Source organism: Chiloscyllium plagiosum, unplaced genomic scaffold (genome assembly GCF_037043375.1).
Source record: "Chiloscyllium plagiosum isolate Xiang-an unplaced genomic scaffold, Cpla_swu_hap1 HiC_scaffold_14, whole genome shotgun sequence".
Lineage (NCBI taxonomy): Eukaryota > Metazoa > Chordata > Chondrichthyes > Orectolobiformes > Hemiscylliidae > Chiloscyllium > Chiloscyllium plagiosum.
In genome coordinates this window covers 29,370,952-29,659,309 of record NW_028270152.1, presented here as the reverse complement: position 1 = coordinate 29,659,309, position 288,358 = coordinate 29,370,952, and the positions used below count along the sequence as shown (strand labels likewise).

Here is a 288,358-nt window from a genome sequence, read left to right as displayed (position 1 = left end):
AAGTACACCGGGGATGGTGTAGAATGCTCTAGCCACTGGTAAGTTTTGTGAAACTTACTGAGACATCACAGCAGAAAACTTCTGAAAGTTTCCGAGCAGCAATAAGAAAGAAAGAGCCAATAGTAGAGGCACAGTTGAAATTTAACTTCTTAAATCAATGGGTTTGAAATCAGCTGATCAGCTAAGGACAAAGCTCTAATAGTAATTCAATGTCAAAAAATTCGCCACTTATTCAACGCATCTAAATGCCAGAGTAATTTTAAAGATCTGGAATCACTCTGCCCTCATCTTTCAGAGGTATTTGGTAGACAGAATTAGAATAGCAATGTTACAGATTGTCATGTCAATAGAAAAATCCTATTAAAAACAGAAGGGATCAACTGGTATGAGATATGAAATTATCAGCCCATCAGCAGGCATGGGGACATATAACTTGGGTGGCTGCGCAAGCCACTACCTTTTCGCCATCTGACTGGGTACTCATAAAATAAGGGGTTGCTACGCCTTTGCTGTGTGCATATTGGCTGCAGTATTTGCTATATTACAACAGTGTCTAGATTTTAATAGATATTTCTGTGTTGTAAAGCTGTTTTGAGTTGCGCAGTCGTTGTCAGCAGTACTATATCAGCACGTTTTTTCTATCTTTAACAAGTAAAAGTAGTTATGAAAGTAGAGGGCAGGTAAGTAAATGAGGAAGTTCTTGTCAGAATAAAACAGAATTCATCAGCAGACAGGATTAATAGGTGTAAAATATTTTTGCTGAGTAATAAAATATTTCTGGGATTGTAATGTCAAAATAACTTCTAGTTTTTATTTTTAATGAAATTCCTAAATGAAGCTGATATGACTACACAGTTTACATATTCCACTATTCCATCCACCTTTAGGCTTATTGAGACCTTTGGCCAATTAATGACCACTTAAGGTCCTTAATCTACCTACACATCCATTAAATCCTGTGTAGCAGAAGTCAGTTAAAACTGAGGATGCCAAATTTTCATTAGATGGGAGGGCAGGAGGAAACAGACACTACATCCTTCAGCAGATACCCTGGATAAACAGGGAGAAGCACCCCACACCCCCTCGAGATCGTATATTCCACCTTTGTGTCTCCCTGATTGGCTGTGAAAACCTACACATTAGTTAGATTTTGAAAGAATATTAGGCAAGTAATAAAAATGTAGGAATGACAAGAGAATGTGGATTAAGGTAAGGCTGATTTTAGAGAGGCATCACAAACATGGTTTCTGAATGGCCTCTTACTGTGCTGTGAATGGTCATGTTTTTAGGATTTTACATGGAATATGCAAACTGTGTTATCATATCAGTTTCATTTAGGAATTGCATTAAAAATAAAAACTAGACATTATTTTGACTTTACAAAATGAAAAATATTTTATTATTCAGCAGAAATATTTTATATCTATTAATCCTGTCTGCAAATTTGATTATCAACCAATCTTAGGACTGTTATTAGAAGCATACAATTTGAGTTGATCTTAAGTTTGTTATCAGCACATTGGAAATGACAGTTATTTTGTATTTACCATGAAAATGATGTTCTTATTTTGATTGCCAGACGTTCGTCATTTATCAAAATACTTTCATTTTTAGTCAAAGATGCATATTAAGTGAACTAGGATTGAGAGTCAGTTAATGATACAACATTAAGTAAATTAGGACTGAGAGCAAAATGCTGTGAATTCTCGAAGTATGACATACAGAACATGCTAAAAATATTAAGCATAAACATGCCGGGGGCGGCACGATGGCTCAGTAGTTAGCACTGCTGCTTCACAGCACCAGGGACCCGGGTTCGATTCCAGCCTCGGGCAGCTGTCTGCGTGGAGTTTGCACATTCTCCCCATGTCTGCACGGGTTTCCTTCGGGTGCTCCGGTTTCCTCCCACTGTCCAAAGATGTGCATATCAGGTGAATTGGCCATGCTAAGTTGTCCGTAGTGTTAGGTGCATGAGGTAGGGGAGAAAGTGAGGACTGCAGATGCTGGAGATCAGAGCTGAAAATGTGTTGCTGGAAAAGCACAGCAGGTCAGGCAGCATCCAAGGAACAGGAGAATCGACGTTTCGGGCATAAGCCCTTCTTCAGGAATGAGGAAAGAGTGTCCAGCAGGCTAAGATAAAAGGTAGGGAGGAGGGACTTGGGGGAGGGGCGTTGGAGATGCGATAGGTGGAAGGAGGTCAAGGTGAGGGTGATAAGCCGGAGTGGGGTGGGGGCGGAGAGGTCAGGAAGAAGATTGCAGGTTAGGAAGGCGGTGCTGAGTTTGAGGGATTTGACTGAGACAAGATGGGGGGAGGGGAAATGAGGAAACTGGAGAAGTCTGAGTTCATCCCCTATGGTTGGAGGGTTCCTAGGCAGAAGATGAGGTGCTCTTCCTCCAACCGTCATGTTGCTATAGTCTGGCGATGGAGGAGCCCAAGGACCTGCATGTCCTTGGTGGAGTGGGAGGGGAAGTTGAAGGGGTAAATATAGGGTTACTTTTCGGAGGGTCGGTGTGGATGTGTTGGGCTGAAGAGCCTGTTTCCATACTGTAGGGAATCTAATCTAATCTAATCATTCCTGATGCAGGGCTTTTGCCTGAAACATTGATTTTCCTGCTCCTTGGATGCTGCCTGACCTACTGTGCTTTTCCAGCACCACTCTAATGTAGACTCTGATTTCCAGCATCTGCAGTCCTCACTTTTGCCTAAAAGTATTTAGGTCATGCAACACTGGTGGAGAGAAAAACAAAGTTAATGTTTCAGGCTATGATCTTTCGTCAGAACTTAAAAATATAAGGAATGTAATAGAGTTTGGAGGAAGCGAAATGGGAGAAGGTAAGACGAACAACAGTGAAGGTTTGTGATAGGATTGAGAAGATATAAAAGAGAGTTCAAATGCAACTCAGTGACTGCTTTGTGGAATGCCCCAAACAAGACCCTGAGCTTCCTGTCATTTATAATTTCCATTCCCTACTTTGCTCCCTAACTGACTTTTGTCTTTGGCCTGCTACAATGTTCCAATGAAGACCAATGCAAACCCAATGTACATGGTAACTTTTGATCATAATCTCAACTGTCATTTTCTTTGTTTTTTGCTGGTTAATTCTTTTTCCCTTGTTCCTTTCTTACTGACTTTGCTTTGTCTTCAGACAACTTTGACATGCGTCTATTCTCATTTTCTTTTGATACACCTTTAATTGTGTCTTTAATTGTCCCATTACCATTCCCTTTGGCTTCCGTTGCATGAAACCTTTTCCATTTAATACGTTCTACCATTGTCATGTTAATAGTGGTGACCTTATCATCAGTTACAGATCAGGGATTAACTCCATGGGTTAGTTTATTTGAAACAAAAAACATTATAAATTATGTATCAGACATTGGAGAAATCATCGAAATTTATTGTGCATGCAGCTTGCAGATCCACAGCACACTAACCTGTAGGCAGAGTTGCAAAGTTTTATATATGCACATAACATGGAGCCACTTAAGGTAAACTTTCTTCAAGGCAAGGTACATACACAATAATCTTCACAGGCCTTCCCTTTGGCTCTTCTTCCGTAACTCTTTTCATTTGTTCAAAACTTATTATATTTCTAATATTTACTAGTTTTCATGAAAGTTCACTGATTTGAAATATTAACACCATTTTTATTTCTCCACTGATGCTACCAAGATCAACTCAGAATTTCCAGAATTTTCTGTTTTCATTTGGGACTTGACATTAATAAACCATTATTTGATCAATTTGTAGCATTCTTCAGCAATACATATGTTTTATTTTTGAACATGTATATATGAAATATCAATTTTAGAGTAGTTAAAAGTAAATTGCTATAATTCCATCATATTTTGCTTGGGATCATTCCATTAACTCTTGATGTATAGTTTGATTTAACCATTGATATTTTGAGGCTTATCGTAGAATCATACCTTTGCAGGGGTTGATTACACATCTGGTAAGTGTAATTCTGAGTTTTATTTCATTGAAATGAACGTAAGAATCAGAAGCAACCCCTTGAACATGCATCACTATTTAATACAATCATAGCTGATCCTATTTCAGCCTCAACTCCACTTTCCTGCCTACTTCCTGTAACTTTTTACCCATTACTAAATAAAAATCTATGCATTTCCTCCTTAGATGCATTTATTATCCTGGCATTCCCTGCAGTGTGTGTGTGTGTGTAGGGCGGGTGGAATCCCACAGATTCACAACCCTTTGAGACAGTAATTTCTCTTTAAATCTGTCTCCCTCAAGTAAGGGGACCACAACTGTATGCAGTACTCCAGATGTAATTCTCACCAATGCCTTGCAACAATACTTACCTTATTTTATACTCCCTTTCTTTAGCAATAAATGCCAAAATTCTATGTGTCCTCCTTGTTACTTGCAGTATCTTCACAGTAACCTTTTGCCATTCATTCAAGAGGACACCAATTCCTCTGCACAAAAGTGTTTTGAAGTTTCTCTCCATTGGTCCTTGTACATTCTAACACTGCATCCAAGTTATTAATATGGATTGTAAATAGTTAGGGCACAAAGACCCCTGTGGCTCCCCACTAGTTACATCTTGACAACCAGAAAAGGACCCATTTATCCTGAATCTGATTTTCATTAGTTAGCAAATCCTGTATCTATCCAACCTGTGGCACCACATTGGCCTATCTGTGAGCTGTTGGACCTTGGTCAGCTCCAGCCTCCATTGATCTGTGGAAACCAAATCATTGCAATATCCTCCTCCCCTACTTCACCAAATCCAACCTTCACTAAACTCCCAAATTCCACTCTCTGCAGCTTGCAGTCTTGTGCAAAGTTCTTACAGGGCATGATAGATGGATGTCGATCGGATATTTTCCCTGAAGGTCACACAGGAAAATGATGTTGAGGTAAATAATCAGCCATAATATAACTATATAGTGAAGGAGGCTCAATTGGGTAAATGGCCTACTCCTGTTCCTATGTTCCTATTTGGTTGACCATTTTATGAATAGTTAATAGGACTAAAGTGGATTGAAGAGGGTTTGAATGGCTGTTCATTTATCCTGTCAGATTTATGAGCACTTGAGAGAAGTGAGTTCTCTTCCAAGAGGAATTTGAATAGATTTTATTTGATTTCATAAACATTTCAAAATATTCCCTGTGTTTTACAGGATTCATGAGTTTTGTTCATTGTGGATACTGGGTGAGTAAATGTAGAGGATAAATGGGTGATGGAGGGAGCATGAGTGCATGGAAGGGCATGGGAGCACAGAAGGGCATAGGGCTTTGGAGAAGTACGGGAAATATGAAGGGTTCTAAGGTAATTTATAGGTGTGGGTGGGTTACTCTTCGGAAGGTCGGTGTGGACTGGTTGGGCCGGAGGGCCTGTTTCCACACTGTAGGGAATCTAATCTAATCTAATAGGCGTGGAGGTTTAGAGGATGTGTTGGGTGCATGAAGGGTGACGGAGGGTTATAAAGTGAAATAAAAAGGTAAAGTTGACATTGTCCTATCAGACCAGAGACTGCTATCTCGTTACAGAGAGATGACTGGTAGTTTTAACCTGAGCATCACCATGCTTCATGTGAGAGGACAGGTTGAGAAGATGTGTCCTTCATAGTAATCTCAGCCAGTGTAGGGATTGAACTCATGCTGTTGGGGTCACTCTGCATTGCAGACCAACTGTTCAGCTAATGGTGTTAGGTGGGGTGGATGAGCATACAAGTTAGGAGGAGGATTAGGCCATTAAATCCTTGAATCCTTTCATTATTCAACAAGATCATGGTAGATCTCATTACCACATTCTCTGGTAAACTTTCACCCCTTTGCCTATCAAGAAATCAGTAAATAATTCCCCTCAAGATTCTTATAAATCTCATTTAGATGTATGCAAAAAAAACTTCAGACGCCTCTGCATCACTCACAGAACTCAAAATTGAAACTAAAAACATTTCCTTTGTCTCTTAATATGCACGTTATAGAAATATATTTATTGCTATATTTCTCCATTTTAACATCAGGTTACCAAACAATGATGATAACCCATCATGAAACTTCATCAAAATACAATGATCAAGAATGTTCTTGTATGCACATTTTAAGTGTCATTATTTCTTTGTCATTCACATTGTTACCATAAGAAAAAGGAAGGGGAGTAGGCTGTTCACCCCTTGAGCCTGCTTCATGATTCAACAGGATCATGACTGATCTGACATTCCTCACATCCACTTTCCTACACTTTTCCTATAACCCTAGATTCCGCTCCTGATTAAGAATCTATCTCAGCATTAAATATCTACAACTCTCAGTGACAAAGATTTTGAAACACTCACACACTTCTAAGAAAAGGAATTCCTCCTTATCTCAGTCTTAAATTGGCATCCTTTAATTCTGAGGTGAGTCCACTGGTCCTACATTCTCCATGAGGAGAAATGTCCTCTTCAGCATTCACCCTGACAAGCCCCTTAAGAACCCTGTATATCTCATGAAATTACCTCTCATTCTTCTAAATTTCAATATGTAGAACCTCAAGATGTTTAACTTTTGAACATAAGCGGTCTCAATCTATTTTGCTGCATCGAATGTTCTTGCAGCTTTCTGAAACACTTTTCTTCTCAATCTCATTCCTTGTATTTGGAGGCCTATAATATGTGTGGAGTGGTATAACCATTCTTCCATTATTTATTTTTTATCATTCATTCAGGGATGTGGGCACCTTGGGCTGGGCCAGCATTTATTACCCATTACTAATTGCTCCTGAGAACATGGTGGTGAGCTGCTTCGTGAATCACTATAGTCCATTTACTGGTCCATTGCTGCAACTATTATGCTGTTAGGAAGGGAGTTGCAGAATTTTGACCGAGAGTGTGAAGGAATGGCAATATATTTTAAAGCTAGGAAGGTGAGTGGCTTGAAGGGCAACTTCTGAATGATGATGCTTCCATGCATCTTCTGTCTTTTTCCTTCCAGATGATAGTGGTCATGGATTTGGAAATTGCTGTCTGATAGATCTTGGGGAATTTCTACAATTCATCTTTGTTGTTATGGAGTTGTAGAATCATACAGCACACTGTTACTGAGCATTAATAGTGGAGGAAGTGAGTTTTTGTGGATGTAGTGCCAATCAAATAGTCCGCTTTCTCCTGGATAATGCCAAGCTTCTTGAGTGTTGTTGAAGCTGCACTCATCCAGACCTTGTAGATGGTGAGTAAGGAAGTGAGTAACTTACTGCAGGATTCCTAACTTCTGTCCTGATCTTGTAGCCACTGTATTTATATGGTTAATTCAGTAGAAATTCTGGTCAATTTTAACACCCTGAATGTTGATGGTTGGGGAATTCAGTGATGTTACTGCCAATGCATTTTGAGGGATGGTGATTAGATTTTTTCTTATTGGAGAAGGTCATTGCCTGGCAATTGTGAGGTAGAAATGTTGCTTACCAATTATCAGTCAAACCAGGTCTTGCTGCATTTGGACAATTGAGGAGTCACAAATGGTGCTGATGATAATAATGCAATCATCTGATTACATCCCAGCCTCTAACCCTATGATGTCATGAAGGTCGTTGATGAAGGAGCCAATAATGGTTGGGCCTAAGATACCATCCTGTGGAACTGCTGCAGAGATGCCCTGGAGCTGAGATGACTGATCTCTAACAACCACAATTACCTTCCTTTCAACCAGGCATGACTCCAACCAGCAGAGCAGTTTTCCTTTAATTCCCATTGATTCAGTTTTGCTAGGTATCATCAATGACACAAGGTCAAATGCAGCCTTGAACGGTTATGGCAGTCATTCTCACTTGCTCTCTGGAATTCAGCTGTTTTGTCTACGTTCAGACCAAAGACTACAATGAGGTCAAGAGCTGAGTGGCTGTAGTAGAATGTAAACTTATCATCAGTGACCAAGTTATTGCTAAGCAAGTGCTATTTGATAGCATTTTCAATTACTCTTTCCATCAATTTACTGGTGATCAAGAGGAGACTGATGGAGCAGTAATTGCCTAAGTTGAATTTTTCCTGCCTTTGGGTACAGGGCATAACTGGGCAATTTTTCATGTTGCCAATGTTGTAGCTGTATGGGAACACTTTTTTTATTCTAATCAAATAGATTCCGTCTGTGATCCTTCAACAGCATATTTCCACTCAGAACTATGATTTCACAATACATTCACAGAATGTAAGTTTTGCTTATCTCTAATCATCTTTGAGAAATTGATGCAGCACACCATCCGGTTTCAAGTTGGCAGCAGAGTAACAGGGCTGCGTGTACAGAGCTCAACTATTCCCATCTGCTTTCTTTCTTTTTTTTACTTATGCTCTTTCTTTTTTGTTTTTTGTTTTGTTGTTCTTTTCTTTGACAGGACAATTGGCAGCATCGGCACGGCGGGAGAGCAGGCCAGGCGAAGAATAGCAGCAACCTCCCAGTGTTTGGTGGTGATGGTGGATGCTGCACCTCCCAGTGACTGGAGGTGGTGGCAGCAATGCCACCTCATTCCAGACCAGTCCTCCAGTGATTGGTGTTGGCGGCAGCAGACCCTTCAAAATGGCAGCACCATCAAGGTGACATCTCGGAGGAGGGTGCCCAGACTGGAGTAGGGATTCCTGGCACAATTCATGCAGACACCCTTGGTTGCAGGGCGAGTGTGGGTTCAGCATGGGATTCAATGATGGCGAGCTCGGCCCACCACTGAAGAGATAGCGTCTAAAGAGTGGCAACTCTTACACTGATGGGTCTAGCACAGATGGCAGTGAGTAGGTTGAGGATGGGTGGCAGTGTATATGTCCCTGGTGAGCCAACTCACGACTCATGGTGGAGGTGGCGGAATGAAGATAACTCTCTTTCACTTACATCTTTTTACTCTTTTTATTCTTAAACTATTAAAAATGATGCCAGATTGTGTTATCAGTTGATGTTTTTCACTGTATTTTACTGCATTATTCACCATAAAAAGCAAGAGACAATAAATCATTCAATTAAAAAAAGTCTTGAATATAACTTAATGACTAGTATTTCCAAATCATACAACTTTTCTAAAATTTCTGTTATTTTCTGTTTAAGTTTCTCTCTTATGGCCAAGTGTATGTCCAGTCTTTATTTCCCTTTCCATATATATATTTATTATTCCTTACTTCCTGCTTTGCTGTCTATGAGGATTCTTCAATTGGATTGGTTGATCACTCTTTCTGATGTCTGCCTACTCACAGATCCCATGCATCCCTGCTTGAATTTACCAAGTACAAATGTATGAGAATAGGGTAGGTTTGCACTCTAGAACCCATTAAATCTTTCTAAGCAGTTTCTTTCAGGGTGGAAAGCAAAACTAGTTTTTCTTTTCATCATTAGCCACAAACTCTGGACCATTCAAATATGCAATCAAAGCTTTTTCAATTATTCACACAATTTAGTAGTTAACTACACCACTGGAGACTAAGCTAAGTAAGTATTATAAAAAGATTTCTTCTTCCTAATGAAATTGGACATGAAGAATTACATCTGCAAACTACAAGTAAATGTTTGATAATTAGATTTTGAAATGCTGGTATAACTTTATAAGACATATTTACAATGCTAAAATAAACATTAACTAGTCACTTCCTCCAAATAAAAAATGTTGCAATAGACATCTATGTCAGCACTTAATAAATAGGGGAAGGAATAGATCACTCAGCCCTTTCAGCCACCCCGCTATTCAATAAAGTTATGGTCAATCTTCAACCTCAGCTCTACTTTCTTACATTATTGGCAGGTTCCTTAAGGACCCACTCTTGAACACACAATTAATCAGCATCCATAGCTGACTGGGGTAAGAAATTCCAAAGATTCATAAACATTGATTGATTAAAATGGCTGAGCCCTCATTCTGAAATTGTGACCCATAATCTAGATTACTCAACCTGAGACAATATCCTCCTAGCATCTGGTCTGTCAAATCCATACGGAATTTTTTAATGCCTTAACTAGATCACCACTCATTCTTCCAGAGAATATACGCTTGGATTAATCATGGATCTGAGCAATGCTGCAATTTTGTGAAATACAAGGAACATTCTTTCTTAATCTCTGCCACTGCACATGATTGTAAATCTCCAACATCTTCTACACATGGGGTTCAGTCATCAGTCAGAAATTCTTTCTTGTCATTTGCTGAGTATTCCTAATGTTTTCTGTTTTTAGTGTGAATTTTCAGCATCGGTAGTATTTTACTTTTCTCATAGCACCATTGTTTTAATGCAGGATTGAGTGCTTCAGGAAATGTTAACTCAAGTTGACTTGACAACCAGAATTCTTGGTTATTTAGCATGGAGACAAAAAGTGAAGTCTCCATAATTTAGGAATATTTAGGCTTTTATTTAATTGTGCCATTCTTTGAGATTTTCAAACTGAGCTAATAACGCATGTTAGAATCTTCCTTTTGAACAAATTGAATTAATATGTACTAATTTCTCATTTGGCAGCCCTTAAACCATAAACTTTAACAATAATAAAGTATTCTTTTTATCTCATCCCTGATGAAGGGCTCATTCCTCATCATGATGAATGGCTCATTCCTCATTCTGATGAAGGAAAAGCCTTTGTCTATTTATCCTATCCATGCCCGTCATGATTTTATAAACCTCTATAAAGTCATCCCTCAGCCTCTGACACTCCAGGGAAAACAGCCCTAGCCTATTCAAACTCTCCCTATAGCTCCAATCCTCCAATTTGAGATGATACAATACTCTGCTGCCCATGTCTCAACTCACACCAAGGCCCATTCCTATCATATCTGTAATCGCTGACCTACATTGGCTCCTGGTTACACAACATTTTGATTTAAAAATTCTCACCTTTGTTTCCAAAGCTTCCTGTAGCCTCATCTGTCTCTATTTCTGTCATCCCATCCAGCCCCACAACTCTCCAAGCGATCTGTACTTGCTATCCTGATCTTGTTAGCAGCCACAATTTTCATGGCATCGCCACTGGCAGCTGGACGTTGCCTTGGCGTCAGGCTCTGGAATTCCATCCCCACATGTCTCTGCTTCTGTACTTCCCTTTCCTCCTTTACAGTACACCTTAAAATCTACTTCTTCGAACCTGCTATTCTAACCTAACAGTGATCTGCTGTCTGATTATGTGAGTCAGTTCCAGGAATCAGACTTTGTTTTACTACATTGTGAAACAAATTTTTAACTTTTCATTGTATGTAAAGGCACTAAACAAATATGAGTTGTTGCAGTTGTATTATTCTGTGATCCCCTGAGTTTGATAAGCTTGCATAATAATAGTTGATAACACAAGTAGTGATGGTTTGCCATCCTTGTCACTGACAGGATCAATTTTCTTTTTTATTACCTATGAACATAGAAGAAATGCCTTATCTCACAGTCAGTTCTGCAATGAGACTTACATTCCTATAGTGCTGGAAACTTCCTTTACTTTCCTGAACGTTACAAAGCCTTATGTTGTTGCATCTGAACATCAGTCAGGTGGTTTTGGCTTATTTTTCACCATTCGATAGTTCAACCTTGCCCACTGTAAATTTTTGATCTGGGACCTGTATTGCTTAAATGTGGCAGGATGTAAATCAAAGCCATAAGTTGCTTTTTAAGCGAATCATGGTGTAAGTCCTAAAGTTTGGTTTGTTTTATAATTGAAGTCTAATTAATTTGTTGTCCAATGACAAGAGCAAAAACACTCAACTGTTTACTTTCTTAGCAATCCAAATAAGTTATTACTTCAAACTGAATTACTTCAGTGTTAAGGGAAAGATTAAACAGTGGTTAGTGATTTTTGTGAAGATTTGTAGCTCAGGTTGATGGTAAGTGTGTAAGTTTGCTCGCTGAGTTTGAAGGTTTGTTTTCAGATGTTTTGTCACCATACTAGGTAACATCATCAATGAGGGTCTCCAGTTAGGTGCTGGTGCTATGTCCTGCCTCTCTGTTTATAGGTCTTGGGTTCATAAGGTGGGTGATGTCAATTCCAGTTTTTTTTTCAAAGGAAGGTAGATAGGATCTAAATCAATGTATTTATTGATGGAGTTCTGGTTAGAATGCCATGCCTCTAAGAATTCTCGTGTGTGTCTTTGTTTCACCTGTCGTAGGGTGTGTGTGTGTTGTCCCAGTCAAAGTGGTGTCCTTCTTTGTCTGTATGTTCAGAAACAAGGGATAGTGGGTCATGTCATTTGGTGGCCAGTTGGTATTCTTGTGCCCTGGTGGCAGGTTTCCTGCTAGTTTGCCTGATGTAGTGTTTTTTATAGTTCTTACATGGTATCTTGTAAGTGACGTTAGTTTTGCTGGTAGTATCTAATGGATGCTTTAGGTTCATTAGTCGCTGTTTAAGTAGCTGCATCAAGACATTATTTCAACAAGCTACATCACACTGCAGCACCCAAGAACTACAAAAAGCAGAAGAAAAATATCTATACAATGTTTTCAAGAAAAGCGGGTACCCAATAAACACAATCTGCCCATTCTTCAGAAACAAACCCAAACAAGCAGACACAACACAACCAAAAACTATAGTCATGTTACCTTACATCAAACCATTCTAATCAGAACTCAGTCAATAAACACATTGACTTAGATCCCAACTACCTTCCCTTGAAAGAAAAACTGGAAATGACATCACCCGCCTTGAGAAACCAAGAGCTATTAGTATCGAGGCGGAACATACCACCAGCGCTTCACTGGAGACTCTCACTGATGATGTTACCTAGTATGGTGACGAAATGTCTGAAAACAAACCTTCAAGCTTAACAAGCTAACTTACATACTTAGTGAACGGTGGCTTTCAGAAGACAAGCCAATCTGATGTATTTCAGAATGCTTTTAAAGCTTAAAGGATAGTTTCCAACTTAAAAAAGAATGTAAAATTAGATGATTTCTATTACAAGTACATTACCTGTAAAATTGGTGTTATGCTTAAGGGAGAAATGGAAAATTAACCCCTTAGTAGATTGAGAAATGCAAATTATTTTGTGCTGTCAAATATGTCTAAAAGTCCATTACATAGTATAAACTGAAATCAAAACTCAAAGGACCAAATCTAATCCCTTTTACAAAGTTGGCAATTCTATACAAAACCTGTAGGAGAAAGTGAGGACTACAGATGCTGGAGATCAGAGCTGAAAATGTGTTGCTGGAAAAGTGCAGCAGGTCAGGCAGCATCCTGCTCCTTGGATGCTGCCTGACCTGCTGCGCTTTTCCAGCAACACATTTTCAGCAATACAAAACCTGTGAAAATCAATTGATACATGATAAAAGGCAACATACATTTTCATATTATAGAACAGGTACTATCAGAAAGAATGTTCAGGGAATAGGGCTGGTTTGTTAACAGCTAGTGGTCTGTCCATATTAAAATAAGCACTAATCCTGAATCTAAAGTTAGTTGCTTTTTTTGTTTAAATCTCTCTATTACAAAGAAAGGGACAGAATTAATTATCACTTTTAATGAGTTGAATGTTGGTGCTGTGTCCACAGATAATTGCTGATGAGGATGTAAATAGCATTTTACTGACAATGATAAAGTTCAGAAATAACTAAATTAGTGTAGCACAAAATTTAGAGAAATATTTTAATGAGCATCTCAGTGTACACCAGAGAATGTGCTTCCCAATACTGTTTAGGTTTATATCCCCACAATGGGCAGTTATTGCATTTTCTGATTAAATGCTACACTTGGAAACAAACTCCTGTCAGCACTGAACCAATGATAAATTTCAAACCCATATATTTTCTGTAATTAAACTTACAATATATTATCTGTATAGTAAGAACTTTAGTACCTTTGAGATGGTATGTAAATTGCAAATGTGATAGATAGTATTTTTTCATGAGATTTGAGCATTGTTAGTAAGGCCAGCATTTGTTGCTCATCCTTAATTGCATCTGAGAAGGTAGAATTATGGATGTCCATCAGGAGTAAGGACACCAGCAAAACTAAAGGAATGGCATTATAAATTCCAGTCAGGATGGCACATGGTTTTCAGATGTTTTCAAGGTGGTGGTGTTCCCATGTCACTGCAATCTTCGTCTGAGGTGGTAGAGATCACTGGGTTGGAAGATACTATCGAGGGAACCTTGTTGAGTTGCTGCATCTTTTAGGTGGTACACACTGCTGTCTTTCTGCCTATGGTAAAAGCATTGAATGCTTAAGGTTAGAATTGGTGCCAATAAAAGAACAAAGATCAACACAGCATAGGAACAGACACGTTGGCTCTCCAAGCCTGGGGCAACATATTTGTCATTCCATACTAAAACTGTCTTCCCCTAAAGGATCCATATCCGTTTATTCCCTACCTATTCATGTATTCATCCAGGTGTTTCTTGAATGCTGCTATTGTGTCTGCTTCCACCACCTCCTCTGGCAGTGCATTCTGGGCACTCACCGTGCTTTGAATGAAAAAGATGCCTCGCACATCTCTTTTAATCTTCTACCCCGCCTGTGTTCCCTAACAACTGATCCCTCCACCCTGGGGAAAGCCTTATTCTTCCCACTCTATCCATGTCATTCACCATCTTATAAACTTCTATCAGTTAGCCCCTCAACCTCCTGTGTTCCAGTGGAAACAAGTCCAGTCTATCCAACCTTTCTTCATAGTTCAAACCCCCACACCAGACAACATTCCAGTGAACGTTTTCTATACCCTCTCCAAAGCATCCACGTCCTTGTGGTAGTGTGGTGACCAGACATGTATGCAATGAGAATTAGAGGTAGTTTTTAAAAACTATTTGATTCATGGGATGTAGTATGATTGGCTAGGCCAGCATTTATTGCCCATCGCTACAGGGCAGTTAAGAGTCAACACATTTCTGTGGGTATAGAGTCACATGTAGGCCAGACCAAATAAGGAAAGCAAACTTCCTTCAGAAAAAGACATTAGTGAACCAGATGGATTTTTACCACAATTGACAGCCGCTCCATGGTTACCATTTATTCCAGATCTTATTAGATTCAAATTTCAACATCTGGGACTTGAACCCTTGCTCTCAGACTATTAAGCTAGGGTTTCTGGAATGCTGCCTGGTAACATTACCACTATGCCACCATCACCTCCATAGATGGATGTATTGATAGAAGTACACAGAATTAAAGTGAAAATGCAGCACAGAAATCAGTATGATGGTATTGATGAAGCATAAACATATGTGGAGCAATAACACTTGCCTGGAGGTTTTGGAGCCATAACCTATTATGGCATTACTAAATATGTTATTTTTAAGTAATCACAGATATACTCAACAGCATTCAAATTAAACTTGTTCCTCGAGATGGAATGATTTTCTGAATGCTACTGTTGAACTGATTTTTAAAAAGCCATTCACAGGATGTCGGCATCACAAGTTAGCCAGAATTTACTGCCCATCCCTAATTGTCTTTGAGAAGGTGGTGGCGGGGTAGTTTCTTGAACTGCTGCTGTCAATGCAGTGCACAGTGCTGTCAGAAAGGGAGTTCCAGTAACCATGCGACCTTGTGGCACGGTGAACATGTCACCCAATGACCATGACTGACATCTCTGGACATCCCAATTGGTAATGATTGTGGTGCCTGAAACATTAGCCATCAGATATGATTCTGAGAGAATGTCTACATCAGTCTGTTGCTTGACTAGTCTGTGGGACAGCTCTACCAATTTTGGTATAAACCCTCAAATGTTCATAAGGAAGACATTGCAGAATTAACAGATTGTATGTTTTGGTGCCTCGGTCAATGATGTGTTGTTTGTCCAGTTTCATTCCTATTATCAGACCTTCTTGTAGTTAGATACAATCAAGTGGCTCTGGAGTCACATGTAGGCCAGACCAGGTGAGAATGGCAGAGCATTAGCCCAGTCCAGTGATGATCCCATTCTGCCTTCACCTTCTCTGTACAGTCTCTCTGCAGGTTGGAATTGGAGGTAAAATTGGTCTTTAGACTGAACAAATGTGAACATGAACAAATGATACCAGTGATTGTATTGCTGGCTTATGAGAAAGGGGCTTCCCACTAACATTAGGGCACCTGCTTCTTTCAGGTGGTCAGGTCTTTAAATAGACAAAGTATCAGTGTTAAATCTGTCTCAGTGGCAAAAATTCATGGATTTTCCTTTGATGTGTTCTATTCACACAAGTACAGTAGAGTTCACACTCAAAATTCAGAATAAACATGAAAGAAGTAAATCCTCAGTATTAACATAACCAGGTTATGATGATAACTCTTCAAAAGAGCACTAAATAATCATTAAAAATCACACAACACCAGGTTATAGTCCAACAGGTTTAATTGGAAGCACACTAGCTTTCGGAGCGAAGCTGTGGGTGTCTGTGTGCGCGTCTGTGTATATCTGTGTCCGTGTGTATGTGAGAGTGTGTATGTGTGTAGGAATATCTGTGTGTGTGTGTAGTGCAATGGTGATCACCTGTAATGTGACATGAACCCAAGGTCCCGGTTGAGGCCCTCCCTATGGGTATCGAACTTAGCTATCAGCCTCTGCTCGGCCACTTTCCTCTGCTGCTTGTCCCGAACACAGATATTCCTACACACACACACTCTCACATACACACGGACACAGATATACACAGACACCCACACACACCCCTATAGATACACAGACTCCCACACATGCACCCCCTCACAGACTTAAGACACTCTGCACTCACTATTCACACACACACACACTTTCTCACACTCACAACCCCCACCCCAGACAGACACACACACAGACAGACAAAGACCCACATGCACACATATATTTTGTGTGGTGAATTTTTTTGGTACTTTCAGAGTTACATTGCACTTTGCTCAAAAAACCACATACATTCATGTAGAACTCTGAGCTCAAAAACTGCATGAATTTATGTAAAACTCTGTATCTCACTTTTTAGATTGGAATCAATCTAAACATCATGGCATAGACAGAGAACACAGGGGGCTAACACCTTCAACATATTGTCTAGCTATCACCATTGTTAACAGCTAACCTGAGAATGCAATTATAAAAAAATGGGTTTTGTGATTTACACATGAAAGAAGTGAAACTATCACAGTATTCTAACAGATGAAAGGCTTAACAAACAATCAATTCTTCAATGTATAATTTCAGTCACATCACACTGCAAATTTTTGCTATAAATTCTGTGTTACGATCAAGCCCTCCACAATCACCTGATGAAGGAGCTTCGCTCCGAAAGCTAGTGTGCTTCCAATTAAACCTGTTGGACTATAACCTGGTGTTGTGTGATTTTTAACTTTGTACACCCCAGTCCAACACCGGCATCTCCGAATCATAAATAATCATTAATATCTATCTTGAGACTAAACTTGTGTTTAACATTGAATCTGAGGTTTGGCATTCCCTCAGGATTAAGGTGTCAGCTAAATTATGTTCTTAAATACTGGAATGAGATTTGAGCCCAAAACTTGCTGCCACAAGTGAGAGTGAGACCAACTAAACCAAACCCATTGCAAAATTTCACTCAGTCTAATCTACTGTATTTGCTGCTTACGAAGTGGTCTGCTATACAATGGAAAAGTGAAATGCAGACTGGATGACTGCTTTTCAGAAAACCTCCACAAAAATGACCTTGAGCTTTCTGTTGCCTGCTACTTCAACACACTACTATATTCCCTAGCCAACATTTCTGTCTCAGGTTTGCTGTGATGCTCCACCAAAGTTCAGTACAAGCTGGAAGAACAGCATCTCATTTTCCATTTGAAAACCCGCAGCCTTCAGAACACAAAAGCAAGTTCAATAATTTTAGGGCCTGAGCACCTCCCAAGTCATACTCCAACGCCCACACACCAGGCCAGTCTGCTACCACAACCATTCCTGAAGAAGGGCCTGTGCCCGAAACGTCGAATCTCCTGTTCCCTGGATGCTGCCTGACCTGCTGTGCTGTTCCAGCAATAAAGTTTCAACTTTGATCTCCAGCATCTGCAGACCTCACTTTCTCCTGCTACCACAACCAACCTATTGTCAGCCACTAATGGTCTCCATTGGTAGCTATTCATTCTCTCAGGCTGACCGTTACCCATTCCTTTATCCACACAATTGGTTTTCTCTCTCTTGCCTCCATTTCCAGCTGTTGTTTACTCCTCCTCCCACCTCCCTTCCACCCACATCCCAACCTTTCTCTAGCATATATACCAACACTTTCTTAGCACAATCAATTTTAAAGAATGGTCACTGAATCCAAAGCATTAACTTTGTGTTCTGTCCACAGATGCTGCCAGACCTACTGAGTTTTTCCAGAAATTTCTGTCTAGTTTCTGATTTCCGGCATCCGCAGTTCTTTGGGTTTTTCTTTTATTGCAAGACTTTTTTCTTAAAGCTGTTCCATCTAATTGTTCAATAAGTATTGGGTATGGGCAAATGTTTATTTCCTGTTCACGGTGCAATTCAGAATGTAGGCTTTCATTCTTTAAGTCAAATTGGTACGTGTAGTTAGACATCATAGGCAAGCTAGCTGCTGCATTGAGTGAAGTGCAGAGTGAACTTTCAATTCCTGGGGAGTTTAAACATTCCAAATGCCTGCCTTTGATTCATTGTGCTTTTGTCCTAGTGTGACATGGAATATGAACAGTGACATCCAAAGTGTGATAGAGCACTGGTACAGAAGGAAAATGTGAGCTAGATGTATTGGTTTCATTATATCATTGGGCTTCTTGTGGTGTTGCTCCTGATGAGTCATAGGTCCACAATTTTGCAGGGATCACTTCAGTGCCATCTAACACACAATGTATTATCATCAAAACCATTAACTCAGCATGTTGCACTGCATTTAGATTATGGACCACATTATTTTGTGGAAATAGTTGTGAGGCCAACAATTCTACCCATAACTAATTTAAAGCAATTCCCATCAAGTGCACATGCATGTTTAGTTGCAAAGTTCATGAAGGTGTCAGCCAGAGATTTCAGAATTTTTGTTCCAGAATTATTGTTAGAGATTTAATATAAAGAAAAACATATGCAATTTTAAACATTTTCTTTCTATCTCTTTTATGTCTCTGTCATATAGGGGCGGCACGGTGGCACAGTGGTTAGCACTGCTGCCTCACAGCGCCAGAGACCCGGATTCAATTCCCGCCTCAGGCGACTGACTGTGTGGAGTTTGCACATTCTCCCCGTGTCTGCGTGGGTTTCCTCCGGGTGCTCCGGTTTCCTCCCACAGTCCAAAGATGTGCACATCAGGTGAATTGGCCATGCTAAATTGCCCGTAGTGTTAGGTAAAGGGGTAAATGTAGGGAAATGGGTGGGTTGCGCTTCGGCGGGTCGGTGTGGACTTGTTGGGCCGAAGGGCCTGTTTCCACACTGTAAGTAATCTAATCTAATCTAATTTGTCTCAGTCCCATGGTTCTTTTTTTCATTGTATTTCATTTTATGTACATGATGACATTAAATGTTTAAACTGACATTTTGTGTGTAGCTCAATAACGAATTCTCAATATGATTGGCTAAGGAGATACACAGTTGCGAACTAATCAATGTCATTTCCTGTCTCGCCCTGAACTGGAAAATTCCATTCATTATGCTTCCACCTTTCTCCTTTCTGTCATGCTCACATATTCCATCTCTGCCTCTTCTCTATCGTACCTTGGCTTCTCTGGGTAGGAGCTTATTGGATCTGGCTGAGCTTGGTATGGTAAGATTTGTGACAGAATCAAGCAGGAAGTTCAGTGAGGCCCATCTTGCTCCATCTTTTATGCTTTTCACAAGCAATGTGATGAGTTTCTTGCTAGGCAACAATAAGATGCCTGTTGATGAGGACACACTACAACTCGCCTCACTAATATTCAGCCTCTTATCTTACAAGCTCACCAAAGAAGCTAAACATTGGGAACACCTGATAGGAAAACCAGAGTATGCCTACCAGAGGTTATCTGAGGAACAGGAGAATTGACGTTTCAAATGTTGGCTCTCCTGCTCCTTGGATGCTGCCTGACCTGCTGTGTTTTTCCGGCACCACACTTTTTGACTGACTCTCCAGCATCTGCAGTCCTCACTTTCGTTTATACCTACTTGCACTGAACAGTCCCCGAGTTGGACACTGGGTATGGCCCACAGAGACCAGCCACACACACACACACATGCATTACGTTTTCAGTTACTGGCATCCAGCAGCTCTCAAAATGATCACAAACATCATGACACTTCTGAGATATACTAGTCGGCTACTCAAGGGATGCAGTCCTGCATTGCAGGTGCACCGGCAACTAGAACTGAAAGGCTGCAGCATAGACACCTTGCATATACAGACAGGAATGCGGATCAAGGATCTGAGCAGGCTGCACCTCAGGCCTGCTCGGATGCTCGCCTAGCATGTGGTCATTTTGTGCCTACCTGACATGCTGGCATCATCTGTGCCCAGCTTTGCCTTGCTATGGGGTACCGTGACTGTTCAAATATTGATACTTCAGTAAGAACTAAAGGCTTTCACTGCTGTTGTTTAAAGAGGCTGCATAATGCCATTACAAACAGACAGGCTGCTTGCAGTGCTGGTCAATATTGAATGGTCCTTAACAAAACAGAAGTTGCTGGAAAAGCTCAGCAAGTCTGGCAGCATCTGTGAAGAGAAATCAAAATTAACATGACCCTTCCTCAGAAGTGGGTCCTTGGTGGTGGAAACATCTTGGTGAATGGTAATCTAAAACCTACAGCATTTACCAGCACCCATGCACAGCAAACACACTGCCTGTTCTCTCAACTAAAAGGCCGTGTCAGTAACTGCTGAGGGATAGTCCTCCGTCTAGTCAAAGTCAGGGGCTGGAGGGGAATGGGGTAAGGGAACGCTGTCGAGTAAGGGGTCCAGGTAATGATAGTCAGGGTCACAATTCACATACTGTGTGATGGCTTCAACATGGTCAGTCATGCATTTGGAGGAGTCACAGTCTAGGAATCAGTCCCAGTACAGTCTGTTCAGCAGTCAGTCATATAGGGCCAGCACAAGCAGTAAGGGACACCATATTTCAGGGAGCTACAAATGCAGCAGTCAGGAGTCTGGTTAGTCATGTCTAGGGGTGTACGTTGAATGAAGGAGGGGCTACAAGACCAACTAATGTGAGGACATTTAAAGGAAATCAACATTATACATAAACCCATTCCCTGTACAGGATACAGATCGTGGGATTCCTAATCCCTCACTATCCTAATGGATTAACTCACTGAGTGCTGTGCACCTCTCTGTTTCAGATATTGCTGATCAATTCATTCACAGCTGGACTTTCATGCACAGAGGACAGAGAAGGAATCGGGATACTGTAGGACGAGGGTCAACGGTGTCAACACCAAGACAAGCTTGAACATCTCAAAACTCAACAAGTTTAGCTATCTCAGTGAAAACAGTTTAATGTCAAAAACTGCAATCAAGTCTTGCAGGTTAAAAACAATAAGCTTACAGAAGATATTTTAAAACCTTTTGCACAGACAACCAGTGTTCTCAAACAATTTGTCCAACAGAAAATATCCACAGAAGAAAAGACCTCCTTGGTGTAGAAATCATCATAACTCCAAGATCAGAGTAAACAATTAGCTGAAGAAGATTTTCTGCTGCAGTGAATGAACAATGATCTAATCTTTCAGAAACAAAGCCTGGAGAGAGAACAAGAAGCTTCATTCTTTTGTTAACCACAGAGATCGCTTCCAAAATAAGCCTGACCTTTTAAGGAGGTCTGTCGGTCAGAACATGACAGAAGAATGTTCTATTGATCTTGCTGCAGCAGTTTATCTTATATTTAATGAATGTAGCACCCATCTTTCTCACACAGCCTGAGAGATGTCTTCGGCTGTTTCTCAGTAACTTAATGATGCAGCAACTATCAAATTGGTAACACTATCTACAGAAACAGAAATCTGTATTTCCCAAAATAATGGATGACGGCACTGTTTTCAGCTCAGATCTGCTGTCAATGCACAGTCTCATGATTATCTGCAAACAGTTTAAACTGGCCTCAGGAGCAAAGGTATATTGAACTAAGAGCAAGGCCATGTTCTTTGGGAACTTGTCCAACCAATCCTTCTTGGCCTTCACTGTCAAGCCAGAAGCTACTGGGCACATGTCTCAGAGAGGCTGGGTTGTGTGCTAAAACTTGGCTGGAGTATATACTCATGATGATGCAGAGACTGGGTATATGGAATTGCTGTTCCATCTCCATTGTGGGTACAAAGCTGGTCATCTTTCGATGTTGCTGCTCATGGCAGAGGTCTGAATTCATTCCATGATCCATCTTCTACTTCATCTGGAGGTCAAAGACTGATCTTATCCACAGGGACATCATGTATGGGTCTCTGGGTAGAATAGGGAAGAATGTGCCCAAAGTCACTCTCACCTGTTTGCTCACCTATGTGCATGGCTGCATCAAACAGTGTGTACATCCTCAGTAGACAAACCCAAAGCGTCACTACCTGCTGAGGTTCTACCTATCCGTGGTGCTATGATGGATGGGTCTGGTTATGATACCACCTGCCACTTTTAGAAAATTTTGTCTAGAAAAGCATCTTTGACCAGAGATCCACCAGGCAGTGGTCAGCACAAAATGCCCCAAGGCCCCTTGGGAAAAGGAAAGGATTGATCCTGTCAGTTGACTCCCTGATCAGAATGTAAAGATTATTTGGCAGAATGCCTCATCACCAGAACTTTCCAATAGGCTTCAGGATGTAGCCTGGTAAAAAGAATGACTGCAGATGCTGGAAACCAGATTCTGGATCAGTGGTGCTGGAAGAGCACAGCAATTCAGGCAGCATCCGACGAGCAGCAAAATTGACGTTTCGGGCTTTTGCCCGAAACGTTGATTTTGCTGCTCGTCGGATGCTGCCTGAATTGCTGTGCTCTTCCAGCACCACTGATCCAGATTCAGGATGTAGCCTGGCTGGTAGTGAGAAGAGCAATACCCATTAGATCTCTCATTCACACCAAACACTGTGCTTCCCCAGGAGGGTTATGGAGTTGAAGAGATAGTTGCATATCTCCATTTGGAATATGCCTTTGCAAAGATAGTCTGGGGAGAGATGCAATGGGTTTTGTTGAGGTTCTTCTGGAGCAGCTCCATGATGCAGGCCTCTGTGGAGTTGTTCCCTGGAACGTACACAGAGACAAGCATTTACTGCACCAGGAAGACCATTAACTCGGTGAAATACATTCTTTTATCTGCCCAAAACTTGTTGATATTCCAATGCAAAGAGATTTCCTGGACTGAGTGTTGCAGACTGGCACATTCCAAAGCCCAGCACATATTCTGTGGGACATGTTATAGCTTGGGACAGCTGCCGCCAAGTCTCAGTAAGGAAAGCTCACTGTCTAAGGTTTTTTTCTGCCATAATGTACCAAGGGGCAGTTAACTTACAGAATCCCTTGTCACCTGGTATTGGAATGTATATAGATCTGCTCATACTTGATAAATATTCAAATTTTGCATTTGGATGGAAGCACCTAAGAGTGCAATACTCAAATGAAAGTATAATTTTTAAAATTGTGTTTTCTAAAATTTCTGCCTTGACCTGTTTTTTAATGTACATGTAGATAATTGATGAATAAAGTATATTTTTGCAAATAAAAAAAACAGGAAATGTCAGCATCCTTAAGAGGAGTGGGTGAGGTGAGGACCCTGTGAAGGGCAGATGGCTTTATTGAGACAAGAGGAGTTGGTGAGATGAGAACCCTTGCAGAGAAGCAGACAGACCAGTGAGGGACCTGAGTGGGACTTGGGACATGGAACGTGGAAAATGGTATGATACTTCTAGTCTATACATTGGTAGAAGTAATGACTCTCTGCATCATTGCACACTGCCCTTGAAGAGCTTGGTTCAGGGTAGAGACTGTCACACATCTCCTGCTAGAATGTGCCTTTGCAAAGAAAATCTGGGGAGAGATGCAGTAGGTTTTTTGTCATGGTTATTCCTGAGCAGCTCTGTGATGCAGGACTCTGTGCTCTATGGTCTGTTCCCTAGGATGCACACTGAAACAAATATCAACTGCACTTGGAAGGCTATCAGCTCAGTGAAAGACACTCACTGGGCTGGCCGAAACTTGTCGGTCTTCCAATGTAAGGAGTTGATCTTGACTGAGTGTTGCAGACTGGTATATTCCAAGGTCCAGGACTATGTGCTTAGGGATGCACTAAAGCTTGGGGCAGCTGCTACAGTAGGGAAAGACCACCATCAAGGTCTTTCTGCTGAAGTACAATCGATGGGGTGGGGGTATCTATTCAGTTAAAACCTCCTGGTGCCTCAATGACATGTGAATAGTATCTTGCATAAATAAGAATTGCCTTTGTAGAGGGTTTGTTGCAACTATAGAAAAAGTTGAACCCAAATGTTTGTTTGTTCTCCACATCCAAAGACTGTACAGAACAGAACTGTAGGAGCTGTGTATGTGCATAAAGTTTTGTAATGAAAAAAAGTATATTTTCACAATAAAACAGGTAAAATAAAAGCTGCGATCCATATTCTATTGAGCTAAGGAATGTCCGGGAGTCTCAGGCCTGTGTTTTGCACATCCTGTGATATGTGGGAAGTCCTAGCTACTCCTAATGGTCTGGATGCTCATGTGACTGGGAGGTGTCGCCAGCTGGAGCAATGGCTGCAGAGATGGTTGACCAACAGCTGGAGTGACCACAGGGAATACACAAGGCTGAGAGGTTCGTGGATAACATGTTTCAGGATATGGTCACCCTGCAGCTCAGGCAGAGGCCAACCTCCAGGCTCAGTCAGGCTCAGCTCAACACAGACAGAGGGAATGGGGTGATGGTCTAACAGAAGTAGGAGAACAGGGAGACAGTGACAGAATTCCATGAGTGCATCTCATTCAAACTGCTTTTCAGTGGGAGCGATGGTTCCTCTGTGGAGGCCGGTTAGAGCTATGGCACAGTGGGTTATATTGTCTCCCATGGATACGGGTGAAGGATGTCACCGATTAGCTGTAGGGTACTCTGAAGAGGCAGGGTGAATAACCAAAGGTTGTGGTTCAAATTGGGACCAATGACATAGGAAGAAAGAGAAATGAGGCCCTTCCAGCAGATTTTAAGGAATTAGATCAAAAATTGAAAAGCAGGATTTCAAAAGTAGTTCTCTCTGGATTACCCCTCAATGCCACACATTTGTGAGTATAGGAATAGAAGGATATAACAGGAATAAATGACTGGAGAGATGGTGTCAGAGGAAGCGCTTTAGTTTTCTCAGGCACTAGAATAGTTTCTGTGGGAGTTTGGGCCTGTTGACCTGGTTACATCTAAAAAAGAACGGATCTAATATCCTCACAGTGTGGTTTGTTAATATTGTAGCAGCCGATCTAATCGAAATCGGCAGGGAGATAGGACCTAATGAGTATTTCGGAGGAAATAGAAAATGAGGTGGAATTATAAGTTAAACTGCAAGTAAATTTGCGTGGGTTTCTTCTGGGTGCTCTGGTTTCCTACCAAAGTCCAAAGATGTGCAGGTTAGATGGATTGGCATTGCTCAATTGCCCATAGTGTCCAGGGATGTGCAGGCTAGGTTAACCATGGAAAATGCAGGGTTACAGGGATAGGGTAGAGGGTCAGATCTGCATCTGGGTGAGATGTTCTTCAGAAAGTTGGTGTGGACTCGATGGGCTGAATAGCCTGCTTCCACACTATAGGGATTCCATGATTCTACTAATGAGGTTGGAGGCAGAGAAAACATTGGCTAGATGAGAAAGAAGTGAATTTAGCAAGGCTGAATGGAATATATTTTAATGCAAGGAATCTGAGGAATAAGACAAAGCAGTTGACTACTTAGACAGGTGGGAGTATGATATAATAGTTTTGATAAAGATGTGTCTGAAAGATGGGCAGGAATGGCACCTCAACATTCCAGGTTATAGGATTTTCAGACGACATGGAGAGTGGAGTAGAAGACAGGAGGGTCACAATATGAATCAAAGAATCAATTATAGCAGTGAGGAGGGATATTAGAAGCATCATCAAATAACGCCATATGGTTTGAAGTTAAAAAAACACAAAAGGGGCAAACATGCTCTTAGGTGTGTTCTGTAGGCCTGCAAACAATTAAGGAGAGATAGAAGGTCAAATATGTAATCTAATTTTGGAGATGTGTAAGAATAATAGGGCAGTAATGTAGGGGATTTAAACCAACCAAAAAATAACTGGGATAATATTGGTGTGCAATGTAGAGTGGGAACAAAATTCCTACATTGAGTCCAGGAGAACTTCTTTAGCCAGTACATAGAAAGCCCAAAATAAAAGAGAAGACAGTTCAGGTTGTAATAATTGGAAAAGAGCCAGTACAGATAGAAGGTCTATCAGACGGGGAGTATTTTGGAGATTGTGACCATAACTCACTTAGATTTAGGATAGTAATGGAAAAGGATAGAAATGGGTCAAAAATCAAAGGTTATAAACTAGGGGAAAAGCTAATTTTAGTCAGATAGCATACATTTGACCCAAGTGGCCTGGGAGCAGCTATGTGCAGATAAAAATGCATCAGAGAATGGGAGGCATTCATGCAGGAAATATCAAGACTACAGGGCAAATATATTCCCATAAAGTCAGAAGTCACATAATACCAGGTTATAGACCAACAAGTTTATTTGAAATCACAAGCTTTCTGAGCATTGCTCCTTCACCAGGTGAAGGTCCACTGCTTTTTGTCATTTATATAATGATTTGGATGTGGACGTAAGAGGTATGGTTAGTAAGTTTGCAGATAACACCAAAATTGGAGGTGTAGAGGACAGCAAAGAAGGTTACCTCAGAGTACAATGGGATCTTGATCAGATGGGCCAGTGGGCTTAGGAGTGGCAGATGTAGCTTAATTTAGATAAATGTGAGGCGCTGCATTTTGGAAAAGCAAATCAGAGTATGTCTTATATACTTAATGGTAAGGTCCTGGGGAGTGTGGCTGATCAAAGAGACCTTGGAGTGCGGGTTCATAGTCCCTTGAAAGTAGAATCGCAGATAGATGGGATAATGAAGTATGCTTTGGTATGCTTTCCTTTATTGGTCACACCATTGAGAATAGGATTTGGGAGTTCATATTGCAGCTGTACAGGACTTTGGTTTGGCCACTTTTGGAATATTGGAATTCTGCTCTTTCCTATCAGAAGGATGTTGAAAAACTTGAAAGGGTTCAGAAAAGATTTACAAGGATGTTGCCAGGGTTGGAGGATTTGAGCTGTAGTGAGAGGCTGAATAGGCTGGGGCTGTTTTTCCTGAAGCGTCAGAGGCTGAGGGGTGACCTTATAGAGGTTTATAAAATCATGAGGGGCACGGATAGGGTAAATAGACAAAGTTTTTTTCCCTGGGGTGGGGGAGTCCAGAATTAAAGGGCATAGGTTTAGGGTGAGAGGGGAAAGATATAAAAGGGACCGAAGGGGCAACTTTTCATACATTCAACAGAGATTTACTTGTATTTCCACACACATCATCTACTATGTCTGTTGCTCTCGATGTGGTTTCTTCTTCATTGGGGAGACAGGATGCTAACTTGCAGAATGTTTCATAGAACATGCACTAAACAACCCCAGCAGCACTACTCTAATCTAGAATCTGGTTTCCAGCATCTGCAGTCATTGTTTTTACCTAAACAACCCCAATGCCCAGTGGCTGAACACTTTAACTCCCTCTCCCACTCCACCAAGGACATTCAACTGCTGAGCCTCCTCCACAGCCAAACTCTAACCACCCAACGCTTGGAGGAAGAACGCCTCATCTTCTGCCTTGCGGCCCTCCAATCACTCAGGATCAGTATGGATTTCAGCAGTTTCCTCATTTCCCCTCCCCCCACCTTATCCCAGATCCAACCTTCCAACCACACTCTTCAACTCTGCAGTCCTCACTTTCTCCTCCTTGCCTTTCTTAACCAAACATCTAATACAAGTGCAACAAGGTTTTGCTGGATTTGCATAAAATGCTGGTTAGGCTGCAGTTAGGATACTCATGCAGTTCCAGTCCCCACATTATAGGAAGGATGTGATTGTGCAAGACATGGTGTGGGAGAGATTTACCAGGCTGCTGCCTGGGATGAAGGGTCTGAGCTTTGAGGAATGGTTAGAAACATTGGTGTTGTTTTCCTTGGAGCAGTGAAGTTTGAGAGAGGACTGATAGGGAGAACATGTTAAGACTATGAAGAATATAGATAGGGTGGATAAAAGGCATTTTTTTCCCCCTAAGTAGAATCATCAATAACCAGGGAGTACAGATTTAAAGTAAGAGACAAAAGGCTCAGAGAAGAGTTGGGGAGAATTTTACCTTCACTTAGAGATTAGTAGGAGTCTGGAACTCACTGCCTGAAAGGCTGTTTGAGTCAGCTTTTCCAGTACAGCCACAACACTGACATAACGCATGATTTTTTTTTGTATGTGTTCCATGCTGTCAGAGCCAGCACTCTGCAAACATTGTAACATTCAAGAGACAGACAGTTCTAATGAGCTATTACATCAGAGTTCCAGTTCTTGTTGCTATATTTGACTGTTCCAAAATATTATTTATATTCAGTATAGCTGAGGAACAAGGGTGAAGCTTGTTACAAGATTTTCAGTAAGTCACTCAAAGCCATTTGATGTCATTGAAGAGCAAATCGGGCCACAATTAGTTGGAGAAGAAGACATATACAGAGAGAAAGATAAACTCCACGCAGAAAAGAATTGTTTAGCTGAACTACTGAGAAAAAAAATAGAACAATGCTGATTCTGGGCTCCATAAGAAGTCGGGACTCAGGAATGACTTATAGAGTTATAGAGTTTACAGTTATACAGCATGGAAACAAACCCTTTGGTCAAACTTGTCTGTGCTAAATAGATATCCTTAAAGGTCTAGTTCCATTTGCCAGATTTTGACCCACATTCCTCTAAACCCTTACCAATTATGTACCTGTCCACATGCCTTTGAAATTTAGTAATTGTACCAGCCTCCACCACTTCCTCTGGCAGCTCATTCCATACACGCACCACCCTCTGTGTGAAAAAGTTGCCCCTCAGGTCCTTTTAAAATCTTTCCCCTCTCACCTTAAACCCATACCTCTAGTTTTGGGCTCCCCTACCTGAGGAAAAGCCGTAGCTTTTCACCCTATCCTTATCCCTCATAATTTTATAAACCTCTATAAAGTCCCCCTTCAGCCTCTCATGCTCCAGGGAAAAAAAGCCTCAGCCTTTTCAGCCTTTCCCTTGTAACTCAAACCTTCCAGTCCCAATAATGTGTTTGTAAATCTTTTCTAAACCATTTCAAGTTTAGCAACATCTTTCCAATAGCAGGGAGACCACATTTGTACACAATGGCCTCACCAATGTCCTGTACAGCCGCAACATGACATCCCAACTCCTATACTCAGTGCCCTGACCAATGATGGCAAGCATACCAAATGTCTTCTTCACCACCCTGTCTACCAGCAACTCCACTTTCAAGAAATTATGTACCTGCACCCCGAAGTCTCTTTGCTCAGCAACACTTGCCAGGGCCCTACCATTAACTATATAAATCCTGCTCAGGCTTTCCTTACCAATATGCAACACTCCACATTTATCTAAATTAAACTCCATCTGCCACTCCTCAGCTCATTGGCACATCTGATCAAGGTCCTGTTGTAATCTGAGATAATCTTTGTCATAGTCCACTACACCAGCAATTTTGGTGTCATCTGCAAACTTACTAATCATATCTTTTACGTTCACATCCAAATCACTCATATAAATGATGAAAAGCAGTGGCCACTGGCAACAGGCCTCCAGTCTGAAAAGTAACCCCTCACTACTAACCTTTGTCTCGTACCGTCAAGACAATTTTGTATCAAATTAGCTAGCTGTCCCTACGATCTAACCGTGTTAACCAGCCTACCATCCAGGAACCTTGTCAACTGTCTTGTCGAATTCTATATAGACAATGTCCACCACTCTGCCTTCATCAGTCTTCTTTATCACCTCTTCAAAAACTCGATTAAGTTTGTGAGACACAATTTCCCGTGTACAAAGCCATGTTGACTATTCCTAATCAGTCCTTGCCTCCTTAAATGCATGTAAATCCTGTCCCTCAGAATCCCCTCTAACAACTTACCCACAACTGATGTTAAGCTTACCAGTCTATAGTTCTTGACTTTTCCTTACTACCTTTGTTAAATAATTAGCCACCCTCAGGTCTAAGACAGGATAAGCAACATGTTTCCAGGTGCCACTCATATTGCTTTTGGCCACTAGTCTAGAAATTGTGTGAAAGCAGTTCAGCAAGTTCCTGACAAGTGTTCCAGTGTGGCTCAGTTTGAAAACTCACTGAATTAGTATGTAAATCTGCAATTCCTTGTTATGAGATGAAGCAACGTCCTCTGCTAGCACCTGTTTTATGATAAATCCTTTCCACAGCTTATCATGTTGTGTGAGCCAGCTGGACTCTTTGTCACTAGAGGATAGATTTGCTAACACCATCCTCCCTTTAGGTTGAAATCTACAGTGTCTGCTTTGTTTAGACAAAAACCATCAGATAGTATAATGAGAAGAGGCTCCTGTCTTAAACAAGATGTTCTTTGTTTCATAACAGTAATCAAGTCCAAGTCACACCATCAGAATAGATATTGTTACTAAGACTATGAAGACACCTTGCTGATAAGTCTTACTACTTTGAGATCCAGAGCTGTTCTCCCACTCAAGTCCTTAGGGACATCATCATATTAGGTGGAGCTTTTTGCTCTCCTCAGCATTAACCTTTTCAGCACCAAACACTTTATTCAACACATGTTACAGTGATGTTCCAATGCATGGGACCACTACAAGGAGACATTTTGTAACATGTAGTGAAAAAGTCACACTTTAATTCACTATGTGTGTGACCTCCTCAGTAGTGTGGAGGTGAGTATCCCTTCCTGTCACATGGGAGACTGGGGTTCAATTCCCTACTGGGGAGGACCTGCCCCTTTTTTCAAGGGATGGCCCAATAGTTAGCACTGCTGCCTCACAGTACCAGGGTCCCAGTTTTTATTCCAGCCTCGGGCGACTGTCTGTGTGGAATTTACACATTCCCCCTGTGTCTGTGTGGGTTTCCTCCGGATGCTCCAGTTTCCTCCCACAGTCCAAAGATGTGCAGGTCAGGTGTATTGGCCATGTTAAATTGTCCATAGTGTTCAGGGATATGTAGGTTAGGTGTATTAGTCAGGGGTAAATATATGGTAGGGGAATGGGTCTGGGTGGGTTACTCTTCGGAGGGTCAGTGTGGACTTGTTGGGCCGAAGGGCCTGTTTCCACACTGTAGGAATTCTATGATCTACATTTTTGTGCGCTTGTAATTTTGATTTTTATATTTTCTCTAGGGATGTGGGCATCTCTGGCTGGCCAGTGATTATTGCTATCTGTAGTTGCCCTTAAAAGGTGGTGGTTTGATAATAGTCAAGAGGGCCATTCTCTTTCCCCAGGACTGACAAAGGAGACCACTGCACCAGGTGCCGCCTGGGTCAGTGTGATGTCCATGGCCCAGAGGAACATGCAGGAATGCTGCAAGGTTAATGCCCTTCCATGTTCCGCAAGAGGAAGTGCAACCATTTTCTCTCAGCTACCTTGCACTCACTCTAACTCTGCTACTGCACCCACCTCCCACCAATGGCTGTTGCCTTAATCTTCCCTTACTGACTCTAACCTAATCCATCCCTCAAAACTACAAAACCTCCCTGTCCTCTAAACTTTCTACTCCAGGGAGAGGTGGTGTAGTGGTAATGTAACTGGTCTAATAATCCAGAGCCCCAAGCATAATACTACAGGGACATGGGTTCAAGTCCTTGGTGGTGAAACTTGAGTTCAATATTTTTAAAAAGGCAACCATGTAAATAAAGTCATTAAAAACCTATCTGGTTCACTAATGGCTTCAGGGAAGGAAATCTTCTGTCCTTAAAATTAAAAAAATGGAGATCTGAAACAAACAAAAACAGAACTTACTGGAGAAACCCAACAGGATTCTAAGAGATGGTAGGTGTCTAAGTATTGGAGTCAGAGCTTCACAATTGCTGGGAGCTGTGGACGGTCTGAAGAACCTATGTGTCCTAATAGTTCTGTTATTAATGAAGGGAAATAGAAAACCACAATCAGTGTTTGTTTTGTTCAACTAAACCATATTAGAGCTCAGGAAATAAACCCAGAAAAAGTACTGGCTTGGTGAAGCTTGCTGTTTGTGAAAAATTTGGAGTTATTCCTGTGAGTAACGATTGGAGTGCAATTTCCAGGAATCCAGGGGAATCTGGACTCAGGAAATGAATGTGATCCCCCAGAACACAAGCAGTTGTCAATGTAGTCCATGATAGAATAGTTTTTAAGGAGGTTTCAAGGCCAGTTTGGCCTAAAATGTACAACCGCCATTCTTTTCTTATTCACTTGTGGGACATGGGCATTGCTGGTTGGTCAGCTTTAATTGCCCATCCCTTTTTGCTCTTGAGAAAGTGCTCTTGAGCCATTGTATTGAGAAGTTTCATTGAGATTTGGTGACCCACAGTGTCTCTAATATAAGCAGGGAGAGGGGGAAGCTGTGAACTCAATGAGTACATTTTTGTTTGTATTTGTGATTTGCAATATTATGGAGCATGGTTTTTGACTTTTCTTTTGTCTGTTACCCATATTTGCTTCATATTAAGTTTGGAATATCAGAATAAAAGACCATTTTGATGTTTGCAATCTGTGCTATATTTTGTTAATAATCCTGGTTGTTTGGTTGTTGAAGCATTATTTATAATTATTTGGCAGTACAGAACTTAAACATTGCTGGAGACAAGAAATCAAAACGCTTTGTCTTACACTGATCAGAAACAGAAGTCATTTCTTCAGTCCTGGTCCTGATGAATACAAGACAAAAAATATTCTACTTTGTGCGACTTGAAGTTTTTTTTTGTTTTCTGAAGACAGCTGTCTGAAGTGTTTCAAATGCTAAACCAGATACAGACTAAAACATAACTAATTGGCTTTATCTTCAGACTGGTTCAATTTAAATTTTGTTGTGAACAGTGGAAGAGTGGAGCTAGAAAGAAATTGGAGCATTCCTCCAATATCAGTTGGACTCCTGATGATGTGGAAGATTGCCCAGACATATTCTGTCCACAAAAAGCTAGATAAATCCAACCCAACCAATATCCGCCCCATAAGTCTACGCATGATCATAAGCAAAGTGATAAAAAATGTTATTGACATTGCTATCAAGTGCACTTACTGAACGATAATCTGTTCCTTGATGCTCAGTTTGTGTTTTAGCAGAGCCACTCAGTTTCAGACTGCTTTACAATATTGATCAATATTGGACCATCTCCAATGCGAGAGAATGTAACCATTTGTTGAATTCCTCACTTACCTCTCCTGAGAGGTACCAATGACCAGATGCTGAACTGGATCAGCAATACAAATTCTGGGACTACAAGAGTAGGTGAGAGATTAGGAATTCTGGCGCCACTTACCAGTACAAATTGGGATGTTGATGGAATGTTCTTTACATGCCTAGAAGTGTGCAGCACCACCAACATTCATGGAACTGATGAAATAAAGGGGCAAAATGGTGGCTCAGTGGTTAACACTGCTGTCTCACAGAACCAGGGATCAAATTAGATTCCAACTTCAGCCAACTACCTGTGTGGAGTTTGCACATTCTCCCTGTGTCTGAGTGGGTTTCCTCCTGGTGCTCTGGTTTCCTCCCACAATCCAAAAATATGCAGGATTGGCCATGCTAAATTGCAGATAATGTCCAGGGATGTGCAGGCTAGGTGGATTAGCCATGGGAAATGTGGGATTACAGGCATAGGGTAGGGGGTAGGTCTGGGTGGAATGCACTTGGACATGATGGGCCGAATGGCCAGCTTCCATATAGTAGGGATTCTATGATAAAAGAACCCCCTCATTTGTAACCATCCATCACCTAAAATGATCAGTTCCTGTACATCTGACATACAATGTCAACAATGTGTACCACCACAAGATGCACTGTAGTAACTCACCAAGTCTCCTTTGAACATATCGTCCAATCCACAGCCCCTTCCACCTGGAAGAACACGTGCAGCAGATACATTAGAAATGCCACCACCTGGAGATCCCCCTCCAAAGCACACGTTATCGTTACCTGGAACAACATCGCCACTATTCCTTCACTGTCACTGAGTCAAAATCCGGGACTTCCCTTTCAACAACATTGTGGGTTCTCTCCATGACATGAATCACAGTGCTTCAAGATAATGCTTCACCATCTTGTCAAGAGTAATTAGGGATGGACATTAAATGCTGGCCAGAGATGCCAATATGCCACAAAAGAGCAAATTAAAATATATAAATGCTTATTGCTTTTCTTTGAAGTGTGTTATATCCAGGGCATCCATCCCTCTGCTTCCCTGTGTTGTACCTGCCACATAGTGTGTTTAAATTCTTATACTCTGCAAAAGAACTGAGTCAACTCTTATAGACAAGAATATTCATTTATTGAACACAATTAATATTAGAACAACAAAATATACTGTAAACTAATGAAAAATACACGACAAACTATCTTACGCTTTAACTTAATTTTGTATGATTGTGAACCACTACACTAGAATATAGCCAGGCTCCACATGGTCATGTCTTCCTCTTCTTCCGATGGTCTTGGAGGTGTCTTCTCTTTCGGTGATCATTCTCAGGTTACTGCGCTGAGTGGGGTTTTACATTGGTCCTTATCCTTTCGATTCTCTGTGCTCTTTTAGGAGGGTCTTGAGGATTTGCCAATGGATTGATCATGTATGATTACCCTGATCAATCAGACCCAACCAGGTTTTGGCTCATTAATAGCAGGGTGGCCCTTAAGTATCCATTATGGTGGGTGCTGGGAGCATGTAGCCTCCTCCAAATAAGGGTGCTGGGCGCCTCCATGTCTAGCGAATGATTCTCTGGCCCCTATTGTCCCAAGGGGACATTCCATTGTCCCAATCAAGTCCAACCTAAGGTGTGTTTTGTAGGGTCTACAGCTGTCAGGTTTGTATGCAAAGCGCCTGTAGGCAGCTGCAGCCAGTGTGGATTCTGCAGCATGTGGATTAGCACAGTCACTTTCGTCAAAGCTGGGTTCTATTTCCCAGCATACTTTAATTGGTGTTCATCTTTTGTAACCCCATGGTAAGTTTATTATTGTCCATCATAAGTTTATTATTTCAGGTGGCCACACCTCCCAAAATCTGCAATTGGAAAATTAACTTGGAATTCAACATTTTTCTCAAGGATTCAATATACAAAAGTAGAATTTGTCCATTTGTTTTCACAGTGGATAGAAAGTCCTGTGGCTACTGACCTTCATGTATAAATTCCCAGTATTCCCAGCACCCGAAACATCACTAGAGAAGAAGAAATCTGTAAAATTGATTATATAATGCCTAACCTAGCCTGCTTTAAATTCCACCATAGATCGCAATTGAAAAGATACTGATTATTAACCAAGTCAGGCTTGTACACAGCAGGAAAGCAGACTGTGAATGTGCTAAATTCTACTCATTGGAGGTGTCAACTCTGACTTATGAGAGATACATTAATTAACACAATGTTATCAAATACACCTGCAAAGATGCAATTAATTCTACCACAAAGTTAAGTGTTGAGGATTACTGTAAATCTTCAGTATCAAGCTGTAAACCATAAATCATTTGTATAATAACATCTCAGTTATAACTGGATTTTGCTTGTGACAGTGTAATGAAGTTAAATTTGATATTTAATATTACAATACTGACTGAGCAAGATTACATTCATGACATCACATAACAATTTCCAGTATTAATTAATGTTTTTTCTTTGGCTACTGAGCAAAAGAGGATATAGCCTTTTCCTTTGTAGGATTGGACAATTCTGATACCCTTTGACTCCCAGATTAACCTCTCGAGCCATAATTTCTGGGTCATTACTCTCTTCAAGAATTTTTTTTATTCACTTAAGGACATCACAGCTGGCCAGCATTTATTACCTGTCCCTGGTTGCCTTTAAGAAGGTGGTGGTAAGCTGCCTTCTCAAACTGCTGCAGCCCACATGGGGTGGCACAGTGGCTCAGTGGTTAGCACTGCTGCTTCACTGTACCAGGGACCTGGGTTTGATTCCAGTCTTGGGCGACTGTCTGTGTGGAGTTTGCATGTTCTCCCTGTGTCTGCGTGGGTTTCCTCCCACAATCCAAAGATATGCAGATGTTTAGCCGTGCTAAATTGCCCGTAGTGTTCAGGGATGTGTAGTTTAGGTGCATGAATTGGGGTAAATGTAGGAGAATGGGTCGAGGTGGGATACTCTTTGGAGGGTCAGTGTGGACTTGGGCCCAAGGGCCTGTTTTCACACAGTAGGGATTCCAATTCTCACATGCTGTTGGTTGACCCACACTGTCCTAAAGGAGGGAATTCCAGTATATTGACCCACCGACAGTAAACTTTCCAAATTAGGATAGTGAGTGGCTTGGGAGGGGAACTTACAGGTGGTGGGGTTCCCACATACCTGTCCTTCTAGATGGAAGTGGCCATGGGTTTGGAAGTTGCTATTAAGGACCTTTTGTGAATTTCAGCAGTGCATCTTGTAGATGGTACTCGCTGCTGCGACTGAGCATCGATGGTGTAGTGAGTTGACGTTTGAGGATTTGGTGCCAATGAAGTGGCTGCTTGATTGTGTCTAGCTTCTGAGTGTTATTAGAGCTGCACCTATCCAGACAATTGGGATTATTCCATCACACTCCTGACTTGTGCCTTGTAGACAGTGAACAGACTTCAGGGTGTCTGGAGGTGAGTTACTTGTTGCAGTATTCCTAGCCTTTGACCTGCTCTCATTCACCACATTGTTTATGTGGTGAATCCAGTTGAGTTCTTGATCAATGGTACCTCCAAGGATGTCCTGGAGCTGAGATGACTAACCTCCAACAATCACAATCATCTTCCAAAGTGCCAGGTATGACTCATTCAGTGAGGACTGCAGTAGCTGGAGATCAGAGTCGAGAGTGTGGTGTTGGAAAAGCACAGCAGATCAGGCAGCATCCGAGCAGCAGAAAAATTGATGTTTCAGGCATAAGCCCTTTAACAGGAATGAGGCTTCCTGATGAAGGGCTAATGCTCGAAACATCGATTCTCCTGCCCCTCAGATGCTGCCTGATCTGCTGTGCTTTTCTAGCACATTCTCGACTCACTCAGTGGAGAGTTTACCCCAATACAAATTGATTTCCAGTTTGGCTATTATTGTCTTCCAAAGTTAGGCTGCCTGTCATTCTGTACTTTCTCTCTGAGTTAAAACATTTGAATGACTAAAGTTTTGGGATGTTCTATGCATTCTTATTTCTATTTAAATCTAAATGTTTACAGTTCAAATTTCAAATCAGTAGTGAAGTGAATCATCCTACGTGGACAATGCACATCCAGCTGTTTCTAGAGCAGCCTATGTAGTGTACCACCACAAAAAGGGTACTCAAGCAGAAATTTGCTGTCTGCGCTGGAAATAGCTGAATGCATCCTATCCTCACATCACACTGCTCAATCAGGTGATATGAGGCCCATCAACTAAATTTGGAACACCCTGGTCCGATTACATGCCACTTACAAAAGATTAAGTACTCAGCTGAAAAATGTGTCTTGTATTTTTTTACAGGACCCGGCACCCAAAGTGAGGTTAAGTGATTTAAAGAACTTCTTGCATTGCAATGTGCTTGAAAAGTACACTAGAGTGTTTTTTTTTGTGGCACTGTTCATGGATGTGCTATATCCATGCAGTGGGTATGGAGGATTTGATGACCTGTCCACATAAAGGTGGAACAGCTGGCCAAGTGGATATAATATTGGAGACAGAGGTTATTAGTAGAGGTTGTTTTTCAGGCTGGAGGTCTGTAACCAGCGGTGTGCTGCAAGGATTGGAGCTGGGTTCACTGTTGTTTATCATTTATCTAAATGAATTGGATGAGAGCTTAGGAAACATTTTTAGTAAATTAGTGGATGACACCAAAATTGGTGGTACAGTCGACAGCAAAGAAGGCTATCTACGAGTATAATGGGATCTTGATCAGCTGGGTCAATGAGTAGTGGAGTGGCAGATGGAGTTTAATTTAGATGAATGTGAGGTGTTGCATTTTGGTAAGACAAACCTCGGCAGGATTTATGTAGCTAATGGTAGAGCCCTGGCGAATGTTGTTGAACAGAGTACTTAGTTGCTTGAAAGTGACATCACAGGTAGTCAGGGTGGTGAAGAAGGCGTTTGGTATGCTTGCCTTCATTGGTCAGAGCACTGAGTATAGGAGTTGGGAGGTCATGTTGTGGCTGTACAGGATACTGATGAGGCCATGTTTGGAGTATTGCATGCAGATCTGGTCACCCTGCTACAGGATGGATATTTTTACATTGTAAATGGTGAAAAAAGATTGACAAGAATTTTACTGGGACTGAAGAATTTGAATTATAAGGTGTGGCTGGAAAGACTGATAGTTTTTCTTCCTGGAGCGTAGGCTGTTGAGAGGTGACATTATCGAGGTTTATAAATCATAAGGGGCATAAGTAAGGTGAATAGCAAAGGTCTTTTCTCTAGGATAGGGGAATTCAAAGCTAGAGGGTATAGTTTTAAGGTGAGAGGGGAAAGATTTAAAAGGAACCTGAGGGGCAACATTTTCACACAGAGGATGGCACTTACATGGAATGAACTGCCAGAGCAGGACTTATATACTTAATGGTAGGGTCCTGAGGAATATTGCTGATCAAAGAGACCTTGGAGTGCAGGCTCATAGTTTGCAGATAGATAGGATAGTAAAGAAGGCATTTGGTATGCTTTCCTTTATTGGGGTCAGAGTATTGAGTACAGGAGTTAGGAGGTCATGTTGCAGCTGTACAGGACATTGGTTAGGCCACTTTTGGAATACTGCAGCACTCTAATCTTGACTCTAATCTCCAGCATCTGCAGTACCCACTTCTACCAAGATTTAGATGGATGTAGGCTAAATGCAGGCAAATGGGGCTAGTTTAGTTTAGTTTGGAAAACTTGTTGGGCATGGATGTTTGGACCAAAGGGTCTGTTTCCGTGCAGTATAATGCTATGACTCTTGGTATGATGGCTGCATTTGTGGTGCTTATGAATCTTCAGCATGACAGGGTAATGCAGCAGAGGCAACAGAGATAGGAGGCTCTTATTGCTATCCTTTGCCAACTTGGAACCTTGACGTGGAGGAGCCGGTGTTGGACTGAGGTGGACAAAGTTAAAAATCACACAACACCAAGTTATAGTCTATTTCTTAACTTGGAACCTTAACTTGGCATCTTTATGCGATCTCACACTGACAGGAAGCTGTCTGGCAGACGTGCCAATTCAAGCAGCATTGCTGTGTGCATGCTCCTTTACATTGTGCTGTACATCACTATAGTCATGTCCTCACTGAGTCCTCTGAAGCAGAATTCCTCTGCCATTTCACTTTCTGCTGAGCTGAAAAATAAAACCTCCTTTACCTTAGCATGGCTACAGCGCGTATTTGCACAGACCAGCTCGATATTAGCTTCCAAGGTACGAGCAATGCCATGACCTGTGCCAGTGGCAGCAAGTATCAGATCAATTGGTAGAGCCCTTCCATCAGCCCTATTACTTCCTCTCCTCGTCCTGGGGCTGCTCTGACTGAGAAGGCAGCTTATCCCACATATCTGTAAGCAGTAAATTAAAAGCTGAGGTAGAGTGCATGGAATGGGGTGAAAAACAGAAGGTCCATGGTGACAGCATCTTCAGCTGAACCAAGTGGCAAGATGAGGACAAGCTAGGTATTGAGAAGTGAATAAGGCAAGAACATAACTGGTTAACACTGTGCTGTCCATGGCTTGGGCAGCATGGTGGCTCAGTGGTTGGCACTGCTGTATCACAGTGCCAGGGACCCAGGTTCAATTCCTGCCTCGGGCAACTGTCTGTGTGGAGTTTGTACATCCTCCCTGTGTCTGCATGGGCTTCCTCTGGGTGCTCCGGTTTCCTCCCACAGTCTAAAGATGTGCAAGTTAGGTGAACTGGCCATTTGAAATTGCCCATAGTGGTAGGTGGATTAGTCAGGGGTAAATTTAGGGGAATGGGTCTGGGTGGGTTGCTCTTCAGAGGGTCAGTGTGGACTTGTTGGGCTGAAGGGCCTGTTTCCACACTGTAGGGAATCTAATCAAAATCATTCACATGGCACTGGGTGCCAAGGACTCAGTGACAGCTTGTCTCATGATGCAGAGTCAGTACTCCCACAAGTTAAGGAGGTGTAGATTCTTCCTCCCAATTCTTCTGTGTTCCCTTCTTTTCTGTGTGAGGTGACCCTTAGGTTAGATCATCACAAGTCATCTCTGTCTGATGATATTGCAGCCCTATGGCTGTCCACGTCTATAACTTTACCATGGTGGCACGGTGGTTAGCACTGCTGCCTCACAGCGCCAGAGACCCGGGTTCAATTCCCGCCTCAGGCGACTGACTGTGTGGAGTTTGCACGTTCTCCCCGTGTCTACGTGGATTTCCTCCGGGTGCTCCGGTTTCCTCCCACAGTCCAAAGATGTGCAGGTTAGGTGAATTGGCCATGCTAAATTGCCCGTAGTGTTAGGTAAGGGGTAAATGTAGGGGTATGGGTGGGTTGCGCTTTGGCGGGGCGGTGTGGACTTGTTGGGCCGAAGGGCCTGTTTCCACACTGTAAGTAATCTAATCTAATTCATTCTTCACAGGAGAGGGAAGTATGGACAGGTGATGGCCTAGTGGTATTATTGCTGGACTGTTAATCCAGAGACCCAGATAATGTTCTAGGGAGCCAGGTTCAAGTCCTGTCATGACAGGTGTTGAAGTTTGAATTCAAGTTTTAAAAATCTGGAATTAAGAATCTAATGATGACCATCCAATGATTGTTGGAAAATCCCATCTGGTTCACTGATGCCCTTTAGGGAAGGAAATTGCCTTCCTTACCTGGTTGGCCTACATGTGACTCCAAACTCACAGCAACGTGGGTGACTCTTAAAATGGCCTCTGGGCAATTAGGGATGGGCATTAAATGCTGCCTAGCCAGTGACATGCTCATCCCAAAAATGAATAAAGAAAAAAGGAGAATAACATCTAAACAATGTTGAAAATATCTTAGCAATTTGTTTGTTTTGTGGTAATTGATGGTGCCACACGTCTGAGTTGAGCATTCTGGGCAGTTCCATAGTGCTTACACATTGCTGTTTGAAAGTTTCCTTTTTCTCTTTGACAGTCAGTCAGGATTGAAACTTATTTCCATTCTGTTTTGATGGATTCTGGGTTGTTTACTAAGTCTAATGTAGTATCTTCAGACTCCGCCACAAGTGGGCAGTTAGTGTCTGATCCTGTGATAGTTACTCACCTCTAATTGCTCTGGACTGGCTCAGGCATTTCATAGGATAATTAAGAATCAGTACAATTTTTATGATTCTGGAAACAAACTTCAGGCAGATCGGGGAAGGACAGCAGACTTTCTTCATCAAGGGGACTGTGGATGAACTAGATTCCTTTTCATGACAACATATGATAGTTTTATGGTCATTGTTACTGAGTGTTGAGTTTGAAGTCCTGCTAATCATCGTGATGAGATTGAAGTTTGAACTTTTATCCCAAGTGTATTTGCTTCAGTCTCTGGAGTACTAGTCTAATGACATTAGCAATGCACCATTGTCTCCCCCTATCTGAAGCACTCCTTATATTGTAAACAGGAACAGAAATTGGTAGAAATACTTAGCAGGTAAAACAGCATCGATGGAGAGAGAATTAGAATTAATGTTTCTGGACATGATATCCCTTTTTTTTGCCCTTGAATAAATGGCAGTTTTGGAATATGTCACATTTAAGGTACATGTGTGTGACGGCAGTTCAGCTCATATCTTTGAAACATATCCACCAGATGTTTGAATTTTACTGAATAAAAATAGCATACATATCACAGTACAGTACAGTATGGATTCCACTACTAGTTATAGCAAGTATCTACAATAACTCCTTTGGTTCATTCTTCATTCCCAATTATTAATAATTTAAAATCTTGCAGTAAACATTTACTTGGCGGCTGCCAAGTAACGGTTAACCATCTGGAAAGACAGCTGAGCACAATATCAGTCACTTAATTGCTCCTGATCTTTACACCACAAAGTTTGACCATAAATAAGTTGTTTAAAACTCAGCAGATCTGACAGCATCTGTGGAGCATAAACAGAGTTAACATTTTGAGCCCAGTGACCTGCTGAGTTCCTCCAGCAATTTCTGTTTTTGTTTCAGATTTCCAACATCCAGTTCTTTGTTTTATTTGCAAAAGGGTCACTGCACTCAAAATATTCATATTATTTCACTCCACGGATGCTGCCAAACCTGCTGAGTTTCTGGTTTTGTTTGCTTCATTAACTTACGTATGTATGACTTGCCAGGAGACAGGCAGTGCAAAATATATTGCAAACAAAGGCTACATTATGATTTGGAAAAAGATATTTTCAAAAATGGCATATCTCAACTGTTGCTTAATGTATTACCTGTTCCAGAAGTTAAGTGCAACAACCACATGAAAACAATCAAAATTGTATCATGTGTAAAGAAATTTTTAAATGCGGACATAGCAAGAGATCATGACCAAATAGTGAATATGTTCATTTATGCAGTTTTCAGCCACCTTCCTTGTTCAAATATACTTTAAAATTTACAAAGGTGAAGCATAGGAATGAAATGATGCTTAAGTCCAAATATAACAATTTGATCCAGATATAAACAGCTCTAAAATTCAATTATTAGCAGGTTATAACATTAAGCAGACCGCCAATGAACAGATACAAATATAGTTTTTAAAGCTCCATGGAGGAGTTTAATTTTCCTAATGAGTCAGTGCATCTGTATTAAGGTACAAACCTTCTAAAAATGAACTTGAATTATTTTATTTCACTCACTGGAAGGTAGGAATATGTCTAAGATTATAATGATACAATGTGCCTATGGCTTCAAATTGAGCTGATTGTTTCTTTTGAAACACTGAATAATGAAACAAGGGATCTAACTACAGAAGGAACCTGTAAACCGATTTCTCAAATAATTTCTGGTGATAATCAAATGGTAGTGTAGTTACTGGTCTTATTTCAGATGATTCTGGTCCATTAATTATTAAGTTAATTGATGCACGCTTTGCCTCTTTGATGGCCTGGGTCAGTTGGCCCTTGCTGTTGTGAGGGCTGCCTTGTCACCTGCTCTGAAGGCAGAGTCATGGGTCCTCACCTTTGCGGTCATCCACAGCTTTTGGTTGGGGCAAGAAGCGACTGACACAGTGATGTCGTCAATACACTTGCTAATGTAGCAAATCACTAACGCCTTGTACCCTCTAAGTTGATGGAATCGCTATCGATTGCTGCCTCCCTGAACACGCACCAGTCAGTGCACTCAAAACAGTCTTGAAGAGCAGAAATGGCTCCTGCCGGCCAGGTTTTCACCTGCTTCAGAACCGGTTTGATAAGCGGTCTGTATTAGTATAACAGCGATGTGTGATCTGAGGAGCCGAGGTGGGGCCAAGGCTCTATCCTGTACACGTTGGGGATGTTTGATAACTGTGAGAGGGTATGTGTGTAAGTGTAAGTGTGTGAGTGGGTGTGTGTGTGTATGTAAGAATGTGTATGTGTGTATATATGTGTGTCAGAGTGTATAGTGTAGTGGGGGTCACCTGTAGTGTGACATGAACCAAAGGTACAACACGTGCAACAATCGCCAGACAGGGATGTTCCATCCCAGTTTGGAAACACTTCAGCAGTCAGGGATATTCAGACTTGGATCTATGGGTGACAGTCCTCAAAGGCAGACTTCGCGACAAGCAACAACGCAGAGTGGCCGAGGAGAGGCTGATAGCCAAGTTCGGTACCCATGGGGATGGCCTCAACCAGAATCTTGGGCTTTATTTCACAGTACAGGTGACCCCACTACACACACACACACTCATACATATGCACATATACACACTCACGCAGACCCTCTCTCATACACACAATCTCTCTCAGACACACACACACCCACGAGCATACTCTCTCACAGGCGTATACTCTGTCATCATCATGCACACACTCTATTAAGCATACTCACACACACTCACACATTCTCTCACACACATTCACACACTCTCTTCTCATTTTCTCTCTCCTCACATGCACGCACACACACATATACGTCTATGGGGTGAATTTGATTTGTAGAATTGTATTTGCAGATACATTCTATTTTGTTCAAAAAGCACAGAATCTGTAGGCAGTCAATCCATGTGACATTTCATAAATTCCTACTCTGGAAATAGAACCAGCCTGACTCAAGAATGGAATACAGACAGACTGTAACCTCACATAATTAATGTATTGTCCAGGCTGAGATGTCACCTTTTTTTTAAACACCTTAAGTTATCTTGGGAATATAACTTGAAAGACGTTCTGCGATTTACGTACTAATGAATCAAAACCTGCAACCCATTCTAACAGATGATAGACTTATCAGCAATCTAGCTTTGTTCAATATATTGCATCAGTTGTATGAAACTATGATCTTTTGCAATAAATTCTATGTTCTATGATCCTGCACCACTAGCTACCTGATGAAGGAGCAGTGCTCTGAAAGCATGTACTTGCAAACAAACCTGTTGGGCTATAACCTGGTGTTGTGTTATTGGCAAGGATCAGGACTTGCGTCCATACCCCAAATAGTCAGAGGGAAATTGAGAAACAAATTTGTAAGGAGATCTCAGTTATCTGTAAAAATAATAAGGTGGTTATAGGAGGGATTTTAACTTTCCAACCATAGACTGGGACTGCAATAGTGTTAAGGGTATAGATGGAGAGAAATTTGTTAAGTGTGTTTGTTATTCAGTATGTGGATGTACCTACTAGAGAAGGTGTAAAACTTGACCTACTCTTGGGAAAAAAGGCAGGTCACTGAGGTGTCAGTGAGGGAGCACTTTGGGGCCAATGATCATAATTCGATTAGTTGTAAAATTGTGATGGAAAAGGATAGACCAGATCTAAAAGTTGAAGTTCTAAATTGGAGAGAGGCCAATTTTGACGGTATTAGGCAAGAACTTTCAAATGCTGATTGGGAGCAGATGTTCTGAGGGAAAGAGATGGCTGGAAAATGGGAAGCCTTCAGAAATGAAGTAATGAGAATCCAGAGACAGCATGTTCCTGTTAGGGTGAAAGGAAAGGCTGGTAGGTACAGGGAATGCGGGATGACTAAAGAAATTGAGGGTTTGATTAAGAAAAAGAAGGAAGCATTTGTCAGGTATAGACAGGATAGATCAAGTGAATCCTTAGAAGAATATAAAGGCAGTAGGAGTATACTTAAGAGGGAAATCAGGAGGGCAAAAAGGGGACAAGAGATGGCTTTTGTTAATAGAATTAAGGAGAATCCAAAGAGTTTTTACAAATACATTAAGGACAAAAGAGTAACTAGGGAGAGAATAGGGCCCCTCAAAGATCAGCAAGGTGGCCTTTGTGTGGAGCTGCAGGAGATGGGTGGAGATACTAAATGAGTATATAGATAGATAGGATAGTGAAGAAGGCGTTTGGTATGCTTTCCTTTGTTGGTCATAGAATTGAGTACAGGAGTTGGGAGGTCATGTTGTGGTTGTACAGGACATTGGTTAGGCCACTGTTGGAATATTGCGTGCAATTCTGATCTCCTTCCTATCGGAAAGATGTTGTGAAACTTGAAAGGGTTCAGAAAAGATTTACAAGGATGTTGCCAGGGTTGGAGGATTTGAGCTATAGGGAGAGGCGGAACAGGCTGGGGCTGTTTTCCCTGGCACGTTGGAGGCTGAGGGGTGACCTTATAGAGGTTTACAAAATTATGAGGGGCATGGACAGGATAAATAGACAAAGTCTTTTCATTGGGGTGGGGAGTCCAGAACTAGAGGGCATAGGTTTAGGGTGAGAGGGGAAAGACATAAAAGAGAACTAAGGGGCAGAGGGTGGTAAGTGTATGGAATGAGCTGCCAGAGGATGTGGTGGAGGCTGGTACAATTGCAACATTTAAAAGGCATCTGGATGGGTATATGAATATGAAGGGTTTGGAGGGATATAGGATAAGTGCTGGCAGGTGGGATTAGATTGAGTTGGGATATCTGGTTGGCATAGACAAGTTGGACCAAAGGGTCTCTTTCCACACTGTACATCTCTATGACTCTATGTTCACAATATACATCAATGAGTTAGATTTGGTAATAAATGCAATATTACCAAACTTGCAGATGCCTCAGAGGTTGGTGGGAATGTGCATTGTGAGGAAGATGCAAAGTGGCTTTAGGAGCATTTGGACAAGTTTAGTGATTGGGCACATGGAACCTAATGGAGAAAAGTGTGAGGTTATCTACTTTGGTAGGAGAAACAGATGTGCAAGGTATTTGTTACGAGTTTGGAAACTGTAGATATACAAAGGGATCTAGGAGTCCTTGTCAACAGGTCACTGAAGGCTAACATGCAGTTTCGCAAGCTATTGGGAAGCCTAATGGAATGTTAGCCTTTATTGCAAGAGGATTTGAGTACAGGAGTAACTGAGCTCATATTTGGTCTCCTTATCTTCAGAAAGACATCAGAGGAAATGCAACAGAGGTTCGCCAAACTAGCTCCTGCGTTGACAGGATTGTCGAATGAAGAGAGATTTGGCAAATTAGGCCCATATTCTCTCGAATTTGTGGAGACCAAGAGGTGATCTCAGTGAAACTTAGAAAATACTAATCGTGGTAAAATGTTTCCCTGATCAGGGAGTCTTGAATCAGGGGCCACATTAAATGAAGAAGTGGGTTGCTATTTAGGACTGAGGTGACATTTTCTTTTACTCAAAGGTTTGTGAATCTTTGGAATTCTCTACCCCAGAGGGCTGTGGAAGTTCAGTCTTTGCATACTTTTAAAGTAAAATTTGATAGATTTCTGATTGCCGATGCCATAATGTAGGTAAAACATTAAAGTGTTCAATCAGCCATGATTGCGTTGAAGGTGGAGCAGGTGCACAGGCTGACTGGCCTACCCTTATCCCTATTAATTATACTCTTATACTTCTCCTAGCACCATCAATTCACATATCTTGTTGCAAAATCTGCATACATTCAGATAGAAATCTCTACCTTTATAATGATATTCTGATAGTTGACTCTGGTTAATTTTAGAATTTGCTTCTGCTGATTTTCATTTTCACTTAAAGCATCTTTACTTCTCATAACTACCCTTGTTGCCCTTTAGGTTCCTATCACTATGACAACCCTTCCCAACAGCAGTAGAAATCTCCCCATGAGAATATTTGCTCTCATCCTCCTGAGAAGTAACACACCTTCCTTATTTATGTCCTACCTGCCCCAGAATCAATCACAGAAATCTAATGCTCTCTCTATTAGATCATATTTTCAGCCATTTGCTCAAACTTCATGTTACCATACTCACTAGCATGTGGTACAAGGAGCAATCCTGAGATAACCGCACATCCTGCTTTTCAGTTTCTTGCTTAGCTCAAGGGCCACCTCCCTCCTTCTATCCATGCCATTGGTGCCAAAGTGGACTATGACATCTGGCTCTCTTCAATTTCCCCCAAAATAATGCCCCACTTTACATTGAGTAGAACATTTAAGTGAATAATAAAAACATCACAAATTTTCCCTTTATCATCTTTGCTCATGGACACTTTGCTTTATGACACCTTTTATCCTAGAGCCAGGGAGATTAATTAATTAAAATCATGGAATACATCAACCACCACAGAAATGCCTGTCTGTTCCCCAAAGTGCTTACCTCTACTCCCCTTTCACTCTTCTTTCTCCTCACCTGTGCAGCTGAGCTACTCACAGGGCACAACATTGGCTCTCATTACATTCTTTTAATCAACCACCACCCTCACAAGTGCCAACTGGAATGTAGGGGACTCCTACACTTCCTGTTTTTTCAAGTCTGCCAAGAAGTAACCCATTCCTTCTCTGCCTACCTGGTCTAAATCTCTGCTGTGACTTATTTGTCTTTCATGTAGTTTTCAATTTCACAGATGCACGTCAATGGCTCCAGCTACCACAGAAGTTCCAAAAGCCAAAGTTCAGGTTTTTGCAGTGAGACAACATGTGTCACATGAAGAATTAATGATTCCCCACAGATGGGTATTCCATGGAACTAAACTATCCTGCCATGCCTTAAACCAATATTCAGATTAGAACATAGAACATAGAACAGTACAGCACAGAACAGGCCCTTCAGCCCACGATGTTGTGCCGACCACTGATCCTCATGTATGCACCCTCAAATTTCTGTGACCATATGTATGTCGAGGAGTCTCTTAAATGTCCCCAATGACCCTGCCTTCACAACTGCTGCTGGCAATGCATTCCATGCTCTCACAACTCTCTGTGTAAAGAACCCGCCTCTGACATCCCCTCTATACTTTCCTCCAACCAGCTTAAAACTATGATCCCTCGTGTTAGTCATTTCTGCCCTGGGAAATAGTCTCTGGCTATCGACTCTATCTATGCCTCTCATTACCTTGTATACCTCAATTAGGTCCCCCCTTCTCCTCCTTTTCTCCAATGAAAAAAGTCTGAGCTCAGTCAACCTCTCCTTATAAGATAAGCCCTCCAGTCCAGGCAGCATCCTGGTAAACCTCCTCTGAACCCACTCCAAAGCATCCACATCTTTCTAATAATAGGGCGACCAGAACTGGACGCAGTATTCCAAGTGCGGTCTAACCAAAGTTTTATAGAGTTGCAACAAGATCTCACGTCTCTTAAACTCAATACCCCTGTTAATGAAAGCCAAAACACCATATGCTTTCTTAACAACCCTGTCCACTTGGGTGGCCATTTTAAGGGATCTATGTACCTGCACCCCAAGATCCCTCTGTTCCTCCACACTACCAAGAATCCTATCCTTAATCCTGTACACAGCTTTCAAATTCGACCTTCCAAAATGCATTTATCCAAGTTGAACTCCATCTGCCACCTCTCAGCCCATCTCTGCATCCTGTCAATATCCCGCTGCAGCCTACAATAGCCCTCTATACTGTCAACGACACCTCCAACCTTTGTGTCATCTGCAAACTCGCTGACCCATCCTTCAATCCCCTCATCCAAGTCATTAATAAAAATTACAAACAATAGAGGCCCAATCTGTATCCAGATAGCTATGTTCCCCCGAATCCCATTCCTCCTGACATTCTGAATGAGCCTACCATGGGGAACCTTATCAAATGCCTTGCTAAAGTCCATATACACCACATCCACAGCTCGACCCTCATCAACCTTTCTAGTCACATCCTCAAAGAACTCGATAAGGTTTGTGAGGCATGACCTGCCCCTCACAAAGCCCCTCACAAAGATTATTGAGATAAGAAAGCTGAAAATAAAGTTGAATACCATTCAACTCCAGTGAATCTAGATGAATAAATATTGTGGGAAGAGTTGCAGAAACCAGTGTCTAGACATGAGGAAGAACCATCTCAAATAGTGGAGTGAATACAGGAGCCCAGTGATAATAAATTGAAGAGCTCAGGATGGGACGTAAAAGTGAAGTAAGGCACAAGTATAGAGTGGAACAAGCTCATGAAGAGGTTTATAGATATGCTGGTGTTTTGAAACTGACATATTGGTGAATAAGGAAGTGCTGTAACTCAGGAAAGATTAGTTTCAGGGCACTTAGGGCAGTGCAGGATAAGATATAGAAAAATAAATTTTGAATGAGCTTGAGTTTGTTGAGAATGGAGCTTGTAAGTGTGGTGCTAATGGTATTTAAGCCTGGAGATGTCTAAAATATAAAGATTTTGGTTGCAGGGAGGCAATTTTACAGGTAGAAATGGAATTAGAAAGTAGTTATAAACAGAGTTTGAGGATCAAATCTGGTTCAACAAAATTGGTCGTTCAAGTTGTGATCGATCTGATACAGATAAATTTGTTTTAACATCCTTTCAACAGCTTGTAATTTCACCAAGATTGAAACAAATTGGCCCAACAAAGAATGCAAATGCCAATAAATGTCAGTGCGACTCAGCACACAACTTTGAGTCATTAGATCTTAGAGTTATGCCTCAGTCCAGGGTTAGACTCAAATATCAAGGCAAAACTCTAATGCAGTCCTGAGGATTTCCTGCACGATCAGAGGTGTTATCTTTCATGAGACCCCATCTGCCTGCTCAAGTTTATGAAAAAGATCCCAAACCATTATTCCATCGAAGAGCAGGGGAATTATCCCTGGAGGCTTAGCATATACTTATTCCTCAATCAATATCACAAAAAATAGGTTCTCATCATTTTGAAGTTGGAACTTGCTGATTAGATTCCCTACAGTGTGGGGACAGGCCCTTCTGCCCAAGAAGTCCACACCAACCCTCTGAAGAATAACCCACCCTCCTCTGACTAATGCACCTAACACTATAGACAATTTGGCATAGTCAATTCACTTGACCTGCCCATGTTTGGATTGTGGGAGGAAATCCACACAGACACAGGGAGAAAGTGCAAACTACACACAGACAGTTGCCCAAGGCTAGAATTGAACTTAGGACCCTAGCACTGGGAGGCAGCAGTGCTAACCACTGAGCCACCATGAGCATTGCTTTGTGAGTTTGGTTACCATGATTTTTATAATACAACAGTGAACACAATTCTGAATTCTTGCTACAAAGAACTTTGCTGGTCATAAACAGAGCTTTATAAATGCAAGTCTTTCTTTTAAAACATGTTTGGGTCATCTCATTCTAGTTCTGTTGACTATTAATCCAAATGAGAAGACTGCCAATGTTATTTGGCATTCAATTGTGAGGCTGGCAGAGAAATGTTAAGAAAGGCTTATGTGGGAATAGAAATGTCATGTTTATATGATTAAGATTATTTTGTGGTTGGATCTAAAACCAATTGATAGAATGATGGGACTGCATTCTACATTTGGCCCATGCTATAAATGGCCAAGGGATATTCATAATTTACACCAAATGCAAAATAGTTGCAATCCTCTACACAAATGTATTCATTATTGATAGATAGTAGTGCAAAACGGAAAAGAAACTTGGCAGCTCAACCACTATGAAAATCCAATTTTTAATTAGAATACAAGATTAAACTTAAAAAAAATCACATTTCTTTTAATTACAAGAGCTGGTTTTGTAAATATTATTTTCTTTATTATTTATTGCTATTATTAACATTACCATGGTGATGCAAAGCTCCAATTCCCTCCTGCTACTCTAGCAACTGCTAAAATTGAAATCATATTTCAGTAAATGTGAAGCATAATTTTTGGACAGTTTTGTGGCTTGACTTCCAAAAAACCTGACCAGTTCAGATTGCTAACTGGAAGCACTGCAGCATGAGTAGGAGTCATGCATGAATCGGAGAATCAATGAAATTGCTTCCATATTTCTGTAATTTCTAAATGTACAGGCAAAACACTGTTTCTTTTCTTTCTTTACTGTGCTGCTGTTTTCTTTGATTTTATGTTATTTCTCTTTCTCCCTTTTTTCCCCTTTATTTTTATCTAGTTTGGTCCTCCCTGCTAAACCACTGATTAATTAAAAGCTAGCCGAGCTGCAGAGCATATACTGTACTATAATTGTGTCTCTTGCTATTTTCCAACTATTTTGGAGAATTTTGACAACAATTGATAAATACATCACAAAATAGCCATACATGCACAATAACATGCTAAACAAAGCACACATTTTCAGAAATTACTTCCATTTGAGTACTTGCTTGTGCCTTAAGCTTAAATAAGCTCCTGTCAGTTCAGTGTAAAACATGAATATTCATTATAGGGTGCACTAAGGAAAAGTTGATGGTGCTGAGATAGGTAAATGTAATGTGATGTGTGTTAGAACAATCAGGAAACCTTGAATATGTACTCAATGTCAAATTGGAAAAAGTGAGGACTACAGGTGCTGGAGATCAGAGTTGAGAGTGTGGTGCTGGAAAGGCACAGCAGGTCAGGCAGCATCCAAGGAGAAAGAGAATTGACATTTTGAGTATAAGCCCTTCATCAGGAATGAGGCTTATGGGCTGGGGGCTGAGAGATAAATGGGAGAGGGTAAAGTAGCTGAGAATGCAATAGATAGATGAAGGTGGGGGAGAAGGTGATAGGTCTGAGAGAAAGGTGGAGTGGATAGATGGGAAAGGTGATGGACAGGTCAAGAGGGCGGTGCTGAGTTGGAGGCTTGGGACTGGGAAAAGTGGGGGAGGGGAAATGGGGAGGTCTGTTTGTAGGTGGCAGATGAGATGTTCTTCCTCCAGTCATTTGGTGGTTAGAGTTTGGCGATGGAGGAGGCCCAGGACCTGCATGTCCTTGGTGGAGTGGGAGGTGGAGTTGAAGTGTTCAGCCACGGGGCGGTGAGGTTGGTTGGTGCGGGTGTCCCACCGATGTTATCTGAAACGATCCACAAGTTGGCGTCCTATCTCCCTGATGTAGAGGAGACCACATTGGGTGCAACGGATACAGTACTTGACATTTGTGGAGGTACAGGTAAATTTCTGTTGGATATGGAAGGGTCCTTTGGGGCCTTGGACAGAGGTGAGGGGGAGAGGTGTGGGCACAGGTTTTGCACTTCCTGTGGTAGCAGGAGAAGGTGCCAGGTGTTGGGTGAGGACTGGTAGGTGCGTGGATCTGACAAGGGAGTCATGGAGGAAGTGGTCTCTCCGAACGCTGACAGGGGTGGGGAGGGGAATATATCCTTAATGGTGGGGTCTGTTTGTAGGTGGCAGACATGGAGGAGGATGATGCGATGAATGTGGCGGTTGGTGGGGTGGAAGGTGACGACCAGGGGTGTTCTGTCCTTGTTGCATTGGGAGGGTGAGGTTCAAGTGTGGAGATGCGGGAAGTGGAGAACATGAGCTGGAGGGCATTGTCAACCATGTGGGAGGAGAAATTTCAGTCTTTGAAGAAGGATACTATCTGGGATTTTCTATCGTGGAATTGGTTATCCTAGGAACAGATGCAGCAGAGGCAGAGGAATTTGGAATAAGGAATGGCGTTTTTACAGGAGGCAGGTGGGAGGAGGTTTACTAAGGTAGCTGTGGGAGATGGTGGGTTTGTAGTAGATGTCTGTGGTTAGTTGGCCACCGGAGATGGAGATGGAGAGATCCAGGAAGGGGAGGGAGATGTCCGAAATGGTTTAGGTGAATTGAGGTCGGGGTGAAAGGTATTAGTGAAGTTGATGAACTGTTCAACCTCCTCGTGGGAGCACGAGATAGCACCATTATAGTCATCGATGTAGCGAAGGAAAAGGGGGATGGTGCCGGTGTAGCTGCGGAAGATGGACTGCTCCATGTACTCAACAATGGCTATCGCTTTGGTTTGGAGGAAGTGGGAGGATTGGGAGGAGAAGTTGTTAAGAGTGAGGACCAGTTTAGCGAGGCAGATGAGGGTGTCACTGGAAGGGTACTGGTTGGGACAGCATGAGAGGAAGAAACAGAGGGTTTGGAGGTCTTTGTCATGGTGGATAGATGTGTACAGGGATTGGGTGTCCTTGGTGAAGGTAAGGCATAGGGGGCCGGGGAAATTAAAGTCTTGTAGGAGGTGTAGGGGGTGGGTGGTGTCCCGAATGTAGGTGTGGAGTTCAAAGGGAAAGCTTGTGATGTTTTTATTATTCACTTAAATGTTTAACTCAATGTAAAGCTACTATCAACATAGCCAATCAAATTCAAGGTTCTATTTCAAGGGCATTTAAGTTATAATTGGAAACATGTTCCAGATGATTATAGGTGCTGCCAGATTTGAAACATAATGAAATTTGTAGGATTAATTGGAATGAAGTTTCCTTTAGAGGGAACTGTGAGCCATTGTTATTCAATTTATTTTTCTCCCCTGTGACTCATAATTCAGAAAATTTATCATTGGTCCAAACGTTAACATACATGGGATTATTTTTGCAGAAAATGAATAAGATTTGATGAATACTAAAATAAAACCTGTGTGGAAATAGTAGAAGAGAATTTCCTCCCAATTTCCATGATTAAGGATAGTTAGGTAAGCAAAATTGATAACTGTTTTGGTCGAATTCCCTTGGTTACTCATACAGAGAATTATGTCTACTTTTTTTGTGTACTCATTCCAATGGATATTTAATTGCATGTCAGCAGAGAAGGAAGACTGGAAGTGTCATTAAATATCTCCCATTTAATTTTCCTGGCTGCCAATGCTGAGTAAGTCCTAATGTAGTGAGCCCTGGACATATCCACTCTTGGACTAAAAACTGGAAAGTTACAATTACGAGAAAGTGAGGACTGCAGATCAGAGTCAAAGGGTGTGGAGCTAGAAAGGCACAGCCGGTCAGACAGCATCCGAGGTGCAGGAGAATCGACGTTTCAAGCATATGCCTTTCCTGACGGTATTCCTGATGAAGGGCTTATGCTTGAAACGTCAATGCCTTGGATGCCACAAATTACAATTATGCCAAACAAAAGGCAGGCAATGATCACCTACAACAGGAGAAAATCTAGCCAATATGTCTTGACATTTAATAGCATTACTGAATCTTCCATTATCAATGTCACAGCAGTTACCATTGACAAGAAAATGAACAGGGCTAGCCATAGAAATGCAGTGGTTACAAGGGCAGGTCAGAGGCAAGGAATCCCTTAATGAGTCAGTTCCTGACTCTCCAAAGTCTGACTACAATCTCCAAGGCACAACTTACGAGTGTGGTGGAATACTCCCCACTTACCGAGATGAGTGCAGCTCCAACAAACTTGCCGTTCACGACAAAGCAGCCTGTTCAGTTGGCACCACAGTCAGAAGCATCCACCTCCTCCACCTCCAACACTCAGTAGCAACAGTGTGTACTATTTACAGGGTCCACTGCAGAAATCCAGCAAAGATCCATAGATAGCATCTACCAAATGTATGACCACTTGATCTAAAAGGACAAAGGCAGCAGATACATGTTCCCCTCCAAGCGACTCACCATCCTGACTTGGAAGTATGGCGTTTTTCCTTCATTGTCGCTGGGTCAAAATCCTGGAATTCCCTTCCTAAAGTGGAGGTGCTGGAGTGGACTGGTGTGAACAAGGTCAGAAGTTACACAACATCAGATTATAGTCCAATTGGTTCATTTGAAATCACAAGCTTTCGGAGCACTGTTACTACGTCATGTGACTTCTGACCTCGTCCCTTCCTAATGGGATTGTGAGGCAACCCATAGCACATGGACTGCAATGGTTCAAGAAGGCAGATCACCACCACCTTCTCAAGGGCAACCAGGAACAGTCAATAAATGGTGACCAGCCAGTGATAACCACATACCATGAATGAATGAAAAAGAATTAGAGATGGGTAGTAGATGCTGGCCATCCAACGCTGCTTACATCCTGCGAATGAATAACTTTAAAGTCATAAATCTTAATCTTCCAGTCATGTAGGGAGGGGAAGGCAATTTAGTTAGGGGAGAAAGTGAAGACTGCAGATGCTGGAGATCAGAGCTGAAAATGTGTTGCTGGAAAAGCGCAGCAGGTCAGGCAGCATCCAAGGAACAGGAGAATCGACATTTCAGGCATAAGCCCTCCTTCAGGAAATGAAGATTTCCTGAAGAAGGGCTTATGCCCGAAATGTCGATTCTCCTGTTCCTTGGATGCTGCCTGACCTGCTGCGCTTTTCTAGCAAGGCAATTTAGTTATGCAGGATGAGCTCAGGAATCCTCCCACTAGTCATCTCTTACAATCATATACTCCACAACCACCTGATGAAGAAGCAGCACTCTGAAAGCTAGTGCTTCCAAATAAACTGTTGGACTATAACCTGGTGTTGTGTGATTTTTAACTTTGTCATCTCTACTTCTCTCCATAAGTTTAAGCAGCTCTTTAATGCCTACATCTTTGACCAAAGTTTGGTTTGCCTGTTTCATTCCACCCTTTGTTGCTTCATGTCAAATTTCAATTTTCACACTCCTGTTGTGAGCATTCATTTTATCAAGTTCGAAGGTGCTATATAAAAGTGAGGTTTAAGTAGCATGTACCACTTCATCAGTAGTAGGGTCATAGATATGAGATAGCACAAGATTTCCAAATTCCTCCTTCTTACTCTGTTTGAACACTTACTGCATTGCCCACTGACTATTCTTTGACTGAGCCTCAGGCAATTTTGCACAAAGTACACTTTACCCCGAGGTCCGTGCAGCCAGTGGAAGCTGCACCTTGCTCCTCCTGCCAGAAGGTGGAGCTGTGAGTGTGCTGGCGGGCGACCGGAGCTCAGCGCAGCCCCCACCGCTCCGACGCCATGGAGCCGCCTGGCTCGTAACTTTAATTCGGGGCTTGGCTTGGGGCCTTTATAGAAACCATCGCGGAAGCGGTGGGTTGGGGTCGCTATGTCGCTGCCGATGCTGCAGAGTAACAGTGGGTTGATGCGGAGGATCCTGGCCCATTTCCCCCGGGATCTGAGCCTGGCCTTCGCCTATGGTTCCGGCCTGTTCGGACAGACAGGACACACAGGCCCAAGAGTAAGTCAGGGAGAGCCTGTATAAACAGTGCTAACCTGGGGAGAAAGGGGGCTATCCTGGTTAATTGTACAAAGCTAGGATAGGGATTTGAAGTAGTGATATTAATATAGAAGAAAACAGTGCGGATTTGAAATAAAGACAAAAAGCAATGCTGGAGAAACTCAGCAGATCTGGCAGCATCTGGAGAAAGAGAAATAGAACTGACGTTTTTTGGAACTGAAAGGGTTTGGAAAACGGTTTTGCTCTGATGCTGTTGAGGAGGATCTACTGGAACAGATGGTGAAGGTTTGCTCAGTGTGTTAATGTTGGTAAAGGAGTGGTGGTGATGTGAAGTAGGTGCAAATGACAAATGTGAAAAGGAGAAAATTTTGACAGCAAAGCCAACAAGGAAAAAAACAGACCGTGGCCAGGCAGTAATCAAAATGGAGAGCAGAAGTCTTGCACTGTGGTTGTTGAATTCAATGTTGAGTCCTACAGGCTGTAAATTACTTAAGTGTTGTTCCCCTGCCTTGAGCAGAATGGAAATGATAACATGGGAGCAAGATAGTTTATTAAAATGGCAAGCACCTGGCTAGGTTAGATTCCCTACTGTGTGGGAACAGGCCTTTCGACCCAACAAGTCCACACTGACCCTCCGAAGAGTAACCCACCCAGACCCATTTACCCCTGACTAACGCACATAGCACTACGGGCAATTTAACACGGTCAATTCATTTGACCTGCACGTCTTTGGACTGTGGGAGGAAACCAGAGCACCTGGAGGAAACCCATGCAGACACGGGGAGAATGTGCAAACTCCACAGTCACCCGAGGCTGGGATCAAACCTGGGGCCCTGGTGCTGTGAGGCAGCAGTGCCACTGCTGAGCCACCGTGCCACCCGATAGGGTCATTCTCACAGTGGATGCGTTCCTCAAACTGGTCAACCATTTTGCAGTTGGTCTTGCAAGTGTGAAGGAGACCACTTTGTGAGCAGCATAATGGAACTGATTTGGGATGAAATTATTGGTCACCAGAACAAATGTGAATTAATTAAAGAAAGCTTGGTCCTTAAATCTGTGCTATCAGGTTGAACTAACATGACTCCAGAAAAAAAAACACTTTTAAGAAAAATGCATCATTTATAGAAACGCTGCCAAAAAGCCAGAATGATGGGCAGATCCACCTCTAAAAGACCCTTTATAATTTAATGTTTAATAAAGATTTACACTTGTGTGTTGTCACGTCTCAAAGTGTCTAACATACAATGATTTACTTGAGATGCATGTACAATGGCTGCGTTAGATACAAACATGCAACAGGTTAGCTGTCATATGGGTGGCATGGTGGCTCAGTGGTTAGCACTGTTGCCTCATAGCACCAGGGTCCTGGGTTCAATTCCCACCTATCTGTGTGGAGTTTGCACATTCTTCCTGTGTCTGCGTGGGTTTCCTCCAGGTGCTCCGGTTTCCTCCCACAATCCAAAGATGTGCAGGTCAGGTGAATTGGCCATGCTAAATTGCCCACAGTGTTAGGTGCGTTAGTCAGGGGTAAATGGGTCTGGGTGGGTTACTCTTTGGAGGGTCGGTGTGGACTTGTTGGGTTGAAGGGCCTGTTCCCACACAGTAGGGAATTTAATCTAGCCAGGTGCTTGCCATTTTAATAAACTATCTTGCTCCCATGTTATCATTTCCATTCTGCTCAAGGCAGGGGAACAACACTTAAGTAATTTACAGCCTGTAGGACTCAACATTAAATTCAATAACTACAGTGCAAGACTTCTGCTCTCCATTTTGATTACTGCCTGGCCACGGTCTTTTTTTCCCTTGTTGGCTTTGCTGTCAAAATTTCTCCTTTTCACATTTGTCATTTGCGCCTACTTCTCATCATAATCTCATTGTGGAATGTGTGTTTTGGGTGTCTTCTTTTGACTTTAAATGCCATTGTGCCGAAGAAATTAAAGCTTTCCTTTTGTGTTGTGTCTTTAAGTGTAATAGAGCCGTGATGATAAGAGATGATATTGATGAATTCTTTTTATTCTGTTTCAGTGTGAGTCCAAATTGCCCATTTATTTCACATAAGCATGAAAGGTGTTATCCCTCAGTGATTGCACCACCTATGGAAGGATTTAGTGAAAAAAGGGAGTCCCTGAAAACCTAAAAGTAGATGTCAGGAAATCTCAAATGGAGTTCTGATTCATAGCTGAAGAAGGAAGTTAAGGATGCTATCAAATTGAAGGAAGCACTGCATAAATCTGCAAAAAATATTGGTAGGTCAGAAGATTGGTCAAAATTTCAGAATCAGCAAAGAATGGTTTGAAAATACAAGGAGAAAGCAGAGTATTAGCAAAATCTAGCTGTTAATACAAAACAGAAAGTAATGGTTTTAACAATATTTAAATAGGAAAAGGGTAACTAAAACTACCATTCTAATTCCCAAGGATTCTTGAAAACGAAGAGGTGACTAGGAGCAGGAAGTTAAAATAATTACCATTAGGAAGTTAAAAATCACACACCACCAGGTTAGAGTCCAACAGGTTAAGTTGGCAACACACTAGCTTTCAGAGCGACGCTCCTTCATCAGGTGCTTGTGGACTCCACTATCACCTGATGAAGGAGCGGCGCTCTGAAAGCTAGTGTGCTTCCAACTTAACCTGTTGAACTATAACCTGGTGTTGTGTGATTTTTAACTTTGTACACCCCAGTCTAACACCGGCATCTCCAAATCATTACCATTAGGAATAGTTCATGGGAAAACTATTACCTGTATACCTAATTCCCAAGGGCAATGTTTCCTCTAAGCTGCATGCAGGCAGTCTTTGAAGGTCTGTGCATGGTGATTTGGTGTGATGTTGTTTGCAGCATTGATTGATTGACTTCCAGTTCTAGAAGCTGCTGCACACATGGACCTTGGAAATCCATACAGAAGAAAGAGAATTAGCAGGGATGTTGTTTAAGAATCTCTTAAGAACCCATAGGAACCTATAGCCAATTAGCCTAGCATCTGTTGAAGGGAAGCTGTTGTAATCCATTATTAAAAAGGTTAAAGCTGGATATTTAGAAACTCAATGTGATCATGGCTTTATGAATAGAAATTGCAGGAAGTAACTAGCATGGAAAATGCATAAAGGAGGATCTGTGGGTGTAGTGTTCTTGCATTTCTAGTGGGCATTTGAAAAGATGCTACATCAAAAGTTACTACAGAAGATAAGAGCACATGGTGTAGGAGATAAGGTATTAGCATAGATAAAGCATTAGTTAGCTAACAGGAAACAGAGAGTAGGGATAAATGTTTTTATCAGGATAGCAAGATGAAAGTGGAACATCCAGGGCTCAGTGCTGGGATTCAATTATTTGCAATCAATGTCAATGACTTTGATGAAATGACTGAATGTGTTGTAGCTGGGTTTGCTAGTGACACTAAAATAGTTCAGAATATAGATTGTCAAAAGAAAATAGAGAGTCTGCAAAGAAATATATTCAAATTAAGAGGGGGCGGAAAATTTGGCATTTAAAATATAATAACAGACAATGTGAACTTGTCCACTTTACAGGAAGAATTGAAAAATATTGTCCTTTTTTAAATGGAGAGAGATTGAAGAACTTAATAGTGTATAGAGATCTGATTGTCCTGGCAAGTGGAATGAAGACATTTATTGCCATGAAGATGTGATATGAAAGTAGGGAAGATTTACTTCAACTATATAGGACCTTGGTGAAGCCACACCTGGAGTACTGTGTACAACTTTGGAGTTTTTGTTTCTGTATTTGGAAAAATATACTATTGCATTAGAAGAAGTTCAGAGAAGGTTCTTCTGATTGTTCCTGGGATGAAGGGCTTATCTTGTGAAGAATGGTTGAACAGGTCACGCTAAAGTCCTTTTAAGTTTAAAAGAATGCAAGGAAATCTTATTGAAACATTATAAGATCCTCCTGAGGTGATTTGACAGAGTGGGAGTATACTTTCTGTTGTGGTGAGACCAGAACTAGGGATGGCATGGTTAAAGAATAAGAGGTTTCCTTTTAAGGCAAAAATGCTTCTCAGGGGGTTGTTAATATGTGGAATTCTCTTCTCTAGAAAAAAAATGGTGACTGGATCATTGATATTATTCAAAACAGAGTTAGAATTACGATGGACAGTGGAGTTTAGGGCTATTGGGCAGATTAGAAAGTAGAAATGATGCCACAACTAGATCATCCATAATATTATTGAACTGTAGAGCATGCTCATAGGGTTGAATGACCCACTCGCGCTCCTTCATCCTATATTCATATGTGGTCAACTACAATTAGTAGCTTGACAATGAGTCGTTACTGAAAAATGTGTTGCTGGAAAAGCGCAGCAGGTCAGGCAGCGTCCAAGGAGCAGGAGAATCGACGTTTCGGGCATAAACCCTTCTTCAGGAATGAGGAAGGTGTGCCAAGCAGGCTAAGATAAAAGGTAGGGAGGAGGGACTTGGGGGAGGGGCGTTGGGAATGCGATAGGTGGAAGGAGGTTAAGGTGAGGGTGATAGGCCGGAGAGGGGGTGGGGACGGAGAGGTCGGGAAGAAGATTGCAGGTCAAGAAGGCGCTGCTGAGTCCGAGGGTTGGGACTGAGGTAAGGTGGGGGGAGGGGAAATGAGGAAGCTGGAGAAATCTGCATTCATCCTTTGTGGTTGGAGGGTTCCTAGGCGGAAGATGAGGCGCTCTTCCTCCAGCGCCTCATCTTCCGCCTAGGAACCCTCCAACCACGTTTATGCCCGAAACGTCGATTCTCCTGCTTCTCGGATGCTGCCTGACCTGCTGCGCTTTTCCAGCAACACATTTTTCAGCTCTGATCTCCAGCATCTGCAGTCCTCACTTTCTCCTAATAAGTTGTTACTGTAAATATTATTCAGCAGATACTTGTGTAGTTGGAAATTAAGCAGGAATTAAATAGAGGACAGGTTGTGATGTAGAAAAGAATGTTCAAAATTAATGATGAGTCTAAGAAGGCTGGAAGTCTTGGCTTTAAGGTTTCAGTCTGTGGCCATTTCATGCATTATTTAAATGATCTTTATCATTTCTGCTTCCTGTCTTCCCAGTGTCTACTGTCTTCTTATATTCTTGGATGTCTCTTACACAAGCACCAATACCGGTTAACAGTCCTTGATGTTTTACTCAACAATTTCCTATTTAGCTCACGTTTTGAAGTTTAAATTTTCATGGTATGAGGGAACAAAATAATCTTGCATACATTATCTGAGTAAGTGTGTGGGCACACTTGCAGTGTTGTCTAAGTATTTGACCCAGATATATTCTGCATAAGGCTAGAGTTGCTTCTGCCCTTTGAATGAGGGACTAGTTTCATGCTTGGTCTGTTGCAGTGTTTTTTTCATTAAGTGTGTAATTCACTTCCTATTTAGGTAAAGATTTGCTTGTTTCTTTTAACCAAAATATTTTATTCACTTTTAGAACAATATGCTGGATTTTGTCTTTGCTGTGGATGATCCTGTGACATGGCATACGATGAATATCATGAAAAACCCCAGACATTACTCATTTTTAAGGTTTTTTGGACCAAAACATGTTAGTAAAATACAGAATAATTATGGAGCTGGAATATATTACAATACCTTAGTGCCGTGTGATGACAGGGTGAGTAAGTCTAACAAGAAACGTAGCTTTGTATTGTTGACCACAGGAAATACTGTTGATCGTGATATAGGTTGATCTTTAGGTTTTGACAAGTTCTTCCACAAATATGGGTCAATTTGTATACAGAATGTAAAACTGAATCTGAGCATATCTTAAACTCCCTCACAATCTTGGCAACATGAGTGGTTTTATCTACTTGATCCCATTGAGTACAACATATATTTCTGAGCAGGAGGCCAAATCCTAATGTGAGTATTCTCTAAACAATCATTTCCTATCTAAAATAATAAACTTTTATCAATTTATATGCCAAATTTAGTTCTAAAGATGCATTCTGGCACCAAAAACACAGGTTGTCCTATTTGCCAGGTTGATTTGTACATCATACTCCATACTGAATAGTCCTAGTTAGAAAATTGTACTGAGAAGTATTTAGTCCATTTGTATTTCCTCAAGTGTTGTATTTCTTCCCAAATCACCTTTTAGCCGTAGGGAACATTTTTTCTTTTTTCTATGAAATATGTACGTACTCATGGTCAGTTAGCTCAGATACCTGGATAACTGGTTTGTGATACAGAGTGACACCTACAGCACAGATTCCTGTACCAGCTTAAGGTCACCATGAAGGTGCTACCTTCTTCCCTCCTCGCTTGAGGTGTGGTGACCCTCCGGTTAAAACAACACTTCTCTATCTAATGACAGAGCAGCCCTGAGATCCTCAAGGACTGACTTTTTAATGCACTTGCAATTAAACCAATGATCACAGTTAGTGCATGCTGTAGCTTTATTGGTGTTAGAAGTGTAGCTATGTTATACTATGTATAATGCTGTGTATCATTGTACACTCTTTATAAATTTAATTTGTATTAAGTAGACACTGGGTCAGGTTATAATTTAAATTACATCAAGAAGCAAGTCAGAACCCTGTTTTCTTTAAAGTAAACCTGATTTAGAAATGATGGTGCTATAAATATTTTAGCCATTCTCTCTATTAAGACATTTTCAACTGCTGAGGAACTTTGTATATTCCAAATGATGAGCTTACAAACAAAAAAAAAATGCCATTTACGAATTTTATAACCACAGTATCTTTGTTCCTTATTCCTCTGCATAAGGAACTTGCCAAACCCGCCTCAACAGCACCTTCCAACCCATGACCTCTAACAACCAGGAGGACAGGGACAGCAGATGCGTGGGAATATCACCACATGCAAATTTCCCTCCAAGTCACACACCAGTTTGATTTCAATTAAATTGTGATCCTTCACTGTCTCTGGATCAAAATTCTAGAACTTCCTCCCTCCACAGCATAGTGGGTGTCCCTTTGGCACAAGAATGCACCTCGCCATCATCATTTTTAGGGTAATTAGAGATTGGCAATAAGTATTGGCCTCGCCAGTGATGCCCATATCACATGAATGAATTTTTTCGAAAATGTCAGTTGCACTGTCGCCTCTGTGTCAAAGGGTTGTGATTGAAGTTCCATTCTGGAGGCTTGATCACAAATGTCGAGGCTGATTCCCACTGCAATCCTGAGGGCATGCAGCATTAAAATGAGGGCTTATCTGCTGTTTTGGGTGAAGGACACTGGACAAATGCACATCAATCATCTTTACCAATATAACCCTTTATCCCATTTAGCTAAATGTCATGCTAGTGTTTGAGTGTGCTGTGTGACAAGTCAGCCATTACAGTTAGGTTCTAAATTTCTTTTTAGAATGCCTGTTTAATCCATAAGTGAAACCTTGTTGAATTGATAAAATACAGTTCTGTGTGGAACTTTGCCATAAAAGGTGTATGTGTATATATCTCTCTCTCTCTCTCTCACACACACACACACACACACACACACACACACACACACACACACACACACACACACACACACACACACACACACACACCCCTCTATATAAGGTGTTTAATGCAGGTGTTGAAACTATTTTGTCAGTGAAGACATGACTTAAGTATGACAAAGCAAAGTTGATAAACTGGAAAAAAGGCTGATTTTAAGGACTGAGAGTAGAACATCACAGAAGGATGTCATTCAGTCCATCAAGCCTGCTCCGGCTCTATTATCTAGTGCCAATCTTCTGCCTTTACTCCAACAGAATCACAGATTTATTACTAGGCAATAAAAAATATGTAACAACATTGATAAGCAACGATGAGGAACAACAAGAGAAACATGAACAACAATATTTGTTGGAGTGCAGGAAAAGTATGTTCAGCTAAAATCAAACTAAGCATTAGTGATATACCACGGATCAATAAAGATACAAGGGAGCAGCTAAGTAAAGAGATCAAAGATCAGTGCAGACAACATTAAAGGATAAAGCAGAGGAGTGCATGACATGAGAATATGAATTCAGTAACTAATAGAAACAGGTGTATGGAGTGCCAGAAGACTAGCAGATAGCTCTCATATTTTTGTATTTAAGAAGAGGAGCAGAATACACCCCAGGAATTATAGTCTAGGCAACTTAACGTCAGAGAAATAATAGAAGTCCTATTAAAGAAAATATTAGAAGAACATCGAGAAATGGAAAAATATTGAATGGTCAGCATGGATATCAGAAGGAAATGTTCTTCTTCACTCACCTTACTGAATTTTTTGATAAGGTAACTAGGACAGTGGACAATGGTAATGCAATACTTGTAATTTATCTGGACTTTTGGCAGGGCTTCAATAAGGAACCTCATAATACACATTTCTCACAATACACTAAAGGTTAATGACTTTACTCCTACTTCTGCTTTCCTGCCATGAAACCAGCTAGCAATCCATTGTGACACATCTCCCAGATTCATGTTACCATTCTATTCCAAAAAGATCAGTGCAGAGAACATTGCTGTTCAAAATTTGCATTACTGATCTGGTTTTGGAATAAAAGACATAGATTCAATGTTCTTGGATTATGCCAGTTTGGCTGGTAGGGGACATTCATACTGGCCAATGCAGAGAACATAAATACTTAAAAACACAGAGAGAAATAAAGTGCCATCACCATCACTAGAGAAGTAGTACTAGACAAACCAATTGTGCTAATGGCTTGTTTCTAAGGATCCTAAAACAAGTAGTTACAAAGATAGTGGATGCATTGGTTGTATTTCTCCAAAAGTCCTTAGATTCTGTAGAAATACCAAGAGTACAGGAAAACTGCCAATGTGACACCCCAATTCAAAAAGGGAGAGAGTTAAAAAGCAGGTGTCTGTAGGCCAATTAATTTAACATCTATAATGTTGGAATTAATTGTAAAGAAAGTAATAACAGCACATTTGGAAAATCACAATCTAATCAAACAGAAGCAGCAGGGTTTCATGAAAGGGAAATAGTGTCTGACTAATTTTTTGAGTTTTTTTAAAGGAAGTATCAACCAGACTGGATAGAGGGGAACTAGTAGATGTATTTGGACTTCCAGAAAGCGTTCAACAAGGCACCTCACAAAAGGTTAAGTCATTGTGTTAGAGGGAGTATATTGGAGTGGATTAAAGAATTGGCCAATGGGCAGGAAACCATGACTAGGAAGAAGGGGTACCTTTTTCAGGTTGGCAACCTGAAACTCATGGAGTTCCACAGGGATCAGTGCTGGGACCACAACAATTTATATGTTAATAACTTGGAGGCAGGAAGTGAATGTCCAGCAGCCAAATTTGCAGAAAGCACAAAAGTAGGTGGAAAGGCAAGTTGTGAGAGAATACAATCAATTTCCAGAGATTTGATAGGCTACGTAAGTGGGCAAAATGTTAGTAAATGGAGTATAACATGGACAAAAATGGAATTGTTCATCTTAGGGAGATCAAAAGAATAGAGAAATGGAGAAGCGCTACAAAAAGCTGCAACAAAACTGACTTAGGGGGACTTGTGCATGAAACACAGAAAACTGGCACACAGATGCAGTGGGTAATTAGGAAGGCTGATAGAATGTTGACCCTTAATTCAAAGCGTATATGATTAGGAAAATCTTTGTACAGTTGCAATATGTGCTGGTGAGGTCACACTTGAGTAATTTGTCCTTTTTAAGAAAATATATTATTTCATTGGAGACAATTGAGAGAAGGTTCACGAGGAATGGAGGAATTATCTTATAAGCAAAGGGTAAACAGGTCGGTACTCTACTCAGTGGAGTTTAGAAGAATGAGAGGTGATCTTACTGAAACACAAGATTTTTAAGGGCTTGGCAGGGTAATTGTTGAGAGGATGTTTTGCTTCTTGGGAGAGTCTAGGATCAGAAAGCATTATCTCAAAATAAAGGAACACAAATTTAAGACCAAGATAAGGAGGACGGTCAACTCGGAGGATTGTGAACCTTTGGAACTGCTTGCCATCAAGAGCTGTAGGGGCAGAGTCCTTGTGTAAATTTAAGACTGAGATATATGATTAGATTCTTGACCACTAGGGGCAATTAAGGATTGCAGAGAATAGGCAGGAAAGTGGACTTTAGAAATGTCGGATTAGTCTGATGCTATTGAATGGCCCAGCAGGCTCGAGAAGCTGAACTACAATTCCTATTTCTTATGATCTAATGACAAGGTTTATTGATAGAGTGATAGAATTGAAAAGAAGGAAGGTGATGCCAAATATGCATTTAATTTAGGTTTGACTACAATTAAAAGTAGTACATACAGTTCTTATTCCTTATTATAAAATTGATATGCAGATACTGGTGACTGCTGCAGAAAATACTTACAAGGACAATACTACAAATGTGTGGGCATGCATATCAGGAAAGGATGTACAGGCTGGGCAGCTTCTATTGGGGGGGATGGGGAGAAACAAGGATGATGTAACAGAGATATTTAAAATTATAAAGATTTGACAGATTGGAATGCAGAGAGATTATTTCGACAGGATATTTTCTGCAAAGAGGATAGCAAGAGGCCATCAACATTAGTGCCTAAGAAATCCATTAAGGAATTTGGAAGAAACTTTTTTTTAAGCAAAGTGAGGTGAGAATGTGGAACTTGCTGCCTCAGGGAATTGTTGATTCAAATAATATGTTTCATTTAGGTGGAAAATAGATAAATCACTAAGAGAGAAAGAAGTAGAGGGCAATGGTGGTGGATTTAAATGAGGAAGATGGAAGGAAGCTCAGAGTATAAATGCCAGCCTGGAGACGTTGGACTGAATGGTCTTTCTGTGCAGAAAGACCAATCTAGTTCAATGTAAAATGCTATCCCATTAATTGTAGTTTATTCCAGATGTCATTAACCAAACTTTTCCAGTTCAGAAGAGAGAAAATCTCTCTTGCAAAAACTGTAAGCTGAAGAGGAACTTCTAGTTACAGCCATCTTAAAGGCCGTTGAAACAAAATATATTAACAAATCCCCAACATTTAAATATCTGATGTGTTGCACTGTTTACGTAATAATTGCAACAAAATTTTGAAACTTACAGTTGTTAAGCAATATTGGATTCTAATATTGAAGTAAAAAGAGAATTAAGATAAATACAATAGGTGAATAGTCTGCTAGAATGATAATGAAATATTCTCTTTTTCAGATAATCAAGTATGGAGTCATCAGTACAGGAACTCTGATTGAAGATCTTCTTCATTGGAAAAATTTATACATTGCTGGAAGACTGCACAAGCCTGTAGGTTGTGTGTATAAGTGATAGCAGCTTCTGAGTCTAGGACCTGGTTGGAATTTGAAACACTGGGGGACAGTATACTAAAATAACTAAATGTATTGAATGACTCTCAAATTAAGAAATTACCAACAAAATTTCATTTTACTTTGAGCTTTTGCAAGAATTACACAAATTGGAGCCAATGCAAGTTAGGCATGAATTAACAGATAAATCATACTTCAAAAAGAAAGTTAAAACTTACTTTAAATAATGATACAATAAAAATACATCTTGCTTAACCACAATCAATTTACATCACACCCTGCACAAATTGGCACTATGTAGCTACACAGTTCCACAATATGTTTTGTTTTTAATTCTCAAAAGTACTAACTGATATTAGTTTTCACCTTTTCATGTCATAGGTATGATTATCATTAGCATGGCATGCTTCTGTGAACCTTCTATCCATTGGGTCCGGACAGTGCTAATGGTGTTGTTTTGCAGATTTCCTCTTGAAATGAATGCCAACATTGCATTTGCCTTCCTTGCTGCCAATTAACCTGCATATTAACCTTAAGAGAATCCTGAACTAGGAATTCTAAGTCCCTTTATACTTCCAATTTCTAAAGCCTTTCCCAATTTATTAAATAGTCTACACCTTTTCCTCCTACCGAGGTGCATAACGTCAAATTTTCCCACATTACATTCCATCTGCTACTTTATTGCCGACTCTCTTACCCTTCTGCAGCTTCCCCTTATCCTCAGCGCTATCTGTCCTTCCATCTGAGAGCTTAGCAATAATGCCCTCAGTTCCTTCATCCAGATTGTTAATGTATAATGTGAATAGTTGTGATCTCAACACAGACACATATGGAACTCCACTAATCACTGCCTCCTGAAAAATACCTCTTAATCCCCACTCTCCATCTTCTGCCAATCAGCAAATCCTCTATCCATGCCAGTACCTTGCCCATAACACCTTGGCTTTTATTTAGCAGCATCTGTAAGGCACCTTGTCAAAGGCCTTCTGAAAATCCAAATAGATAACGTCCACTGGCTCTCTTTTGTCTAACTTGCTCTTCACTCCTCAAAAGATTCTAACAGATTAGTCAGTCATGATGTCCCCTTAATAAAGCCATGCTGACTCAGTCCTATTTTACTATGCATTTCCAAGTTCTCCACAATCTCATCCTTAATAATGGACTCTAAAATATTATCAATGACCAAGGTCAGACTAACAGTCCTATAATTTCCTGTCTTCTGCCTTCCTTCCCTTTTAAACAGGGTGTTGCATTAGCCATTTTCTAGTCCTCTGAGATCCTGCCTGACTTCAATGATCCAAGAAAGGTCACCATCAGTGCCTCCACAATCTCTTCAGCCATTTCCTTCAGAGCTCTCGGCTGTAGTTTATCTGGTCTGGGTGATTTATCTACCTTCAGACTTTTCAGCTTCCTCCACACCTTCTCCTTAGTGATGGCCGCTACACTCACCTCTTCCTCTCACCTATTTTGAAGTTCTGTTGCCCTACCAGTGTATTTCACCATGAATACTAATGCAAAATATCTGTTCAGTTCCTCCACCATCTCTTTGTTCCCCATTACTTTTTCTCCAGTCTCATTTTCCAGCACTCTGATATCTACTCTTGCCTTTCCCTTTTTCATATATCTTAAAAAAAACGCTTGCAATCTTCTTTTATATTACTATCTAGATTACCCTCCTATTTCATCTTCTCCCTGCTTATTGCTTTTTTAGTTATCCTCTGCTGGTTTTAATGGCTTCCCAATCCTCTAATTTCCCACTAACCTTTACCACATGATATGCTTTTGCTTTTGCTTTTGCTATTATGCTGTTCATGACTTCCCTTGTTAGCTACAGTTGTCTTGTGCTGCCCTTTACTATGTTCCTTCTTCCTTGGGACAAATTTCTTCAATGCCTCTTGAATTACCCGAGAAACTCCTACCATTGTGACTCTACCATCTTCACTGCTAGGTTCCCCTTCCAATCATCTCTGGCAGCTCCTCCCTTATATCTTTATAGTCACCTTAACTCAATTGTAATACTGTTACATCTGAATCAAGCTTCTCCCTCACAAACTGTAGAGTGAATTCTATCATATTGTTGCTACTGACCCCCAAAAGTTCCTTAAGCTTCATAATCAAATCTACCTCATTATGTATCATCAATTCCAAAATTGCCTGTTCCCTAGTGGACTCTACCATAAGCTGCTCCAAAAAACCATCAATTTTTTATTTGAGATGATTTAGTCATAGAGATATACAGCACGGAAACAGACCCTTCAGTCCAACTCGTCCATGCCAACCAGATATCTAGTCCCACCTGCCAGCACCTGGCCCATATCCCCCCAAAACCTCCCTATTTATATACCCATCCAGATACTTTTTAAATGTTGCAATTGTGCCAGCCTCCACCACTTCCTCTGGCAGTTCATTCCACACATGCATCAGCCACTGCATGAAAACGTTGCCCCTTTTAAATCTTTCCCTTCTCACCCTAAACCTATACACTCTAATTTTGGACTCCCCATCCCAGGGAAAAGACCTTGTCTATTTACCTTATCCATGCTCCTCATTATTTTATAAATCTCTTATGGTCACCCCTCAACCTCCAAAGCTCTAGGGAAAACAGCCCCAGCCTATTCAACCTCTCCTTATGGCTCAAATCCTGCAGCTCTGATCCGCTGTAAACCTGATTTTCAGAGCCCATCTGCATATTGAAGTCTCCCATGATTATTGTAATAGTCCCTTTCTTAAAACCTTTTCTACCTCAAGATTTATTTTCTTCCCCACATCCTGACTACTGCTATGAGGCCTGTACGTAACTCCCATCAGGGTCTTTTTTCCTTTGTGGATCCTCAACTCTACCCAAACAGATTCTATATTTCACAATTGCTTTTGATTTTAATATCATTTCTTACTAACAATGCATCCCTGTTCCTCTGCTTATCTACCTGTCCATTTGATAGGAGGGTATCCTTGGATATTTAGTTCCCGGCCCTGATCCCCTAGCAGCCATGTCTCTGTGGTGCCCTTGCCATCATACGCCCTAATTTCAATCTGGTTACAAGCTGATTTACCGTATTTCACACACTGTATGCATTTAAGTATAACACCTTCAGTCCTGCATGGACTACCCCTTTTCTCATACTGATCCCTTTATATGATATGCCTGAAGTTAGATTCCTAAGCCTTTCCATATTCTCTATCCTATTACTTGTTCTGGAAACTTTAATAATCTCTTAGCCCCTCTGCCATCATCAATTCAGTTGATATTGTATTATGGAGGTGTTCATGCAATACTGCTCATAAAAAGGAATAATTCGGTCAGTTGTTTCCTGTATCAATTAAGTAAGAAATTGCAGTGGTTGACTTGCTCCTGCAGGAAAGGGCCATCTTACTACACAAGAGATGTTTCATGCACTAATGCTTTGTATGCACAGGCTGGCAAAGCATCACTGAAATCTATGTTCATTTTCAGGTGAAGATATTAATCCAAAATGAAAATGGCAAATTGCAAAATGCACTGGCTAAGAACCTGAAAAGTGCAGTGATCACAGCATTTCTTATGCTGCCAGAATCATTTACAGAGGAGGAGCTCTACGTTCGTATTGCTGGACTCTCGTACTCTGGTTTGTTTAATTTGTAGTTGCTGTTGATGCCCCTTAGATGAATGTTTCAAATAAATGAATAGCAAGTGAAAATTCATGCAAATCTTATGACTACAACTATTACATTCACTCATGTCAGTTGAATACTTGATTTATTTGTTCTTCCGCTGTTTTCATTTCCAACTCCATCAATGATCTTGCCCCTGTGGTCCCTTTCATCCCCATATTCCTTCCAAAATACTGCATTCCTCTGACTCAGCTCCCACCCTTTGCTTTGCTGCGCTATTGGAGAATGACCCTTTTCTCTGTTAGTCCTCACACCAACCTTTCATGTTCTTTCCAACTTTTTAAGAGATTCAAAATTCCTCTTCAATCAATTTTGATCGACCTGTTTAATGTCTCGCTTGCAGCTGCAGTGTCCAATATCAGCTGAGATTTTTTCTTTATATTTAATGATGCAATAAAAATATAAGTTGCTTTAATATTTTAATCATAAAACATTGTCACTTCAGGAATTCAAGATAATGGAAGGTCAAATTTGTGTAAATTTTGGTTATAATGGAATAAATTCTTTTTTAAATCAGGTGATTTTCGAATGATTATTGGAGAAGACCGATCAAAAGTAATGAATATTGTTACTGCAAACATGGAAAACTTCCATAGACTATACAACAACATTTTGCAGGAGTGCCCTCAAGTGGTCTACAAGCAGCAATTGGGTAAATTAGAGGTAATGGCTCTTCAGTTTGGAAACCAGTTAGATGCAATTTGCTATATTAATTGACATAAATTCTACTATTGAACTGTGATAATGAATTGTATTTATTTTTAAAGCTTGATAAAAGTCCAGAAGGTCAATTCAATCAGTTGATGGCTTTGCCTAGAACTCTTCAACAAGAGATAACTCGTTTAGTAGACCAACCAGGGAAAAATAGAGATGTTGAGGAGATCTTGCTTCAAGTAGCCCAGGACCCAGACTGTGGATTACTAATACAACAAAGTAAGTGGTAAATATTTTTTATTTTAGTTAATGAATTACAAACAGGACTTGCAGAATTTTCTTTACAACCTAATAATGATGTTTGATGTTTTGCCGTCTTAAACTTTTGAATAGTTTAGATTCTGATTCTCAACTCTTTCCAGATATTTACATGTTTTGTATATATGCAATGCTTGCCCATTTACAGGAGAACCTCGATTATTCGAACGACTCGAGTGGGGAGTAGTTTGTTCAGATAATTGAATGTTGAGATAACACAGTTTAGCCAAGCATTGGGACCTTGCAATCTTGTTCAGATAATCCAAAATTCAAATAATTGACATTCAGATAATTAAGGTTCCTCTGTATATTTGGACTTATCATACTCCCAGAATTTATCCATTCCTCTATTAGTGGGACATCTATTCAGACTAGCAGCACTTTTGCCCCCATACATTCCTCACTACAGATGATCTTTTGTCCTCTGAATGATTTAATTAGTCCTATGCTACCTGCAAAAAGTAAACTTGTTATGAGAAATATATTAAAGACCTTCCTTCAGGTTATGAAAGATTGTGTTGCTTTTGCACCTGCAGAAGCTCAATGAAACAATAAGTCAGGAGAATGCAAGATACTTCTGCTTAATGAGCAGCACAATGTTCACATTCAGTTCAATATTGCAAATCAGAGGAATCAGGAATGTATTTCCCTAAATTACAAAACATTAGATGCCAGAAAATAGGAAATGGCACAAGGTGCGAGGAGAGAGATTTTAAAAAGACATGATGTGCAATTCTTTTTATTGAGGGTGGTTCACATGTTGAATGAACTTCCCAAGGAAATGGTGGATGTGGCTACAATTACAGTGTTTAAAAGACATTTGGATAAGTGCATGAATAGAAAAGGTTTGGAGGGATATGGACCAGGAAAGGCAGGTGGGACTAGTTTAGTTTGGGATTATGTTCAGCATGGACTGGTTGGACTGAAGGGTTTGTCTCCGCACTGTATGGCTCCATGACTCTGTTAATCTATGAGACAATTTAATAGTGTAAAAACTTCATTCCATCCTAAAGAATTACCTGCTTTATTAATAAAAATATAGCCAAACATTTGCAATTTTTGTGAAGATTTGTAGCTCAGTTTGGAAGTTTGCTCGCTGAGCTAGAACATTTGTTCTCAGACATTTTGTCACCATGCTCGGTAACATCATTAGAAAGCCTCCATTTGAAGTGCTGGTGTTCTGTCCCACTTTCTATTTATGTGTCTTGGTTTGTTATGGTGGGTGATAGCACTTCTGGCTCTTTCTCTGATAGGTTGATAAATGGGGTCCAAATTGATATATTTGTTGATGGAGTTCAATTTGAATGCCAGGCCTCTAGGAATTCCCCATGTGTGTTTTTGTTTAGCCTGTCGCAGGAGGGATGTATTGTCCCAGTCGAACTGGTGTTCCTAATCGTCTGTGTGTAAGGATATCAGTGATAGTTGGTTGTCTTTTTGGTGATGCGTAGGTGTTTGTGTATCCTGGTGGCTAGTTTCCTGCCAGTCTGTCTGATGTAATGTTTGTTGCAGTCCTTGCAGGGTATTCTGTAATTGCAATTTACATTTCCTGTCAAACATTCTTCAGTCCATCTAGCTCAAAGGAGTTGTGTCATGTGGTGAGAGAACCTTAGAATGTGGCTGCTCCAAGCTTTAGTGTGGTCCCTCGCACATAGTTCTTGAAAACTTTACCGTTATAAATCTGTCCATTGTACAGTTTTTTGCACTGGGAGATCAGCATGATTCAGGCAAACCCAAAAGTGTTTTCACCAAGTTGATGGCCATCAAGCAACAATTGATATTTGTCTCTGGTCATTGAAACAATTGGGAAAGAGTGAATGTGAGCTGGTACTTTTTTGGCCTGAAACAATTCTCTGGAGGCAGAAGGATCACTCGTGCTCCTATAGTATCTAGCTTCAATGCTGAGCTATTTAATTTCTAAGTTGAGGCCATGATATCAATAAAGCAGAATAATTGATTAATTCCCATTGCACGTGGATGGATCTGCCTAGTTTTCTATCTTGCTTATTTGCTTTGTTTTTGACAAGGACCATGTGAACCAATTTTAAATTACATTTATACAAACTAATAAAGGCTACAAAGTTTTCTTTACTTATGTCTTGATGAAAACTGTTTTCAAACCTAGCATTGGATCTACAGTTCCTTCAGATTTAATTTTATGTACTGGTTAATGGCCCAAATCTTTGAATCATGGTTGGCATCCTTCTCAAAGGTTATTTACCTATGGATTTTTTTATTTAGAGGCCATAAAATAACGTAGAATCTTTCATAATAGAGGTAATGCAGCATTCTTCTCAGGAGAATCTTTTTAGAAGACATGTCTTTTTTATGGCACTGGTTGCCATATTCCAGTAAATAAAATATTTGAAGATCAAAAGTTAATTGAATTAGAGGGGAGGGTGACGGGTGAATGAAGGAGGTTCCAACGGCAAATATGGCAACCCAGAGACTGAAGATCTGGACGACTGTTCCTCTAATCTGTGTGGTTATGCATAAAGCGACAATGTGTACGTAGGAACAGTCAGCTCGTGAACAAATATTTTCATTTAGGTGCGCACATGCAAGATTGTTCATTAGTTTTAAAGGCACTAATAATGAAACAAGCCAGCCACACACTACAAATGGAAGTTGGAGAGAACATTGGTACCACACAAAGTCTGACGTAGGGTATTACATACCTTTTATTTAGTCAATTTACATTGGTATCTTTGTGTTTTTGTCAAATGACATCTCCTTGTATTTCTCCCTGTTTACCTTATTCAGGTAAACTAAATCTGCGCACCAGTTGCAAACTGATTACACAGTTACTACAGCAGTCTTTGTTCTGCTATTTCTATCTTTAAAAACCTTTGAGCAGAAATTTGGGGTCGGATGGCAGGGAAGAACTTGTTAACAGGGAAGCAGCAATAACAGCTGGAGGACAAATGCAAAAGGCTTGAGTTAGCCACTTCCGGCATGCACCTCAAATTTAAAATTGTTACTCCATGGGCAAGTTAATTTATATTCAGTCTTTTCCAAACTGTAGTTGCAACTTTCAGAGCTAACTGCAATGTATAATATTACTTAAATATAGTTTGGACTTCTATAGCATTTCTTACTTTCTTTCAAAATTAAAATAATAGCATTTTGTTTCTCCAAATGCTAGGTGTAGCAGGTATCGTAAAGTCCTCAAGTATGGCCCAAAGCGCAAAAGGAATTCTTACTGCTGGTAAGTTTTTTTTTAATTTTTGTCCCTCCTGTAAATAGTTGTACACAGTAGAGTATTGATTGCATTCAGCTGAAATACCATTGGCAATTTAGAGCTGTATTAAAATCTCTAGATGTTTTCTCATGTTTCATTTGTATTTAGGTATGAAAAAGACAGTTACATATAGCATGAAGAAGCTGCATAAAATGTGGAGAGGTTGGAGAAGAAAATCATCCTAACATTCACCAACTATTATTTAAATTATATTTAAAAAAGGCATTTTTTAAAAAAATAAATCATGCTAGCTGAGCTTTCATCAGTGACTGGGATTCTTTATAAAATATTAAATGCATGTTTGCATCAACTTTATATTGAGAGGAGGTTACTCCTACTGCAAGTCAATGTAATTAACAAGTATTTTGGAAACAATTTTACTGGTAAATATTTGATGAAGACAAGTACTATTTATGATTTGCAATATTCAGCATTATAGTTCCATTGAACTTTGTAAATGTGTACATTTTGCAAGTCTTAGATGATTAATCGTCAAAGGGTTAATTAGGATCCAATCTCGTTGGAAATGTGCAGAATCCTCCAGATCCCTGTGAGCTACAGAAGTTCCACTTAAAAGTAAGCACCATCAATGGAAAATCTTTATTTGTGTCATATTGTTATTTTATTGTCTCTAAGTCACACCCATTAACCAAGATGTTGACATCATAATCAAGCTTCAGCTCACGAGTTGTTTGGTTTCATGGATTTTTTTGGGTCTCAGTCACTCAAAAGTAAGGTTTTAATTATTTCTGATTCAGTTTTCTCTATGATTTCTATATTTTTGGTTTAATTAAAATCTTTACTTTTTCTGCTGTGTTTAGACATTAAGTAGTTCTTAAGCAAAAACAGAAATTGCTGGAAAAGTTCAGCAGTTCTGGCAGTATCTGTGGAGAGAAATCAGAGTTTAACGTTTTGGGTCGAGTGACCTTTCCTCAGAACAGACCATTCTGAGGAAGGGTCACTTGACCCAAAATGTTAACTCTGATTTCTCCCCACAGATGCTGCCAGACCTGCTGAGCTTTTCCAGCAATCTCTGTTTGGTTTCTGATTTATAGCATCCACAGTTTTTACGGTTTTTACTTATAAATAGTTCTTACTTTAGTGAGGGCATGGAAAGAGAGAATGGAAGATCAGTAGGGACAATAGGTTTTTTCAGTCTGCATTTTTAATGCCACCATGTGTGGTGAATTTGCCTACTGAATTATAGAGAAGGTGGAGTCATACAACTTTTCATTCTTGTGGTACTAGTTTACTTGTCATTTGGTTTAGAACTAGTTTTGCTGACTGGATTGTACAGCAATGATTGTCATTGTGAAGTACTGTTTTCGAAACTGAAACTAGGCAAAATATAAGTTCGTACCATTGTTTCTCTTTGCATTGATTGGCTTTCACTCCAGTGAATTACAATTCAACAGATGGTTTTATGTTTACCCAGTTGTTGGAAAATTTGAAATGCATCAAATTACACTAGATACTGTGTTTCCTCCATCCCTTTATAACTATAACCAATAGTTTCATACTTAACAAAGGACTAATTAGAATCTAACCATTGAATCCTGCTGAAAAGAGCCATTTTTGCCAAAGCTTTTTGTCTTGCATTCATCAGGGCAACTGAAGAAAGCCAAATTTCAAGCAATTGCAACAGAATGGGTACTGATTTTTGACAAGTCGTGACTGGGGCATTGGCATGAAAGAAGCAGCCAGCTATTATAGGATCAGGTGCCCAAGCTCCTGGGCAGTTTAGTTAAGGTGCAAGGTATAAACATATTCCTTTTTGTGCATAGTGATTTTCTGCATTTGAATCAATGTAACTCTAGAAAGGGTAAATGAACCTAACCTAAACTCAACTGATAATTTTAAATTAGCTAGTGTAGCTAACTGATCAGAATTGTTCAGTAAGTGTTGCTGTATCACAGAATCTCATCTAATAGCCACTGTTTTATTTTAGGTTGAGTAAATGCAAATGGTTGAATATAGTTTTTTCCTCTCCATGTTCCAAACAATTGAATGAATCAAATAGCATGTTCTATCAGCCAACTGTTGAAATGTACTGCCTTGTCACCTTGAGTCACACCAACACTGATATTCATATGAGTTTACTCAATTATATGATAGCTAGAATGTTGTTTGGAACTGATGTTTACATCCAGTTAGTTGCCACTAAATAGTAACAGCCTGAAACGGCAACAGAGTTTCTGAATTTCTATTCCAGTGCAGTGTCTGATGCATAGACAATATGCTCCAATGATTAACTGATGGAATGGAGCATTATGTTCCTTCATTTATTTGTAATAGGTAGACTATGTAAAGTTCTCAACCAGCCCGTATTTGCAATCCTAAACCAAAGCATCTACTGTTATATGTGATCTGCAGTTGGGAAACATTTGCTAAATAATCCTGAGTATGCTCAGGACCATAATATGACCAATTTTAAGCTAACCAGTTGAGCTTGTAATGTGGATCATTTACACTTGCGAGAGTTGACATTCATTCCTATCTATGTACCTTATTCTCTGCAAATGGAAGTAACGTGTTTTAGTCTAGTGCCTTTTTTGAATTACCCACAGGATTGGTACATCAATAGTTCCCTGTCCTTTCTCCATGGCATCCCCTTGGCCAGAAGTGATAACTTGCCAACTAATATGTATCTTTTCTCAAGTAGTATAAATTATTGTGATCATTCAAAATTTGGCATTCTTGTGTTTGTCCTGATGAGTGCAAAATGAAACATTTTGGTAATGTGTATCTCTCTTCAGCAGTATTCAAGTTCTGTATTATTGAACAACTTACAAATGTCATGGATACTGCACTGTTCAATGTAATTTTTCTCAATCACTTGTCAAATATTTGTAGAAAGCTGTCACTGTACAAATGTCCTGAACATAAATTACTGAAAAATATGGATTATTAGAATGCCATTGACGTGAGAAAGGAATGTGCATTCTCTTACCATTAAAGCTCTCATTCAAACTGAGAGCTTAGGTGCACCTTTGCAAAAGACCCCGAAATAAATGGGAGGAGCAGTGCCACAATATAGCAAGCAAAAACATAGCTATTACACTTTTTTTGCTTCCTTTGCATTTGGCCAGGATTGCATTCTCCTTGATTATGGACTGACTTGTGAGTACCTGGACATCAGTAGGAAGAAATCACATTTCCAAGAACTGGCACCAGCATTGTGAATGAGCCATAATAAAAATAGGAAGTGCTGGAAAAGTATGTGTCTGTACCCTCCACTTTCTGAGAAATATTGTTAAATTTTGAGTTTTTTTTATTTCCAACTTACATCATATGCAGCATTTTGCTTCTATTTTTCTACTAATGAGCCAACTGGTTAATGAATATCTTATGTTTCCTGAAGATATGTTGACTGTTTTGCCCAGTCACTGGACAATTATGTCTACTGCGGATTGATTTTGTTTTGCTAGTTCCATCTGTCATTTATCGTCTTGGAGCAGGCTAACTTATGTCCACAAACATGTTGCTCAAGTTTCATTTCTTCTCCCAAGTGGCTAGTTATTAATTGGAGAATGTCCATCACTAAGATCAAATGTATTAATAAGCTTGGGGTCAGGATATCTTAGATGTCTGAGCTTGATTGAATCAAGCAGTGATTTTTGCCTCAACATACCACTAGATTCCTGCTGGTGGCAGTGTTGGGCAGTGACAGCCAAATGCCTTGCCAAATTAGATCTATAACACAGTGAAGTTCAGTTTTTCCTTGCAACTTTTACAAGCATTTGGAGTATCCCTGGTTATACTAATATCCTTAAAATTGTAAATTTAATACTGTATACCTAGAGCAATGCATAGTTGCATGGAGATGTGGATTAATATGGCCTGATGTGTAGGCATAATTGGATTTAGTGTCTCAGAAACCATTAAAGTAAGTGATCTGGTATTTTAGTCTATTTTAATAAAAGTAAACAGTTTCTGCAGCATTTTCTGTGTTTGTTATAGTATATTTTACACTGTATCACTATCCATATACCTTTTTGGATTTGTTTGGCATTGTCCCATTTGTTTAAAAACATTGCACTGAAAGGGCCAGAATGATCGAGTTATTTATTCATATATCTAATCTACTTACAGTTTTTGAGCTATTACATCTGCTTAAGGTATCAAACATATGACAAAAAAAGCGGTTATTTATTCATGGCTTGAATCCAAAAGATTTGCAAGCACATTTCAATTTTATTTACAGTTCGGTGGAAGAAGTTGCTTGACCTTATTGTATATTATTCTACAATAGAGCTCTAGTTAAGTGAACCATGATACATTGAATGTAAGATGGTGTAATGCTCATGCCCTTAAAACATTGTTCACATAAAGTTATGTGGTAATGCAGTTTACATTGTATTGTAACATATCTGAAAATAAAAGAATTACTGTGAAGGAGCAACCAATGTTAAATGTTCTTTTTTTTAAACAGCTTCTGATGGACGATTTATTCACCAAAGTGTGCAAATTCCCATTTCTTCTTTCTTGATCCATTAATATTGCTAAGTAAGATATCTTTTCTATTCTTTCTTTCTGTGCAAGGAAAAATATTTTGGTGAACTGGGTAGCTGAGGGCCCCCCTGGACTTTCAAATTGGCACAGATTAATTATGGAATGTATTCCCCTTGACTTCCTCACAAATATGGTGCACCGAAAGACCAAATTATTTTATAAAATATGGCAGCCCTTCTTGAATTACATAAATACAGATATTTCAGCTATCCTAACAAGGGCTTTTATTTAATTGAGATTACAAACCTGGCTGGTCCGGGGCCCCTCAGGGGAGGAATCCCGCACAAATACGGGTTTTATTACATCTGATGTTAACACATTCCGAGCATGTAAGAGACTTAAATATACACTCTGGTTAGTTGTAGGTTAGATTAGTAGATAGTTGAGTTTTGTTTTTTTTTTCTTCTTTTTCGTTTTTTTTGTCTTTTGTTAAATTTTGGCTATTGTATATTTGAGTTAATTGTATATCAATGTTTATATCTGAGAGTTCTGTTTATTTTTGTAAACTTGTAAAAATGTTAAATTTCTAATAAAAATATCTATTAAAAAAAAGTAAGATATCTCGCACTAAACACCAGCATGTTTGACCAGTCTCAGCAATCCATATCCACTGGAACTTTGACAAACCTGTTCTTTACTGAAGAGCTTGCATATACTAAATGCAATCTCAGTTTTTCCAAGCATTTCATAGAAAATAAATGATTCAAGCTCAGTCATGAAATCTTTCCAATTATACAACACTATTCAGGGTACAAAAGAAATTAGACACCCTTGTAAAGATGGAGTTGCAAAGTTCTGAACTGAACTAAATAGAGTTCTTACAATTTCTAGCTGATACAGCAATAGTTTGCAATAGTTTATTTTCTCTTCCATGAATGGGAGAACAATTGAAAGGTATATTGATTGTCCAATATCTTAAATTACATTTACACAATGTGTATTGACTTTGTGTTGATAAAAAATTTTGTCGTCATTTGCCTCCACCTATGTTAACCTGATTTTTTTTATTTAAGTAACCTCTTAAATAATGGGTTTATCAATATAATGACAAGTGAAGAACTGTTGAAATTTACAACTTGAACTAGTGGAATTGTAAGTTACTACTGATTTTACTTATCATTATGAGTTCCATGAGTTTAGAAGCAGTCCTCCCCCTAAATAATAGGGCTGACTTTAGGAATATGCCCAAAGTAGATTTACAGTTGTGAAGTTACATGATGTGTGAATGCAGCTAAATATAATGCATATTTTAACAAGTAACTGGAGATATCGCTGGGTGGAAGACAGATGATGACAAAACAATTAATTCATTTGTTTAGCTTTTTGGGTAAATTTCACATTAACTTACTAATGTAAGTTCTAGGTGATAGTACACATCAAGCAGCTTGTCAACATTGTCACAAAATAATGATTCATGTAGAGCAATTTCTGTTAGTGCTCCTTTTGAAAATTGGGTCAAAGGAATTGTGATTGTCTTAACTTTTTTTGTTCCTTAGCTATTATCATATTTTGGAAGTTGCTAAGTACTCCAGCACAAGTGATGAGAATAAATGAGTGCTGCAGGCCTGCAAATTCAAGCATATCTGATGCACAAGTATTTTTCCATCAGTTTCATTAACTATTTGGACCAACATTGGATACTTTTGGGTCTGACTCCTCTGCCAAAATCACCCAGAGTAACTATAACGCCTGTGTTTCTTTCCCTGCTACTAACCATTTCAAACACCAAAGAGTTGGAAAATTGCCAATATGGCATCTTTTAGTTTTTAAAAAAGGGAGACAAAAACCAGGCTACTACAGGTGAGTTGGTTAATATCTGTTATTTGAATAATGTTAGAATCTATTAAAGCATGTCATAGCAAAACATTTAGAATGTATAATGTAATCAGTACGGCTTCATGAAGGGGAAGTCATGCTGATAAATTTACTAGAATTTACTAGAAGGATGGAAGCAAGGAATGTAATAGATTTGGATTTTCTGAAAGTGTTGATAAGGTATCACACATTAGGCTACTTAATAAAATAAGAGCCATTGGTGCTGGAGGTCGTATATTAGCATGGATAGCGAATTGGCTCACTAATAGAAGTCAGAGTTGGGATAAGGGTCTTTTTCCATATGGCAACCTGTAACGAGTGATGTGCTGTAGAAATCAGTGTTAGTGCCAAACTAGCTATGGAAAGCCTGTCCAATAGCCAGAGACTTTTCCCCAGGGCAGGATTGACTGGTACGAGGAGTCATAGTTTGGAGATATTAGGAGAAAGGTATAAAGGAGATGTCAGAGGTAGGTTCTTTATGCAGAGAGTAGTGAATACATGGAATGCGTTGCCAGCTGTGGTGGTGGAAGCAGAATTATTGGGGACATTTGAGCGACTGCTGGACATGCACATGGATAGCAGTGAGTTGAGGGGTGTGTAGGTTAAGTTACAATATTTTATGTTAGGATTAAACCTTGGCACAACATCGTAGGCCAAAGGGCCTGTTCTGTGCTGTACTTTTCTATGTTCTATGTTCTAGAAGAGGTTGAGAAGGTTGGGTCTGTGCTTATCAGAACACAAAAGAATAAGAGGGCACCTTTATTGCACTTCTAAGACACATACAAGGAGGAATTTATTTTCTCAGAGGACAGACTTTTAAATCAATCAGAGAATCAAGGATTATGTGAAAAAGATAGGAAAGTGAAGTTGAGGATTCAGATCAGCCATGATTTTATTGAGTAGCAGAGAAGACCCAATGGGCTGAATGGCCCTCTTCTGCTTCTATATCATATGGTCTTATTGAACCCTTTTTACCTGTACCATCCTGTATTCTTCCCTGTTACAACAAAAGTGTGGAACACTTTGCTTTTTTTTCTACAAGTTATGCCACAACTCTGGAACAGGTGGGACTTGATCTCAGACCTTCTACACCCCATTAGATATTAATTATGTCGACAGTCTGTCCAGCTGCTTCTTCTCCACCCATTTTTCACTTTTTCTCACCATTTCATTTTATCCCCCCCCCTTCACAGATCTCAATTTTCTCTATTTTTGTCTCTCATTCTCTCCTAGCTTGTCTATAGGCCCCACTTGTAGATTCCTTGATTCTTTCCCACTGAACTGCTGTCCAGTTGTCATTATCCAACTCTCTTTCCTGATCTTTATGCTATGTGACATTGTAAATGATTCCCTCTCCTCCATATTATTGCCACCATATAATGAATATATAGGGTGAGTTTCCATTGAAAGCATTTAATAGAAGTTGTATAGTTCTGTGTATGGACATTAGGGAAGGCTGCAAGAGTATACATTATCAAACACTCTATGGAAAGCACTGATCATTTGAAATTGTAGGATTGTGTGTGTCCCCCTGTGGAAATCAACTGGCCAGAACAAAATGGTAGAACAGTTGGATTGGTAAGGTGAATTCTTCCCAGCTGCTGAATGATCTAGGCTGTGGTGATAAATTTGGGAAAATTGGATGAGATGTCAAGTCCCCTGTCACATTTTGACATCGAGCTATAAGGTTGCATTTTGCAGTCAAGTGTTGGGCTTCAAGGGGAGAGCTCTGTTACTGTGGATTCATGCTTTCATTATCTAATCATGCCCAATGGATAGAAAGTATATGCTGAGGTCCTAGGGAGTGTTGCTGAACAAAGAGACCTTGGAGTGCATGTTCATAGCTCCTTGAAAGTGGAGTCGCAGATAGATAGGATAGTGAAGAAGGCGTTTGGTATGCTTTCCTTTATTGGTCAGAGTATTGAGTACAGGAGTTGGGAGGTCATGTTGCGGCTGTACAGGACATTGGTTAGGCCACTGTTGGAATATTGCGTGTAATTCTGGTCTCCTTCCTATCGGAAAGATGATGTGAAACTTGAAAGGGTTCAGAAAAGATTTATAAGGATGTTGCCAAGGTTGGAGGATCTGAGTTACAGGGAGAGGCTGAACAAGCTGGGGCTGTTTTCCCTGGAGCATCAGAGGCTGAGGGGTGACCTTATAGAGGTTTACAAAATTATGAGGGGCATGGATAGGATAAATAGACAAAGTCTTTTCCCTAAGGTCAGGGAGTCCAGAACTAGAGGGCATAGGTTTAGAGTGAGAGGGGAAAGATATAAAAGAGACCTAAGCGGCAACCTTTTCACGCAGAGAGTGGTACGTGTATGGAATGAGCTGCCAGAGGATGTGGTGGAGGCTGGTACAATTGCAACATTTAAGAGGCATTTGGATGGGTATATGAATAGGAAGGGTTTGGAGGGATATGGGCCAGGTGCTGGCAGGTGGGACTAGATTGGGTTGGGATATCTGGTCAGCATGGACGGGTTGGACCAAAGGGTCTGTTTCCATGCTGTACATCTCTATGACTCTATGACTCTAATTCATGACATGAAAGTCAGAGCCTGTACCTGACAACTGCAGCTCACTGTTTGCTAGTCTGGATCTCCATCTTAGATAGCAGGTACCAACATCTTAGGGCATTCTACATATGTAGTGACTCCACACACACTCCATCCATGGCATCTGGCATCTAGCATCTTCACCACATAATCATGGCACATTTCTATCCACTTGCAGTAGGTTTCTGCACTTCAGTGCTGCATTTTGAAGTGCATGGCACCTTTCATTGAAATGTTGCTGTACCCAGCACATGGACTGGACCAGGCTGTATCTCTGGCTGCTCACTTACTCGATTAGCAGTCACTCACTTTGAGCCAACTTTGATGCTCACAGCATCTTTGCATTGACTTGACTTGCCTTTTAGTGCAAAACAAAGCCAGACAATTTGTCATGGTTGTCAGCAGTCATCAATCAAGGGGATGAGCATGTTGTTTTATGGCACTGTGCAGTGCTAGTGTTACACTCTTATCATGTGCCAGTGTCATATACTTTTAAAAACACTGCACATGCTTCAGGCTGGCAACCATGTCTAAATTTGGAGGGAAGTAGTCTTTAGTCAAGTCCAGAGATGAGAGTGTGTTGCTGGGAAAGAACAGCAGGTCAGGCAGCATCTGAGGAGCAGGAAGATTGACGTTTTGGACATAAGCCCTTCATCAGGAATCCACACCGGGTGCAACGGGGGATGCAGTAGATGACATTGGTAGAGCTACAGGTAAAATTCTGACGGATGTGGAAGGATCCCTTGGGGCCTTAGATGGAGGTGGCGGTGGTGCGTGATGTGGAGGAGATGCGCTGGAAGGCATTGTCAACCATGTGGGAAGGGAAGTTACAATCGTGGAAGAAGGAGGCAATCTGGGACTTTCTGAGGTGGAATTGGTCAGCCTGGGAACAGATGCGGTGGAGGCGGAGGAATTGGAAATAAGGGATGGCATTTTTACATGAGGTATGGTGGGAGGAGGTGTAGTCTAGGTAGCTGTAGGAGTCGGTGGGCTTGTAGTAGATATCTATGGTTAGTCGGTCATTGGAGACGGTGGTGGAGATGTCCAGGAAGAGGAGGGAGGTGTCCGAGATAGTCCAGGTGAATTTGAGATCGGGTGAAAGGTTGGGAGCACCAGGCGTCGCTGATAAAGTCATCGATGTTGCAGAGGAACAAGTTGGGGGTGATGCCAGTGTAACTGCGGGAGATGGACTGTTCCATGTTTCTGACAAATAGGCAGGCATAGCTGGGTCCCATGCGGTTGCCCACGGCTCTGCCTTTGGTTTGGAAGAAGTGGGAGGATTGGAAGTTGTTGTTGAGGGTGAATCTTCGATAGGAGGTAGAATCAGGCAGTGCGGGTTCACAGACAATGTGGTTGGAGGCTAGGAAATCACGTCCAGGAAAGCCCAGCAGAGTAAGTCAAGGGTAATCTCCAATATCAGTCCACAGATTGGCCATGGTCAGTCAGCTGCTTTGGACAGTCAAAGTATAGAGATCAGTACTTGATTGGTATCCGTAAAGGATCTTCAAGGTTTGTGTAAAGATTTGTAGCTCGGGTGCCAGCTGTCGTGGTTGTGGATATATTCATTGAGCTGGGAAGTTGATTTGCAGATGTTTTGTCACCGAGACAGGGGACATCTTCAGTGCTTTGGAGCCTCCTGTGAAGCGCTGCTGTGCTGTCTCTTCTGGAATTTATTTGGTTTCGTTCCTGCTACTTCCGGTTGCCGGTTCTGGTTGTTCATTGTAGTGGCCAGTATGTTCTCAGTGCTTGTTGATAGAGTCCGTGGATGAGTGCCATGCTTCTAGAAATTCTCTGGCTGTCCTCTGTCTAGCTTTTCCTATATCATTGTGTTGTTCCAGTCGAATTTGTGGTCTTTGTCATCTGTGTGTGTGGCTAATAGGGACAGCTGGTCATGGCATTTAGTTGGTGTTTGTGGATGCGGATTGCTAGTTGACTGCCTGATTGTCCTATCTAGTGTTTTGTGCAGTCTTTGCATGGAATTTTGTAAATTACGTCACTCTTGACGGGTAATGGGTCTTTTGCTCTGGTGAGTTGTTGTCTGAGTGTGGCTGTCGGTTTACAGGCTGTCAATAATCCCAGTTGGAGATGTCTGGCTGTCAGTTCCAAGATTTTTTTTATGTAAGGGAGTTTGGCTAGTGAGTTAGGTTGTGGTACGTCTTTGTTGAGTTGTTTGCCTGTTAGGCATCTGCAGATGAATTTGCAGTGATGTCCGTTCTTGGCGAAGACTTTGTAGAGGTGTTGTTCTTCTTTCCTTCATAGATCAGCAGTGCTGCAATATTGTACCCCTTTTGAATTGCGTCCCAATGCGACTTCTCTTGCGTGTATTTCGGTGGTTGCTGTTGCAGTTCAGGACCTGGTCAGTGTGTGTGGCTTTCTTGTACACTTTCATGGTGCATTCACCATTCTGTGTTCTTTCTACTATCACATCAAGGAATGGGAGTTGATTATTGGTTTCTTCCCCATCTTGTAAATCTGATCCCTGTAAGTAAGGTGTTGATAATCCATTGTTTGTTCTCGACTTCTGTTCTCTTAATTATAACAAAAATGTCGTCCACGTATCTGATCTAGAGTTTGGGTTGGATTTGTGGGAATGCTGTTTGTTCCAGTTTTTGCAACACTGCTTCTGCTATGAGCCTAGAGATGGGTGAGCCCATAGGTGTTCCATTGATCTATTCATATATTTGGTTGTTGCATCTGGTTACTCAGCATTCAGGGCTATCTTGCTGCATCACGCAAAAGGAGATGAGGCCACAATCAGTTTTCAGTGTCCATCCAGTAAAAATGAAGGCCAGCTGAGAACGTAAAAGTGGAGATTGGAGGCAGTATGCTGGGATACAGATGATCTATAATACTGAAGGGGGCAACTCTATATGTAAAAGGAGAAGAAGATAGAGCATTGAAGGGAAAGGTATAAGTGGTGGCTGGGGAGGAGATGCCAGTCATTGAGTGTAAATAGCTCTAACCATGGCTTAGGGGGTACAATGGGCTACAAGATCGGGCATGTTTACTCGACATAGCTATAGTTATGGAGTAAACTGGGTGGATGACGGATGACTAGATAATGGGTTTGGTGAGATTGTGGGGGATGTTCAAATTCTATGCAGTTGACAGGGAGGGCTGCCAAGAAGGGAAGGGAATAGTTGCCAAAGTAGCAATCACTTGCAATTTACCCATAACCTGCAGGAACTGCTCACTTCACATCTTGAACCATCAAACATTGCACAATTCTAAGGATTGTGAGGCTCTGTCTTTTTAATGTTGTAGTTGCAACTAGACAGGCATGCATACATAGAGCTAATGAAGTGAAGTGAACATATATTTATAAATGTGAAAATGTTCCACATCTGCCATCTATGTGGCCTCAGAATATGGTCTTTATCTCCCACTGTATCTCAGTACAATCCCAGGGTCTACAGCTGGGATGGAGTGAACTGCAGTGGAGCCTGTTAGACTTGAAGGTTTGGTCAGGCGACCCCAAGGGCATTTATGTTTCGAGGGCCAGACTTGCTGAATGTGTCCTACCCAGAGGCAGATGTGCCCTCCTCAACTTACATTCCGACAAGCCAGAGTGGGGCAAGCAAGCCAGAGGTGAAAGGCCCAGCCACCTCTGAACTATCCTGAGAGGAGACTTATGGAGGGCCTATATGTGGTTCCCCCTACACCTGAGTAGCTTGTGGCACTGCCCTAGCAGTTCTCTGAGTGCCATTGATATTCCACTCTGTCCCTCCTGATGTGTCAATATCTGAGCTGGAAGGAGGCAGGAGGAGCCTTGGTGATGCTCCCTCTCAGGCAGACATGTCCTCTTCCTCAGAGGTGGACAAGGGAATGTCTTATGATGCTGCTGCTTTGATGGCAAAGGGTGGAAGAATCCCACTGCTAACTACAGGAAACAAAAGAACAAATGTGTTGCCATGAAAGGATTGATGTTATTGGCATGTTAACACGTTCACAGTAAGGTAATGGGAAAATAGCTCAATAATGGATAATACCAGGAAAAGGATGTTTCAGCATCTCTATGGGACCAATTCCAATCTTTTGCTAAAAAGAGGATCAAGAGTTGAATATCAGATACCCCCGATCCATCCTGGTCTTTTTGGCCCTATTATGGGCCAATTTCTCCTATAAATGAGAGAAAGGGAGGGATTGAGTGAATGGCACACCTTCTAGTGGTAGTGTAGGTGAGGGAAAGGTAGTGAGATGTCCCAAAGAAATGATAGCAAGAGAAAGTGAAGGAAGATGCTACATGCAAACGTGTGAGAGTATGAGCTTTGAGGGAGGTGGATGCAGAGATAGAGAGTGTGAGGTGGCAGAGGGATGGTGGTGGCATTTACCCTGGCAGAGTGAAGAATGTCATTCTGCTATGTCATTTGCCTTTTGCTAATGATTGAGACTTACCCAGGTAGAAACCTTGGACAAGAGTGGCAGGATATTATGTCTTAATTTCCTGTAATGGAAAAGATCTGGAATGCCCTCCCTCAGGATATTGTGGTCTGTAGTGGTTCACGAATTCAGCTCACCACCATTTTCTCAAGGGCAACTAGGGGTGGGCAATAAATGCTGGCCCAGCCAGGGATGCCTACAAGTAAATATAAGTATAAAAAAAGAAATTATCTCCCTCTTGTCTACCACCCAATCCACCAGCACCTTCAAGTCCCCATCCACCAATTTTGCCTTGTCTATGTGCCCATGGAAAAGGTCTCCAAATCTGCAGGCAGCTCAGGACTGGAAGCACTTGCCCGAGTGCACAGCAACATTTTAGATGTGATATTGGCACCAAATATCAAAGGATAGCTTGGCAGTGGCTAGTACTTCTGCCTACTGTGAGTGGGAGAACCAGCTAACATTGGACGAGAGGGCAAATTACTGACTGGACTAAGAAATTGGTTGAGTGTAAGGCAACAGAAAGTAGCGATGATGAGTAGGTACTCAAATTGATAGGATGTGACCACTGTTGTCCTACAATGATCTGTGTTCAGTCCTCATTTATTCACATTATTCATTAACAATTTGGAAAATGGCATAGAAAGTCACACCTTCAAATTTGTTGATGATACAAAGTTAGGCAGCATTGCAGCAGCATGAATGATAATAAAATTATGGAGGGATATTGATAAACCAGGTGGATGGGCAAAAACGGGCAGATGGATTTCAATGTGATACATTTTGAACTGTAAAAGGATAAATCAGGATAATTTCTAAATGGTATAAAATTAACTACAGTAGATAGCCAAAGAGACTCGGAGGTCCAGGTCAATAGATATTCAGAATGCCATGAACAGGCGCATAAAATGATCAAGAAAGCTAACGGAATACTGACTTTTATATCTACAGGACTGGAACGTGAGGATGCAGAGGTTATGCTGTAACTATATACAATTCTGGTTAAACCTCACTGTGTATACTGAGAGCAGATTTGGGCACTTCACCTTTGCTAAGATATATTGGAGGGTTTACAAGAATGATGGGGAGAGATAATGCTTTCTCTAGAAGTTAGAAGGTTAAGTGGTCATTAAAGTCTTCAAGATAACAGGAAAAGGCAGGGTAGGTTAAGATAAACCATTTATAACGGGGGGGGGGGGGGGTGGGCATAAGATGTTGGGCATGGAGGTGTAATAGTCTAGAAACCTTGGGCCAGACCATTCAGGAGAGATGTTAGGAAGCACTTCTACACAAAGTTTGGAACTCTCTTCCACAGCTGGCAGGTAATGCTAGGTTAGTGGTTAATTTTAAATCTGAGATGGACTTTTTTTTTGTCAAGCAAGGGTATTACGGGCCAAAAGGCAGGTGAACAAAATTAGGCTACAGATCAAACAGGATCTGACTGAATGGTCTATTGTTCCTATTTTCCTATATGTTGACCAATCAAAACAAAGTGACTTGATGCCAGTCTGTACTGAGGTCTGTTTGGTTAACATCCGATTAAGGACAAAAGGGTAACTAGGGAGAGAATAGGGCCCCTCAAAGATCAGCAAGGTGACTTTTGTGTAGAGCAGTAGGAGATGTGGGATGGTACTAAATGAATATTTTACATCAGTATTTACTGTGGAAAAGGACATGTAAGATATAGAATGTAGGGAAATAGATGGTGACATCTTGGAAAAAAAGCCCATATTATAGAGGAGGAATTGCTGGATGTCCTGAAATGCATAAAAGTGGATAAATCCCCAGGACCTGATCAGGTGTACCCTAGAACTCTGTGGGAAGCTAAAGAAGTGATTGCTAGTCCTCTTGCTGAGATATTTGTATCATTGATAGTCACAGGTTTGGTGCTGGAAGACTGGAGGTTGGCTAACATGGTGCCACTGTTTAATAAAGGTGGTAAGGACAAGCCAGGGAACTGTCGACCAGTGAGCCTGACATCAGTGGTGAGCAAGTTGTTGGAATCCTGGGGGACATGATGTATGTGTATTTGGAAATGCAAGGACTGATTAGGGAGTTAACATGGCTTTGTGCATGGGAAATCATGATTGAGTTTTTTGAAGAAGTAACAAAGAGGATTGATGAGGGCAGAGCAGTAGATGTGATCTATATGGACTTCAGTAAGGCACTCGACAAGGTTCCCCATGGGAGACTGATTAGCAAGGTTAGATCTCACGGAATATAGGGAGAACTAGCCATTTGGATACAGAACTGGCTCAAAGTTAGAAGACAGAGGGTGGTGGTGGAGGGTTGTTTTTTCAGCTTGGAGGCCTGTGACCAGTGGAATGCCACAAGGATCGGTGCTGGAACCACTACTTTTCATTATTTATATAAATGATTTGAATGTGAGCTTAAGAGGTATAGTTAGCAAGCTTGCAGATGACTCTAAAATTGGAGGTGTAGTGGACAGCGAAGAAGGTTACCTTGGATTACAACAGGATCTTGATCAGATGGGCCAATGAGCTGAGGAGTGGCAGAAGGGGTTTAATTTAGGTAAATGTGAGGTGCTGCATTGTGGGAAAGCAAATCTTAGCAGGATCTATGCTCTTAATGGTAAGGCCCTAGGAGTGTTGCTGAACAAAGAGACCTTGGAGTGCAGGTTCATTAGCTCCTTGAAAGTGGAGTCGCAGGTAGGTAGGATAGTGAAGAAGTTTGGTAGGCTTTCCTTTATTGGTCAGAGTTTTGAGTACAGGACTTGGGAGGTCATGTTGCAGCTGTACAGGACATTGGTTAGGCCACTGTTGGAATATTGCATGCAATTCTGGTCTCTTTCCTATTGGAAAGATGTTGTGAAACTTGAAAGGGTTCAGAAAAGATTCACAAGGATGTTGCCAGGATTGGAGGATTTGAGCTATGTGGAGAGTTGAATAGGCTAGGGCTGTTTTCCCTGGGGCGTCGGAGGCTGAGGTTTGTAGAGGTTTGTAAAATCATGAGGGGCATGGATAGGATAAATTGACAAGGTCTTTTCTGGAGTGGGGGAGTCCAGAATTAGAGAGCGTAGAGTTATAGAGATATACAGCAAGGAAACAGACCCTTCAGTCTAACCTGTCCATGCCGACCAGATATCCCAACCCAATCTAGTCCGGTATAAAAGAGACCTAAGGGTCTCTTTTTCACGCAGAGGGTGGTGCGTGAATGGAATGAGCTGCCAGAGGAAATGGTGGAGGCTAGTACAATTGCAACAATTAAAAGGCATCTGGATGGGTATATGAATAGGAAGGGTTTCGAGGGATATGGGTCAAGTGCTGGCAGGTGGTACTAGATTGGGTTGAGATATCTGGTCGGCATTGACGAGTTGGACCGAAGGGTCTGTTTCCATGCTGTACATCTCAATGACTCGGACAAGATTTTTTGTATTCTTCAATTTGATGAATGGAAATTGTATTTCCATGAAATCTTGCAATCTCCGCAGCAACTGAAGTTTATCTAAATTTGTGCTATTGTGAAAGTGAACTGCTGAGGTAAAATGTATGCTATGGAATTTCATTGATATTTGCCTGTTACATGCAACTTGAGAATTTGTTACACAATATTTACTGCAGTTTCCTGACATAACAAATTGAATACTTATCCAAGTCCATTGTTAAGGAAATGAGGGAAAATAAGAATTTTCTTTTACACAGAAAGTTATGATTTGGATTTATGCTATTGCCTGTGGAATCAAATCCAATTGAAACTTTTAAAATTGCATATATACTTAAAGGAACAACTTGTAGAGTTATTGGGAAGAACAGAAGAGTTGGAAAGCTTTATTAGGCAGCAGCACAGGCACCTGATCACATCCCTCGATGCTGTACAATTTTATTTAGATAGCGATTAACTAGGATGGAGGTTCAGATAGAGAATAAAAACTTATATGAATGTTTGCTGCTTTTATAGCATTGCGTAGGCTAACCTTTGTGTTACTTTCTACGTAAACACCAATAAAAATATTGCATAAGTGTAGAATTTAGCTGTTTTTACCCAATACTGTACTCCTATAGTTTACCATTGCTCAGTATTTAAGAAGATATGCCACTTGCTTAAAATAATATCATTAATATCAAAATTGAAATAACAAACTTTGAAATGTCATAAGAAGGCATTAAATCTCAACCATGAATACTGTAGCCAATAATGCTGCAGTGGTTTGTTTAAGGCGTTCGCACAGTGCTCTTTTACGGTCACTAAATGCTTCTAATACTTTCAACAACGTGTTCATAAACAGGGGGAGTGTTATGTAAAATCTACATGATATGACTGTCTTTATTTAAGTTGATTTTACATAGTCCTGCATTAACTCACTGTTGTCAACTTTTTCATAAATAGTTAAAATTGTTATCAATTTAACATGCTTACTGTTGAACTGTTGTGGAACAGATAGAAAGTGGATGTCACACTTTGAAATTTTCAACAGCAACATTTCCAAAAGGTATATGGGGTTGATCTTGACAGAGCATGTACGTGTTGTGCCAGATTAGCCTTGTTTGACAAGTTTTGGATCTTCCGCCCTGTCCTATGCACAGCCCTGAAATTCAACACCAAGTGGTTTAAGAAAATCCTCAGACATATCCAATAATTAGATGGGTGTGGATATTCTCAGCAATGGCAAGTTAAAATAAGTCTGAGGATATTACAACAAGGATTTGACTTGAAAGAACTGATTCTTTACAAGCTTTACTGTTATTCATTAAGAGCACAAAGTTTAATGAAGATTTTTGTGAATGCACGAATGCAAATTTTTTTCTGATTTTCCTCCCCCACTGTTATAGTTTTAATAGCATTTAATGAAACTATATATAAATAGAATCATCAGGGAAGAAAAGGTTAAAATGGAAGTATAAACTAATTTAGTTTCCCTCTTTAAATAGGTGGTGTTCACATCCTTGAAAGTCTTAATCCTCTTGATCTGTATCTTCATACATGTTATAGAACAACTAATTTTCTAATAACCATTAATAATTTATTTTAGTTGGTATGAACTTCTAAGTTACTTTGAAATTCAAAGAGAACTGAACTGGAATAATTCTGATCTATACACTTCTGAATCTCAAAGGTTCAGATTGGAACCAAATGTATAATAGGGTAGTAGTTATGGTAGGGGATTTTAACTTTCCAAACATCAACTGGGACTGCCATAGTTTTAAAGGTTTAGATGGAGAAGAATTTAAGTGTGTACAAGACAATTTTCTGATTCAGTATGTGGATGTACCTACTAGATCTATCACTCTTGCAAAACTTGACCTACTCTTGGGAAATAGGGCAGGGCAGGTGATTGAGGTGTCAGTAGGGGAGCACGTTGGGGCCAGCGACCATAACTCTATTCATTTTAAAATAGTGATGGAAAAGGATAGACCAGAGCTAAAAGTTGAAGTTCTAAATTGGAGAAAGGCCAATTTTGACGGTATTAGGCAAGAAATTTCGAAAGCTGATTAGAGGCAGATGTTCGCAGGTAAAGGGACGATTGGAAAACGGGAAGCCTTCGGAAATGAGATAACGAGAATTCAGAGAAAGTATATTCCTGTCAGGGTGAAAGGGAAGGCTGGTAGGTATAGGGAATGCTGGATGACTAAAGAAATTAAGGGTTTGGTTAAGAAAAAGAAAGAAGCATATGTCAGGTGTAGACAGGATAGATCGAGTGAATCCTTAGAAGAGTATAAAGAAAGTAGGAGTATTCTTAAGAGGGAAATCAGGAGGGCAAAACGGGGACATGAGATAGCTTTGGCAAATAGAATTAAGGAGAATCCAAAGGGTTTTTACAAATATATTAAGGACAAAAGGGTAACTAGGTAGAGAATAGGGCCCCTCAAAGATCAGCAAGGTGGCCTTTGTGTGGAGCCACAGAAAATGGGGGAGATACTAAATGAATATTTTGCATCAGTATTTACTGTGGAAAAGGATATGGAAGATATAGACTGTAGGGAAATAGATGGTGACATCTTGCAAAATGTCCAGATTACAGAGGAGGAAGTGCTGGATGTCTTGAAACGGTTAAAAGTGGATAAATCCTCAGGACCTGGTCAGGTGTATTCAAGAACTCTGGGAAGCTAGAGGAGTGATTGCTGGGCCTCTTGCTGAGATATTTGTATCATCGATAGTCACAGGTGAGGTGCCGTAAGGCTGGAGGTTGGCAAACGTGGTGCCACTGTTTAAGAAGGGCGGTAAAGACAAGTTAGGGAACTATAGACCAGTGAGCTTGACCTCAGTGGTGGGCAAGTTGTTGGAGAGAATCCTGAGGGACAGGATGTACATGTATTTGGAAAGGCAAGGACTGATTCAGGATAGTCAACATGGCTTTGTGCGTGGGAAATCATGTCGCACAAACTTGATTGAGTTTTTTGAAGAAGTAACAGAGAAGATTGATGAGGGCAGAGCAGTAGATGTGATCGATATGAACTTCAGTAAGGCGTTCGACAAGGTTCCCCATGGGAGACTGATTAGCAAGGTTAGATCTCACGGAATATAGGGAGAACTAGCCATTTGGATACAGAACTGGCTCAAAGTTAGAAGAGGGTGGTGGTGGAGGGTTGTTTTTTCAGACTGGAGGCCTGTGACCAGTGGAGTGCCACAAGGATCGGTGCTGGGCCCTCTACTTTTTGTCATTTACATAAATGATTTGGATGCGAGCATAAGAGATACAGTTAGTAAGTTTGCAGATGACACCAAAATTGGAGGTGTAGTGGACAGCGAAGAGGGTTATCTCAGATTAAAACAGGATCTGGACCAGATGGGCCAATGGGCTGAGAAGTGGCAAATGGAGTTTAATTTAGATAAATGTGAGGTGCTGCATTTTGGGAAAGCATATCTTAGCAGGACTTATACACTTAATGGTCAGGTCCTAGGGAGTGTTGCTGAACAAAGAGACCTTGGAGTGCAGGTTCATAGCTTCTTGAAGTTGGAGTCGTAGGTAGATAGAAAAGTGAAGAAGGTGTTTGGTATGCTTTCCTTTATTGGTCAGAGTATTGAGTACAGGAGTTGGGAGGTCATGTTGCGGCTGTACAGGACATTGTTAGGCCACTGTTGGAATATTGCGTGCAATTCTGGTCTCCTTCCTATCGGAAAGATGTTGTGAAACTTGAAAGGGTTCAGAAAAGATTGACAAGGATGTTGCCAGGGTTGGAGGATCTGAGCTACAGGGAGAGGCTGAACAGGCTGGAGCTGTTTTCCCTGGAGCATCTGAGGCTGAGGGGTGACCTTATAGAGGATTACAAAATTATGAGGGGCATGGATAGGGTAAATAGGCAAAGTCTTTTCCCTGGGATCGGGAAGTCCAGAACTAGAAGGCATAGGTTTAGGGTGAGAGGGGAAAGATATAACAGAGACCTAAGGGGCAACTTTTTCATGCAGAGGGTGGTGCGTGTATGGAATGAGCTGCCAGAGGATGTGGTGGAGGCTGGTACAATTGCAACATTTAAGAGGCATTTGGATGGGTATATGAATAGGAAGGGTTTGGAAGGATATGGGCCAGGTGCTGGCAGGTGGGACTAGATTCTGGTCGGCATGGATGGGTTGGACCGAAGAGAGTCTGTTTCCGTGCTGTACATCTCAATGACTCTATGTCTGGTGCATCTAGGTGAAAGTGAGTACTGCAGATGCTGGAGATTAGAGTCAAGAGTTATGTGCTGGAAAAGCACAGCAGGTCAGGTAGCATCTGAGGAGCAGGAAAATCGATGTTTTGGGCAAAAGCCCTTCATCAGGAATCGGGTTCCATCTCAGCACTGCAACAGCTCAGGACACATATGACCAAGTCACACAGTTAAGAATTCCACGTCACAATTCAAATTAAGTAATAGAAGCAACATTTGGAGTTCTGAATCAGATACCATGAGTAAAATTTAAACAAACCAATTTCGCACATCCTATCAGTGTTCTCCCGTAAGATGGCAACCAAGATATTGCAATGTTTTGTTGTTTTCTTTGTACTGTATGTATGAATTTCCACAGATTTTCCGTTTCTTGTTTTTATTTTCTTTTTTATGGATGTGCAAGGCTCTCTTTTAAAATTGAGTTCCAATGATATTACTGACTTAAGTCTTTCAAATCCAAATCTCTCCATTCTGTTTCCAAGTTGTCTGCAATGGCAAAAGCAATTAATAAAGGCTAGCTAAACAGGTGGACAGAAAATTTTAGCTACATGTGGTTGTGCCCCACTTCAAACTAATGCTATAAAGGTGGGATAGGTCTGGGATGAGTGGTATTTGAGACAATAAATCTCACAAGATGGAGGAATGCATTATATTCCTTTCAGTCGATTTCCTATTTGCTGTTTCTGTTCCATATTGCTATTGGAAGCAGAGGTAGGTGTCTCCAGGACAATTTCTTACAGCTCACTGATGAGTAACAGTCGATGAATCACTTATCTTTACCCCTTCATAGAAAATGGCAACCTGACAAGGCCTGAAGAAAGAAATGAATAAAAATAGGAGATATAAAGTTTCATGTTTGATTTGATTTGATTTGATTCATCATAGTCGCATGTACCTTAGTGCAGTGAAAATCTCTGTTTTGCCAGCAGTACAGGCAGATCATGGCAAATAAGCATCCAAAGGTCTGTAAGTTAGGTGAATTGGCCATGCTAAATTGCCCATCGTGTTCAGGGATGTGTAGGTTAGGTGCATTGTTCAGGGGTAAATATAGGATAATTGGATACGGGAATGGGTCTGGATGGGTTACTCTGCAGAGGGTTGAATTAACTATTTGAATAGTTAATTCAAATTAACTATTACTTAATTTGAATTGTGACGTGGAATTCTTAACTGTGTGACTTGGTCATATGTGTCCTGAGCTGTTGCAGTGCTGAGATGGAACCCGATTCCTGATGAAGGGCTTTTGCCCAAAACATCGATTTTCCTGCTCCTCAGATGCTACCTGACCTGCTGTGCTTTTCCAGCACATAACTCTTGTTGGGCTGGAAGACCTTTTTTCATACTGTAGGGATTCTATGATTCTATGACATACAGATCATAGGGTGCTTAGACGGCGAGGCATACATGGTTACTGTGCACAGGAGGTGCACAAAGCAAGATCAACATTAGCAAGATGAACATTATTTGAAGTTATAGAGGTGATTTACGGTAGAACAGTAGTGATTGGAATTTGGATGCCAGCCAAGCCAAAGTAACATTTATACTATAACTGTTCTAATAACAAAGTTTGTTGTTGCAGTTGTCTGAGATTTCATCATGTTAAATCCAGCCTTTTAGAAGAAAAGCTCTAACCCTTGAACTATCATCAGTCCTATTGACAGAAAGACATACCCAGGCTAATGGATAGATGATGTGCCCTGTCAAGGTCCACTAAAACAATATTATCAAGTGAAGAAAGATCTAATTTATATTATTCAACTACAAAACATCTGAGAAAGGTGTGATGAAACTATCGTTTTAAGAGGTTTATTCTGTTCTTTTTTTTAATGAAGAGAAGTTGAGGCAGAGGTGACAACTGCTCTGTTCCAAGCTAATCTAGTAAACAGTTTGTGCAGCCTTGGGGTTTATTTTTAAAGTCAGAACAATAGAAGCAGCGTGAATGGATCAAGCTCCCACAGAAGCAGAATTTTAGTTATAGGTTTCAATAGCAGTTGGGGTTTGGAAGCTGCTGTACATCTCTCCCTGCTGCAACAAAATACCTGAGATCCCCCTCTCTCAGAATTTTCTCTTGATGTTCTTTCCTCCTGGACTGGAGAATTGCACGTGAGACAATCTATTTTTACTGAATTTGCCTTTGCCAAGGCTGTGTTTATGGAATGTTACTGTATTGGATTGGTTGCCGTTTAGTAGTTAATAATGTATTATTCTGGTTAACTTTTCCAATAGAGTGAAGTTACAGTAATTCTTATTTTGTATTTTGCTCCCAGCCTGGTAGTTTGACTAATTGAATTGCATCCAGAATGCAACATCTTACATCTGCCTTTAAAAATAAGAAAACGTTGGGGTCTAAGCTATCTTACTATATATTTTGAGTTGGTTTGATCAGGTCTATAACAAAGGTCCAGATAACTGAGCATATATACAATCAACGTTGAAAGCAAATTCTGGTAAGCAACCTAATTCAAACAATTTTCTATCAGTATTTTCTGTAAGTGATTTGTACCCACTGCTGAGTAAATTAAGAATTTGTTCTATAATTGACCTTGGATGTGAAACATTATAATTTCTTGGTTAATGAAAAAGTCTAAAAAGTGATGGAGGTTAGTACAATTGCAACATTTAAAAGGCATCTCGATGGTTACATGAATAGGAAGGGTTTGGAGGTATATGGGCCAGGTGCTGGCGGGTGGGACTAGATTGCGTTGGGATATCTGGTTGGCATGGATGGGTTGAACCAAAGGGTCTGTTTCCATGCTGTACATCTACAGTATATGACTCTATGATATTTTATAGGTTAAAATCCTTGTACAATAAGCTCCAATGAACACATTAATCTAAGAGCATATATCCAAGATATGAAACCTGAAAGGAACAAAATTTTATGGTCACAGGGATTTTTTTCTAAAATTTGTTCATGAGGTGAGAGTGTGCAAGAAAATTGGTCTAAGATTCTGGATTGCTAGTCCAGTGACCTTAGATGAAACTTTATTGCTGGAACAGCACAGCAGGTCAGGCAGCATCCAGGGAACAGGAGATTCGACGTTTCGGGCACAGGCCCTTCTTCCTGAAGAAGGGCCTGTGCCCGAAACGTGGAATCTCCTGTTCCCTGGATGCTGCCTGACCTGCTGTGCTGTTCCAGCAATAAAGTTTCAACTTTGATCTCCAGCATCTGCAGACCTCACTTTCTCCAGTGACCTTAGATGACTTCTGTGCTGTAAGCTTTACTCAATCCTATTCTATGATTCTGTATTCCCAATGGTCTTAATTTTAACGTCCAACGCATGAGATAGACCAATCAATAGTATTAGTTAAATATTAAATAGCTTTTGTGTAAATGTGTTTTTTTCATATTTTTTACTGAGATTAGGAAAGGTGAATGAAGATTAAATGCAATATGAAATGTTACATTTAGGAATTGGTCATATTTTAAGCTTGTTTGGAAAAAAAAGATACAGTTATAATAACTTAGCAAACTATATGTGTTCATTAGGAATTTAAGAATTGGTTAAACTTAACTTGAAAACTGGCTTTCTTAAGCATTAGAAATCTGCAGGGTTTGAATAATCCATAATCTACTGCTTTACAATCTAAATAAGAATCAGATGGGATCATTGTCATCTATATTTTCGTAAACATGCTGGATCATCAGTGCAATAGCATTCAAATGAATCATTACCAAGTTCAGCATTACAAGTAGTAAATCCATGAGTTGTGTCTATATTGTTGCATGGCTATAAAAAACTTAAAGAATGCACCCACAACAGGCTTAGCACTGCTGCCTCACAGCGCCAGAGACCTGGGTTCAGTTCCCGCATCAGGCAACTGTCTTGTGGAGTTTGCACATTCTCCCCGTGTCTGTGTGGGTTTCCTCCGGGTGCTCCGGTTTCCTCCCACGGTCCAAAAATGTGCAGGTTAGGTGAATTGGCCATGCTAAATTGCCTTTAGTGTTAGGTGAAGTGGTAAATATATGGGAATGGGTCTGGGTGGGTTGCTCTTCAGAGGGTCAGTGTGGACTTGTTGGGCCGTAGGGCCTGTTTCTACACTGTAAGTAATCTAATCTAACCAAAAAAAATAAGATCCCTTGCATAAACACGACAAAAAAAATTAAATGAGATGCAATCATTTTTAGATAAATGGTAAATTTAAAATGGATTGCATCTCATTACTAATAGTTCTAGCATTTCATATCAATCTATTGATATTTTAAATTCATATTTTAGTGGGGATTGCAAATGCTTAAAGAAGGTCACTAAACAGGTAACGGATGATTGCGGCTGAATGAAGTTGGAATGAAAACAGCTAAAAATCACACAACACCAGGTTATAGTCCAACAGGTTTAATTGGAAGCACTAGCTTTTTGAGCACTGCTCCTTCATAAGGTGGTTGTGGAGTATAAGATTGTAAGAAATAGAATTTATAGCATAAGTTTACAGTGTGATGTAACTGTAATTATAGATTGAAAAAGACCTGGATTTTTTGTTAAATCTCTCATTGTTAGAATGGCCATGTTGGTTTCAGCTCTTTCATATGTAAATCGCTAAACCTTTTTAAAAGTTACATTCTCAAGTCAACTTTAACAATCTAATCTAATCTAAAAAAAATGGTGTCATGTTGGCCCAGATAATGTCTTGAAGGTGTGAGCTTCCCTGTGTGAGACTGTCTGTGCCACAATGATCAGACTGATTCTAACCTAAAAAACAGATTTACAGAATCTTATGTGGATTCATGCAGTTTTTGAGCAAAGTAAAACTTAATTCTACAAGTACAGATTCACCCCACAAACTTATATGTGTATGTGTGTGTGTGTAAAGGGGTAAAAGTCCGTGAGAGGGTGAGTGGGAGTGTATGTGTGGACGTATGAGAGAGGGTCTGCATGAGTGTGTGTGTGTCTGTAGGAGTGTGTGTGTGTGTATATAGTGCAATGGGGTCATTTGTAGTGTGACATGAACCCAAGGTACCAGTTGAGGCCACCCCATGGGTACCGAACTTGGCTATCAAGCTCTGCTCAATCACTTTTTGTTGTTATCTGTCCCAAAGTCCGCCTTGCAGGACGGTTAACCGAAGGTCCAAGGTAGAATGTCCCAGACCGCTGAAGTGTTCTCCGACTGGGAAGGAATGCTCCTGTCTGTTGATAAAAACAGCTAGATTTAGTTAAATATGAAATACAGTTATAAAGGAGGAGGGAAGTTATCACCACCTGAGATAATTGCTAGGGACCTTTGTAATGGCATTTGTTATTAACAAAATTTGATATCTGATTGAAATTAAATATTGCAACACATTTGGCTATTTAATAGAAAAGCTTTCAAATAACAGCTGTATTTCTTTTAAATGTCATACAAGACCGTGCAAACCAGGTGTTGAACAAAAACACATTTGTTTGGAAATTTTTGGATTACTTGGTGATATTAAAATGGAATTTTGGAATACTCCAACCTACAACTGTTCCTTTGAGCATTGTTCAAGTTATATTTGAAAATCTTGTAATTATAGACATGAATCAATGGAATGAAAGTGTTGACATTTGTTTGATAATTTCATTGAACTATTCAGGATTTAAAATGGAACATAAATGTAGGAATGAGAAAGGGAATTAATAATTCAGTCATTGTGTACAACACAGAAGAGTTGATGTTCTAAGTAGGAGGAAGGCTAATTTTGATGGTAGTAGGCAAGAATTTTCAATAGTTAACTGGGGGCAGATGTTTGCATGTAAAGGGTCGGCTGGAAAATGGGAAGCCTTCAAAAATGAGATAACAAGAGTCCAGAGACAGTATATTCCATTAGGATGAAAGGAATGGTTGGTGGATTTGGGAATGCTGGATGACCAGAGACATTGAAGTTTTTGTTAAGAAAAAGAAAGAAGCATGTGTCAGGTATAGACAGGAGAGATTGAGTGAATCCTTAGATGAGTACATAGGCAGTAGAAGTATACTTTTCTTCGACACCTGGTTTGCAGGGTCTTGTATGATATTTAAAAGAAACACAGCTGTTATTTGAAAGCTTTTCTATTAAATAGCCAAATGTGTTGCAATATTTAATTTCAATCAGATATCGAATTTTGTTAATAACAAATGCCATTACAAAGGTCCCTAGCAATTACCTCAGGTGGTGATAACTTCCCTCCTCCTTTATAACTGAATTGCATTTTTAACTAAAACTAGCTGTTTTTATTCCAACTTCATTCAGCTGCAATCATCCGTTACCTGTTCTTCAAACATTTGCAATTCCCACTAAAATATGAATTAAAAGTATCAATAGATTGATATGAACTGCTAGAATTATCAGTAATGAGATGCAATCAATTTAAAGTTTATCATTTATATAAAAATGAGGAGGACAAAAGGGGAACATGAGATAGCTTTGGCAAATAGGGTTAAAGGGTTTTTATAAATATACTAAGGACAAAAAGTTAACTATGGAGAGAATAGGGCCCCTCAAAGATTAGCAAGGCAACCTAAGTGTGGAGCTGCAGTAGATGGGGGAGATACCAAACGAGTATTTTACACAGTGTTAATTGTGGAGAAGGACATGGAACGTATAGAATGTGGCAAAATAGATGGTGACACCTTCAAAAAGGTCCATATTACAAAGGAGGAGATGCTGGATGTCTTGAAATGCATAAAAGTGGATAAATCCTCAGGACCTGATCAGGTGTACCCTAGAACTCTGTGGAAAGCTGGGGAAGTGATTGCTGGGCCCCTTGCTGAGATATTTGTATCATTGATAGTCACAGGTGAGGTGCCAGAATACCGGAGATTGGCTAACGTGGCACCACTATTTAAGAAAGGTGGTAAGGAAAAACTAGGGAACTATAGACCCACCAGCCTGACATCAGTGGTGGACAAGTTGTTAGAAGGAATCCTGAGGGACAGAATGTACATGTATTTGGAAATGCAAAGACTGATTAGGGATAGTAAGCATGGCTTTGTGCATGGGAAATCATGTCTCACAAACTTGATTAAGTTTTTTGAAGAAGTAACAAAGAGGATTGATGAAGGCAGAGTGGTGGACGTAATCTATATAAAGTCATAAAGATGTATAGCACGAAAACAGACTCTCTTTGGTCCAACCCGTCCATGCCGACCAGATATCCCAACCCAATCTAGTCCCACCTGCCAGCACCCGGCCCATATCCCTCCAAACCCTCCTATTCATATACCCATCCAAATGCCTTTCAAATGTAGCAATTGTACCAGCCTCCACCACTTCCTCTGGCAGCTCATTCCATACATGTACCACCCCCTACATGAAAAAAGTTGCCCCTTAGGTCCCTTTTATATCTTTCCCCTCTCACTCTAAACCTATGCCCTCTAGTTCTGGAATCCTTGTCTATTTATCCTTTAGACCTTGTCTATTTAACATATCTATGCCCCTCATAATTTTGTAATCCTCTATAAGGTCACCACTCAGCCTCAGACGCTCCAGGGAAAACAGCTCCAGCCTATTCAGTCTCTCCCTATTACTCAAATCCTCCAACCCTGGCAACATCCTTGTAAATGTTTTCTGGACCCTTTCAAGTTTCACAACATCTTTACGAGAGGAAAGAGACCAGAATTGCACGCAATACTCCAACAGTGGCCTAACCAATGTCCTGTACAGCCGCAACATGACCTCCCAACTCCTATACTCATTACTCTGACCAATAAAGGAAAGCATACCAAACGCCTTCTTCACTATCCTGTCTGCCTGCGATTCCACTTTCAAGGAGCTATGAATCTGTACTCTAATGTGTCTTTGTTCAGCAACACTCCCTAGGACCTTACCATTAAGTGCATAAATCCTGCTAAGATTTGCTTTCCTAAAATGCAACACCTCGCATTTACCTGAATTAAACTCCATCTGCCACTTCTCAGCCCATTGGCCCATTTGATCAAGATCCTGTTGTAATCTGATGTAACCACCTTTGCTGTCCACTACATCTCCATTTTGGTGTCATCTGCAAACTTACTAACTATACCTCTTATGCTCGCAACCAAATCATTTATGTAAATGACAAAAAGTAGTGGACCCAGCACCGATCCTTGTGGCACTCCACTGGTCACAGGCCTCCAATCATCCACCATCACCCTCAGTTTTCTACCCTTGAGCCAGTTCTGAATCCAAATGGCTAGTTCTCCCTGTATTCCGTGAGATCTAACCTTGCTAACCAGTCTCCCACGGGGAACCTTGTCAGACGCCTTACTAAAGTCCACATAGATCACATCTACCGCTCAGCCCTCATCAAACTTCTTTGTTACTTCTTCAAAAAACTCAATCAAGTTTGTGAGACATGATTTCCCACACACAACGCCATGTTGACTATCCCTAATCAGTCCTTGTCTTTCCAATAAATGTACATCCTGTCCCTTAGGATTTCCTCCAACAACTTGCCCGCTACCGACGTCAGGCTCACTGGTCTATAGTTCCCTGCCTTGTCCTTACCACCTTTCTCAAACAGTGGCAGCACGTTAGCCAACCTCCAGTCTTCCAGCACCTCACCTGTGACTATCAATGATATAAATATCTCAGCAAGATGCCCAGCAATCACTTCCCTAGCTTCCCATAGAGTTCTAGGGTACACCTTATCAGGTCCTGGGGATTTGTCCACCTTGATGCATTTCAGGACATTCAGCACATCCTTCTCTGTAATATGAACATTTTTCAAGATGTCACCATCTTAATTTCCCTACATTCTATATCTTCCATGACCTTTTCCACAGTAAATACTGATGCAAAATACTCGTTTAGTATCTGCCCCATTTTCTGCAGCTCCACACAAAGGCAGCCTTGCTGATCTTTGAGGGGCCCTATTCTGTCCCGAGTTACTCTTTTGTATTTGTAAAATCCCTCTGGATTCTCCTTAATTCTATTTGCCAAAGCTATTTCATGTCCCCTTTTTGCCCTTCTGATTTCCCTCTTATGAATACTCCTACTGCCTTTATACTTTTCTAAGGATTCACTCGATCTATCCTGTCTATACCTGACATATGCTTCCTTCTTTCTCTTAACCAAACCCTCAATTTCTTTAGTCATCCAGCATTCCCTATATCTACCAGCCTTTCCTTTCACCCTAACAGGAATATACTTTCTCTGGACTCTCGTTATCTCATTTCTGAAGGCTTTCCATTTTCCAGCCATCCCTCACCTGCGAACATCTGCCCCAATCAACTTTTGAAAGTTCTTGCCTAATACCATCAAAATTGTCCCTTCTCCAATGTAGAACTTCAACTTTTCGATCTGGTCTATCCTTTTCCATCACTATTTTAAATCCACTAAAATTATGGTCGCTGGACCCAAGGTGCTCCCCATTGACACCTTAGTCATCTGCCCTGGCTTATTTCCCCAAGAGAGTAGGTCAAGTTTTGCACCTTCTCTAGTAGGTACATTCACATATTAAATCAGAAAAAATTTTTGTACACACAACAAATTTCTCTCCATCTAAACTCTTAACACTATGGCAGTCCCAGTCTATGTTTGGATAGTTAAAATCCCCTTCCATAACCACCCTATTATTCTTACAGATAGCTGAGATCTCCTTACAAATTTTTTTCTTAATTTTCCTCTATTAGGGGGTCTATAATGCAATCCCAATAAGGTGATCATCCCTTTCTTATTTCTCAGTTCCACCCAAATAACTTTCCTGGATGTACTTCCAGGAATATTCTCCCTCAGTACAGCTGTAATGCTATCCCTTATCAAAAACACAACTCCTCCTCCTCTCTTGCCTCCTTTTCTATCCTTCCTGTAGCATTTGTATCCTGGAACATTAAGCTGCCAGTCCTGTCCATCCTTGAGCCATGTTTCTGTAAGTGCTATGATATCCCAGTCCCAGCTTCCTAACCATGCCCTGTGTTCATCTGCCTTCCCTGTTAGGCTTCTTGCATTGAAGTAAATGCAGTTTAATTTGTTGGTCCTACCTTGGTTCTCTGCTTTGTCCTTGCCTGCCCCATCTGTTTGACTCGCTTCTGTTCTAAACTATACCAGTCTCAGATTGATCTATTGATTTCTTTAATCACTATCTCCCTGGGTCGCACCCCCCCACCCGCCACCTTACTAGTTTATGTCGTCCTGAGCAGCAAATCTCCCTGCCAGTATATTAGTCCCCTTCCAATTTAGGTGCTGTCCATTCTTTTGTACAGGTCACTTCTACTCCAAAAGAGATTCCAATGATGCAAAAATGTGAATCCTTCTACCATACACCAGCTCCTTAGTCATGCATTCATCTACTGTATCCTATTCCTGCCCTCACTAGCTTGTAGCACCAAGAGTAATCCAGATATTACTACTCTTGAGGACCTACTTTTTAAATTCCTGCCTAACTCTCTGCAATCTCCCTTCAGAATCTCAACCTTTTCCCTTCCTATGTTGTTGGTTCCAATGTGGACAATGACATCCTGCTGGCCCCTCTCCCCCTTGAGAACATTCTGCACCCTCTCTGAGACATCCTTGATCCTGGTACCAGGGAAGCAACACACCATTCTGATTTTTCACTGCTGGCCACAGAAAAGTCTGTCTACCTCAGACTAGGGAGTCCCCTACCACAATTGATTTCTTGGAACCTGACATACCCCTCATTGCATTAGAGCCAGTCTCAATACCAGAAACTTGGCTGTTCATGCTACATTCCCGCGAGAATCCATCACCCCCTACATTTTCCAAAATAGCATACTTGCTTGAAATGGGAAAAACCACAGAAGACTCATGCACTAACTGCCTACCTCTCTTACCTTTCCTAGAGTTAACCCATCTATGGGACTGTATCTGCGATCTTTCCCCCTTCCTATAACTGCCATCCATCACATCCCCTTGCTCTTGTAAATTCCTCATTGCCTCTGTCTCTCCACCCAAGATTTGCTAAGATTTGCAACCAACGGCATTTATTGCAGATATAATCCTCAGTAAAAGGTAAACGCTCCCTAAACTCCCACATAGCAAGCTTAGATCTCATGGAATACAGGAAGAGCTAGCCATGTGGATACAGAACTGCCTCAAAGGTAGAAGACAGGGGGTGGTGGTGGAGGGTTGTTTTTCAGACTGGAGGCCTGTGACTAGTGGAGTGCCACAAGGATTGGTGCTGGGTCCACTACTTTTTGTCATTTACATAAATGATTTGGATGCAAGCATAAGAGGTATAGTTAGTAAGTTTGCAGATGACACCAAAATTGGAGGTGTAGTATACAACAAAGGTTACCTCATTACAACAGGATCTTGAACAGATGGACCAATGGGCTGAGAGGTGGCAGATGAAGTTTAATTCGGATAAATGAGAGGTGCTGCATTTTGGGAAAGCAAATCTTAACAGGGCTTGTACACTTAATGGTAAGGTCCTAGGGAGTGTTGCTGAACAAAGAGACCTTGGAGTGCAGGTTCATAGCTCCTTGAAAGTGGGAGTCACAGGTAGATAGGATAGTGAAGAAGGTGTTTGGTATGCTTTCCTTTATTGGTCAGAGTATTGAGTACAGGAGTTGGGAGGTCATGTTGCGGCTGTACAGGACATTGGTTCGGCCACTGTTGGAATATTACGTGCAATTCTGGTCTCCTTCCTATCGGAAAGATGTTGTGAAACTTGAAAGGGTCCAGAAAAGATTTACAAGGATATTGCATGGGTTTGAGGATTTGAGCTATAGGGAGAGGCTGAACAGGCTGGAGCTGTTTTCCCTGGAGCGTCTGAAGCTGAGGGGTGACCTTATAGAGGATTACAAAATTATGAGGGGCATGGATAGGGTAAATAGGCAAAGTCTTTTCCCTGGGGTGGGGGAGTCCAGAACTAGAGGGTATAGGTTTAGGGTGAGAGGGGAAAGATATAAAAAAGACCAATAGGGCAACTTTTTCACGCAGAGGGTGGTACGTGTATGGAATGAGCTGCCAGAGGAAGAGGTGGAGAATGATACAATTGCAACATTTAAGAGGCATTTGGATGGGTATATGAATAGGAAGGGTTTGGAGGGATATGGGTTGGGTGCTGGCAGGTGGGACTAGATTGGGTTGGGATATCTAGTCGGCATGGACGGGTTGGACCAAAGGGTCTGTTTCCATGCTGTACATCTCTATGACTCTATGACTCTAAGAGCATATCACTCTCCTCAAGGCCATTTTTGCTCCTTCAGAATTTACAGACCAAGAAAATAACACTGTCGTATTCATCTACAAAACACTGCTCCAGGTTAAATTAATAGTTATGGCTTAATATTTTAAGTTTTTTTTTAACCTTAAATAGATATTTTTATTGAAAATTTAACATGTTTTTACAAACTTACAAAATAATACACACAAATACAAACATTAATATACAATTAATTATTAAATAAATAATAACCAAAACCTAACATACAAAAAAAAAGATAAAAAAATGGAGAAAACAAAACTCAACTAACTACTAATCTAACCTATAACTAACCAGAGCATATAATAAAATATCTTACATTCCTCAAGAGAAAAAAAGATAACAGTAATTAAATAGTGAAGTACATTCTCGGAACGAATTAACATCAAGTCATAATAAAACCCGTATTCATAAGGGATTCCTCCCCCCAGGGGCCCCTGGACCAGCCAGAACCGCTACCACAACTAGATGAAAGCTCTTGACAAAATGGCTGAAATATCTGTAGCTATATAATTCAGGAAGGGCTGCCATATTTTATACAATAATTCAGTTTTTTGGTGCACCATATTTGTAAGGAAGTCAAGCGGAATACATTCCATGACCAACCTATACCAATTCGGAAGTTCTGGAGGGCCCTCAGCTACCCAGTTTACTAAGATATTTTTCCTTGCACAAACGAAGAGAATGGAGAATAATTTCCTCCCGTGCACATTCAGGGAGGGCAGGTTCGAAAAGTCCAGAAGAGATACTGGATCTACTCTAATTTCCGCTCCCAAGATTTCTGTCAAAGCATTTGCTACTCTGACCCAGTATTTGCGGATCTTATGACATGTCCATAAGCAGTGTGTGAGAGTGCCCACCTCTATTTTACATTTGGGACACATTGGAGATGCTCCTTCCCTAAATTATGCCAATCGTTCCAGTGCTATATGAGTCCTACGGAGTATCTTTAACTAAATGGCTTGGGTTCTATTACAGATGAAGATTTTTCTGGCATTTTCCCAGTTGTCGTCCCACATTTCTGTGGATATTTCCAAACCCAATTCCTGATCCCATGTTCTAAGCAATCGTTCCATGTCTTCCAAAACTTCATTATGTAATAAATAATAGCGAGTGCTGACCGAGGGTAAACCCATTGGCCACAACACTTCGTTCCCTATCTGATTTATAAAGGCTATCTAATAACGTAGTCTTCTTCTGTATGTAATCTCGAATTTGGAAGTATCGAAAGAGGTCTCCATTAGGTAGTCTGGTGCAGCTGTTCAAAAGACATCATGACCCTCTCATCAAACAGATCCCCTAAACAGGAGATACCCCTGGACCTCCGTGAATTAAATGTGGCTTCTGTGAGCCCTGGTTGAAAACCCCATGCCCCCACAATAGGAGTATAAGGGGAGGTTTTATGTGAATGACCCTCGTTTTGCCGCATTATCTTCCAGACTTTAATTGTGTTTAATGCTATAGGGTTTTTACAATGGTCCATAATGACTTTCATCTAAAAGTAAGAGGTTAATAAGAGGACACTTTGCTTGAGAAGCCTCGATGTCCAGCCAGATTGATTGCGAGTCAGACGAGACCCAATTGGCTATGTAGCTTAATAGAGAACTCAGCTGATACTTCCTAAAGTCTGGAAAATCCAGCCCTCCCCTTGCTTGTGGAAGCTGTAGCTTCTTTAACTTAATGAGGGGCCATCTATGATTCCAGATGAAAGAACCAAGCCAACCATATAATTTGCACAATGCCAGCCTCGGCAGCATCACCGGGAGCATTCTCATAGGGTATAAGAAACGGGGCAAGACATTCATTTTACCAAGAAATTGGAAGGTCTCCCCAATGTTGAAGGTCCTGCCTTATCCTTTCCAATAGATGCACAAAATTGACCTTGTACAGCTGACCAAATATTGGGGTAATAAAAAATCCTAAATATAAAAAACCCTCCAGAGACCACCGAAAGGGAAAATGAGATCCGTCCAATAAGTGGGACATACTAGCGAGACCACCCATGGTCATGGCCTCCAATTTTGAGAAATTAATTTTGTAGCCTAAGAATGCACTAAATAAATTAATAACTTGGATCAGGCAGGGCACGGACATCAAAGGATTACTAAGAAAAAGGAGAATAGCATCTGCATAAAGGGTAATTTTATGTTTACCCAAGCCACTCTTGGGTCCGTTATATTAGAATCAGCTCGTATAACTTCCGTTAGTGGCTCAATTATTAGCATGAATAGTAACGGTGAGAGAGGACATCCCTGACGGCAGCCGCTACCCACACTGAAGCTATCCGAACCTAAACCATTGGTGATCACGACTGCTTTGGGGTCATTATACAATGTTGACACCTATTTAGCAAATACCTTTTCCAGCAGCAAACCTTTCCAGTGTGTAGAATCAGGTATGACCATTCAACCCAGTCAAAAGCCTTCTCCGCATCCAACGAGACTACTATTCCCGGTTTTCTTTCCTGATGACAGACCTGAATCACATTCAAAACCCTTCTAATATTATTAGATGATCTACGGCCCTTGATCAACCCCGTCTGGTCCTCTTTTATGATATATGGCAATACCCTCTCCAGCCTCAATGCTAATGTTTTAGAAAGAATTTTAAAATCTACATTTAGCAAAGATATTGGTCTGTATGATGCGCAATCTTTTGGGTCCTGTCCTTTTTTGAGAATGAGAGAGATATTCGCTTCTCTCAACGAAGGCGGGAAGGCAGCCCTGACTATATGTACAAAGTTAAAAATCACACAACACCAGGTTATAGTCCAACAGGTTTAATTGGAAGCACACTATGTGACTATCCTGACTATATGAGTAGTTGTATATGTCCATAAGTGGACCAGCTAGTACTCCTGTAAACTCTTTGTAGAATTCAACCTGAAATCCATCTGGACCATGTGCTTTACTGTTCTGAAGCTGCCTGATTACTTCCTGGGTGGTTAGGCAAGCATTCAGGACCGATATCTGTTCTGGCGTTAGTCCGGAAAGGCCAGGCTTTTAAAAAGGATTCCATTTTCTTGGCTCTATCTTCACAATCCTGCGATTTATACAAATCAAAGTAAAACTTTCCGAAGATTGTGTTGATTCTTTTATGATCATGAATCAGTGTACCAGCACTTTCCCTGATGGACGTGATAGCTTGAGGGGCCTTTATATTCTTGCGAGAAACGCTAGGTATCTACCAGGCTTATCACCATATTCATATAATCTTTGCTTTGCAAATAATATTTCCCTCTTTGCCATTTGGGTAAGCGCAGTATTCAGGACTGTCCTAAGGGCTGTAATCCTTTGTGATTTAGCAACAGAGGGTCGATCAACGTATGCCGTCTCAGCTGCCTTTAAGCGAGCTTCAAGTAGACACTGTTGTTCTCCCTTTTGTTTTTTCTGGGTCACCAAGTATGAAATGATCAGACCCTGTACATAAGCCTTAATGGTCTCCCACATCACAGACGGGTTACTAGCCGTACCTGAATTAATCTCCAAAAAGGTTTTGAATTCTTGAGAGAAATATTTTACTAATTTACTATCCTGCATTAAAAAAGTATCTATATGCCAATGTCGGGGGCCGTCTCATTGTTCCTAGTCTTGATTTCTATATACACTGCAGCGTGATCAGAAATTATTATATTACCTATTTTGCAGGATAATATGGAATTCAAAAAGGTCGAGGGGGCAAAAAACATATCAATTCTAGTGTGACACTTATGTGGATTAAAATAAAAAGAGAAATCTCTGCCTTGCGGGTGGAGGCACCTCCACAATCTACTAATCCTAGCTCTTTATTCGAATCTGCCAATTGCCTTGATCTGGGGGAATATACCGCAGTATTCTTGGGTATCCTGTCTATCTCCGGGTCCATAATGCAATTAAAATCTCTTCCTATAATTGTGTAGCGAATCCCGAAAGCTATCAGTTTGGAAAATGCTTCCATTATAAATTTGAAAGTTTGTGCCAGGGGACAATAAAGATTGAAAATCCCATATTCCTCTCCATTTATAAGGGTTTTAATTAGTATGTACCGTCCAGATTCATCTTTTATCTGACTTAAGATTTTCAAAGGGAGGTTCTTCTGAATGAGAATGACCACTCCCCTACTTTTTGAACTGTAAGATGAAAAGAAGGCCTGATCATATCCTCCCCGTTGTAATTTCAAGTGCTCTTTATGAAGTAAATGTGTCTCCTGTAAGAGAGCTATATCAACCCTTTCTTTTTTGAGGTTTGATAGTATTTTCTTCCTTTTGATTGGCGAATTACTCCCCTTGACATTCCAGGTGCACCATTTAATCGAATGACTAACCATAATTGTTCAGGCAAGTCCGAGACTGCCCGGGAGGAAGAACCCCATCCAAAGCACCCAGAGCATAGCCCATAGAAAGTTCACGAAAATAGAGATTCTTTAATACACTCACAGCAATATAGTAAAAAACTATTTCTAAATAAAAAAAAAACATATTTAAAAGGAGATTTTCCCCCTTGCTTCTAGGGGACATCACTTCCTATCTGAAAACCCATCGTATCCTCTCCTAACCAGCGTCCCACCCTTGACCCAGGCACCCCATAATTCTTACAATCTATTTAAGAGAGTCCAAACATGCCTTCGCCTTCTCCCGCGATCTGAAGTTATCGACACATCCATCGTGGTTAAAACGCAGCGTCGCTGGGTCGCGCAAGGAGTACTGGATGTTTAAGTCCCTTAGACACTTGTTCGTTTCATCAAACGCCCTCCTCTTGCAGACCAAAGCTGGGGAAAAATCCTGAAACAGCATTATCCTAGATCCCTTATATGTCATGGCCTGGGGATCTTTCCTGAGGGTTCTGGAGTCTTCCAGGAGCATTTGCTTTCCTCTTTAGCACTGAAGCCGGAACAGGACCGGGCGGGGGCGCTGCTCCGATCCGGGCCTGCGTATAGCAACCTGGTGGGCCCACTCAACCTGCACCTGGCCTGATCCAGCCTCCAGCTTCAACATCTGAGGAAGCCACTGCTCCAAAAACACTGCAAGCTGGCCTTCCTCTTCCCGTTCGGGAAGGTCCAGTAAACGAATATTTTCGTCAATGTGATCTTCTAAGGCCCGGACTCGCTGTTTGAGAGTCTGGACCCGACCCACGGCCGATTCTACAGCAGCCTCGGAGGTCGCGGCCTTTAGCTCCGCCCCTCTAACGCAATGATCGATTTTTTTCAATATCTCGGTCATGCTTTTGCAGCGGGACCAAGAGCGACTCCCACCTGCTTCTGGACCCCTCTATGAAGATGTTGATCTTCTCTTCCAGCTTGGTAATTACAGCAACAAGGCTCGCCACCATAGGTAAGTCCCCCAGGGCGGCTGTGGACGACTCTGCTGCAGCTGGGGGGGATGGGGGAGGGGTTCCTGCCTGCTGTGAGCCTTGGGCATTCTTTCCCTTAGTCGTTTTAACAAAGCACCAAACTACTCAAGTTTGATGCAAAAATGACTAACTGTATTGAATAGAAGTTTTTTAAACGATTTGGCAGGTGTGGTAGTGGCGGGCAGCCCACTTTGTCTGAGTCTTGGGCAGAGCACTACAGACTCAGACTTGCTGAGTGGCCGCCATCTTGGATCTCATACTTTAAGTTTAATCAAAAGGCATATTTCAAAAAATATATAATCAAGAAAAAACCCACTCTACTCACTGCTGCAGATTTTCTGTAGGCCACACTTAAAATATAGCAGAGACAAGTTGTAGCAGAACAGCACTGCCTACTGGAAAAGTGCAACTCCGATTCTGTCAATTGTTTGGAAAGCGCGAACGCAGTCCCCCACAATCACAAACTTTGCAGTTGAGTATCCCGCATTTGGGGATATTGCAGGCGTCAGCACACCCGAAGTGCAATGGGATAGCCTCACCTTGGCAGAACCACCTTATTGATCATGGTATCTCCCATGCCAGGTAAGTATCCACTTGTCTATTTCTGTGTTGTGAATTTCATTGTTTGTTAATTTTCCCAGATGCACTCGGATGTCCAGCGATACATGAATTCAAACAGCACAGGCAGTAACTGCGCAATTTCACTGCTCTGTCACTCTCTCCTGCACTGCCCTCACCATGCGTTTCCTTTGTCTGTACCTCTCCCTTTTAAAACTGCTGCTGTTTTGACTTTTTTTCTTCCAAAGATCCAAAACAATGCAACAGCATATAAAACAGTAATTGCTGCTCCTCAAATTTGAGAAAATCACCTCCAACACCTAAAATACCTTAAAAAAAGGAGCAGCCAGAAATGTTTCCTGTCCTCCATCTTGGATTACCCAGAATCCTCTTCAGTAAAGTGTTCGACAAAGTTCCTCATGGGAGACTGGTTAGCAAGGTTAGATCTCATGGAATACAAGAGAACTAGCCATTTGGATTCAGAACTGTCTTGATGGTAGAAGACAGAGGGTGATGATGGAGGGTTGCTTTTCAGACTGGAGGCCTGTGACCAGTGGAATGCCACAAGGATCAGTGCTGGGTCCACTATTTTTCATCATTTACATAAATGATTTAGAAGTGAACATAGGAGGTAGTGATAAACGGCTCCATTTCGGAATGGCAGGCAGTGACCAGTGGGGTACCGCAGGGATCAGTGCTGGGACTGCAGCTTTTTACAATATATATTAATGATATAGAAGATGGTATTAGTAATAACATTAGCAAATTTGCTGATGATACTAAGCTGGGTGGCAGGGTGAAACGTGATGAGGATGTTAGGAGATTACAGGGTGACCTGGACAGGTTAGGTGAATGGTCAGATGCGTGGCAGATGCAGTTTAATGTGTATAAATGTATGGTTATCCACGTTGGTGGCAAGAACAGGAAGGCAGATTACTACCTAAATGGAATCAATTTAGGTAAAGGGGCAATACAAAGAGATCTGGGTGTTCTTGTACACCAGTCAATGAAGGTAAGCATGCAGGTACAGCAGGTAGTGAAGAAGGCTAATAGCATGCTGGCCTTCATAACAAGAGGGATTGAGTATAGAAGCAAAGAGGCTCTTCTGCAGCTGTACAGGGCCCTGGTGAGACCACACCTGGAGTATTGTGTGCAGTTCTGGTCTTCAAATTTGAGGAAAGACATTCTGGCTATTGAGGGAGTGCAGCGTAGGTTCACAAGGTCAATTCCTGGAATGGCAGGACTACCTTACGCTGAAAGACTGGAGTGACTGGGCTTGTATACCCTTGACTTTAGAAGACTGAGAGGGGATCTGATTGAGACATATAAGATTATTAAAAGATTGGACACTCTGGAGGCAGGAAACATGTTTCCGCTGATGAGTGAGTGCCGAACCAGAGGACACAGCTTAAACATACGGGGTAGACCATTTAGGACAGAGATGAGAAGAAACTTCACCCAGACAGTGGTGGCTGTGTGGAATGCTCTGCCCCAGAGGGCAGTGGAGGCCCAGTCTCTGGATTTATTTAAAAAAGAGTTGGATAGAGCTCTCAAGGATAGTGGAATCAAGGGTTATGGAAATAAGGCAAGAACAGGATACTGATTAAGGATGATCAGCCATGATCATATTGAATGGTGATGCAGGCTCGAAGGGCAGAATGGCCTACTCCTGCACCTATTGTCTATTGAGGTATAGTTAGTAAGTTTGCAGATGATGCCAAAATTGGAGATATAGTCGACAGCGAAGAAGGTTACCGCAGAGTTCAATGGGATCTCGATAACATAGTCCAATGAGTTGAGGACTGGCAGATGGAGTTTAATTCAGATAAATGGGAGGTGCTACATTATGGAAAAGCAAATCAGAGCAGGATTATGCACTTAATGGTAACGTCCTGGGGAGTGTTGCTGAACAAAGAGATCTTGGAGTGCAGGTTCATTATTCCTTGAGAGTCGCAAGTAGATAGGATAGTGAAGAAGGCGTTTGGTACGCTTTCCTTTATTGGTCAGAGCACTGAGTATAGGAGTTGGGAGGTCATGTTGCGGCTGTACAGGACATTGTTAAGTCACTTTTGGAGTATTGCGTGAAATGCTGTTCTTCCTATCGGAAGGATGTTGTGAGACTTGAAATGGTTCAGAAAAGATTTACAAGGATGTTGCCAGGGTTGGAGGATTTGAGCTATAGCAAGAGGCTGAATCGGCTGGGGTTGTTTTCCCCGGAGCATCAGAGGCTGAGGGGTGACCTTATGGAGGTTTATAAAATCATGAGGGGCATGGATAGGATAAATAGGCAAGGTATTTTCCCTGGGATTGGGGATTCCCAAACTAGAAGTCATTGGTTTAGGGTGAGAGGGGAAAGATAGAAAAGGGACCTAAGGGGCAACTTTTTCACACAGAGGGTGGTGTGTGTATGAAATAAGCTGCCAGAGGAAGCGGTGGAGGCTAGTACAATTGCAACATTTAAAAGGCATTTGGATGGGTATATGAATAGGAAGAGTTTAGAGGAATACAAGCCAAGTGCTGGCAAATGGGACGAGATTAGATTAGGATATCTGATTGGCATGGATGAGTTGGACTGAAGGGTCTGTTTCTATGCTGTACATCTCTATGACAATATTTATTTCACCTTTTTTGCAACAAAACTTGCCTTTGGCAAAATATGTTAATCTTAAACGGATTAAATCTTGAGGTGCAACATGTATACATGGTCCCAGCACCCAAACTACCCTTAAGAAAGATTAGGCCAATTGAAAAGTGATGAAATGGTCCCAGCTTTCCATTCAGTATCTTTCTTTCTTCCCTTCTCAATATTATCCTTTGTTTTCGCAAGATTGCCAGGAGGAGTGACGAAAATTTGGAGAGGAAATGTATTTCAGAAACAGCTGATGTTGTCTTGGAAAGAGGGACAAAGGGACTTCTCTCAACCTATTCTGTAATTTCTTTGGGATACTTTCAGATCAAGGAAACAAAATCTACATTGATATTTGTTTCAAATTCATCATCATCCAGGCTTTGAATGTTGGGTTAATTCCATTAGAGTGGAGCCGGGAGAAGGAAAATTTGCATCTTCCATCAGCTGCCCACCATATATAACTCCAGCTGGGGCCGGAGAAAGGAACACAAATTAGCTTTAGTGCCCATCGGTTAAGCTCTGACAAATGGTCCAAAAGAATCTGGTTCCTCTGCTTTAATTAACCTCCTGCTGCAGAGTGGACGTGTGCTGACAGTGGCCGAGAGCTGGACAGAAATGGATCTGTGCTCATCTTAATGTAAACCTGCCGGCACTCACTGCACAAACAGTGGCTTAATGCAGCACTGATGGAGCTTAGCCCAGCATTGCTCAACACCAGGCGTTTGGGCGGGGACACCTTTGTTTTGGGAGTACCGTCACTCAACAGCTTTTCGTAGGCGGAGATTGTAATGGTAAATAAATACAGGCCAACGTTTGTGAGAAAGCAGTGTAAGTTTCCAGGTTCCATGTGCTAACTAATTGAAGTCAGGGTGACTGGCGACCTGCCCTTTCTGAAGTGCACTGCCTTTGTGGACAGTCTCCCCACTCCTTGTTGTTCATTCAGGTTTGTACGTCGCCTATTTCCCGACAAGGCTGAAAGCTTTGTCATTTTTTGTTTTGTCTGAAAAGCTGGCGGAGCGCCAGAAAATCTGTTTGAGTCAGACAGCGGCGGTAAAGGGACAAATCAAAGCACCGTCTGAGAACAGTCCCTGCTGCCCTGCTTACCCTCCCTCAACACTCTCTGTAATCATTAAACGTCTCAGCCTATATCGACAAATGATTAACTTCCAAGTGGCTTTCAGTGAGTTCCCCCACTGCTGTCTGCATTGAAACACTCCCGTTTCATCAAAGATTTTTGCTCTCAGGAATTAAGGAGCCCCCAAAACAGATGGCCATCTGCTGCTTAAAGTCTCAAACACTGATTGCGAGAACGAATGTTCATTATTTAGTGTTTTAATGAGTTAATAAAGGAGCGGACACGCCTGGATAATAAGAAGTTTTTGTTTGCCATTATAACCCTCGCATGTGCGAGGGTTACGATTCCGGGAACGCTTACTATTTTAATGATTAACACAGGGAAAAAAACTGTTTGTCCCTAGGCACAAGGCATTGCGACACCATTCCGTACACACACACAAAAAAATCACACCCTAAATACGTGATTCTTTACAAACATATCCTTAACACGTATAATAGAGGTCAAAGAATTGTGTAGTTTTGGGAAACAAATGATTCAGTAAACACAATACTGCAGAGGCATGATCGAAAAGGTTAACGAGGTCGGGCAGCAGCAGTTAAATGCAAGACACTCATTCGAGATTTGCATTGCCCTGTTCTCTTCAGTACTTATATAGCCGGGCTCTTGTTGGACCGAAAGAATGGAGACAATTTGACTGAAGCACAGCTGTAAACATTGTTTTTGCAGCAAACATCGTGTTCTGGGACATGGACGCTGCCTGAGTTCATACCTTGTTCCATTGGATGTAACGTCACACTAGAATGTTAGTCCACATTCTCCCCTGATGAATGCAGACGAATGGAAATGAGCTAAAGAATGCACAAACTTTTATATTTTGCGTTAATTAGTATCTTGAAACTCCATTTTTCTCATCTGTTATTGTAGATGTAATTCATTGTACGTCGCTGCATTTTTGCTCTTCTCTCTGCGAAAAAAATCAGATCGACTTTGGACAACTGAAGGTTTGCCTCACGGCACTGTGCGCTACAGTGTCAGATTGCAGGACCTGGTACAAACTGCAGCCCATCAATTAACACCTTCCCCAATAGGTGCGCCGGCTACATCGCTCCTACATAGACCTTTCCGTGGAGTTGAGTTCCTGGCACATCTGTCATCACCATGAAGTTCTGGGAACTTACCGCCGCTATGGCAATAATCTAACACTACAGCCAGTGAAGGCTGACAATTACAGTACAAGGTTCACTGATGATAGTAAAGAAAAATAATGGTTAAGAATTTATATAGCTGTTTTCACACCATTTGATGCCTCGAAGCAAATTCACACGTTCTAAAATAATGTGAGAAATGCAACAGGCGGTTTGAACACAGCTCATAATTTGATAATGCCAGATTCTGTTTTGTGATGTTAATTTAGGGATAAACATTGATAAGAACACTCATCTACCCAAGGATAACTAGCATGCTGTCCTTTAGAATAGTGCTATAAGGTCTTTTACTTACAGCAATCAGGTAGGTGGGGTTTCTGTTTAACATTTCCAAAAACACCTCTGTGATGGTGTAACTGGATCAGTTCTGCAAAGGAGCGTTCACATATATCTTTGTGGTCAGACTCTGGAGTTGGACTTGAACCTAGAATTTCAGAGACAAATACCCATTAAGCCACAGATTACAATCAAACACCAAATGATGCCATCACAAGAATTATTGTCTTGAAAGCAAGAAGGATGAAAAAGGAATTAATAAATTACCCGTGCTTCAACTCACTCATCAAAGATTATTGTTTTCTCATTCTATTTACATTGCAACATTCATGTCTGTCATTTAGACTGGTTCATATTTGGAATCCTGGTTTGAGCAGGTCGGGACAAGCATGAAGTATTACAGCCAGTACAGCTATTATATCAAAACCTTGTTCCCAACAAGTTAGCTAAGGTGAAAGATAAATTGTGTAACAGGTTTCATCAAGTTCGCCCACAAAATATGGATTCAGTGCCTAGTTCTTCAAGAGATTGTGGGAATATTTTCACAACAGGTATTGCAACAAATCACAAATATCTCAATGGCCTCACCCATCACAATCTCTGTACCCTTCTCTGGTGCAATAAGCTATTGTCTCCACCACCCCTCACCCAGTAAAACCTTGATCCTTTAACTCCAGTTATTGTAAAAACAGCAAAGAATTACTAAACAATTAATAAGAATGGGAAAAAAATATATGTATAAGAGTAAGATAGCTAAAAATATAAAAAATAGATAAGAAAAGTTTCTTAAAAGAGTTAATAAGTAAGTATTGGTCCTTGAGACAATAGGAGAAAGTGAGGACTGCAGATGCTGAAGATCAGAGCTGAAAAATGTGTTGCAGGAAAAGCGCAGCAGGTCAGGCAGCATCCAAGGAGCAGGAGAATTGATGTTTCGGGCATAAGCCCTTCTTCAGGAATGAGGAGGGTGTGCCAAGCAGGCTAAGATAAAAGGTAGGGAGGAGGGACTTGGGGAGGGGCATTGGAAATGCGATAGGTGAAAGGAGGTTAAGGTGAGGGTGATAGGCCGGAGAGGGGGTGGGGGCGGAGAGGTCGGGAAGAAGATTGCAGGTCAAGAAGGCGGTGCTGAGTCCGAGGGTTGGGACTGAGATAAGGTGGGGGGAGGGGAAATGAGAAAGTTGGAGAAATCTGCATTCATCTCTTGTGGTTGGAGGGTTCCAAGGCGAAAGATGAGGCGCTCTTCCTCCAGGCATCGTATTTCCATGGTCTGGTGATGGAGGAGGCCAAGGACCTGCATGTCCTTGGCGGAGTAGGAGGGGGAGTTTAAGTGTTCAGCCCCGGGGCTGTTGAGTTGGTTGGTGCGGGTTTCCCAGAGGTGTTCTCTGAAACGTTCCGCAAGTAGGCGGCCTGTTTCCCCAATATAGAGGAGGCCACATCGGGTGCAGCGGATGCAGTAAATGATGTGTGTGGAGGTGCAGGTGAATTTGTGACGGATATGGAAGGATCCCTTGGGACCTTGGAGGGAAGTGAGGGGGGAGGTGTGGGCGCAAGTTTTGCATTTCTTGCGGTTGCAGGGGAAGGTGCCAGGAGCGGAGGTTGGGTTGGTGGGGGATGTGAACCTGACGAGGGAGTCGCGGATGGAGTGGTCTTTCCGGAACGCTGATAGGGGAGGGGAGGGAAATATATCCTTACTGGTGGGGTTTGTTTGGAGGTGACGAAGGAGATACGATGAGGCACACCCTCCTCATTCTTGAAGAAGGGTTTATGCCCAAAACGTCGATTCTCCTGCTCCTTGGATGCTGCCTGACCTACTGCACTTTTCCAGCAACACATTTTTCAGCCTTGAGACAATAGGTCTAAGGAATTAGTGAAGAGATGGCAGGCAAATTGAGCAGATATTTTGCATCAGCCTTCATTATAACTAACAGCTGTAAATCAGGAATTGAATGGGAGGGAAGAACTCAAAATAATTATAAACCTTAGGGAAATAGTACTGAGTAAATTGTTGGAACTGCGAGTTGACAAGTCCCTATGCCCTGATGGATTTCATCCTAGGGTGTTAAAAGATGTAACTAGTGACATAGTTGATGGATTGGATTTAATTTATCAAAACTTATTAGATCCAGAAAAGGCTCCTTTAGATTGGAAAATATCAAATGTAATTTCTTTATTCAAAAAGGGAGGCAGGAAGCTACAGGCCAGTTAGCTTAACGGGGAAGATGTTAGGAGGGAAACCTTAATAGGGAAAATGTTAAAAGCTTTATTAAAAACATTTTAACAAGGCACTTGGGTAAGTTCAATATAATCAAGCAGAGCCAACATGGTTTTGTCAAAGGGAATACTGTTTAATATATTGGAGTTCTTCCAAGAAGTGGCTTGTACTGTAAGTGAAGGGTAACTAGTGGATGTATTGTACATAACTTTCCAGAAGCATTTGATAAAGTGTCACATCAAAGCTTATTGCAAAACATAGAAGCTTATAGTAAAGGGGATAGCATTGGTCTAGGTGGAAGATTGGTGGCTAGCAAAGAGCAGCAAGTAGGAATAAATTAGTCTATTTTCAGGCTAGCAACTTGTTACAAGTGGTGTGCCACAGGTGTTAGTGCTGGAGTCTCAACTCTTTAGAATTCATAATTTTTTTATTTTTAATTATATTTAAATATAAATGATTTGGATGAAGGATAGTGTGGTGGCTAAATTTGCTGATGACATAAAGATAGGAAAGTGAGTTGTGAATAGAACATAAGCATGTAAAGGGATATAGATTGTTAGGGGTATAGATAGTAAGTAAGAAGTAAATGGGCAAAGATCTGGAAAAATGGACTATGATGTGTGAATTGTCTATTTTGGTGAAAAGAATTAAACAAAACATATTATCTTAACAATGAAAGGTCGCAGCACTCAGATGCAGTGAGATCTGTCCGAGTGCATGAGTCACAAAAGATTAATATGCAGATACAGCAAGTAATCAGAAATTTAATAGAATGCTATGTTTTATTGCAAGAGGAATTGAATGCAAGAGTAGGGAGTTGTGCTTCAGTTGTACAGGGCATTGGTGAGACCACATCTGGAGGACTGTATGCTGTAATGGTTGTCATATTTACAAAAGGATATTAATGAATTCAAAGCAATTCCGAGAAGGTTTACTAGACCAATATCTGGACAGAGCAGATTGCCTTTTGATGAAAGGCTAGACTGGCTAGGTTGGAATTTAGAAAATCAGAGGTCACTTAATTGAAACATAAGATCCTGAAGGGACTTGACCAAGTGGATGTGAAAAGAATGTTTCCTCTTATGGCAGAATCTGGAACTTGAGGTTATAGTTTAAAAATAAAGGGGTCGCCCAATTAAGACAGATATGAGGAAAAATAATTTCTCTTGAGGGTTATGAATCTTTAGAATTCCCTTCCTTAAAAGGCAGCAGATGCAAAATCTTCAGGTATTTTTAAGGCAATGGCAGATAAATTCTTGATCACCAAAAGGATAAAAGACATACAGGAGTATACAGTTGAGGTTAGAATCAGATCAACCATGATCTTATTGAATAACGCATTTGACTTGAAGGGCTGAGTGGCTGGTTTTTGTTCTTTATTCATATGTTTGTATATTTCCCATCAATGATGCTTGTACCTATAGCCACACATATGCAAAACTTCTTCCTTTAAGTCATTCCTGAGAGTCTAAAATTGTTGGCCAAACCTTTAAGCAGTATCTGAGTATTTACTTCTTTGACTTGAAACTCCAGAATCACCGTCCCAGTTTTACCAAATTACCAAATCACCAAATCCCCATTGACCCAAAGCCCAGGACTCCTTTTCTGTGCTGGATATAAAATTATTCCATGGATGCTATTAGAAATCACAGTTACTTTTAACTTAGTACCTGCCAATTTTGCACCTTGACTAACATCCTGCAATGTGTTCTTGACTTTCAGAACTGAAAAATAAGTATGTAAATAATGATAATCATCACCAAATTAGAGTTTTTACAAAAATAATGACAACTTGGGAGTTTGATGAAAAAAATTACTGTTTCAAGTTTAAAAAATACAATACATAACATAAAAATGTAACTTGACTCACTTTGGGTTAGAACACCTGACAATGACATCTGTTGTACATGGCGTAACACCCTTGATTTAATAAAACATCACAACTTCTGACTCAGTGTGAGTAATGTCATAGGAAGTGTTTGAGACATTTCTGTTTTACTTCAAATATGTATATATTATTATATCATTCTTTTTAAAAATTGCAAGGGAAAATAATTTAGTCTGGCTTCCAAATTATTTACCTGAATGTTGGAAAATTCAGCAGGTACATTCTGTTCCCTTAAAGTGGAAACAGCATGGCCTGGCTCTTGCAATAGTAATAACAATGGAATTCGAATTCGACAGCAACTTCTAACATTCACATATGTTTACATGGAAGTCTAGACAGTGCTTTTGGTTGTCCAAAGCTTTTCCATCAGGGGCATGATTAAGGGGTCAGAGACTAAAATAAATAGGAATATCGAAGGTGAGAACTTCCAAGGTTATGCTCTTGGTCTCACTGTAAAAATCATTGAAAATGGTGCACCTTGTTTAGTTATGTTTATGAGATTTCTAATGGCATATCAAGTTACTGCCAAACAGCCTCACTGATCTTTGAGTAACTTTATATTTGTTTAATGACAATTTTCCTAACCGTGATTCAAACATTGACATAGTTATATTTTTTTTAAAGTTTGTTTATGATATTTTATTTTCCACAGTAATCCAAGATCAAGCCAAGTGCTGGAAAATGGGATTAGAATAGTTAGGTGGTTGTTTGTTGACTAGCATAGATGCAATGCATCGAAGGGCCTTTTTCTGTGCTGTCGATCTCAATGATTCTATGATTCTTATCCCATGTATGTTATATGTCCCAATCACTAGTGTTGATAACTTTGAAAATTTTAAATTAAAAGTGGGAGAATTTCTGTAGTTTTCACTTTTGAATTTGTTGTCTGTGAGAATATTTCTTGATAACATCAAGTCAGGGAAAGGGAACTGTGCCATAGTGATCACTAGGTCTTTGTTGACAGCTTCTTGTGAGGTCAGCGGTGAATGCCATTATTTCACCACAAACTGCAAACTCCAGCCCATTTTATAAAAAGTTTCAATTTAGCATCAATATCAAATGTTATATGTTGCTTTGCACAATGCTCCGATCCTGATAGAGAAGCATATTTTCTGACCTACTGTGAGCAACGCTGTAAAAGATCCATTCCTATGTTTTAAAAATAAAGAAATGTGAGTGTGATGTGATTTTAAAAAAAAGATGGAGTCAAGATTATCTTGTTCATTATTTGTAAGATGGCAATAAGCAACAGGTCAGAATTGTTTAGACTCTGTATCCATATGCACCTGCTCACTTGGCCAGCTGCATTCTTGTTTGTTCTTTATTTGTTTTGTTTCTTCATTTCTTCTTTTCTCTTTTATATCAAAGTTCTTCCTTTCCTCTGTTCTACAGCTGTAGTGGAGGAGCAATGTGGTGGATCTGGATTGATGTCCCTCGTGGCCATAGTGGCCATATTTTTACCAAAGGCTTCATTGCCATTGGTCCTGGTGTGTTCCTCCTGGCAGCAATGCAGTGTTTGGGTGGTGGCACCATGGTGATTCTGGTTCGTTATTGGCAGCGACATGGTTGCTTCGAGTGGCGACTAGTGGCGATGGCTTCAGCGTTGGTGAATTGGTGGGTCTGGTCTGTCCCACCTTGCTGTGTCAGTAATGCAGTGTCTTTAGTTTCGGCCTCACTGGCGACAGTGTGGTGGACACCGTCTGAAAATCCTTGTCTTGGTGATCTCAGGGGCAGCTTTGATGGCAGCATTCCCATAGCCACTTCAATAACCCAGGAGCTGTGGAGAAGTTTGAATAACTTATGAAATTCACAAATGTTTACATGGAGATCTAGAAGTTGCTGTTGGTTATTCAAACCTTTTCTATCAGGGGCATGATTAAGGCATCACAGATTAAAATCAGTTGGCAGTTCGAAAGTGAGAACTTCCAAACTTATGCTCTTGGTCTCAATGTAAAAACCATTGAAAATGTTGCACCTTGTTTAATGAATAAAATATGAACCTTTACTAACTTTATCTCAATTATTTCCTTTTGTAATTTCTGTCATTGAGGTGGTGCCAAATTGTGGCGACTTATGTACATCTCACTGTATTTTCATAAGTACAAGGGACAACAAATTAATATTGTATTCAATTCTTTATTTTTGTTGTAAAGACCAAGCAGGGAAATGTCCCATCCTAAATTGAACCCAGCTCCAGGTAAAACCTGACAAATTATCATGTGAACAAAGCATATGAATACGAAACTTAAAGGATTTGCTCAGTCCATTATATAAATAACAAGCAAATCCTACTTTATCCATTCCCTGCATCTCCCTGCATTACAACAGTGAAGAACAATTATGTGTTCCATTGGCTGGAGGGTAATTGGAACGTTATTAAGGTTGTCAAAGATGCTAAAGAAATTCGAGTCTTTTTCTTCACCTGACCCTCAACTGCCCTTTTCTTGAAAATTAGAAAATTATGAACACCAAAGAGCACCAGGAATTGAGCCACAGAACAAAGATGGGGAGAGAAGCCGGCAGAAAAAGAGATACATAGCAATTAATTAGAAAACAATATGTTTGGAACACCTTGCCAAGTATTCCTTCTTCTCTGTCTTTGTGCAGATGCCAAAAAAAACAATAATAAGCCAAACACAAGATATATCCTCAATCCTGCCAAAGGCATCCAGTGCTCCCAGTGAGGCCTTCTCTACATCAGTGAGACCAAATGTAAATGTAGGGAATGTTTTGCCGAGCATCTCAACCAGGCCCATAAGGGCCCGCTTGTCTTCCCGGTCACTGCCCATTTCAAGTCCCCTTCCCACTCCCTCTCCGACATGACCATCTCAACCGCCTCCATTGCCACAGTAAATCAGACCGCAAATTGGAGGAACAAATTTTATCTTCCACTTGGGCAGCCTACAGCCTGGAGGACTCAACATTGAGTTCTCCAATTTCAAATAACCACCCCATTCATCCCTCAACTCCCTTTCTAGTCCCGCTTCCTCCACCTACCGACCCTTCCTTCCAGCTACCAACTGGACTCACCCCTACCATTGACCAACCAGGTCGTACCCACTACCTGTATTCACCTATCACTACCTCACCATTCCATCCTCTCCCCATCCAAAACTGTACCCCCTCTCTTTATCTACAACATCCCCTACTCCCACCTCCATTCCTGAAGAAGGGTTATACTCAAAATGTCAACTTCTCCACCTTCTGATGCTACCTGGCTCTCTGTGCTCTTTCAGCCTCCTGCTTGTAAGCTCAGTCATCCACCTTCAGATACAATCCTAGCTTTAAAATTGGTGCAAGATGAAATAAATTCAAAGGTAATGGAATAAGACATACTTATTGACAATCATTCACAGGTATCACTAAAGAATGAATATTTACCAGTTCAATCGGTAAAGTGCCAACAAAGTTCCCAGAATGACTTTTAATAAAAATGGAATTTGACTTATTCAGTTATCAGTGGCCCTCATGTTAGCCTATCCCTAGCATAAACATCTCTATTATTGTATACAGCATATCTTCTGACTCATCACAAGTTGCCCCAGGGAAGTTTTCCATTATTATTGCAGTCAAAAAGACATCATTGCACAACGAGTGAATTAAATCACATCTGATCAATAATGTCAACAATAGACTTGTGTGGGGCTTTAATGTAGTTTGACCCATGGAATGATCTGTTTTGTGTGTTTTGAGTACTGTGTAATATCGTATGTACATAAAATTACATAATAGTACCACACAAAATAACAGAATTAATGAATTATTGATCAACCTACTTCACATTTAGTATTTTAAATAATAGGTAAGTTTTATCGAGCAATAGAAGTTAAAGGTTCAATATATAACAGCATTTCTTATATTGCAGCATTACAGTTGATGCCAATTTTAAAGTTAGTTATAGACTGTAGTGAGAAGAATTACGTAAAGAAGATCAAATAAAGGTTACAACAAAACTGGTTTGGAATCTCTTACAAGATTTATAGGGTAGTTTAACTGGTTCAGTCAATAGAACTCTATCCTGTAGTGCTTTGTTTCTTTTCTTCAGTTGTTGGCTTTACTAATCAAATTTTTATTTTGTTTTCCATTACTGTTATTGTCACACGTAGTGCTATATTGTGTGTCAGTAAATGTAGATTCCTGAGGTCCTTGAACTTTTTGTTTGTGATGCTTGCTTCCTAAGCCACTTCTACCTATTCCTGTTCGCTTAAGATTTGGCCTCTTGCTCCATCTTTTGGAAAGGAAATCCTGCAGTTCCAAACAAAGTAATATAAAAATATTTGCTGATGATATGTGGCTAGGCGATGATGCAAGCTGTGTGGAGGACACAAAGATGCCCTAGGAGGCTGAACTGAAAACAGCTAGGTGCAGCAATTAAATAGTGCTACTGACAGTATGTCTGCTGCTGGCTAGCTCACCCCGCATGATTTTCCATGCGACAAGTGTTGCAAAGTCAAAAGAGTGTATGGTCACTTTAAGACAGAAAGTGCTTTTCTGAATTTGGGGTATAGCAACGGCTGCCAGTGAGGGAAGCAGCTAGGAGATGGGCTAGTCTAAAATAGGTATATGTAACAATTGGCAATTAAATGGATACCTGAGTTTTGGTTGTGGTTTTGACAACAATTCAAATTTAACCAATTAATTTAAATTATGCCCAGGATATCAAAACCCAATTGAATTTGAATTTATTGGCAGCATCAGACCAATGAGCTGGTATGTTTAAAAAATGAGGGCATTTTGAAACTTGGTCAGAGCAACTGCCATCCAAAGAAAAAACACATCTTGCTCTCAAGGGAACCTCAGAAGGCACTATCTATTTTCAGTAAAAGCAGTAACAAGTAAGAGGCTGACCCAGGGAGAAGACAGCAGAGTCGAAAGGACAGAAAAAAGCAACAAGATTCGGAAAACTGAAAGGAAGACAACATAAGAGGCTGTGTGGACTTTGAGAGATTGAGTTGATTTAATGTTTAGTAATTATATTATTGCAGCAGCATTTTATTGAGTTGGGGTCAGTTAGTGATTTTTAAGAAAAAGGGGCCTTGGATTTGTCAATAGTTTTTGTTTCGTGTTCACTATTAGAGTTAGAAAAATAAGTTCTTATTTTTCTTTAAACAGAGGAAAGCAGGGGGGTTTTTCACTCAGACTTTTAGCAGATTACGGGGCAAAGCAAGCTTCTCTAGGTATTTTAGTTTTAATTAGCAGAGGGGTTTGACCTCCGCATTGTAACACGGGAAATATCGACAGGGGATACCACCTGTAGCTGAACTGAAACCTTTGTTGGCAATGAATGCCCACTTAAGGGCCTCATCTTGCCAACACTCTGTTTTAACAGGTGGTCATGATGTGGAGGTGCTGGTTTGGACTGGGGTGCCAAAGTTAAAAATCACACAACACCAGGTTATAGTCCAATTGGAAGTACTAGCTTTCAGAGCGCTACTCCTTCAGCAGGTAGCTAATGAAGGACCAGCGCTTCAAAACTAGTACTTTCAAATAAACCCGTTGGACTATAACCTGGTATGGTTTGATTTTTAACTTTAACAGGCAGTGGAAGAGGACTATGCCAGTGTCAAACCCTGCATTTATAACCCTGTGAGTTGCAGGTCAGTGGAAAGGTGTGTGTGCCTCTATCCCTGGCTCCCTCTGCCAATTGGAAACCCTTCTCCCACTGTTTTCCACCTAATATCCACCCTCCCTCACTGTCCTGAATAATACTCTGCCTGTCCCTAATCCCAGATGCTCCCAAAAGCCTGCCAAACTTACTCTGACAAGATCCCAGCCTTATATAGTTTTTAGGGCATCCTCTTTCTCCCAGGTTTCTTGCAATGCCAGCAGCATTTACCAAGTTTTGAGAAGATTTGTAGCTCAGGTTGACGTTTTGGATGGAGGTTTGCTCGCTGAGCTTGAAGGTTCATTTCCAGACATTTCATCACCCTACTAGGTAACATCTTCAGTTACCTAGTAGGGTGACTGAAGATGTTACCTAGTAGGGTGACAAAACGTTTGGAAATGAACCTGCAAACTCAGCAAGCAAACCTACATCCAGTGTTTGCCAAATTTCTGATTATCTGGGAGCTTCATAAAGTAGGAGGTTCTTCTGAAGAAATATAGAATATAGGAACAAGAGAAGGACGTTTGGCCCATTGAGCCTACTCCGCCATTTAATATAATCATACTCTTGGCACTCCAGTCCAACACCAGCACCTCCACATCATGACCACCTGTTAAAACAGAGTGTTGGCAAGATGAGGCCCTTAAGTGGGCATTCATTGCCAACAAAGGTGTCAGTTCAGCTACAGGTGGTATCCCCTGTCAATATTTCCCGTGTTATCTCAATGCCAGATTGCTGCTATCCCTACATTCCTACCAATCCCATATTCTTTGATTTTGCAGAAATGTGGGACATCAGCAAAAGCTTTATAAAAATTTAAACACAACACATCCATTGGTTCTACTAATTAAGTCCTAAAAAGACTCCAGTAAGTTTGTTACACACAATTTTCCTTTAATAGATTTTGTGTAATACTCTTGTTATTATTAATTGTTCCATTCTGACATCTTTTATAATAGACTCTGGCATTTTCCCTTCTATTGATGTTAGGCTAACAGGTCTGTAATTCCCAATTTTCTCTCTTCCTTCTATTTTTAAACAGTGAAGTTACTTTTGCTCCACCCCAGTCTGCTGGGACTATTTCAGAATCTGTGGAAGTTTGGAAAATAACAATTAATGCAACCATTATTTCCTGGGCTACATCTCTTAGACCCTATGGATTTATCAACTTTCAATCCTTCAAACAATACTAATTCCACTAACTCAAAGGCTGTTGCTTGAAAAAAATAAAGTGGGGTGATGAATGGCCAAGCAGTGGTGTTTTCTCCCTCAAAGTTTACAATGGGATGCAGTAAACCCACAGTCAGTGCATGGGTTAGGCCATTTAAGTGAATTAACAACAAAGTGGCAAATGGAGTAATATGTGGGGAAATGTGCAATTATTCACTTTTGTCTAAAGAATGGTAAAGCAGATTTTTTTTTAAAGAGTGTGCTAAACCAAAAGTGTTAGTAAATGGCACTCGACCCTTAATGAAAGGAAACTGGAGTACAAGAGGAAGGAATACTTTTTAAGCTTGCACTGGGCTTTGGTGAGACCATACCTGGAATGCAATTTTGCTCTCTATTTAAAGAAAAATATTCTTGCATTGAAGGCAGTAAAGCAAACGTTCAGAGGTTGGTCTCTGGGATGAGAAGGTTGTTCTAGACAGGAGGCTGAATAAATTGAGTCTACATTTTCTGGAGTTTGGAAGAATGGGAGTTGATCTAATTGAAACATTCCAGATTCTGAAGGGAATTGACTGGTAGATACTGAAATGATAGGTTGAGCAATCTAAAAACAATAAGTTAAAGTTCCAGAATAAGAGGCCAGTTATTTAAAACTGTGATGAGGGAAAGATTGCAAGGCTATGGAATTCTCAATCTCAGATGATTCTGGGTGCATCATCATTGACTACTTTTAAGGCTGAAATCTTTCAGCAAGTCAAGAGATTTGGGGAATGGACAGGAAAGTGGCATTGAGCCCAAGTTCAGCCAGGATCATACTGAATAGCAGAGCAGTATAGTTCTTTTCAGTTCCTATTTCTTTTATTCTTATGTCTCCCAGATCCCACAGCGAGACCTCAAAGGTGTGGGTGTGACAGCTGAAGGGCAGCTTCTTTGTTCCATTCATGCACTTGTTGAAGCCTCAGGAATGAATGTACAGTTCAGCCACTCTGACTCCAAATGGGATCCCTTTGACAGTTTGTGATTGGTGAGAAACCCAGAAGCAAGGATGTTAAAGCTAATTTTAAGAGCTATAGCAAAACCTGCTTCCATTTAAATGAATTCCTTATCCATTACCAGCTTCTTCTCTTTGTGTTAGGTCTGTCCAATTAAGATTCCACTCCTCGTTTAATTTCTCTTCATGCTACTACTACATCTGATGCAAATTAATCAAACAATTTGCAGTATTTCACAGACCAATGTCCATATGTTGAATCAGGCAGCAAAAGCCTTTCAGAGATTTACAAGGTTTTATTGTAAATCCCAAGTTTAGTACCAACACCAGTTTCCACCTTTCCCTCTGGATCCTTTACTATTCAGAAGCCAACTCTCTATAGGGGAGGTTCCCAGCTGTTGTTTTTCAAATAAACCCACTTCCAAGCGAACCAGTTACTCTATAACAAATATCAAAGAGCCCAGCTCTTAAATACAAAGTTCAGTGAGCACCATGTGTTCTCGATCAACACTGGAGCTATTCTGCTTTGCCATTAAGGAAACCTGTATTGCTAAGTCTGACATCAAGCCTTGGGTAACACCACTCTTCAGTTAATTCCCAAAGAACATAAAAGCATTGCTTGGGATGGCTTCATGATATGTTTCCCCTTTTGTGCAGGAATCATATCTTTGTTTGGATTCTTACCTGAAAACTCAGATTGGAAATGTGTTGAAAATTATGTCATGTTGATTAATACGATATATCATAAGAACATAATATGCCTGTGCCCCAAGGGCTTAGTGATATTATTAAACAATGTGCATGATGCTCTTCAGCAACAGATTGGGGCAGTTTTGTTACATACTGTAATAATACACCATGATTTATAGGAATATTATAAGAATTATATTACAAGAATTATATGTAAAAAATATTTGTATAAAGGAAAGGTCATAATCCTAATAGTACCATATAATTCTCTCTTTTTCAGATTTTGATAGAGCTTAGTGCAATTTTTGAGTCCTATGTTGTAGGAAAACAAACCTTTTAATTTATAGGGCATGAGATTATATAAGGAGAAAGTGAGGACAGCAGATGCTGGAGATCAGAGCTGAAAATGTGTTGCTGGAAAAGCACAGCAGGTCAGGCAGCATCCAAGGAGCAGGAGAATCGATGTTTCGGGCATGAGCCCTTCTTCCTGAAATGAAACATTTAATCCTTAATCTTGTATTGTTATTATTTGAAAATAATATTGAATGTCATTTGAAAATGTGACTAAGAATTTAAATGATTGATAAGAATACAGATATGAAAAGAATGGTGAATAAGGATCATCAAGCTAGCCCAAGTGCAAATACAACAAAACCATATACTATATACGATTCATCCTTTCCATAATCATGCAAAATATCAGAGGTAAAAATTATTCAAATGCGTAATCATACTGGTGTCTTCAGGGATGAAAATCTCTAGCAAATCGCTTCCCGCCTCCCTAAGGCAATCAAACAAAGCTGCAGGCGACTGAAGGAGGCTGGGTGATTTATCATCCCACTAACCAGCAATTAACTTTCTATAACTGGAAATGTCCTCTCCCATTGGGGACTTGTCATATTTCCTTTCTAAGAATTGCAGTGAATCTGTACTTAGTTGCTTTTACTAGGGAAGAAAGACTAGAAATTCTAAAAAAAAAATTCATTCCATCCAAATTGTTTGGCCAAAAGATTTTTCATGCATTATTCCTGCTCCTGTTCGTCTCAAATAACGTATCCAACTGGATTGAATATTACAATCAGCATTTTCAAAATATCGGCATAACCTTTGAAGCACTAACTCATAAATCTAGAGGGCATAGGTTTAGGGAGCGAGGGGAAAGATATAAAAGGGACCTAAGGGGCAACGTTTTCACACAGAGGGTGGTACGGGTATGGAATGAGCTGACAGAAGAAGTGGTGGAGGCTGGTATAATTACAGCATTTAAAAGGCATCCGGATGGGTGTATGAATAGGAAGGATTTAGAGGGCTACGGGCCAAGTGCCAGCAAATGGGACTAGATTAGTTTAGGATATTTGGTCGGCATAGATGAGTTGGACCAAAGGGTCTGTTTCTGTGCTGTACATCTCTATGACTCTATGACTCTATGACTCTATTCTAATAAGGAGGAGCCTTTGGGTACGTATAATTCTGGTTGCTATTGTCCCTATGTAAAATGTATATTTTCTCTATAACCTTGATAAATTTTGCCATTGAAGGAAACAAAAATTGATACAACAATACTCCAGACATATCAACACTTTACATAATTTACCTTTATTTCATAGTCTGAGCAACCTGAAAATATACAATGTAATTTAAAACTGTATTCACTTTCCTTGTGGCATCATAGACTTAGAGTCATGGAGCCCTGACTTAGTCCCATTTGCCAGCATTTGGTCCACTCCCTCTCAACCCTTCCTATTCATAGACCCATCCAAATGCCTTCCGACTGTTGTAATTGTACCTGCCTCCAACATTTCCTCTGGCAGCTCCTCGCATACACCCACCACCCTGTGTGTAAAAAAGTTCCCCTTAGATCCTTTTTAAATCTTTCCCCTCTCACCTTAAACCTACACCCGCTAGTTTTGGACTCTCCGACTTCTAGGAAAAATACCTTGGCTATTCACCCTATCTATGCCCCTCATGATTTCATAAACCTCGATAAGGTTATCCCTCAGCCTCTAACACTCCAGGGAAAATAGCATGAGCTTATTCAGCCTCTCCCCATAACTGAAACCCTCCATCCCAGCAATATCATTGTAAGTCTTTTCTGCACCCTTTCAAGTTTAACAACATCCTTCCTATAGAAGACTGAGCAGAATTATATACAGTATTCTAAAAGTGCTAAGTCCTGTATAGCCACAACATGACATAGCAACTACTAAACTCAATGTCCTAACCAATGAAAGCAAGCGTGCCAAACACCTTCTTTACCACCCTGTGTATCTATGACTTCACTTTCAAGGAGCTATGCACCTGCACCCCTAGGTCTCTTTGTTAGATAGCACTCCTCAGGGCCCTACCATTTTGGTTTGCCTTACAAAATGCACTATCTTACACTTGTCTAAACTAACCTCTATCTGCCATTGCTTCGTCCAATGTCTCATCTGATCAAGGTCCCATTATGCTGTGAGATAATCTTCTTCACAGCACACTTCACCATCAATTTTGGTGTTATCTGCAAACTTACAACCATAACTCCTATAATCACATCCAAATCATTTATATAAATGACAAAAAGTAGTGGACCCAATCCTTGTGGCACACCACTGGTCACATATCTCCAGTCTGAGAAACAACTCTCCCCCACCACCTTCTCTCTCCTACCTTCAAGCCAATTTTGTATCCAGTTGGCAAGCTCCCCCTGGATTCCATGTGATATAACCTTACTAACTAGTTTGCCATATGTCAAAACCTTTGCGGAAGACCTTCATATTGCATAAAGATTATTCAATGAGCTTTCAACTATTACTTAAAGTGTCTTTTGTAATCCATCATGTTTTGCGCATTATTGAAATGTGCCAGAAAAAAAAGAAAAAACTTTTTGAAAATTATTCCATGGGATGTAAATATCAACAGGAAAGCCAGCTTCTGGAGCCCAATGCTCATTGCCCTTGAGAAGGCAATGATGAGCCAGAAGCCCACAAGAGTATTCATAAAGGCACTTACACTGTGGGTTTTGCCAATTATTGAATCAGCAATTTATTTCATACAAAATCTTTTACGATCACAGAAAATCTCAAAGAACTTTGCAGTCAGTGAAATACTTTTGTAATTGAGTCACTGTTGTAAGATAGAAAACTTGCCAGTAAATTTGTGTACAGCAAGCTTCTACAAATAACAGTATGATCATGATTAGATGATCCTTTTCTTAGACATGCTGATTGAGGATAAATATTTGATAGGACTCTGGGGACTAATCCCCTTGTTCTTCTTCAAGATTGTGCCAGAGGATGTTTTACATCTGTGAGAGAAGGCAGTCGGGGTACAGAACTTAACACTGGATTGCAAGAAATAAGAGAAGGCTAGACCAAAAATACCTTCAACACTGCCTCACCATTCAATGCAGCTGTAACTGATATTCTGTGTCAAATCCAATTTTCTATCAGCTCTCCATACACCTTTTTACCCTGAGAGACCATAATCTGCGTCTTAGCCTTAAATATACTCAACAGTGGAGACAATCCCAATGAAACATAGCTCTCTCAGTGAAAAGGTTTCCCTTATCTCTATCAAACACAGATTCAAGGCAATTCATGGGACAGAAATCAAGCTTCTTTCCTTGTGGAGAGTCTGTTAGCTATTCAGTCTTACAGCTCCTTCCATGCACCAGACCCACTAAATCTCTCTTTACATTTACCCAGTCCAGTCATTAATCCGCCAACTCCAATTACCTACTTAACTACAGTCTTTTTCTCATTCTTGGGATATAGGTGTCACTGGCCAGCCAGCATTTATTGCCCATCCTTAGCCTCTTTTGAGAAGGTGGTGGTGAGCTACCTTCTTGAACCACTGAGTCCATGTTGAATGGTGACCCATGATGCCCTCAGGGAGGGAATTCCAAGATTTTGACCCAGTGACATTGAAGGAATGGTGATAACTTTCCAAGTCAGGAACCCACTGTGGAGAGTCCTTGACACTGATCCAACTCCCTCAGAGCCAGCTCTCAGAGTGAACAGAACCTCTGACACTCCTGTCAGCCAGGATTCCCTAATTGGACCAGGCTAACAGCCCCAATCAGGGAACTCCTGTGAGGTCCACCTAGCTGACCTCATTATAATCACTACATTCCTTCCTTCCCCTCTAAATCCAGGGACATAGACCTATTCCTTCTCTTGTAGCCTGTCCTGGTCCGTTTTTGCATCTGGTCCAGTTCCTCCAACTCAGCCTGAGATACAGGCGGTGAGTATTGGACCATAGGCTGTCTCTTGTGTCTGGAGAGTCTTGGAAGAAATTGATCCTCTTCTTCAGGTGGTAAAGGCATCAAGGCTGTGACATCCACTGCGTCCATCTCAGACTCCAAGGTTTGTTCAACGCTATTCAGTGGGGGAGAATCCATGGATCCGACATCTTTTCCAGCTGTTCTGAGGTGCCTGGTATGTTTTTCTCCTGCCTCATTTGTGAGATTGCTGCTTTCATGTGATCCACATGCTTGTTCAGGACTGTCTCACCTCCCTGAACTTTGTATGTCAATAGACCTGACCTCGTATCGCCTCTTATCCTTGCAGATCCATTTCCAAAGTTTTTACACCAAACTTCATCCCCTGAAGTAAATTGTGTTACTCACTTAATGGAGTTTTGTATCTGGCATTGGCATTCCTGATGCCATTTCACTGTTTCCTTCACCCCCCAGCTCCGTGAAGATCAGACTTAACCAAGTGCAGAGTCTTCTCCCCATTAGAAACTCTGCTGGACCTATCTCTATAGTTGCATGAGGGGTGGTCTGATAATCTAACAGGAACCAGGACAGTTGGTATCAAGTGAAGCTGTAGGCTGTTTCTGTAAGCCTGCTTCCAAAGTTTGAACTATTCTTTTCACCAGAGGATCGGACATTGGATGGTATGGAGCTGTCCTTATGTGCCGAATGTCATTCAACTTTAGGAAACACTCAAATTCCTTGCTGGTGAGTGACGGCCCGTTGTCTGTGACCAACACTTCTGGGAACCCGTGTTTTGCAAAAGGTGCTCACAGTTTTATCTATTGTCATCCCCATGTTTCACTCTCTACATGTCCAACCACTTTCAGTGGGTGTCCAAAATGTGTAAGAACACTAAGCTTATGAAAGGACTGTCATAGAGAACGTGTATCTGAGTCCATGATTTACCCAACTATTCCCAAGAATATGGGAGAACTGCTGGCAGTAAATTTTGTTCTTATTGGCACTCTGGGAACTACCCCACCAATTGGCTATTTCTGCATCCAATCCTAGCCACCAGACATAACTTCTTCCCCACATCTTCATTTTGGACAACCCTGGATGACTCTGCTGGAGATCAGAGATGGAAATGTGTTGCTGGAAAAGCGCAGCAGGTCAGGCAGCATCTAGGGAACAGGAGAATCGACGTTTCGGGATTAGCCCTTCTTCAGGAATGAGGAAAGTTGGTCCAGCAGGCTAAGATAAAAGATAGGGAGGAGGGACTTGGGGGAGGGCGTCGGAAATGTGATAGGTGGAAAGAGGTCAAGGTGAGGGTGATAGGTCAGACTGGGGTGGGGGCAGAGAGGTCGGGAAGAAGATTGCAGGTTAGGAAGGCGGTGCTGAATTTGATGGATTTGACTGAGACAGGCTGGGGGGAGGGGAAATGAGGAAACTGGTGAAATCCGAGTTCATCCCTTGTGGTTGGAGGGTTCCTAGCCGGAAGATGAGGCGTTCTTCCTCCAACCGTCGTTTCGCTGTGGTCTGACGATGGAGGAGTCCAAAGACCTGCATATCCTTGGTGGAGTGGGAGGGGGAATTGAAATGTTGAGCTACAGGGTGGTTGGGTTGGTTGGTCCGGGTGTCCCAGAGGTGTTCCCTGAAACGCTCCGCAAGTAGGCGGCCCGTCTCCACAATGTGAGATCAGCCAGTATCTGGCAGTGACCTTTACTCAGGAGTTTCCTTCTTGCTCCCCATAATAAAATGCTGGCCTCGATGGTGATCTGGTCTTGTTGAGTCCAGAAAGGTTTCAGTTCTCGTGGCATTAGCCCATTTGCATCCCCCATCATCACCAGCTGTTTTAGTTTTACCAGGTCTGGATCATTTTGTTTCCATAGCAGTGGAAGGAAGAGTAACCAAAAGGTTGAAAACCAGAATGGACTCAACCAGTGGCAGCACCACCAGTGGCGTCCCTGCTAATGGAAGGTGGTATGAGGTGCCTGCATACTCGGCCTCCAGGATGGTGTTCCAACTTGTAATTGTATGCATTTAGAATGAGAGCCCACCACTGAATTTGACCTGAAGCTACAGGTGGCACAGTCTAGTCCTCTTTGAGTAGCCCTAGCAAGGGTTTGTGGTCTGTTACTATTACTGATTTATAAATATAAAATCAACGTAAATATATTGGTGGAACTTTATCACACCAAAAACCACCACCCGACTTTCATTCTCTGGCTCGGTATATTTGTGCTGTATATTAGCCAAAGCTTGAGAGGCAGTTACTAATGCGTATTCCTCTCCATTGAGCTGTGAACCAATACTACCCCAACCATACTGGGAGGAAGCGCATTTTAGCCCCAGATCTCAGGGCTGGAGGGCCAAAGGGCCTGTTCTTGGGCTGTAAAATTTCTTTGTTCTTTGGTCTATCTCGCTTGGAATCATTGTGTGCTGACACCTTAGCCATTTCTTGGCTTCCCTAAAGGCTATATTTTGGCTACGAGACCATTCCATTTCTGCCGTTTATAAATAGCACATTTAAGGGTGCTATGATGGAGTTCAGATTTTGTGTGAACTTTCTGTGATAATTCACCAATCCAAGGGAAGACCTAAGCTCCTATCTAGGTATGGAAGCCAGGTTACCTTTAATCACCCTCACTTTATCTTCCAACGAGTGTAATCCAGTCTTGTTGACTCTGTAACTCACATAGGTCACTTGGGGTGCCTGGAACAGATTTTTCCCTTCTAAGATGTACACCCATCTTGGAGAAACGTCCAAGTTTTCCAAGTGTTCTTTATTGGATTTCTCTGTTATTAGCACATAATCCAGATAAATAGGGACATGGGATAGACGTTTCTCCATCGTCCGCTGAAAAATGGAACAGATTGATGGCAGTATTGCATATTGGTAAAAACCTTATGGGTATTAATTGTAGCATACAGCTGGGAATCCTCTCCTAACTACAATTGTAAGTGTGCATGGCTCATGTCCAGTGTCGTGAAGGACACCCCTCCCCCACCACCAGCTTTGTGTACAAATTGTCTTTGCAAGAGATTGGATATTTATCCAGCTGCGAAAAGCAATTTACAGTTTGTGTAAAATCCCCACAAAGGTTAACCAACTCTTTGCGCTTCACAATCAGTAAAACTGGTGCTGCCCATTCTGCAAACTGGACTGGTTTGATGGTTCCTTCAGCTTCCAGCCTCCTGGTTTCTGCCTCCACTTTTGCCTGTAAGGCATATGGCACGGGCAGATCCTGCAGAATCATGGAATGCTCCCTGGTGTATATGGAAGGTGGCTTTGGCTCCTTTGATAGTCCCTTGACCTTCCTGAAAATGTCTGGCTATTTAATTAGGATTTCATCTGGTAGCCATTTTCTAATTGAAAAATGTTGAGCCAATCAAGTTGAACATTTCTCAACCAGTTTTATCCCGTTCTGATTGGGCCCAAGCCTTTTACTAGAATCAATGATAACTGAACAGTTGCTTCTCTTACTGCACCGGATCTAAAGTCCTGCCCTTAATCTGTAAATGTTCCCTGGTACAGGTTCTCAGTCTAGCTGAGGTCTTATGCAAACTTAAGTCCAGAGTGAATTTTGTTAAAGACTATTTCTGCAATGGCTGATACAAGCATGTTGATATCAACTTCCATTAGAACCGGGTGACCACTTATGTTGACTGATTCTGACTTGGATGTTGTCAAGCAATATACCTGTTCCAGCCAGATGTAAAAGGACCTTCCAGGTGTGCATTCTCCTGGATATTGGCCTATGAGTTCTCTTACTCAATTCAGACCTAGTGGCAATCTTTTTCTGTCTTGAGACCACATATTGGCAGCAACTAGAATCACCTGCTGGCCTGGATAGTGAAGAAAATGTTAACCGTTTGGCTGAGGTTTGGCTTTGTTTTGGGGGTTTTCTGTGGGCTGGCCTAGAGTCCCTCTGTTCAGGACATGTCCTGAGAGAGGCTATGTCCCCCAAGCTCAGCCAGTTGGCCAACGGCATTAACTTCCATCGGTACCCATTTGCTCCACTTGCCACATTTTCTAATGAGAAAGGCAGTTGTAGTGCCTGTTTGAAGTCCAGTTGGGTTTCAGATAGTACATGCTTTTGCATGGTTACATTATTAATCCCATCTACCAAACAATCTTTCAGCATCTGATCCAAAGTTAAACCAAAGTCACATGCCTCTGCCAATTAACTTAACTTAGTCCAAATTCCCGACACAGATTCCCCTGGTTTTTGAACTGCTGAGTAAAACCAAAAGGGTCTCAGAATTAGAGGAGACATCAGGCCATAATATTCGTTACTAAATTTGGCAACTCTTGGAAGGTTTTAGTATCTGGTGCTCAGAAAATGTTAGGCTCCTAATAACTGAAACAGCTGTGAGTCCGCAAGCTGTCATAAGAATTACTCATTGCTTTTCATCTGCCCTAATGTCATTTCGCCAGAAAAAATAATGTATTTTTTCCACATACTGAGCCGGGTCTTTGAAGGCACGATCAAGCCAACCAAGTTTCCCAAATAACAGCATGGTGCCAGAAATGCTTACTCCTACTCAAAGACAACTGTTGATGATTAGATTCCGACAGGATGGAAACAGGCCCTTCGGCCCAACAGGTCCACACCAACCCTCTGAAGAGTAACCCACCCAGACCCATTTCCCTCTGACTAATGGGCAATTTAGCATGGACAATTCATCTGACCTGAACATGTTTGGGCTGTGGGAGGAAACCGGAGCACCCGGAGGAAACCCACGCAGACACAGGGAGAATGTGCAAACTCCACACAGACAGTTGCCCGAGACTGGAATCAAACCTGGGACCCTGGTGCTGTGAGGCAGCAGTGCTAACCACTGGACCACCGTGCCACCAGGTGTTGTGAGCAAATTTGATCAGGAGCTGTTTCTGTGTTGTCTTGTTGCCACTGAAATAAGTTCACAGAGGCCAGTCTCCTGTCACCAAGTCACTCTTTATTTATATGTGAATAGTACTTGACACTGGTCCAGCATCCTCAGAACCAGCTGTCATCGTGAACAGAACCTGTCACATCTGTCAGCCAGGGTTCCCTGATTGAACCAGGTTAACAACCCCAATCAGGGAACTCATACTCTATGAGGTTCACCTGGCTGACCTCATTACAATCAGTACAATAACCTCAAATAACTCTATTAAGTTTGTCAAACATGATTTCCCTTTTGTAATACTTTATTGATTGTGTCTGCTATTCTATGCATACTGTTGAATCATCCTTATGAATGGATTGGAACATTTTCCTATCACTGATGATCGGCTAATCCATTGGTGGTTCACTGATTTCTCTCTCGCTCTCTCCCTTCTTAAATAGTGGTGCTACATTTACTTCTAATCCATTTGAACAGTTTTGGAATCTAGGGAATTGTGGACAATTCTAACTAGTTCATTCACCATCATTACAGCTATGTCTTAGAACCTAAAACGTAGGCCATCCAGACATAAGGATTTTTCAGCTGAATGTTCTTAAATTCAAATAAGGTTCAAATTAAATAATGTAATTATCTTAAATTCTTCTCTCTTATTAGTTTCTCAGTTACCCTCTACTTTGGTTATGTAATTTGTATCTTCCATTGTGAAGGTAGACCCAAACTATGTGCATATTCAATGTGATAACTTCTCCTGTCACACTGTCCACCTCTTGCAATATATGCTTATGTTAATAGCTGGTTCACTCTTAGATTCACTTTAATGTAATATCTCATGTGAAAGGTAGCATTTATACAGCTTCACAATGGATTGTTCACTCTGACTTTTGTGCTCGAATTTGTGCAGTAGTACTTGACGGAAACAACTTTGTGACTCAGAGATGACAGTGTTACCATATGAGGAACAATAAATCCTGTTATCCCCAAATGTATTACCCTGTGCTTACTTAGATAAGAATGAGGTGCTGAAGGATGTTATGTGGTCCTTTTCACTGCTCTGTCATTCAACCTAATCGACTAGTTTAAACTCATCTTCCTGTACTATCCTTTCAATATGTTAGCACTCAAAAAAAGTTGAGTAATCTTTCTCGAACATATTCAACAATTGAGCAAATACATCTCTGTAGGGTAGGAAATTCTTAAAATTTGCAACTTGTTGTGCAAATAAATTTACAATGCCAAAAAACTGACCTTAGTTTCTAAGAATGTGATGCTGTGTATGAGATTCCTCAGCCAGGAAAACATCTACCCAGCATTTATACTGTCAGGACCTTAAAGGAATGCAATTATTCAATTAGATCACCTCTCATTCTTTTAAGTTTCAGGTAACATGGACCTAATCTATCCAACTCTTCTCATAGGACAACACCCAAGTTTATATTACAACTTATTGACTTGGACTTTATTACTAGCTCTAACTCTTATTTTCACATTGTCCACAAATTTATGAATAGTTCAAATAATATCTTCATCCAATAACAATGAATGAAGATAACTAACAGCAATTATCCCTAAAGAGAAACTTGAATCAATTCAAGTTCTATTGGCTCTATTCAGATCTCCTTCATTTATCGTAAATCTCTGCCTATGAAATTTCAAATAATTATCTGTCATCTAATCCCATTTTGATTTTATCTCTTCGAATAAATAGCACTTCATTGTAGAATTTTTGGCAATAATGTATATTAAGATGCACATTATGGGAAGTGCCGAGGATATGAAGGGGAGCATTGTGTGCATGCCCATCTCTCCCATATGGTAGCCAGTAGGAGAATAAAGTGATTAAGAAGGCATATGGGATTCTTGACTTTATTAGCTCAAGAATTAAGTTTGAGAGCAGGAAAATTATGTTAGAATTTAATAAATGATGACTAGGCCACAGCTAGAATAGTATGTGCACATTGCACAGCTCAAATAGTGAACCCACATTATAGGTGAGATGTGATTGCACTGGAGAGGGTGCAGAGGAGATTTACCAGAATGATGGCTGGGCCTAGGAGTTTTAGTTATGAACGGAGATTGGACAGACAGGCATTGTTTTTCTTGGAACAGAACAGACTGAGGAGGACATCAATTTAAGGTAAGGTGCAGGAGGTTTAGAAGGGATGAGAGGGTTTTTTTTCTCCCCCAGAGGTGGTGAGAACTGGAACTCGCTGTCTCTAAGGATGGTAGAAGCAGAAACTCTCATAAGAAGTATTTAGATGTACACTTGCGATGCTAGAGTATGCAAGACAAGGGGTCAAGTGTTGGAAGATGGGATTAGGAGAGTTAGGTTGTTGTTTTTTGACCAATGGGCTGAAGAGCCTTTTTTGTGCTGTAGACCTCTATGAATTTGTAACTCTGTAATATGAACATTAATTTGTCTCCCCTAATTTGTTGATGAATTCATGAAGAAAAGATATTACTGTAAGATACTAGTGGTAGGTGACATATCCATTCTTTATTTTTGCTGCTACCTGTGTTATTTACTCATTGTTAGTGTATTGGAAGCAGAGGATATTTAATCTGAGAGTAGATGGAATTTAAAGCTTCAACAAAACAACTGACAAGCAATCCACCTCCATATAGAAACTACCTCAGCAGACAATAGCAATGTAACTTAAATCTGACATGGTTAACATTTCTGTGTTGCAGAAAACAGCTAAAAACACCAGACTTTAATTAGAATACACATCGCTAAAATCATTTTTACCAAAATAATGACCAAAATATTTTAAATGGTCATTTAGTAATCAAGCATTGGAAATAAATCATTTTTGTATGCAAAAATATGATTTAAAAAGTATATATTTAGAATAGTATACTACTCAGGCCTTGTCTGTGATTCTTCACCTGGAAGATATTGTCCAGTGTTTTCTTATTCAAATCGATTTTGTTAAAAACAGGCAAGAAATGTTTAACTCATCACTGGCCTCTTGATCTCAGTATTTCAGTGGGTTTCTGTGGGGAATAGTATGAGTGAGGTTGGATGAAGTTGGTAAAATATCCTAGAAGTAACAAAGATACAAGTTGCTACTGTGAAATAGCTATCTCATTGTAATCAATAATGTTTTAAAATTATCGCTGCCATTTTCCTCCCGAAAGGACATTAGTGAAACAGGTTGATTTTTGCAACAATTGGCAATGACTTCATGGTCACTATTAATTTAGCTTTTAATTCCATATTTATTAATGGATTTTAAATGTCACCAATACAATAAGCTGGACTTCTGGTCTATATTACCACATCCTCCTGTTGAAATTCTAACAGCACTGACATTTACTAATTTTTAAACTATTTGTATGACTACGTTTTCCACAAAAAGTAACAGGATTTTCAATTAGAATCATTAGTACTGTTGATGGCTGGGTTTACTCTATTTTGAGGTAAATTACTTAATATTATTGCCTTCACCTGAAGAATGCTTTGAAAGACTCACGTTCTTAACTCATTTTTATCTCTCCTGCTTGGACAACATGAAGCCAATTTCTGATTGAAGAAATTTGAAGGGAATAAAAAACAGGTGTTTGCAAGTAACATTCATCAAGGACCAACCTCTGAAATGGAAATGTGTTGCTGGAAAAGCGCAGCAGGTCAGGCAGCATCTAGGGAGCAGGAGAATCGACGTTTCGGGCATTAGCCCTTCTTCAGGAATGTCAGGAGAGATTTTGCCAGCAAAGTCAAAGTTTTAACACAAAGTACCCAATTCCGATGAGTGGTGGGGTTGCCTGGACAAGAGGTTGCCTGGGGCCATCCAGTTAACATCCATAGGGCATGGGAGCCAGTCATTTAGACAGCACTGGCAAGAGGGAAGAAGCTTGTCATGTCAGATAGATACAATATTTAAAAGGTATCAAATGACTACTGGAGGACATTGACAGGACAGCAAATGGTATGTTTGGGAGATGGCAGTAGCCAGAGCAAAATTGGCATTCAGGTTTTCTGATATTACCTCAGTGCTCTCCATTTTTACAGAACAGCGAGTAGAGAGGGCAGAGAGAACCAAGGGCTGCCAGGAAGGGTAAATTTTTCCACTTAAAAAGGGACTTATCTCGAGAGTTAGGCCTCCATTTCTACGGAACGGCAAGTAGAGAGGGCGAAGAGAATGTAGGGCTGCTGGGAAGGGAGAGCGCGAGAATCATTTTTAAAGGAGCAGCTGAGGGAGGGGCCAGAAGGCTGCTGGGTGTACATTTGGGCAGTGGCTGAATCCCACCCATCCTCCTCCTCTAACCAAAAAAAGGGATTCCCATGTGTTGCTAAGGTAAGGCGTTTCAATTAATATTTCTTGTGTATCATGTGATTGATTGAAAGTTTACTGTTAGTTGGTTCGTTGAACAAGACCAGAGAGAAATATTAGAAATTATTTAACTCATAAATTTGTATAAATTAATTAAATAAGTAGAGCTGACTGGACAGGTGATGTGCTGTAACTGTATGATGTGGGAGCTGGCTGATCCCATTGTGAATGGCAGTGACCACATCTGCAGTAAGTGCTGGTTGCTGGAAGAACTCCGGCTCAGAGTTGATGATCTGGAATCTGAGCTTCAAACACTGCAGCACATCCAGGAGGGGGAGAGTTACCTGGACGCTTTGCTTCTGGAGGCAGTCACACCTGGTAGATTCAGTAATTCAAATTCAGTTAGTGATCAGGGACAACAAGGTGTGACTGTGAGTGAGACAGATACGGGGATCCTGAATTCAGGAATGAGGGAGCCTCAGTTCTTAACCTTATCCAACAGGTATGAGATTCTTGCTCCCTGTACGGCTGAGGGAAAGGATTGTGGTCAGGATGAACCAGCTGACCATAACACCACGGTGCAGAAGGACATTCAGGAGGGGGGAGCAAAAAGACAAGTAGTTGTTATAGGGGATTCTATAATTAGGGGGACAGATAGTATCCTTTGCGAGCCGGATCGGGAGTCCTGCATGGTGTGTTGCCTGCCCGGTGCCAGGGTGCAGGACATCTCTGAATGGCTTGAAAGGATATTGGAGCGGGAGGGAGAAGATCCAGTTGTTGTGGAGCACGTTGGCACTAACAACATAGGCAAGGCTGGGAAGGAGGACATATTTGGGAATTATCAAGCACGAGGAAGGAAATTGAAGAACAGGTCCTAGAGGGTCATAATCTCTGGATTACTGCCCGAACCACGTGCTAACTAGCATAGGATAAGAACATTAGGGAAATAAACAGATGGCTAAGAGATTGGTGTGGGAAAGAAGGATTCAATTTCATGGAACATTGGAATCAGTTTTGGAACTGGGGGGGGGAGGTCTGAACTGATGGGACCGTCTCCACCTGAATCAATCTGGAACCAGTGTTCCAATGAAAAGGATAAGTAGGGTGGTCACTAGGACTTCCAACTTGTGAGGCGGGGGAAGGGAAAGGGAAAGCAACAGGGAGTATGGAGTCAAGTAGAAAGATAAGCAGCAGGATAGCATGTGTGCAGGGTTTAACTTCAAGGCAGACTAGGAATGAACCAAAAAGGAAGGATAACTTAGGACTTATTACTAGAGATGTTGGAAATATTGAGGATAAGAAAATTAGCATTAAGGCGCTTTACCTGAATGCTCATAGTATTCGTACAAAGTAGATGAATTAACAGCACAAATCATCATGAATGATTATGATATGGTAGGCATCACAGAGATGTGGTTGCATGGGGTTCAGGACTGGCAGTTAAGCATCCAAGGATTTACTACTTATTGAAAAGACAGGGAGGTGGGCAGAGGGGGTGGGGTTGCCTTGTTAGTTAAGAATGAAATTAAATCCATGGCACTTAGGGTCAGATGATGTGGAGTCTGTGTGGGTGGATTTGAGGAACCACAAAGGCAACAAACCATAATGGGAATTATGTTCAGACCTCCTAACAGTGGTCAGGACTGGGGCGCAAGATGTACCAGGATATAGATAGGGCATGTCAGAAAGGCAAGGTCACAGTGATCATGGGGGACTTCAATATGCAGATGGACTCGGTGAATAGTGTTGCCAATGGATCCAAAGAAAGGGAATTCATAGAATGCTTGTAGGATGGCTTTTTTGAAACAGCTTGTGATAGAGCCCACAAGGGAGTAGGCTATTCTGGACTTAGTGCTATGTAATGAACCAGACTTTATAAAAGATCTTAAAGTAAGGGAACACTTAGGAGGCAGTGATCATAATATGGTAGAGTTCAGTCTGCAGCTTGAAAGAGAGTAGGCAAAATCAAATGTAATGGTGTGACAGTAAAATAAAGGTAATTACAGGGGCATGAGAGAAGAACTGACGAAAATTGACTGGAAGCAGAGCCTAGGGGGAAGACAGTAGAGCAACAGTGGCAGGAGTTTCTGGGTGTAATTCAGGACACAGTATAGAGATTCATCCCAAAGAAAAGAAAGATTATCTTGGCGGGGGGAGGTGGAATTAGACAGCCATGACTGACAAAGGAAGTCAGGGAATGTATCAAAGGAAAAGAGAGAGCCTATAAAGTGGCTAACAGCACTGGGAAATCAGAAGATTGGGAAGACTACAAAAACAAACAGAGGATAACAAAGAAAGAAATAAGGAAGGAGAGGATCAAATATGAAGGTAAACTAGTCAGTAATATTAGAAATGATAGTAAACATTTCTTTTAATATGTAAGAAACAAATGAGAGGCAAAAGTAGACATTAGGCCACTCCAAATTGATGCAGAAAGGTTAGTGATGGGAGATAAGGATATAGCTGAAGAACTTAATAAATACTTTGCATCATTCTTCACAGTGGGAGACATGAGTAATATCCCAACAATTAAGGAGAGTCAGGAGGCAGAGTTGAGTATGGTAACCATTACACAAGGGAATGTGCTAGAAAAGCTAAAAGGTCTAAAAATGGATAAATCTCCTGTTCTTGATGGGCTATATCCTAGAGCTCTGAGGGAGATGGCTGAGGAAATAGCAGAGGCATTGGTTGTGATCTTTCAAAAGTCACTGGACTTAGAGAAAGTCTCAGATGATTGGAAAATCACTGTTGTAAGCCCCTTATTCAAGAACGGATCAAGACAAAAGATGGAAAATTATAGGCCGATTAGCCTAACCTTGGATGTTGGTAAAATTCTAGAATCCATCATAAAGGATGAGATTTCTAAATTCTTGGAAGTGTAGAGGCAGATTAGAACAAGTCAGCATGGATTTAATAAGGGGACATCGTGTCTGACAAATCAGTTAGAATTCTTTGAAGAGGTAACAAGTAGGTTAGACCAAGGAAACCCAATGGATGTTATCTATCCAGGCTTCCAAAAGGCCTTCAATAAGGTGCCTCACGGGAGGCTGCTGAGTAACGTGAGGGCCCCTGATGTCCGAGGTGAGCTACTGGCATAGATTGAGGATTGACTGTCTGACAGAAGACGAGAGAAAGTGAGGGCTGCAGATGCTGGAGATCAGAGCTGAAAATGTGTTGCTGGAAAAGCGCAGCAGGTCAGGCAGCATCCAAGGAACAGGAGAATCAACGTTTCAGGCATAAGCCCTTCTTCAGGAAGGGCTTCTTCGTGTCTGACAGAAGACATGGAGTTGGGATAAAAGGTTCTTTTTCAGAATGGCAGCTGGTGACAAGTGGTGTCCCACAGGGTTCAGTGTTAGGGCCGCAGCTGTTCACTTTAAGTATTAATGATTTGGATGAAGGGACTGGGGGTATTCAGGTGAAGTTTGCCGATGATACGAATTTAGCTGGACAGGCAGGTAGTACTGAGGAGGTGTGGAGGCTGCAGAAAGATTTAGACAGTTTAGGAGAGTGGTCCAGGAAATGGCTGATGAATTTCAATATGAGCAACTGTGAGGTCTTGCACTTTGGAAAAAAGAATACAGGACTATTTTCTAAACGGTGAGAAGATTCATAAAGCCAAAGTACAAAGGAATCTGGGAGTGCTGGTCCAGGACTGTCTAAAGGTTAACTTGCAGGTTGAGTCCATGACTAAGAAAGCGAATGTAATGTTGTCATTTATCTCAAGAGGGTTGGAATATAAAAGCAGCAATTTGCTTCTGAGACTTTACAAAGCTCTAGTTAGGCCCCATTTAGAATACTGTGTCCAGTTGGGCCCCACACCTCAGGAAGGACATACTGGTACTGGAGTGTGTCCAGCGGAAATTCACACGGTTGATCCCTGCTGAGGATCCTGGGATTGTATTCATAGAGTTTAGGAGGTTGAAGAGAGATCTAATAGAAACTTACAAGTTAATGCATGGCTTAGAAAGGGTGGACGCTGGGAAGTTGTTTCCATTAGGCAGGGAGACTAGGACCTGTGGGCATAGCCTGAGAATTAGAGGGAGTCAATTCAGAATGAAAATGAGGAGACATTTCTTCAGCCAGAGAGTGGTGGGCCTGTGGAATTCAATGCCACGGAGCTCAGTGGAGGCCGGGACGTTAAATGTCTTCAAGGTAGAGATTGATAAATTCTTGATCTCACAAGGAATCAAGGGCTACAGGGAGAGTGTGGGTAAGTGGAGTTGAAATGCCCATCAGCCATGATTTAATGGGCTAAATGGCCTTAGTTCCATTCCTATGTCTTATGGTCTTAATGGTCTCTCCAGGTGTTCAGGGTATCAGTGGAAGTCCTTATCCTAAGGGATAAGGTGAGCAGGCTCTGCAGATGACGACAGTATGCTGGACGTTGTGGAGGAGGGAAATGGGATTGTCTCCCATACAGAACAGGTGGAAGATCTCATACATAATGTATTCTGGCAAGATGATTGCAGGTCATAAAATTAAGCTTGCAGCCTTAAATGTCTTAAAGATAGTGTATGAATTAGAAAAGAGGAGCCCATCCAGTGAGTGGTATTACCTAGACATTAGCTTTTACTGTCAGGTGACTATTAGCCTCTCTGTGAAACACACTGGTCAGTCAGAGTTGACCTTTGCACTGTCATTACAGAAGGGCCGCATACAGTTGGCATCCCTTTGGCTCTATGATGCTCAGAGAGGCTGCCCTAATATAGATGTGTTGTGTATCTATGATGAGTAAGTGACCATGTTAATTTATGTGTTTGCAGAAGAGAGCTTAAGAGTGCGTCAGAAAAATAGGTCTGGTGGCAGCATGCCATAATGTAAGGTTTTGTTACCAATGCAAGAGGATTCCTTGGAGCTGGGAGTCCAAGAAGCAAGGCAGCTAATGGGGAAACAGGTTTGGAACTACCAGAGAGTGAAAGCCTTCATAGGTGAGTGTACTACACTCACTTATGAGTAATAAATTACTGTCGCATGAAGCTCCAGCGAATTATTTAGAAGGATGCAGTGGAATGTGCAGTGCCTTTCCAAGACTGTTCTTTTCCTCACAGGTCAAGAAGAACAGCTAGCTGTTGATTCTGTGGATGTCTTTGCACCTCAAAAGGATTCTTCAAAAGGATGCAGGGTCACTTCATTCCTCTGCAACCGGGTTGCAACCCTGCCACAGTAGATCGTGGAATTTCAATTTTATAAAAATCTTGAACTAAGAGTCTAATGTGAATTCATTCTTGATCATCAGAAAAAGCCATTCGGTACACTAATGTCCTGTAGGGAAGGAAACTGGTCTGGCTTATATGTGAATCCAGACCCACAGCAATATGATTTACTCCAAAGAGTTCTCTGGGCAATTAAGGATGAGCACTAAAAGCTGGCCCAGCTCGCTATGCCCTCATCCTATGAAAGAATAAAAAAATTCACCCCCCCCGCCAACCCAGCACAGACACTACCACAATAGTAGGCAGTTGTGATCATGTCACAATCTGGTGAGCACAGCACAGGCTTGCCTGAGCACACATGTAGGTGGTGGTAGGATGGTGGGAAAGCACAGTGATGCTTAGCTTCAGGTTGGTGACACACCTCTACAGTCTGAAATAAGCCAGCAAATATTGGAAGTGCAATGTGAATTTCTATTTAATTTATTAATGACCCATTAACAGTTCAATTCCTTCAGCAAACAGATTAATAGGAAGCTTTTTATCACATTAGGTCAATCCTTGCTGTGATCTGATGTCATTACAGATGCTGTTGGATGGTAAGTTTATTCAAAGAATGGATCCCAAGGCATCTGGGGATATAAAACTTATTTGTTTACATGGGTATCTAAAGAAAACTCAAAAGAAACCTATCTATTATTACAAGACTTTCTTGTACATGTTTCATTGTAGCTTTCCTGTGATTCCTGCTCCACCAGTATTATTATGATTTCGATTTGATTTCCTACAGCATGGAAACACATCCACACCAACCCTACAAAGAATAATGCACCCAGATCCATTTTTCTCTGATTAATGCACCTAACATTATGGGCAATTTACCATGGCCAATTCACCTGACCTGCACATCTTTAGACTGTGGGAGGAAACCCACACAGACACGGGGAGAACATACAAACTCCACACAGACAGTTGCCTAAGGCTAGAACCGAACCTAGGTTCCTGGCGCTATGAGGCAGCAGTGCTAACCACTGAGCCACTGTGCTGGCATAAGGCATGTCAACCTCATTTCCAAAAGATTGATGGCTGTTTAATGGTTACTTGAATTGTCACATAGTAGCTGTTGTATATATCTCTTCTGCATATATGCTCAGGCTCCACTCAGAAATAAAGGCCTACAGTGTGCCTACAATGTGTGGTGTTTGTCATAATGCAAGGTTAATAATATAGAGGAAACCAGGATAGATTGAAGTGTTCAGAGGGAAAAATCATATATAATTAAGTGCAGCAAACAGAGAATGAGAAGGGACTGGCAGCTAATATAAAAGGGAATTCCAAAATCTTCTTGGGCATTTAAATACTTCTCACCTGTCTTTACCAAGGAAGAAATTGCTGCCAAAATCATAGGGAAAGTCAGGGTAGCTGAGATAATTGATAGGCTAAAATACAATAAAAAGGAGCTTCTAAAAAAGCTGGCTGTACACAATATGGTTAAACCATTAGCTGCTGCCAAGATGCAATGGGAAAAGACCACTGCCTAAGGTCTTTTGGCTAGTATACAATGGGAGGTCCATTCAGTTATTGAATCCTCTCAGTACCTCAAATATTTGTAAATAGTATCTTGTATAATTAAGAATTCCTTAGATTTGTTTGTTCTCCATACGTAAAGACTGAACAGAATCGAACTGCTCCAATGTCTTGTGTAACAAGATTTTTTTATGAATAAAGTGTATTTTTGAAATTAAAAAACCCCAGATCAAATGCATTTAAGAACACGGGGGATTTAAGGGTAAAAATTGTAGAGTACCCCAGCTATATTCTTCTAATCCACTTAAAATGCAAAGTTAGGGCCAGAGGACTGGAATATTGCAAATGTTATGTCTTTATTCAATAAGCCTGTGAACTACAAGCTAATTAGTTTCATCTCAGTGTGGGAAAACATTTATAAATGAAACTTTTCAAACAACCTTTTCAGGGATGTTATTACAGACCTCTGGAAGAGGTGGAACTTGAATCTTGACCACCTTGTCCAGAAGTAGGGACACGACACTGTACCACAAGAGTACCTCAACATTGATAAATGATAATCTGGGTCTAAATGATAGACACATAGACAAAAACGAATTAATTAAGGAAAACCAGCATGAGTTTGTTCAGGGCAAATCGTGCTTAACTGATTGGATTAAGTTTTTTTGATGAGGGAAGAGTAGGTTAATAAAGGTAATACTCTTGATGCAATGTACACGGATTTCCAAAAGGTTTTGATAAACTGTCCCTTAACGTGTTTGAGAGCAAGGTTGTGGCTCATGTAATTAAAGAGATGGTGGCACCATGGATCCAAGGTTGGCTGAGTTAAAAGGAAAGGAACCAGAGTAGTGAATGATCATATTTTAGGCTGTAAATTATGGTCTTCTGCTTTTCTTTATCTATATTAATTACCTAGTCTTGGATATGCCATTTCTGAGAACAAATGGATTGAATTGGCTGAAGACTGGCAGCAGTGATGCTGAGGACTTCAAGAGGAGGCTGAGATAGATCACCCAGTTATGACTTCAGGCTGAAAATGGTTCCAAACACTTCAGTATTGTCTTTTGAAATAAAGTGCTGAACTATTCCATCATTTAAGTTGGGATTTTCATGAAGACTCCTCCTATTCTTGTTTAATTTGTCATCATCATTCATGACTGGTTGTGGCAGGACTGCAAAGCTTTGATCTGATTCATTGTTTGGATCATGTAGCTCTGTCTATGGCATGCTGTTTCTGTTGTATAGCTTGAATGTATTCCTGTATTCTCGGATCACCAATTTGAAGCAGGTTTATCTGCAGGCCTAACAGAATGGTAGAGTGAGAGCTATGCTAGGGATAAAGTTGCAGATTGTGATGGAAGACAATTCTGCTACTCCTGATGAACCACAGATGCACAGGCATGAGGGAGAAGCAATTAATGTTGGCCTTGCCAGCGACACCATGCCTGATGAATAGGCATATAAAATATTTGAATTGCTAGGTCTATTCTGGATCTATCTCACGTAATATAATTTTAGTGCTATGTAACACAATGAAGGTTATTCTTTGTGTAATGATGGGACTTTATCTGAAAAGGATTATGTGGAGATCATTTATAGCAATTTTCTCATGGATAGATGCATCTGTGAAAGATATATTGGTGAGGATGAGGTCAAGTAGCTTTTCCTTTGTATTTATTCTCTCACCAGTTTGTTGTGGTTCTGTTTGCCGAGCTGGGAATTTGTGTTGCAGATGTTTCGTCCCCTGTCTAGGTGACATCCTCAGTGCTTGGGAGCCTCCTGTGAAGCGTTTCGGTGATGTTTCCTCCGGCATTTATAGCGGTTTGAATCTGCCGCTTCCAGTTGTCAGTTCCAGCTGTCCGTTGCAGTGGTCGGTATATTGGGTCCAGGTCGATGTGCTTATTGATTGAATCTGTGGATGAGTGCCATGCCAGTAGAAATTCCCTGGCTGTTCTCTGTTTGGCTTGTCCTATAATAGTAGTGTTGTCCCAGTCGAATTCATTTCTGCAGGTGACAATATATTCTTCAGGATTTGGCCAGCTCACATTTTAATGTACAGACTTTACCTCCAGTAGTAAATTTTAAATTCTCATCAATGGATTCCAAACTGGTATGTTGGTGTACTACGAGGAGAGATTGAGGAAACTCCGTCTGCATTCCCTTGAGTTGTGAAGAATGAGAGGTGATCTCACTGAAACTTCTAAAAATCTCACAAGACATACTTAGGAAACAGAGTTGAAAAACGTGGTGCTGGAAAAGCACAGCAGGTCAGGCAGCATCTGAGGAGTAGGAGAATCAACATTTTGGGCATAAGCTCCTGCTCCTTGGATGCTGCCTGACCTGCTGTGCTTTTCCAGCTTCACAGTTTTCGACTCTGACTCTCCAGCATCTGCAGTCCTCACTTTCTCCATACACAGGAAACAGATGTTTCTTCTAGTTGATGACTCAAGAACCAGAGGACATAATCTTGGCTTAACAGGTTGATCATTTCAAACTGACATGAGGAAGAATATCTTAATTCAGAAGGTGACATTTTCCATGTCAGTGGGCTGCGGAAGCTCAATCATTGAGTAGGTTCAACAGGAAAATTATAATTTTCTGGAGACTAAATGACATTAAGGGATACAGAGATGGTACAGAAAAATAGCATGAGATGATTAGCCATCATCTAATTAAATTGCAGAACAGTTTTGATGGGCCAAATGACCTACTCTCATTCCTATCGTAAATGGCAAACGCACTAATTACTTTATTTTTGGAATTATGTTTTCCACTTCCCACTCATTCAAGGATATGACACATTGCTTCGTCACAAAAATGTACTTTTTTGAACTGTTTACAAACAAGTGCTAAAAGATCAGTCCTCCACATCTGACCACAAAGTTGTTTTGGATGGCATGGCCTCTTTGATTAATAGCAGTTCAAATCGAAAACTACTGTAGGCGCGCTGCTGAGTGGGGGTGAAAACTATTGGCCAGAAGCCGCTCCTCTGTCCCAGTTTCAAGAGCGGGTCATTTCAAATCTACTGCAAGGATTTCCGTGCAACTCAATTAAACAAAAGTGAATGCGAGATTTCGGGGCGGAATTAAGAAGAAATCCCGAACTGAAAGGCTGCAGCGAAAAGTACAACCCTTTGATGAGTATTCCTCCCCACCAACCCCTAGTCCAATCTCACCACTCCCGCGGAAAACCAGACATGCGAGCAAACGCCCAAGTGCTCGGAGGTGAAGGTTAAGTTTACAGTCACTTCCGCATCATCCCACTGGCTCTACCTGAGGATATGACGCCTGGCGGATATTACCATAATGTATTCGGAGTTTGGTGTTGCTCTGAGCCAATGATGTTGTGTCACTTTCACCACCTGCCAGGACAGAATTCCATCATTCTTCACATTCTTCCGCGTTGGTCTGTCTACTTTACACCAGCTTGCAGTTAAACAGGCGCTGCCAGTGAACCACACAGGTAAATAATACTGCGAGCAGGCATTTCAGCAGACACAACTCAGCAATCACTATACTAGTCAAAATTTGAAGTGTACATCTGTAATGGGTAATGAAGCGGGTTTATGTTTATTTTGGATTTAAAGGCTGACTTCTTTAATGTTTCACTGGAGCTTTGGGTTAGTTTCTATGTGTTTGGGTGATGTCGCGTTCTTGTTCAAAACATAAGAATGAAGCCCGAGTTTCTTCATATGATGTGGTACAGGCAGTGTGTTCTGTTTTGCGTTCATTCTTTCAGGCTGCAGAGATATATATGCACATATATTTAAAGAATGGAGACTCCCCTGGATGTCTTGTCCCGAGCAGCATCTTTAGTGCACGCTGATGACGAGAAACGTAAGTATGGTAATGAGAGGATTGCAGTTTTTAAAAATCTGTTAGGGTTAATAACAAAAGAGTCCCGGTTTAAGGGGAACCAGAGGAAAGCTTTCATAAATACTGCCTCTGGGCTTAATGTTTCCAACATGGAGTGGGGTGAGAAACTGTTGGTCCTTTCATTGTTTTTAAAAATTCTTAATGTGCTTGCTTAATGAATTTGACCAGCATATTAACTTAGTACTTGGAACTCGAGGGTTAAAAGACGAAATTGCTCGGCAGCGCGTTATGTTCAAGAGTTCTTCCGCTCTTCCCCCCCCCCCCCCCGAGTTGTAATGCAGTGTGATTCTGAGATACTTATGATGCAGTCCTGGAATTGTTTACTCACGGTCATCTGTTGGGTTTTCTGGATAGCAACATGTCATCTTCCAGTATACACATTTCAGCTGAATGTACCGACACTTTCATGGCCAGTCCGAATAATCTTTTTGTTTATTGAGGCGGGAGGATTAGCTTGGCGTGTGTGTGGAACATTTCCACATCATTATCATTGGGTTTTGTTTTTCGATTTAAAAAATGACGACAAAAGGCATGACATTGAGGAGCGGGTGCCAAATTGAGAATTGACTAACAAGTGAAGTCCAAATATCTTTGGTTTTGGGTGTAGCGTGGAGGGAAAGGAGGTTGTTTTGCTTTCAATTCTAAACAAAATAAATCAGACCTGTGTGTCCAAGTGATTTTATTTTTTTGTGTGGGGTGGTGGTGTGGTTTGTTTTAGCCAGACCCTTGGTACTGTTTATTCTCGTTTCTAGAGGAAAGGGTATTGTGTAGAATCACCTCCTCTTTATTATTCAGAGACTTCTCAAGGACTTGTGTTGCATTTGGAAATAGGATACAATGAAATGATGTAATTTCTGTCCAATAGCCTGTCCGGCTCAATAGTCCTCAGCGCGCCTGTCAGTTTCGGAGAAGGGCGTTAAAGGTGGAGCATTCTGCGGTGGAAACAGATCCTGAGCCCTGACTGTTATACATTGAGATTTCAAATACCCCTGTGACCCCCAGAGGTTGGTTTGTTCGGCTGCTCCCGCTTGTATTTGACCTACCCACGCTGGCTGTCGCTGTGATAATCTTAGTTTACCCTCCTCCCCTCAGCGGGGCTATGGGTTTTCCAGTGTTTTCACTGTGACCCGACATTTTTTCTCTCTCTCTCTCTCATTGTGTAAATCCCTGCGGCTTGGAAAGCTCACACTTTGTGGGCAGGCGTGAAGCAGCTCAAGTTGCACCACTGGCATGGGAGCTCCTGTACAGAAACAGAAATTGCTAGAGAAACTCGACAAGTCCGGCAGTAACTGTGCAGAGAAAAGTTATCCCGCATAGGGTCCAGTGACCTTTTTTGTACTGGTCTGAGTAACATTTCGGTGCAGAGCATGCAGTGGATTAATTTTTTTTAAGGGGAGGATCATAGCTGAATCCTGAAATTAGATCAATTTCATCATCAGTTCCCCTTATTCTCTCCATTGTCGGGTGGTAGTGTTTAAAAATTGCTCCAGACCTAGTTATGCTTACCTTGCGGAAATAATACTTGATCTCAAAGGTATTCTTCTTAATTTTTATCGGACCAATCATTATCTGTTCAGCTTCAATGCGGCAAGGTCCCTTTCTCCACTTTCCTTTATTGAGATTGCCTTGGCGGGGTGCATGCAGTTTTCTTCAAGCCTCTTCAACACAGAGTGGAAGCTGAAGTTCTGTTTTCTACCGGGGTGGGGCAATGGAATTCAGAGGCCGCTCTGGTCATCTCTGTTTACTACCATCGATGTCATTGACCTGATCGATTACCTGTTAACATAGCAAGTCTTAGCTTCAGAAGTAAGCTACTTTGAACTTCTGATCAGGGTTTTAAAGCTTTTTTAAATGTAAAGATAATATTTGAAATATATACTTTTCAATGAAGACACCTAATCAGTGACTTACAAGAGGGCCAGCTCAGTCAGGGTATATAGTAAGAATTGTTACCATCACTGCCTGCTAACTTCAAGTGCACAGTTGTAAGGTTTGATCACTCTGACCAAACCTAGCAAACTGAGTGTTTGAAATTAACCCAGTTCATCTGTAAGAATGAACTATATCAGTTGCCAGCACGATCAAGCTTAAACCTGCTGGCAACTGACACCCACTTGAAGGACTTGTTGCATACATGCCAACTATGAGTGTTTTGGAGGCTATGCCAGTATTTGCTATTTAAACATGCCTTGAACAAAGCTCTCCCTCCTAGCACTAGCATTTGACTTTTTTTTCCACTCTCCTCCCCCCTCCCCTCAACTGCACTCTGATCCAAACCATTGCTGCCTTGCCTGGTGACGTGTTGGAGCAGACTGAATCTCCTCGTTCCCTCAAAATATTTAACAGCAGTGACCCTGATCATCATAGTAGAGGTGGAAATATTCACAAGAATAGCAGTTCTCTCCCACAGACAGTGATGTAACTCAAAGTATCTATGCCAGGAGCAACATCCAAAGAGACAGGGACCTTGAGTTGATTCATTTGCTACGGACAAATCAGATTGAGAGCTGAGGGTGGGTGGAGGGCAATGGATACCAGTGAGTTGGGGGAAAACTAAAATAAAGTGGTGTTAGCAGTTTTAAAGGAAGAAGAAGGTAAATGCTGAAGTTAACTGAGAGTCAGTGGGTAGATTGTATCAGTCCAAATGGGTAAGAAGGAGGAGTGGCAACTTTAACAGCAGAGGCAGGAGAATGCTAATTTCAATATCAGGTGTGAAAGGTGATGCTGCTTTGGGCCAGGGTGAAACGGTGTGACAGGTGAAATTGAGGTGGGTTGGAGGGAAACAAAAAACAGACAATAGATCTTTGGCAGGGTAGATAGTGAAGAGCATGGTGACAGACGTGGTTTGTTTACCCCAGATATAGGGAACTTTAGTTTGTAAAAATAAAAGGTATAATATCCTTTCTGCATTCTTTAACTTAGTGGAATATCATTTGTTCTATTACATCAAAATGTTCAACCAAAAAGAACTGTAGAAAGCTCCATTTCTCTCTGTTGCGACCCACTTGGTGCACAGATTCTCAAGCTCCATTTGTTCTAAAGTGATAATAAAATAATTAAAGCAAAAAACACCCTGATTAATCTGTTTGTATATTTTCTAACCAACCTGTTTGGATGTGTTATGAAACACTCTTGGAACAGGTGAGACTTGAACCTGGGCCTCCTGGCTTAGAAGTAGGGACACTGCTACTTCCAAATTATCTGAGTGAATTAATTGAATGCTCTGTCATGTTATGTATATTTTCAAATCAACTTGTTCAGAGATATTATTACACACCTTTGGAGCAGGTAGGACATGAACCTAGGCTGTTCTGGCTTAACAGTAGGGACACTGCCACTGCACCTCAAGAATCCTGATTTAGCTGTTTCTTTCTATATCGAGGAGAACTCTTATGCAGACTTTGATTTTTATCTGCTGCAACCAAGTTAACAGAAAACACCTGACCAGGTTTCTATACTTAACAAGAACCACTCATTATTACAAATAAGTGATTTCTGATCACAAGTAAACAGATATGAAATATTAACAATAGCTTTAGTAGTTAAAACTAACTCCCTTTTTTGAAACCCTTCCACACATATAGAAAGACACAAAACAAAAACATTGAACAACTTATTGTTGTCACGTGTACAGTACTGTGATACAGTGAAAAGTGTTGTTTTGCATGTTATGCAGACAGATTGTATTTTGCACTCTGTTCTGCTACCGTGGTGCACTTTGAATGATACAATGTTACAGCTGCAGTGAAGATGGCTGAGGGGGTGGTGGTGGTGTAGAGAGAGAGAGAGAGAGATCAGAATTTATATTAGAAAGTTGCTTTCAAAAGTCTGATACCAGCAGGGGAGATGCTGCTTTTGCTATTCGTATGTGCATTCAGGCACATACGAATTTATATCTTCTGCTCAAGGGAAGAGGGTTGAAGAGAGTATATCAGAGTGGGTGATGTCTGATTATGTTGGTTGCTTTCCTGAGGCAGTGAAAAGTATAGATGGAGTCAATAGATGAAAGGCTGGTTTGCATGTTGGACTGGGCTGTGTTCACGGCTCTCTCTGTAGTTTCTCGCGGTCTTGGGTAGAGCAGTTGCAATATCACTCTGTGTTGCATCTGGATAGGATGCTTTCTATGGTGCCTCTATAAAGGTTGCTAAGAGTCATTGTGGGCATGCTGAATTTCCTTAGCTTCCTGAGGAAGTAGAGGAGTTGTTGTGCTTTCTTGACTGTCCTGTTGATGTGGGTGGACCAGGAAGATACTTGGTGATCACTCCCAGGAACTTGATGCTGTTGACCATCGCCACCTCCACTCCACTTCCTGAAACTCCTTCAATTTGCAGATGTTAGAGAGATCTTTGCCACTAAGCACTCAATCTCGTTTCTCTATTCTGTCTCAGCGTCATTTGAGATCTGACTTGGAGTAGTGGTGTCATCAGCAAATTTATAAATGGAGTCGTGGGAGAATTTGGTCACACAGTGATCAGTGTATAAGGAGTATAATAAGGGGCTGTGGGGCATCGATGTTGAGGATTATGATGGAGGAGGTGTTGTCACCTGTTTTTACTGATTGCGATCTATGGGTCAGGAAGCTGAGGATCCAGTTACAGATGGGGAGCCAAGGTCTCAGAGTTTAAAGATGTTTGTTTGAAATTATGGTGCTGAAGGCTAAGCTATAGCCAATAAATAGGAGCCTGACATAGGTATCTTTGTTATCCAGATGTTCCAGGGGTGAGTGTAGGACCAGGGAGGTGGCACCTGCCGTGGACTTATTGTGCTGGTAGGTGAATTGCAGATGATCAAGGCAGCTTGGTGGGCTAATGTGAGCCATGACTAACCTCTCAAGGCATTTCATAATTCTGAGGTCGGAGCCATTGGGTGGTAGTCATTGAGGCACGCTGCATGATTTTTCTTTGGCACCAGGATGCTGGTGATCTTCTTGAAGCAGGTGGAAACTTCAGATCATAAAACATTGGTTTTATGGGAGCAGTACTTGGGTTTTGTACTACCAAACAACTGTGCAAACTCCACACATTCTCCCTGTGTCTGTGTGGGTTTCTACCGGATGCTCTGATTTTCTCCCACAGTCCAAAGATGAGCAGGTTGTGGTTTGGCCATGCTAAATTATCCATATTGTCTAGGGATTTGCAGGTTAGGTAGATTAGCCATGGGAAATGTGGGGTTATGAGGATAGAGTAGGGGGCTGGGTCTGTATGGGATGCTCTTCAGAGGGTTGGTGCAGACTCAATGGGCCACTTAGCCTCTTTCTGCACTGGAGGGATTCTGTGATCTGACTGTGTTTGCAGCTGTGAACTTAATTTGTTGTTAATAGGTATTCATTTTGCATGTACAAGTTGATAGTTAGGTAGAATAGACTTAGTACCTTTAGTGTGGTGCCATGGAAGTTCTACATGATCTTGTTTGTCCTGTCTGCATGCACACTTCAGTAGGGATTCCTATATATTAAACCCCATTCCAATCTGTCGTGTCCTTATGTCCTTATGGCCTTGAAATAGTGAAACCAATTCTATATTTTTTCTGTTGTGCCGCTTTCTGTATAACAACTACCAGGACTCACTTGGATTGATTGGTGTGAAATCCTGTTTTAGTGATTGCACAAGCCATGAGCTTTTGTAATGTAAAAGCTATGCTGGGTTTCACCATTCTGATGTCAAATGTTTAATTGAGAATAAATGTCAAGATTGATTTTCTCCATTTTTCTTCAGTAAAACCACCTTCCTTAAAGCAACATTTCATTTCTGTACCTAATATTATGCTATTTGCATCATTTGGACTAGAATTCAGATGGTTTCAATGTGACAGAGACAGTAAGGTGGACAAAGAAACAATGGTCATGGTGTGAATAGGTTATGCAGGTTGTGTAAATAGCTGAAGATAAAACTACTCTCTCAATATATTTAAGATGAGATTCCCATTAATGCAATAATTTATAGATGTTGGAGCTTTTATTTATTAAGGCCATTTAATATGCGTTTACAAGGAACATCTAGATGTTAATTTTGCTTAAACATTTTGTCAATGAATTTTTTGACAATGAAGAAACAAGAAAAGCAGCTTGAGTCTTTCTTGAGTACATTGGACTGGTTGTTCTAATGTCTGAGCAGTCTTGATGAAGAGCTTATGCTCGAAACATTGATTCTCCTGCTCCTTAGATGCTGCCTGACCGGCTGTGCTTTTTCAGCATCTGCAGTCCTCACTTTCTCCCTGTTCTAATGTCTGGACTGATATCAGCATATCATATTTTTACCTTGTTTGTCAGACCCTGATTGTAAATCCCTCACATGGTGCACTCTGACATTTACATTGCTCTTCTGTGCAGTCCTTTTCAAAATATTGAGCCACTTCCATTATAGAAAGGAGAAGACAACAGGTTGGTTTTGGTGAACCTAAGAATTCCTATTGAGACAGTTCTGCAAGTCAGTATGCAATGTCATAATAGTTTTGTGTACTGTGACATATGGATATGGTCTCTTGGCATGCAGTGGTCTTAGTGCAGTTCATCTAATAGCAGATGGATAATGGAGACGCCTGAGTCTGTGCTACAAAGGCATTGCAGTTTGTATTCGGGAATTGCTGGGGAGTCAACAGATTATCAGCAGAGCTCAAAGTTTAAAAGAAAGGAGAAAAAGTGATCAGAAATGGGATGCATCATGTTTGTTCTTATCAGCAGATATTGGAGTGGCACGGTGGCTCAGTGGTTAGCACTGCTGCCTCACAGCACCAGGGTCCCAGGTTCGATTCCAGCCTTGGGTGATGTCTATGTGGAGTTTGCACATTCTCCCCGTGTCTGCATGGGTTTCCTTTGGGTGCTCCGGTTTCCTCCCACAGTCCAAAGATGTACAGATCAGGTGAATTGACTATGCTAAATTGCCCACAGTGTTAGGTGTGTTAGTCAGAGGGAAATGAGTCTGGGTGGTTTACTCTTCAGAGGGTCGGTGTGGACTGGTTGGGCCAACGGGCCTGTTTCCACACTGTAGATCCAGCTCATTAAAATGTTCTTCCTTGCACATTTGGGAATGTTGAATAATCTCTTCCATTCATCTAGTAAAGGCAGATTTGGCAGTCACAAAAGAAGGGATACCGGATTCGCCTCAACTTCAATTCCCAGGATTTCCTCCACCTCGTTCACTATGGCAACCCAGTACCTAGAAATGTTATGACACAACCACAGACAATATGTGAGAGTGCCAGTACTTGTTTTACACTTAGGGCACCCTGTAGATGCTCCTTTTCATTTTGCTAATCACTCTGGGGCCATCTGGGCTCTGTGGAGAATCTTTAATTGCATAGCCTATGCTTTATTGCGTGTTAAGATCTTATTCACATTCTCCCATATGTGCTTCCATGTTTCAGATGAAATTTCTACTACTAGTTCCTGACCCCAGACTCCGTGGAGCCTTTCCATATCTTCCAAGGCTCCCCCTCTCTAAATGATATCAAGTACTGACCGAGAGAGTGTCCACACACTCGAGCACTCTTCCCTCCATGTCAGACTTGTAGGGCTGAGGTAAAAGCGTGGTCCTTCTCTGTTTATAATCCCTAATCTGAAAATAACGGAAGAGGTCCCTGGGTAGCCCATATTTGTGACTTAACTGGTCATAAGACATCAAGATCTCTCCCTCAAGTAAGTCTCCCAAACAGGAGACTCCCTTAACCTCCCATGCTTTAAAGCTGGAATCCATTGACCCCGGCCTGAATCCTGGGGATTCAACTAAGGGGGTAAACAGTGAGGTCTTATGCAGCAGGGCAAGGGTAACCTGCACCATCCTCCACACTTTGACCATGTTTATAATAATCAGACTTCTACAATGCTCAGATTTCATCCTATCCATAAACAGCAAACTAAGGAGGGGACGCCTTGCCTGGACAGCCTCCATGTCAAGCCATATCAACCTTGGATCCGTATGTAGGTTTGCTCGCTGAGCTGGAAGGTTCATTTCCAGACGTTTCATCACTCTACTAAGTATCATCTTCAGTGGGCCTCCGGGCGAAGCACTGTTGATAATTCCTGCTGTCTATTTTATATGTTTGGGTTTCTTTGGGTTGGTGATGTCAAAGAAACCCAAACATATAAATAGAAAGCAGGAATTATCAACAGTGCTTTGTCTAGAGGCCCACTGAGGATGTTACCTAGTATGGTGATGAAACGTCTGGAAATGAACCTTCCAGCTCAGCGAGCAAACCTACATACAAAACCTCAACCTGAGTTACAAATTTTTGCAAAACTTGCTAAGACCTTGGATCCTTCCACACCTAGTCACTCACATAGGGCAATAAGACACTTATTTGGTATCGCTTACAATCTGGGAGCCAACCATTGAGCCTCCACAGCACTTGTCTGGGCAATAGCAACGGGAGCATTCTCGTGGGATAAAGTAACCAAAGAAGAACATTCATTTTAATCAGGGCTTTTTGGCCTAACTGTGAAATTGGTAACCCCTCCCAATGCTGAAGATCTTGTTTTATCCTATCAAACAATTGCACAAAGTTAACTCTGTACAGCTGGTGGAAAGCAGGGGTAATAAAAATACACATAAAGAAAACCTTTTTGTGACCACCAGAAAGGGATCCTCCAGATGAGGCACTCCTGCCAAGACCCCAAGGGCATGACTTCCGATTTTGTAAAATTATTTTATACCCGAGAATATGCCGAAGAAGTTAATTTTTTGTATTAACCGGGCTACAGACGTTTTCTGGGTTAGCCAGATAAAGAAGAACATCATCAGCGTAAAGAGTAATTTTGTGCTATCCTATTCCTACCTTTTGGGGCAACTATTTTAGTGTCCTTCTGAATAGCCTCTGTCAGCGGTTTGATTACTAAGGTGAATAGCAGCAGCAAGAGATGACACCCTTATCAGCTGCCTCTCCCAATGCTAAAATTATCTGATTTTACGCGATTCGTGAGGGCTGCCGCTATAGGGTCACTTTACAGTACTGCCACTGAAAGCCAAAACGTTCCAGGACACCAAAAATATACAGCTACTCCACCCAGTCAAACACCTTTTCCGTGTCCAAGGAAACCACCAAGCCCGGAATTGTCACCATTCATATCTTTATGTCTCTATCACTCCTATAATTGTGGAGGATCGTCTCTGATTCCCTTGAGATATTGAACGAAACCAAAGTAGAGGTGTCGGGTCAGTTGTGTACTGTAGCATTTACGATTTACAGGGCCTTCAAGTACCTAGCCTGGCTGGGCTTTTCATCTGATATTGGACACGCTGGTCTGACATTAATATTGAAACCCTTGAATGCACTAACTAAGCCGGTGATGTCATTCAATCCAGTGTATAATTTCTATTCAGTTTTGTGTTTTGTATTGTTCTGTATTGCATATACATGTCTACATTTTGTTTTGGTTTGTTTTTGTTTTGGGAAAAGTATTTCTGCATGGAAATGTTGTATGATAACATCAGGGACTTGTTTTGTTTTAATAAGATTGGTACTTCCTCCAGCTGATGCTGCAACAATTAAGTCCTGAAGGCTTTTGAGCATGTCTTTTTTTTTTAAAAGTGAAAAATATTTTGGTTATCTCATTGCTCAGTCTTGGATTGACTGGAAAATTGTCCAGATTTGTTTGGGTTACAAATATTTGAAAAGACAAATGTGCAATTTTTGATCTGTTTGCCCACCTACCAGAAATAATATCCATATTACACTAATTTCTGTAGTCATATTCAATAAGATCATTTGGTTTAATTGTAAGTGGAGACATTTAATCTTTTCACTATGACAAGCATTTGAAGTATTTGTGAATTTATAAGACCTAATCAGTGTTAATACTTGGAGATTGAACAATCAGAGTGAACTTCTATCACCATCTCAATGCAGACTGAGATTAGAGGGTAGCAAATCTGCATTGTTATTGGTAATGTCACCACGCCTTTCCAACATTATCTTATGTTTTCTTTTAATTACCATATTTCCAAAGAGAGCTTTATTTATTATCATAGCTTACTTGTTACAGTAGTTACTCATGCTGTTTCAACTGATGCTCTTGCTTTAAGAATAACCTTATCCTTAACCTCTGGTACTTCATATTACACTGAAGTGCTTGACACTTAATTGAGACAGCTATTGTTCATTTTTGCCATTTACAAATCTTGAAACAAGCCCTTAAAAATAGAAAATACTGGAAATACTAAGAAGGTCAAGCGGCATTCATGGAGTGAGTAAGCAATGTAATATTTTGGAGCATTAGCTTTTTATCACAGCAACAAAACCAGATGCAACCGATTTTAAGCAAGTACAAAAGGCAGGGAATGTGCAGGAGGATGAAAGAATAAAGAGTATGCAATAAAGCAGAATGCAAAGATGATTAAATAGCAAAAGGGATGAAACTGTCAAATAAAGAGATGACTTGTGTGCCTCGAGAGATTTGCATGTGAGAAGCAAAATTAGACAAAGTTGTCTGGAAAAAATGGAATCATGACTATGATGAGAAATTGTTGGATTTGTAAAATGTCAAACTGATAGATGAGGTGCTACTCCGTATATTTCCAATGAAGTTCAGTGGAACACTATAGGAAGCCAAGGATGGAGAGGTTAGGGTGGAAGTGGCGTTAAGATTTGACAGGCAACTGACCACTCCGATGCACACTTGCAGACTGAATAGAGACAAAGCAATCGAGTAAGCTGCTTCATCCACTCAGTCAGGAATTTGTTCCCACTTAGAGCTGTAAGAAAATCTTTGGTTCTGTTTGTCTTTTTTAGATCCCGCAGGAAGCTCTTCTGCAATAATTCCTCCATTCTGCAGACAGTTATGCCATTCCAACGACAAGGCCTGAAAACTGTCAAAGTAAAGCCATAAGGCGTAGGAGCAGAAGTAGGCCATTCAGCCCATTGTGTCTGCACCATCATTCAGTGAGATCATGGCTGATCTGATGATCTTCCACTCCACTTCCCTGCCTTTTCCTCATAACCCTGATTCCCTTACTGATTAAAACTTTACCATTTGAATATACTTAATGACAGCCTCAATAGCCCTCTATGTGAACGAATTCCTCCTCATTGTTGTTATAAATTTATAACTCCTTACTCTGAGTTACACCCTCTGCTTCTAAGTTTCCAAAAGGGAAAAAAACCTCCTGGCACCTACTTTGTCAAGCCCCCTAAGGGTCATGTATGTTTTAATACGGTCATCTCTCATTCTTCTAAACTTCAATGAGTGTGGGCCAAAATACTCCACCTGTCCTCCTTCATATTGGGATTGACCAAGTGAATGTTCCGTGGACTGCTTCTGTTGCGAGTTTATCTTTCCTTAGGTCAAGAGACCAAACTGTCCACAGTGTTGTATGTGTAGTCTAATTAGTGCCTTGTATAAATTTAGCAAGATTTTTTCTAATTTTATACTCTATCCCCTTTGATTTAAAGACCAACATTTCATGTGTCTTCCCTATTATGCAAGTTTATTTTGTGATTTATGCACACCAACCCCCAAATTTTCTCTGCTGCAGCTTCTGGCAGTATTTCTCTTAGTAGCATTCAAATACTTTTCTTCCTGTCCGTGTATAATCTCGTCATCCCACATTATATTCCATCTGTCTGTCCAATCATTCAAACTGTCCGTTTCTACCTGCGGACTCTGTGTCATCCTCTGTATTTTCTTTCCCTTCTATTTTCATATTATCCCCAAACTTGGTGATAGTACATTCACCCCCATCATCATTCATATATATTGTAAATAATTGTGGCCCCAGCACTAATTTCTGATGCACTCCACTGGTACAGGCTGTCATCCTCAAAATTCCTTCCTTATCCTAACTCTTCTGTTTGTTAGCTAATTGTCTACTCCTGCGATCATGCGAACACACACCCACACACCGCGGTCAGAAGTCACACGCCGTCAGGTTATAGTCCTATAGGTTTATTTCAACTGAACCTGTTGAACTATACTGGTGTTGTCTGACCTCTGACCTTGTCTACCCCAGTCGAATACCAGCACCTCTACATCACAACACCGTGAGGCTTTAACATATTAAGTAGCCTTAGTGGTATCTTTACAAACAGCTTCGGAAATCCAAATATCTTAGTTCAACTAATTCCCATTTATGTATCCTACTTGTCTCCTCAAGGAATTTGAATAAATTTGTTGGGCAAGATTTCCACTTCATGAAGCTGTGATGACTTTGCTCAATTAAATTTTGTGTTTCTCAGTGTTTTTCTATTACTTCCGTTGGAACAGACTCTAACATTTTCCCACTGACTAAAGTTAAACAAACTTTTGTGGTTTTTCCCCTGCTGGTAATTTAAAACTAATTGAATACTTCAAAGGGTTTTTCAATTTGTGGTAGTTCTGTAGGTTTTCCTTTCCATTGTATCTATGTTTCAACTTGATACCATGGGTTGAACACCATATTAGTTAAGCACAAGAGTGTAACTGTGCTTCTAAATGGCAACATGTTCTGTCACCAAACACTATTTTTGAAGGTATTTTTGAAACATCTTCTTGAATCTAATTCTTGGAAAAAATTTGTCACAGGAGCTTTACTTATCAACACCAAAGGAAAATGTGATCATCTGTTAGTCACCTGCAGTGAGATGAGGTATGCAGTTTCCATCCCAAACCATTTGACTCAATTATGCTGCATATGTTCTCACCCGTAACAGTGAGTTTTAGCAGCATTAGATGATTTGGGTCATTACCACCTACACAGGCAGTCTCTGTCCTCTTTTTTTTTTTTTCCATTTCTCTCATCCAAGCCACATTTAGCCCATTTTACTGTCATCATCATTGTGAATTAAACTTAAAACGTTTCTTTAATACCTGGTTTAAAAAGAACTTTTGTGATTTTCTACAGCCCTCCTGCTGAATTCATGATTTTGTTAATCATGCCTGGGTTCCGCATGCTGTCTTGGCCAGCCTTCCCATGATTCTTTTTGCTGTGCCATAGCCATCGGTGGTTCTGTCCTAACTCTCTTCCATTACAATGTCTCTAAAGCATTAAATTGGTGGCTTAACTGTCAAGAAAATAATTTGGAAAGGAAACTGGACTGTGTTGTAGCTAACCACTTTCTCATTAATTTTCTACCATCTTGTCTTTTTTTGTAATGCTTGAAGACATTGACTTCTACCTGATTTCTTGGCCATGGAGTTAAATGTATTTAAGTCTGCGAATATTGAAGCTGTTTAACAGTTGGTGGGAAAGTGAAAACTCAATTAACTTACGAGCTTTGAACCTTCCTGACTTATATTACATAGCTGCAAAATGAGTAAACTCAGTGAATGCATAAATCACTTTTTTGTTATCTTTTTATCTCAACTGTTAAACTTTAGCTTGTGACTATAGTATTATGGGACACATGGTCTGTATCAATTAAGTACTGGTTTAATTCTACACTCTAAGGGGCTGCACCACCATGATACATGGGATCTTGTGAGGATCCCAATTCGCTGTCAGTTTCTGGGGAAAATTCTGGGTGAGCAGCATTTAGTTATGAAAATTACTTGCCATTTTAATTTTTAAACAAACATTAATCTAGGTATTTACCTACACTTCACCCTGCTCCCTTACTGATCGTTTCAAATGGTAGAAATCCATGTTAATTTTCTATCCAGTATTCTACATGTTGCTTTTGGAAAGTTTAAGTTGTAGCAGTAATTTTCTGACAAGTGGTTGAAAAAGCCACCATACCGACAATACGTTCAGGGATAGTTAAAAGATAATGAATAAATAATACATAAATCTGATGGTGACAATTCTAATGCCTGTGGCTTAGAATATAATGGCATGATTAAACAAGATGTTGAACATAAATATGCATTTAAGCTCTTATGTTGTATGATGTTTGTGTTTTAAAAAGGATGACATGTTGATTTATGTTTCCATATTGTAAAATTGAACCAATCTATTGGAAATGATTTATTTGTGAAATTTTACTGCAGTTGCTTCTGTTGACTCATGCATATCATTTTAATAGAATTGTAGTATCATAAAATTCTATATTGATGCAATTACTCCCTCAATCTCTCGGTGTATTTAGTTACAAGCTAATGGAAATTAGACTATAAGTAATATATCACCCAAGATTTCAAGCAAACAGTTGTATTTTTGCCTTTTGGTCCGGTGATTCTTATAGGGGCTGATTGCACAGTCAACATTTTGTGATCTCTGTACTGTAATTTTCTAAGACATTTGGTCACGGAACAAATTGTCATAGTCGCTAAACAGATAGTACTAAATAGCATTTAAGGTCATTGCAATTTTTATTTTAATATGTTTCCCTGATTTGTAAAAACTTACCAGTTTCTGTTCTACCATTCAGAAAGGGGAAGAATTTAACTTTTAAATAGCCTTGTGACTTTCCCTGATTTTTGTCAACACAAGTACTGAAACTCTGCTAAAGTATTGTTTGTATTGTCATAATCTCAAAATTTAATTTAAATGAAATTTAAAAATGCTAGATTAACATTAATCAATCACGAATTGGTGTATTTTTTAATCAGATTAGATTCCCTATTGTAAGGAAACAGGCCCTTCGGCCCAACAAGTCCACACCGACCCTCCGAAGAGCAACCCACCCAGACCCATTCTCTTACCCTATTTTTACTTCTGACTAATGCACCTAAAACTTTGGGCAATTTAGCATGATCAATTCACCTGACTGCACATCTTTGGATTGTGGGAGGAAACCAGAGCACCTCGAGGAAACCCACACAGATACGGGGAGAACCTGCAAAATCCACAGAGACAGTCGCCTGAGGCGGGATTTGAACCCAGGTCCCTGGCGCTGTGAGGTAGCAGTGCTAACCACTGAGCCACCATGCCGCCCCATCTATTCAACTTATTCAATGCATTCTCACAAATATGAATCAAATGTTTGGTGGTCCCAGTTAATGTACCAACCTTCATGTAAGTTTGAGAAATCCCAATGTTGCTGAACATTGATAAGGCATCTTAATTAAAAAAACATTTAGTTGACTCATGTTTTCTAATCCAAGTCGTGGACATTAAATGCAATACTATTCAATTTTGGCTCGATGTGTGGCATTCAAGACGATGAGCACTAAATCAGGAAGAATTGCATTTTTCTTTTTGTTTGCTACTGAATTTTGGATATAAGGCCTTTGGTAAGATTGCATATATAATTCTTTGGCTGTGAGACTGAAGCTACATTGGGATTTGTAATCAATTAGGTAAATTGATAAATCAAATGGTTATTCTTAACAGCTTTTATTGTGCTGTATTTTAGAGTATTTTGCAGTTGTGGGGAAAGCATTAATTGCCTTTGTGCAGTCTGCTTAATATCCTTTGTGCATTGCGGAGTTGCTTCCAAATGTAATTGTTGGTTCCTGATGTTATCAAATAACCTCTTTTATTCACTTTTTGAATTCAACACGCCAACCTCTGTTAAATATTTGTGCCAATGCAGTTAGAAAAAAATCAAAATGTACATGGAGTTATTGCAAAATTTCATTTGCAATTTTACACTTCTGGTCAGAACATTGTCAATGATAAAAATGTACTCTGGTGACCCGTGCTGCATTCAGTCTATTGTTACAACATAGGGTAAACCCTCCTGCTAATTTAAACCTGTAAAACAGAAAAGATTTACCCTGTGCAGTAATCTGTGAAAATTCAAGAGGTCAAGAATTATCCGAAAGGTCACTATTTAAAGTAAAATTTAACAACTTTATTTCTTAAAGTATAACAGAGAATAATTAGCTAACAACTATTTACAACTCCTTTCTCTAACCTATCTTTTACCTTTTCCTTCTACAGTAGGGGTGGCACGGTGGCTCCCAGTAGCACTGCTGCCTCACAGCACCAGGGTTCGATTCCAGCCTCGGGCGACTGTCTGTGTGGAGTTTGCACATTCTCCCCGTGTCTGCTTGGGTTTCTTCCGGGTGTTCCGGTTTCCTCCCACAGTCCAAAGATGTGCAGGTCAGGTGAATTGGCCATGCTAAATTGCCCATAGGCTTAGGTGCATTAGTCAGAGGGAAACGCGTCTGGGTGGTTTACTCTTCGGAGAGTCGGTGTGGACTGGTTGGGCCGAAGGGCCTGTTTCCACATTGTAGGGAATCTAATCTAAATACTAGTCCAATTAACCCCCCATTGAGATTTATCAAAAATTCAAATTTCAAAACCAGCCAGCTATTGAGTCTTCTCTTTGGATCTTCCTCTGTCTTTTTTTTTCTTCTTCTTTAGGATTTGTGTTTCGCAGATCACTGAAAGATTCCTTTCAGAGCGCGAATTTTTTGGGCAGTTTATACATGCTGATGGTTTGGCAGTTCTTCTCCAACTGTTCAATTTTTCCTAGTATTATGCCCTCAAAGCCACATTATGTCATTGGCTTTTAATATTGTCAATAAACTAATTTCAAACTTGATTGGAGTTTGGTATTTTCCAGGGTGTAATTTAAACTGATTGGCCTAATTCAATTTTTTTTTTGTCTCCAGGCAGCCAGCTACACTAGCTGCGGGACCAAAAGGTTAAATTGTATCTTGTTCAGAACACTTGGTGCTGTCAGGTAGTTCTGCCAGCTTTTAACTTTCTTGAAGGTACAGTACACCCACATCTTCATAACACTATTTATATCTTTAATCAAGATGAGTTAAATCAAGAGCTGCATTTGCAGTTTATTCCGAATGGGCACCCCAAGGACCACTTTCTCCTATTTAATTTGCAGAATTTGATTGCTGATGGAACTTTTGTAAATTGAAGAAGAATTTGGCTTTTTTTAAAACCCTGCTGGGTGCTGTTCTCCAATATCATGTTATTCTGAAGTAATAATGACTTATTTAAAATTCATTTGTGGGATGTGGGAATCATCAGCTAGGCCAGCATTTATTGCCCATCCTTAATTGGCCAGAGGGCAGTTAAGAGTCAACCACATTGCTGTGGGTTTGGAGTCACAGGTAGGCCTGACCAAGTAAGGATGGCAGATTTCCTTCCCTAAAGTGCATTAGTAAATCTGATGAGCTTTTCCTGACAATTGGCCATGGTTTCATGGTCATCATTAGAGTGTGACTTCCAAATTATCATAGAATTTAAATTCCACCATCTGGCATGGTGAGACTTGAACCCAGGTTCCCAGAATATTATCTGGGTCTCTGGATTAATTATCTAGTGATTAATACCTACTACTATCACCTACCCCCTTTTAAGGGGTCTCTAAAAGCATAAAGAAATAGAGATGCAGAGGGGGAATTCCAGATGGCAAGTCATCAATGGGGGTAGAAAGTGAACATCCAGATGCTGAAGATGGCACAATTCTCTGGGCCCAGAGATCTCAGAGGATTATGAGCCTGGAACTAATGACAGGAAAAGCAAGGAGGAGAGGTTTAAAATCATGATATTGTTTTACTGAGAGACCGTGTAGGTCAATAAGTGATGGATAGAAAGATTTAATTATGAGACAATTTGACAAATATGATCCCATTCCTGTGCTGAGTTCAATCAGAGAAATGAATGGTTATGGCAAAAGCAATTTATGATGCTCCTGATTGTCTGTAGGAAGGTAGAATTAGTGCACTCTCAAAACTTTACAAAGGTAAAGATGACAAAAATGATTGCACAAAAAACGGTTTCCCAATGCGATCTTGTGTTGCCCCCTCACTCAAACAATTTCTGTATATCGACTTGAGATTGATTTGCTTTTATTCTCAGCATTAATTCCAGACCCTGCCACCCATCCACTCGTTGCTTCTTTCTCTTTCTCCAAACAAGCAGAATTAAGGTCAAGAACGAACCTGACAGTTGAGGTGTTTAAACACAAATCTACAATCTCCACTGTATCTTGCTGTACTAATCAGAGATCCATGATTTCTGATCCTTAAACAAAAGAAATTTGGCACTTGTATTCCGTTTAACTTACAAGTCACTAAAAATCACTTTACCACGATCACATACTTTACATAGCACGCTTCCCTCATTAGCCTCCTTTTTCTGTTTTTTTTTAAAAACTCGATTTTGCTTTTCTTCTTTTTGTACTGAATAAAATACTTGTTAAGTTGTCTTGTGGTGTCATGGGTAATGTCTCTGCCTCTGATCCAGTAACTCTGGCTTCAAGTCCTGCTCCAGGACTTGACAGTCAAGGGAAACCATACTGGCCAAACAGGTTGCGTACCCTTCCAATATTAGCCAATAGCAGACAGTAAGAGTGGGAGAGATTCCTGTGATGGAAAGAAATTGAAGCCTTTACCATCAGGAACCAAAGCTCCAGGCTAAAAATGCATTTTGCATAGCAGCTCAAATTCCCTGGAGGACAGGTTGACCCAGTTGGCTGATCGGCGGGGTGACAGCAGGGGTTTGATCGGCGGGGTGACAGCAGGGGTTTGATCGGCGGGGTGACAGCAGGGGTTTGATCCTTGTTCCGGCTGGGTGGACATCAGGACTGCTTTCTTGCCTTACACATGGTGGAAGTCATGGTCTGTTGGTCAGACCTGTCTTTGGGTAAAGAAAATATTTCCTTTTGTGCATTTGCCATCTTTATTGCCTTTTAGTCTATTGGTGGACCATGCATGTAAGGTCAAAACTCATAGACTCCAGATTATCCATCGATTTCCATTAACTGCTGAAGGCATTATGATCTCAGCTGATGGTAATACTCGACAACACTGACCTCAGGGTGAAACCTAACTTGATAAGCCACAGCTGAATTTTTTTTGATTTACCATAGAGGTCAGTGACTGAACATATTCTCCAAGATGTACTTTTAACAAACGTTCATAAGTTTATTACCACAAAAGATAGAACAAAAAAAAAATTGTACTCTACTAGATCTGTTGGAAAGATCTCACTATAAATACCAGAAAGAAAGGTTCAACCATTTTTGTTCCAGCAATGGCCTTATAGTGAAAAGTCACCTCTGTCTATGCTAAAGCTTGTTGCTCAGTTCGCACAACTGTAATCTGTACATCACTCACATATCAGACAATAATAGCTTTGGAATAGCACTAATGTTCAAGTTGCATCCGAGGAGCAGGAGAATCGACGTTTCGGGCACAAGCCCTTCTTCCTGAAGAAGGGCTTGTGCCCGAAACGTCGATTCTCCTGCTCCTCAGATGCTGCCTGGCCTGCTGTGTTTTTCCAGCACCACATTTTTCAACTCTGGTCTCCAGCATCTGCAGTCCTCACTTTCTCCTAATGTTCAAGTTGCTGTGTTAGGAACACAGCATATCTACATGTTGGACCACCAACTGATCACTTTTAAAAGCCAGTTAAATATTGCATTACAATTGAGTTTAAAAAAAAAAGTCTTTTGATCTCCTCCTATAGGCTGCAGTTACACCAACTGATGAGGCAATCAGTCTTTGCATGTAAGGACAGCAATGGAAATTCTTTACCCACCCTAGTCAGGGTGGGGATATAAACCTGTACCAGCTTAGTTTTGAACGATTAGCTCGCTGTGCGGTAGGTTTCTGATAGTGCATTACCTAACAATTGTTTTTGGTATTTTAAAATTTGCAGTGTGGATTTTTCCCACAGTAAGACTATCATGCCAAAATTGTAATTATTTTCATTAAAGTATTCAATTTCAAAGCTTATTCTCCAGGCATTTGGATGAATCAAACATCCTAACTGATTCTACTTGGCAATCTTTGCATACTCTCAGATGAAAGAAATGAAAAGAATTGTTCTCTGAATTGCAAAAGGAAGATTCTGCCTATGGAAGGACTTTCATTTTCTGGCCTTAGTGATATGTTGTTTTTGTAATTCAGCCCAGAGTGAACATGACTACCATATAAAGTGTTCATTTAAAAAAAGACATGGCCCTTCACAGAGTGAGGTGAAGGGTCAGTGTGTGTGCTTTAGATTTATTTTTAATTATTCACTTTTTTTCATGTTCACCATATTGAGATCCAACCAGCTGAATACAAAGTTTTCTTGGGGAAAGTGAATATTGAAAACATAATATTGACTTATTACTTTACAAAATCAAGATCATCTTTGGCTGTGATTTTTTTTTAAAAGAAAGTCATTTTGCACATCGTAAAATATAATGTAGGAGATCACATTTGATCTCATATTAATTTAGGAGATTACTCATGTAATTTCATGGAGGAAGTGAGGACTGCAGATGCTGGAGATCAGAGCTGACAAATGTGTTGCTGGAAAAGCGCAGCAGGTCAGGCAGCATCCAAGGAGCAGGAGAATCGACGTTTCAGGCATAAGCCCTTCTTCAGGAATCATCCAAATGCCTGAAGAAGGGCTTATGCCCGAAAAGTCGATTCTCCTGCTCCTTGGATGCTGCCTGACCTGCTGTGCGTTTCCAACAGCACATTTTTCAGCATGTAATTTCATGGGTTACTAAGTCATTTCATTTCATCTTTCACACACCATAAGTGTCAATTCATCCCAAATTCTGCTCTTGTCCGATTCTACACTAACTCGTGTCTATCTATCATACTTGTACTTTCAGGCCTCCATTGGGCAATAGCCACACAATACTCAAGTTTAGAATTCATACCTCTTGATTTTGAATCACACCGGCGTCTTGGCCATCTCTGTCTCCGTGGCCCTAGAATCCTCCCATACCATCTGCTGCCCCCCAGCTTTCCTCTAACTCTAGCATTTAGTACAATCCTTGCTACTTAATCTCTCTGTGGCCTCTAGAGAGCCAAGTCTAATGTTCTGTGATTCCCTTCTTACATAATTCCTCCTGGTCCTTCTTTTAAGGCTTCTTTAAAATCAATTTGTGTACCCAGACTTTCCTTATATGTCCATGAAACGTTTGTTTTCTAAATCAAGTGGGATTACAATTTTCTTTCTTCCTTTTAATTTTGACTTGATTGTGAAGTTACATGGCTTCTGTTTTTTTTTTAAATGAGAGAAGTGCACTGATTTACGAACCAATGCTTAAGTGAAAACAAAGAAAATGGCTTGCTTGGTGTAATGATTGATCTTTGAGTGCAGTGAATGTAATCATTTCAGGAAGTGCCAGAATATGAAATCTTCTAGGTGCGGTATTTTTTCTCCCGTGCCAAGTTTGTGGTGAATGCAATCAGGTTTTTGCAACTGTGTCAACACTTGTCTATAAAGCTTTAAGAAAGTACAAAGTTTCTTGAAATAACATTCTGTTAGCATATTCGGTAAATGTAGATTGTGATGTATACTGATCGGGTATATTTAATATTTCTAGGCTTGAGTCCAGTTATTAAAAACTTTCAGCAAACAAAAGCAGGAATTGCTGGAAAAGCTCAGCAGATCTGTGGAGAGAAATCTAAGTTAATGTTTCGGTTCTGGTGACCCTTCCTCAGAACTGCTAAACCTTCACTGGTTGTTATATATATCTTTCTCATCCCCCTAAAAACTAATTGTTGAGGTTCTAGATTCTGATTTCTAACTGCTGGAAAGAGCACATAGTTTTCAGAAAGGGAATGTTGGGGATTTCCTGTGGTGCCCACTTCAGTTGAATCCACCATAACTTGCTATCCAATAATAATTGCTATTTGAGTATCCAATGCAGCCTTAATGGAGCCTTTGATGCTATACCCCACTAATAAGCATTTCTTTCTCCATGGTATTAGGGAAGGGAAGCAAATGCCATCCTTTTAAAGTGACACTAATATCAGAAAAAAAGGGGAGATAAGTGAGGAGGAATAATGCTTCAAAAACAATGCAAACAACAGTAATTATTTAGCTTGTTTTAACACATTAAAATGTGTCACAGCATTTCAAAGGAGCTTAATTGGAAATTGAACCTCCTTAGGATACATTGAATAAAATATTTGGTCAAAGTGATTTTTTTAAACAGTTTGTTCAAGGTAGAATAAAACATTGCCTGCTGTCACAGATGAACATTGCATAGTTCAATATTTTTACAATCCTCATTGTTCTTCCAATATCTAAACAGGTTTTTATGATTTCATTAATTTCTATGTCAGAATTTACGTCAAATGTGCAATATTCCATGGATGATATTCTCAAGTCATTTAGGGTACTCCTGTGTGAGATTTATTATGAAAAATTTTAGGATTTAAAACTAAACTATCAATTTTAACTTAAAGAAGATTTGTAATATTGCAAGGCCTTTCTACTTGAGAGTTAAATTATTCCCTTTATTTTACATTAGATGTTTGCCAGTACGTTATTACAAGTCCTGAAGTATGAGTTGCAGAGGCATGAACTGCAGTTTCACTATTATAAAACTGGAAATATTATTGCTGTCTCGAAATTTAAGTAAATTATAAAATTGTTGCTTACCTTGCTTGTCTTTTTCTCTGACCTAACAATAAGACTCAGTCAATGAACTTATTAGACAGTGAATTATATCTGTAAAAATAGAGGTTTTTAATCAATTGGCGAACCAAAAGGATTCCGAGTTTGAACACTAAAACAAATGACAGACTTAATCAGGCTATCACAATGCAATCACATTGCTTGTAGTACATTGATAGAGGAATGGTGTCTGGTTAGCTCAGTTGGCTAGATTATATAATTCAGAATACTGCCACCAGCATAGGTTCGATTCAAGTTTCAATTGATGTAGATTAGGGATCACCTGCCTTAAGTATGGAAATAATGACAAACTACCATTGATGACAAAAATGCATTATCTATTAAAGCTTCAAAGCTAATGAGTCAAGGAAATCCTTCAGAACCTGAATTCAACCATGCCTGGAGTACAGTTCACATGGGCATCACCAGCAAAGTTGCAGTTAATCTGTAATTCTTCCTGAGATGGTGATGGTGAGCTGCTTTCTTGTACATGGACTTCACTGGTTCTATAGGCACTTCCACATCTTGTTCGGAAGGGAGATGCAGAATGTTGACCCAGCTGTGTTGATGGATTTGTTCCCCTAGTAACATAAGGGGATAGATTTGCTGCAGAAAGGAGAGCAAAAAAAAAATTATCGATTTATAACAATACCAAAACTGAGAGAAAAAAATACCTGAAAGAACTGCAGATGCTGGAAATCTAAAACAAAAACAAATGGCTGGAAGAGCTCAGCAGGTCTGGCAGCATCTGCGGAGAGAAATCAGAGTTAACGTTTTGAGTCCAGTGACTCTTCTTCGGAACGCCAAAAGATTACTTAGCATTGAGGATTGAACAGATTGGGACATTGCTTATCTTTAGAGAAAAGCAGGTCCCTGGTGGCCCTGATGGAACCCTTTTAATGATTATGAAAGAGTTTGATATGATGGATTTTTCTCTTGAATTCCTGTTCGGGATGTGGGTATTGCTGGCGAGGCTGTATTTGTTGCCTATCCTTAATTTCCCTTTAGCAGGTGATGGTGAGTCACTTGACTGCTGCAGTCCATTTGGTACTGGTATACATGCGGTCATATTAGGGAAAAAGCAACCGTGATATAGTCCTAAGTAAGGATCATGTGTGGCTTGCATGTGCTGTCCCGGTCCTTTAGGTGATCGACCTTGTGGGTCTGGATAGAGCTTTTCGAAGAGCCACAATAAGCTAGAGATCTTGTACAATTTCAGCACAGTGTTATCTACATCAGTGGTAAAATTGAATGCTTATGGTGTTGGATGGGTGTTTCAGTCAAGTGCACTGATTTGTTCAAGGCAGTGTCAAGCTTCTTGTGCTGTTGGCACTTTGGTCATGAAGGCAAGTGAGTGTGTTGCATCACACACCTGACTTCTGTCCTGATCTAAATAGAGACTTTGACCTTCTGCCTAGATGGTCAGTCACTCACTGCAGAATTCCCATCCTCTGACCTAACCTTGTAGGAGCAGTATTTATATGGTTAGTCTAGTTCAGCTTCAGATCCGTGTTGACCTGCAGAATATTGTTTATTTGTTTGTTCATGATATGTTGATGTCGTTGGCTTGGCCAGCATTTATTGCTGATTCCTAAGCACCAAAGAAGTTATCTTGAACTGTGTACTCCTTGGGATGGAAGGGCACCCATGGTAGTGTTCGGAAGGAAAGTGAGTTTAAGGATTGTAACCCAGTGACAGAGGAGGAATGGTAGTATATTTGAGTCGTGATAGTGTTTGCCTTGGATGGGAACTTACAGGTCATGGTGTTTCCTGGAGTTGCTTATTGCTCTTCCAAGGTGGTGGTTGTGGGTCTGAAAGGTGCTGCCGGAGAAGCCTTGTTGAGTTACTTCAGGCATCTTCTCCTTGACAGTGAACTAGAACAAAGAACAGGTCCTTCAGCCCACCAGAACTGAGCTGACATGTGATGCCTTTCTAAACTCAAAATATTTTGCCTTTGTGGTTCTTGTGTGTATTCCCTGCCTTTTTGTATGTCTATTAAGGAAATGAATATTCAAATACAGTGGGTTAGGTGTCAATCAGATAGGCTGCTATGTCCTGTAAAGTATCAAATTTACTGCTTTTGGAATTGCACATATCCAGGCAAGTGGAGAGTGTTTCATCACAAACACCTGATTTGTGTCTTGTAGTTGGTCGGGATTGGAAAGACAAATGGTGCATTCCTAGCCTTGATCTGCTGTCTCTCAACAGTTATTTGTATAAGTATTCCAATTCCATTTTTGGTTAATAGTAACTCCCAAGTTGTTGTCAATGGGAGATTCAGCAATGGGAATAAGGGACAAAAATTAGACTCTCTTGCTGGAGATCATCATTGCCCAGCACTTAAAGGGCAAGCAAAATGTGTACCACACCTCAGCCCAAGTCTGGATATTTCCCAGGTCTTGCAGCATTGGATCACATCAATCACTGAAGTCTCACGAATGGTGCTGAACATTATGCATTTGTCAGCAACCATCTCCACTTCTGACATTATGATTGAGGGAAGATCATTGCAGCAGATGAGGATGGTTGGGCCAAGGTCAATCCCAGAGATATCCTGGGGCTGAGATGACTGACCTTCAACAACCGCAACCATCTTGATTTGTTTTAGGTTTAAGTAGAGAGTTGTCCCCCAATTTTTAATAACTGTAATTTTATTAGGGCTCCTTGATGCCATATTCAATCAAATATTGCTTTTATTTTAATAGCTGTCATTTCTGACTTCACTCTGGAATTCAGTACTTTTCTCCATGTTTAGATTTAAGTTATAACTAGGTGTGAACCTGAGTGTTCCTAGTCAAATCCAAACTGAGGATCATTGAATAGGTTATTGCTGAGTAAGTGTCTGTTGATAGCCTTCTTAATGACATCTTGTATCATTTTGATGATTGGGAGTAATCTGATGGATTGCTGAGCAGCTAATAGATTTTGTTCTGTGATTTTGTGGACAGAATGTACCTGAGTACTTTTCCCACATTATCAAGTAGATATTGGTGTTGTAGCTCTACTGAGACAGTTTGGTTGAGGATACAGCTAGTCCTGAGGCACAACTGTCAGGACCCATTAGTCTTTCATGAAGTATCCTGTGCCTTGAGATTATCTTGCTGTTACCAATGAATTAAATTGTATGGAAGCTAGCAGCTAAGATGATAAGTCCGTAGAAAGAGCATGAGATGGATCATCAACTCAGCACTTCTTGCTGAAGATGTTTATATGTAGAAATATTGAAAATAGGAGCGGGAATAGACTCTAGAGCCTGCTTTACCATTCAATATGATAATGCCCAATCATCCAACTCATTGCTTTCTCCCAATCCCTGTTGATTCCTTTAGTCCTGAAACCATTCAATGATTTGGCCTTAACTGCTTTATGTGGCAGAGAACATCACTGGCATATCACTTTCTGTGTGAAGTAGTGTTTTGTTATTTCTGTCCTAAATTCCCATGTGTCAGCCTTGTGTTTTTTTTTTACACAGCCATTGTTGAAGTTAGGGATGCATGCGTAGCAGCTTTCTCCATCTGTTGGAGGAATTGTCTACCATTACTCAACCAGAGCTTTGATTTTATCCAGTGGTAGTGGGATTGCTAAGTTCTATCCATAGCATGTTGCTTCTGCTGTTTAGCACAAAGTACTCCTGTGTTGTAATTTGATATAATTTTAAGCTATGCTTAAACTATGCTTGGTGCAACCCTGGGATCCTATCTTGCACTGCTTATTGAAATGGCACTGTCTCTTGGCTCAATGGAGGGGCGTCTTAGCATGAACACTCTACCTTGTATCTATCAGGATGGTGCCATGATCACTACTGACAAGAATATGGGAATCTATAAGAGGTAGATTTGTGATGTCAGGGTTAAGTTTCATCCTGATTCTCACCAGCTGCTGTAGACCCAGTTTGGTAGCTGTGTCATTCATGGTTTAGTCAGTAGTGGTGCTATCAAGCCATTCTTGGTGGTGAGCATTCAACTTACCCCACCCAGAGCACATTCTGCACCTTTGCTACTTGTATTTGATATTTTTTGAAGGACATAAAATCTTGAAGGATTTTGAAAAAAGAAGTTGATTCAAGATGGCAGCAAAGTAGCCAGGCTGCATGGGGCCCATCTGCTCCCACATGCTTTATTTCATTCTATTCTTTACTTTTGGAGCCTTTTGCATTGGGTTAGTTGGTGAAATCAGCCTAACAGATAGAGTGGGTCATGTGCAGATTTGTGGCTCCTCTTGGTGGTCAGAGGCAGCAGCTGACACAACTCCTGACTGTGACTGGAGGTTGTACTGGCAATGACAGCAAGGACATCATCATGGTGTTCAGGGCTGGTGGCAGCAGTAGTGGCAAAACTCCTTCAGCAGTCAGCAGTGGCTGATGATGGTGGTGTTGGGAAGGTGACATCTCTGACTGGGATGGCCTGGTCTCGTAGCAAAGCCAGCAAATCCTGGTTTCAGCAGGCCTAGAACAGAGACTCCTGGCATTGGCAAAGTGGTGGCTGCAGCGGCAGCAGTGTGGTATGCTCAGAGCTAGGACTCCTGGTGTTTTTGAAGCGGCAGTGGAACTAGGGACTCTTGGTTGTGGAGTGAGTATGGGTTCAGCATGGGACCCAAAATTGGCAGCTGCATTGGTGAGGAGGGTTCAGTGAAAAAGATTTGGCGCCTGAAGAGTGGCGACTCCTACGTTGGTGCAAGTAGTGGAGGAGGTGTGGCAGCTCATGTGTCATTGGTGTGCTGGCTCAGGCTATATCTTTATCTTTTTTATTCTTAAGCTTTTCAAAATGTCACTATTTTACTGGATTATTCATTGTAAAATATAAGTAACAATAAATAAATCATTAATTCCCTTCAAGTTTTGAGGAGATAACTGGATTGGTTTATTTAAAAGAGGTAATTAAAAGTTCACCTTGTCAAAAAAAATCGCTAATTTCCGAGGTTTCCTAGAAATCTCTCAACTGGTGTAACTGTTTGCTTTTCTGTAGATCTCACTTCAAGAGATTCTTGTTTTATCTGGTTCACTTGGGGGGAACCCAGCTGAAGTCTCTTTTCTGCAAAGCGAACACTCCTCATCACTTCAGGCGGAACCTACTTATTCTTTTGAAAGAGTGATTGAAGCAACAATTCATGACTCTCTCTCTTTCCTGAGCAAGCTGTTTCTGCAAGACTCCAGAGGCAACTTTGTGTAGTCAGTGACTTGACAACTCATGCCAGAAAATCGGAGAAACGTACTCTGGAACGTCCTGTGCTTTGTTATTTTGCCTTTAAGGATAACCCACTGGTCAAAGCAATTCTTTTCCCCAGAAAGCCAATCTCTGCAGAGAAATTTGTGTGTTTGTCTTTTCCTGATTCATAAATAAAAGTCTGCCCCTAGTAAATCCAGTGGTGATTTCCGAGGTTAGTTCGAATTTGACACATTTTGCTCAAAGGAGTATTTGAGGTGAATCGCTTGGGTGCATTGATGTGAAGCTGGATAAACAGGAGGAAGAAATAATAAGGTTATGACGATAGACTTGGATGAAGAGGATGCAAGGAGGGTCATGTTGAGCACAAACAGAAGTATGAACCCACTGGTTGAAAGACCTGTTTTTGTGTGGTACATACATTGACAGCTATAACATGAACTGGGATTATTCCAAGATGGATGAGGAAAGTTGGTGGTTATGATTCTGTTAAAAGTTCTATTTCCTAGAATGAAGAACAATGGACTTGTTGTCCTTGTTTGGTTTATTTGAATTGAGAACATTTGTAAGAACTTGTTATACCTTCAATGAAAAATGATTCTTCTCTAATTTCATGTGACAATAATCCAAAGTCTCTCTCAACTTGCAGGTAAAAACGCAGTGTTCTGTAGCATGTAAATGGTCTGTGTTGAATGTTAGTATCCTTGTATTGTTTAAGAACAAGGCATCAGCTTAGTCCAAAGCATTGTGTCCACAATTGAGCTATTTAACTGTCAAGCTAAATCCATCCTCTTGGTCTGGAGGGACAGATCTGAGCAGATGTTTAAAGAACAGGAATGAAACTTTTACTGGCCACTTACTGTCATTAGTGGCCAGTAAGCAGCAAGCTCCACCTGCCTGCCATCAGAGCAAAATAACAAGAACTGCTGACAGAAGAAATGACTGATATTCAATAAACTGTTCTTGTGGACACTGCACAAGTTGTGTTTAGCAGTTTTTAACAAATGCATACACAGCCAAGCAAGTTCAGTCAGGGAAATGAGAGGATTGCTGACCTAAGATGACCAAGCCTAGGCTGCATTGAAGAACCAAACCTCAACTGTATTTAGATTCTAGTCGCATCATTAATTTTTTAAAAAATCATTCACAGAATATAGTTTCACAGACTGTGTTAGCCTTTTATCCTTTTCCTAAATACTGTTGAGAAAGTGGTGCCAAGTTGCATCTAGAACTGCCTCAGTCCATTTGTTGTAGGTGTACCCACAATGCTGTTAGGAAGCGAGCGCCATGATTTTTTGACTCAGCAACAGTGCAAGAACAGTGACTTCTTTCCTAGTCAGGAGAGTGAGTGCCTTGGAGAGGAAATTGCAGATGATGGTATTTCCATATATTTGCTGCCTTGTCTTTCTAGGTGGTTGTCACTCTCTGCAAAGACTATGAACGAGTTTTTTTTTTTTAACAAACCTTCAGAAATGTAGCCAAACCTATATGCCACTTTTCCAAAATCAAAGCTTTAAAAATGATAATTCACTGAGAAAGTCAGATGTCTTTCATCATACAGCTACCTTGGTTTTATTCCTGAGCATGTCATGATGCATGTAAACCAGTCATTTTGATCTTAACCACCTTTATTTGAATATTATTGCACTCATTCTCTCCACTTTGCAGTATAACGCTAAAGTGGATCCTTTATTATCTGAAGTTTAGGCTAGAAACTCATAGAATTGTAGAATCCCTTCAGTGTGGAAGCAGGCTATTCAGTTCATTGAGTCCACACTGACCCCCCCAAAGAGTATTCGCCCAGACTCACTACCAACCCCCCCCCCCCCCACCACCCTATCCCCATACACTTGTATTTCCCACGGCTAATACCCCTAACCTACACATCCCTGGACACTATGGCAGTTTAGCATGGCCAATACACATAACCTGCACGTCTTTGGACTGTGGGAGGAAACCGGAGCACCTGGAGGAAATCCACGCCGATGCTGGGAGAAAGTGCAAACTCTGTACAGGCAGTCGCCGGAGGGTAGAATCAAACCCGGAGGCCCTGGTGTTGTGAGGCAGTAGTGCTAAGCTATGTGCAGCCCCAAATCTCCTCTGATCTCATTAATATCTGTTACACGTTAATTTGTCTCAAAATGATGGTGGAAAAGTTTGTTCTTTCATGGGATGTGGACAGTACTTGCAAGGCTAGTATTTTTTAGCCCATCTGTAATTGCCCTGAACTGAGTGGCTTGCTTAGCCATTTCAGAGATCAGTTAAGAGTCAAGCATGTTAATGTGGATCTGGAGTCATATGTAGACCAGAGCAGAGAAAGATGGCAGATTTACTTTCCTAAGGGCAATGGTTAATCAGATGAGTTGTTATGGAAATCAATGAGAGTTTAATGGTTACCATTACAGATGCTAGGTTTCAATTCCAGATTTAATTCCAATAGATACCATGGTATGATTTGAACCAGTGTCTCCAGATTATTATCTTTGGCCGCTGGATTCCTCATTCAGTAATATTTCCACCACGACAGCAATTGCCCCCTTTTCTGTCCTGTTGATAGCTTTGCATTTTTATAATGAGGTTCAGGAAGTCCTGGTCTTTTAGATGGGAAAGGAAAGAGCTGCTAGTCTAAATGTTATCTTGGAAACAAAGCTATGTCAGAGCATAACACATTTCTTTGCATGAAGTTCACCTGGAAAGATAAAGGCTTTTGTTCTATTTCTAATGTGGTTATTTCTAATTGAAAGAGAGGCAAATTATCTCACCTGTGGAAAATTATATGACAAATTTCTGTTGTATATATTTATAAATATTTAATTGGCTTTCTGCTCTCCAGTTTACAAACAGTTGTAACTTTAGCCGTTACCATAAGAATGGGTAGACCAATACTGGGCTGGTGAAAGATGATACTAAACTTTTGAAATACTTTTGAAATTAATATCTGAAAAATCCATTGTGAATTATGTCGATACCATCGAGAGAGAGAGAGAGAGACCAGATGGGGAAAGACTAACATTGAGGTTTCCTTAATCTTCCATCATCGAAGCAATAAAGATGAAATGTAATTGAACTCTTCTGCATTGGAACATTTTCTGGCAAGAAGTGTTAACCCTGACCAGCAACATGCTGAATGACTCTATAACCCCATGAAAAACATATAATTTGCAGTTGAGCCACTTAATGCACTGGCTAATATTAATTTTAATATTAATTTGACTTCTCAAATAGTTCAATGATCAATTGTTCCAACATCAAGTCAACAGTTGTGAAACAAGGGAAAAGCATAGATACAATTGCTCGGTAAATGAAAGTTGGGTCTGTTGCAAGTACTTTGGTTGTAATCCCACTCTATATGCTGGAAATAGCAACACTGATGTTTCCCATCACCATTCATTTTGTAGTAGTTATATTTCCATGTTAAAATAACCTTTCTGCTTTCTTTATCTTTTGTGATTATTTGGTAATGAGATCCAGTGCCAAAGGTTCAATCTACCTAAAGTAGATTGATCTGTTAGTTTTATGTCATAACAATTTTTTAATTGGAATACAGGATAATTATCACAATAACATAGCATATACGCCGAGTGATGATAGGATGTGTTGCAAGTGAACTGAATAATTGTGACCAGTTTTGCACTCGTGTCAAAATGCTTAAGGTGCAGTCTTTATATAAAGGTCTGCTTCATTTGTAGAGTAGAATCTGTAATGAAAATCAGTGAAAGTGGTTGAGATTTTAGCCATTGAACTGTCTTCTCTTGCAACATGTATTGGCCTCATTCAAATTCCAGTTGATTGTTACCTAATTAATGTTTAAAGAACTATTGTGTTCTCTGCCATATATACTAATGCAAGAATACAACACTAACCCTTTGCCAACATCTGATTAGGGCCTTATGAAAGTTGTATTACAAAGTTTAATTAATAGCATCTTCTACTCCACTCTTCTTAAACTTGAGGTCATTCAACACTCTGTTGTCCTAACTCATGCCAAGACCAATTCACCAATCAGCCCTTTGCTGGCTAAACTTTCCTGCCTAACTTGAATTTGATGCCTCAATTTTAAATTCTCTCACCGGTTTTAAATTTCTTCCAAGATCCTTGCTCCTCCTTGTCTTTGTAATCTCAAGCCACACAGTCCTCAGGCTGTACAGTGGCTCAGTGTTTAGCACTGCTGCCTCACCGCACCAGGGAGCCAGGTTCAATTCCAACCTCTGACAGCTGTCTGTGTAGAGTTTGCACATTCTCCCAGTGTATGTGTGGGTTTCCTCCCACAATCTAAGGATGTGCAGGACAGGTGAATTGGCCATGCTAAATTGCCCATAGTGTTAGGTGCATTAGTCAGGGATAAATATAGGGTAGGGGGAATGGGTATGGGTGGGTCACTCTTCAAAGGGTTGGTGTGGACTTGTTGGGCTAAATAACCTGTTTCCATACTGCAGGGAATGTAATTTAATTCTACCCTCTTAAGCACCTCCAATTTTAGTCACTGGTGACTGTGCATTTAGCTGCTAAGGCCTTAAATTTCTGCCCTAAATCTCTCCAATGTTACCTTCTCCTCTGTCATCAAAACCTCTCTTTGATCAAACCTTTAACCATCTGTCCTAATACTGTTTTGTGCTCAGTGTGAATTGAATCCATGAAGCAATGTATAAATTCAAGTTGTTACTGCAATACATGTTGCCCCTGCCTTTATCAACTTCAAGCTGCAAAAACAAAACAAAATGTAGCCTCCAAGTATACTGGGTACTGTTAATGGCCTGCATTTTGCATCTGTGTCCTGACATTGGTGTCATTATTGATGGAACATTGTTGTGCAATAGATCATAATGGATTTCCTGTAAAATTACTTAAATTTAAGAATATACTTCCAAAATAAATTGGTTGCTTCCTGTGTATGTAATGCAAGTGGCTTTTAAATTGCAGCATTTGAAATAATTAACTTTTTATGACCATCAGAAGTGGGGTCAATGTTTGAACAATTGATCTTTGAACTATTTGAGAAATCAAATTAATATTAAAATTAATATTAGCCAGTGCAATAAATGGTTACATTTTCAAAGGTAACATCTACTCTGATGCACGGTTTCCAGAAATGCTTTCCAAATGTACAGCTTTGCAGTTATAGACTTTTTACAAAATTGCAAGGTTTGTGTTGTTAATATCAGGAGAAAGTGAGGACTGCAGATGCTCAAGATCAGAGTCGAAGAGTGTGGTGCTGGAAAAGTAGGTCAGGCAGCATCTGAGGAGCAGGAGAGTCGACGTTTGGGGCATAAGCTCTTGATGAAGGGCTTATGCCCAAAACGTTTCCTCTCTTGCTTCTCAGATGCTGCCTGACCATCTGGCTTTTCCAGAACCACACTCTTTGACTATTGTTAACATCAGTCAGACAGATTGTCTTAAACACAAGTTATAGAAGCAGGAGTTGGCTATTCGACAACTCAAACATGCCTTGCTGTTCAAAAGCATCATAGATAATTTGATGGTAGGCTTTATTGTTGATGATCAATATTTCATAATATCACAGATAAGTAACATTTAAACAAGAACATTTTTATTTTAAAATGTGCATTAGTAAGCCATTCACCATTTCAAGCCTGCTCTAGCCTGCCATTCAGTAAGAACATGGCTAATCTTCCACAGAAACTCCATCTTCCCTCAAATCAATATTCCTGAATTCCCTCAGCATCCGAAGATATATCAACCTGTCTGTCTTGAATATGATTGTTTTCTGAATATCCGTAGCTGTTTGGGCTGAAGAATTGCAAAAATTCATAACTTGTGTGAAATAAATTATCCTCATTTCAGCCTTAAATGGCTGACCTTAAACGGTTGACCTCTTGTTTCGAGCCTGTGAAATTTAGGTCTACACACCCCAAGAAATGTGCATCAACACATTGTTAAACTTTTGTTCTAAGACATGGAGAATTAAAATCTGAACAGCTGTTTCCCTTTTGATTCACTTTACAAGCCTTACTTACTGTACTACTGTGGAATCTTATCACTCTGCTTTTGAATTGAGTCTTCAATATCGAATCTGACCCATTTTGAGAAATCAATTATCATCCATTTCGGAACTATTGCTTGCTTAACTTTAGGAGGTATAAAACATCTGAATAGCAGCTGGAATGCAAATTTATTTAATCAATATTATAATTTAAAGCCATCATCAAAATTCTGAGTGATTAAAAACTTGCTATCTAAAGGTGCATCTCATTACATACTGTATGTTATATTTCGTGGAACATCTGGATTTGAATAACTGTCAAACTTTGGAAAATACGTCATGCAAATACCCAAAGTTAAATATTTTACATTTAATTAAAAAGCTTTTTTTTTGGGTTGCCCAATGAAAACTGCAACATTTATAACACATAAGCTGTGAAGCATCAATACTGGTCAGTCTTCAGCACAAGAGGCACATATGTGAGTAAGTAGTAGTATTTTATTATGTAATAGTAAAATAACAGGTTTTATTAGTTTAAGGCTGGTTAACTACTTTAACACTTCTATATTATACTAGCTATGTTTTAAGCCACACGGCTGTAAGCTGTAGCACTGACTAACCTAAAACTATCTATTCTCCTCCCATTTATGTATCAGTGGTAAACTTCCCATTACATCTTTTGCCTATCTCCAACAAACTGAAGCTTTTCCTCCCCTCTTGTTGAATCTTATTTTACAATTGCTTAAACAGATGTATCAAGTTCATCAGTATCCCTCTCCCTTTAAGTTTCAGACTTTACAAACTCTGGATAAGTAGGTATGTTTGATCTACTCTGTTGCAGTTTGTAAGTCTGTGGTACTGGAGTGACTTTGACTGAAGACATATTTGGTGTTGAAGTTGCTGGTGAACTGTTCTGGCCTGAGGATCTTTGAGGAACATGAAAACATATGTTGGACATCAGTTGAGTGGTAAAATAAGTAATCATCATCATCATCATCTGGGGTAAATGTAAATGAAGATCTTCTACTATGACACCTGTTCTTTTAGCCTGTGCCATGATTTTGATCAGTTTTGTCATTTTCAATGGCACTGGGCCAAGCAGTATTGGCAATCTCTTCTCTGAACAATTGTGTTCTCTCAACCCATTACATTGGTGTTCACCAATGGTTTCACATGTTGACACTGTGGGAGTTTGCTGGAAGCCAGGTCCTGAACATCTTCCCCAAAATGAGGAACAAGTAAACAGCCCAGTGGTAGCTTTTTCAATGTTGGTAATGTAAAACAGTTTTTTAATACCAACCTAGCTGACCTCAACTAGTGTCTGCTTTCTTTTGAGACCAGTGAAGTTCTCTTATTGCTGATGTATTTCAAGATGGTCATTCCTGGATGTCACCTTGGATAGTAGAATTCTCACTCAAATTTACAAGATTTTTGAGATCAACTTCCAGCTCAAAAGTGAAGTCTCTGTTTCTGGATGATATAAGCATATTCTGCAAACTCTGATTGTAAGAGGTGGAAGCAGAAATAGATCATTCATCCTATTGAATCTGTTACTCCATTCAATGAGTTTGTAGTTGATCTGATAATCCTCATCTCCACTTTCCTGCCTTTGCCTCATAACCCTTGATTGCCTTATTGATTAAAAAATCTATCTCCGCCTTGAATATACTTATTGATTGAGTCTGAACAGCCTTGTGTGGTAAAGAATTCCACAGATTCACTATCCTCTGATTCATTGATTTTATTGTCGTGTGTACCGAAGTACAGTGAAAAACTTTGTTTACAAGCAGTACAGGCAAATCACAGTAAGCAAGGACATACAGATCATAAGGTGAAAATAAAACAGTTGGACAGAGGCATACAGGTTACATTGCACAGTGCGTGCACTAGGCAAGATCAACATTAGCAAGATTGGCATTATTTGATGTTAGAGGGTCCATTTGTCCGTTTAATAACAGCAGGGAAGAAGCTGTACTTGAGCCTGCTGGTGTGTAGTGTTAAAGCTTCTGTATCATATGCATGATGGGAAAAGTTGCACAAAAGCATTACCAGGGTGCGATGGTTCTTTGATGTCAGCAGCCTTTCCACGGCAACGGACCATGGAATTGGAGAAGAAATGAGAAGAAATTTCTCCTTTTCTCTGTCTCAAATGTGTGACCTCTTATTCTGAGATTATGCCCTCTGGCTCCAGACTCTTCCAAAAAGGGAAACCACCTTTCCACACCTACCCTGGCAGATTCTCTAAGAATCTTGCATTGTTCAATAAGGTCACCCCATTCTTCTAAATTCCAATGAGTTCAGGCCAAATCTTCTCAGCACCACCCCCCCCCCCAATGCCAATAAAATACATTACCGCCATATCTGGTATCAGCCTAATGAACCTTCTCTGGACTCCATCCAATGCCAGTACGTATCTCCTTTTGATAGGGGTCTACATCTGTTCACTGTATTCCAGCTGTGGGTTGACTAGTGCTTTGTATAGTGAGGGGCATGGATAGGGTAAATAGGCAAAGTCTTTTCTCTGGTGTCGGGGAGTCCAGAACTAGAGGGCATAGGTTTAGGGTGAGAGGGGAAAGATATAAAAGAGACCTACGGGGCAACTTTTTCACACAGAGGGTGATAAGTGTGTGGAAAGAGCTGCCAGAGGAAGTGGTGGAGGCTGGTACAATTGCAACATTTAAAATGCATTGGAGGGATATGGGCCAGGTGCTGGTAGGTGGGACTAAATTGGGTTGGGATATCTGGTCACCGTGGATGGGTTGGACCAAAGGGTCTGTTTCCATGCTGTACATCTCTATGACTCTATATGCTGTCCTTTTTGAAATAAAAACCAAATTTCCATTTCCCTTCCCAGTCACCTGCAGAACATGGATACTAGATTTTTGTGATTCATGTTTGAGATCTCTCAAATCCCTTAGCCTGCAGGAAGCTACAAAAGCATTCTCCAGTTTGAATACTGTTCCGTTCCTCTATTCCTCCTAACAAAGTGTATTATCTTATATTTTCCTACCTTCTATTCCATCTATGTTTTTTCCCACTTGCTTAACCTGTCTGTATCATTCTGCAGACTCTTTGTGTAATCCTCTCCACTTGCCTTCTTGCCTATTTATGTGTCATCTGAAAATATAATATATTCACTTGGCTATAGTACTTTCATTTTCCTCATCCAAGTCTTTAGTATAAATTGTAAATAATTGTGATCCCAACACTGATCCCTGTGGCACATCACTAGTTATAAGTTGCCATACTGAAAAGGCCCCCTTTATCTCCAGTTCTGTGTCTTCTATTAGTTACCACTTCTTTATCTATGCTAATATACTCCTTTTCAGCATCATGGTCTCTTGTTAAATAGTCTAATGTGTGATTTCTTACCAAACATCTTCTGAAATCCAAACTTATTGCACCTACTACTTTCCCTTCATGTGTCCTTCTTGTTACCTCTAAACTTTGTCAAAAGAACATTCCTTTTCATCTGGGGGTTGTTCCACCTACCCCCGTGTAATATCAGATTAATAAGTTGTAACTTTGTTTAACAACTAAGGAGTTTATTGGATATCATGGCAATATCTGTTCAAGTTTCAAGCTTGAGTGAACTGGATGTCCATTGATATTGATGAGCTTTCATGTCTGGTTCTGATAGCACCAGAATGGCTGAGAAATGAACAATGTCATCATCTAAGAATACATGTTCCATCCAGTTAAAAATCACACAACACCAGGTTATAGTCCAACAGGTTTAATTGGAAGCACACTAGCTTTCGGAGCGACGCTCCTTCATCAGGTGATTGTGGAGGGCTCGATCGTAACACAGAATTTATAGCAAAAATTTGCAGTGTGATGTAACTGAAATTATCCATTGAAAAATTGATTGTCTGTTAAGCCTTTCATCTGTTAGAATACAGTGATAGTTTCACTTCTTTCATGTGTAAATCACAAAACCCTTTTTTTTAAAAGTTGCATTCTCGGGTTAGCTGTTAACAATGGCGATAGCTAGACAATATGTTGAAGGTGTTAGCCCCCTGTGTTCTCTGTCTATGACCTGATGTTTAGATTGATTCCAATCTAAAAAGTGAGATAATGGAGTTTTACATAAATTCATGCAGTTTTTGAGCTCAGAGTTCACATGAAAGAAGTGAAACTATCACTTTGAGCAAAGTGCACATGAAAGAAGTGAAACTATCACTGTATTCTAACAGATGAAAGGCTTAACAGACAATCAATTTTTCAATGTATAATTTCAGTTACATCACACTGCAAATGTTTGCTATAAATTCTGTGTTACGATCGAGCCCTCCACAATAACCTGATGAAGGAGCGTTGCTCCGAACGCTAGTGTGCTTCCAATTAAACCTGTTGGACTATAACCCAGTGTTGTGTGATTTTTAACTTTGTACACCCCAGTCCAACACCGGCATCTCCAAATCATGTTCCATCCAAGTATAGTTTGGGAGTTTTTTGTTTTTCTTAAATTGTGTTTGGTAGAATGTATTGATTTTGCAAATGTTCCAGCATTGTTTGAGTAGTTTAAGGATTGTTTCTGATTTTTGGATATTTTGTTTTGAAAATATCTCTCTTGCAAAAGTGACCTTCCTGTGATAAAGCTGGACATTGCTTTTGTTCGTGGGTTCTCTTTCCTCCACACCTTGGAAGTGACTCCTAACACACTCTTCACAGTGGTTTGTTGTGCATTTGAAGTGATTGTATTTTGTGAAGTTGATAGATTCTATTAGTCTCTGGAGTAAATTTCCATCCTCTGGATTTTTTTTGTACTTTTTCCAAATCTCAGCTTCAAGCACACACTGGATAGCCTCTTAAGTAGGATCTTCCTTTAACTGATTGTAAGAGATTTTGGAAAAAATGAATCCGAAATCCCAGTGATAATTCTGTCTCTAATTATTCTGGTTGTAAAGCTCTATATTCACACAATTCAGTGAATGTTTAAATATTGATTAGATGAACTTATCTTGGAAACTCTCTGCTCTTTTATTGAATCTTGCTCCTTTCCGTAAACTTTGTCAATTACTTTTAATACATCCAAGGTATCAGCATATTCCTTAACTTTTAACTGTCAATAAGATGGTCTGTAAATAGGAACCAGAATAAAGCAGCTTGTTAACTTTTCTGCTTGTGATTTTGTTTGTATATTCTATATCACATTGATCAATTTAGTTCTGTCTGAAGCATCTTTAAATTTGAATCTGCCTTGAAGTGTAATAACGTTCTCTATTTTTTTTCAATTGAATTGGTCACTTTAAATTATGAAAGCTTTTAAAATTTATTTCTGCTCGGTCATCAGTTTTTCTTGAAGTTTGAATTGTGGTTTCAACAATTGCTATAAAGCTGGAAATTCTTTGCCAAGTTTTACGCAAGTTTTTTGAAAATGTAATTAAATTTTAATTGCAGATACAACAAGATAAGACCAAATAAAATTTTAAATTTACTTGGTTGTTTTGTGTTGTTTTAATGCTTCCTCCAAATCATCTTTGAAAATTTATTTCCATGCTTTAAATTGGAAAAGGTACTTTTAACATTTCTATAAAGCTTTTTCTTCAGTAAGTTTATCTTCAAACTGCACATATTTAAATTGGTGGTTTTGCATTATTTTTCCCTTGGTAGGCTTTGCATCTTTTTCAGCAAGGTGAAGAATTCATGCCTTTTGTTTTCTCCTTCTCCCACTGTTTCACACCATTTTGCTTTTCAAAATGGCATCCCAGACTCTTTATTTGTCTCTTGAAGTAACTTCTGTTTACACAATCAAATCTTTTCTTTGTCTCAAGCTCGCTTATTTAACCTATATGTTCCACTTTGAACTTGAATCTTTCCATTTTGGAGAATTGAGAAAACAAAATAGAGAATAAATTTGAGCACGAAGAATATTTCTTGTTTTTCATTTTATAAATTTTGACTTTCACACCTTCCCAGCTCAGAATAGTACCATGCATGTAGGATTCTTAAGGAGCTTGAAAGGATAAATGCTGAAAGGATGTTACCCCTCATGCAGGAGTTCAGGACCACAGAGTGTAGTCTCAGAATAATGGGGCATCAATTTAAGACTGAGCCGAGGAGGAGTTTCCTTAGACGGTTGAGAGTGTTTGGAACTCTTGCCACAGAGAGCTGTGGGGACATAGTCCTTAAGGCTGAGATAGATTTTTGATCAGTAAGGGAATCGAGGGTTACAGGGAAAAGGCACAAAAGTGAATGAGAGGAATGTTGGATCAGCCATGATCCTATTGAATGACAGAACCGTCTCGAGGGGCTGAATGCCTATTCATGTTCCTACTTCTTGGTGTCTTACACAACTGAGTTTTTAAACTATTGCTCTTCAGGTCTCAACTTATGTCTGGAGTCTGATAACCACCAAAGCTTTGCTGGATTGTGACTCGGACTCTCTTCAGCCATTGCAAGCTTTTCTATAGTTTTTCTCCCCGTGGTTTTTGCTTACTTTGAGCTTTAGAGAAAGGTTGCAGTACACCTTTTCTTTCTCTCTCTCTCTTTCTCTCTCTCTCTTTTTCTCTCTCTCTCTCTTTCTTTCTCTCTCTCTCTTTCTTTCTCTCTCTCTCTCTCTCTTTCTTTCTTTCTCTCTCTCTCTCTCTCTCTCTCTCTCTCTCTCTCTCTCTCTCTCTCTCTCTCTCTCTCTCTCTCTTTCTCTCTCTCTTTTCTGAAGCTAATGTTCTAAGAATCCTGCTATGGCAGATGTTGGAATTTGAATTCAATACTAAAAAAATCTGGAACTAAGAATCTATGATGACAGTGAAACCATTGCAGATTATCAGAAAAACCCATCTAGCTCACTAATGTCCTTCAGGGAGGGAAACCTGCCATCCTTACCTGGTTTGGCCTACATGTGATTCCAGACCCACAGCAATGGGGTTGACTCTCAACTGCCCTCCAAAATGGCCTATCATGCCATTCAGTTCAAGGGCAGCTAAGAATGGGCAATAAATCTTAGCCAGTTAGCGATGCCCATGTCCTATGAGTGAATAAAACAAAAGACTGGTTAACTACATTAACACTTGGTAAGAGACATTGTTACCTAAGGAAAGGTAGTAACTAGGTCTTTGCTACATAGTTATAGAATTGACCAATTTAGAACCAACAGCTCAGAACTAGCTGAGTGGGTGGAGATATTCCAAAGCTTCTGAGTTTACCCTTTACCTCTGCCAAATATGCCTGGATAGTTTGCATGACAGTCTGTAATATTTCCATTTCACAGTATCTCTGGATGCTAGTAGATTTTGACAAGACATGACTTGATTTACTTCAGAAGGTCGTTCAATAGAAAACTGTTGCAATTCACGCTGATGTGGTCCTTTTGTGCTTAATAGATTTTCTGGCATGTACAGACAAATCAATAGGTCACCAAGTGATTGATAGCACTAGATGTACCCTTCGAGGATATGAGTTCTAAAGTTTAGCCTTGGGCACCTGCATTGAACAGGAATCCACTGTAACTGCTTTATTATTCTGTCAGACTGTCTCTGATTAAAAGCACAAACTCTCTCTTACCTTGGCCAGTACCACTGTGTGGTCCAACCTTTATCCCCTCAAGGGTTGCAGACCTGAACATATCTGGCAGGCACCCACTTTTAATAAGATTGCCAGGTGTGTTCAATATATTGTATCAGTTGCATGACACTGTGATCTTTTGCTATAAATTCTGTCTTATGATCCTGCTCCACAGTTACCTAATGAAGGAGTAGTGCTCTGAAAGCTTTTCTTCCAAACAAACCTGTTGGATTAAAACCTGGTGTTTTGTGATTTTTAACTTTGTCCACGCCAGTCCAACATTGGCATCTCTACATCCTGAAATTTGAAGATATTCCTTTGTTTCTTCACGGTTCTCCTATCTGTGTGCCCAAATTCAAGGACTCCCTTATCGATATAACAGAGACCATCCATTCTGCTACTTTTGCTGTTTTATTATTTAAATGGGAAAAGACTGCACCAACAGTGGTTTGGCTGACCTAGTGTATAAGTCACAAAAAGCTTGTAGACCAGTTCGGTGGGTGATATGGAAGGTAAATATGCAACCTTTATTTCAAACAGAATTGAGTATAAAAGTACAGAAGTCCTGCCAGAACTATACAAGGCATTTGTCAGACCATAGGCGGAATACTTTTGGTCCCCTGATTTAAAGAAAGATATGGTGGTATTGGAGGCAGTCCATAGAAGATTCATTTGGCTGATCCCTTGATTATGTAGCGATTTTCATAGGAGGAGCTTTTGAGAGGGTTGGGCTTGTACAATGAGACATTATTTGAAGAATGAGACATTATTTGAAACATACAAGACATTTAGGGATCTTCCCTCCCTCAACAACGAGACGGTCCCTGTGGTCCTCACCTACCACCTCACCAGCTGCCACATCCAAAGGGACTGAATGCTGACATTTTTGTCACTTCCAGCAGGATGCCACGACCAGACAGATTATTCCCCTGTTTCCTCCGGAATGTCCAGGCCCACTTCTCCTCCATTTCCAACACCTCCCCACACACCCCCATGCCACCTTCCTATTCCTATCTCTTTATCTCCTCCCTCTTCACTATCCAAGGTTCCAAACACAACTTCCAGGTGAAGCAACAGGTTAACTGCCCTTTACTTGATGTAGTCTATTGTATTCACTGCTCTTATTATCACTTAGCTTCTCTTCTGTCATGGGAGTGAGTGAGGAGTGCAGATGCTGGAGATGAGAGTCAAAATGTGGGATGTTGGGAAAGCACAGCTGGTCAGGCAGCATCCGAGGAGCAGAAGGGTTGATGCTTCAAGCATAAGCTCTTCATCCTTCCTGATGCTCAAAACATTGACTCTCCTGTCATCTGAGGAACAGGAGAGTCAACGTTTTGAGCATCAGGAATGATGAAGAGCTTATGCTTGAAGCATCAACCCTCCTGCTCCTCGGATGCTGCCTGATTGGGTGCACATTTTCCAGCGCCACAGTTTATAAGACCATAAGACATAGGAGTGGAAGTAAGGCCATTCAGCCCATTGAGTCCACTCCGCCATTCAAGCATTGCTGATGGGCATTTCAACTCCACTTACCCGCATTCTCCCCGTAGCCCTTAATTCCTTGTGACATCAAGAATTTATCAATCTCTGCCTTGAAGACATTTAGCGTCCCAGCCTCCACTGCACTCTGCGGCAATGAATTCCACAGGCCCACCACTCTCTAGCCGAAGAAATGTCTCCGCATTTCTGTTCTGAATTTACCCCCTCTAATTCTAAGACTGTGTCCACGGGTCCTAGTCTCCTCACCTAACGGAAACAATTTCCTAGCGTCCACCCTCTCTAAGCCATGTATTATCTTGTAAGTTTCTATTAGATCTCCCCTTAATCTTCTAAACTCCAATGAACACAATCCCAGGATCCTCAGCCTTTCCTCATATGTTAGACCTACCATTCCAGGGATCATCCGTGTGAATCTCCGCTGGACACGCTCCAGTGCCAGTATAACCTTCCTGAGGTGTGGGGACCAAAACTGGACACAGTACTCCAAATGGGGCTTAACCAAAGCTTTATAAAGTCTCAGTAGCACAACGGTGCTTTTATATTCCAACCCTCTTGAGATAATTGACAACATTGCATTTGCTTTCTTAATCACGGACTCAACCTGCATGTTTACCTTTAGAGAATCCTCAACTAGCACTCCCAGATCCCTCTGTACTTTGGCTTTACAAATTTTCTCACCGTTTAGAAAGTAGTCCATGCTTGTATTCTTTTTTCCAAAGTGCAAGACCTCGCATTTGCACACATTGAATTCCATCAGCCATTTCCTGGACCACTCTTCCAAACTGTCTAGATCCTTCTGCAGCCTCCCCACTTCCTCAGTACTACCTGCCTGTCCACCTAACTTTGTATCATTGGCAAACTTCGCTAGAATGCCCCCAGTCCCTTCATCCAGATCATTAATATATAATGTGAACAGCTGCGGCCCCAACACTGAACCCTGCGGGACACCGCTTGTCATCGGCTGCCATTCCGAAAAAGAACCTTTTATCCCAACTCTCTGCCTTCTGTCAGACAGCCAATCCTCAAACCATAGCAGTAGCTCACCTCGAACACCATGGGCCCTCACCTTGCTCAGCAGCCTCCCGTGTGGCACCTTATCAAAGGCCTTTTGGAAGTCGAGGTAGACCACATCCACTGAGTTTCCCCGGTCTAACCTACTTGTCACCTCTTCAAAGAACTCCAACAGGTTTGTCAGGTACGACCTCCCCTTACTAAATCCATGTTGACTTGTTCTGAACCGACCCTGCTCTTCCAAGAATTTAGAAACCTTGGAAGAGCAGGGTCGGATCAGAACAAGTCAACATGGTTGATTCTAGAATCAACCAACGCCTCCGCTATTTCCTCGGCCACCTCCCTCAGAACTCTAGGATGTAGCCCATCGGGACCAGGAGATTTATCAATTTTAAGACCTTTTAGCTTTTCTAGCACTTTCTCTTTTGTAATGGCAACCATACTCAACTCAGCTCCCTGACTCCCTTTAATTGTTGGGATATTACTCATGTCTTCCACTGTGAAGACTGACGCAAAGTACTTATTAAGTTCTCCTGCTATTTCCTTATCTCCCATCACTAGGCTTCCAGCATCAGTTTGAAGTGGCCCAGTGTCTACTCTTGCCTGTCATTTGTTTCTTATGTATTGAAAGAAACTTTTACTATCATTTCTAATATTACTGGCTAGCCTATCTTCATATTTGATCCTCTCATTCCTTATTTCTCTCTTTCTTATCCTCTGTTTTTGTAGCCTTCCCAATCTTCTGATTTCCCAGTGCTCTTGGCCACTTTATAGGATCTCTCTTTTTCTTTGATACATTTCCTGACTTCCTTTGTCAGCCATGGCTGTCTAATCCCTCCCCGGATAATCTTTCTCTTCTTGGGGATGAACCTCTGTACAGTGTCCTCAATTTTACCCACAAACTTCTGCCATTTTTGCTCTACTGTCTTCCCTGCTAGGCTCTGCTTCCAGTCTATTTTCATCAGTTCTTCTCTCATGCCCCTGTAATTACCTTTATTTAACTGTAACACCATTACATCTGATTTTGCCTTCTCTCTTTCAAACTGCAGACTGAACTCTACCATATTATGATCGCTGCTTCCTAAGTGTTCCCTTACTTTAAGATTTTTTTATAAAGTCTGGTTCATTACATAGCACTAGGTCCAGAATAGCCTGCTCCCTTGTGGGCTCCATGACAAGCTGTTCCAAAAAGCCATCCTGTAAGCATTCCATGAATTCCCTTTCTTTGGATCCACTGGCAATATTATTTATCCAGTCCACCTGGATATTGAAGTCTCCCATGATCACCGTGACCTTGCCTTTCTGACATGCCTTCTCTATTTCCCGGTACATGTTGCTCCCCTGGTCCTGACCACTGTTAGGAGGTCTGTACATAACTCCCACTATGGTTTTTTTGCCTTTGTGGTTCCTCAATTCCACCCACACAGACTCCACATCATCCGACGCTATGTCATTCAGTGCCATAGATTTAATTTTGTTCTTAACTAACAAGGCAACCCCGCCCCCTCTGCCCACCTCCCTGTTTTTTCGATAAGTTGAAAACCCTTGGATGTTTAACTGCCAGTCCTGACCCCCCTGTAACCACGTCTCTGTGATGCCTACCACATCTTAATCATTCACTATGATCTGTGCCATTAGTTCATATGCTTTGTTACGAATGCTACGAGCATTCAGGTAAAGTGCCTTAATGCTAACTTTCTTATCATTAGAGATATTGGAAGTCATAAGATGTCATAAGTTATCCTTCCTTTTTGCTGCATTCCCAGTCTGTCTCAAGTTTAAATCTGCCTGCACATATGCTATCCTGCCGCTTATCTTTCCATCTAACTCCATACTCCCTGTCGCTTTCACTTTCCCTTTCTCCCCCCCCCCAACTCAGAAGTTTAAAATCCTACTGACCACCCTATTTTTCCTCTTCGCTAGAACATTGGCACCTGATCGGTTCAGGTGGAGACTGTCCCAACGGTACAGATCCCTCCCGGTTCCAAAACTGATGCCAATGCCCATGAAGTGGAATCCCTCTTTCCCACATCAATCCCTTAGCCACGTGTTTACTTCCCTAATTTTCTTATACCTATGCCAATTGGCACGTGGCTCGGGCAGTAATCCGGAGATTTTGACCCTTGAGGACCTGTACTTCAATTTCCTTCCTAGTGCTCGATAATCCCCAAACAGGTCCTCCACCCTAGCTTTGCCTATGTTGTTAGTCCTAACATGGACCACAACAACTGGATCCTCCCCCTTCCGCTCCAATATCCTTTCAAGCCGGTCAGAGATGTCCCGAACCCTGGCACCCGGGTAGGCAACACACCATGCGAGACTCCCGATCCGGCTTGCAAAGGATACCATCTGTCCCCCTAATTAGAGAATCCCCTATAACAACCACTTGCCTTTTTGCTCCCCCCTCTTGAATGGCCTTCTGCACCATGGTGCCGTGGTCAGCTGGCTCATCCTATCCAGAGCCCTTTTCCTCATCCGTACAGGGGTTATGACTTCTCTTCTGTCCTGACCGGTTATCCACAATCCCCTTGTTTACCTATCCTTTTCCTATCTCGCTCTAGGCTCCACCTCCACCTATCTGTTCACCCCTCTACCCCAACCATGTCTTCAGCATTAATACAATTGTTTTCCTACCTGCTATCCGTTCTGATGAAGAGTGACTTGACTCAGAATGTTTTCTTGCTTTCTTTCTACAGATGCTGCCAGACCTGCTGAGTTTCGCCAACAATTTGTTTTCCTTTCAGATCTCCAGCATCCATAGTTCTTTGTTTTATTAAGACATTTAGAGGGCCTGACAGGATTGTTGTAGAGCGGTAACTTCCTCTTTTGGGAGAATCAATAACCAGAGTACGTAATCTGAGAGGAAGAAATCACCCATTTAAGAGAGATGAGGATTTTGTTTTCCTCGAAGGGTAGTAGATCTGTGGATTCTTCACTACAGTGGGCTGTTGAGGCTGGGTTGTTAAGTACATTCAAGGGTGAGCTAGATTTATAATCCTGGGAATCAAGGGTTATGGAGTTAGGGCAGAAAAGTGGAGTTGAGGATTGCCAGATCAGCCATGATCTTATTAAATGGCAGAATGGACTCAATGGGTTAATTAGCCTATTTCTGTTCCTGTGGACTCTTACAGGGCATCGGTGAAACCCATCTGGAGTTCTTTGTATGCTATTGGTTGTCTCTTTTTAAGAAAGGATATAAATGCCTAGGAAGCAGCTCCGAGAAGATTTATTAGAGTGGGCAGATTGTCTCATGAGCTGAAAAATGTGTTGCTCCAGCATCCAAGGAGCAGGAGAATCGACGTTTCGGGCATAAGCCCTTCTCCTGCTCCTTGGATGCTGCCTGACCTGCTGCGCTTTTCCAGCAAACATTTTTCAGCTCTGGTCTCCAGCATCTGCAGTCCTCACTTTCTCCTAGATTGTCTCGTGAGGAAAGGTTATACAAGTTATACATGATTATACATGACTTGGCCATGCTAAATTGCCCAGAGTAATCAGGGATGTGTTTGATTAGGTGCATTAGCCAGTGGTAGGCAAAGGGTAAGGAAATGGGTCTGGGTGGGTATCTCTTCGGAGGTCAGTGTGGACTGATTGGGCTGAAGGGTCAGTTTCCACGCTGTAGGAATTCTAATTCTAAAATTCTAAGTTAGTCTTGTATCTATGAATATTGGTACTATGAATATAAGCTGACAGTAAAGGATGACTTGATTGAAACATTAGATCCTGAAGGGTCTTGACATGGTACGTTTGGAAGGGATGCTTCCTTTTGTGGAAAACTGTGGACCATAACTTAAAATAAGGATTCATCCATTTCAGAGAGATGAGGGGTTTTTTTGAGTGCCTTTGGAACTTTTCCTCAAAAATATATTTTAGAGAGGAGAAAAAATTGAACAATTTACACATTCACTGTTTCCAACATATCCTCAAAAAGCATTGGAAGTTGAGCCCTTGATGATTTTTAAGGCAGGTATAGATTGATTTTTGATAATGGGTTCAGCAGGTATGTGGTATTACTATTAGAATACAATCAGCTATGATCTTTTGAGTGGTGTAACAGGCCGAAGGGACAGGGTGGTGGAACAGGTCAAGGGACTTGCTTCTGCTCCGAATTCATATATGTTTGTGTGACATAATCCAAAATCTTGTCACACTGACATTACTCCGCTCTACCACTCCCTTTTATTCTCTCGATCTTTCCACTGTCTCTGGACTGTCGGCTTTTTTATCCTGAATCCAGCCCTGGAGGACCAACAATCTTTCTCACACAAGTAGATCAATGTCATTATTTTAGCATTTTCACAAACTCTATTCCCTTGACTATGGTTCCAATTTCAGAATCAGTATTGCCAGCTAATCCATGGTGCAACTTTCATATTTAGTTTTGACCCTATCCTGAACTTCTGACCCTCTCCATCACAAAATCTGCTTATTTTCAACTCCCTAATATTCTCTACTTCTGCCCCTATCTCAGTCCTTTTGTTGCTGTTGCCTCTAATGTTTTCTTGGCCATTTCCCATCTTTCACCTAGTGCACTTGTACCTCAAATGTAAAAATCTAAAATTCAAACTCCTTCATGGACCTTCTCCTCTTCATAGCTTCTTTCAGCTTCTAAAAACTCTGCTCTCCTCCAATTCTGAACTTGCCTATCTATATGAATGTAAGCAAATGGAGTAAGATAGTGTGGAGCAATAATGACCTGACTGAGAGTGCCAAATTGAGAATCTACTAAGCCTTTGCCTTTGAGCTCTATAATAGTAGTAAGAGCAGGACAGCATTTTTTTTTTGTCTTTGGAACTCTTCTTCAGAAGTATATACTAGAGTGGGGAAAAATTTGAACAATTTGCACATTCACTGTTTCTGAAATATCTTCGTCTCTTGACTGGAGAGGTTACTGACTTGGCAAAAGTGAAGATTGCAGATGCTGGAAACCAGAGTTTAGGTCAGAGTGGTGATGGAAAAGCATAGCAGGTCAGGCAGCATCCGAGGAGCAGGAAAATTGATGTTTCGGGCAAAAGCCCTTAATCCTGATTTTCCAGCTCCTCGGATTTTGCCTGACTTGTGCTTTTCCAGCAACACTTTGACCTAAACTCTGATTACTGACTGGAGGTCCTAGAGAGTGCTAACTGCTTCAGCATACATTTGTTATCAAGCCAACCATGTCTAGACTGGCTCAGCCACATTCTTTGGATGATGATGGCTGCATACTCAAAGACGATTTGCGGTATAAACTAGCTATTCGGTTATGATCTGCTGGACATTCATTCCTCTGCTAAAAGGAAACCTCCATGTGAGGTATAAAGATGACAGAAAATAACGCAAACACTGGTAGGCAGTCACCACGAGCTGTAATTTCTGGAGGCTGGCTGTTTGAACGGAAAAGGTAAACAGAAACAGCTCGGCTGGATGAGAAAAGATCCCAGGTAATGTAGCCAACAAATTCCAGTCCAGCAGAGACTACCATTCTAGAGTAATGAATAGTTAACAGAGTTGACCACCAAGGCACAAACCATCATCTTGTGAGATGCAAGCTGTTAAAGTAAGCAAAGTGTGTGGATGCAAGCTGTTGCAGGTGAATCTGGCTCTTTTATGAGCAGTAACATATTCTTCTACTAGTTGTTGCTGAGATATACAATAACTTTACCTCTTCAGATAGATTTTATGATCATGGCATGTCCAACAGAATATTTTACTGTTCTTGACGCATTAGGATTAGCTAGGCTAATAAATTTAAATGTTATTGAAATACTATTAAGTGATATGCAAAGCAGCTTGTATTCCATTTGTTACATGCCAACTAAAAAAAATCTCCTTTTGGTGAGTACAGTTGTTCAAGGTTACGTTATGGTGGTTCAAACTGCAAGGGTTAGTGCCAAGTTATGACTTAACTATTTAACAGCAAACACCAACATGTATTCAATTTTGACAAGTTTACAGCAGTTTAATGGCTTTAGCAGTGAAGTTAACAAATTAAATCCAGGGCAAATTTCTAGACACCATAGAAACACAAAAGCACCTTGCTTTATTTTGTGTGGAACATATTTAATGGTTGAGAGATTTGCATGTAATAGTTTGCGATCAAAATCTTCCTTCTCTTCTAAAAGGATACTTAAATGCAAATAGCTTTTTTGCCTCAGAGTTTGGCAGAAGAAATAATTTGGTAAATAATACCTAATCTGTTTTGAAATCTGAACAAATTTTCACACTAAATGACCTTGTTTCATCAAGTAGTATTTCAAGACTTGAGGCTCCAGTTTTCCATATGCCGTGGAGCTAACTGCCAATTTTTGAGGTATTAACACACAGACAAAGGGAAGGAGACCTAAAGCACAACTTTAGCCTTATCCCCAGAACTAATTAAAAACATACATATATTTAAAAGATATTTAGTGTTGTAAGCCATAAATAATATTTTCCTTTCTTCTGATCTATTTAATTGTGGAGAATAATGATATCGTAGTTGATTTAAAGCTTTTTAGTCATGGCATCTATTTACTGCTGGCACCAACCACATTTAACTTAGCCTCAGAAAAGTAGTGTCTAAATCAAAATGTGCAATCTGTGTCCTGTGCTTGACCCTGCGTTTACCTTCCTGTCCCAAATGTCAAGACTGCATTTTCCATCTCTGGTACATTATCCAGCTGCTGAGCTGCTGCTACTTTTCTTCCATGGATTAAAACCCTAATCATGTTTCCATCATTGCACAAGCAGATTTCTTTATACTCTTGTTGCGTTTTAGTGGTATACAAGGGGTTTTTAAGCAGGTTTCATGTTGCAAAAAGCAAGAGTATGCTGTTACCTGACCAGAATCTAGGTAATACGATCATGAGGCCCAGGAAGCCAACACAGAAACCTGGTCATTTTACCCTGGCCATCCGAAACATACTATTTGCTGTTCCGACCTGTCTTTAAATGGTGTGCTAATTTATATTTAGCTTTGTATTATCAAAGACCATTTTTTCCTGAAACAGTACGTCCAATAAATACAAATGTTTTTATAATCTAGCCACAAATACTAGAAACACTCATCAGATCAGCATCTGGGGAGAGAAAACTAGTGTTAAGATTTCAGGTCAATGGTCTTTCATCTGACATTTTCATTCTCTTTGGTATTCCAAATCTATAAAGCTTTTTCTCCTTGAGCTGTCTCTCTCCTTTCAATCGACTAAAAAAGAGAATCCAAGGAATCAAATGAGAACAACTTTCGTCTTGTGGGAGAGCGACCATAGACTGAAATTTGAGCCAAAAGTACACGCTGAATTACTGTGCCAGGTTCTTGGAAAATCTATTGAACATTCATTCATAAAGAGCTGCACCCCTTGTAATTAGGCGAAATGGTTAGCCGTTTTTGACAATGATGCAAGAATGTTTGACCCCTAAGTTGTGCATCTGTAATCAGACTAGAACAGAATCCATAAAACAAATTTTTAAAAGTATTTGCATTCAGTTTGTGTTAAGCATATTAAAACCACCTTTTTGTTTTTTGAGAGCTTATGTTAAAGGTTTCTTGATAATATTCAAATCTTCCAATCATTTATCATCCAGGAAGCCTGCCCAGATTCCACTGCTGAATGTGTAACCTCAATGCTCATTTTCTCTATGATCTCTGATTATTAACCCCTCAGAGGCTGCTTTCAATAATGTCTATAATCCACCTATGGATGGAGATAATATTTTGCCACCATTCGTTTACCAATTCTCCAATTTCTGTCATTTATAAACTCTCTTGTGAATCCAGAACTCCATGGCTGTGACGTCTCTCTTGATTCCTGTCACTATAGTATCAACTTTGAGCCTCCAATTTCCAAATTCTCCTCTTTGCAGATGGTTTAGTCAGAAAAACTTATTTTCAAGTGACTTACACGTTCAATATTGTGTTTCCATCAATTAACCCTTGTATTATATTCATAACTTTTAAACCAAATGTTTCCAAAGGCTACTGTGATAAACTATTATTCAGAATGACAAGCTGCTTTTACTATCAAGAGACTTACCTGGATTCTACCCTGGGGGGCAAATTTGGCTCAGTTACTGATGCCTCCCACCAACATTACATTGGACTGCTGCTGACTTACATCACCTTAGTAGATTTAATGTGTCAAGGGCTTTATTTTTGAACTGTTAATTTATCCTGTTTATTTCCATAAGAGACCTGTTTCCTCTAGAATATCTCAAGACTGGGAGAAAGTGAGGTCTTATTGCCCTTGGTAAAGCAAGCTGAATTGCATCCCTTTGCCTATTCAATACACTAAACCAAACGGTCTTTAGGAGAAATATTGACATTATTTACTGTGTGAGAGTGCAACTAATTACCATTCATACAATGCAAACAAACTCAGCAGATTAATCCAGCTAGGCTGCCTCTTTTGGAGCACCTACTCTCACCTTGGGGGTCCTCACACCACATGGATTGCAGTAATTCAAGAAGGTGACTCGTGCTACCTTCTTAAAGGCAAATAGTGATGGGCTTCAAATGCCGACATCACCAGCAACAATGGCATTTCCTGAAGAAACCAGAGCTTTTTATTCATTCATGGATGAGAATACTGCTGGCTGGGCCAGCATTTATTGTCCATCCTAATTGCCCCTTGATCTTAATGGCTTGCTAGGGCCATTTCAGAGGCAATTAAGAGTCAACCACATTACTATTGATCTGGAATCACATGTAGGCCAGATCAGGTGAGGATGGCAGATTCTCTTCTTAGAGTATTAGGAAACCAGATGGGAGTTATCACTACAATTTTACAATAGTTACATGGTCAGCATTTGGGTAGACTTTAAGACCAGATTTTATTATTTTCACCATTTCACCTGTGACCCCAGAACATGAGCCTGATGTTCTAGATTAACTAGTCCTGTAACTTTACCCCTACACTACCAAATCCCCTGAATGTAGCCATATTTGACAAGCTAGTAACCACCTTAATATCAGGAGAGAAGTTACACTTGTACCTTAAAGGAAAATAAAATTCTTGAGTTAGTACAAGTCCAATGATTCATTTACCTAAGTACGCCCTCCACTGTTCAGAGATGTTGTTACACACCTCAGGAGCAGATGGGATATGAGCCTCAGTCTCCTGGCTCAGAGATAGGGGCACTACCTCTATACCACAAGACATTACATTGGGTGTTTATATGCAAGAACTTCAAGATGTGAAGCTAACCATATGTGAGATAATGTTTGGGGATAATATAAAATTGTAGCATTTAACCCTGGCATTATTTTCATTCCCAGAATTTCTTTTGATTGCCAGTCCTTCAATTTGAAGTTGATTTTTTTTGTATTGACTACATTTTGCTTTTCTGTGTAATTTCATTTTGGTTCTGCAGAAACAATCTGTTTCAGCTAGTCTTTTTACCTCATACTAGACTTGCTGTGGTGAAATGAATATTGATGAAGGTTAGGACCGACTAGACTAAGTAATTAAGGTAATCATGATTACAAATAACAATATTTTCTTTTGTTAATAGTGTTAATTATATTGTCAAAATGTGCATTGTTTAAGTATTTTGAGTCCTTAGAAATAGAAACTTGATACTTTACTGAAGTTGTTAATTTGGGTTAATTCACTTATTAGGTTTAAGTTAGTTTAATTAGTTATCTTCCTAATTGTATAAGGAGAAACATTAGAGTGCAAGTGGTGTAATGGTAATATCCCTCTCTCTGAGCTAGGATGCCCAGATTCAAGTCCCACCTGCTCCAGAATTGTCATAGCACATCTGAACCCTTTGCTTAGAGATTAGGAAAGACCCCCATTGACATGCTTTACCTTTGTGACTGGCTATCATAGGAACTGGAGTCTGTTGTAACCAGCTGAAAATACATTATAATTTTAATTCATAAAATCATAAAGGAAATTTACTTTGTGTTACATTGCTCCTTCAAAGAGATATCAGTTGAAAATTTGATTTGTTTTGGCTTAATTTGTTTTAAGTTTTTTCTAAAATAGTATGGAGACATATATTTAATGATGGAGAAACTCAGCAAATCTGGCAACGTCTAGGGAGAGAGAAACATTTCCAAGTCCAATATAACTCTTTCTCAGAACTAAAGATGTACTTGAAAAGTTAACTTGTTTTTTCCTCTCTCCATACCTGCTGCATAGTTTCTCCAGCATGTTCTATTTTTATTTCAGGTTTCCAGCATCCACAGTATCTTGCTCACATTTAATACTTTCTTCTGTAAAGAAATCTCTTTTTGAGAAATGAATGAGCATTTACTTCCATATTTCACTTCCATATTTGCATTGAAAGACATTTAACATTAGCTGCTGTGTTGGACTTCATTTGAGCCATTTGGGATATCAATTCTCTACAGTATATTTTGATTTCATTAATGCATTCAATATTTAATAACTGGAAATAAACTTTACAATGTTTTCAAGTTCACAGCATTGATCTTGGAAGATCTGTGCTTTACTGTGATTGTAGCAAGCGGAGTCACAAGATCTTGGGCTATTCTGCCAAACCTTCCTCCTAGACATTCAGCTTTAAAACACTGTTTTACTTAAGCATTACATTCTTATCCAATTTGGCCAGTAAATTGTATCTTCCTGGTCTGTCATCATTTACTTTGGTTCAAGGTCAAGGTGTCAACCTGGTATGGTCTATGATATGTTACATACATCACTTCATTTACCCACATACATTTGACCCATTCTCTGCCTTATTTTTTTTACAACGATATTCTAAGGTGCTGGTTTTGCAAACTTTAGTTGGCCAAATCAATAGTGGAATAAATATTATATAAGAATCTAGCAGTTAGATCTGCCCCTTTGTGTAATCTAATTACATGTTGCTTGGTAACTGTTATGTAATGGTTAGATTCAGATCATTCTATCTTGTGAATATTGTAAAGCTACCATATAAAACAGTAGGCATATCTATCTACAGCGATTTGGGGCTTGAAAGTGATGTCAATTCAAAATACCAATTTTATTTGCCCTGCTTTTGAGGAGAGAGGTATAAGCCCCGATTTGGATACTTAGTTAATTTTATACGAAAAGCAGAATGTTGCAGGGGAATCTATGGTAGGCAAAATACAAAAATACAGAGACAATTACCTTTTGCCTTTCAATTCTTCTACTTCCAATTTTAAGAATGTTTAAGATTCATTTACTCTGCAACTTCATTATTGTTCCAAATTAATAGCTACTTTAAATATTACAAAATTGATGTGGCACTTTCATTTTCATGTTTTAATTTGGCATAGACACTCCTGTTTCCTGCGGCTCTTCTATCCAGTTAATGTAAACAATCTTCCTTTTTAAAGAAGAACGTATCTCCAAATGGCTTTGATCACTATGACACCAATGTCTTTTCTGCTTTATTATTTTTCCACATTAATGCAGCGTCAGTTCTCTTTTAATTCGGACAAAGTATTTGTGACTTGTTTTCTGATGTGTTTAAAGTTTTAGTACACTGGTCATGTCACCTTGGTTGTGTATGGCATTGATGCAAAGATTGGCTGTCTTGAAGAATTCATGACTGGAATCCAAAGAACAGTATCAGAAAAATGTGTTACATTTTCAGAGGTCTTTTTTTTTATTTGCACATATCATCAGAAACAAGATGCCAGAAGGTCAACAATTTGAAAAACTAAATTCTCAAAATGCTGCTGGTGATGGCTGTTATGGCCTTTTTATTTTGGAAAGGACCTTCGTGTACTCATCCATCTCAGCAACATTGAGAGAGCAATGAGGACTTCACAGACTGAGATTCCACAGGGGCAAGGATCTACATCTGGCAAGTTAGTGTCTAGTGCACACAAATTTCAACACATTCCCATGTTATTTTGTACTGTCCATGAATTTTACATGTGACTTTTGACTTTGATGCTTAATTGATAAATTCTTGGCTTGACCTGAAGTAAATTAGCTGTTTGGTGTTGGTCCTGAGCTGATCTGATTCCTTTGTGTTGGTTTTGCAGGAATGACAAGGAGATGAAGGAAGCAAGGTAGAGTGCTTATAGTACTTGAACAACCAAAGCTGACCAATCAAGGGAGACAAATTTCAGTTAACTTGCATTTTTGGCCAAGTTTCTTAAATTCTAGAAATCTGAAATGGAGAAAATGCTCAAAGTCATGTGTATTATAGATCTATTAGCATGTGTAAAAAGAAATCAGACTAATATTTTGGGTGTGGACCTTGGTCTTACTGAAGCCCTGTACGTTTCCTTTGCTGTGACCCAATTCAGTTCATTGCCAGAATTCAATTTCAAAATGTGTGGATATTCTAATAAAAGGGTATTAGGGAACAAGTATGTATTATTTCAACATTTAATAAATTAATATTATTGGATCTTTTTGAAATTCATTTAACAGAAAAGCATGCAAAGTTATGTGGTAAATGAAATTATACAATTTAATTATGGATTCATGAATAAATACTCATACCTAACATAGATGGAGATGATGGTGATGATTGAGCTGTAGATTATAAAGATATACCTGTGAAGGATCCAGTTCAGAAATAATATTTTGTTTCTTGACATGCACTCTGCTATAGGCCATTTTGAAAAGAGCCTTGATGTACTCCTCCACATTTGCGATAAATTTGAAAACTTTTTTGGAAGTTTCTTCGCAAGTGAAAATATTGATCCTGAAAGGTTTTCTTAATTTTTATTCCATTGATATCTCTGGCAATATAAAAGAAAAATGAGAGCTCCTGTATACATTTATGTGGAAAACAGTAACCATAAAGTACTTTTACTCAATAAATTATTCAACAAGCTGCACAAAATGTGCCTTCAGAATCTCTGCCACAACTTGCATATTGTGATTGCATATTTTTCTGTCTTTCAGCCAGAAACAGTATTTAATACACAAACATATGTAGAGCTACAGTGATACACCACAGGGTTCAGTAAAGACTTAATGGTTCAACATCACTTGCCATTTCAATGACCTCTAATTTTGCTAAGAGGCATGACTAACACAAGAAGAAATACAACTCTTTAAATTCATGGATATTCAAGTACTTAAATCTTATTCCATTTTCAGTCCTACATGTTTGATTATCATTGCTCAGTCATGTTCATAGTTACTTCTCTGTCCTTTACCAGCACTGTCTGAAGAATTAATGTTTTTCATTTTAAAGGTATGCTCTGAATTTCAAGTGTCTTTACCATCGATAGTTTTGCTTTACAACACAAGAGGGAGTACTTCTGACTATTGAAGTGCAGACTCATTTTTGTCTCGAATACTTGACGTAGTTTCTTTTAAATCGATCATCTTAGATACTGTTTGTTTTAGCATTAATGGGTAATGATCCTAAACCTTGTTCAATTTATGTGTGTAGCCAATGTTTTCTATGTTTGAAATCTATCATTTATGGAAATGCATATTTAATTTGGTATTTGTGTTCAGGGTGGGGCTCAGAAAGTGTGGGGGTTCTCATTGCCTTTGTAGATATTAGTCTGCCAGGTGGTGTATTGACATGCTGTAGCAAAGGACCTTGGACAGACTGTTCTTTCAGTAATACACAACATTGAAAAAGCACAAATATAAACAGCAACACTCAGCTACTCAGCACTTTGCATTCTTTTCAACATTTTGTGCTTTAGATGGAACAAAAGGAGTGGTGGAAATGATCTAAACTTATCAACAAGGTTGCCACCATACCCTGCCCTCCTGCAAAACAACACAAACTGTCTTGCAAATGTGAAAATGTGTGGGCATTGTGGGTTTGCTGGTAAACAAAATATTCTGCATTGCACTGAAAACTACTATATCGTTTTCAAAAGGAAATTATAATTTCAAAAATGTCTACCTCCTCCTGAAAGAGGTGTGGGGCCCATCTTGAGATTATGTCCTAAAGACAGACCATGAAATCTCAGGCAAGTGGCCATTCTTCTTGTATAAATTTAAATCCTCATCTACATGAGGATATGCTCGAAGTGTACCTGTGGGATACTTCCCAATACTGTCCAGCAGTCACTGTTTCTCTGTGGAGATGAAATTAGAATTTAATATACGCTCCTGTTCCACAAGTTGCCAGTACTGTAAACATACAGGAAGGAAAGTAGGAATCTGAGGGAAGGGAAGAAAAGACTGAGAGCTATCTGAATGGTACCAAGTGTCTGAAATAGGACAGCAGAACAAGAACAAGGCTAGTACATCCCCAAGCTGAGTTATGGTATCATCATCACAATAATCCTAACCACAAATTTTAACCTGAGTGACCGAGACATGTACTCTTGTAAACATGTCTGCGGAGATTATTAATTTGGTTATAGATTTGCTGTGTCAGCCTTGACTCAGTTGGTTGTTCTGAGTCAGATGTTTGGGTTCAAGCTGTACTCCTGATATTTGCATTTAAGATCAAAGTTGGTTCTTTGTGCTGTATTGATGCTGTCTTTTGGAGGAGTTGGTAATTGGAGATTTCTCCAAAGGTTCATATAAATGATTCGTGACATTATTTGAATAAGCGCAGAGTGTTCTCCAGATCTCCTGGCCAGCATATTCTTCCACCAGTGCTTGGAAAATGGTTGATCTGATGATTAATTTTGTTACTGTTTATGCATTGGCACTGCTAACATTGGCAGCAGTCTTTGCATTTGGATATGTTCTGACGCAATACAAAATGATGCACTGCAGCAGCTCACTGAAGCTGTTTTACTTTCCAAATGTGCGTTCTCCTGGGGTTACACCCGAAACGTTGACTTCTGCACTTGCTGATGCTGCCTGGTTTGCAGTGTTCTTCCAGCCTCCTCCCTGTCTACTACAGAAGGATGAGGGCAGCAGGCTGCAAATCCTCTTGCCATGCCATTCCTGGCTTGGAAAAAAAAAATACTTTTTTTTCCATTATCACCGGTTTAAAAATCCTGAAATTTCCAACTGGCCAGTATTCTGGGAGTACCTGTACTACTTACGCTGCAGCACGTAGTGGTTCAAGGAGATGACTTATCACCACCACCTTCAGGACAATTCGGGATGGGCCAGTTCCTGGGAATGAATTTTAAAATTTAAGTTTTGTTTTGCTTGTTTTGTTCATTCTTTTTCTGAGACATCCAAACTTTTTTTGTTTAGAAAGCAGCTATTGTTGAAAATGTATGGGCAAAACGAATTCATACATGGTAGCTTAATGAACTGTCTAATATCAAGTATAGTTAATGAGGCAGTTCTCCTTTAACAATTTGGTATTCCAGGTCTAATTAAACCATTCACTTAATGTAATATGTTTGTCAGGAAACTATGTAAGAAAACTATGTACGGGTGGCACAGTGGTTAGCACTGCTGCCTCACAGCGCCAGAGACCTGGGTTTAATTCCCGCCTCAGGCGACTCTGATTGGAGTTTGCACATTCTCTCTGTGTCTGCGTGGGTTTCCTCTGGGTGCTCCGGTTTCCTCCCACAATCCAAAAATGTGCAGGTTAGGTGAATTGGCCATGCTAAATTGCCCGCAGTGCTAGGTGAAGAGGTAAATGTAGGGGAACAGGTCTGGGTGTGTTGCGCTTCTGCAGGTCGGTGTGGACTTGTTGGGCTGAAGGGCCTGTTTCCACACTGTAAGTAATCTTATCTGGGCCATTCAATAGTCTTGCACATAATGGGTTTAAATGCTAACTTAATTTACAAGATTCCAAACGAAGGCTGCACAAAACATTACTAGTTGTCTGCCTATTTATCTAATATAATCTACATCCACAAACACCAACTTGCCTCTAAACGCCATGACCAGCTGTCCCTGGTAGCCATACACACAATGACAAGGACCACAAATTTGATTGGGACAACACAATGATCATAGGACAAGCTAAACCGAGGACAGCCAGACAATTTCTAGAAGCATAGCATTCATCCATGTTGTCCATCAACACGCACATAGACCTAGACCCAATATACCAGCCACTACAGGGAACTACCAGAACTGACAACTGGAAGTAGCACGAATGAAACCACATAACCAGTATAACAGCACTTCACAGGAGGTTCCAAAGCACTGAAGATGTCACCTAGACAGGGGATAAAACATCTGCAAATCAACTTCCAGCTCAGCGAATCTACCTACAACCATGGCAGTATTTAAACAGAACTTCTTTTTTCTGCCAGTTTGCAACTAGCACATCAGGATATTGTGAAAGAAATTGGGCATTACATGTTTGCTTTGAAACGTATTTCAAAACTCTGCTCTTATCTGTTGAATTCTGCTATTTACAAGGAAGTTCAGGCCTGCTGAGGGATTTGCAACTCACGGGATTCGGGAATAAACCAGCCCGATTTTCCTCCGATTCAGTATATACAGATTATATAAAAAGATACCAGTGGGATCTGTGGATATGTTTTCTCTTAAATATAGCATCTATTCATCAGATCACATCACTGGATATTTCTTAGTCCCATGTCAAAAGATTTGGTACACTTTTAGCCCAGACCTAAATTTTTTATTCACCTTTATTCACCTTACTTGATCATTTGAAGAAATATAGTTATAAGCCAGGAAGAGTTTGAGAACAGATGTTTATTACTGGCTCTCACTATGCTACATCTGCAGCTATTATTCTCTCAAACTGTACAGTTTCTCTTTTATAGCATTGTAACAAAAGGCTTTTGTTGGACGAAGTTAATTTGCAGGAAGCACTCATTGGCCTAATACCTTCTGTTATGGGAACAGTGTAGGACCCCAGGGGTTTAAGAATACCAACTGAGATTAATTTTTCACCGAGTGGAAAATGCTTTTTTGCACATCAAACCTGTATACTGCTTCTAGGTTGTTTTGACAATGTTAACCATTTTGCACAGAAAAACAATGCGTTAAACTTTCTGTGAGCCCCTGTCTTGCAACATTATATGTACTCTTCAAACATTCTGCACTAACAGCTTTTATTTAAATTAATAGGGTACTTTCCCTTGGGTCTTAGAGTCATAAAGACGTACAGCACGCAAACAGATCCTTTGGTCCAACTCGCCCATGCCAACCAGATATCCTACCTAATCCATTTGCCAGCACTTGGTCTATATCCTTCTAAACCCTTCCTATTCATATACTTATCCAGATGCCTTTTAAATGTTGGGTAATTGTATCAGCCTCCACCACTTCCTCTGGCACCTGATTCCATATAAGCATCACCCTCTGTGTAAAGAAAAAAAATTGCCCCTTCGGTCCCTTTTAAATTTTTCCCCTCTCACCCTAAACCCATGCCCTCTAGTCTGGACTCCCTCACCCCAGGGAAAAGACCTTGTCTATTTAGCCTATCCATGCCCCTCATGATTTTATAAACCTCTATAAGGTCACCCCTCAGCCCCCAATGCTCCAGGGAAAACAGCCGCAGCCCTATTCAGCCTCTCTCTCAAGCTCAAATCCTCCAACCCTGGCAATATCCATGTAAATCTTTTAACCCTTTCAAGTTTCACAACATCCTTCCAATAGGAGGGAGATCAGAATTGCACGCAATATTCTAAAAGTGGCCTAACCAATGTCCTGTACAGCCACAACATGACCTCCCAACTCCTGTACTTAATACTCTGTCCAATAAAGGAAAGCATACCAAATGCCTTCTTCACTATCCTATCTACCTGTGACTCCACTTATACTGCTTGCGTGATCAACATAGCTTTGTGTCGGTTTTGAGATGATGTTTTCTACATGCCAACATTTAGTCTCATTTAATACAGTGGTCTGTGGATTTTTTCCCCCTCTACTTTGCAGAAGGAGGAAGAAACATCATTGTATCTAAATTGTTTGGGCAACATGTCCCAACAGTGATGATGAGATATTTTTATGGAAATGGATTGTTTGGCAGGTTTGATTTGAAATGCTAGCTATTACTTTACTTTCAATTTTTCATTTATAAATTGCTTACAATGCAAGAACACCATACTGTTTACTCCAATATGTTCCTTTAGTATCTTGCAATTGGATAGCATCAGTACATTCTTGCCTTGAACAGTTTGTGAAGGACATTGTTAGTAGTCAAATAAGTACAGCAGCAGTAGACACAATTGAAAATCTCTGTTTAGACCAGATTGACTGCCTCCAATCTGTCATTTTTCTTTCTCTCATTACTTAAGGTTTTTGGATCCTGATTCCTGAAATTTATTAGGTTGCACTTGTTAGATGGTGGTGGTGTCATTTTCTCTTTAAACAGCAGTGTGAGTAGCAAGAATCCAGTTGAGAGCTTGGAAATTCACCTTGAGGTCGATGATGATACCAAAGTTAGAAAACCGTCAGGTTCTGTTTCTGGTAGTTATCTGGGATGGAGTGATATTTGGTCAGTTCAGTGTATGAATGCAATTTCTGCTAGCTCAGGCTAAGTGCTGAAACAGATAACTTTGTGATATTGTGAAGTCCCATATAAGCATTGAGTATAAATAAGTTGTGGACACAGTTTGGGCTTCATGTCAAACAGACTGAGATTGTAAACACATGTATGCACTGAAGTTTAAAACCTGTGGAATGTTGCTGCATCTTGAGACGGGTGGTTATTTAACAGATAGGAACCGTAGAATAGGAGGTTGCATGTGTTGTATTGTTATAGCAATAAGGCCAGCAATGTCATAATAGTGCCAACACAAAGTAAAATGCTAGACATCCATTTGAAGATAATTTTAGACACTTGGACCTGGGCATTACTGGCAATATTACTCTGCACAACCAAACATCGAGCATAACAGTCTTATAATCACGTTGCTAGTCATATAGTATTATGGGCAGGTTCTCATACCAAAGGTGATCCGTTTTAGCACTTAGCCTTTGGTATGGGAACCTGTCCATAATACTGTACTGATTCTTCTCCCCAGCCATACACACAATGCAGTTAGCTTGTACATGGCCTATATGGTAATGTTTATGATTGCTGGATGGTCATACTGTCACACAGCTTAGAGGGAAATTACCAAAAATCTGAGGCCTCACCGTCAACTGTCTACCAACACCGTATCTTGTTTGCTTGGTTTTTCTCCTATTAACCCATTTTCCATTAACGCCTCCATTAACCCTAATTCTTCATCTTTATCTCTTTTACTGCCAGAAGCATTCCTTTGCCTATTGTTCTAGGGCATCTTCACCTTCTGTTCTATTTGCTGCTCCTCACTTTTTTTATTTCCACTTTTGAAGAAGGGTCATTTTGTTCTCAGAACATTGTTCCTTTCTTCACAGATGCTGCCAGCCTTGCTGGGTTTCTCCAGCAATTTCTTAACATCTTTCAGATCTCCAACATTTGCAGTACTTTGTTTTTATATACTATGATTTAAGCACTTGGTCTCAAATTGCCAATTCTGTGTGATTTATTGTTCACATTTTATTTTGCTGTATGTTGAAACTTTTGATGGCAAAGCATGTAATCAGCTATGGAGTAAGAACCTGATGTAAAGGATTGGGCATGCCACACTCGTCATTATGCTACACAGAATTTTCTTGCACTGCCAATCAACAAGTTTAAATGGATCTTGCTTCATTACAATGGCTCCACACCAAGGCTAAAGGCTCCAACACGCATAATTCCTGCAGCTACACTTTTGCAAAACAGATTTAAAATCAGCCAAGAATTTTTTTTTATATCCCCACTGTGACCTGAACTTTTTGTTTCTTGGTACACGTTTTATTCACATCAGTATGATGCGCTAAAATTGAAAAGCTCCCAGGATTGCAGGTTCTCAAGCAGAAATGAAAGTTATGTTGCCTGCAACTGTTACATTTGTACTTGTGAAAGGAATGCATGATGTGAGTTTACTTTCTGCAAACCACAATTATTTATACTGGATATGTTTTTTGCATGTTTTCTGTTCCATTATGCATTAAATAAATTGGCAGGAAATTTGTTGTAAATAGACATCTGCAAAATGGCTGCAAGAATGGCATAACTTTGACTGTACCTTCCAATTATATTGTAACAGGAAATTCCATCCCTAATGAACTTTCCACCTGCGATGGAGGTAGCATGAAGTGTTTGCTAGCTTATTTTACAAGGCTAATACTTTTAGCTATAAATGATCAAGGATGTGCCATTAATGGGGACACCTCACTGTTACTTGTGAAAAGGAAACTATTCTGCACCAAAAAAGCTTTGAAAATCAAATAAATTATTTCACTGCAATTCTTTTGATAATCTACACTCCTGAAAACAAATTTTGAGCATTGAAGTCTCAAAACATTCCTGCTGACAGAACTCTCTCATTTGGTAAACGTACCTGAAATACTTTCTTCCAAACTGTTGTCAGAAGCAGAAATAGCATTCTAGTACCTGGTTGATGCAGTGTATATTAGACTTTGGGAAATCTGAAACACATCCTGTACAATGTGTTTTGATCCACCAATAATTCTGAGGATAGACTTGAGAAAGCTTTAACCATGAGTAATCTATTATTTCATAAAGTATATGGCATTTACCTTTGTCAAAACAGGAAAAGAGCTTGAATTTCTGGTTTATAAATAAGTTGTGGACACTGTTTGGTCTTCATGTGAAACAGACTGAGATTGTCTTTTCCAGACCTGCTAAATCTGACACCACAGTCTATTATCATAGATTTTAAAAACTACACAGCAAGCCAGGTTTGGTTAGAAAATATGAAAAGAACCATTGAAGGTGGAACCTGACTAATGGAATATTAATTGAGTGGGAAAGATTCAGCATATCTGAGCTAATGTTGTTTTTACCTTTTTTAAATAGTACCCTTTTCGATCAATTTTCAAGTTCCAGATACATCTATTCACTCTTGTATCTCTGCTACATTTCCTCTAGGTTGTGCTGCTGTGCACGTTCTCAAGGTCCAATTTCAAATATTTAATCTAAACCCAGAAACATCCTATCATATCTTTCTTCTCTCTTACCCCCCTCCAAACGCAGTGCCTACCCTTTTTAAAAACAATAGTTTATATTTTTTAAACGCATACTTCAAAGTCCACAGTATTCCACTCCTCCACCTCCAGTATGATTTTAATAATTGAAAATGCTCAGTCTGGAGTCAATGGAATGCCACCCATCGTATTAACAGAAATTGCTGATCATACTCAGCGAGTCAGGTAAACTCTGTGAAGAGAGAAACAAAATTAATGATTCAGGTTGACGACCTTTCATCAGAACTGGAAAACGTTAGGAATATAACAGATCAGCCATGGAGCAAACCCAGTGGGCCAAATAGCCTACATTTGCTCTTATGAACCTATAGCAGCTTTTAAGTAAGTACAGAAACAGGAAAGTTAGGGAGGAGCATAAAGAATGAAAGCAAAGATTTGTGATAGATCGGAAGGCAAGGGAAATTAAATGAAAAAGAGATGATATTATTGGCTACTATCAGTTGGAAGGTGGGGAAAACTGTCGTTAAACCTAGAAAACCTTTGTTCTTCAAAGAAGCAATGATCTTCACAACAGGGAAATAAGCAAGTGCAACTTCAAAAATGTATTGAAAGGACTGGTTGAAAGCACAGAAACTGTTTGTTCTTTTTAAAAACTTATTACCCCTGTAGAACTGCACTACCAATTAAAGACATGAACCATACAAACTAAGGAAGGTCAAAGGTTCGATGTGTGCCTGTGTTGAGATAACTTATCGCAATGAAGGCAATAAGACAACTGGTCTCAATGTCTTTAAGTTACAAAAACAAGAAAACTAGCTAAAATTCTTGCTCCAGATTACTATCCAGTAATCAGGAAAGTCTGCTTGCATATGGATGTCAGCTGATGGTAGAATTGGGTTAAGCTTCTATCGTGGTCAAATAGTCTGACAAACCTCTCTATCTCATCTCGCACGGAAAGAATACCTGCTTGAGTGAAGTGTTAGAAGCGTGGCTCACATCTGTTGGAAAAGTATAAGTTATTTTTAAAGTACAGTAAATTTTAACCCTGATTTAAATTGCATTTTATACAGTGTAGTAAAATGCCTTTCAAGAGTGGGGAAGATCCTATTTTGTTTACCATTAGATTTCTTCCTGGAAATATTTTTTCTGAATTCCAGTAGAAGTCACTAAATAGTACACTACATACATATAAGTTATTAGCCTCATGTCCTTTTAAAAATATCTCTCCTCTCATCTTAAAAAGTGCTCCCTACTCTTGAAATACCCCATCCGCGGGTAAAGACACCTATCATTAACCCTATCTATAGAGCTCATGACTTTAAAACTCTATAAGGTCACTGCACAACTTCCTATACTCCAGTGAAAAAAAAATCCCAGCCTATCCAGCCTTTCTTTGTAACTTAAACCTTCCATACTTGGGAATATCCTGGTAAATCTCTTCTGAATTCTCTCTAGCTTGATAACATCCTTCTTGTTGACTGGGCAACCAGAAACTGGACATAACATTCTAGAAGAGACCTCACCAATATCCTGTGCAACCTCAACATGACTTCTCAATTCCTATATTCAAAGCTCTGAGCAATGAAGGCAGGTATGCCAAACGCCTTTTTAACTGCCCTATCTACATGTGACACAAACTTCAAACATTATGGAACTATACCCAGAGGTCCCTCTGTTTTACAACACTACCCAAGGTGCTGCCATTAATTGTATGAGACCTACCCTTGTTTGTTGTACCAAAATGCAATACCTTGCATTTATCTAGATTGATCTCCATATGCTTATTTTTAGCCTATTTTCTACATTTTCCCCACGAGAAAACCGCTTTTCCACTTGCACTCCTGCCAAGTCCTTTCACAATGTTCTGTTTCAATCAAGTGGTCTCTTACTCTTCTAAATTCCAGCATATGCAGGCCTAGTGTGTCCAAATGTTCCTTCTGAGACAACCTTCCCATTCCTACTAGTCTAGTAATACTTCTTTGAACTACATCCAATGCATTTACATCCCTCTTTAAATAAGATGATTAATGCAGTATAGTATTCCAGGTGTGGTCTCACCAATGCCTTGTATAATTAAAGCATTGCTCACTTTTTCTTTAAATTTAGCTAGCACGTTTGAAGGTGGCTTTCCTGCTGCCTATCCACTTTGCCCACATGCTGTCAGAAACTTAACCGGACATGGAATGTGAGGAGAGTTCAGGCTGTTGTTGACCATGTATAGAGGTCTTTATTAACATCAAAGCACCATTTGATTGACCTAGGCATCAAAGAGCTCCAGCAAAACTGGAGTCATTGGTAATATGGAGAAACTTCACTGGTTGTAGTCATATGTAGCATAAAAGATGGTGATTGACCTCAAACAACAATCATCACTGGGACATCACTGCAGGAGTTCCTTGGTGTCCTAGGCCCCTATGTTTTCAGCTGCCTCATCAATAACTTTCCTTTCACCAGAAAGTAAGAATTGTGGATGTTCATTCATGAACAATGCTCAGCACCATCTGTAACAATATTGAAGTAATCCATGTCAATATGCTGCAAGACCTTGACAAAATCCAAACTTGGACTAATAAGTGGCAAATAATGAGTGCCAGGCAATTATAATATCCAATAAGAGCAAACCTAACCTTTGACCCTTGATATTCAATGACATTACTATTGCTGAATCTCTTACTATCAGCATTGTGACGGTTACTATTGACTGGAAGCTGAAGTGACCTAGCCATACAAATATTGACTACAAGGTCAGGTCAGTGGATAGGAATTCTGCAACAAACAAACTCCCCTCCTGGCTCCCTAATGCCTATCAACACCCACAAGGCTCAGGTAAGGGTGCAATGGAATATTCTCCATTTGCCTGGATGGGTACTCCTCAACAATACTCAATAAATATCTCAGCAGTGACCAATGTTCATACTGTTTCTTCAGAGTCGTCAGTGATCCAATTTGCCAGTAATTCTCAGGTGGGCTGCCCTCTTGTTCTGTTTCTCAGGTAGTCACTAGATAAACTTTGTGAGTAACTTGGGGTAATCTAATTTATTTATTTACAAAAAAAAAAAGTACTAAGGATTTAGGCTTGAACCCAAGAAATGTGAAACTTGAAAGGATGTGAGTGCACCTCCTAATCATAATTTGGGAACTTCACACTCAAATCACATTACTTTGAATCAACACAAAGTCAAATCTGCTTTGCAGTGGTAATGTTGTAATTATTTTCAACAATGTCTGATAAACATCCTGATCCAGCAGCTCCCTGTATAAGTGCCAAGAGGTGCCACACTATTCTGGGCAAGACCTTGTTACTTATTATTAAAAGGCTCCATCTGTTGGAACATGTTTTGGGAGTTTGTATTTTAACTTTTTAATAAAACTGGCTCAATAGATGTTATTTAATTCTGTTCCATATCTGTAAAGATATAGTGACATCACATCAATATAATCAGCATTTTAAAAGCTACTCATGGCAAAACTTTCTACCATTATTCAAATGACAATACAAGATCACTTGACATTGTGGTTTTTGAATACAGACCTGATTGCACAGCAGCGTACTGAAAACAGCAGTATGCTATCACATGCCACCGGTATTTCCAACAGGGAAATAAAATGTGAATAGTTCATAAGACAAACTAGAACTGTGCTCCAGTAGCTTTATGTTGATTGTTTGAGCAAGTTAAAGTTTTGTAGTTGGCCACTAGATACACTTAAGCGGTAATAGGGCTCATTGTCACAGATGAATAACTTGCAATTCACTCAGTTACACCTCAAGGATGAGTTACTGACAAGAGGCCAGTTTCTTGGTTCTCCAATTGAATGGTTACATAATGGTTTTACAGATATTAGAAGGCAATTGTGAATCTGACCTCTTGGTGTGGTTGTGGGGAAAACTAGAGGAAGGTAGAGATACAACAAATACTAGGAGGAAAAAAACTACAGTATGAAATGCTGGATATACTACAATATAAAATGCTGGATCAAAATTGTGCCTGCCTGTCAGTAACCCAAAATATCTCGAAATGGGTGTAAGTACCTTGTGCAGTCCTATAACAACCCTTTGCAATGCTGTTGTTACTTGCAAACTATTAATGGTTCCAAGATTTAAAATCGTGTACAAAATGTGTGCACTTTCTGCTCGCTGTGTGTGTATTCTGCGAACAGTAAGTCTCTGTGTGTAGTCATTTTTGCAGAGCCAGCAATGTTTGCTGTCACAGAGAGGCAGCTCTGGCTCTGCCCCCTTCTTCACTCTCTCCCTACTCCAGCAGTTGGTGCATTTGGAATCTGATCGTGTGCAGGAAAAATCCGTGACATTTGAGGCGCTGGAAGGATTTAGTGAGCATGCTCACTGGCCTGCCCGCTCAGATAGAGGAAGCTAGTTTACATACGAGTCATACCAAGCATAGCCTGCATGTCTGTGCAGTTAACTTGCAGCGGGCTGTGAGGAGAGCTGGCGCGTTTCGTCTCTGTCACTAATTGAGTTTTCTAACGATGAAGAGCCCAGTTTTAAAAGTTTCTGGCCTGTGAGGATAAAACTTTTAAGAATCTGTGGGCACAAATAAAACCTTTTTTGCCACATTCAGCAAGTTTTTTGTGTTTTTTTTAAAAAAAATTATCTTTTATTTTGGATCTGAAAGGCTGGGGCCTTTCAACTTTGGAGGGATAGAGGAGGGAGAGAGAAAGCAGCTATTCTGAAGCGCGCTGTCTGGTTAAGCAAACAGCTGGCCTTTTTGCTACCCAGTAAATGCTACTAAAGAAAATGGACCTGCTGAACTATCAGTACTTGGACAAGATGAGCAACAATATTGGCATCCTTTGCTTTGAAGGTAAGTCTCCAATGTTTTTGTATTCAAGGATTGCAACAAAATAAACAGTGGGTTGGGTGCATTTTTCTCTCTCTCATTTATATGGTGTCATTTTGTTGCCATGCTTTCCCTTTTTAGAGAAAAAACAAAATGTTTAGATCTCTTGCTTTTAATAATGTCTTATCAGTTTCTCTTCAACTTTGCTGTCATTTTTTTTCCGGTTCGTCATCCTTTGTTAGTGGAATAGCTATGTTCGATGTCTGCCCAAGGCACCGGGACTACTGCGCGCTAACAAAGGCAATTTACTGTCTGTCTGAGGAGCCATGTTGTACTTGCACAGTCTGACTCTTTGTTTAGCTTATCATTTCCTGTGTAGTTCTGAGAAAGTTCTGACATTGAAGGATGTACACTTCTCCCAAATGCTGGAAGAAACGATGGCTGAACCAAAAAAAAAACAACCTCTTTATGTTTCCAAAGATATTTTACACAATATTTTGTTGTAGTGTTGAAAGTTGTGATAATCAATCCTTTTGGGGCTGCCTGTATTGTTAAACCACATATAAGGAATGGTAATAGCTTGATTTTAGATTCTAAAAGCATTAGGGTTATAAAGTTGTTTGGCACAATAATCTCATAAACCGCATTTGGTACAGTAATGTCTATTCTTGTGACTAAAATTAATTCAAGCTGCATATTTTTGGATTTCATTCAGTAAAAGTGTAACAGTTAATTGCAAGAGGGTGTCTCTATCTGACCTGTTGATTTTGACAATGTTGCAAACTGTTGAGCAATTTTGGGTTTGTTTGTTAGCTTTATTAGCTTCAAGTTTTAAAAGTGAATCTGTCAATTAGTTACAACTGTAACCGCCTGAATATAAGTAAAAGTTTAAGCATAGAGCAGAATTCCTATTTTAAATGATTAACTTGCAAATGGGATTTCTTTTCAACAAAATCGGGAAGCTTGTTTTTATTCCTGTTTAGCTTTTCCATTTAGCTGGCCATTCAAGAAGAACGTGGGTGAAATAAAACACTGAAGGGAGACAAAGGATTAATGTTTTTCTAAAGTAATTTTGTTTGTTTTCTTTTATAACTTTGCTAGTTTTTTGAATTTTTTCCCTACATTTATGCTAATATTTTATTCAAAAAGATTTCATCGAAAATTTTGGGGATTTCCACAAATGACACAATGCACCCAGAGTTTGCAAATCTTAATCATTTTAAAAACCTGGAAAATGCATTATAAGTAAGCAAAGTATATAGATTAGAAATGCTTTTCCAGAATTCATTTGGTATCAATAAAGTTAGAAAGTTTCGTCTATCCAATTTTTTTTCAATGAGATTCAACATATGATGGAAATTAAGTATGGTTCAGCCTATTTTAATGGTTATTATTTATTTCTTTGTTGAATTTGACAGTTCTATTCTGGTTTGCACCAAATTTAGACATGCATGAAATTAGTGGAACATCAGTTAACCACATCTGTTTTCCAATTTTCAGCTCCTTGGGCATATTAATTCAGTTTGAAATCATTAAGAGTTTTAATACAGTTCCAGTGATGCCAAACAAATTGCAGTTTGGCAAACTTGCTGTTGCAGACTCCTGGGAACTCTGACTGTATGTTTGAATAGAGATCAAAGACCAAAGCAAACTTTTAATGGTGGGAATCAGGCAGTCATAGTGCACAGATTTTATTCTTAATCTTTTTATGAAGTTTCAGAATGTGTGGTTACACTTTGCTTTTTCTTTTCTAATTGCCTCTGTGTTAGCAGCTGTTGTGACCTGGAAACAATCCTGTTCAGCAAACAGTAATTCAGCAACATTAATGGCAATGCTAGAGGTCACTGATTTGGTCCACACATAATTGGCATCAAAAAACTGTCATGTGCTAGCTTCTCAATCTCCTTTTTTTTAAAAGGAAGATTCTACATTGGTGACATTGTACAGTATTTAGATTATTAATTACATTTACAAATTTATTTATATTTTTTCAAAATGGGAAAAGTGATTTTTAAATATCCTTTATCAACTACTACATCCATTTCTGCTCCCAAGCTCCTTCAATGCAAAACAGGTTTTATCTGGAGCTTGGTGCTTGGGAACATTTGTGATCGTGAGAGCATTATCTAGTTTGTTCATAGTTTAGTTTGAATATTTTACTGTATTATCAGTGTAAATTTCATTGTAATCGGTGACCTGCAGAGGTACAATGGTGAAACATAATTGCTAAATTAATTTACCCTGTCAATTATTGAAATGCTTTATTATTATGTGCACCAATTCAAATAACTTCTTACAAAAAGACTTTGAATTGAATACTAACCTCTGTCTATAATTCCTAGCTCTCAGTTGAAGGTAAAAAGGATATATCATTGTATAATATTCAGGTTGTTAAAATGTTTTTGCTTACAATAATTGGTTGGAGCTTTACCTTTTAGTAATGCTTAATAGTTAAATAAATATGGAGCATTGCAAAATTTGAAATGAATTTTTGTTAACTTTGAGTTTTTAAATCAAAAATGGGTGATTCTCAAAAATGTAAGCTGAGAGAATTGCAACTGAGTTGAATTTCTGTGAATTTTGATTGGTGCCTGTTTTTATCCCTGATTCAGTGTGATCCATACACTAAGGATGCAGACATTCAGTAGTCCATTACAAAAGCTGAGACAGCAGCACTGGGGTGAAAAGGCTATGTAGCAGAACCATTCTGTACCAGCTGCCTGATCTGCTGCACCGTGTCAAATGACAGACACTTGATACTCAGTGAATTTTGAGCTTCAACATCTGCATCTTATTTTTTTTGTGGAAATGATGTTCATTGAGCTCATTGAATCTAGTAAAAATGGTTCAAGCAGTAGTAGAATTCTACAGTAGTAGAATTGTTTAACTTGCTGTTAATTATATTCTGGAAAATAATGCAAAGATGTCATTCTCTGTGGTGGGGCTAGTGTCCCTTGATAATGATTTTCATTTGTTTAGTTTGAGTGTCCAGATGGCTAAGACAACAGGAGGTGTCCTTTTGTGATATATGCTCCTTCTGTATCCCCCTCCTTGGACTTGAACTGCAGTTACTAGGATGTAGAAACCAAACAATAAACACAGAATTTTAGCAGCTGACCTTTTGGGTATTTCCTGAACTTGGAACAGAACTAGAGCTCAAATGGTGGCTCTTTGAGCAGTAGAATAATTAATCCTTTATCAATAGAATAATTGATTAGCTTAAGTGAAAGTGGTTCTCCTGATTTATGTCAGCATTTCACTTCAAGTAGTTTTTCGAAAACTTATTTCAGAATCCTTGCATGATGACAAGCAAAAAATAGTTGGCAAGGAAAAACATACTGAGTATTCCAGAGTTGCTGGAAAGGAATAAGATAGACTCCCTTTTAAGATGAAGGATAGCCAAAAGTATGGAGAAACATCTGTGACTAGAAGCCTGGTAAGTATTATAATACAGTAAACAATTTTCTTTTGGAAATCAAAATTGCCTTTTTAATTTCACATTCTGAAATCCCACATTCAGAAATCAACATTCTGTTGAGATGCAAATAGCATTGTGTCTAGCCTATTGTCATTTCCAGCTTGTATTGAAAAGTTGTCACAGTTGCTGAACAGGGATCCTGAACACTGGCACAACATTTAACTGTCCTACCTGGTCATGTGGTAATAGCTTGGATTTGTGCTGAGAAATTGCTTATTTTGGGTAAAGGTCAAACAAAGTTGACAGTTGAGTTTCACATTGTCAGAATTTAACAATTTTCTTTCTTCTGATGGGCCAAGAGCCGTCTTTTAGTTTGTGTTGATGGCAGTTATTTTCGAATGTCAGTTCTAAATTAGGGCTTTAGGTTTGAATCTGAGGTAATAATCCAGGTCATTTGAATGCCTGATCAAGCTAACTGAAACATAGACATTTTTCAAGTTCTATTAATGTTTATGTGGGGTTGATGTGTAAAGTGATAAAATTAGTGTCTGCTGGCTATCTGACCAATATTTACCAACAACTAAACTAGTTTATCTGATCATCTATTTAATTGTGTGATCGATGGAACCTTGTGCATAATCTGGCTGGCATAGTTTCTACATTATAGCAGTGTTTGCGCTTCAAACGTGCCTCATAAATATAAAGAACTTTAGGTTGTCCTCTGTGGTTGTGAACAACACCCTGTATAAAGGCAGGATTTTTTTTACACTTCATGGTTTTTAATACATGGTTATGTAAAACAAAATTAATATTTGTGTAAGCCAATGTTTGATCTGATGATACTTTAAGCACTTTATTTTGTTCCTTTCTCCTGCACACTATTTTGGCGGGAAGCAAAGTCCACTTAAACCAGAATGATCCTGTCTTGTAAAACCTGATCTGCAACTTTATGCAAACTGACTTGACAGCTTTATGTTCACTGCTTCATCTCCCTGCAAAGGGATAAAAGGAGAGGTCATTTTCAGTGCTATTGTCAGTGATCTGAACATTGTTTTTCAGTTCCAACAAACCTGGAACAGATTTAAATGGAGGCAAGGCAGAAATGAAAAGACTAGTAGTGGAAACAACAGTGAGCTTTGTTAAACTACAACTGAAATTAAGACACAAAAATTGCTCGTGCATAAGCCTGTGGAATTTCCATCTGTTTTGCATGAGAACAATTTCTCATTATATTTTGATTTGAGACCAAATGCAGATATTACACTGTTGTTTGGCAGCTAAACCAGGATTCACAGTTGAAGTGTGCTTTCTTATCAAACAACTGGTCAGAAATGTGATCAAACTCAAGTTCAGCAGCCTTGTTTCCATAATTGTGACAAGAAAATTGAAGTAGCCAGATGGTCAACCTAAGATTGACCACTAAGTAGCACAAAAATGGCAATGATGAAAGCAAATTGTGCTGAAGTGTATGAGAGTGTGAATCCAAAATATTAATTGTATATGCAATATTTGTGTATGAATAATTCTTAATTGAGTTTTTTTATACATTTCTCATTATTTTGAAGATTTCCATTTTTCGAACAACTCTGCAACAAGGGCTTCTTGTATTTGCTTTTTGAATATACAACAATTCTAATTGAGCTTGAATTTGCAATTTAATGTATACTTTGCAGTCAAATAAAATTATCGACCTTAACTCCACTAGTTAATGAACATTTAATTCTTATTCCTTTCATTTGGTTTTGAAAACCAATAGCTTTTTTTAAAAAAAGTATCCAGAGACCCACTTTGTAAGAGGCAGTTGATTGGTGACTGGTACCCACATGGAAAAATGGGTCAGGATATAAAATTTTGCAGTTGTGGATATACATAGTTATTCTATAAATCCTGTGCACATCTTCAGTTAAAATGGGGTACAAGTATTCACCATGGTATGTGTCAGTCTTGTGCATAAATTGCTTCTGGCCAGATCCCTGGACATACTGCTTGTAGGACATCTGGTATGCTTTGCAGCTATATTTTCCATTCCTTGCTGTGGTATTATTTTGAAGACTATCACAGTAACTGTGGTCTGTCCAGATTAATACTCAAGCAACTGAATGAGAATGCTGACAGTTCTTTCTTCTCCTCACCCACTCAATGCTCTTTTTCTTTTTCCCAGCTGAGCAAAGGAAAAATATTAGCTGCAAATAAGAATGTGTAAACTACAGTCTGTATTAATAATGGAATTCTGATTAAAAAATTATAAATTAGTGTAATGCGCAAAATAATTTGTTAATGGAAAAAGCTGAATGGACAGAAAACTGTTGTGGACTTTAAAACAATCCTTTGCATTTGGCGATGTGTATTTTGCTATGTACAGTCATAGTGGAAGGTTAAACTTGTATTGAGTCTAGAATTTGTCAAATCAATTGTAGCTGCAATAAATGCATGTTTTTATTTGCAAGCGCAACTGCTGATCTTTGAATGCTGTGATGTCAACCTGTAGCCCTAGTGCCACATGTGGCAAGTGTATTGTTGAAGTCTGAATTGTACTTACGTATTTTGTTTTAATCTTATAGGCTGGAGTGATTTTATTTAAAAAGTGATGTTGCTTCATTAGTTGGATAGGAGAAAGCGCAGATGCTGGAGATCAGAGCTGAAAATGTGTTGCTGGAAAAGCGCAGCAGGTCAGGCAGCATCCAAGGAACAGGAGAATTGACGTTGCGGGCATAAGCCCTTCTTCAGGAACCTGCTGCGCTTTTCCAGCAACACATTTTCAGCTTATTAGTTGGATAACTCGTGAGTCAAAACATTTTAGATTTCTAATGTTTGACTATTAATGTAGAAACTGTTAGCCACCCTTCCAGGTCCTGTGATGCTCAAGAAGTCTATATTTTGGGCACTTCTCTGCTGATTTATTGAATATTACTAAAGTAAAAGTCATTTATTCCCATATTGTATATTCCACTGCTGAAATTCTATCCTCCTTTTGTGCCTTAACCAATTTTTTACATCACTTTTTGGGACTAATCATAATTCTCACAAATCCTTAATTTCATGTGAATAAGAAATAAAAGCAAAAATTAGGCCATTCGGCCTATCGAGTCTGCTTTGCCATTCAATCATGGCTGATAGGTTTCTCAACCTCATTTTCCAGCTTTTTCTCCAAAACCTTTGATCCCCCATGGCAATCAAGAACTTATCTATCTCGGTTTTAAATGTACTCAAAGGCTACCCTCCACGGCCTTCTGTGGCAATGAATTCCTCAGGTTCACCACACTTTGGCTGAAGATGTTTCTCCTTATCTCCATTCTAAATGGTTTTTCCTTTACTCTAAGGCTGTGCCCTTTGTACCTCATCTCTCCTACCAGTGGAAACATCTTCCCAACTTCCAATCTATCCAAGCCGTTCAGTATTCTGTAAGTTTCAATCATATCCTCCTCATCCTTTTAAACTCCATTGAGTAAAGACTGAGAGTCCTCAAATGTTCTTCATATATTAATCCTTTCATTCCTGGGATCATTCTCGTGAACTTCCTCTGGACCTGCTCCAGGTTCAGTACATTCTTCGTGAGGTATGGGGCTTAAAATTGCTCACAATATTCTAAATGTGGTCTGACCAGATATTTATAAAACCTCCGAATTATATCCCTGTTTTTGTATTCTCGTCCTCTCAAGATGAATGACGACATTGTATTTGCCTTCCTAATTACTGACTAAACCTGTAAGTCTATCTTAAGAGAACCCTGGAGTAGGTTTTCCAAGTACCTTTGCACTTCAGATTTCTAAGTTTTCTCCCAATTTAGAAATTAGTGCATGCCTCTATTTTTCCTACCAAAGTGCATGAAATCACAATTTCCCACGTTGTATTTCATCTGTCATTTCTTTGCCCACACTCCTCACCTGTCTAAATCTGTCTGCAGCCTTCCCGCCTCCTTAATATTACCTGTCCCTCCACCTACCTTTGTATCATCTGCAGACTTAGGCAGAACGCCCTCATTTCCTTCATCCAGATCGTTAACGTAATAAAGTGAAAGGTTGTGGTCCCAACACTGACCCTTGTGGAACACCACTAGTCACTGGCTTCCATCCTGAGAAGGACCTTTTTTTTTTATCCACACTGTCTGCCTTCTGCCGAGGTTCTATCCATGCTAGTACCTTGCCTGTAACACCATGGGTCCTTATCCTACTCAATAACCTCTATCACTTTGTCAGACATAAGTTGGGAGATGTTATACAAAGTTTCAGTAAGTCCTATTTCATGTTCATTTAATGCTCTGTCTGGCACATTTTTATTTTTGTAGCTTTTTCACATCTGTTGGCAGGGGGAGAGCTTCCTTCCTGGGGAACAAAAGTAACTTGGCAAACATCAGGTTAAAATTCCATGGGGAGGAGGGGTGGAAATTCTATACATAGCTGTTCAGCTGGGCAAGGGAATACATGTAATTGAATTTTGCTGCCTCAAATGAATAAGCAGTCAGGAAGGAAAAATTGGAAATGCATCAAAATGCTGCCTGGTAATGAAGCTATGACTTGTAAAAAGTCACATGCATATCCTGCATGTGGAATGTGTAGTATCTGGTTCGAGAGACAAAAACTAAATTAAATGTATTCAAACTGCTGCTGAACTTTTTTTCAGAAAAGTCTAGGTTTATCGGACTGCTTCTTGCCAAAGTTATGATGTCATCTTGGTTGCTATGGAGTGTGGTTAGACTGGAGGAGACAACCCAGTCAGTAAAATAGGACATTTGTTTGGTGAACTGCACTGTGGTTTCCCTTCACTGAATGCAATGGAGAAAACTATCAACAATAAATCTCTTGAATGTTCAGCACGTCTTTTTTTTCTTGTTTTTTTTTGTACTTTGAGGAAGAGGTGTGGGCCTTGTAGCAAAATTGGGTGCATGCACTTATTTTTCCCATGTAGGCAGGGTGTGCGAGTCTGTTTTGGAGTTTGGTTTTTATGCCTACGTATATATACTGTAGAACATTAACAGTGTCCAATAATCTCGTAAAGTTTAGTTTGGCAAGCTGCTTTTTCCTCTGCCACAGCCCTTACTGTGCGGAAAGAAAAACAAAATTTCCCACAGCAGTACTGAGTTATATTTCTCATTGCACTAGAGCAATTAGCAAATTTTATGCAAACTTTAGTATTTTTGTCCATTTGTGGTACATTTCAGAGTGCGACTTCTAAGTTGTTCATTGACATGTAGTCTACATTTTTGAAGTCTTTAATATGCAAGTATATTTAACTCTTTGCAGACCTAGATTGTAGTTGCAACCTGCTGTTGGAAGGATGGTATTCGAGAAGATTAATTTTTTTAAATGTTTAATCCATAGGTGAAGCTGCACTTAGGAGTGACGGTAGGATGCAGTCAATCCCAGTGTCCTCTTCACTCACCAACCACCGCACAGGGCCTCCACCCATCAGCCCCAACAAGAGGAAGTTCAGCGGCGACCAGGGAGGAGAAGAGATGGAAAGCGAGAGTGAACATGCCTCTAAAACAAGCAGGTTATACGTTCAAGTGTAAGTATTTCTTGATTAGAAACATTCCGTGTGCTGGAAACTGAATTGTTGGGTTACACAAAAGATGGAACTGATTGGAGCGGACTAAACAACCTCCTATATAGAACAAATTCAGTCACTATTAGTCTCCGTGTTTTTACTAAAGCAGATCATTGAAGCTTCATTATCTGTGTGCACTTATACTAGGTTCTTCATATTTTGCTGAGCAAAAATTTGCAAAACAGCATAGATCTAAAAAAATCTTGTTGCTAAATAGTAGACTTGCCCAGTTACTGCTGTACATAAACTGCTGTCCATCATGCTTAAGCCAAAAAGAGTCCATATATTTGATCTATCTCTATATACTCTAGATCTGTCCAGATTTTCTTTTTTTCTTCTTCCAGTTTAAAAATCAGAATTGCATGGCAATTCTTTATATTGAAGGAGATGGTAGAAGGATATGAAATATGTTATCCTCAGAAAAGCAAGTATATACAAAAATAGTTGTGAAGGTCCGAAGGAAAATAAACCACAATACAATGGTGACTAAAGAGATTTCATTAATTTTATGTAAGAGTGTTAATGTCTGTCACACTTTGTTCCAGTTGGTAATTTGACTTTACACTCACCATTACTGTTTCCTCAACCTGTCCTAGATTTGCGTTATACCCCTGCTGTAAAACTTAATCCCTACCTCCCCAGGCCAGTCACATGACATTACTTTATGGATGCTCAATTCCTTTTCTTTCGGTTTTGTACAACAGAGGATTCCCCTTCCGATTTTATCAATCTGAAGTATTGTGATTCGTAACACAGTGTACAGTTCTCTTTAGTGTCATCCAACTTGTGCTGTGCTGCTGCCACTGCACTCTATTCACCTTTTGTAGCTTTAGTAAACTTTGCTGTAGCCCAGGAATGGGTTCTGGCAATTCATCTAGCTGACTTTAACAGCTCATTCCCAACCCTTCAGTCACTATTCGATGGAAAGGTGAGCAGAAATGCCATGAAAACAACATCACTGCTCTTTTTTTTCCCCTCTTATGCTGTCTCTTGCGTGCGCTTTCTCCCTCCCTCCTTTTCTTTCTCTCTCTCTCTCTCTCTCTCTCTCTCTCTCTCTCTCTCTCTCTCTCTCTCTCTCTCTCTCTCTCTCTCTCTCACACACACACATCTTACCCCTCCTCACACTTCCCCTCCAATTCTCTCACTGCCACTCTCTTCTCTACATTAAAATGTGAATAAATTAGATTTTGTGTACCTAGTACAACTATTACAACCAGAATAAGTGGTTCGAAAAGAAACTTTTTTGTTGTACTCAAGGTACAAATTATTAGTATCTGAGAATTTGACCCAACTAACTGGAGAAAACTGGTGTTGTTTTTCTGTTCTTGAGCTGTGTCAGAATGTCGCATTCGGCTAGCCAATGAATGGAATTTTCCACACATGGTTTTATACGCTGCATTTTGCAGAGGAACAAAAGCATTCAGTTTAATCCTTTCAAGGATTATGCAACAAGAGCTAATTTTTATATTTATTTTCTGATTTTATTTGATCTAACCTCCACAACTTCCCTAGTTCCAGTTGCTCGCTCATCCTGGCCTTTTCTGCATGAATCCAGCAATTAATGGCAATTTGCCAGTGTCTCCATTATCCCTGCATTTATTTATCTGAGAGCGTTTCCACCCTGGGGTAGACCAGGGACACATACAGGAGCAATTATATCCTTTTGTGATCTTAAATAATTTCATTTGGTTAAAATGTTAATAAAACCTTTTGTTCTCATGTAAGCTCAATGGACTTGCAGCAGTGGCTCTGTGGTGATTAATGCTGCAAGCACAGCATTATTGCATTACAACATTCAAGCAGAAATAATATTATTTGAATCTCTGATCTGTGTTGAGTTTGTCCATCTAAGTTTGACTGCTCAATTTGTGTTAGTACGTAGGAGCTAAATGAGGGGAAAATCAACTTCTGTTCCTACTCCAGATCACCACACTGGATTCCTGGTCATATTTGTAGATAGTACCTGTGATGTGATGGCCCTGACAAATACCAAGCCAAATAATGGCTGCTGCATACAGTATGAGCCCCACCTCTGAAGCATAAAAAGTGAAGACTTTGTAGGAGAATAAAATGAACTGCACTTGGAAAAATAAGTGTAGCCTTTACTTATGTTGCTTTCACCATGTTTAGATTTTACTTAATTTGCAGATTGCAAAAGTACCAATATTCCTTTGTAATAACGGTAAGATTGTTTGCAACACAAGTTTTGAACCATCACATGAAGGCAGATGTTTTTTCCTGAACAACGCTATTCACTAAGCTAACTGTTTTTGCCAAATCATAATTAATAGTGAAGCAATAGCAGATTTGTTTTTAGAAGTGCAACAGCTAAAATCATGGGAAATTTACAATACCACGGTCAATTTCTTCTAAGTCTGAGAATTTTCCACATACCTTGTGCACTTTATTACTGCTTCCATTAACATTCAAACAAATTGAAGTTCTGTATGTTGAATGCCTCTTATAAGCTTTCCCAATAGTTCAGCTGATGCATGTACAACCCAGTGTGGAATTGAGCCATACAGACCTTGAAGGTCTTGCGATCAATCCCAAATGTATGCAGTGTCAGCTGTTATTGAGCTATGTCGTGGTAATGGCATTTAATTGTCCTGGGTTCAATCTCCTTCATTTAAAGCTGGAATGGAATTTGTTATTTTCAATTGTTTTCTGGCAGGTGTTTGTATGACTGCAGATTGGATTTTAAAAAATCATGCATGTGTGCATTGCTAGTGAGACTAGTATTTACTGTCTAATCTTAATTACCCTGGAGAAAGTGGTGGTGTTGAGCTGCCACCTTGATCCATTGCAGTCCATATAATGGAGCTATACGCAGAGGGCTGTGAAGGAGGGTCCTCCAGGATTTTGACACAGCAACATAGTTCCCAGTAAAGATGGAATCTGGCTTGAAGGGGAACTTGAAGGTGGTGGTGTTCCCATCAATCTGGGGCCCTTGTCGTTTTAGGTACAGGTCGTGCGTTCTGAAAAGTTCTGCATAAGGAGCCTTGATATGTGAACACAGTACATCTTGTAAGTAGATCCCATGCTGCCTTGAAGTTGCATCGCCGTTCAGAGGTTCTGCACTTGTTGATCATCTGACACATTGACTTCCAATTCTGGAAATCAGTGCTGCCCATAGACCTCTGGCGTCTGTGCAGTGGCAGAAACTTTTACAGGGAATGTAGGATGGTAGATGCTGCTGCCACTGTGTATTGGTGGATGGATCAAAAATTGAAAGTGGTGCATGTGGCACTAGTCAAGCAGCTTGCTTTGTCCTGGATGATGATGAGTGTTTTGAGTGTTGTTGGATTCGCACTTGTTCCAGGCAGGAGGAGCGTATTGCACCCCATTCTTGAGTGTGTCTTGTAGGTAGTGGACAGGCTTTGAGGATTCAGGAGGTAAATTGTTCACTGCAGAATTACCAACCTCTGACCTGTTCTTATAGCCACAGTATTTATATTTCTGGTCTTTTTCTGTTTCTGGTCATTGGTAACCCCAGGATGTTGACAGTGGGTAACGCGACTGTAATGCCACTGAATATCAAGGAAGAGTGGTTGAGTTCTTTAGATTAGGTTAGGTTAGATTAGATTAGATTAGATTAGATTAGATTAGATTAGATTAGATTAGATTAGATTAGGTTAGATTATTTACAGTGTGGAAACGGCCCAACAAGTCCACACCGCCCCGCCGAAGCACAACCAACCCATGCCCCTACATTTACCCCTTACCTAACACTACGGGCAATTTAGCATGGCCAATTCACCTGACCTGCACATCTTTGGACTGTGGGAGGAAACCGGAGCACCCGGAGGAAACCCACGCAGACACGGGGAGAACATGCAAACTCCACACAGTCAGTCGCCTGAGGCGGGAATTGAACCCGGGTCTCTGGCGCTGTGAGGCAGCAGTGCTAACCACTGTGTCACCGTGCCGCCCACAAGTTGGACATGAACATCGGCCAGTTCTTGTATGACACAAATGTCACTTGCCAGTTATCAAGCCAACCCATAAAAAACGTGATATTTACGTTTGAACATTCAGCTGCCATCTAGTGGAAGGCATAAAGGCTACTGATGCCCATGAAGATATAGCCCAGCCAGAATTAATACCTCTGAGATTGAGGGGGAGAAAAGCACTTTTATTATGGCTATCTGATAAACTTTAACTGAGCAAAAAGAAAGCTGTATGAGTGAAGGTGTTACTGAATGTGATGTGTGGAGTTCCTTTCTAACTTGCCTCCTAAAGTCTTGAAACGTGAATACAAAGTGAGAGGATTTGCCACCTGATGAAGATACTACTAGTACTCAAATGTTCAATTAATGGATAAGCAAAGTCAGTAGTATGTTGAGGTTGATTTGCACGAGGGCATTGACAATGGCTTGGTAATGGTCTGCTCCTCCAGTTTTGGGATGCAAAAGAAAATGCCTAAAATGATGGTGAACGGCTAAAACCAATCCAGTACTGCTTATGAAATGATTTGGTGCCTATAGGTGCAACTCTTCTTTATGAAACCGACAATTGCTGAATAGCTTGTGGTGCATAATATCTTTAGAATGGTCAAGCTTTGCCGGTGGCAAATTATATGCAAGATGTCGTGTGTTACTGCCATAATCTCTCAGAGAACTGACAGTGCCTCAGTGATAGAAGAAATGTAAACAATGTAGATTGCCATCCCAGGAGCTTCTATTAAGATGTGAGCCGCACCATTCAGACAAGGAATGTCCCAGTTCAGTCTGTTACTTTGTACTGATCTCTGGAGAGTGGAGACACAGGAGACTGTAGGTTCCTCTTCCCTGAGTGAACAAAACATTCTATTTTAAAGTAAAAATTGGCACACAGCAGGCAGTGAACCAGATTGGTTTATCGTATGAATTTGCGTCATTATGCTGATTTGTGTCATGCTACACATAACTTTTGAATACACTGAGCTGTATTTACAAGTCGGTTCGATGAAATCCATATCCAGTGATGGTTTGAGAAACCAAGAAGAGTGTGTTCATCACAGCAATCAGAATGCAGCAACTTCGATCTTGTTTAATCAAGTTGTATTTTTCGGTGAATTTGCAAGCATCTGAGTGTTGTATTACAAGTAGTATATCAAAGTACCCGATTGAAAACGAAAGTTGTGATTTTAAATGTATACTAAATAGTGAGTCAGTAGTTTGTAATTCAATCCAAGGATTAGATGGTTGTAAACAACTCAAGCTCACGGTTTTTTTTTCTGGGGCAGGATTACCTGTAAAAATACCTTCCTGTTGATTGGCCAAGTGTACATCCAGTCATGACCACTTTCATGTGCATTTTATGTGACCATAGTCGGAGCGTTGTCAATGATATCACATGATGGACTCTAATTAAATTTAGATCTCCAGCCCCTGTAAAATCAATACCAAACAGAACTGTCTAAAAACACACCAAAGAATGTTGTCGTTTGCCTTTATAATAGTAAATCCAGCTGTCAGATCTTTGCTTTAATATGTAAACAATGACTGGTGGTCAGTTCCTTTTGGGCTGATACAGCTTGTCTCTTCATACTACATAGATCATCTTGTTTGGAACTGAGAATGTTTGACCAGAGCCAGCACTGTTTGTGATGTTGATTGGTTTGTGTATCTCTCTTGGCAGGATTCGTGGGGCAAGGGTGTGTGGTGGTGAGATCGGTTGAATAACTTGAAGTCTTTTGTTTGAAGTTGAGTGTCTTATTTTTTGTTATATTTGCATATCTCTGCTGCTTTGAGCCCTTCGATGTGCTGGTTAGTCCTCGCTGTTCACCTACTTGTGAGCCTGATGGATTGAATTTTACCAGAAAGGAGCAGTGTTGTTTTTGTCAAGTTTCAAAGAAGGTTTCTCCTTGTGAGGTCTAGTGAGCTTTCTCTTGTTGTCATCCAAAATTTGCCTCATTATGTATATATGGTACCCCTATGCTGTCCCACTTGTCTGGTGTTAACTCAATTCTCCCACTCGCCAGAGGCACAAGTACTTGTCACTGCCAGGACATCCCTGGCACTGAAACCGTGTTTAAAAGCCTATTTTGCAGCCGATTAAGTGCTAGCAGTCTGGAGCTACCCTGCATGTTTTATAGATTTGCCCCAGACATGACTGGGTTCAGAAAAGATTTACAAGGATGTTGCCAGGGTTGGAGGATTTGAGCTATAAGGAGAGGCTGAACGGGCTGGGGCTGTTTTCCCTGGAGTGTTGGAGGCTGAGGGGTGACGTTATACAGGTTTACAAAATGAGGGGCATGGATAGGGTAAATAGGCAGTCTTTTCCCTGGGGTCGGGGCGTCCAGAACTAGAGGGCATAGGTTTAGGGTGAGAGGGGAAAGATATAAAAGAGACCTTAGGGGCAACATCCTCTGGCAGCTCATTCTGGACACGTACCACCCTCTGTGTGAGGAAGTGGTGAAGACTGGTACAATTGCAACATTTAAGAGGCATTTGGATGGTTATATGAATAGGAAGGGTTTGGAGGGATATGGGCCGGGTGCTGGCAGGTGGGACTAGGTTGGATTGGGATATCTGGTCGGCATGGATGGGTTGGACCTGAGGGTCTGTTTTCATGCTGTACATCTCAATGACTGATGAGGGGAAATTGGCGTTATGATTTATGGACAGGAAACTGGAGGTCCTGGTGAAGGAGATGATGCAGAGAAGGGTCATCATCTTTCCCCAGAACTGGCCAAAGAGACTACAGTACTTGTTTCTGTCAACTCTGACCCAGGGGAATGCACAGCTATTGAGTATGAGTTCCACTCTGGCAGGGAAATTTCCATCATCGTCTTTAAGCTGTATCACGCTTGCACTATATCTGCAATTGCACCCACCTCTCACAAGGCTCATGCTGTATCACACTCTCTGTCATATGCAACATCTTTTTTCCATGACTCTTGCCCACCTAATTTCACCCCAGAACTCCTACCGTTCCCTCACTCGGTCTGTTCCTTTATCTCATTCTAGGAAAAATCAATTCTCAATAGGACAGAGAGAATCGAGACAAGTGGTTGAGTTCCCAACATTCAACTTGACACCACTTATGAGCAGACGATCCGGACTGTAACCACCTTGATTGGCAACTAGTTGTGCCCAAGTCTTGACTGACATTGCACAATGCCCCTGACTGACTGCTGAGGCTCCCTGCGTAATGCATGTCTCCCTTGACTTTGAGTCATGGCAATTTGGTTGAGGCACATGTGTTTGCTACCTAAGTTGCGCAGTACTGCATAGGAAGATGTACATCCCCTTGACTGATGACTGCTGACAACCATGAGAAGCTTATTTGAGATCATCCAAATAGGCTTAAAGTGATTGAATACTAAGAGAGCAAGTGAGAATCCCTGAAACGTGTAAGTTCCAATCCATGAAATGTGTACCCTTTCCTGCGTGCAAAACCAGAGCATTATGAGTAGTGTTCCCTCTAAGCTGCACTGCTGTGCAGTCACTCTGTTCTGTGCATGCTGCTCGCATGTCAATTAGCATGGCAATGGATTGATTTGCTGCCAGACCTCCAACATCTGTGCAGCAGAAGAAAATATTCAAGGCAAAATTATGAGGGGTGCTGGTGCTCTCTACAGTGTAGTATAGACATTCAGAATCACACTCTAAGTGAATCAGGGATGTGCCATGAGGATGCATTGAGGCTGGTGTGTGTTGGATGATGATGCCCATGGCTGGGGATGTGTGTGGTCTTTGCCCACAGAGCATTTCCTCACATGTTGGAGTCTAGTGTCCAGAATGGATGACCAGAGAGGCGAGCGGTGGGTAGGAATCTCTCTAGGGTAACTGCTCTGACTTTCATGCTGGGAATTCTTGGCATCAAGTTTCTATCTGGCAGGTGGGAGAATGGAGAAACTACGTTCAAATGAGGTGAACATAAGTAGGAATGGAGGTGATGATGAGTGCTAAGCCATGCAAATAGCCGAACAATGCTGTCGAATAAGAATGCTGTTTCGTCATTCAACACTTGGTTGGAAAATGGAATGTTTCAGTCAGCTTCAAGAAGTTCTTTTGGATGTCTCATCTGATTTTCCCAACTTTCTTGCCATGGCTCCCATTTTTACTGTGTTCAATTATCCCGTGCTCCATTCTCCCATTCAATGTAAACTTCTTAACTGATCATTCCAGATACTGCGTTTGAACTCCATCTATAATTTGTGTTTTTATAATAAAACTGATTTGAGACCCATAATGTAAGCTGGAAGAATCATGAACTTAAACAGAATCCTCAAACTACATTGCTGGAAATGTGTTGCTGGAAAAACGCAGCAGGTCAGGCAGCATCCAGGGAACAGGAGAATCGACGTTTCGGGCATAAGCCCTTCTTCAGGAAGAAGGGCTTATGTCCGAAACGTCGATTCTCCTGTTCCCTGGATGCTGCCTGACCTGCTGCGCTTTTCCAACAACACATTTCCAGCTCTGATCTCCAGCATCTGCAGACCTCACTTTCTCCTCAAACTACATTGTCAGCTAAAAAGTCATGCTTGTGAAAGAATGTTATTCATAGGTGGATGTACTTTGAGAATTTACAAAGTATTCAGTGCTATCCAATACCACTCTACACTGCATTACATCCAATACCAGTATATATTACATTTATTATGGGGTAGTGCTGTACACCTAAATATGTTTTCACTGAAATTGATGGTGTGATGTAATGAGGAATAAATGGTTCCTAGTTCTTTGAAAGCATCATTTAAAATCATCACTCTGCAACTTTATTGCATGCTTTTGTTCTCAATAAAATTACAATAATAGCGGCACGGTGGCTTAGTGGTTAGCACTGCTGCATCACAGCACCAGGGTCCCAGGTTCGATTCCAGCATCGGGCGACTGTCTGTGTGGAGTTTGCACATTCTCCCCCTGTCTGCGTGGGTTTTCTCTGGGTGCTCCAGTTTCCTCCCACAGTCCAAAGATGTGCAGGTCAGATGAATTGACCATGCTAAATTGCCCGTAGTGCTAGGTGCAGAAGGAATTGGGTCTGGGGTGGGTTACTCTTTGGAGGGTTGGTGTGGACTGGTTGGGCCGAAGGGCCTGTTTCCACACTGTAGGGAAACTAATCTAATTAAATAGCTCCCAGCTTTCTTCTTCAGTTCATGGGGTACAAACCTCTGATATGTTGGGGGGGGTGCAGTTCACAACACCCCCCCTCCCCCGAGAGGCAGTGACTGTCCAGTACCAGTTCTCTATCAAATGAGACTTTCACTTTTTCACATTGTCAGAATTGAAAGACAACCCTCAGTTTCATCTCTTCACGACCATCTCCACAATCCCTCTTAGAGACTACTTTTATCATAAAGAGTAAGATCTTTTGTTCAGCCCTCTGTCATGATCCTCCCCTCCATTTCTTTCAAAGTCAGAAGATCCTCTCTGCCATAATGTATTAATCCCATTTTTCTCCAACTTCTGACTTTTCTTCCCTCGGGTATTCTTGTTTACGAGGCTCATCTCTTGCTTTGTTAACCCTTTCCCCAATAAGTGGTGGACCGCCATGATACTGACATTTTTAATGATGGTGTTAGTATAGTCTGATATTATCTGGCTGCCACCCAGATATCTGCTCACCCTTCTCATGGCTCCCTGTTTGAACACCTCCAATCGAACAACCAAAGAGGTGTGATAATGTTAGTAACAATATTCGTGGTACAGTAAACAGCTTCTCCAACTTGGCTTGCCTGTCTTTCATACATTTGATCTCAGTTGTCTCCATTATCCAGTTAAGTGGGTTATCCAGTTAAGTGGGCACTTTGCACTTTTATCATTCCAGTAATAGCTAGAAAATCTCTTGCAATAGTTCTTGCCCTTTCAAGTTACCAGAGGAAGTGGCAGAGGCTGGTACAATTGCAACATTTAAGAGGCATTTGGATGGGTATATGAATAGGAAAGGGTTTGGAGCGACATGGGCCGGATGCTGGCAGGTGGGACTAGATGGGGTTGGGATATCTGGTCGGCATGGACAGGTTGGACCGAAGGGTCTGTTTCCATGCTGTATATCTCTATGACTATCTTTTTGCAACCCATTCATGCCAATATCTGATCGCATATAGGGAATTCTACATGGAGAATGATGACCCAGTTCGGTAACCCGACCACCTCTTGACACCTGCACTACTGCTCAGACTGTTTGGGAATTGTAAGAATTCTGAATAAACTACAATTTTCTTTGATTAAGCATTTGGTCAAACATAGCTATTATCTTTGACTGTGTGGCATTCTGTCTAATTTTGAGTTTAAATTACCATCCATATCTACTTTTTTTTTGCTACTCAGGAAGATTACACATGTCCACCCTTTCCTTAGTTTATCTGATCCTAAAATGTCAATCTACATATTGGTGTCCCCAGGCTTGAGTATTCCAATAACCCTTTTGCAGTCCTTGCAGATTTGGAGGTGATTCATCCAAAATGCTACTGCAGGTATTCTGCACAAGTTCTGCTAACCATCACCTCAGTCTGACCTAGATTGGTTCCCTATTTACGATTGCTTGTGTTTTCAAATTGTCATTGTCATGTTCGAATTTCACCAAATATTCACCCCTCCCCTCCCAATCTTTGCAGACTGCTGCAACCAAGCAATCTTTCAAGAACACAACGTTTCTCCAGCACTGGTTTCTTTCCTGTACCTCCAATTCCTTTGCTACATTCCTTCACCCATCAAGTCCTTAAATTCTGGAATTCCTGACCTCAAAGCTTCTACTTCTAAGATCCTCCACCATCGTCTCTGCTGAATGGTTACAGATTGTATAGCACTTGGAAGGCTGAATTGAGGAAAATAAAAAGCCAAAGGTTTTGAAAATACATTAAAATGTTTTTAATTAATCAAGCAGTAGACATTGGAAACTGCTGAAGTGGTATGGGCTAATATTTCTAACTTCAAATGTGCCATACCACTTTCTAATTTTGATTTGTGGAAAATATCAAAATGTTCCCAGAGTTTTGGGCTACATCTGATTAAAATTTATGTTGCTGAAAAATTGCATCATTTTCAGAGATGACTATTCATACAAGTTACTGGTACATTAAATGAGAACAGTAATAGAATTTGTGTGTTTGCATGTACATATATCTGTGCATGTATAAAAATCTGTGTATATCTGTTAAACATATAACATTAAAGTGTGTGTGCATGCAAGTACACAAAACTTTATTTTCTTTCTGTTCCTGTGACCATTAATAGCATCATGTTGAAACAGATTTCTACTTATTCCTGACTAGACAAAATGATCATAGCACAATGTCGGCAGTGCCAGTATGCATTCCTGATCACTACTTACAGTTCTTAGCTTTAGAGCTTAACTGAAGTAGTCTACATTCCTTGCATTCCAGTGCAATTTACAATGTAGTGTGTTCAGATCTTTAATGTTTAGTAAGTCCTTGATGAATAGTCACTTTTTTTTGTTGCAGATAGCATCGTTCTATTTTGTTTTTTTAATAAGAAACGTGTGAATAGCGCTTTTGTTGAAATAAGGATCCATATCTAATTTAGAAAACAGCCTTTCCAACCTGATCAAAATTTTTAGTAATGTATCAATTCAGTCAAATGCAGAAAGCATGATGTGGTGTCCAGTTGTTGAACGTTTACTCCACTGCTCCTGGACCTGGGAGCCGCACTATTCCAAATGATTTCAGATGTAATCTGAAGTATTTCTGCAATGATGTGTGTCACCCTTTGCTCATTTGCATGAAGTCTGTCTGCTGCAGCCTCGACACTGTAGTCTCCCTCCATCTTTCCCTTTGTTTTGTGGTGAATCAACACTGTTGATCCTATATGCCATTGTGACTTTCTGACCTGTGTATTGTTTCTGTCTTGATGGAACACTGTTGACTGGTGTTTAAGGTCACTGGGGAAAATTCAAGGAAGAGGAAGAAATTTCCTGTTTGTGAGTTTAAACAGCTAGTGATTGTGTATCTTGGTTTGCTGTGGGATTAAAATTTACTGTAGCTATTTCATTTATTCTTTTGAACTTATTATTCCATAAAGCACACAAAGTAAGATTATATTCTTAAAAACTGCAGATGAGTTCAAGATTGATGCATAAAATTTGAGTGTTTCCTTCAAGTGAAGGTGATTTTGGAAATTTTAACGTGAAACCTTTCTATCCAAAGTAACAAAATGTCTCGATTTGAACAAAACCTGAGTACAGGTAAAAATGCCTGTGGACTTAAGGGGAAGAATTTGAAAGATTGCATACGCTTGAATAAAATTAGCAACCCCATTCATAACAATCATCTGTTTCCTTTTATGGTACAATATAGTAACACAACAAGATTTATTCATGGCTTACAAGTGGGTGGTGACGTAATGCAATACATTTTCTGGCACTGAAGTAGGTAAGAACAATGGAAGTCTGCAACTGGCTTGGTTGACAAAACAGGATGATGTCCTCTGATCGTAAAATGTTGTTAACAAAGCAAGTTGGACATGTACTAATTTACCTGATCAATTACCTGCCTCGCTCTTGATTATATTCATCCTGTCTGATTTTATTTTGTCCATTTGTATCAGTTGTTACAGAGCAAGCTGACTTTGATTACTGATTCATTTTGGCCAGTTATAATTTCTCTGTACCAAAACTCCCTAGTGGCAAGAACCAAAACAGTGACGTTAAAAATGTACAGTGTAGCAAAGGTGACATTCTATCCACGTGCTTAGTCACTAGCTGAATGCTTTTGGTAACTTTTGACGACAGCATTGTTCGAAAGTTTCACCAATTTGGGATCTCAGTAAATATGAAATGAGACGTGATTCTTTCTGTCATCCCCAAAAAGTGATAGTGCTTGTTATATGCAGCAGTGAGCAAACCTGTAACACAAATTTGTTGCCACTTGGATTGTTCTCAGTGCATTGATCTCCTGGGGCTTTTCAGAAATTCCCATTAGTTGCAACATGAGAGTTGTGGTTTTGTGCAGGTCACAAAGCAAGAGAACTGGGATTTTTCTTTTGTCTGCATGCCATTTTGTATTTCACAGCTTTCTGGTATATTTCCAGTCTACAGGCAGGTACTGTGCTAATGAAACTGTGGGGTGATTTAGTCGTCGTTTTTGGAATGCAGCATACTATATAAGACCTTAAGTCCATTTATTCTCTCACATCTGGCTGGCCAAGAAGTAAAACTGTTTGTTAGTTTGATAAAAATGACCTATTCTTGTTTCAAGAGGAAGCTGCACCTTGTTTTGTGTTCGTACTGTGATATATTTTTCACAAAGTCAGCTGAAATTAATGTCTTACATCAGACTGTATAGAGGATCACAATCATGTTCAAATAGCTATATTTAAGATAAAGAAAAACGGAAACACCCCTGCAATTTAATGCCAGTAAAAACGGATGGTATATAATTACTTCCAGAGTTTGTTCTTTCCTTGAAACCTCCTAAGCTCTGACAGAATGCAGCTTTCAGTAAAGTCCTGGCTTTCATAACTCATTTTGGCCCATACACTAAAAGCTGGTTTGTATAAACCATTGCAAACTTGTGGATATGATCCAAAACCAGATAACCTGCAGAAAGTCCACAAGCTTCATTAGGTGCAGAATGTGAATGGAAGCATAGCTTTTCTAAACAAAACTTTGCTTTCATATATTTGAAGTTATTAGTGCAAAGCTATGTTTTCATTTTTTTGCATAGTAGCACTGTTTAATCTACTTTTAACTAATAAGGTATGTCACAGGGTCACTGGATAAGTTTAGATCGGCCGAAGAAGATCTACTTTTACAATGTCATTCTATGCCTGTCCTAGTCTCTGCTCCTCTGCTGTAACTCTGAAGAATGCCTTTGTTTTGATCTGGATATGACAATTCCATTATTGTCCTGACTGCCCTTCATCCTCTCTAAACTTGAACTCATCCAAAACTGTGCCGATTAACTTGCATCAATTCGCATTCACCACTGCACTTACCAGCTTGCAATGATTCCCCCAGCATGCCCTTTTTTTAAAAAAAAAAATTCTGGTCCTTGTTATCAAATCTTTCCATGACTTGTACTTTCGCTATTTCTATTACCTCATACTACCTTTCACCACCTCCACTCCTCCAGTTCTAACCACCTATGCACCTAGATTTGCATTATTACACATTGAGAATTGTGCCTTCAAATGCTTGGCTTACAGAGTGGAATTCCTCCTTGATCGTCTCCTATCCATCTCTTTTGTCATCTAAACCCTTCCTTAAGCCCTACATCTATAAGTTTATAAATGACTTCGTAAGACATTTTTGATCTGGCTCTGTCTAAATTTATTTGATAATTGCTCCTCTACCGTGCCTTAGGACGTTTGACTTTTTTATCACATGACCAGAGCACTTTTTTTATATATATATTTTTACTGTGGATTTGAAGTTCTTGAGCTATTTACGTTTGTTGAGCAAGCCTGTGGAATTTTCTGGATCTTACTAATTTTCCACTTGGCAAATCCCATACATTCAGTGAGTGAGCACAAGTATGTAAGACTTTGATTTCCAGTTTGTATTGCATTGTACAACTGTATATTGAACTTCAATGAAGTTAATGATCAGCCCTATGAATGTCCTACTCATGATATTGGCTACTTCTTCATCAAAGGTCCATTCAAGCTTGATGTGTTCTACAAATTGAACTTGATTGAGGATTAAGAATTCATGTTACTTATGTCGAGTAGCCATGTAACTTGGTAAACTTGCTTCAAATTTAGAGCTTTGTTTTAAAAGCAAAGCATACTAAAACCTAATTTATTTTGTTAAAAATCTCACACCAGATTATAGTCCAACAGGTTTACTTGGAAGCACTGATTTATAATGTCAGTTCAGGCAAGGGTGAATCTAATATGAATCCATCTCTGGCACAAAATTGATGGCTTAAAGAAGAACAGATTGTTTGCTCTTAGTTAAAGCTGATTCTCAGAAATACATAACATTCAAATGAAATTTCGTTATCTAAACAAGAATTATTTAAGCAAATATGTATCTGGTTCAGATGAGACTCTGACATCGTGTTCAGCATCTTGATCTTAATGTTCTAATGACAAGGATATTTACTTTGAAGTAAAAGGCTATATCCCCTAAGAAGGCAACTTGAACTTCTCTTTCAACAGTAGTGTGTGAGAAAATGTACATTCTATCACATTCCCCCACAATCAATATTATTTTCCATGAACTCTTCTCCAAGTATGTTGACTATGGTATGGTTCTGTTCCACGATTACTGACACCTTTTTGTTTGATATTCATATGAATTACATGGTGGTTTGCTGGTGAGGATCAGCATGACTGGCCTTACCTTATTGTCTGAAGATACAAATATTTTATTATTTTTTGTAAAGCTTGAAACATTGACTGATATTCACATCCATTGTCCAAAGACTTTTAAAGTCCAAGTGTAGTGCCTGACCATTGCATTGGCAACATTGGCACAGACTATAGATTGATGCCAGGATCTCCCTTGTCTTTATGGTTGATAATTGGGAAATTTGTGAAGGAGCGGAGAAGTGAATCCTCTTTGAAGTTATTTTCCAATATTTAGCGTAGTGAATCATTCATTACATTGCTAAACATTAAGAGAAAACTTTTCACTATCTTTTGGTTTGAGCCTTCATGAATATTCAATGAACTATCAGAATAGTGTTGATTTTCTTGTTTGTGAGCAGTCTACTTGCATTTTGAAATCATTCTTGTTGTGCGGGACAAATAGGATCGACCCTAATATTCCAGAGATATAAATATTCTTCATCTGAGAGTAATTGTGAAACATTAAAAAAAATTGCAAGGTTATTTTAAATTCAAGTTTGTCTAATTCACCATATGTGTGGAAGGTACTCTTCCAGGATAGGATAACATGAGAATTTGACTGTTATCTTTCTGCCAGGTTTTTACTTGAGGAAATTTCCCCTCCCTCTTCTCATGGTCAGACTCGGTGAATCTTCTTGTGATCAGAATTCTCTGCTTTGTCTCCCTTTTCCAGATTTCATTTTTTTCAAAAAAATAAGCTTCTGTGAAAGAGAATATATGAATTACATAAATTGTATTTTAAAACATTAAGCAAAGGGCTTGGGATGACCTGTGCATGTGGGTTTCTTGTTTGTCGGCTGGAGCCATTTTCTCATTTTCACAGTTCAACTGAAAACAAAGGCCTCCTTATCCTTTCACTGAGCTGTGTTCACAAGCGCTGACATCAGCCTTCCCCAGCAGGCAAATGTGCTGCATTAAGAGTCTACAGGGGAATTGGGAAGCTTGACAGAAATCCTTTCTCATGACATTTATATTGATCAGTTGCTTTGTATCTGTGTGGAAAACAAGTGCCACCAGTAGTAACAGTTGGCACAATGTAGAAAATAATTTCTATTGATTTAGCCAGAAAAGTCTTCATTTTTCTTTGACAAATGCCTTTCAACATGAAAATCGTTTGGACTAAATGTATTATTGTACGATCCTAACTTCATTTGCATTTAGTGCAGTTCAAAGGAGATTAGGAAAATGTGCAATGTACTGATTGCTGTTTGCAAAGGACTTTTATGTTGAAATGGTTTCTGCCTGCCTAGCTTTTCATAAGAGAGCCTGCCAAGATTCAGGGGCCCAGGACTTTCTTGTGGGAGGACGTTGGGCTGCCTTCATGCTTTTTGACAATGATTAAAGTGAGGTTAGTACCAAACCTTCCATTCTATTTTTTTAAAAACAGATGGTAGTTCCATGTTCAGCTGCAATTAATTTTAAAGTTTGAGTCAGTGTGCTCTTTAGAGGTAAAATTATTTACTTAGCAGTGAACACCATTCTCCCCGCTGCACCATTAGCTCATATGCAGTGGTGATTTGAAAAATATATTGTGCCTCTCCAGACTCTGGGACAACAACCTGGAATCAGTGGAACTGAAATCACCAGAAAACCTTTTTGAGAAAATACTGAGTGCCTAGTGATAATGATCCGTAGTACAAGCTTTCTGTGTGTTATTGTCAAGCTGCAAGTTTGACAATTCCCACTCACCAAGTCAAAGCCTCCACTTATAGTAAATTTTAAAGATTAAAGACGTGAGCAGTCCAATGTCGATCTATTTTTAGCTATTATAATGTTATGAGAATAAAAAAATCCAAAATTCTTGCAATTATTCTTTTTTTAAAGCAATCAAAGCTCCTTTTTAGAGCATTGAGGATTCAGATCAGGACATTTAATTATTACAGTAATTGCCAAGTTAGCATTTTAAGCTCCAAGTTGGAAGTTGTTTATCAATCTCTTTCCTTTGCATGTAAACTTAATGGGTACTGGTGCCAAATGTGGACCCTGACTGGGGCCCCTGTTAGAGATTGGATTTGAAGGATTGATGTGGAAGAAAATACTGTACAGTGCAAAGCTAGTGGATGCACCCCTGCACACATTAACCACTTTTTTGAAAAGGAGCAGCAACATAATAAATTAGCACAGCTTGGACTGTTACTTAGCGTTCAAGATACTCTCTCTTCCTCCAAGTAGATAAATGTGTTTTACTTGATGAGAACACAATTGGACTTTGTTTATTTGTCTAATAGTGGATACCATATGGTATTGGGCTGAGCATAAAGGTAGGAAAGAACATCTTAACACATGAGTGAAGTAATGGGGTCAATTCATATTCCATGCTGCAGCATTTTTGTTTACCAGCTGTTTAATCCATGCTTGTGCCTTCCTAGATGATAGACGGTCATGTTTGATTTTGTGGTGTGCTTGAAGAAACCATATTGATGAGTATGACACTGGGCATTTGTAAAGTGAGGATCCTGATTTATGAAAACTTGAGGTGGGCTCGTTTTCCTCATAGCTAGTGTTGAGATGTTTGAGGTCTTATTGATAGCTCAAAGGAGTTTGTTTGGATGTTTCTTTGGACTGAATTATTTAGTTCAATTTTATGTTCATCTATTTTTTTTTTGCGTTACAGTTATGACCTTGAATTTGTGGTATTTGGTAATATTCCTGTGTAATTTGCTGTTTGTAAAGCTTTTTGAAACCTTTGTGGACACAATGAATACAAGTTCTTTTTTTATGGTGAAGTGAATGTGTGCTATGGATCTAAAAGGTTTAACGTGGGAGGTGTGGAGTCATGGTTGTGGTCAAGCAGGAAGAGTTTCGGGAACAGTGGTTTGTTTTAAGTTTGTAGTAGGTTCACTTCTGAATGCAGTGATGATCTCCCAATGTTTGTTGTTGCACCATGGTTTGGGGTACACCATGAATGCCCCAAAGATTGATTCTCACTATATGATTATATGAAAGCTAGCTCTGAGTAGTCCCACCTCAAGGTTGGTCTGATTAAATTTTCCTCTTTGCAAATTATGTTCAATTTTTGATCAATTTCTCCACTGGATATTGACTGATTAGAACAAATATGAATGTTGATCTTGTCCTAAATTAATACTTGGGCCAATGTGTGAATGGGCCATTCCTATTGAGTCCGAAAACTAGCGAGACTACCCCTCCTGAAGGTAATGTACGTTCATCAGCACCCTGAACATCTAATGTAATTTTCTTTCCCATCCTTCTTACTTGAAATTAGGCAGGTTGACTGCATGGGCTGGGGGGGATGAGGAGTGTAATGCAAAACATCTGAGTTTGATATTGAAGTGGACATCCTATGGGAAGCAAAACGAAATGCAGGATATAATTTTCAGGAAATGTGGAAAGATGAATATTTGTATCTATATTTTTTACATGGAATATAAATCATGACTATTATAAGTTTTTAATACTCAAAAGGGAAGGTTGAATTACATTATAAATTGCAAAGCTTGAGCACACCATTCTAGGGCCCTATTATTACAGAAGAATATAAATAGGAGAAAAGCAAATAGCAATTTTGAACCTGTTCTGCTATTCAAAAAGACTGGTACTGATGTAATATTGACCTCAATTCCACTTGCCTATCTGTTCTTTGTAATTACTGACATCCTTATCATTGATATATACAATGACAGCCTCCACAGCTCTCTGGGGGAGCAAATTCTAACAATTCATAATCTTCTGGAAAAATAAATTCCTCCTCGTTTGTATTGAGAGATCCCCTTATCCAAATTCTAGATCCTCTCGCAACAGGAAAGATTCTGTCAGTACTTATCTAGTCAAACCCCTCTGATTAATTAGATCTCCTCTCATTCATCTAAACTCCAATTAGTGCAAGTCCGATGTGCTGAACCTTTCCTCACAGGATAGTCCTTTCATCCAAGGAATCTGATTAGTCAGCCTTGTCTCCAATACAAGTGTACTCCTATTATTTTTTTAAATTACACAGTTGAAATGTGATCACACCAGTGCCGAGTATGGCTGTATGTAACAAGATTTTGACACTTTATACTCGCATTTCCCTTGCAATAAAACCCAAAAGTGAATTTGTCTTCTTAATTATTTGCTGTACTTTTCATGCAAATTTTTAATGTCTTCCATTCTGTCCCTGGGCTATGTGGACAGCCCTCCCTAGAATATACATGGCTGATATGACAACATGAAGTGCAACTGGCACCTCAAAACCTCACCTGGCTGCAATTGCAGGGATCATAACAAACAACAGGGTACTGTATATGGTTTCCCTGCATTCCTGCTCCCAAACTAAAATTCTAGCGATGTCCTGCACTTGCACTTACCTTTCACTAAGGTTTTGGATTAGTTGGGGATCTTGACAGTAAAGCCACAGCAACAGCTTTTTCTTCTAAACTACATGAAAATAGAAGAAAATTAATATAGATTGTAAATATTTGAGGCCCAAACACTAATCCATGTGGCACTTCAGTAGTCCCAGTTTGCTAATTATGTTCAATTTGTCCCAAATTGACTCATTATTTCTGACTGTATTTTGTTAGCTAGCCAATCATCTGTCCATGCTAATATATCACCACTCAATACTGTAATCTCTTGTGTGGTAATTTTTGTGTCCTCTTATTGACTGCCTTTTAGAAATCAAAATACACTAACTATTGGCTCTCCCTTATTCATATTGCTTTTTTAAATCCTCAAATTCTAATAAATTTGTCAAACATTTGCATTTATCATTCATAAATCCATCACTACTCTATTTGATTATGTTATAATTTTCTAAATGTCTTGACTACTACTTCATAATGGATTTCAGAATGTTTTCCAAACAGCAGATATTAGGATAACACTACCCTAGTTTCCAGTGCTCTCCATTTTTGAATTGAGGCATTGCATTTGCAATTTTCTAATCCACTAAAAGGTTTGTAGAATCAAGGGAATTTTGGAAATGTGCAACTAGTGTGTCCACTATCTCGACAACCACTCCTTTTTAGAACCCAGGATGCAGATGATCAGAAGTTTGGCAAGCTAAAAACAAAGCTGAGCAATGCTTCTTCTCCAGCAACTGTTTAAAGTTCTGTCCTTCCTTTTGTAGTTAGCTGTATCACATGATAGGAGAACCATTTGAATAAATCCATTGTTACACGAGGGAATATTAAGATCAGCTTAAAAGTATGACTTTACTGAAAGAAAATACCATGTTTAATATTGATACTTATGTACAGCAACAGTGTCTTTCTGATTGATGTGCTGTTTCACTAAATATTACTACGCAAAAGGAAATTTGAACTTTTATTTTCTTGCAAATAAAAGTACTTCAGCTATTTATCAATATCTAGCATATAGTTGGCAGTTGTTAAATAGAAGGTTGTGTAGACTTAATTTATTTTTCTAATTTGAATACCTCTCATGTAATTCAACAAAGCAAGTACTGTTTCTGTAAGTTGGGGGATTTTATGCTCAGCATAAATGAGAGGTTAAGATGTAATGTATGTTTGTATGAATATTTGACTATAAATCACACATCCTGCATTCCATCATAAGACACATTGCTGCACATACTGTAATTAGAAGAAATTTTAGCAACAATCATCACCAAAACATGTGAGAAGCACAAAATGAGAGAATGCATTTATGCACAAAAAAAACTTGTGCTTTTGGAAATGGCTACACCCAATTGAACAATAATATAGTCAGCTGTACAGGTGTTTAAATACTGAAAAACTAATTAAAACCAAAGCATAGGCATCATTTGAGTAACAGTCCTCCAGTGTGTTTTTAACATTATGGATACCCAACTTACTTAGAGAAATGTCCCTTTATTTCAAAGTTTTATATTTTCTCCTGAACTTGTCTTAAAACAAATGACACCAAGACATAATTGATTACTGTATTCAGTTTGCAAATCAAAAACTAGATTAAGTGTACTTGAATCTGTTTCCTCCTCTTTCCCTTTTTTCCTCAATATGTATTCTTGTGCCAATATGTGGACAATGCACGAAAGACATTGCCGTTTTACTAGTTGCCTTTGTAAGTTGCAGTTTCTTTGCTGTCAACCTGTATAAGCATGTAGGTGTGTCAATGAGTTATTAAAGTGTTAAGTTGTCACTTTTCTCATTTACATACCTCAGGGTTAATTATTTATGACAGCGTTCTGGAAATGATTCCTAGTTGTCACTTAAGGAACGATGATCTAATATATATTTATGGATACAAACAGAAGTATAGGGCCCTATGAGTTACATATTATTTATAAGGTTCACTTAATACTTTTAAACAGTAACAAAATCTTTAAGAATTTCAATGGATGCATAGAAATATGACTTTATTTAAATAAACTTGAAGCCAGTAAGTGAAATGGGGCAAATTTTGATAATTAGTACCTTTGTTGATTTATATATTTACATAATTGTGACTTATTTCACAGTCAAAAACTGAAAAGAGTACAATTTCTGGGGACCTGGGCTGCTAAGTTATTTATAGATACATGAATGTAGTGTATTTGTACATTTCTATTGTAATCAATTAAATAATTTACAGCTACCTGACTTCAGTTTAAACCTAAAGTTAAATAAAGTAAATTTCTTATCCTCTCTCTTCCAACCTTGCTATCTCATTGGCAAGAATGATCTGAGCGGTTAATATCCAAATACAGCAGATAAAACACAATTTTGTATTTCAGAGAAGCATTCTTAATTTTTCTGCATCTGCTATTCTGAAAATGTTATATCACCAGCGAATACTAATTGAATCCGTTTTGCAGGACCAAACCAGTCAATGGGGATTTTCGAAAAGATCAACACAGAGAGCGAAGTCGTAGTCCAATAGAACGTGCTGCAGTATCAACCATGAGCCATCTCAGCAATCATGCCTATGCTGGCATAGGACTACCAAGCATGTCAATGGAACAGCCTCTAGCACTGACCAAAAATAGCATGGATGCAGCTAGGACAGTCAGCATTGGTGTGGAACGACAGCAGGTATAAATGTTGATCTTTTGGTTAGTTTTCCAAACACATATTTTGTAATATAGTCTTTTCCTAATGTTTTGCACCTCTTGAGCTAGAGGTCAATTATGCTGATGTTGAGCGAGATAAATGATTTGTTCTAGTACCACTGAAATTGCCAGTAATCCTTACTCTGTGCAAATGCCGCCTCTTATCTGGAGCGACTGGGGAAGGGAGAGTTAGAAAAATAACTGGTGTCCAGCCATTCAGTAATCTGTTGGTTACAGAATGAGTATTTTTCTGTTTTGTACCTAATAGCAAGACTAATTAACTCATCATTAACCATATCCCTGGAGAAATATTTTTTGTTTTACTAAAATTATAACTGTACAAAAGTTCCTTCAGATTCACGTTGCAATGCTATCACATAAGCAAAGTAGCAATAGATGTCCTCTGTTTATTTCTTTCTGGACCCCATAGTAGCACCATATTATTGAATTGGTTTGGTTGGTCGTACTTTTACCTTTTTTGAGTCAGCAGGCTGTGGATTTGAGTTCCATGTGGACACTGGAACAGTCTAGATTTTGAAGAAGTGTTGCATTGTCACAGATGTCATCTTTCAGATTAGATATCAAATGGAGGCACGTTGTCTCCTTGTACAGATGGATTTTTAAATCCTGTGATTCCTTTTGGAAAATAATGAGTTATTTTATTCTGCCCAGTGTTCATCTTCAAGCAACATCTGGTAAAGTAATTGTTAATAGCATTGCAGCTTGTGGGATCTTGTATAAAACTGACTGACTGGCATGATTTCTGACAAAACTATCAGCATTTAAAAAGTGACTTGATGATTGTGAAGTGCTTTGAGGCATTTCAGAGTTGTGAATGATATTGGAGAATGTTTTTTTTGTTGTTGGCACTCTAACCATAGTCCAGTAATATAGTCCATTTAGTCTGCTCATACAATCTTTACTGTTGGGCAAGGACAATTAAAAGCGGAGATTTGTGACTTTAGAACACTAGAGTTTTTTTGTTTTCTGTTAGTTTATGTAAACTGCTTTGCAATAGAAATGGGACAGATTTCACATCCTGTACCGTCTCCATATATTGGCAGAATTCCTCCTTCCACAACTTGCCCACATAAACAAGGGGAGAAAAATCAGTTACTTGATTTGCAACTGGAGAATTTGCTTATTTATGAAGCAAAGATCCTCACTGTTTATATTAAGACTGCAATACTATCCATTTACATGGTTACCTCACTCAGCACGTTTGTAGATATAGAGTGGAGAGGGTGCAAGTGTTGTCATTATGGTGCATCATGATGCATGGTTGACCATGTTAAGTCACAATACAAGTACATGGGTGTTCTAAGTTGGTTATTATTGCATTTCACCTCATGAACCAAAGAATTTTCTGTATTCTAATTTCGATGTAAACATAAATAATTAGTCTTCTGAAGCAAGAGGAATTACAAACACACAAAATTGGAGCAGCCTATTCAGCCCTTCGAGCCTACTCCACCATCATTATGATCAGGGCTGATTATCCAACTCAGTAGCCAGCTCCTGTTCTTTCTCTCCCTTATCCATTGATCCATAAGACCATAAAAACGTAGGAGCAGAAATCAGGCCTTTCAGCCCATCCAGATTCCTTTTATACCAAGTGCTATATAAATCTCATTCTTGAAATCCTAAATTATTTTAGCCTTGACCGCTTCCTGTCATAGTGAATTCCATAGCCTCACCACTCTCTGGGTGAAGAGATTTCTCCTCTCAGTCCTAAATGGCCTACCCTGTAACCTTAGCTGAAAATGTGTTGCTGGAAAAGCGCAGCAGGTCTGGCAGCATCCAAGGAGCAGGAAAATCGACGTTTCGGGCATGAGCCCTTCTTCAGGAGCATGCCCGAAATGTCGATTCTCCTCCTTGGATGCTGCCTGACCTGCTGCGCTTTTCCAGCAACACATTTTCAGCTCTGATTTCCAGCATCTGCAGGCCTCACTTTTACCCTGTAACCTTAGACTGTGACCCCTAGTCTGGATTCCCTATCTCTGAGAATTTTATGTATCTGAGACCCCTCCTCCCAAATTCTTCTGAGCTCTAGTGATTATAATTATAATCAATTTAACCTTTTTGTTCATATCAGTCCTGCCATCTCAAGAACATAAGAACTAGGAGCAGGAGCAGGTGATCTGGCCCTATGAGCCCACCCAGCTGTTCAGTATGATCATGGCTGATCTTTTTTGTGGCCTCACCTCCACTTTCCTACCCTCTCACTATAACGCTTATTTCCTACACTGTTTAAAAACATTCAGTGATGTAGCCTCAACTACTTCACTGGGCATGGAATTCCTCAAATTGTGGTGAAGAAGTTCCTTCTCAATTTAGTCCTAAATCTGCTCACCCTAATTTTGAGGCTATACTCTCTTGTCCTAATTCTACCCCCAGTGGAAATATTCTCTGTTTTTCTTTCTTATCTATTCCCTTCATAATTTTATGTTTCTCTAAGATCTCCTCCTCATTCTTCTAAATTTTAATGAAAATAATCCCAGCCTATTCAGTCTTTCCTCATAAACCAATCCCTAATCTAATCTAATCTTAACTCCTGTACCAACCTAGTGAACCTCCCTGTATTCCCTCTAGTGCCAGTACCTCCTTTCTCAAGTAAGGGAACCAAAACTGCACGTAGTACTCCAGGTGTGGCCTCACCAGCACCCTATACAGCTGCAACATTACCTCCCTGTTTTTAAACTCAATCCCCTGAGCAATGAAGGACAAAATTCCATTTATTTTTTTTTTTTAATTACCTGTTGCACCCGCAGACCAACCTTCTGTGATTTGTGCACAAGGACACCCAGATCCCTCTGCACAGCAGTGTGTTGCAATTTGTAACCATTCAAATAATAGTCTTTTTTACTGTCATTCCTACCAAAATGGATGTCTTCACATTAATTAATATTGTACCTCAAATGCCAGACCTTTGCCCACTCATTCAATGTATCTATGTCCTCTACAAAGTTTCACAGTCCTCTGCACGCTTTGCCCTACCACGCATCTTAGTGTCACCCACAAACATTGACACACTACACGTGGTCCCCAAGTCCAAATCATCAATGTAAGTTGTGACTAATTATGGTCCCAACCCTAATCCCTCAGGCACACCACTAGTCACCCATCACCAACCAGAAAAGCACTTGTTTGTTCCCATTCTTAGCTTCCTGTTAGTTAACCAAAGGTAAACCTTTGCTGCACATCCTGCATAACCAGAACATCTTCCCTCAGGTTAGGGGACCAAAACTTCACTGTACTCCAGGTTTACAAAATCAGTCCATTTTAATTACAGTTTCCATGCAATGCAGATATTTTAATTGACCTATTCAGACATATAATGGCACACTTTTAGGGCGGGTGAGATTTGAACTCTCACCTTCCACCTCCAAAGTATGTACAGTACCACTTGCCGCAGTAGCCTTCTGAATTCTTAAACCAAGCTCTGTCTGTAGTTTCCAGTCGATATAAAAGATCCCAGGCTACATATCTGAGAATTGCAGAGGAGGTCACTGGTGTCTTGGCCAATATTTGTTCTTCAATCAATGTAACTAAATCACCAGCTAGTCACTTACCTCCATTGTTCCGTTAGGATAAGTTTGGGTTAGGGATATTTTTTCCCCAGTTTGTATTGCTCAACTAGTGGGGGCTTCAACCAAGAAGATACATTAAAATTGAATCTTGGACATTGGATAAGTTTCACTTGAGAGGCAATGATCTAGTGACATTATTGCTAGACTATTAACCCAGAAACTCAGCGAATGTTCTGGGGACCTGAATTAGAATCGCACCAAAGCAGATGATAGAATTTGAACTCTATTAAAAATGTACGTGGCTGTGCAACCATTGTTGGAAAAACCCATGTGGCTCACTGATGTCCTTCAGGGAAGAAAATCTGTTATCCTACCTGGTCTGACTGAGGTGTGACCCCACACCCACTGGAATGTGGTTGACTCTTAACTGCCTCCGCGACAATTATGGATGGGTATTAAATACTAGCTTAGCTAGTAACACCCTCATCTCGTGAATGAATTCTTAAAAAGAAAACCCGTTGAGAGTTGGTATCATTGGTCATGCCAAGAGTTCAGTCATGGGTAACTGCTGGGAAAGTTGTGAAAGAGGTTGTGGCAGTGGGTATCTCCAGTTCTGCAGAGTCCGGAAAGCACCAATGCCCTACCAAATCTATAGAATTGTCTTTATTTTAAACTGATATTGCTACCTATGTTTTTGATTGAGCACTGGAGCTATAAAAATGCTCGAGTAGGGCAGTGTCATTGCTAATATCTTGGCAGGTTGCCTTCCACAAATTTTAGTCGTAGGATCAAATTAGTAAACATTTTTCGCTCTCAAAGATAGGTGAAGTGAGACCATATTCTGCTTCGCTTTGCTAGATTACAGAAAATTTTAACTGTTTATGAAGTATTTTGGGATGTTTGAGGTTGCAAAAGTTGATACTAGGCTGAAAGTGAATGTGAATTTGTTGTAGAAGATTTGGCTAATCAAATTAGCATATAGCATTAATATTTGTTACCAAACTAAAATATTTTAAAGATAGCATAGTCCCTAAACAGAAGGGACAAAGCAGTTGATAGTCAATTCCAGCTATAATTTTGATCATTTAAAAATCTGGTAATTTACTGATGATTCCAAATTGGGTTTGATATAGGTTCTGAAGAGGCTTCAAGAGGACTTGGACAGGCTAAATAAGTATAATAGCAAATGGCATATATTGTATAGGTAAAAACAATGACTGCAGATGCTGGAAACCAGATTTTGGATTAGTGGTGCTGGAAGAGCACAGCAGTTCAGGCAGCATCCGAGGAGCAGCAAAATCGACATTTTGGGCAAAAAGCCCTTCATCAGGAATAAAGGCAGAGAGCCTGAAGCGTGGAGAGATAAGCTAGAGGAGGGTGGGGGTGGGGAGAAAGTAGCATGGAGTACAGGTGAGTGGGGGAGGGGAGGACGGTGATAGGTCAGGGAGGAGGGTGGAATGGATAGGTGGAAAAGAAGATAGGCAGGCAGGACAAGTCATGGGGACAGTGCTGAGCTGGAAGTTTGGAACTAGGGTGAGGTGGGGGAAGGGGAAATGAGGAAACTGTTGAAATCCACATTGATGCCCTGGGGTTGAAATGTTCCGAGGCGGAAGATGAGGTGTTCTTCCTCCAGGCGTCTGGTAGTGAGGGAGCGGCTGTGAAGGAGGCCCAGGACCTCCATGTCCTCGGCAGAGTGGGAGGGGGAGTTGAAATGTTGGGCCACAGGGCGGTGTGGTTGATGGGTGCGGGTGTCCCGGTCTGCCACCGCAGACGACCGTTCCCTCCGTGACTACCTGGTCAGGTCCACGCCCCCCTACAACCCACCCTCCCACCCTGGCAACTTCCCCTGCCACTGCAGGAACTGCAAAACCTGCGCCCACCTCCCTCACCTCCATCCAAGGCCCTAAAGGAGCCTTCCAAATCCATCAAAGTTTTACCTGCACATCCACTAATATCATTTATTGCATCCGTTGCTCCCGATGCGGTCTCCTCTACATTGGGGAGACTGGATGCCTCCTAGCAGAGAGCTTTAGGAACATCTCCGGGACACCCGCACCAATCAACCACACCGCCCTGTGGCCCAACATTTCAACTCCCCCTCCCACTCTGCTGAGGACATGGAGGTCCTGGGCCTCCTTCACAGCCACTCCCTCACCACCAGATGCCTGGAGGAAGAACGCCTCATCTTCCGCCTCGGAACACTTCAACCCTAGGGCATCGATGTGGACTTCAACAGTTTCCTCATTTCCCCTTCCCCCACCTCACCCTAGTTCCAAACTTCCAGCTCAGCACTGTCCCCATGACTTGTCCTACCTGCCTATCTTCTTTTCCACCTATCCACTCCACCCTCCTCCCTGACCTATCACCTTCATCCCCTCCCCCACTCACCTATTGTACTCCATGCTACTTTCTCCCCACCCCCACCCTCCTCTAGCTTATCTCTCCACGCTTCAGGCTCTCTGCCTTTATTCCTGATGAAGGGCTTTTGCCCAAAACATCGATTTTGCTGCTCCTCGGATGCTGCCTGAACTGCTGTGCTCTTCCAGCACCACTAATCCAAAATATATTGTGTAGGGTTTTGACGTTATTCATTTTGACAAGGGGAAAAAAAAGGAAAAAAGCCATATTTCAGAAATTGAGAGGTTGGGAAATGTAGATGCCCAAGGGGATCTGGGTGGGCTTGTCCATGAGTCACTAAAAACTAGAGTGCCGGTGCAACAAGCATTTAGGAAGGCCAGTAGTTGATTGACATTCATTCCAAGGGGACTTGAGCACACACAAGATGTCTTTCTGTAGTTGTATACAGACTTGACGAGAACGTACTGGGAGTCTTGTGGACAGTCCTTGTAAGGGTGGACATACTTGGTATAAAGGGAGTTCAGTGGTGATTTCATCAGGATAATTTCTGGAATGGCAAAATAGTTGTAGGAGTAGAGACTAAGGAAACTGTCTGTATTCACTACACCTATGAAGAATGAGAGGTGATTTCATTGAAACTTAGCAAATTCTTATTGGACGTGACCGAGCGCATGTAGTTAGGACATTTCTCCTGCTGTTAACTCTAGGATGAGTGGATATAATCTCAGGATAAGGGGCAGACCATTTTAAGACTGGCATGAGGAAGAATTCCTCCGAGTGGGAAGTCCTTGAAGTTCTCTATCTCAGTGGGCTGTGGGAACTTAATTGTTGAACAGGTAGTTTCAAGACAAAAATTCTTAGGTTTTTGGAGACTAATGACTTTAAGGGAGATAGTGTGGGGAGGTGACATTGAGAAGATGATCAGTCAGGATCTGTAATGGTAGGACAACTTTGATAGGCTGAAGAGCCTGCTTGTGTTCCTATGCTTTTAATACTAATGGGGTTCAGCTCTGTGGCCTGGATTCACTCAGTGTTTGTGAGTGGAGACCAGTGGACAATCAGTTTAGCACTTGCTGCTTCCATTGAAGTGAAGTGGAAGTTTCATACTTTCCTGGGAGTCTGTCTTTTGAAAGACAATGCCAGCTAATAAATCAAAGATGTTGGATAATTGCAAAATTATTCCTGGTATTAAAATATAAAAAAGCTTAACATTTCCTCATATCTTTAGTACTTTTTAAGTTGCTTTACCATTAGTAGATTGATTTTGAAGTGCAGTCACTACTAGGTAGGGAAATTGAGACTGTCATCATGTGTTAAGATCCTACAAACAACAGGTTCTTGAGAGAAACCTTAGCCATGATTCAGAGATTTTTCTGTTGATCTTTTAAATCTTGCTATGCCGTGTTTTTAAATTGATCTGAGGTGGTAATCAAGGAAGCCTCAGTTCAAGATTATGTGATTGCACTTCTAACAGTACAGTGCAATTTACCATTCTATCTTATGTGTTCAGCTCCCTGGTGGGACTTAACTCAGTCAAAATATTCTGACTTTGAGCCATGTTGCCACTTGTCAAAAAATATATAAAATGTAGCGTATGGATTTTTGAGTACACAATGCAGGCAATGTAAGCCTGACCACTGGGATCCTTGTGTGCACCTTGGGAAACATAGCTTTGAGCTCGAAATTGATTTTGTGGATTATGCACCACTCTAGAGTATTTGTCAGAATTGAATGGATGAATGTTAGGTTGTATGAAGCAGTACTGCCAATGATATTTATTACATGATCAGATTTCTTTTTTAAAAACATATACATACACTTAATGGAGAGATCAGTCTTTGCAGTGATACGTTATAAATTTGAATTACAAAGCATTACATTCAGAGCTTGAAGAATGTGTGTACTTAAGCATTAATATTAACTGCTATTGCTAAGAAGTAAGCCTTTCACTGATCTTTGGAATTGTACTAATGCACTGTTTTTTTTTCTTTTTGTCCATTCAGAATCGCCCATCGGTAATTACATGTGCATCTGGTAACAATCGTAACTGCAACCTTTCCCATTGCCCTATTGCTCACAGCAGTTGTGTTCCAGCAATGCCCCTAAACTACAGGAGACCCTCCAATTGTAAGTTACATTTCAGTGATGTTTATGTAAGCAATCTAACTCAATCCAGTCAGGCCCGTAGGGCACTGTTTATATTTTTTAAAAATACAGTACTTACATCCGTATAGATTTCTCTTGATCATTTCAGCTCTTAATCTTTAAGTAAAGGGGCCTCACATAAACAGAAGCAAAGGCTTTTTTTTTTAGTTAAAGTTTTCATGTTTTGCATTTATTAACTCAGTGTAGATTTCATACTAAATACTTGTGGCAATTCACAAAATATGTCTACACTTGACTATATAGAATCTAGTGGTAGCTACATGTAAGAATGCAAATTGCATTTCGCATGGTAAATTTGAACTCTGAATAGACTTAACAATTGGTGATAATATGGTACCGTGGTGCCAAGTGAATATGAATTAACAAAATGGGTTCACTGCAACTGGGCTTCAACTGAAGCCAATGTAGGTCATGAGAAATGATCTTTGATATTTCTCCTGTGAATTTCTGCTTGCAGTGTTGTTTCAGCACACCCACTGTAGAACTAAAATGGTGCTCTCATCAAAATTGAAGTACAATTTAAAATAGTCAGGAAATCATTTTTCTAAGTACTTTTTTACTCTTGCCTAGAAAAATTTTAACTCCTTGCTTTGTGCGTAGTTCTCTTGTCAGCAAGTTGGACGGCAAAGCGTTGCTAATTGTATACTGCTGCAAATTATAGAAAAAGGCTGATGCTGTCATCTCCCACAGACTGATATCTGGTTACCTGGAGCATTTCTCCATCATTTTCATGATTACGCATCCCCCATTATCAGCAGTGTGAATACTACCTCTTATCTTTTCATGACCACTCTGGCTAGTGAAATAGGGAATTGCTATCCATCTGAATGTTAATACTGCTGTGCGTTACTCATCTAGATACATACATGAAGACATTACCCCCAAAAAGATCTCCTTTTGTTCTTAGCCACTTTCACCATGCTGTTTACCCCTTCATTCTGTTCAGTCTCCTCTGCTTTCATTTGTTCTTTTTCCCATTTGTTATAGTGTGTTTCATGTCAGAATCTAATTGTTAATGGATGTGGTCAATTTCAAGATTTTACTTGGGCTGCTCAACACAATTTTAATTTTCATGTTTTGGTGCTTCTCACTGATATTTGGCTGATTTACATTCAAGGAGGGAGATCATGTCAACTTAATTTGGGCAATTCAAATAGTATTGCCATGAGTGCAAAATGCAAGTTATTTTCTGCCAATTAGGGGAAACCCTTCTTGAGATTTAATTAAGTTATCAACAGGTTCTTTATTTTAAGAATATTGTATTGCTTCTATCACTCTGGTTATCAGATCAAGAGTGTGGTTATATTGCATCACAGTACAGCATAATGGGATGGAATTCTGTCAACCATTATAATAAAAAAGAGTCATGTTCTATGTCCACTTGGTCCAGGTTACTCTTATAGTAGTCAGTTTTCAACTTAACTCCTCTGTTTCAATTGGCAGATTTTGCCATAGATCTGGTGGCACTGTAGGCCAAAGTATAAAAGTGTCTGGGTTGCATGCAGAGCAAACTTTTTTTGTTATTGTTACATCAGCAGTGTACTCTGGTTTCAGCGAGAAAATCTGAATAAATGGGAAATCCTGATCTAAGTTGGTACAACTTATATAATGAATATTACTTAATTGAGAACTTAATTTCTTAAATGGATTTTCCAAAATAAAATGCTGTGAAGAAAGTTGGTTGATCTGTGTCTTTAAATTCATTTTCAAAATATTTTGCCTTTTATCACAAAGGCAGCTTGAACTCTTTTTAAATACAATCTTATAATGTAATGTCTATTATAACGATTTTGTAAATTAATACAAATATTTCTGTTCTAAAATTTTTGAATTGTCTAGTAATTTGAAGAGATGATGGTTGCGTTAAATATGAGCAACATATAGTTAATGTTTTTAGTCAGTTTATGTCCATTGTAACAAACATACAGACAATTTAGTCACACAAGCCTGCTCCATCATTCAATAAAATCATGGCTGATCTGCATTTCGAGTTCCACATTGCCATCTACCTCAATAGTCATTGATTCCTTTCCCTGACGAGAATATATTCACTTGTGCCTTAAAAATGTTCAGTGACCCTGATTGCTCTACCTTCCGAGGTAGAATGTTCCAAAGTGCACACCCCTCTGAGAGATAACAATTCTCATCACTATTCTGAAATGGAGACTCCTCATTTTAAAACAGTGGCCCCTAGTTCTGGACTGACCCACAATAGGAAGCATCCATGTTGTCAAGACCATTCAGCATGTTATACAGTTCATCATTCACACCTCGCTCTTCAAAACTCCAGTGAAAACAAGCCCAGTCAGAGTAACCGATGCTTAAAGACAGCCCATTCATTTTAGTAAACCTCTTCTGAACCGTCTTCATTGCGTTTGCGTCCTTCCTTAAATAAAGATATCCAAATGCATGTAGTAGGCAAGCTGTAGTCTCACCAGTGCCCTGTATAACTAAAGCATAACTTTTAATGTTCAGTTCCTCTTGTAATAAGAGGATAACATTTACAAGTTCTACCTGCCTACTAACTTTTTATGGCTAATGCACTAAAACACCAGAATTCAGATTTCTGCAGTTGAACTGTAAGTAATACTCTACTTTTTTGTTTTTATTTTTCCTGCAAAAGTGAACAACTTCACATGTTTTCACCTCCATTTGCCAGATTTTTATCTACTTATTCAATCTATGTGCATCTGTCAGCATCTTCCTTATGTCATCTTCATAATGTAGCCAACAATAACACAGGTAATTGAATTTAGTTACTGTGTCTTTGCTCCCATCACCTATGTCATTGATGTAAGTTTGTAAATAGTTGATACTCCAACAGTGATCCTATGGGAGTCTACTCACTACATCTCGCCAACTGGGAAAAGACTCATTTATGCACACTATTTTTTGCCATCCAGCCAACTTTCTATCCATTTTATCCTACACCATGAACTTTAACCTTCTCGAATTACCTATTATGCGGCATCTTTATTAAACGCCTTTTGGAAATCCAAGTACAGTCCAATTACAGGACCCCATTTATCCGAAGTGCATGTTACTCCTTTAAGCAACTGTTAAATACAATTTCCCTTTGATGAAACCATGTTGACTCTTCTTGATTACCTTGAGTTTTTTTCCTCTGTGCATGGCTATAATCTCTAATGATCAAATCTGACTCCTTTCTCACAGCAAATATCAAACTAACTGGCCTGTTTCCTGTCTCAGTCTCCCTCTTTCTTTGAGCATATATTTGTTGTTTTCCAGTCAAATGGAATTTTCCCTGCATTAATTTACCGAATTTTGCAAAGTTCACACCAGCACATCTTACCACATAGAGTCATTAGCTGTATCCTTTTAGACCATCAGATATAATACATCTGAACCCAGAGACTTGTTAGTTCGTAAGTTTGCTCAGTACTATTTTCCTTGTGTTTGGTAATTGCACTGTGTTCTTCTCTCCACTTCTGATTTGCAATTGCTATTGGAATTTTTAAAATATTCTCTATAGTGATGAAAAGGGGAACCGGGGCGACACGCTCTGCTGATTGGAGTCATATCTAGCACGTTGGAAGACAGTTGTGGTGGTTTGAGGTCAGCTGAGCTCAGCTCCAGGGCATCTTTGCAGGACTTCCTCAGGGTGGTGTCCTACGCCCAACCATCTTCAGCTGCTTCATCAATAACCTTCCCATCATCATAATATCAGAAATAGGGATGGTCACTGAAGATTACACTATGTTCAGCACCATTCCTGACTTCTCAGATATTGAAGCTGTCCACGCTCAAATGCGATCAGATGTGGACAGCATCCAGACTTGGGCTGACAAGTGTCAAGTAATGTTTGCACCATACAATGACCATTTCTAACAGACTATATAACCCTTAACATTGAAAAGTGTTACCATCACGAAAGTAGTAGTTTCAAGATGGCAGCAAAGTAGCAGATCTGCATGTATGCTCTTGTCTGAGGCTTATCAACTCCTATCTGCTTTCTTCCTTTGTTTTTCTTTTTACTTCAGCTCTTTCTCTTTTGTTGTTTTTTCTTTTATTTCTTTTTGCTGAGTTTGTTGGCAGCATCAGTGCGGCTCTGAGAGCGGGCCTTACGCAGAGTAGTGGCAGCCTCCTGGCAGTTGGATGTGGCAGCAAATCTCCTCCAGTGTTTGGAGGAGACAACCCCAGACACTTCAAGACCTCAAGGCAGCATCTCAGAGGAGGGTGGCCAGAGCGGGACTGTTGGTGCAGCAGCCTGGCAATGCAGCCAGGGCCTTCTGGTTCAAGAATGCCCAGATGCCGACAAGGCAGCAGCAGAGTGTTGAAGATGCTTGGAGAGGGGACTCCTAGTGATTTTGAGACATCAGCAGAGCCAAGGGCACCTGATTGCAGGGCAAGTGTGAGTTCAGCATGGGACTGCAATGGTGAGGTGGGCCCAGTGAAGAGATGGCACCTAAAATGTGGCAACTCCTACATTGGTGGGTCCAGTACAGGTGTCATTGGTGAGCTAACTCAGGACTCCTGGTGGAGGCAACAGAATGAAGGTAGACTCGCTTTCAGTTAAAAGCTTTTCAAAATGGCACTGAGTTGTGGCGACTTGTGAAGCTTTACACTGTATTCTACTATATTAATGCAAGTGACAATAAATCATTCAATTCACTTCAATAATCAACATCCTGGGGGCTACCATTGACCTGAATCTCAACTGGACTCCCCACAAAAACACTGGCTACAAGAGCAGGTTTGTGAATACTGCAGTGAGTAACTCTCCTCCTAACTCCTCATTTGCCTGGATGGGTGCAGATCCAACGACACTCAAGAAACTTGACGTTCTCCAAAACAAAGCACCCTGCTTGATTTGTACCACCTCCAAAAGCATTCATTCCCTTCACTACTATTGTTTAGTAGCAGAAAGGTGCACTTATCTATAAGATGCACTGCAGAAATTCACCAAAGATCCTTAAGATACCATCTTCCAAACCCGTGACCACTTCCACCTAGAAGGACAAGAACAGCAGATACAGGGGAGCACCACCACCTACACGTTCCCTTCTAAATTTAAGAGTTCTTGGAAAATTACTGCTGATGCGTCCCATCTGTCAGAGCCAGCTCTCTGGTCAGTTTCAGAATGTGCTGCACCAGGAAGCCATCTTGGGAGTGTTCTATGAACTCCTCATCCAACCCAATGCAGCTATTTTGCAGATTGTGTAGAATAAAGTCACCTATTGCTGTACCTTTATCACAAGAGCTCAATGTTTCTTGTATACTTTGTCCTACATGTGGTAACCATTAAAGGGCATATAGACTACCTCCACTTGTGATTTATTTTCCCTACTAGTCCTCCTCTCCACCCAAGCTGATTCTACATCTTGACCTCCTGAACCAAAGTCATCTCAAACAATTGTGCTGATGCTGTCTGTGATCAGCAGCACAGTTTCTCCATTTTTACCTAGCTCCTGCTTTACTTAAATGTATCTATAATGGTTATCAAATTGTATTGAATAACTTCAATGTGTGCTACTAATTCATTTATTTTGTTATAAAAGCCCACAGCACTGCAGGCTTCAGATTAGCAAGTAGGAGCAGCCATTGGGGTTACTACAATGGAGGTGGTCAACACCTGAAAGTAAATGGGCCTTATGTTAGCTACACAGAAGAAAAGTAATGAATGAAAGTATATTTAAAGCTAATACTCATTGGAACCGAATAAATAAATGGAGTAAAAATAAAAACAAAAATCACCTGCCATCTAGTGTTGAGAAGATGGATCAAAAATTAATGCCAGCTTCTGTTGGTTTTATTGTCAAGTGTCTCGCATGGACAACAAAATTAGTAAGTGTCAAAAATATGCATTGTTACGTGAATTATAATTCATGTGGAAAGAAAAATGTAGAAAAAAAATGATAACCAAGTTGCATTTAAAATGTCAATAAACAAAGCAGATCCTGAAACAAATTGCCCAGATGGCACGTTTCTTTGGGGGGGGTTGGGGATCGAAGATTCTCAAACTCATTTAGTGAAGGATTTTCCTGGGCTAGATTTTCCTGTACCAATCTCAAACAGCAACACCACCAACCTTCTCCCAACCTCCCAAAAATAAAATACCCTGTGTTGCCAGACCTAACTGTGTCTCAACTTTCCTTTTCTAGACCATATTACCGGTGTTTACAGCTTGGACTGAACCACTTTTTTTAAACTTTATTGTTGGCAAATAATTCCCTCTTCACTCCAAGTCATTAGTGTAGCCATAATCTATCTTTCTCTCTGTTTCTCAAAGCACAGATGGTGAAGCCTCCACCTATTACTAATGCAAGATGACTTAACACTCACGCTGCTGACAACTGTCAGCTTGGTCACAGCCTTAGACCCAAAGTTCCCTCTATCTCTTGCTCCCCACAACACCACTCTTTCTCAGTGCTCCTAGTTAATGCAACCAGTGAATAAAACCCAGACATGGGGACTTCATTCTTTGCTCCAAGGTTGTTGCTCCATTCAAGGACTCCTCCCTGATCAAAGACATTGCTAGACCAGCCACACTCCCCCAAAACTGCCTAGTGCTAGGAATCCCCCATCCTACTTTTTTGTCTATTCTTAACTAGGGAGTGATGGACAAGCAGATCTGGCAACATGGGGACGGTGATATGGAATATTATCCTAGCTAAATCTGCCTTTGCAGTTTCTTTATGTCAGAGCTCCCAAAATATCTTCGTGCTCCCAAACCCCAGGCTTTACCTTTTTTACTGTTTAAACTCTCAGCCCTACTATAGTCCTTCCCTGTGCTAAAATGCCCTGTCTAAATACAGCAAATTATTTTGTACATCTTCATTCATTCTATCAAAATCTTGCAAGATCGACAACCCATACTTACTGAAACCTGCGATTTCACCCCTGGCATTCTTCTCAAGCTTATGGGTTGTTGTAAGCCTATGCTCTGTCATTAAGCACCTACCTCTAAACTACTGTTGGAAAGCAAATTCTGAATAGACGACTTCTGTTAACCTCTTTAAATTAAACTTGAGAGCTAAATTTGAATATGAGAATAAAGAAGTTTACAATTAAGTTCTCTAACTTGCAGTTTTCATGAATAAATGGACAGCCTCGGAGTCTGATTCCAAAAATTTCAGAGCGCCTTGTTAAAGGGAACGCAATTTGATTTGATCAGTCACCATAATTTAGGGTACTAGTATGTTGCGTAGCAATACCACATTATTGCAGTAACCTGTAGTAGATGTTGCAATGCTGTGGAAGATATAACTCTTTGCTTATTTCTTTGATGGCTGTCTATGTTGCAGACAAGTGTAAAAGAAAAGGGATCCTATTTCCAGACCTGTTTTTTAATGTTCATTAGTAAATATTGGTTGCATTATTTTTTTCTCCTGTTTTCCCTCTTGCCTTGTATTCTGATGACAGTGACTCTTCAAGTATAATAAAACGAGCAGCTGTCTGTTACTTCATACATGTGCCCAAAAACAGTCAATATGGGTTAGACTTAATTCAAGCATACAGAAATAACACTCTTAACGCCTTCTGGTTTTGAAAAGCTGGTGCGAAATGGTGTGCAGCCGGTGGTGATCACCACCTGGGCCTAAGAAACATCCTGATCTCAACGACAGCCATTTAAAGGAGGTATCACATGGACAGCAGGAGTAGATTTAAGATATTCTGTCCTCCGTCCTCAGATTTGTTTCTTCCTTAATTAGGAAATTTGGTGCAAAATATCAAAACAACTAATATCAGAGCAGCACCAAGTTGAATGAGCTGACTTCTGTTATGAAAATACTGATTTACAGTTTAGAGCAACAGAATTATTTATGATGAGCAGGTGGAAGATGGTTTTGGAATTGTGCTGTTTGTGATGAAATATTTAGTATCATTCTGTATTTAGCAAATATGCTTTGTAATAATTTTTTGTATAAATTAAATCTGATGTTATCATGCATCAAAAGTATTAAGGGGTATGGAGCAAAGGTGGATATTTGGAGTTAGCTTACTAGTCGATCATGTTCTGGTTGGTGAATAGGTACAAGGAGTTAAATGGCCTACTCCTGTTGCTATGTAGATGTGTGTGGGACCTAATTAACCATTTATGTGTTTATTTTCATTATTTTTGATTATGATCAGAGTAAAATTTGAGAAACTATTACTTTAATTGGGATGATTTCTCCTCGTGCCTCTCTCTCTTGTATTTTAAATTGTGGATTTTTTTTCCCCCTCTTCCCCCACAGCCTCCATAACTACTACTACAACTTGTGACCCTGTTGTGGAGGAACACTTTCGCCGAAGTCTTGGAGAGCGGTACAAGCAACCAGAACCTGCGACAAATTCAGTTTCCATCACAGGATCGGTAGACGATCATTTTGCCAAAGCTCTTGGAGAAACATGGCTTCAGATTAAGGCTGCCAAAGATGGTGTTTCCAGCAGCCCTGATTCTGGCTCAAGAAGAGGACAATCCTCACCCTCGTCCCATATGGTCAATCACAATCACTCCCCTTCAGTTGTTTCATGAAGAGTGGACCACATTGCATTTTGTGCTGAGTGAAATGCATGGTTTGACTGAGCTTGAACACTGCTAAATAAGTGGGAGGGGTATTTTTTTAACTAGACACTTTTGTGTATTTGCTTAGCATTTGCAGAAGGGTGCCCTAAAAAAAAAGCAGGAACTATTCATATAAATTGTATGATGTAGCATCCTTATCTCCTGCCTCAGTTACCAAAGAAACCTCTGATGCAATTCTGCTGCCCCAAAAAGCCATGTTATGATTGGTTGACCCAAACGCTTTGGCCTCTGCTAGTTCCTTTGACTAGAGTGTGTGTGGTTTGCTTACATTGCTTTTCTGTTATGTAATTTTGTACGTTTATATACTTGAAAAGAACTGTATGTCTGATTTGCACTATTGGGGAGTGGTGAGGTTGCTTGTCAACTTTACATCAGATTTTCTTGTTTCGTTAGATGGCAGACTGCTGACAATGAGGGCTTCGTATGATATGTATTGTGCTTTTACAGAGGCAAGATAGCTTTGGAAGGGAAAGTCTCATACAGGTATTAGCCTTTCTCTAGCTTCAGATTACAATTTGTGCTTGGTGCTCACAACTGGACTGCATTTGTTTTCAAAGAACAAGGGCATTTTGTTTTCCTTCACCCTTCATCTGTATTTGTCAGCTTGTTCAAATAGATTTGAGAAATGAAGGTCAATAGTGCTTCTATTAAAGTAGCTGCATGATTTAAAAAAAATAGCTGGTATCTATATTGTATAGGCATAATGAAAAATAATATTAGAGCTTTTTCTTCAGAATTGTAGTTTATTTTCATCAATAACAGTCCTAGATACTTACTGCTGGTACAGTTTTACTCAATGACATTTAAGCATGTATTCACACTGGTAGAAGCCAGCAAAAGAGGATAGCCTCAGGAAAGGCCTGCATATAATATTCAGTAGATTATAAATTCCATGGTACAGGCAGCAATAGCTTTGTTCATGACTGAATAATCAATGCATAAAACCTGCTTGATAAAGTAATAGAGTAGCTCCCATGATGTCTGTGAAATCAGACTAAGATTCACAGTTAAACAAGTCGTGACATTATTTGAAACAAAGAGAAGCATTTGGCTTGGCTTTAATGTGGTAATGAAGATTGTCATGGCTTGTGGAATGCAATTTTAATTTTTTATGCTTATTCTAGTCCTGTGCCAAGGCGTACATTCCTCTAATAGTATACTGCTATTTTGTTTGCTGTATTAATAGCTACTACAACTACTACTAGTAGAGGCAGAGGTACAGAAAGCAGCTGTGTAATGCTTTATAGCTTCCCGATTTAGCCTTTGTCTTTGAGAAAGTCACACATGCCCATACATTCCGTCATCCCAGTAAAAACGTACACATTTCATCGCCACCTTACTGGGTAGTTACCGCTTGTCTGCTTTGGCATTCAGTACCCTACTCTGTAGGAAAATCACTAAATGAACACTTTTTATATAGGTAACTATAAGACCATCATTACGCTGTGCGTAAAGAATGTACAAAAAAAAAATTCGTAGGTATTTTTTGAGGAACAATTAATTTGTTAATGATATGTAGCTATTTAATTTTCCCTGTCCTTTTTGTTGTAATCATGCATTTTTTTTGTTTGGAGAAAAAAGTTGATCTTTTTTGTTTGGTGTAGATTTGTCTGTTATAAGGTAAAAAGTGCAGGAACACAGTTATCTATGAAAACACTGCGTTAGCATTAATAGCCACTAGTTCATTACTGCTACAGGCTACTGAGCATTATAATGGTAGAAGGCTGTAGATGCTGTCTGTGGACTCTATACGTCTGGTTACTTCGCTGTTTTTGTTAATGTGAGACAACTGAACAAGAATACAAACAACAATCCAGGGATTGTGGACTAGTTATAAATTTCGTGGAGACTGCAAAACATTCTAAAATGTATAGACCAGGTTTGTCTACAATTTTTATTACTACGGAGAGCAGAAATGTCTACAGTGTACTTACTGTTAGTTTCAGTTTGTAAATTTGAACTCTATCCCTCTTGTTTGCGGCCTTGTTTCACCCAAAATGGAAAAAAGCTTTTGACAGGCCACTTTTTGTACTTAAAGTAGCCTCAAAGAACAATAAAGTGCTCTTAAATCATTTGTCTCTTGTAATTTTGTTGAGATTTGTCACTGGTTCTTTTTTCAGCCAGCAAGGGAGACAGTGACCTAGTGATAATGTCACTGGACTAGCAATCAAGAGGCTTAGATTAATAGGTAAAAACAATGACTGCAGATGCTGGAAACCACACCGCCCTGTGGCCCAACACTTCAACTCCCCATCCCACTCTGCCGAGGACATCGAGGTCCTGGGTCTCCTTCACCGTCGCTCCCTCACCACCTGACGCCTCGAGGAAGAACGCCTCATCTTCCACCTCACAACACTTCAACCCCAGGGCATCAATGTGGACTTCAACAGTTTCCTCATTTCCCTCCCCCCACCCCACTCCATCCCAGTTCCAAACTTCCAGCTCAGCACTGTCCCCATGACTTGCCTATCTTCTTTTCCACCTACCCACACCACCCTCCTCCCTGACCTATCACCTTCATCCCCTCCCCCACTCACCTATTGTACTCTATGCTACTTTCTCCCCACCCTCCTCTCATTTATCTCTCCACCCTTCAGGCACTCTGCCTGTATTCCTGATGAAGGGCCTTTGCCCGAAACGTCGATTTTACTGCTCCTCGGATGTTGCCTGAACTGCTGTGCTTTTCCAGCACCACTAATCCAGGCTTAGATTAATACTCTTAGGATATGTGGTCACATTCCACCGTGACTGGAATTTAAATTCACTTAATTCTGGAATAAACAGCTAGTCGCTGTGTTGTGAATTTACCATCAATAGTCATTAAAAACCCCTCGTGTTCACTAATATCCATTAGGGAAGGTAATCTGCCATCCTACAAAAAAAAGTAGATTTTTGAGAAACCATTCTGTTGCTAATGAATGGTTATCTCATCAGTGGGGATATTTGACCTCTTCAGGGGGCTTTGAAAATGACCCTGTTGTGTTTTCACTTGTTTCGCGAGATTCCTGCTGTGGCCAAGTTCTGATCAGAATAGTTGCTTTGGAAGTCTGGTGTCATGACTGAACATAATACATCCTACCCAATAGAGCTGATTTCCTTTTAAAACAAAGAAAAACTTGAAGTAATAAAACTGAAAAAGTGCTAAATCTTGTTAAATATATGAAATTTAAAGTATGCAATAATTATCATGATGGAAATTTAAATTGTGAATTATGCTTTATCATGTACTGCTTCCAAGAATTCAGTCACCGATGGAAGGGTGACTGAAGAGTGACTCATCTTTTCATATTTCCTCCTTTCACCTCACAAATAAGAAATCCAAACTCAAAGAAAATAGTAAAAACTGAAGGAATTGTGGGTGTAAATCAGAGACACAAACAAATTGCTGGAAAAGTCCAGCAACTCTGGTAGCATCTATGGAGAGAGTCAGCCTTAACGTTTTGGGTTGAGTGATCTTTCCTCAGAACATGCTGAGGAATGGTCACTTGACCTGAAATATTAACTTTGATTCTCTCCACAGATGCTGCCAGACCTGCTGAACTTTTCCAACAATTTCTATTTTGTTCAAAGACACAGAGTCATTGGGATTGTGACAACCTTGCCTGAAATTTATAATTGCTGTCAAATTGGACAACCATGTAGACATTCACTATCAGATGAAGGTAGAAAGGAAGAGCAGAATATCATGCAAGAACAGAAAGTGCTAGAATTACTCTGTCTGGCAGCATCGAATTAAATGAACCTAATTAACATTTTTGAGTTGAATATGACCTCTTCATAATTGAAGAAATATAATATTCGGAGGAAGGGTCACTCATCTTAAATGTTAACTCTGATTTCTCTCCACATTGATGCCAGACCTAAGATTTTCCAGCAACTTCTGATTTACATTACCCACAGATCTTTTGCTTTTGTTTTTAAGGTCTGTTATAGGCTAGAGGACGGGAGAGATTAATTGACAAAGGTGTCATGGAACAAAAAACAAAGGGAATGGTTATGATTGTAGTAAGACCATAAACACATTTATTTTGTTTGTAAATGCTAGAATGATGCAGATACCCTAGCACCAAAATTCAAAGGAGCACATGGCAGAAAGCTGCAGAATTCAGTGAGGGACAGACGACATGATCTGAAATCGTTGAAATCAGTGTTGAATCCAGAAGACAGTGAAGTGCCTAAGCTGAGGATGAGCTACTGCTTTTCAAGCATATGTTGGGATTCACTGGAAAACTGAAACAGACCAAGGACCAAATGTGAGCACGAAAGTAAGATGGTAAATTAAAATGGTAAGCAAGCAGAAATTTGGGGTTACACTTATGGTCTGAGCAGAGGTGACAACAGAGCAATCAACCAATTTGCATTTGGTCTCCATTGTAAAGTGGACTGCATTGTGAGCTTTGAAGACAGTATACTAATTTGAAAGATATACAAGTAAATGGCTGCTTCAACTTCTACCGTATTTCTGTCATACCCTTTTGTTCTTTCCAAACCCCCTCCCCCACCACCTTCAGTTTATAATTCTTTGTGTCCACTCTTCTTCAATACTCAACATGTATCCTAATCTGCTCAAAATGTTGACAGTGCCAGACCTGCTGAGTACTTCCAAACTTTTTTTTAATTTCAGATTTCCACCACTTAGTTGATTTTTTTTTTTTTGCTTTTGTTAAAGCTTATAGAATCTTCTTAAAAATTACTAATATCCTGCTGCGGTTGCATTTATTTTATTTGTTCATGGGATATGGGTATTGCTGGCTAATCCAAAATTTATTGTCACGTGTAGGGCACCCTAGGTAAGGATGGTGGATTCCCTTCCCTAAAGTACATTAGTGAACACACAGATCTTTTGACAACAATCAACAATGTTACCAGAGCATTAGACTGAGGTTCTAGGTTGCTAGACCAGTGGTATTACTATTATGCCATGTTCATGTATTTTCAATGTGACTGATGCTGTTTCGGGCCCAGGTGATATATGCATGCACAAACCTCTGTTGCTGGCCCCATTGATATCATTTTGGTAAGAGCATTCGACTGAACGTCAGGACTCAAAAGCAGGAAGTATCCAAAATGGGCAGATCAGGAAAGTTGAGCTAATGTCAGCTAATTTATTAAAGCTTCATGCTCCAATTAATACAAGGCTTAATCTTTCACACATTAACATGTTCTGCAGCAGTAAGGATCCACGTGGCCTAAGTAAAAGGATCAACAACTATTTTCAGGTAGTTGCTGGTTGCTGGGGTTTGTAGTACTGTTTGGGTGCATTGCTATTTAAAGCCTGCTGAAGACTACAGCATTACATGCTGAAAGTCTTGGTTCTGATTGCAAGGCTTCTACTTTGGAGGCAATGGTTTGTATTCATCTTCGCCTGCAGCCTGACAGGGACACAGTGAGGCTGAAACCACTTTTCAAAGAGGGCTTAAGTGGAGTGGAGTGGGGTGGGGTTAGGGTGGATGGTTTGCACATGTCAGAGGGTGGGGGCTACACCTCTTGGCGGAATCTGTGTAGTGTGCATTTTAGAGGTAAATTGTATCAATTTTGGTGAGGAACACTGTTTTTGGCGGAGGTACCTCAGTGCAGTACGAGGGCGATATTGCCAGTCCCTGTGCACATTTGCTTGAAATTGTGCTGTTGCCTGAAGGGGACAATTTTTTTGCAACATGTCCCAGTTTGCCCTGCAGCTTTGCATAAAGGCTAAGGTTCAAGTTCTCTTGCCAGATCTTCATTACTGCTCTCGAGTTGGCAGAGTATCTCTCGTCTTCTCTCCCCTGTTTACGAAAGAAGCAGCTGCCCTTCATTAAGAGCTCTTGATAGCAGAATAGCAAGCTACAGTAGTGTTGTGGTTATGCTTCGGGACTAAAATGCAGAAAATGAGTGTTCAAATTCCACCATGGAAATGTTAAGGCTTTGATTTTTACTTCAGAAACCTAGAAATTTAGAATTGCTATTAGTAAAATTTATGGATTGCAACAAATTCACTAATCTTCAAAGAAAGAAAAGAGGTAAGGCTGGGTAAAGTCTGGGGTTGATGATTGCTGGCTGGCGATGAGGACAGTGCCAACATGAACAAACAAAACCATACTGTCTGGCTGTCTTTCTTTAGATTGTGGGAAAGAGAAGCTCAGAACCTCATCAGTGTTGCTTTGTCACTAACTGGTATCACATCTAAGAAGTCAACAAATCTCAGTCATTGATCACAAATACAACATAAGATTGATCTGCAATATCCTTGTACTCTATCTCTTTCTATTCCAAAATTGGGTTTTGAGACCGGACTGGAATGAAACATTAAAAAGGTTGCAAATACAAATATAGATATTTTAAACACTACTATTTCTAGAAAACTGTTTTGACTTTTAGCCTTGATGTCGGAAATAAGCTTGTGCTTTGTGCACCAGTTACTGAAACTTTTCTGCTGTTCTTAAGCTTGATAGTTGGCAAATGCCTTCTGGTTAATTGGAGGTGTTGTCCTGGAGAATGCACCATTAATGACTGACAGTCATAACCTTATGAAGAGTCAAAGGGATATACTCATTAGATATAACCAACCCACAGTTGTAAAACTCACAGCAGTGCCCAACATGAGATGCGATTCCACAGTTGGATGCCATTTGCTACATATTACTGTGTGTTTGAAGAATTATGCTGACAACCAATTTACGACTCAGTGTGGCTCACTCACATGTACTGGAAGCTATTGGTCTTGTTGTTGCTTAACCCAAAGAACATGCATGCGCAATGTGCAACAAACGAGGCAATAGCCAATCTCTGGTTTGTTTCATAGAAAACTGTCTTGACCAATTAGTCAACCTACCTATTTAAAATGTAAAAAAAGTTTAAATTATTAATAGGTACATTGTCCATGGCAGCAGCTCCACCACCCAGAGGGATGACCCTTAAAAACCAACATTTTAAGTATACAAGATGATATGCCCCGGTATGGTCTCATTTGCCAGTAAACTGGTTTGTCCTTCTGGGAAATCAGAATTCACTTGTCAACCAATCAGCATTCTTCTCTGACAAGAATGCTGTTCTTTTGCTTTTGTGCTTCTAATGAAGTTTCCTGATGAATGCAAAATAAAATGTTCTGAGTTTTTTTCCTCAGCAATATTCAATCTGTTAGTTTTTCATTCTTATCCCCAGGTCATGGTTGAAATGCTATTAGAATTTAATCTGACTATTCATTTTCCCTTCCATTTAACCAGCTGCTAATTTTTACCTGAAAGCATATACTCCACAATGTAAAGTCAGCTGGGTCCAACCTCCAAACTTTAATTTAGAACTAAAATTGCATTTCCTGTGTTTGAAATTGGTGGGTCCATCTCTTGTACAAAGAAAAGCCATGCTGGTAAGACACTGGTCCCTTTGGGATTTTTGTTTTCCTATTTTTCTTGGGCTTAGTCTGATAAGTGTTTACATGCTCATTATGGACTGCAGTGTGTCTCAGTTTTGGGATTTATCTTTCTTTTGAATGGAATATTTTTTGAAATTGTTATATTGAATGCTGTGTTTTGAATTAGTGAATTTGCACTGGGTGTTTAAAAGAAGCCATAAGCAAAAAGTGAGTGTTTGCACCAAAGCTAGTTGGGCAAATTTGTGGAATATCTCAAAGTCTATGTCAAACTGACACAATAAGGGCCATGTCTCAGATTCCCCAGTGTAATTGTGGAACAGCTAGAGATGTTTTCTTGGAACCAGCATTTCAACTAGTAGGGAGATAGTACATGAAGGCAGGCTAAAACTTATGCAGGATATCTTCACCTGCCAAACCTGAATACTTTGCTGCAAACGCAAAAATTGAACACACAACCTCTGCTTTATTGCAGCATCAAGCATCCTGTGATCTTCCTTGATTAGATTGTGGTGTCAGCTATAAACTACCAAAATGAACTGTTGAACAGTAAGCGTAAAATTAATCAGAGACAATGATGCACTGGAGATTTTGATTAATAGTTTCTTCATCTGTTTGAAAGATAGATGGTAACATTTAAACTGGATTGAGCAGAATGGGTAGAATCTCACCAGTCCAAACAAGGCAGCTTTGATGCCAAGTCTGAGAGAAAGATAGAATACAAAGGACCTGATGGGAAGTAGCAAATGCTTTGCAGGACACCTACATTCTGTCTGCAAAAATGTCTGAGCTTCCAGTTGCCTGTCACTTCCAACACCACAGTTTTCCCTGCTCAATGTCTCTGGCACTGCAGTGTTTTGACAAAGCTCAGTGCAAACTGGAAGAACAACACCTCATCTTCCACATGGGAACCCTTGTAGACTCAATATTGAGTTTAATAATTTTAGGGCCTGAGCACTTCTCCCATCTCCTTTCACCAGAGTCCACACACCAGGCCTTGTCATCACATGGGGCTGCTATGATAAACAACCCATTGTCAGTCACTAATGGTACCCATTAGCAGCTATTGAACCTTTTACCCAATCCTTTCTCTCTCTCTGTCTCTGGACTCCATCTCCACCTGTCATTTACTCTCCCCTCCTCTTGCCCCTCCCCCCCCCCCCCCCCCCCCCCACACACCCCAACCAGCCATTCTTCAGTATATATACGAAGATTTTTCCTAGCTACACCCAGTTTGAAGAAGGGATACTAGACCTGAAACATTAACTCTACTTTCTGTCCACAGATGCTGCCAGACATGCTGAGTTTTACCTGCAATTTCCGTTTTTGTTTCTGAATTCGAGCTTCCACAATTCTTTGGGTTTTTTGAGCAAATGCTATCCACCTAGCAACAGTGGCAGCCAATCTGTAAATATAAGTGTGAGATTGGTGAGGCCAGCCCAGGGTTTTCCTGGCTGAGCATAATGGGGGATCATGAGGTACAATAACCCTATGCCTATTGATTCAGATATAGTCACTATAATGATATTTGGCACGTAGTTTGGATTAAGTATGCTGTTCACTTGCAATACACCTGAGCAGGAGACCAAATATTCACTCTACCCTGCCCCACTTCAAGCTAGCCTGCCTTTCTTTAAAAGAAGGCTGCAGCTGTGGTCCCAACATGCAAAAGATTTCAGCAAGGATATTCTTATGAATTGTAAAGTCCCCCTAGCCTTCCATCTCTTCTCTTTCAATCTATACTCTGTTTATTGGCCTCTCTACTAAAAAGGTGAATCATGTGGTACTTTTTCTATCTATTCCCCTCATAAAAGTATATAATATTATTAGGTCTCTCTCAACCTTTGCTGATCCAAGGAAAACAACCCCAGTCTGTCCAATTTTTCCTCACAGTTAGAACCCTCTAGTCCAGCCCGCATCCCAGTAACTCTCCTCAACACATTATCAAGTGCAATCACATCCTTCCTATAGAAGATCAGAACTGCACACAACGTTCCAGCAGTAACCCGGCCAATGTTTCATTTTTTGAGCATGAATTCCCTTCTCTTGTATTCTAAGCCACGGCTCATACTAGCAAATTTCCCTTCAGCTGACTTAACCACCTTATCCACCTGCCCAGCTACCTTCAGTGATTTGTGGACATGAACACCAAATGCCCCTGACCTTCGGTACTGCCCAGGGTCCTAGCGTTCATAGTGTAATGCCTTGCCTTGTTGGCCCTTCATAAATGCATTACCTCACACTTTTCCAGGTTGAAGTCCATTTGCCACTGCTATGCCCAACTGACCAATTTGTTGATATCATCCTGCAATTTGTTCTATTTACCACCCTAGGCGAAAGTGAGGACTGCAGACACTGGAGAAGAGAGTCAAGGGTGTGGTGCTGGAAAAGCACAGCAGGTCAGGCAGCATCTGAGGAACAGGAAAATCGACGTTTTGGGCAAACTCCCTTCCATGGACGTTTTGATCCTACTTCGATATTTAAGTCCAGATCATTAATGTAGATCACAAACAGCAAAGGCTCCAGCTCTGAGACGTATGGAACCTCACTGGAAACATGTTTCCAGTCAGCGTAACAGCCCTCTATCATCACCCTCTGCTTCCTGCCTCTCAGCCAATTTTGGATCCAATGTGTCACTTTGCCTTGGATCCCATGGAGCCTTACTTTCGTGACTAGTCTGTCTTGAGGTACCTTATCAAAAGCCTTGCAAAAGTCCATATAAACCACATCAAATGCATAACTCTTGTCAACACTCCTAGTTACTTTCTCAAAAGATTCACCCAAACTTGACAAGCACAACCTTCCTTTAACAAATCCATGCTGGCTATCCCTGATTAACCTGTTTTCCAGTGCAGATAGGTTCTATTAATCAGAATTATTTCTTATATCTTCCCCACCATTGAAGTTAGACTGACTGGCTGGCAGTTTCTGCATAAAAAAACAGGAGGAAGGGATGGACAATGTTGGCAGTCCTCTGGCATCTTACCTATGGCCAGAGAGGACTTGAAAATTATTGCAGGGGCCTCCCTCAACAGTCTGGGATATATCTGACCTGCATCTATGAATTTATCCACTTTTACAGCTGCTAAATTCACAAGTACCTCTTCCTCTCTGCTATTTTCTCCTAAATGTTTCACAATCTTCCATCTGGATGTCTATACCTTCATTGTTCTTTTCTACTGTGATGGCTGACACAAAGTATGTATTCAGGACTTCCAGGTCTACACAGACATTTCCTCTATGGCCCTAATGGCCTCTACTCTTTCCCTTGTTATTTTCTTGCTCTCTATGTATTTTTAAAAGCCGTTTGAGTTTTTCTTTGCCCACCAATGGTTTCTCATGCCCTCTTGTTGCTTCTAGCTCAGCGAGCAAACTTAGATCCAGAATCTCAACCTGAGCTACAAATTTTCTCAAAACCCACTAACTTTGGTACCTGCCTTGTTGGCCCTTCTAATCTGAACCTTTGTATCTCTTGACATTCAGGTTTTCTGGTCATAAAGATCTTTTGTCTTTGTGGGACCATTTGCCCTGTATTCTCATGACATCCTCCTTGGAAGCCCACCATTCTGCTACAGTTTTATCTGCAAGTATCTGCTTCCAGTCCACTTGGGCCAAATCATATCTTGGCAAAATTAGCCTTTCCCCAGTTTAGAACTTTTATTCCTGGCTAATCCTTATCCTTTCCATAACTGTCCTGAATCTAATTTGAGTTGCAGTCACTGTCTCCAAAATGCTTTCCTACTGATATGCTTTCAACCTGCCCCAGACTCATTTCCAAATAATAAGTCCAGACTGCCCCCTTTCCTTGTTGAGTTTTCTATTTGCTGGCTAAAATGTTCTCCTGGATGCACTTTGAGTTTTGCTCCCTCCCCACTTTGAAAACTTAAACTATCCCAGTTAATATTTGCATGATTATAGTCCCCTATTGTTACTGCCATAGTAAACTTATACTCCTCCGAATATGTGTTTATCTGTGTTTGATCCTTTATCTCAGCCTGACTATTTGGGGGAGCCTACAATACATGGCCAACAGCATGTTTCCCCTTGTTCTGTTTTTCACTTATACCCTTATAGCCTCATGTGATGACCCTTCAAATATATCATCCTTTCCTCATTGATTTATCAATTTATTGAAAAACTATTTCTTGACTGTCGCTGAATCCTCCAACTTAAAGGGATACCATCAGAGGATTACAGGCTTGGGTAAATGGTCTAGCAGAATCATCAATTTCCTAGGCAATTCCTTTAGATTCTGCTACAAAGGGGTCACCACACAGAACTTCTGCGTTTCAGAAGCAATTATCTGTCCAAAATTCCATGCTGATGTTTTCGAAGGAAAATTCCTCCCTGAACTGCATGGACAGAAATAGCCCCCTCCTGTGAGAGCTTCTCCCTCTTCCAACAGCCAGTCCTACTATGGATGACCTTTAGCATATTTCTGGTTTTGCTGTATTCTAGGATAAAGCTCTAATGATGCACTGATTGAATTCAGGACAAAGTCTGACAACACCTGCCACACCACTTCTGGCAGACACCAGCAAACTGGAAGAACCCTGGGAAGCCTGAAGCCGCTAAAATTTGTGTAATTGTAGGTACAGCCAGATGAAATAAATCCACAGCTTAACCTGTCTGTTTAAGTAGCTTTGATGATCATGGGGAGTCCCTTGCTGTTGCTGAATGAAGGTTTAGTTCAAGAGAGGCTGTTTAGCATTGGGTTCCAAAATGGTACCACTTGCATCAAATCAACATTGTGGCACCATGATTTTGTAAATATGTTCATGTGGCATGGGTTTCACAGGAATTATATCCATTTGTTATATCCTTAATTGGCCAAATAATAGAATTAATGGTGTTGCACTCCAAGCACTTTGAAAACTTCATATGATGCACTTGACTTGACAAAATAGGTTAGGAAATATTTTCAAAGAGTGACTTAAACAAAGGAATGTAAATTAACCTTAAATTGGAAATGCACTGCCAGTCTGACATATGTTAAACAAGTCCCACAACACAATTGTGCTCAAATCAAAACTGCTGAAGCAGTTCATATTCCCATGCTTTTGTGTAACAAAATAAGCTGAATATTTTCATTGCAAAAACACTGATTTCCTAAGAGAGAGAAAGGAAAACAAACTAATATAGATCATGAGAATTTTTTTTTTGTCAGAAGTATCACATCAAGATTGCTAACTAATTGGTAGACATTAATAATGATTTTAGAAATAGGCAGCCAGAGAATATGCTATCTGGACTTCAGCTTCAGCAAGTTACAAGCACGCTGGCAAATAACCAATGGGGGAGACCATTACATTTCTGCTGCTTTGCAGATCGAAGGGAATGGTTAAAGCAGCCTTTCTTCGAGAAGCGTACCAGGGGTGACCTTCTAGATTGTCCCCAGTGTTGCCTGCAGGATTTTAAAATATGACCATTGTTCTGGCAAGCCTGTACATTGTGTCTGTTGGTAATGCACATCATTTCAAGAATTATCTATGTCGCTCCTCCAGTGAATGATTCACAATGAGTCAATAAATCGCACTGTCAGGCTCCCACTTAGGTTATAGTCAATAGGACATTTACCAAGTCGGACTCGCAGAGACGTTGAGAACAAGGTCTCAAACATCTCCAGACATTTGCCCTTGAAGTTTGAACAACGTATGGATGCAGGCAAAACAAGGGAATTTAGGGTCCAGACTGACATGGACATCAGATACTTTAGAAGTTTGAGAAAGTGGTTGATCGTCTGCTTCAAGCCTCTCTGTAGTAATGAGTTTCCCAAAATGCAACTGGCATTGGCTGTTATCTTTTTGCTCATCGTGACCCCACATTCAAACCGTGCCTGGACATTGCATCCATCTCCCTACTCTGCTATGCTGGTAACCACAGCAACTATTATCCTGACAACCACCTCTTCCATCCCTGATCATCAGCAACCATTATCAAACCTGCTTGATCCTACTTATCCTCCCTTTCTAACGTTCCCCTTCCCCTCTTAAATTCCCAGTCTTCTACAAAGGATTTAATTGAGGGCATCTGCTAGCATTTGCAGTCTGATTTTCAGTCCTCTTTCTTGGCAGGATGCCAGTAAGTCCCAGAAATTTACATCTCCGTGATGATGAGGTTGAATATTCCATGTTATTTAGTTCTGAAAAAGAGTCATAACATTAACTCTGTTTCTCTCTCCACAGATGCTGCCAAGCTGGCTGGGTTTCTCTAGCATTCTATATGTTTTCATTATTACATGTGCCTTGGGGCTATACATTCGTGTGTTAGGATCAAATATTTAGGATTGTATTTCTGCATTATTGTATTTTGACAGTAGTCTGTCCAAAAGACTGTCCAAAAGTATTCATGAGTAACAAAGTATAGGTACTTAAAGACAAAAAACTGTCAGGCCTTAAGATTCATAATGCCTTCTTTTCATCAGACAATCCAGTTAGAAGGCTGTTTAGAATTCTTTTCAGCTCCATATATTGGTTGGTCATCTGCAATCTGCAATGAAGTGTTTTCAGAAATTGATAGTAGTATCATAGAGTCAGACAGCATATTGAAATTGACAGTAATGGGAGTCTTAACATCAGGGCATCAATGTGGACTTCACCAGTTTCCTCATTTCCCCTCCCCCCCACCTTACCCCAGTTCCAACCTGGTAAAAACAATGACTGCAGATGCTGGAAACCAGATTTTGGATTAGTGGTGCTGGAAGATCACAGCAGTTCAGGCAGCATCCAAGGAGCAGCGAAATCGACGTTTTGGGCAAAAGCCCTTCATCAGGAATAAAGGCAGAGAGCCTGAAGCGTGGAGAGATAAGCTAGAGGAGGGTGGGGAGAAAGTAGCATCGAGTACAATGGGTGAGTGGGCGAGGGGATGAAGGTGATAGGTCAAGGAGGAGAGGGTAGAGTAGATAAGTGGAAAAGGAGATAGGCAGGTAGGACAAGTCCGGACAAGTCATGGGGACAGTGCTGAGCTAGAAGTTTGGAACTAGGGTGAGGTGGGGGAAGGGGAAATGAGGAAACTGTTGAAGTCCACATTGATGCCCTGGGGTTGAGGTGTTCCGAGGCGGAAGATGAGGCGTTCTTCCTCCAGGCGTCTGGTGGTGAGGGAGCGGCGGTGAAGGAGGCCCAGGACCTCCATGTCCTCGACAGAGTGGGAGGGGGAGTTGAAATGTTGGGCCACGGGGCGGTGTGGTTGATTGGTGCGGGTGTCCCGGAGATATTCCCTAAAGCGCTCTGCTAGGAGGCACCCAGTCTCCCCAATGTAGAGGAGACCGCATCGGGAGCAAAGGATACAATAAATGATATTAGTGGATGTGCAGGTAAAACTTTGATGGATGTGGAAGGCTCCTTTAGGGCGTTGGATAGAGGTGAGGGGGGAGGTGTGGGTGCAGGTTTTACAGTTCCTGCGGTGGCAGGGGAAAGTACCAGGATGGGAGGGTGGGTTGTAGGGGGGCGTGGACCTGACCAGGTAGTCACGGAGGGAACGGTCTTTGCGGAAGGCGGCAAGGGGTGGGGAGAGAAATATATCCCTGGTGGTGGGGTCTTTTTGGAGGTGGCGGAAATGTCGGCGGATGATTTGGTTTATGTGAAGGTTGCTAGGGTGGAAGGTGAGCACCGGGGGGGTTCTGTCCTTGTTACGGTTGGAGGTGTGGGGTCTGAGGGCTATCTCCTTTTCCACCTATCAACTCCACCCTCTCCTCCCTGACCTATCACCTTCATCCCCTCCCCCACTCACCCATTGTACTCTGTGCTACTTTCTCCCCACCCCCACCCTCTAGCTTATCTCTCCACGCTTCAGGCTCTCTGCCTTTATTCCTGATGAAAGGCTTTTGCCCGCAACGTCAATTTCGCTGCTCCTTGGATGCTGCCTGAACTGCTGTGCTCTTCCAGCACCACTAATCCAGTTCCAACCTGCCAGCTCAGCACGATCCTCATGACCAGTCCTACTTGCCAGTCTTCCTTCCCACCTATCACCTTTATCCCCACCTCCACCAACTATTGCACTCTTAGATACTCTCTCCCCAGCCCCCCCCCCCCCCCCCCCACCCGGCCTATTTATCTCTCCACCCCAGTGGGTCCCAGCCTCATTCCTGATTAATTGCTTTTGCCCAAAACTTCGATTTTCCTGCTCCTTGGATACTGCCTGACCTGCTCTGCTTCTCCAGCACCACTCTAATCTTGACTCTTTTCTTCATTGACAATTATCATTTCTTTCATTCATGACAGTTGCCTAAGATATAAAATAAAACGGCTTGTAATTAAACCATTGCTCGAGGTTACAAATATCAGTCAGTGGGGCAGTTTACTTCTTCTGCAGAATGTGGGAAATCAGAGACAGTTCAAAATGCAGCTCCTGTCAAACAAGTGGTTGGACACACTTAGGAGCATGGAGAAGGCGGGAAGCATCAGAGAGGAGGAGTTTTAGAGTTGTTGTCACACCCAAGATTCAGGCACCGAGATGGGTGACTGCTAGAAGGGGCAGGTAGTTAGTGCAGGAGTCTCTTATGGCTATCCCCTTCTCTAACAAGTTTACCATGTTAGATAATGTTGTGGGGAGAGGGATTGCCTATTGGGGAATGCTGACAGCAATAGCCAGAATGGTGGCACCACAACTGGCTCTGTTGTATAGCAG

At 40.3% G+C, this 288,358-nt stretch overlaps 2 protein-coding genes, 1 long non-coding RNA gene and 1 other non-coding gene across 14 annotated transcripts; 2 read left to right on the top strand and 2 right to left on the bottom strand.

The window, feature by feature from the left end:
• Positions 1-56,034: 56,034 nt before the first annotated feature.
• Positions 56,035-80,396, top strand: tamm41 (TAM41 mitochondrial translocator assembly and maintenance homolog). Of its 7 annotated transcripts, none has more exons than XR_015759391.1 (9): positions 56,035-56,266; positions 61,677-61,859; positions 67,363-67,455; positions 70,930-71,080; positions 71,644-71,789; positions 71,894-72,059; positions 75,241-75,303; positions 75,445-75,912; positions 79,769-80,396. XR_015759391.1 is itself a non-coding variant. In XM_087994250.1 (8 exons), the coding sequence occupies exons 1-8, from the start codon at positions 56,135-56,137 to the stop codon at positions 75,823-75,825; spliced, it is 948 nt and encodes a 315-aa protein (XP_087850376.1). In that variant the 5' UTR covers positions 56,035-56,134; the 3' UTR covers positions 75,826-76,019. The 7 variants fall into 7 exon arrangements, 5 of the variants coding, with proteins under 5 accessions (XP_087850376.1, XP_043563877.2, XP_087850377.1 ...); XR_006314283.2 differs by lacking the exon at positions 79,769-80,396 and adding an exon at positions 78,426-79,738; XM_087994250.1 differs by lacking the exon at positions 79,769-80,396 and having other exon boundaries at positions 75,812-76,019.
• A 20,153-nt stretch (positions 80,397-100,549) lies between these two features.
• Positions 100,550-156,270, bottom strand: LOC148147944 (uncharacterized). Of its 2 annotated transcripts, none has more exons than XR_015759388.1 (3): positions 156,139-156,270; positions 119,381-119,509; positions 100,550-101,328 (listed from the first exon to the last, which is right to left on the bottom strand). It is a non-coding gene; the product is annotated as an uncharacterized LOC148147944 (long non-coding RNA). The 2 variants fall into 2 exon arrangements; XR_015759389.1 differs by lacking the exon at positions 100,550-101,328 and adding an exon at positions 118,115-118,844.
• Positions 114,042-114,205, bottom strand: LOC122559278 (U1 spliceosomal RNA). Its single transcript, XR_006314381.1, has one exon. It is a non-coding gene; the product is annotated as a U1 spliceosomal RNA (small nuclear RNA).
• vgll4b (vestigial-like family member 4b) lies at positions 154,926-274,459 on the top strand. 4 transcript variants are annotated; one of them, XM_043707937.2, is made up of 6 exons: positions 154,926-155,397; positions 155,674-155,771; positions 233,361-233,547; positions 255,568-255,784; positions 263,693-263,816; positions 272,054-274,459. In XM_043707937.2, the coding sequence occupies exons 2-6, from the start codon at positions 155,708-155,710 to the stop codon at positions 272,332-272,334; spliced, it is 873 nt and encodes a 290-aa protein (XP_043563872.1). In that variant the 5' UTR covers positions 154,926-155,397; positions 155,674-155,707; the 3' UTR covers positions 272,335-274,459. The 4 variants fall into 4 exon arrangements, with proteins under 4 accessions (XP_043563872.1, XP_043563874.1, XP_043563869.1 ...); XM_043707939.2 differs by lacking the exon at positions 155,674-155,771 and having other exon boundaries at positions 154,966-155,397; XM_043707934.2 differs by lacking the exons at positions 154,926-155,397; positions 155,674-155,771 and adding an exon at positions 224,211-224,648.
• Positions 274,460-288,358: the final 13,899 nt, after the last annotated feature.

What these genes read in the sequence shown, in the direction of transcription:
- vgll4b (XM_043707934.2), top strand. Translation starts at nt 224,567, where the DNA reads ATGCTACTAAAGAAAATGGACCTGCTGAACTATCAGTACTTGGACAAG. An exon ending in TGGCATCCTTTGCTTTGAAG is followed by an intron (nt 224,649 to 233,360) that starts GTAAGTCTCCAA and finishes TTTAATCCATAG; the next exon opens with GTGAAGCTGCACTTAGGAGT. An exon ending in TTGGTGTGGAACGACAGCAG is followed by an intron (nt 255,785 to 263,692) that starts GTATAAATGTTG and finishes TTGTCCATTCAG; the next exon opens with AATCGCCCATCGGTAATTAC.
- tamm41 (XM_043707942.2), top strand. Translation starts at nt 56,135, where the DNA reads ATGTCGCTGCCGATGCTGCAGAGTAACAGTGGGTTGATGCGGAGGATC. An exon ending in CAGGACACACAGGCCCAAGA is followed by an intron (nt 56,267 to 61,676) that starts GTAAGTCAGGGA and finishes ATTCACTTTTAG; the next exon opens with AACAATATGCTGGATTTTGT. An exon ending in CTGGAAGACTGCACAAGCCT is followed by an intron (nt 67,456 to 70,929) that starts GTAGGTTGTGTG and finishes GTTCATTTTCAG; the next exon opens with GTGAAGATATTAATCCAAAA.